This window comes from Talpa occidentalis, unplaced genomic scaffold, assembly GCF_014898055.3.
Source record: "Talpa occidentalis isolate TD23 unplaced genomic scaffold, MPIMG_talOcc4v2.1 talOcc4.17, whole genome shotgun sequence".
NCBI lineage: Eukaryota > Metazoa > Chordata > Mammalia > Eulipotyphla > Talpidae > Talpa > Talpa occidentalis.
In genome coordinates, this window is record NW_023601754.1 from 17262571 (window position 1) to 17538900 (window position 276330).

General features: G+C 42.5%; 1 protein-coding gene and 1 long non-coding RNA gene across 3 annotated transcripts; one reads left to right on the forward strand and one right to left on the reverse strand.

Moving 5' to 3' along the window:
* Positions 1-11977: 11977 nt before the first annotated feature.
* CDYL2 (chromodomain Y like 2) lies at positions 11978-175642 on the reverse strand. The gene is made up of 7 exons (XM_037516205.2): positions 175417-175642; positions 69256-69847; positions 39404-39621; positions 31928-32100; positions 24712-24922; positions 21570-21713; positions 11978-19079 (listed from the first exon to the last, which is right to left on the reverse strand). Exons 1-7 carry the CDS (start codon positions 175438-175440, stop codon positions 18921-18923), a joined length of 1521 nt encoding a protein of 506 aa, XP_037372102.2. The 5' UTR covers positions 175441-175642; the 3' UTR covers positions 11978-18920.
* A 6747-nt stretch (positions 175643-182389) lies between these two features.
* LOC129146064 (uncharacterized) lies at positions 182390-200908 on the forward strand. 2 transcript variants are annotated; one of them, XR_008552435.1, is made up of 4 exons: positions 182390-182423; positions 194481-194643; positions 197543-197610; positions 200807-200908. It is a non-coding gene; the product is annotated as an uncharacterized LOC129146064 (long non-coding RNA). The 2 variants fall into 2 exon arrangements; XR_008552434.1 differs by lacking the exon at positions 200807-200908 and adding an exon at positions 199043-199084.
* The last annotated feature ends 75422 nt before the right edge of the window (positions 200909-276330 follow it).

A 276330-nucleotide genomic window follows, 5' to 3' on the forward strand; every position in this document is an offset into this window, starting at 1 on the left:
GGAAATGCAGATGCCTCCGGGGTGTGGCCCCGCCAGGGTAGCTGTGAAGACAGCCTGGCCCCCTGGAGCAGCTGCCAGGGCAGCCCCGAGATAGAAAGTGGCTGATGAAATGCTCTGGCAGGGAGCAAGCCCGGCCTCTTGGCCTCCAGCCTGTGAGTCAGCAGCCTCTCGACTGCTTGCTACCACGAAATTGCACGTGTTTGGAAATTTGGTGACATCTGGAGTTTCAGTCTTATTCAGGCTGCTTTTGCCATTTCCCTTCCTGGCATGAAACTCTCTCTGGGTATTTTTCGAGACTGTCTATACAGGTTTCGCTCTGCAGCTCAAAGCAGCGCGCCTATAAAAACTCATGAGTGCAAATGGAAGGAAGAGAAAAGCAATGGCCGTCCGCTTACCCAGTTTTCGCGTTCCCAGACCCACCAGACAACCCACCCGACGGCGCCACACACACAAGCCTGAAGCCGCCTCGGCCCCCGAGGGGGGCCGCGACCCGCAGGCCTGCACGAGGAGAAGCGTGTGCTCGGCGCGGCTCCACCTACCAGAATCCGGGGACCGGCTCAGGGGGGCGGTGAGGAGCAGGTGCGGCGCCTCCAGCCTGGGGGCCTGCGCAGGAGTCAGGCGCCGCGGGCGAGGAAGCGGGTCCTCGGGGCACAGCCTGTCGTCCTCGGTCCAGCAGCGCGGGCAGGTCACGGGCGTCCCCACCTGCTTCCCTGGGGGCGCGACCCCACGAGGGGTGAGGGGTGCGGGGCGCGGGCCGGGCCGCGGGAGGCGGACGCAGGCCCGTGCGCAGCAGGCCGAGCCCGGCCTCTTCCCTTCGGACAGTCCTCGGCGCCCCAGGCGCTCCCACCGCCCTCGGCCTCGAGCCTCCGGAGCAGAGTCGCCTTTCTGTGCCCCCAGGGCCCCTCTCGGGCATCGCCCGCCTGCAGGGCCCTCAGGCTCCTGGACACCCGGCCCCCCCCTGAGGCGACTGCGCTGGGCCCGGGGCGCCTTTCCTCCCGCGGGGTCTCTTCACGCTCAGTTCGCGGGCGCGGGGCCCTGACCCTCCGCGGCGCCTTCCTCAGCGGCCACTGCTGCCCAGAGGCTGAGCGGGCCTGGGCGAAGGCTTTGGGGGGGACCCACCAAGCTGGGGAGCCAGGGCGTGTACAACGGATGAGATCAACCCCACGCTGACGTAAAGCCGTGCTGACGTGAACTCGTGCTGACTGACGTAAACCCGTGCTGACGTGAGCTCGTGCTGACTGACGTAAAGCCGTGCTGACGTGAGCTCGTGCTGACTGACGTAAAGCCGTGCTGACGTGAGCTCGTGCTGACTGACTTAAATCTGTGCTGACGTGACCCGGTGCTGATGTGACCCGTGCTGACTGAGTTGAACCCATGCTGACGTGAACTGGTGCTGACATAAATGCGTGCGAAGTCAGCCCATTCTGACCCGCACTGCTGTAAACTGCTCCCTGACGTAAAACACGCACGGCCGGAAGTAAGGTCTATACTGCCACTAATTTTGCTTCTCCACCTTTGTCACAAAAGCGGATATCCTGTCCCCGTCTGTAGGGTAAGGTAAAAGGATCAGGCTTTTCTGCCCTCCTGCCATTAGGATAGATGAGGGAACCCTGCGATCCTGAACGCATGCCTGATGGCGGGCACCTGGAGTAGGGTGTGGGCATAGGTAGATGGGATTCACCTGGGCTGAGACTGGGCTTTTAAGGGCAGCGTCACAGGGATGCCAGCTGAAGCCAAAAGAGAAGCTGAGAGAGAAGCAGAGATCACCAGAGAGCCCAGATAGAGTGAGGATTTGCTGGGGGCTGGGAGGCCTGCCAGCCTTCCGGCCCCCCCAGCGTCCCTGCCTGCCATGTGCCTGGTAAATCTAAATAAAAAACCTGCAAAAACTGTTAGGGGGAAAGGCTGTCCTAAAGCTAATTCCATACAGGCTTTGTGGACTCCACCCCCTCCCCAGGCCAAAGCCAAAGACACTGGGAACTCCAAATCCCATCACCACCCAAGGGAAGGTGGCTGGGACCTGAGGGTGGGGTTAAGCAGCCAGGTTGGTATAAAGGCAGACACGTGGGCTTTGGAGGGTTCCCCCATTTTGGCTCTCCCCCAGCTCGCAGCATCCGGCCAGCTCTGAGAGTGACTTTGGGTTTCCAGGTCGGCGGATCGGGTAGGACGCATTAAAGACTTTATTTCCCTATTTTCTCCCTGAGTTGTACATTTTCCTTATTTCCTTTTCCCTTGTAAATAAACCTTTTATTAACCTTTTGTGTATGTCTGTAGTGGAGTATTCATAAGTCCCTTTTAAGCGCGTGGATGAGGACCCACAGCCAGGCAACCCGTTCAATATCGGGGCTGCCCTATAACAAAACCATGGAGGGCTCCAGAACTCTTTCCTCCTTTACCCCATCTGCATGGGATCATAGAAAACCTGCTCAGTGTCCATTCCTGACCCTACACCATCCCTTCCCCTTAGCAAAAACAGGCACAGCTGTATCGTAGGTCTGTGGGGATAGCCAAGTGTGGTAACAGAAATTTCTGAAAAGCAGGAGAGACTTTTACAGGGAATGTTGTAAGGAAAAATCCCTACACTGAATCATGCTAAAGCCACAGCTTGAAACGCTGAGCTCACAGCTTGTCTCGCGGTCTAATGTGTATTTGCACACGAGAGAAGGACCAGTGATGTAAAGTGCCGGGCTGAGCTGTAGCCAGGCACAACCATTTCCTCCATGTCTTGCCTTCAGACCCAGCTCTGCCATGTTCCATGGGGAAGTGGCACATCACTTCTGTGGGTTCCTCTTGCTGTATATAAGTGAAGCACTAGGAATTGCTCCATAACTTTCAGTCATGGCTGTTCTTTTGAGACACCTGCTACCTTGTCTTTTATCATCAGCACTCCTGCCACCGGATTCTCTTCCTCAGATCCATGAACTGCCTTCCTTTGAGTCAATTGGCTGATCCTTACTCCACTCCCGTTACGGCTGTGCATCCCCAGGACATGAGTTCAACTCCACACTCTTGCTCTTCTTTGCTGCCCTAGGGTGGAGAGCAGTAGTTTTCAAAGTGTGGTCCAGGAACGCCTGGGAGTCCCTGAGACTTTCAGGGGTGCTGTGAAGTCAAGCTCTTTTCAAAAGGATGATACTGTGTGTTATGCCCTCTCCCTGACCCCCGAAGCTCATGTTGAAATCTTCATCCCAATATGCAGGTATTTAGAGGTGGAACCTTAGGAAAATAATTTGGGTCATGAAGTTAGCGCCACTCTGATGAGTTTCTGTCCTTATGAGACTCTGTAGAGCTAAGTAGCCCTCTCTCTGCCAAGTGAGGATGCAGCAGAAAACCAGCAGTCTGCAGTCTGCAGTCTGCAAAGGGTCCTCACTGAATCACACTCATCCCCAGTTTCCAGCTTCCAGAACTGAGAGATAAATTTCTGGTATTTATAAACCACTCAGTTTATGGCACTTTGTTATAGCAACTGAACTAAGATGATGTTATTTCTCTTTTTCACTCCCATTCTCTGGAGCAGATGCTCCAGACTATCCAAGAAGTCACAAGACATGATGTCACAACACAGCGGATGCAGAAACATACACAATCCACTTCTATTAAATAAGACACTGCAGAGACTTGAACAACTACAAAAGAATGACATTAATATTTTGGAAACTGGAGACATTTTCATAAAATAGACTTGTTAATGTGTAATGAGCTTCTTATTGTTATACTTAAGTGAATTAATAAATATTTTTGATTTAAAAAGTGTGTTCTCAATTGAATTGCTATGATGTGAATGTCATAGACACCACGCACATAAAATAATCTTTGGTGTCCTCAGTCATTTTTTGCTAAGTACTTAATGACATATTTCTAAAATAAAAGGATTTTTTAAAGAGGTATAATTCCAGGGTCATTATCCCATATAAAATTTACCAACAATTTCTTAATAAAGATTATGAAACTCAATCCACACTTTTTTGCTCCGCTGAGGAAGTGAAGTCTACACATGGCAACTGAGAAATCCCTAGATGCCTTCCTCCCATTGATATTTTTTCTTTGAAATTCATTTGGTGAAGGAAGCAAATACTGAAAGATGTTTGTTGTGTCTTTTTCCATATGCTGGGTTTGAAAAACTGCATTGATGGAGTTTTGTTTAACATATTTCTGTCCCTGTGTCTCCTTGACATTGTTGTAGCTCTTGGTAGTGGTCACATGGATATTACTGAGAATTTAGGGCAGCCTCATCTTGCCTAGTTCTTCAGTCAACTTGGAGGTGTGATCATATCCACATTGAATTACATTTGCAAGGCTACCTTCTAGGTGATCTGGTGTCCTGCCGTGAAGAGATAGGTCTGTCTACTTTCTCCCTTTGGTGAACTTAACAGGAACAGTTATTATCACCTACACCTGAAAAGTCATTAGGGGCTAAAGCTCATTCACATTTAAGAGCATAAGAGGGGTCTGACACCAAAAGGTTTGCCATCCACCAGTACAGACTAAAAATTTTAAAAAGAGCCAGCCCATATGCTAAACCCGAGTCTGCCACTTAGTAGCTGGTACTAGTTATGGGCTTGGAAAAGTTACTTAACCACATTGGGTCTTCGTTTCCTCACCTATAAAAAGAAGATCATAGCATTATCCAGAAAATGGGTTTGCTGTACAATTAAAATGACAGATATAAAAGGCAGTGTAGGGTGCCCAGTACAATAAAGGTAATCGGGCCTCCCCTGGTGGCGGCGCAGAGGTTGAGCGCTGGGCTGTGAAGCTGCCCGCAGCCTCTGCAGCACTGGTTCAATCCCCGACCACTGGCGAGGGTCCCACATGGCGCACAGACCTCTTCTGCCGTACCCGCTGCTCCCCTCAGCAGTGTATTTCATCAGTCTGCCTGTTCTGTTCCCCGCTCTGGTTCTGGTGAATTCGCTCACCCTCCTGCGCTTCTGACTGTACCCAGTGCTTGTATAAATAAATAAATCTTTAAAAAAAAAAAGTAATCAGTTAATGATCTCCCACCCTTGGAAACCACTTAGAAGATTATAGGGAAAAGATTCTGAGTGAAGCCCAAGGAGAGGCTGTATGGAGGATGAAAGAGGGAGGCAGAGAAATTCCCCTTCCTCTGACCAGATACAGAAACACCCTTCCCAAACCTCCTTCCACACCCCTTCCCCCCCACACACACACTGAGCTGTGCCCTCCAGAAGAACCAGTGTGGGCTTGTGACCTAGCCAGGACAGGGTTCAAAGTATGATTCTACCGTTTCCTGGCTGTGTGACCTCCTGGAGCCTCAGCTGGCTTGGAGGTAATAATATCCAACTCTTGGGTTCATCGTGAGGATTAATGACACAGCACAGTTGGAACACAGACTATGGGATGCTATGTGTTCCAGACAGGCCATGGTTGTTTGCATCCTGGGAACTAAAACTGTATGAGAAATAGCTGTTATTGCTCATGGTGGTGGTGCTGTGGATATTATTGAAGACTTGAGGCAGCCTGACCTCTTAGTTCCTTAACTGAGAAGCACCAAGGGGGAAAAATTGGGATATCAAGACTGAGTAATGGAAGCACAACCACCTAAATTGAGCTCCCTGATAATAAAATGGCTAGAAGCCACCTCCTGCCTCCCTGCCACCATAAGTAAACCTGCCTTCTTCCTCTGCCCATCTGAGGCTAGGAAGCCAAAGAATGACTCTGAGGGGGCACCCCAGGGAGAGCTGCATGTTTTGTCTCTGGGACCTAGTTTCTCATTGAAAGAAAAGACCTGGTGGTCGTTGGCCTCTCCCTGGTCAGGGAGGCCTCCTTTTCTCACATGGAAGAAATTTTAACAAGGGGAAGAAAAAAACGGGGACTGTCCCACCCAACAATTCTGAGACATTGAGTTCCTGTATTATGAGCAGAAGTGGGATTATGGGAAAGGGAGAAAGGGCTTCCCCTGCAGTAATAAAAATGGAAAAGTGTGGGGCCTTCCTGATGGCACAAGGGGTAAAGTCTCAGCACTATCAAGTTATAGGCAACAACTGCAGCATGAGTTTCACACCCGGCCAAGGAGGTGACCCACATGGTGCAGCAGACCTCTCCTGACTCACCCGCTGCTCCCCTCAGCAGTGTATTTCAGTAGATCTGCCTGTTCTGCTCCCCACTCTGTCTCTGGTGAATCCTTTCACCCCCCACACCTCTGGCCTGTACCCCAGTTCTTGTATGCATAAATAAATAAATCTTTAAAAAAATGGAAAAGTGCCTTCTGTGTCTATAGTCCCCCCATAAGGTAATACCAAATGCTGGTGAGTCTGTGGAGCAACAGTGGCATCATTTATTGCTGCAAGGGTGCAAAATGGTGCCACTTTAGAAGGCAGCTTGACAGCTCCTCACACAGCTAATTGTAGTCTTATTATACTATTCAGCAATTGTACTCCTGATTTGAGTGACATGAATTTAAAACTTAGGTCCACTCAAAATCTTGCACAGGAATGTTAGAGCAGCTTATTTTAATAAAGCTAATTTTATTTTAATTGCCAAACTTGGGAGCAACCAAGATGTCCTCCAATAAGTAAAAGGGTAAGGATGGTATATACCGACCATGGAATATTATTCAGCAATAACAAGAAATTACCTATCAAGACACAGAGAAGGCATGGAGGAAACTTACATGCATCTTGCTGGGTGAAATAAGGCAATCTATATAGTTTCTGTGAATCTGGCATAGCTGAGCTGTTGGTTAAAGGTGTTTCAGGCTGAAATCAAGGAATCCAATGAGAGTTGGGTTCTTCCAGGCTCATTCAGAATGCTGGGGGGTATTCACTTCCTTGTGTTAACACCAAGGTCCCTGTTTTCTTGCTGTGAGCCATTGATAACTGATCTCAGTTCCTAAAGTCCTCCTGCCACTGCCTGCCATGTGGCTCTCTCCATCTTGTCCTTCAAGGCCAACAGGGGAAAATCTGCTTCAGCTTTGAATCACTCTGACTTTTCCCACCTTTGGTCTCTAGGCCCATAAAGCTGCACCTGGCTAGGGCAGGCCCACCATACTCAAGAGCAGGTGGTTACACAGGGTGTGAACACCAGGGACTGTGGGGCTTGAAGCCATCTCAGAATTTAATCACAGCCCCAAATCATTTAGCAGCTTTCTTAATCTAAATGGCCTTGGTCTCTGTAGAAACACAAAGAACAACCAAAGATGAGAAAACTATTATTTCTTTTTACGTACCTAGGATCAAGCAGGAACACATTTCTTTTTTTTATTTTATTCTTACATCTTTATTCTCAATGATGCATACCCAAAACTTATATAATGTTATAATTCAGTATTATTTTCAATTAAGAAAGCATAAAGATAAAACACATTTCTTTAGAAAAGAGAAATCACTGCAAGAAAAACCTTGGAAAGACAAAGTTGCCATTTCTGTCTTCCTCCTACAAAAAAGTTTCACTCCAATTTCATTGAGCACCTACTGTTTGCAGGCATTATGGAAAGTAAAGGGGTAAAGGAGGTACATTTTTCTGCCCTCAAATAACATAGTGAACTGAGAAACTGATTCATTCTTTTATCTAGTTATTCATTCAACAAACATCTTGGCTTTTTCTCTGTGCAAGGCACAAAAAATGTCAGAGATTCTGGGCTTCCTGGTGGCGCAGGCGGTTAACCGCAGTGCTGTGAAGCTGTCCACAGCCTCTACAGTGCTGGTTCAACCCCCGCTGGCTGCAGAACAACCCACATGGCAAGGCAGACCTCTCCTGTCTCTCCCACTGCTCCCCACAGCAGTGTGTTTCAGTCAGTCTGCCTGTTCTGGTCCCCACTCTGTCTCTGGTGGATCCTCTCACCCTCCCGCACATCTGGCTTGCACCCCCGTTCTTGTACAAATAAATAAATCTTTAAAAAAAGTGTCAGAGATTCAAAATCATTTTTGCCCTCAAGCAAACTCACATTGTAAAAGCAACATTTTGAGTTGCAGTATCACTTAATATTATTTTCAACTGCTTTAATGACAGTATCAAATCTGACAGTTTGAGTACAGTATGCAGAAATGAGAATGTGGTTAGCTTGGTGCAATTCAAAGAACAGAACCCTTGGAATATAAATCCAAATGATCAGGGTAATTTAACCACTAAGGGAACAATGAACATTGTGTGCCTCTAGTCATGATGCACTGAAAAAGACGCAACATCTCCTCTGCGATTTTCTTGCCAAAAGTGCGTAGACTGAAATGAGTAACGAAAAAAGATGACAAATTGAGGGGTATTCTACAAAATATAACTAGCTTGTTATATTCTTTTCAAATTGTCATGGTCAAGAAAATCTCAGAATGGTGAAGGAATGTTCCAGATTAGACACTAAGAACATCTAAATGTGATGTGTGATCCTAGACCAAAAAACAAAAGGACATTTGCCAAAATCTGAATAACTAAATCATAATATTGTTATTAATATAGATTTTCTGATTTTTATACTTGTGCTGTGTATATGTAAGTTGTTATCCATTGGGGGGTTCAGAACAAGGGCATATGGGATGTAAGGGGTAAATTTTTGCCTGTTCACAGCTTCCTGCTGTATGTCCTTGGGCAAATCATTTCACCTCTCTGAGCCCCAATGGTCTCACCTATTAAAGAGAGGCACTAAAAGAGATTGGGACCCTTAAAATACAAATGCAAATAATAATAATAATAATAATAATAATTATTATTATTATTATTATTATCCCAGAGGGATTGCAACCTTTATAATAAAGGAAGTATCCTGAAATTAGGGCAAATTATTCAATAATCTGTCTGCAAGTTATTTCTTAATCCTTAAGGACACACAAGCTAGAAGAGATTTCTGAAGCCAAGCAGGGCCATGTCATCACAACCTGTCACACAGTGGTGGAGTGAGGATTTGAACCCAGCACAGTGTGATTCCAAATACTGTCTTGAGCCTGCTGCCCCAGGGACAGTGCAATGATGATAACAGAAGGGACAATTAAAGACACACAGAGGGTGAAAGGGGAGAGAAAGAAAGACTCTACAATCAGACAGGAAATGTGGTCACAGCAGTTACAATCTTAAAAACATAACCACATGCTTCTAAAGAAAAAAAAAAAGAAAACTGTCAATCAAGATCTATCCCACCAGGAATTAGCCCACAAGTCTAAATTTTCTCTTTGTCAGTAACAGTTTATTGCCATCCAAATGATTGAGGAAGCAGTCCCCACATCTCCTCTGGAAGTAAAATAGTAAACAAGGGTGGTCACACAGGTGGTATACCAGGGGACCCCAAGTGTGCACAGAACTACAGCTGTCAGTCCCCTATCACCTCGATACAGCTTATTTGCCATCTGTCCTGGCAAAGCCCAGGGCTCTGGAATGGACAATAGCTGGAATTCGCAAGGACCAGCTTCCCTACCCTAGAACTCTGAGTCCTGCAAGCTCTAGGGTGTGGGCATGAGAGTGGGTTTTGCAACACCCAGTGAGTGGATACACCTGAGGACCCCAACCATCCCATAGCCACAAGTCATTTTTAAGGTCCTTAATCCAGGAGGTTAAGTTACAGCCCACAAGTCACCATCTGGCTGGGGGATCTCCCCCGTGGGTAGTGTCTCTGGGCACTTCTTGAATTACACCAGCTTGGATGTCAGACCCTGTTGAAAGAGTCCCAGAAACCCTCTTCTCTCAGCTTTTTCCCTCCCCATGCCCATTCTTCAGACATATTTCTGCTGGGAGCTGGTGGATGCCAGGAAGTCTACACTGATATGGGGCACCTGTCATGTGTCAGTCCTTCTCCTAAGCATCTTCCTGCATGTAACTTACATAAGCCTCGTCATCACCTGTCATAGGAGTCACTATGTCCATTGTACAGACTAGGAAATGAAGATTGTGTCATTCATCCAAACCAGTAAGAGATTTAACATTCTTTCCACGAAGACCTAGAATTTCTAACATACTGGCCCTTGCTCACTCCTATCATTTCCTTCAGCCAAATTTCCCCCCGTTTCTTATAGATTGAGTCCTGGGGGAAGAACTATTGTTGAACCACACACACTGGTGCTTCCACCTGCCTCATGCCCTGGGTAGTCTCCACACCATCTTGGAGACAGGGTCCCCCTCCTACCCTCCATCCTGGACTCTCCACAGTGGCTCCTCTCTAGTCTGTCACTGGCTCCTGAGGTCTGGCTTGTGGCCAGCCACTACAGATCGATGCCCTGAGCAGACAGCTCTGGATGCTGATTACAGCTAGGCTTAGAACTCCCCTGGTCCACTCATCATGTCCACGTTTCCAGAAAGGAGGCTGAAGGATGGAGAACTACAGCGCTCACTAGAAACCTAAACCCAAGAGCTTCTGGTGGGGGCTGCTTTATGGATCCCCAAGAAGTCTCAGGCTTCCCACCCACTCATGCAATCCTCATGATCCCTTGGTAAGCTGGTGCAGACCAGGTCTTGCAGGTGTCACAGACAGAGAGGTTGTGCCAGGTGTCACAGCCAGGGAACCTCCCTGGATCCATGCCTGGTTAGCAGCAGAGACAGGATCTCATCTGGGAGACCACACACCTTTCCATCAGGCTGACTCTTGGGCCCGGATGTGGTGCCAATGCCAGCATGTGCTGAGTTCCCTGCCTTACATGCACAGCTCTGCACCGCGATGGCCTGCAGAGGTAGTAACAGCCACTTTCGATTCAGCAACTCCAAGCCAACAGCTGTCCTAAAGGGTGTGTGTGTGTAAGTGTGTATGTGTGTGTGTGTGTGTGTATCCAGCTATTCAGATATTCATGTATCTATCTAATGTCATTTAAAATTAGATCTAGTACACATCCCGTCTAATTTCACCAGTAAAGAATGACTATGTGCCAACAACTATTCTAAACATTTTATATGTAGGTAAAATCTCATCTCTCTATGCACATAATGTCCTTTATATACATCTTTCATGCATGTGTATAAATCTTATCTATGTAAAGCCTCATATGTATACTTACATATAAATATTATTTAATCATTCCATAGTGATTATATGCCAACAACTATCCTAAAAATGGTCATTTTATTACAAATTTAATTTATATAAAATATATAAAACCTTGCACATATATGAAAAATCCAAAAATCATGATACAGTGATGCTAACATCTATTCTAACTGCTAGGTAGATACGATTTCACATGTACGTATAAATCTCATTATGCAAATCTTAATCATCAAAAGGCTATATTCCAACAACTGTCTTATTGTATATAATCTAGCTTTATACATGTCATATACATGAAATCTCATGTATACATACATTACATATATAAATGCAAAGTCCTCATTATAAATAATATAAATGTGTAAATCCCACTTTATTATTTAAAAATCCCTAGGAAGCAGGCACAGTTGTTATCCCTGATGCCTGAGAAAGGTCAAAGACCCTGGGCACATGATACCAGGTTTCCTCTGGGCTCCTAGCACCCCCCCACTCAGACCTGTTCCCCCAAAGTCCAGAGAGCTGTCCCTGCCTCAGGTACATTTCTATCTTTCCAGCTGCTCCAGCCCCAAATCCCAGCCTCGGCCTTGCAGCCTCTCTCCAACTCCACGACCAATCCAAGAAGCAAATCCTGGTCTGTCTTCAAAATACACTCTGAATCGCACTTCTAACCCCCTCAACTGCCCCATCCCAGATCCACACTTTCGTCAGGGCAGGTGGACAATGGCGAGAGTCTCTTATTGGTCTCCTTGTGCTGTGCTCAGCCAGCTGGTGCCTATATTGTCACAGAGTGAGTCTGTTACAAGTCCTGATCTTGAAGAAAGGGCAAAGAGGCATGCAAAGCAAAGCTGACGACAATGACGACACGAGCAACAGAAAGAAAAAGGAAAAGGCCAGCAGAGGGAAGATCCTGGACTCCCTCATGGCTGGCCCCACCACTGAAAGGGGCCAGATGGAAAACAAGCAATGCATGCTGTGCGTCTTCTAGATCCCAGGGTGTCGGCGATTATGTAAGAACGGGTTCTCCTAGGATGCACTGTGGACAGTTCAAGACTCACGGCACAATGACCCACCATTCTCACATTCCTAGACCCCCAATTCTTTGACATCAGTCTGAGAAACCTGTGCCTCTGAGTGGTGGGGGAAGAGGAGGAAGGGGGAGGGAGAGTGCCCAGCTAAGAGCAGGGTGGATGCTCTGACAGGTAGAAGATCACATCATGCAAACCCCTTCCCCAGAATTCTTGTGGCCGTGAACCCCTGAAAGTCTTCTCTCTCTTTCCTGCAGGCCCCGCCCCACAACTTCTCTTGGGGCCAGGCTCTAGGGGCCAGGGCCTTCATTAACGTGCATTTCATCTTGTGTTGAATGAAGCAACGAGGTCACACATGTGGAGGACTTTGCATAATCCCATAGTGACGAATAGCATCGATTGCCACGGCAGCAGCCAGGACTGAACAAGACTAAGTTCCGCAGAGGTTTCTCACTATTGAGTATGGAGTCCTGTGCAAGGAACATTCCATGTATACTGGGGAAGGAAGTACATAAGCCCCCTGAAAATGAACCCATGATGCCCTTCCCATTCTAGGGTCCTCTGGACTTAAACTACCAGAGTCCCCCACCACGACTCTCTGATAACTTAAGCTTCAAGCCTCACATCCGTGAGTGGTGGTACCTATGTTTCCCAGGAACCCGTCCACTATCCAGAAGCAGCAGAAGCATCAAATCCCTAGAGGCCCCAGAAACTTCTCTGTTCAGAAACCACAGAACCTATTTGTGAGATTTACATACAGGCTGTGAAAGGGGGAACACAAGCGAATGCAGACAAAGTTTCAACCTTTTTATTCAAAGCAGCCTCTCACAATGTATAAATACTGCATATTAGCACACATGAAAAATACAACTTCTAAGGCACCCAGAAATGTGTTCACACACGTTACAGGACCATTCACAAAGAGAGTGTACGATTTGCTCTAGACAGTCAGCATTTGATAAGTCAGAAGATTATAATCCCTCAGTACTGCACCCAGTCTCAGAAATATTTACAGCGTGGTGAGAAAGGGTCAGCTGTACCTGCTTTATAATTCTATGAAGTACTCATACTTACAAAGACTCAGAACTAGTTAAAGACTCTCCCATGATAACCTGCCAAAAGAAAACAAGTAGCCTAATTTGCAAAGGTCTCCTTGGATTTTGGTGTGTGTGCTACGTCCACGATCAAATCCCAACACTCCTAGGTGGGCTGGGTAAGTTTTTGGTAGCCTGCTTCATTATCAGAAGTTTGGTAATAAGCCTTACCAGTAGAATACCACTTGTTTAGCATCAATGACCTCGCAAGCAGTCCATGGATGAATGATGTCATCATGAATGGGAATGGAGCATCACCTGGTGTGGGGATGGAAGGAAATTCTTCTCATGCCAAACAGTGATTGGAATGGGTCGATGTAGAACAAAAAGCACATGGAAATTTGGCAACTGCAGGATCTCGCTGCTCAGTGTAGATACATCTGAAGAACTTGCACTGAGGGTTCCTCTTCAGATGGAGCGGTCTACACTGCTCAGAAAACCTGGAAGAATGCCAGATCTCCACTTTTTATGATATGGTTACAGGCTGAGACTACACAGCAGAAACACCCACCTCGCCTGAGAAAGCAAGTTTCAGAGAAACTCATCTTTCGGAGCCTTCAAGGGGACAACAAATCCATCTGTATGGCCAGCCAGGGAGGAGGGCGAGGCTGTGGAATCGAGCAACTTCTCGGTGCCAGGGAGCATGCATACACACCTCTCTCCAGATGTGCCACCATCTATGAAACTCGTGCTTTGTTGAAAATGGAATTCTTTGGTCCTTGGTTTTATGAAAGGCAATATATTTTCACAATCCTATCAACACGGACATCAGTGAATGACTTCAAGCTGAGACAGATGGCACAGGGACAAATCAAACACTAAATGGAAAACTCTACATCCTCTGAACATCCTAGAGTCCCCTTTGTGAGGTCCACCTTCATGACCACCCAGCCAACGAGGGATTGGTCAGCCTACAGGGATGCCAGAGCTGAAGCTGAAACCAGACTTTCCATTTTCTGTAAACAAATTTGAGGCAAATCTCCAGGCTAATGGTAGGTACGTTGACTTTATGAACACCTCTTGCTAGAGATGAGCCAAGCAACTTATTTGACGTTAGCCATCCTACTGCCCTGTTCTCAAGGTCATCTTTCAAGCCTTGGGAAGGAGAGTCAGTTGGTAACTATGGAAGTGTGCCAAGTTTGAAAGGAATCGTAACTGTCAAAAAATAAGTAGCTCCAAATTCTAGTTGATTTGATTGGGCAGACTTGGTGGACATCCTGTCCACAAGCTGATGTGTCTCTGTTCAGTGTCTCATGTGGCCCTGCCTGCTAAGCTCAGGTTGAGCAGGGCATAACACCCAAAGTTCATGGATCAGACACTCCAGACAAAGGGGAATGCTGATGCTGCCACTGAAATCGCCTTCGGATTGTCTGTACAGTAAGACTCATGTGTAAACTTTGTGAACCTCTCTCAAGGAGTGCTGACCTCAGCCAGACTGTGTTCCAGGTTATCCACCAGGAACTCAGGAAGGTCAACTGCCAAGGTCAGAGTAGGAAGTGCCATGTGTTCAGAATAAAAGATGAACCAGCATCCTTCCCCATGACCATGCTAAACTATGTCTATGCCACAAGGGTGGCTAGGAAAACCTGTCCTTGACCCACTCGTATGGCCAAGGACATTCACCAAGGTGCCTGTCTGGCCCCTGCTGCCATCAGCTCAACCAAACCCTTTCAGCCCATTGACGTGGCTCCTGTTGTTTGGAAGAAACAACCCGTATTACCCTTATTTTTTTGTTTGTATTTTTTTTTGCAACAAGCTTAAGGCTCTGCTCACAAACTCCATCAACTGCCACACAGTGAGAATGTATGGGGAGATCTTAACTACATATGTAGTTGTGAGGGCTGGGAAATTTACTGATCCTAATGGTAAGGCTTATTCACAAATTCAATACATTTTCAAATTATACGTCAACCTCAATTACTTTGAGAAAAAATAAATTAACCTGCTCTTTCACAATATAAGAGCATTAGATTCGAACAGGGAGGTGGGTAGGGGGACAACATTGGCACCAAACCAGTATGCTATTTTCTGAAAGAACAAGTGATATTGATGGAAAAGATTGCCTAAAACGCATATCCTAACTTATCACAGAAATATAAAAGTTTATATTCTGAAAATATATACTGTATTAAAGTCTGTAAGCATTTCAACCAAAATTTGCAGAAATAACTAAGCAACACTTATCTACAACAAAAATATACATGCAAGACAACCCCCAAATGGTTTCCCTTAAATATCTACAAAGGCAAAGTGTAGATTTTTAAAGATTATACAAAACCATTTACAGAGAAGAAAATAAAATACTTAAGAAATCTCATTTAGAGTCTTAAATACTGTGTATATTAGTGAGTGTGTCTAAACTAATATATACAACAGATCTAAGTATCTGAATACAGAAACACAGAAGAGAAGCAATTCTGCATTTTAAATGTTCACTTAGGAAGATTTGAATATGATTCTATTTGTTTCTCTTTGTTACAAAAATTTCCACAGAAACTAGATTGGAAAATTTCATGAATGTGACTAAATTCCAAATTAAAAAAAAGTTTGCAAAATTTTTTAAACCAACAGTTAATAATGGGAAATGCAATTCAGTCTTCAGTCAAGGCTGTTTTTAAATGTGGATATTCAAAGATACAGCTGCATTGATCAAAGTCTATTGTGATGGTTATTTTTCCCGTTCTTACCCTCAACTTCATGTGGGAAAAACCTATTTTCATGCTTCAGAGAGAATCTCTCCTAGTTTCCTCTATACCAAACAAGAATGATATTTCAAATCAATTCTCTACTATCTTCTCACAGTTATCCAATTTCATTCTTAGAGGCTAATATTTGATAGTTTTTACCCACAAACATTATTCCAAAGCCAGAGGGGATGTGTGAGTAACTCAGCATCAGTTTGTGGCTTCCAAATGCAGAGGGGGGGTGGTCTGGCCATCTTAGTGATGCTCGGCGAACAGTCCTCGAGTGGTTCCAGGACAAGATGCCAGGGGCCAGAGCAGAGAGGAAAAGAGACTTCCACGCATGGCTCACAGTCGACACAGAGTGGACTGCCTGGAAGTTTCCATGGCAAAAGAGGATACACAGCTGTCCTTTTGACCCCAAAGGCCATTCTGGGATGGGGTTGGCAAGACCAGGAACAATCCCCCACAGTCTTGCCCCAGCGCTGGACGTGACAGACAGGGGTGGGAAGGGGGCAATGCAGGGTGCAGGGCGGGGTGCGGGAAGAGAGGGAGTTACCTGGATCTCATCTACATGTTATCAAAACAACCATCCAGAAAGCAAAGAATTCAGTAGTTTGGTCTACCCTGTTAGCAAACACATTTCACCAACTTTTGAGCAATTTGTGGAACATACTTCTTGAGGTGACTGTACGCAGACAACACAACACAGAAACAAACAAACAAAAATGTGTCCTTTAAACCACCTTCTGTCATACTCAGGACCTGTATCCCCAAGCACCTCACCTCATGGAGGGTTTCACCTTCCTGACTTCGCCGTCACGCAGTCGTTTACAAGATTGGATCGGATGTTACTTCCAAGGTTAAATAAAACCTTTCAGGCTCCTTCAGCCGGGAACAGATATAGACACCGACCAAAAGGGATTCTGAAGTATCTCTTCCATCTCCAGCAAGAAAAAACTGACCCTCCTTCCGTCAATTTAGCTGCTTCAGAAGGAAGACAAAGCAGGGGGCTCTTTCTGTGGAGGGATTAGCAATGGCAAAGAGATCACCTGCCGGGACATACAAGACGAGGCTTCTCCAGGGGCCCTGGGAGCACACATGCTTTCTCAAAGGAAGAGACAAAACCCCGCCGGGGATGTGACCACAGGCTTTTGGATGTTCCCCTGCAAGTAATGCCTGGTGGTCCACAGGACCCCACATGGATGAGGGAGGGGCACACAGGACATCCATTCCATCTTCCTCTGGCTGGGTTCAGGACATGTGCTGTCCCCTGCTGGCTCCCCATGGCCAAAACGGCACAGGATAAAGGAGAAGGAAGGAGAAGGGGAGAGGTTTCCTCTCCTCCTTGACCTTTGTAAAGTCATGGGGAAACTCAAAAAAGAAAGAGGCTTTCCTGAGAGGGAACTAGGCTGTCTTGGGATCAATAGTCCAGAGAAACTTCAGATCTTCTGTGTAAAGGACATGTAGCTCTAAAGTAGGCACACAACCTGTTCAAAGCTCACACCATGAATCTTCTCACCTGCCTGGCCTAGAGAAGACAGACCAGAGGAGAGACAACTGTGGCAATGACCTTCTCCTTCTCAGCCCCCCTCATCTCCCCAGCTGTGTCTAACTCTTAACTGCTCTACTCAACTCTCTCCAAGGAAGGGTCAAGGGAGGCAGGTGGCAACATGGAGGAATAGAAGAGGGGCCTCTGAGAATGCACATGAGAACCTTACTTTCTTGGGTATATGACTACAACCCCGAGCATGCTCATTTCTCTGCTCTAATCTCTCATTTTTCTCCTCACCAAGCAAAATCAAACCCAACCCCTCCCTGAGCCAAGGACTATGATCTGATGTTGTCTATTCAGCCCTGGGGTCCCCGGGTAGCCCAGTGGCCTTAAAGCAGGAGACATGAACCCCGGTTACTGCTCCCTTATGTGAAACTACCAGGAGAATAGATCACCTGGGCTTCTGGAGGTAAAAAAATTCAGACCTACTGACAGCTCAGGGCAGCCCTATCCAGACCTCACTGCACATGGAAGAGAATGGACTCTGAAATCCAAGGTCAGCAGTTGTCCCAAAGAAAAATGTGGCACCCTAGGGCCCATGTAGTCAATTCGCAGGCAAGGCGTATTCCCCACCTCCTCCCGACACCACACAGCGAGGGCCCGGGTTTGTGCCAGCACCACTCAGCCTGGAGGGCACTTTGTCTCCTGAAAGGCAGCAGAGTGAAGAGAAAACTCTCCCAAGATTTCCCTTAAGCACGAGCCCAAAGAACTGATGTTGTGCCAGCTGAAAACTGTTTTCCATGCAGAGGACCTGGTACAGAGCCGTTCCTTTTATCTACTGAAATCCTCCCATTTCCGTCTCTCTGCATCTTATTTCTACCTGTTCATTGCTAGAATGCACCAAACGACAGGAACCTGGTTTGGGATTTGGTCCGGGGCAGTATGAAAATAACATCTGTGTCAGTGACAGATTATCGTAATATATAAACAAAAATAAATAAATTAAATAAGTCTGATTAAAGAAAAAACATTGTCCTAGTAGTTCATGTTTTTGCAAAACTAGCTTTACATATAACGCACATAAATTATCAGAATTTCCACTTACATTGTTTTAAAAATATATATTTAACAAAACATTCCTAAAGGTACAATATCTGGGTTTGTAAATCACTCAATTAGGTTTTGAGACCAAACCCTAAGAGTCACACAGGTCTGCATCAGAGAGGAGACTGAGGCTGCTCTGCATGATCATTTTGTTCATTGGTCTGGAAATTCCCTAAGATGCATCCTCCCCTATCACCAGATCTGCATGTAACCGGAGAGAGCCAAGTCAGAGGCACTGTGTAGACACAGCCTGAGTCAGGAAGGCGGGGAACGGCTTGTCCCCGCCCGGGACCAGGATGGTGCATTTCAGCAAGTAGGGACAGGACAACAGTCCCTGGCAGAGGCCTGGGAAGAAAGACATAGCCCTCGGTAGCTCTGGAGCCAGTTGGGGTGGGGGCACAGGGGAGGCCAAGTATGCTGCGTTTCCCATCTGCGACACAAAACCAAACCAATGAGGAACAAGCAAAGGACACGAGAAAATGGACACAACCCTAGGTTTTAAGAGACGCCTTGACAAACTCCTTGGCCGGGCACACACTCTGCTCCAATTTCCAAAGCACGGGGCAAAGCTGGAGTCAGATGCCCTTGAGAGCTGCGGCAAGTGGGCCAGAGCCCTCAGACTTCATAAATTTTGTCCTGCAGGTAGCTGAACAGGGAGTCCAGGCCTTTGGAGGAGCTCCACAGCTGCTTCAGCATCAGGCATTCCTTCTCATTCACATCTTCCAGCACCGACTTCAGGAAGCTCCGTACCAGGCATTTCGACTCCTCCAACACCTGGAGGGAAAAGCAGACCCTTGTGAGCAGATGCCAGGGATGCCACTCGCTTGGGAAGAGCTCACCTGGCCTCCGAGACACCAAAAGAAAGAGGAGGCCGCCTCCTGCAGTCAAGGCCAGCACCATGGGGTGCAGGAACAGACTCCAGGTGTGCCAACAGGTTGCCACCTCTGTCCTGAGATGGCTGGGTGGGGCCCGTGACCCCCACCACAAAGCCTTGTTTTTTACCCCCAGGGTGACAGTATTGATTACTCTGGGTGTCCTAAAAAAGTTTGGGAAATCCTGCTTTTTAGTATCAACCTGTGTTTCAGTTTCATTATCTGTGGCCCAGGAATAATGACACCTAACTCAAGGGTGGCTGAGGTGGAAAGATGATGAGATAAACTAATGGTTGTCAAAGGATCCATAGAACTCCTCCCCACCCATCCAGCCCCCCGTTCATGAAGAGCAGTAGAAATAATAGTAGCACTTACTGAACCAATGATCAATGACAATTGCAATAATCACAGGAATGAGTTGTAAGGGTAAGGGCATAGTCATGCTATCATATCACAGAAGTAGGACTAGTAGCAATAGTAATGTAGTAGTAATAATGGTAATAGCAACAATAACCATAGCAATAAGTAATAATAATCGTGCTAATCACAGTAATAACACCGACAATGCCACATTAACTCTACAGCCTCTGTGTTCGTTTCCTGCATTCTTCCATTTGCCCATCATGAAAATTCTGCAGAGAGGCGCTGTTTTTAATCTCTATAGATGATGGACCACAAGCTCAATGAAGTCGTGTTGCAGTGCCTGGTGGATGTGGCCTGCAAACCTTCTGCTGATTCTGACAGGTGTGTGGCTGCCTCCCTTGGCAGAGGCCCTGCAGGAAAGTGAGGCCTCTGGACATCTTTCCACTAGCCTTCGTTGGCCTCTGCTGTCTCCAAGCACTTGGAATCAGAAAAGGCTAGATAAAAGCTTGTCGGCCTAAGCAGGCCAGAGGGGACTATGACCTATTCCTCAGCTTGGGCAAGGTGGTGAGCACTGGCTGGCAGAGTGTCAACTTCCTCTCGGAATGTCCTAAGAACACCATCTGCCAGAAGCTGGGAGGGGGCCGCGGGGGAGGGAGATGACTTTCTCCAGCAAATCACCCCAAAGACCCTGGATTCATATCTCTATAGCAGAGATTTCCCTGCAATACTCTTCAGCAGCTACTGTCACCTGAGATTCTCTATCACCAAGTAACCAAAGTAGAGCCTAAAGGCCTGCCTCCTACACTCACTTCAGTCCCTCAAATGCAACAATGAGCCTAAACCCCCCCACTGGGTTTCAGCCCTGTGCCCTCACTCACGCTGTTTCCTCTGCTTAATATTCTCACCAGCCTCTCTTGAGCTAAGCCAATGGTCACCAAATATTCCCAATGGCCAAGGTTTCCTTAGTCAGGTAATTTTCAGAGCCAAAACCAAGAGATCTGGTGATCAGGATGTGGTCAGAATGATCAGGATGTGGATGAGCAAAGTACTTGGCCGCTGATGAGTGTTCATCAACAATGCTGAGACCACACCCCATGGCACCCCATGACCATCATCACCACCACCCCACCATCAACATTATCAATGTCATCTCCATCATCCCCAGCATCATCATCCCCAGCATCATCATCATCTTCACCCCCATCATTATCCCCCTCCACCATCATCCCCAAATCATCATCATCACCACCATCATCATCACAATTGTTATGCTTCCAGGGAGCACAACTTACACACAGCAGCTAATGAGGCAAATCGGCATGACAGCTGGGTGGGGGGTGCAGGGTAAGGGGAGAAATAATGGTGTATCTTGGGTCCTAAATCCAGCCCAGCACCTTGCTAATAACTCTGAAGCACAGCAAGTCCCGGGTCTGAATCTCTTAAAGTGCCTTTCTCATCTCATCAACAGCCCTGGGGCTCTTGGGCCTTTTCTCCACCTTTCAACAGGATATTTCCATACTGTGCTCAGAGTGATTTTATCAGACAAAATCGACATTTAATTAAAAACTGGCGCCTCTGAGGAGGTGTTTTTTATTTATCTATTTTCCAATGTGTCTCCAGAGTCAACCAGTAATGTTTAAATGCTCTGAGCACTTGGTGGGCAGGATAAGGTGAAACACAAGATGGTGGGGTTGGGGTGCTACTTCTCTTGAACTAGGCTGGTGTAGCACCAGCCTTGGCTTCCAGTTTCTTTGAAATGTCTGGGTGTTTTGTGTGTGTGTTGTGTGTCTGTGCACGTTTAGGACTTTCTTTTAAGGCAACACCCTCTATCTAAATCTCTCCTATGAGACGATGGGGAATTTCTAATCATGCAGACTGTCTCCTCTGAACTGCAGCTCTCAATACCCAGATGAGGCACTTGTTAAAATCCAGGACCTGTGGCAAGTCAATGAGCCCCTGTAGGCCCTGTGGCCCTTGTCTGTGAAGTGGGTCTACTGTGAGGACAAGCACGCTATGGCTAGGAACTCACCACGGCACTGCATGACGCCATCTCCTTGACCCGCAGCATGACCTCCTGGCTGAACGTGGTTGGCCAAAAGACCTGGGACACGAGGCCTCGGCTGCATGCCTCCTGTGCTGTAAGCTTCCGCCCGCAGAACAGCATCTCATTGGCCTGAAAAAGCAAAGGCAGGCTGAGAGCGGGTGCCTTCTGTATCTGCTGGGAAGGCCTGGGCAGGTGCCTGCAACTGTCCCAGCTCTCAGAGGCAGAATTCTTAACCAGAGGCAATTGTTTATGTCCACATGTATCTTTCTGAGACAAGGGTCCAAAGTTCTCATCACAGGCTCCAAAGGAGTAGAGTCCCTATTGTAAGGAGTGACCCTACTGGGACTAGGGATGCCCAATATCCTGCCTCCACTCCTCACCCCCCAACACCTGGCTAAGGACCCACAGGAGCGGGTACATACCTCAGGCTGGGTGCACTTCAGTGCCAAGAGCTAGGACAGAATGATGGGGCAGGGTGGATGAGGATCTGACTAGGATATCACAGCTCTCTGAGGTTCCCATCTAGATTGGGGTGAAGAGGATGGTATCTTCCTCCCTGTCCAGTTGCAGGCTACAACCACTGTGGGGCCCCTGCTCTGTGGTCAGGCAGGTGCATGGAGGAAGGAGGGACAACAGCCCAGACCTGCTAGGACTCCCTCCCCACAGAGCTCCACTCCTAGACCTGCCAGTTACCGGAACCACTAAGTTCCTTATCTGCCTTCAGCCAGTTACAGTGGCAACTAAAGAGACCCTGAGTAAGCAGCACCATGATTCCAATATGGAGAGGCCTGTATCTCCCAGAAGCTCTGTCAAGAGGGTGGAAAGCTCCTCTGCCTGTCTCAGTTTCCTCAGCACCCCACTCCCCAAAGAGTTTCCTTTGACTCTGAAGTTGGCAGCTATCACGCATGATCTGGGACGGGTGACGTAGATAAAGTCCTAAGCAGAGTTGGGGTGCAGAAACCCACCAGAACTTACTAGCAAGGGAACCTCACGCTGGTGACTAGGGTTGATTGGTCACACCATGAGACAGGGTCCTCATGTTCGTCAGGAGGGACCCCCATCTCCTTCACTGACAGACACATTCCCCCCCCACTGACTTGCCACCCATCCGGCTCCCCTGTGCTTCCTTTCCTGTCCCTCTACTGAGTCACGCTTGGATCTCTGCATGCATTTCCCCCTTTGTTCTGCTTGTCATGAGTGGGTCATGATGACCGAAAGGACAGGCTTTCATGCTGGTGTGGAAAGATTGATTAGGTCATGAATAACGCATTTGGTGAGAGGTCTGAAGACAAATATATGTCATTATACTTATTTAGAAACACCTCTGTCTCAGGAAGAGGAACCGGAAGAAAGGAGCTTGGTAGGAGCCACACAGAACGCCTGGCAAGCATCTGCCTCAATCAGCAGCATTCTTGGAGTTTCAGACATGATTGAAATTAAAGGGAAGAAGAGATAGGACCAAACAACTTAGCATTTGTAACCACAAAGATAGGTAGCAACCGGAGTGACCCATAGCTGAGGTCCAAAGGAAACGTGTTTGCCTCCTGGTTCTGCAATGCTCTGCCACCAGAGAAACCAGGGCCTAATATGCCCAGACTGCCTGAATCCAAACGCACTTGTCTGTCCTGCCTGCCGGTCCTGCTGTGTAGACCAGGCGATGTGGTGGGTTTAGGGCTGATGGTGGTCTCAATATCTGGCTGCTCTTTCAGGTTATCATCAAGGAGCTGCAAGCCCAGACAGCAGGATAGCATGGGAGTGCCCACCCTTCCAGACTCGCTCACCCTGCCAAGAGGCTTCTCAAATGCCCAGCCTCCTGAGCTCTATCAAGTGTACAGCAGTGTGGCTGTATGTGCAGTTTCTTACCACTCCCTGCCCCAGGGAGGAAAGCAAAGGGTCACAGGACCAGTAAGCTCAGACTCTTGAGAAAAACCCAGACTATAGGGTCAGACAACTTGTGCCGCCTTCTGCTTTGCCCTGTTAACCCACAAATCTCTTTGCCTCTCTAAGCCTCAAGTTATTCAGGCAAGTGTGAGGATTCAAAGAGATTACAAAGGAGTGGGGAGGCATTCCAAGAAACAGACTGTCAAGGACAGAGCCTGTGTGCTATTCATCTCCATTTCTGTGCCAGGAGATGACGCCGGGGCTTGCTGAGAGCGCTCCCTGATGGGCATGGGCTGAGGAGAGCAGTAGCTGCTCTAGAACAACTCAACACTCTCAACCTTAGTTTCTCCACCTATAAAATGGTGAGAAAACAACTATAATTGCAGATGTTGGGATGAGGGAAGGAGATCATCATGCAGAAAGCATCTGTCTGACACAATGTCTGCACATAGTAGGTGCTCATTGACAGCTCAGGAACCTCCTGGGATAGCTCACTCAGTCTTTGCAGTCTGAAGTCCAAGTGGCTGTGGGGTGTGATGCAAATCGGTGGCCACACTGTAAGAACGGGAATGGGAAAGGGGCAGCAGGGGATGTCTAAAGGACCAGGTGGCCTGTGCAGAATCTCAGGACCTCAGAGGGACCCTGTGCATAGGCACTCTAAGCACCCAAGGGTTTTACCCTAGGACCTCAGTCTGGGCAGGGAGACAGAGAATCTCCAGAGCAGAAAAGGCAGTGAACTCAGTATACTGGATTAGCAAAACAGGATGTGCCTGAACTGAGCTCACAAGGTATGAGGATTACCTGGGAGTCACCTGGAGGTTACCTAGAGGTTACCTGAGAGTCTCCTGGGGACTACCTAAGGGTTACCTAGGAGTTACCTGGTAAGTTTTGGAATTTCTGGGATGTGTACGTGAAGGCCACAGATGAAAGAGGAAAAGGAACAAGAATGGATGGGTTATGAGAACTTCTTAGCGGAGAAGCTCAAACTCAATCCAGAAGACCCATCAAAAACTGGATGGTCAAGGACACACCGGACAGTGAGGTGCTGGAGACATCAGATGGAGAGGGTGTGGAAGGGGTTCCAGGGGCATCTGTCAGAGCAGAGCAAGCACACAACGGAAGGGCTGATCACAGACCTTCAACGAGCTGGAGGTCAGGTGTCCCTTGCAACAGAATGATGGTGTGTTTTCTTTCACACTAGATGAATACCTCTATCCACACACACAGGAGAAATGAGGTGGCTTACCAGCGCGACACCCAGAATCTGGGGGAAGGTATATGAGGAGCAGCCGGCGGGAGTGAGGCGGATGGTGGCATAGGGGGTCTGAAACCAGGCCTTCTCACTGGCCCACACGATGTCGCAGAGGGGCAGGATGGAGGCGCCCAGGCCCAGGGCGGGCCCATTGATGGCCACCACAATGGGCTTCTTAAACTGGATAAAGGCCTTCACAAAGTCCCTGGGAGGAGAGAGAAGACCCTCTTTAATAGGTGACCACAGTTCGCCAAGACCCATTTGACATTCTGGAAACTACTGAAACAACTTCCCTCCAGGTCTGTGGAGCAACTGCAGGTCGTCGGGGATGGGGGGATTGGGTGCCAGGTAAGGATCTCCTCTTCCAAGACACCAGGCCACTGAGCTGTAGACACAGTCTTGGCATGCTCGGTGGTTGAAGACTGATCTTCAGAGGGATGTCCCAGGCCATGCCCACTGTCCAGTACTGCACCCGGTTACCATCTCCTTTCACTCGCAAAAGCCATGGTTCAGACAATGACTTATATTACAGATATCCTAATGAAGATAACCTGAATCAGAACTAGATAAAGAACCAAAAGGAGGGTTGCCAGAAAGGCACATTTGAACTCAAGGAGAGGATTGTTCTGACAACACTGGTTGAAGGTGGGGTGTGGGGCTTCTGGAACTAAAGATTGTGCACTATTGGAGGTATTATAATTTGGCTTGATAATCACGTTGGGTGATGGTGTAGAAGAATTCAAGGTTCAGATAGTTGGAAAAGGCTGGGGTTGAAGACATTTAGGATTTCTTTTTCAATCCTTGGATTGTCTGTTTTGAATTACCTGAAGGGATACCAGACCTAGTTTGGGTGGGTAACACTGATGAGGACCAATGTGTTAAAGTGGTTTTGACCAAAATTGTGGAAGGATGCTGGCTCTTTCCTGGAGGCAGGAGGCATCTGGATAATGGCTATGAGATCAGACAATGTTTTGTCTCCTGCTTTTCTGCATTGAGCAGGGTTATAGCTTATATCTTGACCTATTAAGCAGAGTCATCCACAATAACCTCTATCCCCTTTGCCATAAAAGCATTTCTGCCTCTTCCCTAGTTGCTATACAAGATCTATAAAATCTTAACATCCATCTGGACATGGAGGAAAGATCCAAGACATACACTAAAGCCTGAGTTCTTCATTATTCTCAGATGGAAGATCCAAAGCTACCAAGAAGTCACAAGAATAAAATCAAAATTTCTGACCATGACCTTGCTATGCTTACCTCTCCAGGCTTATCTCATATTTCTCTTACCACCACCCCCGCCCCCCACTGTGCACAGGCCCCATGGGCCTCCTGAGAGGTCTTGGAAAACATAATTATCACAATTTGCAATTACTGGCTTGCAATTTTCTTGCTTACTTGTTTTATAGTCTCCTCCCCCTTCAGCTCCTTAAGGAAACCCAAAGGTCTGCCTTGTGTCCTGCTTGGTCTCCCTGTGTATTGGAATTGGCACACAATAAATAGCTATGGATGTATAATGGAGTCTCCCAGAACAAAGGCAAAGACAGCAGGCCTGTGGCAAGGATCAGTAGGCATATTCCAGACCTGTTTTCCCTCCCCTCTTCTTTCTGGGTCTATTGCTAGAACGCATTTCCCAGCCTCCCTGTATCAGCTCTGGCCAAGCGACCAAGTGCTGGCTGATGGAATGGGAGTGGAAACTTTATGTCCCATTTCTGGGCCTGGTGCCTGGAAACCTGTCAACTGAAATCCACCTTGCCTCTTCATGCTGTTGAGTCAGACAATCTTGGAAGACATTTGTTGAGCCACAAGATGGGAGAAGTATGGGTTCCTGAATCACCACTTGGAAGACAGGCATAGGCTGATCAATAGCATCTGTTTTAGGTTCACATATGTGAGAAGCAGATTTCTATGATAATCAAGCCATTATCTATCTTTGGGGTATATTTGTTACAGCAGCTAATAAACTAATACTAATGTTGAGCTGATTTCTCCTTTCTCAATTGATAACCTTCCCCTTGAACTCTTACCACAATAAGCGAGTACCATAGATGATATGTTGGGATTAAAATCAACTGTGAAAAGACTACTTGATGATCTACATGGGAAAGGGTTATCTTTTTTTTTTTTATTTTTATTTTTATTTATTTTTATTTTTATTTATTTTTATTTTTTTCTTTTACTTTTTTTTATTTTTATTTATTTTTTTAATAATAAATTTTATTGTTATATTCCCCATACAATTGCAGCCCCCCCATTCTGACCCCAATCCCTCCCCTCCCGCCCCCGCCCCCGCCCCCTAAAAGTGTCTCTGGTTCATAGTTTTTTGTTGATTTTGATTTTCACTTTCTTATAGTTATTCATTTTCCTGGTCCCTTATTTAAGTTTTCTAGATTCCTGTTATGAGTGAGACCATCCGGTATTTTTCTTTTTCTTTTTGGCTTATTTCACTGAGCATGATCCCTTCCAGCGCCATCCATGTTGCTGCAAATTGCATGTGTTTATCTTTTTTGAATGCTGAGTAATATTCCATGGTATATATGTACCACATCTTCTTGATCCAGTCATCTATTTTTGGGCATTTGGGTTGTTTCCAAAGCTTAGCTATTGTAAACAGTGCTGCTATAAACATAGGGGTGCAGGTGCTCTTTGGAATTGATGTTTCTGTGTCTTTTGGGTAAATACCTAGGAGTGGAATTGCTGGATCATATGGAAGTTCTATGTTTAGTAGGTCCAGAAATCTCCACACAGCTTTCCATAGTGGTTGGACCAGTTTGCACTCCCACCAACAGTGCAGAAGAGTTCCTTTTTCTCCATACCCTCGCCAGCATTTGTTGTTGCTAGTTTTTTTAATATGTGCCATTCTCACTGGTGTGAGATGGTATCTCATGGTAGTTTTGATTTGCATTTCCCTGATGGCAAGTGATGTTGAACATTTTTTCATATGCCTGTTGGCCATTTGCATTTCCTCTTCAGAGAAGTTTCTTTTTAGCTCTTCTGCCCATTTTTTGACTGGATTATTTTCTTTGTTGTTGTTGAGTCTCATCAGCTCTTTGCAGATTTTTGTGATCAGTCCTTTATCATTAGTGTTGGGTGCAAAAATGTTCTCCCAGTTGGTGGGGTTTCTCTTTGTTTTTGTTATTGTCTCTTTTGCTGTGCAGAAGCTCTTTAATTTGATGTAGTCCCAGCTGTTTATCTTTGCCTTCACTATCACTGCTTTGGGTGATGTGTCTGTAAAGATGTCTTTGATGTGCAAATCACGTAGTGTTTCGCCTATATTTCCTTCTATATATTTTATGGTTTCAGGTCTTATGTCTAGTTCTTTAATCCATTTTGAGTTGATTTTTGTGTATGGTGTGAGGTAGTGGTCAAGCTTCATTCTTTTGCATGTAGCGACCCAGTATGGGAAAGGGTTATCTTATGACTTAAGTTCATCATGAAAGTACTCCTTTGACTCTAGGTTTAAGGTATCACCTTTCCTGATGCCTTAAAGTAGATGATGGGATTATCTCTGTCACTGCTTACCCTGCTGTGGCTGACCCCCTTTGGGGACTTCTGGCACCACGATACTCTGATTCCTGGTTTTCCAGTGGCCCATTTTCTGTCTTCCAAACCTCATGGCATTAGTTACTGGGTTTTGTGAAAGCTTCTCAGCAAATGCAATTTAGAGTCTGCAGGGGAAGTGGGGATTTTTTGCAACATCCTTGGAACCACAGAGTTTGGATGATTTTTAACAGACATTTCATTCCCAAACATCCTCATACAATTTCAGGATCTTAGATCTCAGAGTTGGGAAGGATTATCAAAGCCACTGAACTAAATCTTCCACAGAGTACAGAATTCCCTCCATAACATCTGCAAATGCATCATCTGGCCTGTCAAGCATTTTTAATAAAAATGGTCCATCTCTATCAGGACACCTCCTGGAGTGGACCTCGCTCATGCTCCTGTTCACTCTGCTCTACCAACTGTGTACACAGTCCTACAGGCATTGACTTCAGCCCTGACATCCTTCTAGAGCCTTGCACTCTGAAGTTTCCAACCTGAGTTCTGTGCTGGGGCCTCAGGGACGCCCAGGAGGGCTAAAGGAACAAGTGTGCACAAGTCCGACCCTCCACTCCCAGCCCCTTCTGCTTCAGTCAGCCTGGCCACTTCATTTCCTGGATGTAAAATGTGATGCGGAGACATCCCTCCCCATCATTTTCTCTCACCTCAAGCAGCAGATCTCTATCACAGGGGCCCAGTGGATGCAGACTCCAGACAACAAACAGGATATTGCATTTCAAACTCTGCTGCTCGGATATCTGATCTTGAGTCCTAGGGTGGAGGGCTGTGCTGGGGAGATTGTGTGTGGATCTTCCCAGAGTCAAAGGCCGCCATACTGACCTGGCCCTCGCTGCTCCCCCCACTCAACTCCAGCCCTGCAGCTCCTGCCCACCACGCTGCTGGGCTGTGCAGGAGTGGCACAAGGAGCAGGCATTTCAGGGTATGAGAGACTTGGGGTCAAGACTCAACTCTGCCTCTACCTAGTGCTGAGATCTTAGACAAAGTACCTAGGCTCTGGAGTGCCCTTTTCCTCCTTTTAAAATGGGGACATCAAGTCTGCCTCCCCTGAGGGCCGTGTAAGAATTAAATGGAACTGGGCACACAGGGCCCCAGCACACACGGAAAGACTCTGATGAACTGTGCTCATGACCATTCGCATTGCTTCTGTGGAAGGCAGACATGACTTCCAGTCAATTCTCATGACTCTGGAAGTCACTCTTCTGGCTGACAGGAGGTTCATAAGCAAAATTCTGTACCAGGGGCTATTTAGATTTCACCTGGACCAACTGCATTTCTTTTATGACCCAGTTATCCATTCTCTTTAACCAGAGTCATGGAGGGCAGTCGTCCCACTGCCAAAGCTCAGAGCCACGTCATCTGTTTTGCGGCCTGTGAGTGCAGATACATGTAGTGACAGTCATCCTGGGACTCCAGAGGTGTTCCAGGGGCCCACTCCTCATCAGACCCAGGTTTTATTAAGAGTAATAGTAGGTAAGTAACAGCACAAATGATGCTTTACATCTACTCTCAGTGTCTAGTAGGTGCCGGGAATGGTCCAAGGAATTCACGTGGGTTATTTGATTAATCTTTGTCCTGACAACCCACTGAAGAGGCCAGGCCATCACTTTATGGTTCCCATTTTCCAGATGAGCTAACAGGCTTCAACGGATTACAACATGCCTAAGGTTGCATGGCTGGCAGTTTTCTGGCATCTGCTAGCTCACTGCACCACAGAAACTTGATGCAAGGGCCCATGTGTGCACACTCTAGCAAACAAGAAGAGGGTGCTGTGGTCAAGAGGTATGCCTGGGCCCTGGAAGCCAGCACAGCCCAGAGCATGCCCCAAAGGAACTTAGTATGTCAGGAGGTTATATGGTTCTGCAGCCAAAACATGCTTCAGTTATGCTAGATTCTGAACATAGTTCTTTCATGAATGCTTCTCAGACCGGGGATATGTTATCATGCTGGAAATAATCTGTAGAAGTGGGGACAGAACTTCAATGTGGCCCAGACTCGCATATCCATAGTGCCTTTCACTCACGGTGCTTCAATGGAAATGCATAGAATACTCTCTGGGAGAGTTTTCTCTACTACATCAGGTCTCCTAACCCTGGAGCTTGTGCTCCAAAGAGAGCCCTTGAGGCAGATAGAGTCGAGACTCCCAATAGGAGTTGGTGGTAAGGAGCAAGTGCAGTCATTTCTGACCCCGTGGAATGTGGTCTGCCCTTCCATGCTGCCTCCCCTGAAATCCTTACCCTCCTAGTCCCTGTATCACCTTCCCCTTCACCTTCTTCTCTAATCATCACCTTTTCTCTCTTGCACAAAAATAATTTGGATCTTTCTGCTGTCCAAACATTTTCCGCACAATCAATGGTACAGAAACCACTTAGGAGTTTTCAACCGTGGCTGCATATTAGAACCACCAAGAGAACATTCAAAGGAGAGCAGCCCCACCTCAAGCTAACTAATTTGGTGCTTCCAGGGGTGCTGCCAAGCTGATGGGTTTTAGAAAAGCTTCCTGGGACACTTTGTACTGAGGTGGCTGAGAACTTGTGATACAGAGGAAATTCCATTCCCTTTCCCTGTGTTCCTGCCCAGCTCATGAAGTAGGAACTTCCAATCCCTTCAAAGAATCAGAAAGAGTTCTCTCTGCCAGCTTGCCCTCTGCTCTGCCTAAGAGAAGTTCACCTTCCCGATGAGATGTAACTGTCTTAAGTTCCACTGGACTCACTTCTCCAGAGGTGGGCTAATGCATTCAGCATATCCTCCAGGTTAGGGTTCCTTGTGCTATGCAGAAGCCAATTCTGCCCCCCAGTCCCAGCCTTAGTCCTTAATGCAGCTTTCCTATAGCTCATGGTATTTTTAGTCCCAGTCTGTCCCATGCATCTCCTTCTCTACCAGGCAGGTTCTCAGAGTGAGTGCTTCTCAGGAGGCAGGACACTGAATTGTGACCCTAGCCTGACACATGCAGTGAGCGCGTGCCTTCCCAGGTGCAGAACAAGGGAGATGTGAAGGCAGCTAAAAGGCCCTTAATGGAAATCAGATTCACTTACTTTTGGTGAATCTATGAAGAATGGGGAAATAACTACCCTTCAGTGTCCCAAAAGAGACAGTGGTATCTTGGCTCAGATGTTACCCCCAGAATCCCAACTTTTGCCCCAAAGGCACCAAGAGATGGAAAAATATTCCCTACCACCCAAGGTCTACAAATACACAACTATACAAGGAATCTGCCCTCTTCCTCCCCAGGTTTAACCAGGCTGCAGGAACACCCAGCTCCAGGTTGCAGGAACACCCAGAAAAGCAAAGATTTCACCAGCAGGCAAAAGATGGGAGTATATGGATAAAACACAGGAAATACCAGATGCTGATATTAATATAAAAAAATAAAATCTCCTTTTGATCAAAGGAATAAAGTAGGACCTAACCTAGGAAGCAAAGGCATTCCTAATCTTTAGCAAAAAAATACAGGATGCCCAATTAAAATTAAAATTTTACATAAACAACAAATATTTTTAGCATAAGTATAGCTCAAATATTGCATGTGATATATTTATGCAAAAAATTTCTTGGCTGTTTGAAATTCATATCTAACTGAGCAGACTATATAGCTATGTCAATGTGATGACACTAGGCAAGTCCCACAGTGACTGGACAGCAGACCTCACCTGATGGCTTCAGCGATCCGGGTGCTCTCCTTTCGCCGGTCACTAGACAGGCGGCCAATTAGGTAGGAGTAATCCAGGCCACTGCAGAACACGCTGCCCACTGCGCTGAGAAGCAGCAGCTTGCTGTCATCTGTGGCTGCATTGCAGAGTGCTCGCCGGACCTCCTTCATGATCTGCAGGGAGAGAAAGAGGGACAGGGGTGTTAAGTTTCTATCCAATAAGCCCAGGGCTCTCAGACTTCCTCACTCCCGCTGAATGCCTTTCCTGTGAGTGTAGAGGTGGGTAAATATGTTCTATGCAGGGACCCTCCCCCGAATATAAGCCAAATCCAGACCAAGCAATGAAATACCAACTCCAACCACTACCCTGCACCATTCCTGAAGCAGCCAAAGACAGCTAGTCAGGTGGTATTAGGGTCATTGGCTGCAGACTTGGAAGTCTGGGATGGAGTTGTTTGATCCCTAGAAAATCTTTCCAAATCTTCCAGCATTTGCTAGATTAGCTTTTTTTAAAAAGTATGGGGGTAAACTCCTCCTATGCACAACCCAGGTTCATAGCTTTATAAGCTATCTCCAGAAGGTCTGGTTTAATTATGCCCTTGCTCATCCTAAATTCAACTAAGAACCTTGAATGCTGGTTGGTGGCACTTGAAAGTGGGCTTTGGCATCAGACCCATAAAATGATGAAGGTACCAAAGAAAATAACCATCAAACACAAGTTTTGTAACCAGCTAAACTATCATTCAAAAGCAAAGGTAAAAATTAAACATTTTTTGGTAAGTGAATGTGTACCACTCTTGACCCTCACTGGAAAAACTAGAAAAGGATGCATTTCAAAAAGAAGAAAAATATATTCAGAAAGAAAAAGCACATGCACAGAACAACAAAGCCAGCAAAGAAACCAACATAAGAATTGAATATAAATATCATAACACTGATTGACGGTGGTATTGGCACAACTTAGAACTATAGTCCCAAGTAATAATATTATATATGACAAGAGGTGGGAATGACTAGTTAGAGCATGTCAAGGAAGGAAATGATTACATGTAAATGTTGCTATGTGTACACAGCTGAAGGATAACTTCTTAGAAACACAGGAATTACAATGCATGGTGAGCATATTATAAAGGAAGCACAATCACTCAAACCAACAGAAGTCAGGGAAAGAGAAAAATAACTGCAGGAAGTTCATAGTAATAGGAAACAGGGATGCATTTGCTTGGGGGAGTAGGGCAACAGGGAGGCAACACATGAATGGGTTTCTAAAAGATCATACTTAATTTTGCACTGAGTATAATTAAAGGGTACAGTGAGGAAACATTATGAGAGTATTGCTTTTTAATTTATACTTTTAAAAGAATCTCCCATCTATAAAGCACTTAGAGGTACCATGGATTGCATCAGCAGTTTGCACATAACATTTATTCCAAACAAAAACCTGGTAAAGGGAAGAAATGGTATCCTAGCCTTGGAAGACTCAGAAAAGTGAAGCAAGTTGCCTAAAAGGACAGTAAGAGGGAGGACCACAATGCAAATTTAACCCCAAGATCCTTTCTCTCCCCACTACTCCACACTGTAGGAGGATCTTAACAAATGAATGCATTTTCATGGAAAAAGTAGGACTAGATGTCACTCTGAATCAAGAATCTCCCAGCCTGTGCTCGGCGAGAAGGACAAGAGAAGCACTTTGCACTTGAGTAGGGTATAAGCCACAGATACTCATTTCTAACATCAGAAAAGCCAACAGGCCACTGCCTTGTGGGTCCTTTAATCCATCTGCCTCCAGAAATAGACACACTCTCACCTATATATGAACTCTATTTTTCCAAGAGGCAAATAAAAGAAAATCCTGCTGTCGAGACATGAGCTGCAGTTCTACACATGGCCCAAAGACTGGCCTCTGAGGTCACACTTACTTGTCAATTAGTGAAAACAAAAGCCAAACAAAGTAGCCACCTCCTTTTACGAATTCCATGAAAAGTAAATGTGTGCTTTATTCCTACAACCAAGATACAAACTACATTTTTACTTTTAAAGAAAATCATGTTATCTAGTTACTATACCATTCCCTTGCCTTTTTCATTTTGATAGCCCAGTTTGGATTGATGGCTGGGGTTCCACCTTCTTGAAGGACCCCAGATATTTTAATTTCACTATTTTGTTAAAAGGAAAATGTTCCAAAATTATTACACACTCCTTTACCTTCTTAAACAGAATGAAATGCACACCCACCTCTCAGGGTCTCTTGTTAGCCTGTAACAGAGCAGTCTCCTCAGAGGCTCCTGGGGACACCTCTATTACAAATGGTCTCAGACTACTATGTGCTTTGAAGTCCTAAATCTGTTCTTGAGATTTATTTCCTTGCCACTTGCTCCTGCTCTTGGTGTCTGCTAGAGAAAGTTCACTCCTCACTGCTTGCTACTCCAACTTCTGACCTTCCATGAGTTTGAAACCAAATCCACTAAAACTGGGGGAGTAGATCAGGGTCCCTGTCAACTTTTCATCTTTACTTGCTGAACTAAATAATCTGCAACCACCTTCATGAAAGCTTTCCTAAATATCCCTGACTAAATGTAAACTCTTCCTTCTTCCACACCCCAAGTAGGCTCAATCCCTGTATAATACTTCAGTCAAACTCCCTTGTAGAATGTGGCATCCTTTCCTAATCCTGCCAATGACCTGATTTAAAATCCTGTGAGAGAAAACATCTAACTAAGATGGTCCTCTGTGGTCTCCTCCCCTGGACTGCAAGCCCCATGTAATCCCCTCCCTGTGCCATAGACTGAGCTCCCGATGCACTCCTAACCAAGAAAATATGAAAACACCCTCTGAAGACAAGGTTAGGTTACAGAAAGACTACAGCATGTCTTGGCCCTCCTCTTTTGCTTCCTCTCATTCCTTGGACTTCCAGTCTGGGGGACGCAAGCTATCATCTCATGAGTTGCCCCATGGAGCAGCTACTCCAAAGCCCATGTGGAGTTACCGCATGGGCAAGAAACAGATCTCTGGCCAGTGAGAAATTAAATCCTTCCAACAGTCACTTGGGTGACCTTGGAAATGGATCCTGCCCTACTGAGCCTTCAGATGACGCTGCAGACCCTGCTAATACTTTAATCCAGGTGTGTGAGAGACCCAGAACCACCTAGCTACTCCAAGCCCAGATCCCTGACATACAGACAATGTGAGATAATAAATGTTTGCGATGTGAGGGTGATATATTGACTGCAGTTTGTTAGATAGCAATAGGTAACAAATACAATCTCTTAAGAGCTAAAATAGTATAACATCGCTTGTAGCTAAAATGGCTAAAATCCCTCCTAACACCTAGTCCAGAACTTTGCACCTGGTATAGGTTAAGACAGGTTTCTTGATTTGAGCAAATGCCCCAGTATTTACTTCCCCAAGTTATCTGTAGTCTAATGCGTGACATCAGACACTTAACAAATACCACATAAAGATACGTTCAGATACATGTCTTCAAATAACATAGTTTTGTTCAATGTTGTTTCATTTTAATGCTGATGAGAAAAAGAAGATCCTGTCCCATGATGAACAAAACAATGTTATTTGAGAACCTGATTTCCTTTATTTTTATTTCACTTAAAATTTCAATTTCCAAGAATTTACTGATAACATTATGTGAGCACTTACTGAACACTAACAATGGTGGTCAGCACCAGCAAGGAAGAAAGCTTATGTGACAGCTCTGACCTGGTGGGGGAGAGGAAGTGGAAGGGATGGCTGAGCTGAGATCTTTAGGAAAAAGGGTCAGCTAAGCAAAGAGGAGGGGGAGGCTGTTTTAGCCAAAAGACAGGCATGTATAAAGGGGCAGGTGTGAGATGATGGAGAGCCAGGGTGACTGGCATGTGGGAAGAGAGGAGAAGCGGGATGCATAATAGGAAATGAGGCTGCAGAGGTGGCCAGGGCTAGAATGCACTGGACTGGCAGACACATTAAAGGTTCTGATTCCTAACCAGGTCGATCAGGAGTCAATAAGATATTTGAGATGTTTGAAGTGTATGTGAGTGTGAGAGTGTGAATGGGTGTGTGTGTGTGTGTGTGTGTGTGTGTGTGTGTAAGGGATGACTTGATATGATTTGCATTTCCAGCAGCCTCTCTGTCTGCTTTGTGGAGAAGGTATTGCAGGGTAGGAAATGTGAAAGTGGGCAGACTGGTTAGAAGGTTATTAAGATAGTACAGAAAAAATACATCAGCAGCTTGACTATAATGGTTACAATGAAAATAGGGAGAAGGAAACATATGAGAGAGCCATTTAAAAATTCAAGTGAATAGGGCTTGGGGAATCGTGTGATTAAGGGGACCAGTCAGCAGGAGAGTTAGGTGTGACTCCCACATGTCCAGTATGCTCCTGGGGGTGGTGGTGGGGTTGTCTGCTAAGGCAGGAAGAAATGCAGAAAACCAGGATTTGAGTGAGAGCTTGGGATCTTTTCCTAATGAGGGGGTAGATGAGTTTTTCATCACCAAGACCTTCAGCAATCTATTTTTCTGGCTCTTTCCTGAAGGGGCATTCTCATTATTGTCCTGATTCTTCATTATACTCTGAATAGGAGAAATATGGCAGTGATGGCTGAGCTGAGATCTTTAGGAAAAAGATCTGCTAGCATCAGAATCTAGTTAACATACCCTGTAAAGTATGAATTTCTGTCCATAAGGTCAATCCAACCAATGTCAGGTAAACCATTGGAAAACAAAATCCATTGGTGACCGTGAAGATGGTACCTTGCAGTTCCTCCACCAATAAGCATTCCATCGTCTGTTTCATCTCAACAATCACAGGAACAACTATGAAATACTTCCTATGTGCCAGGAAATCTGCAAGCCTCTTTGCAGTTATCATCTCTAACCACAAAGATGTAGAATTTCTATAAATGACAAGGTAACAGAGTGGTAAATTGGTGGAGGATACAGACTCAGGTCTACTAGATTCCAAAATCTATATTCCTCCTCTAACTCTGACTTTTTATTTCACAGAATTTTGTAGGAGTTTGTCTACCCAGTTAGCAGGTTTATCCATAAAGTCAATCCACTTTGGTTGATGAGACAGCTGAAAACACCAGATTAATAGTATTCCCCATTTTCCTCCTGATCTGTTACTGACAAACACCAATTAGGAAAGGAAGCCCTCATCAACCAAGCCCTGTCTCGATCAGTTGAACCTGACACAGTTTCTGTGATAAGGAGGCTGCAGCAAACATAGGAAACTGCTCCAGAGGCAGAATGAACTGGGGGACTTCACATTCATTCAATTTATCAGAGGAAAAGGCTGTGCCTTCTTAAAGCATGCTTTTAAAAAGTAGTGAAGTGGAAAAAAAAAATCCAACAAGAATTGGTTCTTCTGCAGATATTTCATAAGGAGCTTAAAATAACAAGATTTCCAGGTATCTGAACACGTGATGAGTAGTCTTTGGGGTAAAGCACAGGCTATGAATTCTCTGAATCCAACAGAAGTCTACACAACAGAGAACCCCGAGGAGGTTCTGCTAGAAGTCTGACTCTCACACCCACAATCCCCTAAAAGGTAAATCATATGGTAAATCATTTGGTTAAGCTATGTGACCCTATTAATTCTCTAAGCCTAAGTTTTCTCATCTGTAAGATGAGGATCATAATAATCCTATAGCAGAAGGTTACTGGTGGGATGAAACGGGATAAATACGAAATACAAACCATGAGAGCTTCTGTGAGCAGGCTCTGTCATCTTTTTTGTCATTGACCACTCTGCTGCCCTGTCCCAGGTGGATAGAGTTGGAGAAGCCTGCTTGGATGAGAGTTTTCCCACATTTACACCCATCAAGAACCTCTTCATTGCCCTACACTACATACCCTATATTTTGAGTGATGTTGTCTACTCAATGCATGAAGCATTCACTGTTTTCCCTATTCTATTTATCAAAGACATAAGTATGATTAGCACTAAAAACTTAAGTGAAAAGAAAAAAGATAAATCAGACTCCATTAAAATTTTTAAGACTGTATACCAAAAGGACACCATTGAGAATCTAAAGAGACAACCCACAGAACGGCAGAAAGTATTTTCAAATCATGTATCTGATAAAGATCGAAGACGCAGAAGAAAAATGATTTAAAGAATTGGCAAAGACTTTGACTAGATATTTTTTCCAAAGAAGATAGACAAATGACCAATAAGCACACAAAAAGCTGCTATACTTATTAAGAAAATCACTGCTTATTCAGAAAACTCAAATCAAAGCCAGAATGGGATGCAATCTCATACCCACTAAGATGACTAAAATAAAAAAGACAGACAATAACAAGTGTTGGCGAGGATGCAAAGAAATTGGAACCCTCCTACACTGCTGAAGTGAATGTAAAACGGTGCAGCTGCTGTGGAAAGGAATTTGGCAGGGCCTCAAAAAGTCAAATACAGAGTTACCATATGATGCACCAGCAGGAATATATCCAAGAAGACTGGAAACATATGTTCACAAGAAAATATGTACACAAATGTCCGTAGCAATATCATTCCTAACAGCCCAAAGTGGAATCAGCCCAAATGTCCCTCAACTGAAAAATGAGGAGACAAAATGTGGCATATCCACATAAAGCAGGGAAGACAGTGCAGACACATGGTACAACATGGATAAAACATGAAAACATGCAACAAAACTGAAAACACGCCTAGTCAAGAAGAGTGCACATATTGCGCAATCCCATTCCTAGGAAATGTCCCAAACAGGCAAATCTACAGGGATGGGAAGAGGATGAGCAGTTGCCTGGGACATGGGGCAGGAGGAACAGGAATGGCTACTGATGGATACAGGGTTTCCTTTGGGGGAGATGGAAATGTTCTGGAATTAGAGAGTGGTGATATTTGTGTACCTTGTGAATATACTAACAACCACTGAAATGTGTTCTCTTTTTAAGTGCGGCATTTATGGTATCTGAATTATATCTCAATAAGCAAAACTGTCAGTGAGTTTAGTGAATATCAAGTCATCCAAAGCAAAGAAATGGGATAGGTTGATTACAATAGTGGTTTGTTTTTGTTTTTGTTTTTTTTTTACATTTCATAAAGGACAGGATTTAGGAAAAGAAGAAAGAAAAAGAGAGGCACCTGCATAATCACAGGTGGGCAGGAGATCTGCTTCTTTACAAAGGGAAAAAGTTTGTAAAAGAAACACTTGAAAAAACACCTGCATAGTCACAGGTAGGCAGGAAAGCTACTACAATGTGTTTAGCTGGAAAAGTCCAAGGCACGATGTTTGGAATTCAATTGACTGAATGACCCCCATTTACTGGGGTCTCATCTGTAAAATGGGACAACATTGTTACCTGGTCATAAAGAATAAATGGGTAACCCATGTAATCCTGTGGTCACTGTTGGCAATTTTCATCAGATCCCTGCTGGAGCAGACACAAAGCCAGTGCACCCTAGTTCTGAAGGGGAGGCCATCCCCAGCCCAACCTGGCCCTCTGGTCCTGTTCCTCTCACCTCGGGGGTCAGCGCGTTATTATCCGAGGTCTGACTGGAGAGCAGGATGTGTGTGAACCCCTCTTCCTTCCGCACGACAATGTCCCGGAACCGACAGTTGCTCTCGTTCTGGCGGACGCTGTACCTGAGCCTCTTGTCAAAGACGTAGTCCTTGTCGGCCTCCAGCTTCCTCTTCACAGGACTGTGCAGGTTTAATCCTCCATTGGTCAGAGCAGAGCCTTCCAAAAACAGACAGTAAGAAACAGACACCGGAAAAATCGAACACAAGTGGGATCACAGAAGTTCCCACCTTCATGGCCTGTGGCTGGGACCCCCGAGAACCCTCTAATCCAGGGTGCTGAAGAGCCCAGAGGTTAACTGCTACATCTCCATAAGGAGGACAGGGGGCCTCTCTGTGGGGCCCTGGGCAATCCATGACTCCCCTCTCCCACACATTGCCTGGGAGCCAGCTTCTGCTCAGACTCCCCCAACAAAGGGAACTCCGGCTTTGGAAACTAATGGCCACAAAACAAACAGCAGCTCTAGTCATCATCAGCATAAACTGGGAGCAATCATATATCCTTTAATGAATGAATAAACTGTGGTGCATTCACTCAATGGAATATTATTCAGCAATAAAATGAAATTAGTCATCAAATCACAAAAAGACATGACCCTTAAATGCACACTGACAGGTGAAAGAAGGCAGGCTGAACTGGCTCCACATGGCCTATTCCTATTATATAACATTCTAGAAAAGGCAAAAATATAGAAATCATAAAAAGATCAGTGGTTGCCAGGGGTTCAGAGAGAACAGGATGGGGTTTGAACAGGTGAAGTATGGGGGATTTCTCAGAGCAGTGAAGCTATTCTGTATACTGCACCACAGGTGAGGACAACACAGCTACCATTTGTCAAAACCCAAAGAACTGTACAGCACAGTGAACCTTAAAGCATACAAATTAGTTAGATGGGAAAAAGATGGGGTGGAATACAGAATGTGAGAAGAGAATTTACCTTTACCACACGTGTATAAAACCACCTAACTGAAGCGGATGCGGAAAGTTACTGACCTCAGTCACCCTAGGAATGAGCAGACTCTCTAAAATGAAAGGCAAAGTCACTGGTAGGGAAGCTCTGTGTTCCAGCTGCTGAAGCTATTGCCCTGGAGTTAGCAATTCTGATGCTGCCGGACATGCAGGCTGTCACCGAACACTTAAGTCACAGAATGGCAGAGGGGAGGGTCTAGGTTCTCACTGCTGGAGTGGGAACTTCTAAGCAAGGACAGCAGGTGACAACACTCCATGTGATAAGAGGTAAGACATCAGCATGAACTCAGGTGTGGCTCAGTATAGACACAGAGGGACACATACAGAAGTATTTACAGGTAAATGTGTGCACATGGGCTGCGTTCACACGTGTATTTCCTGGCTCAGTCAGTTGAGAGGGCCCAGAACCAATGACATCCCAGTAGCAACGAGCCTACCTATAGCCCAGAGCTTGGTTTCTGAGACCCTTCTCGACCTAAGGAAGCAGGTTCCCTGGATAAATGGCTGATTCAAGGACTGGGCAGGAAGTATACAAGATAAGCTAGTAGTGGTTGAAAGGAAGGAAGTACTTAACCTTCACAATGGCAGGGCATGTCAGAGGGCACAGGAGCCGAGTGTGGCCAGGGATGGACCAATTTAAGCAACAAAAATAAAGTAGAATTGCATTGCAACAACAAGTATAAAATAAATAGCCCTCAGTCCATACTGACATATAAATGATTGAATAAATAAATAGATGGGAGAGAAGAAAAAAATTTCATAATAATTCCAAATACCATATAGAAATTCTGCCCTCAAGGAGGTGGCACTAATACCCAGGAATATCCCTCATCCACGCAATCAAGACACTCGAACATCAGTGATGAGCGACAGTGACACCTTGCACCCTTGATCTGAGGGGAGGTGGATGGCACCTTATCTCTGGAGTCTTCTTGAAAACCCAATCCTAGTGTAGTCAGGAGAGAAGCATCAAACAAATCCCAATAGAGGAACATTTTTTAAGACTTATTTATTCATGCATACAAGAACTGGGGTACAGGCCAGAAATGTGGGGGGTGGGCAATATTCCATACAATACCTAACCTGTGCACCTCAAAACTGTCAAGATCGTCAAAACCAGGAAAGTCTGAGAAACTCACTGTCAGGAGGACCCTAAGGAGACATGATGACTAAATGCAACCTGCCATCAAAGAAGAGATATTAGGCAAAAACTAAAGAAACCCAAATAAAGTATGGACAACATATCAGTACAGGCCCAGGCCCAGATACTGTACTAACACTGGCGTGGGACCAGGAGCTCAGTCGGGGGGCATACTGGAAACCTCTGTATCATCTTCCTGATTTTCCTGTACATCTTTCTTTTTTTTTAAGATTTATTTATTTATGCATACAAGAACTGGGGTATAGGCCAGAGGTGTGGGGGGTGAGAGGATTCACCAGAGACAGAGTGGGGAACAGAATAGGCAGATTGACCGAAGTACACTGCTGAGGGAAGCAGCAGGTAAGTCAGGAGAGGTCTGCTGTGCCATGTGGGTCACCTCCCAGGCTGGCTGGAGATCGAACTCGTGCTGCAGAGACTGCGGATAGCTTCATAGTGCTGTGTCTTAACCCCTTGCGGCACCAGGGAGGCCCAATTCTCCTGTACATCTTAAACACACATCAAATATGTGTTTAAAACATATTTTAAAGGAATATATTTTAGAAGGAAATTGTTAAAAACAAAAACAAAAACAAAAACAAAAACAAAAACCTTCCCAACCTTCCCAGGTGACTGTGAAGCACCAGCAGGCCTGAGATTTTGGGTGGGTCTTACACCAGAACGTGCACATTATAACCTGGAGCATAGCCTGTGGAGCCCATGTCTTGCTGCCGTCAGAATTTCAGCCACCCCAGGGTCCACACCCACCTGGGGATTTGTCCATCACAGGGCCCAATGCCCACATACTGATGAAGTTATGAAAATCTTGCTTGAGTGTCACCATATCTGCTGGGGCACAGGCTGTGACAGCCCACCTGCCCCTCTTTCCCTGAGTGAGCACACTCCACGTGCTGATCCTCGGGGAGCAGCTGACAAGGATCAAAGGAGGTGAGACGTGCGCAGGAGCCTGGGATCAGGAAGGAATAATAAACGGTGGCTCCTTCTTGTTTTACAATCCTTACAGCCCAGCTTTGCACAAAAGTGGCCCAGTATCACTGCCTGGCGACTCCGGCAACAGGCTCTGCGGGGCGGGGCCCCTTCCTCGTCACAACCCAGGGCACCTGGACCTATGCACCTAGAAGTCCATGGGAACTGTTCCTCCACCCCTGGAGCTCTGCGTCCACCTCAGGGAGGACTGGGGTTCTTAAACATTAGAGGTCTTGGATCGCAAGAACCCGCCCAAAGGCAGGGACCAAAAAATGACTTATGGGTTCCCACCTCTGTGTTGCCAGGTCCTCGCCAGCAGCCCAGCGGTGCAAAGGGGTACATAAGCAGCAGTGCCCAGGTTGGTCAAGAGCTTCTTCAAGGCCTCCTCATCTTGTACTTTTCCATTAGCCAGAGCACTGGCCTTTGCCAAACACCAAGATGCAGGTAAAATGATTCAGTGAGCTCCGGGAAGTAAACGTGAGCATTTAATTAAAAGGCTCATGTAAAGGGAGTTGTTTCTTCAGGGTTAACCTCAAAACCTTTAGCTTCTCAGAAAGGCTTCCTAATTGGAGCTGGCCACGTTTTCTGGCCCAGCAGATCCGTGCTGCAGCCTGGCGGGCAGAGGTTGGTGCTCGTGGGCTTGGGGACATGGGCTCACGCCGGGTGGGGAGTCAGAAGCTCAGACTTGGGCACATCAATGCTTTCAGGACTGCAGGTTTCAAGAAAATCCTCCTGGCCCCCAACCGAGTCAGGACGCTAATTAACTATTATATTAAGGAGGAGGACATATGAGGGTTACCTGTTCTGAGCAGCTCTGTGTGTTGTCTCTAAATTTCTCAACAGCCCCAGGAAACTGCCACGGTGAGTCCATTTTACAGATAAGAAAAAAGCGAAATGTTTGCTGGCACCATGATGCCTGCTGTTTCTCGCTTTATTCATTCATTCCAAAGCTATTGATGATTTCCTACAGTCAGTATCATAGCAGAGGATGGAGATCCGACCTGCCCTCGCTGACTTGCTGCAGGGGTGAGCTGGACAGTAAACTCACACCTAAAATAATCATAGATGGAAAAACCACATGAGAAAGAACAGTGGCCTCAAAGCCTGTGGTCTTTCCTGCTGGAGCACAGAGTGAGGCGGCCCCCGAAGGGACTATCTGATCTGATAACCATTAAGCCATCTGAGGAAAAAGACCTGTTGCTTCTCTATCAGGACTTGGAGTCTCAGAAAACCACCCCCAGAGACCCTCGGGGCTACCTTCAGGCCCACTTGCCCTGAGGCTTCTCCCATCTGGGACACACAGTGCCTCCAGAGACTACGCAGCAGGCTGGCGGGAAGGCACCTTAGAAATGGAATGTGCCGCGAAGGTAGAAGTTTCGGGCTTCTGAAGCCAGTCCATGTGGAAATCCCAGCCCTGCATTTGCCAACAGGGAGAAGCTAGAAAGTCACATGTGCTCCTAAGAGTCTCCTTGTTTCCAGGAGGGGGTCATAGTATCTGCTTTGCAGGGCTGTTTTGAGCTCATTCAATAAAAGAACTGACATGGGATTAGCAAAGTGTCCAGCTCATCCTAGGCACTACCTACATGATAGCTGAGGAATGCCATGTTAGCCCAAAGAAGAGGAATGAACTAGAGAATCCTCACAGCCAAGCCTCTCCTACCCTGGTTCACACACACCTCCACCCAGACAAGGGTGTCACAGGCCCAGAAAGGTCGATGGCTCTGCTGAGCCCAAGTTCCGAGTGAAACCCAGTGATAGGCTGGCGCTCAGAACCCACAGGCCTGCCTCTGCTGACTGTAAGACTGGGTGGCTCACACCCCAGTCTGTGCCCCACTCCCACATGCTGGATGGGAGGCACCATTTCTGCCTAGCACGATCACTGCATCTAAGAGGAAATAATGCATGCTGCATTCCTGGGGCATAGGAAACCCCCAACATGCTAGTTTCCTTCCTTCTATTTGCCCTAAGCCTTCTCCCAAGCTTTCCTTCAGAATACAAAGGAGTATTTCCTGCTAAGGAGGCCCCATCATGCTCTGACACAGCCCCTCTGCTCCAAACACGCAGAAGTGACAGATAAAATACTGGCTCACAAACAAGATAACCATCTGAGTGAGAGGCAGAACATTGGCAATAAGCAGCAAGTGCGCAGGAAGCAGAGTGGGGAGCAGCAGAGACCAAGGCTCCGGGGTAAGATGGCAGAGAGGACCCAGGCCTAGGGCTTGACACCTGAAGATGGTCTGAGGTCCCTCCCATGAAGGCAGAACAACAACAACAAAAACAAATGCTGCTCCATCTGAGTTCCCTGGGGCCCCTGGGCCAGGGGGAGGCAATTGCACAACTATTAGAGAAAGCAGAGAAACACAGAACAAAAATTTCCCACATGAAATGAGCTATGCACCAACATTCCAAAAGACAATGCTTAGCAATCCAGCCACCGAAATCCAGACTTGTGACATGCATTACTTCAAATAAAAGAAAAGGAACACTGGAGAAAATCTGACAAGGAGATTTTAATACAGAAATGTTTAAATGTTCAGGGGATAGAAGTTAAAAAATAAATTCATTCAAAATAAGCAAGAAATCCTCAAACAAAAGCAGAGAGAGAAAATACAAAAATGGGGGGTGGAGGTAAAGAATTGATTAAAAAGCAAATGACAAATAGGGAGAGATTATTTGCATGTAACAGATAAAACACTAAGACTGCCAAATTGTAAAGAATCTTTTTTTAAAGATTTATTTATTTATACATACAAGAACTGGCATATAGGCCAGAGGTGTGAGGGGTTAGAGGATCCACCAGAGAAAGCGTGGGAAGCAGAACAGGCAGAAACACTGAAACAAACTACTGAGGGAAGCAGCGGGAGAATCAGGAGAGGTCTGCTGCACCATGTGGGTAGCTCCCTGGCCCGGGATCAAACTCATGCTGCAGTGGCTGCCGATAGCCTTGAAGGTTGCATCTTAACCCCTTGCGCCACCAGGGAGGCCCCATAAAGAATCTTAAACATGGAAAAAAAAAGACCAAAATTCATCTAGGAAAAAATAGACGGAAGATGTAGACAGACATCCACAAATAATACATAAAAATGGCCCTAACATGTAAGAAAAGATTTCATTTTCAATAATTCAAATTAAAACTCATAATAACAGAAATGAAAATTAAAGCTATATTGAGATAGCATTTATTACCCACCAGAGCTTGGCAAAAGTTCAAAATCTTGACACTATCCTCTGCTAGATTAGATATGATGGGTTGGTCCTTCTTTTAATTGTAGGCAGAATGCAAAATGGTATAACTTCTATGGAAGGAGATTTAGCAATATCTGACAAAACTGTATATGCACTGATTCTCAAACCCAGTGATTCCACTTTTAGAAATGTAACATGAAAATATACTCTAATAGTATGAAAATATACAAGCATAAGATTATGCTTTACACCATTATTTGCTAATGCGAAGAATTGGAAACTACCTAAAGTTCATGCGTCCACTGGGGAAATAAACTATGGTGGATCCACAAGTGATGGAATACTATACAGCTGTATAAAAATAATGAGAATTATCAATGAGCTAACAACTAATATTGAGTAAATTCCAAATTATATCTTCAAAAGAAGAGAGGCAAGCTGCAAAAGTATTCAACTTTTAGTGTAAGAAAGAAGGGAGAATTGAGTATATCCTTTTATTTTAATCTTTTGAAGCACATTACATGTTAAGAAATAAAGTAAAAATCAAAAAGGATGGGGGAATTAACTGGATTCAAATAGAAAGAAAAGAATCTAGTCATATTTCAAGTGATAACCTCCCTGAAGGGAGACAGTGCCAATCACATTTGGGTGCAATAATTACAACTATATACCCTCTAGTAAATCTTGAACTTTTTTCATTGGCTTTGTCTTTCATAATGGTAAGGGTGGAACAATTCCAAAATTACTTTATGAACAGTGTAGAGTAGAAAAAATGAGTACATAAACATGTGATCTTGTACAGAGCCAGGGCTCTCTCTAAGGAAGAAGGCATATTCAATTATGGGATGGGAAAAGCAGGGAAGACACCCTTGGGGATAGAATGGGAGTTGGAGGTGTCTACACAAACTCATGATTTTGAAAATTGCCAGTATTTCCTAGCTCTGTCACCTGAAAGGATTTTTAAAAAGGAAACTCTTATAGCAAGGATGACATTAATACCGCAGGTCCCAGCTTCTAAACCCTAAAGAAACCAAATGCCTTAGAGAAATGGCTGCTTCCAGGACTGGGACAGGCAGGGTCCAAATTGGGCTGGAAAATCTTATTGTACCTTGAATTAAGGAAGTGATCAAAAAAATAACCAAGTATGTGAAAAGGACATAGGAGGCCACTTGAGGGGGTTCCCCCTGGAACAATACAAATATAAAGAAGGAGAGCAATCGATTATAAACCACTGCATCAAATAAGAACATTCAAGTCCATGCTTATAACAGATGGTGGATGAGTGCATGGAAAGAGGGAAGGTGAGTGGATGAGGGAGAAGAATCAGCATTGCAGGAAATATTTCAGTGGAGACACAGAGCCTGTTTCTAGTCTTGAGAGAGCATCAGACAAGCCTAAATTGCTGAACACTTAATAACTAGCTTGTATTCTTCAAAAATGTCAGCATCATTAAAGACAACAGAAGACTGAGGAGCTGTTCAAGATTAAAGGAGATTAAAGAGGGATGACAGAGGTATAACAAGATTCTAGACTGAGCCTGTGTTAAAATATAATGTAATATAATATAATATAATACATTATATAAAATAAAATTATCAGTTCAATATAAAAGCACAAAAAAGTAAGGACACTGACAGAAGAGGGAACACAGAAACAGAATAATCAACAGAAAATACAAGATAAAAAGGAGAGGGCCTCCCTGTTGGTGCAGCGGCTCAGCAGTGGGCTGCAAAGCTGCCCGCAGCCTCTGCAGCACCGGTTCAATCCCCAGCCGCTGGTGAGGGTCCCACATGGCGCGACAGACCTCTCCTGCCGCCCACTGCTCCCCTCAGCAGTGTATTTCATCAGTCTATCTGTTCTGCTCCCCACTCTGGCTCTGGTGAATTCTCTCACCCTCCCGCGCTTTTGACTACACCCAATGCTTGCATAAATAAATAAAAATCTTTTTAAAAAGAAGATAAATAGGAGAAGCTATCATAATTGATTAATAATCACAATGACCTGTGAGCAGATTAAACTTATATATTAAAAGATGGAGACGATCAGACTGGACAACAGGATGAAAGAACCCAGGTATGTGGCAGGTTCTCTAAGGAGAGACGCTTGGACAGAACAAGGCACCCCTCAGCCAGCAGAGGAAGAATACCTGCCTGATCAACAAAGAAATGGCAGAAAAATTCCAAGAGTTCCAAGAATTAGGGAGTTATGTGAGGAAATGAAGCCATGTGAGGAAAGTGAGCAAAGAACTTTGAGAGGGTGGAGAGTAGAGAATTGGGGAGGCCATGAAGACTGGAAAGATGAGGAATGGAGCCCAGGCCACGTCTACCATGCAGCACCTCTTTTCAGCTATACAGCCACTGCCACTCCAGTAGGGCTCAGAGGCAGTACCCAAGTTCTCCACTATGATCACATCAAACCTCAGAAGGGCACGAGCTTCCTCCGGATGGAGAGGAAGGAAGGAAAAGTTGAGACAGATCACCAAAGCATGCTATCCATCCCAAGTGAGGGAGGCAGGATCCACGCTGACTCCACACTGACACTGGGCCATTCTTAGAACCAGGGCAGCTCAATGATGTTAGGGGGCAGCTGGTCTGCGCCTGCCCCAGAACAACCCAGAACAGAGACTTCCAGGGTAGGGACAGCCTCGTCCTCGAAGTCCTTTTACTCAACTGCTCACCACAGTACAGTGGCCATCTTTTATTGAGCACTTACTATGTGGCTCAGGTAGCTTTCCTCACTTGGTCTACTTAACAACCCTGCAAGACAGTCTTCCAGGTTAGGACCTCAAACTTGAAGCCAAGCATCAAGACTCCTAAACCTAACAGTGGACTTGGCCTTCCCAATGGTGTCAGCTTGGAGGGTTGTCCTGCTTTTCTTCCTCAGAGCGCAGTTTCTGCTGAACAAAGCAGGAGAGAAAATTCAACAGTACTAGTGGTTCCGTTGGCACGTGGTGCTGAGCTCATCGGGCTGCGATAGCATCCTCTGTACACCTGCACCTCCTCTGATGCCCCCCCCCAAGACTGTGGACCCTTTGGGATTTAATAACTGAGTCATTCACCTTTGTGTCCATGGGACAGAGCTCGGGGTCTGGAAGACAGCGACTGCCCAGCAAAGCATTCATCAAGTGAATGAATAAACAAACAAGTGGGGAGGCCGCCTTACAAGGAACACTCCAGAGGCTGGGATGCATACTCATTCATTTCTCAGTGTGTCAGCCACACTTCCAAACCTTTGTGTTAGTCGTGTGTGCGGAAAGGGCTGTTTTCTGCAATCAGGTGGATCTTGCACCTGATGACTAACTGGTACCTATTTCACACCTGGCCCTCCTGCCTCCCGACAGCTGTAGGATCTCACCTCTCAAACACGCCAAGAAGCCGGGGAGGAGAATACACTGTGGGCGCAATGACTTTCCCTCCCCTGGTGGAGAAAGCAGTAACACCTTCTGTGACTTGAGCCATCAGGCTATAAAAGGGAGATGTGGGTGAGATCAGAATCATTCTCTCCCTCCCTTTGCCACCTGGCAGAGGTGTCCTCATCCTCTTCAAGCAGCCCTGCTGTTGCCTGCTCTAGGAATTCTTCCAGAGCAGTCCGCACCTCTTCTTGTGGCTGTTAATATGTCCTTTTGTTGGCAGCCTTTACCGCCTCCAATCGCTCATCACGTAATCGAGCACGTCTGCAATACGCCTGGCACCTGGGATCCACTGATGGGCGGAGACAGATGTGGATCCTGCCCACCAGGCTTATCAGCAGATTCAGCATCGTCCAAAAGGTCCCGGATGGCGGACATGCTCTTCATCTGCACTGCCCAGCCCAGCAGCCAGTCACCATGTGTGGCTATTGAAACTTTGTTGAATTTTAACTGACATCTAGTTCCAACCACAAGTGGCTGGAGGGGCCACACTGGGCGGTGTAGGTGATCACGCTGCAGGGTAATTTGCTTGCAGATCTGGGGGATCCACACAACTGTTCAGGCCAGTCTCCCTTCTCACCCTCAGACTGATTCTGAAAGTCAGGAACCGTGGTAAGTCATTCCGGGAACTTCAGACCCAGGGCAGCCCAGCACAGAGAAGGGGTTCAAGCCATTGCTGGGGAAGTGAGTGAGTGGAAAGATGAATGAGTGCTACACTTATAATGGAGAACCTACCTCCTGAGCAGAAGCAGTGGAGGGAGAGGGCAGAAAGCAGGGCGAGGAGAGGGTGGTGACGCATCTGCCTCTGGCCCTGGAGAGAGAAGCAAGTGCTGGCTTCTCCCTCCTGTCCTTCTTCCTCTGCCCCCACTCCCCCAAACCCCGCCATTGTAGCCAACACTGTCTTGGGAAACAGACAGGATCTAGAGAGAAGGGAAGGCTGGGACCAACCCAAGGGTAATTCACAATGGAGCATCTTCAGCTGCAAACCGTGGCGGAGGGCTGGGTGGGGAAGGCTTAAAGAGCAGACTTGTCAGTCCCACGGAGGGGCAGTGCCGCCACTTTGCAGACAGTGAGGCAGGGTTTTCCAGCTGCAGTTCTCAGAAGAGAAAGTGATAGTCCTTGTGCTTGGGGAGTGTATGAGGCCTGTGGTTGACTCACCAAAGATCCCTGAAGAGTCCCAGAGGGTTCTGAGTAGCCACTGAGCGGGGAAGCCCCAGGGTGCAGAGTTGACGTGTCAGGGCTGTTTCCTGCCCCAGCCCAGGAGGACCCACGTGCTGCCTTCTGCCAGCAGCTTCTCTCTAGGACAGCGGGGTTGGGTGCTCAGAGTCTTCACAGGTGAAGCGGGTAAGCAGGAGCCAGGGTTGAAGTCAGAAGCCCTCCAGTGCAACATGCACCTGAACTTGACACTTGTTCTGTTATTTCAGGCTAATCACTGCCCAGCCCCTAAGTGTCTCAGGGCTGAATTCAAGTTCACAAGTAGGTTACCAAATTTAACACACACACACACACACACACACACACACACACACACACACACACACACACACACACACACCCCCCTTACTTAGCGACTTGAGCTAAGATAATTATGCTTCCTGATGAAACCCACATGCTATCTGTTTCGAGGAACAGGTTTAGGCTTCAAGACCTAAGAAGAAGAAGTTTAGGCTTCAAGACCTCAAGATTACTTAGAATTGCTGGGTGTGGTGATCCCACACCTCAGGGTGTTCCTTGTCAGGTGTCTCCCGCATTGTAAACAGCAGAGCAAAGCACAAGTTCAAGACACAACCTAGCCCGACGAGGAGGCACTTCCTCAAGAGGTCAGATCACATCCCCTGCATTAAAACCTCTCAAGGCCAAGCAGACCTCAAACCCAGGAACGTACCACAAGATGCCCCAGAGGCTTCTGACTTAAATTCTCATCTTTTCTTACCGCTCCTCAGCTCACACTCTTCCTTCTGGCTTCATCCTATTTTCCAACCCGAACCCTACAACCTCCTGTTGCTGAAACACCCTCATTTTCAGGCTGGATGAGGCTCTCTGGAATGCCTGTGCTGTTCTGCTTCTGGGTCATCGTTTCCGCCGTGCCCTCGGCAGGGGCGCCCTTCGGTCCACCTCCACATAGAGTCCCCAGGGCCACTCAGGAGGCTTCTCTTCCAGGAGCTGTAACTTTCTCCCTGAGCGCTTGGGAATGCCACCCCCAGGGTCCCTCCCAACTCCACTTTGCATTTGGTCATTTGGCCATCTGACTCCTTATTTAGTTTGTCTTAATTGGCTTTGCATTCTCTGGAAGGCAAGACTGGTCAGCTCTGCATGGCCAAACCCAGCACACAGTGGGCATGAAGTCAACAGCTCTTTAACTGAATTGCTGGGAAAAAATAGGACCTCGAAGGGCTAAAGGGGGTGTAGGGTAAATGATTGTCAGGCTTTTCTGCCCTCCCGCCATTAGGACTGATGATGGATCCCTGCGGTCCTGAATGCATGCCTGATGGCGGGCACCTGGAGTAGGGTGTGGGCATACGTAGGTGGGATACACCTGGGCTGAGACGGGGCTTATAAGGGCGGTGGCATGGAGCGGACCAGACCAGAAGAAATAAGAAAGCAGGACGAGAACAACCAGAAGAGAGAAAGAACAGCACCAGCAGAGAAGCAGAGACAGTGGGGATCCCACAAGAGAACGCCAGAGAGCCCAAAAAAGAGTGAAGACTCCCAGCCCCCTGGGACCCCTGCCTGCTGTGTACCTGGTAAACTCAATGAGAGCCACCGAGGGCTCCAGGACTCTCCTACTTCACCCATCTGCTCAGATCATGGAGATCCTGTACTGTGACCTTCCTGCCACTACAGCGGGGGAAAGAGGTTTTCAACTATGAGGTAGCTCTCCTTGCTCTCTGTGGTGACCCCACACTTTAGTAGCCTCACAGCAGCGTGAAGGATTTGGGTCTGGAGCCAGACCAAACAGATCTGAAATCTGAGTCAGCCAGAACCTCCCAATAGACCCATGACAAGTTCTTTCACTTCCCAGTGCCTCAGTTTCCTTATTTGTAAAATGCGGAGTGCAATATAACTGCCCTCGTGGATTTGCCAAGTCACTACCTGGTGCTGAGACCAGGTGTGGTTCACAGCAAGGGCCGAGAGGTCAAAGGTGGCTGCTTGGGTGTGGTACAGAAACCGGCAATTCATTTTCTTCCCTAAACTGTGCAGCTTGTCTTATTTATCATTATAGTCCCAGAATTAGGGACCTTGTGACTCAGTTCTAGCTACATGATACCAGGCTCATGGAGAATACTGTTTGCTGAAGAAATCACACCTGCAGTTTATGGACAATGTTTGAGGGAGCATCACATGTTTTCTACAAATCTTAATAAAAGAGAGTTGCAGCAACAGTCCAGAACACTCTCCTTCTCTGTCTGACCATGCTGTCTCCAAAGTTTGCAGCAAGTTAAAAACATGCATCTTATTAGCCTTCCTGTCACTGCGACTTCCATTCAAAAAGCCACTGCATTTCCTCTTCTGTAGCCACGGATGAAAAATGCCACCCAAATTAATGTGCCCTGAAGAAAGGACAGACTCTGCTCTCGATGGTGATGGGGCGGGTGGTGGAGGGTGATGGGGCCTGAGCGCTTAATTAAGAGCTGGTGAGACCGAGTGAATATTAAGGAAGAAGCACAGCAAGGCAGGCTGTCGCAGCAGATGGTGAAAACAATCATCAGACGAGACAAACGGAAGGGAATCCTTTAGTTGCTGTTAAGAGCCCCAACAGAACATCAGCTCTATGACATGTAACTGGGAGCAGGGAGCAAAGTGAGAATACAAGACAACACGAGGTGGAGGCTGATACCCAAATAATGGGAAGATTTGACAGACACAAGGACTGATGGGCAGGAGAGGATCCATCCATCATCTATCCATCATCCTTCTATTCATCATCCATGCATCCATCCAACCAACCACTTCCTCACTCCCTTATTCAGCAGCTATTTCTTTCTTTTGTTTTTTTTTTTTTAAACAAGAGCTGGGGTAGAGGCCAGAAGTGTGGAGGGTGAGAGGATTCACCAGAGACAGAGTGGGGAACAGAACAGGCAGACTGACTGAAATACACTGCTGAGGGGAGCAGCGGGCGAGTCAGAAGAAGTCTTACTGTGCCATGTGGGTTGCTCCCTGGCCGGCCGGGGATCGAACTCGTGCTGCAGAGGCTACGGACAGCTTCACAGGTTGTGTCTTAAACCCTTGCGCCACCAGGGAAGCCCAGAAGCTATTTCTTAAGCACATACTACTTGCCCAGCATTGTTTGGGATCAAAGACAGAACTGCAAGCAAAGTAGAAACCGTCCTTCCCTCATAAAGCTTTCAATCTAATGAGGGAGGCAGAGATTATCTAACTACAGACACACCTCACTTTACAGTGCTCGCAGATACTGCGTTTTTCACAAGATCCTCCCCCTACAAAAAGATCACAACTCACTGACAGCTCAGATGATGGTCAGCAATTTTTTTTTAAGCAGAAGTGTTTTTAAATTAAGGTATGTGGCAAAAGAATGAAGCTTGACCATTACCTCACACCATACACAAAAATCAACTCAAAATGGATTAAAGAACTAGACATAAGACCTGAAACCATAAAATACATAGAAGGAAATATAGGCGAAACACTACGGGATTTGCACATCAAAGACATCTTTACAGACACATCACCCAAAGCAGTGATAGTGAAGACAAAGATAAACAGCTGGGACTACATCAAATTAAAGAACTTCTGCACAGCAAAAGAGACAATAACCAAAACAAAGAGAAACCCCACTGACTTGGAGAAAATTTTTGCACCCAACACTAATGATAAAGGACTGATCACAAAAATCTGCAAAGAGCTGATGAGACTCAGCAACAACAAAGAAAATAATCCAGTCAAAAAATGGGCAGAAGAGCTAAAAAGAAACTTCTCTGAAGAGGAAATGCAAATGGCCAACAGACATATGAAAAAATGTTCAACATCACTTGCAATCAGGGAAATGCAAATCAAAACTACCATGAGATACCATCTCACACCAGTGAGAATGGCACATATTAAAAAAACTAGCAACAACAAATGTTGGCGAGGATGTGGAGAAAAAGGAACTCTTCTGCACTGTTGGTGGGAGTGCAAACTGGTCCAACCACTATGGAGAGCTGTGTGGAGATTTCTGGACCTACTAAACATAGAGCTTCCATATGATCCAGCAATTCCACTCCTAGGTATTTACCCAAAGGACACAGAAACATCAATTCCAAAGAGCACCTGCACCCCTATGTTTATAGCAGCACTGTTTACAATAGCTAAGCTTTGGAAACAACCCAAATGCCCAAAAGTAGATGACTGGATCAAGAAGATGTGGTACATATATACCATGGAATATTACTCAGCATTCAAAAAAGATAAACACATGCAATTTGCAGCAACATGGATGGCGCTGGAAGGGATCATGCTCAGCGAAATAAGCCAAAAAGAAAAAGAAAAATACCGGATGGTCTCACTCATAGCAGGAATCTAGAAAACTTAAATAAGGGACCAGGAAAATGAATATAAGAAAGTGAAAATCAAAATCAACAAAAAACTATGAACCAGAGACACTTTTTGGGGGTGGGGGGCGGGAGGGGAAGGATTGGGGTCAGAATGGGGCATTTGCAATTGTATGGGGGAATATAAAAATAAAATTTAAGATTAAAAAAATAAATAAATAAAACTAACTCAATCCAAAAGTACTCAATCCTCAGAGATTTATGGAAAAAGTCCTGAAAAATACTCTGGAGTACAGGTTTCTGGTAACTTTAATCATGCCACTAAACCAGTTAAAATTTCTAGAACTCTACTACAGAAGCTGATGGATTTATAAAACTGCTAACTCAAGAACAAGCAGGCCTCCCTGGAGGCGCAGGGGTTAAAGAGAGAGCTATCAAGCTATCGGCAGCCACTGCGACATGAGTTCGATTCCTGGCCAGAGAGGTGACCCACATGGCACAGCAACTTAAGTTCCATCCCCAGCCAGGGAGCTACCCACATGGCCCAGTGGACCTCTCCTTTCTCCCAGCTGCTCCCCTCAGCAGTGTGTTTCAGTAGATCCGCCTGTTCTGCTCCCAACTCTGTCTCCGGTGAATCCTCACACCCTGCTGTACCTGTGGCCTACGCCCCAGTTCTTGTATGCATAAATAAATCTTAAAAAAAATAAATAAATAAATAAAAATAAAAAAAAAATAAATTAAGGTATGTGTATTGTTTTTTTAGACATCATGCCATTGCGCCTCTTCAAACCTCTGGTCATTTTTCTAATGGATCTGCTTGTTTTTGTTTTTTTTTTTTAAGATTTTATTTATTTATTTATTTATATAAGAACCGAGGTACAGGCCAAATGTGCTGGAGGGTAAGAGGACTCACCAGACACAGAGCAGGGAACAGAACAGGCAGACTGACAAAATATACTGCTGAGGGGAGCAGCGGGTGAGCCAGGAGAGGTCTGCCGTGCCTTGTGGGTTTCTCCCTGGCTGGCCAGGATTGAACTGGTGCTGCAGAGGCTGAAGACAGCTTCACAGTGAGGTGCTCAACCGCCTGCACCACCAGGGGAGGCCCTGGATCTGCTTGTTTTTAAGAACATTTTGCACAGTGTACATCTTCATCCCTTGTTATATAGATGTTAACCAGTACTCACTCATCAAGTAACTCAACAGACTATAGGGGACGGTAAACCTAACTTTTATATGCATGGAGAAACCAAATCCCTGTGACTCACTTTATGGTGATGCTGATTTCCCTGCTGTGGGAAGGAAGCAAACCCCCACTCTCTCTCTCAGTCTGTGGCCATAACAGACCAAGGGTGGTGCTATAGGGAAAAGCAGGATTCCGTGTGCAAACTCAAACAGAAGCTGACCCACACAGGGAGTCAGGGATGATTTCTGTGGAAAACTGCTGTGTGAACAAGGCAGGAAGGACCAGCAGAGATTAAGGACTCAGAGGAGGGCCAGCAGAGGAGGAGAAGGGTGTAGGGAGAGGAAAGTGACACAAAGAATTCAGGGAGATGAGTATGGGGCAGGGGTACAAGGCAGCTTGAAGGGGCTGACTCTGCAGGCCTGGAGAGTAGGGGCCAAGGCCCTCGCAGGGCTGCCAGCACTGGCTTTATGCCAGGTAGATGGTGCCTACAGTAGGAAGGGTTTGGGGATTCTTTCTGAAAGAGCTGAGGAAGGCCTTTGTACAGCCCCTACTCTCCATCTACCTGGCATGAAGCCAGTGTTGGCTGCCCTGTCTTCAGCATCCCCTGCAGGGGGATCTGGTTGGCTGGGCTGCACGGTCTCTGTGGTGTGGGATCATGTGTCCAGATGCTGAGCCTTGGCATTCTGCCTCTGTACGTGGTGCCATCACCTCCCATCATTTCCACCTTTTTCTTCACTCATTTCAGCTCTATCAGAGTCAGCTGGTGTGTCACCTCCTCCAAGAAGCCCTCTCCTGACTCCCCAAGTTGCCTTGGGTGCCCTGCCTCGAGCTCCCTCCATGTCTCTCCATTGTGGAATGAGGTCTTGCAATAATTTGCCTGAATAGTTCCTGTAACAGTAGTCATATGGTGAGTGCTGGGTGAGAACTCATCATGATCAGTATCGTAACATGTATTAAATGAGGGATTAATATGCACACTAAGGAGAGATCTAGAAAACAAACAGACCCAGTTAGAAAAATGGCTACAGGTCTGAACTAACAATGCTAATATTTGTCAAATGTCTACCAGATGCCAAGCAACAGTCTAAGGACTTCATGAATGAATTCACTTACTCTTCACCCTGTCCCCATGAGGCATGATTATATCTGCATTTTATGAATGAAGAATTTGGTTCTGAGAAGCTAACTGGCCTGATGCAATGTGGCCAAATGCCTTGTCCTCCCTCCCTCCTGGGGGCCAGCAGAGGAGTGTGCTTGGGCCACTCTCAGGAAAAGCAACACAGCCATGGACATGAGAAAATGCTCACCCTCCTTTGAAAACTGTAAACCAAATTAAAACAACAGAGCTTGGAAATGCATGACAAAAACTGGCACCAGCCAAGGTTGGCATAAGTGTATGTCTCTGGAAGCTGTTAAACGTCCATCAGAGAGAGGACAGTTAAGTCCCCACACACTATAAAACCCTGGGCAGCTGAAAGGGGGAAGCAGACCCACAGGCCTGACAGTTGGATTTCTTATGTTCAAAGCAAGGTGTTCTCACCAGCTCAGTCTTTACTCAGATGCTACCTTCTCAGTGACGCATTGGCTTCGTGTATGTGTACACACACACACACACACACACACACACAGGATTACTGCTGTTCATCATTCCTTCAACAAATATTTGAGCAAATATATTACATATGAAATACAGTATAAAATATGTAAAATATGTGTAAATTATATACTTACAATTATGTATTATAATTATGTATGTCCTACACATATAATTTGCATAAGCGTAGAGAACAGTCTGGAAAGATACACATAATAATATTAACATCAGACCCCTCTGAATAGGATTTGGGCAAGAAGATGTGAGAAGCTTGACTTTTTAAAAAGTTTAAACTATATGTATTGTTTGCATTTTTAAAACTTATATATGCTACTTTTGTTACTTTAAAAAGTCAGGAAGGACGGGAGAGCAAAAGGGAAATTTTAGGGACTTGAAGTTACGAATACCTTATCAACACATTTCTCTCTATTGAAACTGCTCCAAACGATGCAGGAATACATTGTTACAGTATAAATACAAAGAGAAAGACAGACATTAGTGGACAACACATTTAGGGACATCTACAGATGAGAAGTGGGTGGAGTTCCAGGGGTGGCAGCAGAAGTTTCCAGCTAAGTGCTACAAGGTGGCCGACCTCCGTGCCTCTACCATCTGAGACTTGGCCCTGTGCTAGCTGTGGGATTCAGGACCCAGAACCCAGTCAGAATTGCAGGAGGCCACGTGGGGACAGGGAGCTGGGCCTAGGGGACCAAGGAGGTGCTAGGCTGGGCAGCTAGCAGTGGACTCATGAGGACAGTGGGGGCATCAAAGCTGAGCACACAGGGTCAGCTGGAGCCTGGCACAGGTGAGGGAGACAGGCAGGGGGCTGAGCTGAAGGGTCAGGTACACCAACCTCCCCTAGGCATAAACGTCATGGCCTGGAACAGATCTGCAGCTGCAGGGTCTACTTTCCACTGCCAGCTGCTGCCACCACATCTGCAAAGCTCAAACAGCCAGCCTGACAGAAATGGGCAAGGCGCAGGCAGAAACGAGCCCAATATCCCCCTTCTAAGAGGGAAAGTGATGCATTTCCCACCGAGACAAGGGCCTTTGTACCTGAGAAGCTTGACCAGGAAATGGCTGGGCTCCATCCAGCTCCGGTGGGAGCACTGATGAGATGATCCAGCCCCAGGGGCTGTTGGGGTTCCAGCCCTCCCTGCAGGAATCCCTCTGCAGAAGTCCCATCCCTGCCCGCACTTCCAGTGACCTGCAACCAGACACCCAGTCCCTCACTGAGCTGCTCCAACCACTGGGGGCCAGATTTATTAAGAAGGGGTACTCACAAACACCGTGCTAGCCTCACTTTCTGCCTTCCTCTTCCAGAACAAAATCACAGGTTGAACCCTTAGAGATAAAACAAAGCTAGCCAGACTGTTCTGGTTGAAAGGGAGCAAGGGGTAGTAGAGCCCCAGGCCTGGGTGCTAGTGAGGGGTCTCCCTGTGGCTGCCAAATCCTTGTCAGTAGCTCTGCAGGGAGCAGACCAGGAGTGCAGGTAAAAGAGGGGTCTGGGGCAGGCTGCCAGGTGGACGTCCAGATGCTTAGCTGCCTAGAGCAGTGGGTGTGAGGAGGGTGGGAGCAGAGTCAAGAAGGACCACTGGGAGGAAGTTCCCTCTATGGCCCTTTGAGCCCACCCTTCTCCACAGCAGATAGAGAGGGTATTTCTCCTCTGCCAGCTCATCTGGAATTTAGCCCCAGTCCTTCCACTGAACCTCAGGGCTTCCAGATGCCCCTGGGCCAGCCTGCCTTCAGCATCTCGACTGAATTCAGGAATGAGACCTTCCCTGAACACATCGCCTCTTGTTTCAAACCCATGTCCTCACCAACCAACCAACACGCCTTGCATTGCCCTCTGTCCTCCTCTGTCACACCAAACCTCCTCCCGATGGTGATAAATTCTCCCCAACTTCAAAGAGAGGAGCAGACAGGCCAGGGAGTAACTGAGCATTTGGAGAAGCTTAATGTCAGTGGTTGGAAAAGAAATACAAATGGAAGCAATATTGAGATTCCTCTTGTTCCCGGTACACAAACATGGCCCATAAGAAAATGGTGAATCTAAGAAAGAATACCTCACTGGCTATCGTTAAATATTTGTAGTCTTTCCCTTTTTTGCTGGGTCCGGGGGGATGTGGCAAAATTAATAATACAGCAGGTCTTCAAATAACTTCATTTCATCCATGTAGTTGAATTATAATGTTGATGAGAAAAAAAGAATCCTGGCTGACCCTGAAGGAACACATTACTCAAGGACTAGGTTTCAATATATGTTGTTTCACCTCAAGTCAGTATCTGAGAACGTAGTGACGACAGTCAGTGAGGACGTACAATATAGTCCTGCCTTGGGAAATTTACTTTTTTTTTATAGATTTATTTATTTATTTATACAAGCACTGGGTATAGTCAGAAGTGCGGGAGGGTGAGAGAATCCACCAGAGACAGAGCGGGGAGCAGAAAAGGCAGACTGACGAAGCACACTGCTGAGGGGAGCAGCAGGCGCAGCAGGAGAGGTCTGTGCGCCATGTGGGACCCTTGCTGGCAGCCGGGGATCAAACTGGTGCTGCAGAGGCTGCGGGCAGCCTTGCAGCCCAGCGCTCAACCGCTGCGCCACCAGGGGAGGCCCATTGGGAAATTTACTTTAAGGAAATAATTCATTAAAAAGATGGCCAAACCAATGAAGTATAGAACCAACTTAAATGTGCAATGATGAAATAAGTAAAATATTACATGTTCTCTTGAAAAAATATTGCAATGCCTCTAAGTGACAAATAGGATTTACCCAATAAGGAATCAGTTACATACTACACAGTAGAAAAATCAAAACGCAAATGTCCTCATATGAAATGTTTCACACAAGCACACAGTTGAAAAATCAGACATCTCTCGGGGAGGTTAAGATCTGATAAGATCATTTAGATATCATATGATAAGGCAATTTAGGAAATAGTTTTAATGGCCCTAAATTTCAATCAAACCAAAAAGGCTAGGTTAGAATTCTGACTGTCCTTATTACCCTCCAAGGGCCTTCACTTCTTAAGAGCCTCCGCTTCCTCACTTGTAAACTGGGGATGAAAAGACAACTTGCTTCACAGAATTAGCAGCATTTAATGAGACACTACACGTAAATCCTTAGCCAGGCACCAGACCCCCAGCAGAGGCTTAATAACCATTCTTTATCATCATGTTAGCCAGGCTCAAGCACTAGGTGGCTTTACGTCAGTTTGTCTAAAAGAAACACTGTCACGAAATGTGTCACGTAGAAATGCATCATAGCTGGCAAGTGCTTCTTGTCTTGGAGGGGCTACTGCTTGTCTCCCACCCCTAAAAGGACACTTGAGTTGACTTCAGTGCCCACAACCTGTTCTCAAGTCTGCACCAAGTAGACTGTTTCATTTGAACTTGCTTCTAATCCAGATGACAAAACCAACATTTCTTGTTTCCATTTTGCCCATTCAAGCATAGAAGTCCATTTACCTGAATGCACTCCCTGACCCTCAATCCTCCTACATGTTGGGGGTGATGAGCTCCAAAGAGGTTAGCACCTTAATCCCCAGAACCTGCGAATATGTGACCTGCTGTGATGAATGGGATTCCACAGGTGTGATTAAGGTAGGGACCTCAAGATAGGGAGGGGATCCTGGATGACATCAGGTGGCCAATCGCAGGGCTGTATAAGAAGGAGGGTGGAGGGGCAGAGAGAAGGAGAGCTGACAATGGAAGGAGAGGTCTGAAGCCACATGTCAAGGAATGAGGTCAACCTCGAGAAGCAGGAAAGGACAGAGAGTGGATTCTCCCCTAGACTTTCTAGAAGGAACATAATTCTGCCAACCCATTTCAGACCTGTGATAGCCAGAACTATGAGCATGGACTTATGCTGTATTCAGCCACTGCCTCTGTGCTCTGGCCCCAAGCTCCTGCCCAAAAGCATCACCTGGATTCTATAGATGGGATCAGTTCAGGAGCTGGCACCGAGGCTGCCTCCAGCTCCACCTTCTGCTGCACCTGGATAAACCTGAGCAATGCACTTGAGCATCACTTTCCTGGTATAGGAGACGGGGGTGAGGGAAGGTGCCCAAGGAAGGAATATCCGTCTCTACAGACAGTGCCCAGAAGACTCCCTGACACGTGGCAAGCAGTAGCTATTCTTTTATTCGACTTGTTATGTTCCTGTTTGATCTTTTTGTTTTAAACAGGTTTACTGAGATATAACTTATATACTATAAAATCCACCCATTTAAGTGTTCAAATCAGTGATTTTAGTATATTTGCAGTGGTGCAACCATCACCATAATCAAATTCTCGCGCATTTCCATACCCCCAAAAAGAAGCCCTGTACAGGTGTTTGACCTGCTGGCTACTGTTTAACTCCTTAGTGGTTCTCTGGCACAAAAACTTTTCACAGCAAGGCACGTGACAAGGTTAACTCTGACTCACCTTGCTTCTCGATGGGGAAAGCGGGGGCTTAGGAGTTTGAGGCACAGAGCACAAAGGGGAGGTGGGGCCAGACGTCTCTCCCCTTCACTCCTCTAGACTTGGGCAGACAAGAATTGGTACTCTCCAGATTTGCCTACTCTGGACATTTCTTACAAATAGTCATGTAGTATGTGGTCTTCTGCAACCAGCTGCTTCCGCTGGCTTGTGTTCCAGGGTCCTCCATGCCTCGTCCCCTTTAGGACCAAGTAACATCCCACCGTGTGCATCTATCACAGATTGTCCTTTTGGCTGAAGGTGTCCAGCTGATGGACACCTTCAACTTTCATATTCTGCCTTTTCTTCCAGCACTGAAATAAGCTTTGATAATAAGGAAGCTTCCTTTAAAATGAGAGAGAGAGGGCCTCCCCTGGTGGCGCAGTGGTTGAGCGCTGGGCTGCAAGGCTGCCCGCAGCCTCTGCAGCGCCGGTTTGATCCCCGGCCACCAGCGAGGGTCCCACATGGCGCGCAGACCTCTCCTGCTGCCTGCTGTTCCCCTCAGCAGTGTACTTTGTCAGTCTACCTGTTCTGTTCCCCGCTCTGGCTCTGGTGAATTTTCTCACCCTCCTGCACTTCTGACTGTACCCAGTGCTTGTATAAATAAATAAATTAATTAAAAAAAATAAGGTGAACTTAAAAAAAAAATTAAAAAATAATAAAATAAAATGAGAGAGAGAGAGAGAGAGAGAGAGAGAGAGAGAGAGAGAGAGAGATTTCTAACTGAAAGTTCGGAGGAGAATCACTCAGGATCAGAGATCCACAATCCCCTGGGCACTGCCTAGAGTATGGGGTGAGCATCTCTGGAACCACAATCAAGTCTCAAAGGGGTGCTGGCCTGCACACAATCCTAGGACTCAGGAAAGGTTTCTTGCCCTGACCCTAAATCCCTGAAAGTGCCTTTTTGTTCCTTTATGAAATGGGCCACAGCCCTGAGAGCCTTTTTTTGCCAGCCAGTTCCCCAGCCAGCCTGGGTCCTCCCCTTTGTGCTCTGTGCCTCAAACTCCTAAGCCCCACTCTCCCTATCGAGAAGCAAGGTGAGTCACAGTTAAGCTTGTCATGTGCCTTGCTGTGCAAAGTTTCTGTGCCAGAGAACCAGCAAGGGGTTAAACAGTAGCCAGCAGGTCAAACACAAACACAAAGAGTGAGGCTGTGCCTGCAGCTGGAGCTCAGTCCACAGGGGCCGCTGCTCCCACCACAACCAAGCACCATCGTCAGCATCACTGATGGAGGCTACCTGTGTGTGTGGACAGTGGGGGCAGGAGGAAAAGCTCCACCCAATGGGGAGGGGAACCCTTTCACTAGCAAAAACCCTGACCTTTACTACCATTTTGAGACTCTCTGCAGACCACAGGCCTTAGTGCTGACACCTGGGATGTGGGGGCTCTTCCACACTCTCCACCCTACTTCTTGGTTCACCTTCAGTGAGTGGGCCACTTGGAAACAGCTCCTAAGGCCTTTTTTTTTAGGTAGATAAGAGAGGAGAACAATATCTGAGATGGCAAAGAAAATAATCAGCCTCTTCTGGATGCTAAAATCAAATCCAGGATTGGGATGCCAGGGGGGAGACCCGATCTCCCCCCTTGGACTTGCCATGGTTGAGAGGACTGTCAGATTTTCCACCCCAGCTTGGCAATTTTCACTCCTAGGCGGTGGCCAAGTTGGATGGGTCTTCAGGTCACCACATAAAAGGGTTGTAACTTGGTTCACTGGGGCACTCGCTCACTTGCCAAGCTTTGAAAGACAAAACAGAAGAGCCCCTTAGGCTTCTGTTGTTGTTAATGGCTTGGAAAATAACCTGGTTTGAAAAAATAAAAAATAAAAAGGTTGGTCAGAGTTCATTGGCCTGGGAGTGGGTGTTTGAAGTGTGTTAAAAGAACAGCCATGGGGCCTCCTTGGTGGCGTAAGGGGTTAAGTCTCAAAACTATGAAGCTACCCACAGCCACTGCAGCATGAGTTTGATCTCCAGCCAGGGAGCTACCCACATGGCGCAGCAGACCTCTCCTGACTCCCCTACTGCTCCCCTCAGCAGTGTATTTCAATCAGTCTGCCTGTTCTGTTCCCCACTCTGTCTCTGGTGAATCCTCTCACCCCCCACACTCTGGCCTGTACCCCAGTTCTTGTATACATAAGTAAGTAAATCTTAAAAAAAAAAACACAAAACCATGTCCAGGGAGAGGGATAGCTTCCTTGACAAGAGGCCCATGAGACACCTTCCACACAGCCTGTGGCCCCTGACACTCGGCTGTCCCAGCCAACTCCCCCTGCTACCTTGAGAAACAGTGATGAGTATAAAGGTCATGAGCTGGGGTCAAGTTCAGGGCATGGAGTGAGAAGTTTCAGGATCAGTCACAAACTTGAGGAAGTATGAAGGAAACCATAATGGGGGCCCAGGAGGGTTACTCTGGACCACTAAATTTATAAGTGAAACTGATCTGTAATTCTCCTTGCTGCTCATCTCCTTGTCTGGGTTGGAAATCCAGGTTATATAGACCTCGCCAAGGACTTAAGAGTGTCACCTCCTTTCCTGCTCTGGGCCACCCCTGGGAGAAGAGAGGGATCAGCTGTTCTAGAATGTTTGGTCACCTTGTCTGGGCTTTGTGTGACTTCTTTCTGCTTATTCGGAGAGCTTAGTGATGACTGGTTTAATCCTTTTGTTAACAGTTGTTGCTCTATTCAGATTTTCTAGTCCTTGAATCTGTTAAACTGTATTTTTCTAGTGATCTACTATTTCATCCAGATTTGCACATTGAAAGGCAAAGAGTTAATAGGAGTTAAATCCTTAGATTAGATCCCTCCATTAAGAAGCAACGAGGTTGAGGCCAAGGAGAGGGCTCCTTGCCCCATCAGACCCCCGTCTCCAACCAGTGCCTGTTTGGTCAGGAGCCAGGACATAGGCACCCCTAGTCCTCCCTGCAAGTCAACCAGGATGTCCTTTAGGGATCAGCTGGAGTTGAATGACCTGGAATTCTCTCCTAGTCCCAACCTGAGCACTGTAGCCCTACTCTCCTCCTTTGATTGACAGGAAGGATGACAGCTACATCTCAGGACTACCAAGGTTGCCAGAGGGCACTTTGTAATAAACCCCAGGTCTCATCCCCAGGGGTTCCCCCACTCAAACAATCCCAGGATACAACTCTCATCTCCCAAAGTTCAACTTGCAAACTCTAGTGAGCAAACTCAAGGTCCAGAGCAAAAGCACCTGCACCCTCCCAACACTGCCCACTGGCACAGCATGATCAACTCAACCATCCTGGTGTTCATTAGTCTCGAGTTGCAGTGGTTCTGAATGCAGTCTCTGGGCCAGCGGCAGCAGCTGGGAGCTTGTGAGAGAAAAGGATTCGCAAGCTCTCCACCACACCTCCTGAATCAGAACCTCTAGGGTCTGGGGTGCCAACTGTGTTTTAAGAAGGGGCAGATCTGATGCAGCGCTGTGTTTGCAAGCCCAAGGCTCCTCCGAGTCACAGTGGCTCCCCAGAGTGTGCTTGGTTTCTCAAGTGCTTTCAAACACGCTTACTCCGTTATGATCAATAAAGGGGCAAAGAAGAATCAGGAAGGAGTGACTAGGAAGAGACATATGAATGCTACAGACATGGAGACCTAGGAAATACTAAAGGATCGATGCAGCACATGTGGCACTGTCCTGCAGGACGACACCTTCCATGGCAGCTGCAATCCTGAAAACACCGATCAAGCAGAGCCCGAGATGCAGGGCTGGGCGACAGACACCAGCCATCAGATGGAAGGGAAATGACTCCCAAGATTTAAAGAGATGGGGACACATCAGCATCAGCACGGGACCAGCATCAGCAATGCAAGCCACTGGCTTTGTGGGAATTTGGAGAACGCTGGGCGGGTGTTTGTGTGATGTGCAACCGCCCGAAGGAGTGTTCACACAGGTAAAGGGCACATCTGAATCTGTCAAGTAGCAAAGCTTTGGCCCATCTAGACAAGACAGGGCTAACCAGTTCTCCAGGACCAGGCCACAGGAGAGGTGAGCTAGTCCAGCAGCTTCTCCACACAGATGGAACCAGTCTGTTCTAGAAAGAAAAAAGATGCCCAGTAGAAAGTTCATCGTCAAGGAGGAGAAATTGTCAGGTTAGAGTTATTATGCCTTTGAAGGAGCCAACCACATTCCCACTTAGAAGCTTAAAGCCCAAGGAGGAACTTTGGACCTTAACAAATGGACCTATGAACCATCGCTGACCATCAACCACAGCCACGGGAAGAACTGGAAACACCCATGGATGTTAAAATTCAGCATTTAAAATGCATAACCCGCACCCTGCCCCCTGAGATCCCAATTCATTCAATGGGGGCGGAGTCCATTTTTAACAAGCTCCCCAAGGGATGCTGAGGCAGATGGTCCCCGGACCACAGGGCCATTTGTCATTACGGGAGAAGAATCAGAAGCAGGAGCAGTACTGAGCTGCTGCACATGCCTCACAAACAGTGCTGGGGGAATGCAGTCTGAAACCAAAACACCACCCGCTGGAGCCCCGATTTAGCATTTGTTCCCACAGCACAGATCAGGGAAGGCAGCAGCAAATGAGTAACGTGTTACATAAGTTGCTTCTCTGTATGTAGAACCTGAATTCATCAAAGAGAAGTTAAAATCATACAAAAAGCAACAGCCCACCCGCAAAACAAATGCCAGGAATGCATCGCCAGGATTTTCCCCTCCCCTTCCGCTAGACAAAGATGAGTGCTCCTTTGTGCCGAAAAGCCTGCTGGCTCACCCACATGCCAATGTGTACTGGATCCTTGGGTGGAAATGGTCACGGCAAGGGCATAAGGTCTGGCTTTAATGAGGCTTCTCTCTGGTTGAAAGATTAAGTGGAGCTGGCAATTTCTGGACCCATAAAACCCCTTCTGTGTCAGGAACAACAAAGCTCTCTCTCAAGGGTCCCAGGCTTTTCTGCCCCCCAGTTACCAACCAACTAGATAATATGCTAGTTCTAACTAGAGTGTTAAAGATTGACAGTGATTAAGGCATTTATCACTCAGAGATCACAGATGATATACAGTCAAGGCCTACTATGTACACAACCATATTACTCCTTCAATGAGCCAGCCTCGGGATTCTGTCAACACTGGCCTAGCAAGAGCCACTCCTGACTCACTAGAGAATAGACTAGTTTCAGGGGCAACAATCCTCACCTATCTTCTCATGACTCTACTCCACGCACCCAGCATGGTGGCTGACCCTGAGGAAGTGCTCCAAAATGAAGTGCTGAATTAATGTTAAATTGACATAACTGCTACCCCCATTTTGCCACAAAGCCTCTCTCAAATGTGTCAGAGACCCCAAGGTTCTTATTCAAAAACTCATCTTCAGGTTCCATCCCAGTCTTAATAAACCAGATTTATGGCATCTGCATTTTTACGGGGTGCCAGAATATCTTACACAGTCAAACTTGAAGATGTTGTTTTCACCTTATAGGGAATGTCAAAGACAGCAATAAATACTATGGGATGTGAAAGTAAAAGGGCCCTCTAGAAACACCCAAAACAGAACAAAATAGAGGTGGGCAGCTTTTTCCTCTCCATCCAGGAAGGGACCCAAGTGGTGTAGAGGACAGTCAACAAGGGGGTAGAAATGAGAAGCCAGAGAGCAGAGACAAGAAAGGACTAGAGAAGCTTCTGGAGTTAACTCTGGGCATTACCACTGCTCCCAGAACTCTTGGCCCAGCCTATTTCTCCTAGTCCTAGGGTACCACACCCCATGGCCAAATTACACAGCAGGAGGCATGGATGAGGCCCAACGATGGAGCTCTACCTCATTCAGGAAAGCTGCACGGAACAAGAGGGGAACCTTTGTCTCCACTGCTCTTGCAAGTCTGGCTCCTCCCCTTCACGCTGCCGTGCAGCCAAGCATCCTCCCTCGTGGTTGTCCCTCCCTCTTGGGGCTGCTCCAGCAGGATGCAGGGAATTGTGCCCAGCTTCCTGAGCCTGCACCCAAGGAGCCCCCAAAGCTCTCCTCGCCGGCACCCTTCCCAAGACGGGAATTCCTCCACCGCCCGCAGCTGTCACGGGAATATCAGACACGGATGTGTGTGCCAGGCCTCGTTTACACAAGCCCACTCCTCCCCGAGAGACGAATTTTTAAAACAAACAGTTTTTATAGATGTTAGCAGGCAGAGTCATGTCAGCATCAGGGATCCCCAGACGGAAACGTGAGTCAATCTAGGGCAGACTGCTAAATAAATCCTGTTTGGGTGAAATTTCTCTCTCTGGAGAAAGAGGAACCTCAAAAGTGATTGCTCAGATTCCCCAGCAAGAATCCCTAAAGACATCACTCCCTGCCCTGCCAGGAACGCTCCACACACTCTGGACCCTGAAATCACTGGTTCCCCATGCATGCCCCCCCATCAGCCCATCCTTCTGTGAATTCCTCCAGGCTGCCCCACCTGCACGCCAGCACCCCTCTTCCCACACACAGTCTGGTTCCATCCAGGGCATCTCTGGCCTATTCTTAAAGCATGAGGCTGAGGCTCTGGCAGCTAAAGGTAAAACGCCACCACAAAGACACATAGGTATCTGAGATATGGGGGCACATATGTAAGGGGTGCAGATGGCTAGCCTGGAAGGCTCAAGCCACCAGGAACTCAGTCAATGACTGAGCAATGTGACTGCTGAGGAAACATCAGGTTTGCATGTGTGAATTCCCTGGATCATGGCTTCCTCTTTCCTTAACTTTACCTGCAGGGACTTGGTGAGAGGAGGGAATTCTATCATCTCTGCTGTGTTGCCTCCAAGAGGGAGTAAGAAGGTACAAATCAAAAGAAAACACAGAGGAGGGGGTTCAGAGTCACATTAGGACCTACTATAGAAATTAAGTGAAAGGCAAGAGTCTAGCCTAATGTTTGGAGAATGCTGTCTGAAGGAGGACTTGAGAATAAGCAGCAGACCCCCAACCCAGACCCCACCTCTCTAGCTTATATTCCAGGGGGCATGATGAAGTAGAAAGCAGGGGCTCTATGAGGTCACTCTGTCCCAGACAGACATCTACCATCTGGGACACGAGTCAGGGATCCTGGCAGGTAACAACTAGGGGTTCCCTCGAGAAGGGGCCCTAGAGTGGTCACCATGGCCAGGCGTGTCATCAAGTTCAGTCCGGAATGTTCCACCATTACAGGCCTGGGCTCTGGAACATCAGTGCCTCCTCCCCACATACGGAGTGCCTGTAACCACTATGGATGCCTCACCAAATCCACATGGCCCTACTTGAGAGAGACAAAGGTGAGTTGCTGCCTGGCTAAGAGCCATTAATGGGGTGGGTGGGGTCTGGTGACTCCCCAAAGCTACATGCAAAGCTCTGGTGCTGGTCTGCCAGCACCAGAGGCAAACGCAAGAGAAATATAAGCCACATACCAAGCCCGTTCTCTGCCAGCGCCGTGTGATTGACGTCGCATTCACCGAGGTCTTGCTCACCAACGTGGTCATTCAAATCCAAACCCGGCTGATGGGACCCGTTTCCAAAATGCCTCTCGTCCTTCTCAGAACCAGCATCCCCATTTTCCAGCCCATTCTGAGCCTTTTTCAGGGGCATTATTTGTAAGCCACTGGGGGTAGTCCTGTAAGACACTGTCTTGGTGGCCCGATCGCCTCCAGGAGGGGGCTTGGCTGAGTACCCTTTCTTGGGTCTGGACAGGGAGGGAGTGATCCGCTTCCGTTTATGGGAAGTCCCTTTGCTCTTGCCAGATTCTGAAGGCCTGTGCGAGAGTTTCTCCACTGGTGCGCCTCGGCTGTCACGCAGGAGCTTGGAAGCACTGGCTGGCTTCCCAGACTTGACCCTCTTGTCCTTGGACACGTGCAGCCCATTGAACTCATCGATAAACTCCTCACAGTGCAACAGATGGTGTTCCGGCTCCCAAGTGTCCTCTGTGCTCCCGTAGCCTTTCCATCGGATAAGATACTCCCACTTTCCTTTCTTGTTCTTCCTCTTGTCTACAATCCTTTCAACCTGGAAGGGAAGAAGAGAAAGTCAGAAGAGAGAGCAGGAGGAAAAAAGCATACCAGTCCCAGGCAACAGAACAGCACCAGCCCTCTGGGTAGAGGCATCCGGCCTGGCCATGGGCAAGCCCTTCAGAAGCACACACTTCCAGCATTCTAGAAGCTGGTTCATTCTAGTACATCCAGAGGGAACCAAGGGTCCAGGTTATCTCCACGGCGATGTGTGATGCCCAGCCCAGCTGGTGACATGCACCTGTCTGTCCAAAGTTGACACTTGCTCGATATAGCCTTCTGAGCTTTCATGAAAGACCTTTATTGTTTTTATTGCACCAAAGTAGAATCAGACATTCAAAGAACAATTCAGTGAGGGTTTTTCAGCATTTATTATAATAGTAACATTTATTGAGCATGGATATGGTAGGCACTGTGCTACCATATATCCTGACTTAGAATCATAGTGAAAAGAGGAACACTCTGGGCAGCTGGGAGCAGACACTACTATGCTGGGCATACACTCTCCCATTTAATTTTCTCCTCACCACCACCACATGTGGTCTTCCCATTTTACAGTGAGAAAATGGGCCCAGATACATTGAGTCACTCACTCCTGGTCCATGCTGATAAGTGCAGAATTGGGGTTTAAACCACTCTCACTCCAGACCTATATTCTAGATGATACCAACTATCTCATCGGCAAAAATCTTCCCTATTTAAAAAATGACTTGAATCTGCAAAGCCCAACACCCCCACCCCCTGCTCCATTCAGCTCCTCCAGTTGCTATTTGGAAGTAAGGAGATATGTCACTCATCAGCTGAGAGCCTATAATGTGTCTTGCATAAGCCCATGGGGTGTATATTACTAGTATTCCTATTTGATAGATGAAGATACTGAGTATGATGCAATATGCCTACAATGCACGGCTAAGATAGGGCAGAGGGAGAACTGACTCTCTGTGTGTCTGGTTCTCAAACCATGTGCTAGTGTCCATGTACCTTCACAGGTCAGAAAACCTCACACTTAGGAAAATGCCAGTACTGATCCTAATAACAGATTTATGGAGAAGTAAATGTGATGGCTCATTTATTATTCTTTCAACTTTATTGCAGATTTAGAATTTTTTAAATTAAAAATAACAGAAAATTTCCAATATCCTCCTTCCCCCAAAAAGAGCTATATTTCAGTAAAGAGTCAGCCATATAGAGTCAAAGTAAGCTACTTATATTCAAAATTGTATTATATTTCCATGTCAACATAACGTACTTTTCAAGAATGGAATTTTGACCCAATGAAATTAAGTGGTGAAAAAAATATCCTTGAAACTTATGTAAAGTAATGAGAGAAATGAGTACAATTATAACTAATAATTGTTGAAGATGGGTAATGGGTGCATGAGAGTTCACTATATAACTGTTTATGGTTTATGTTTACATGTCTGAATTTTTCCATAATAAAAATGTAAATAAAACTGAAAAGCAAGATTTTTTCCAATTGGATTATAAACAATGGAGACTATGCAAAATAATTAAATGACTTTCATTGTTTTACACTTAGGAGTAGGTAAGCCATACTGTCTCTTAATGATACTGCTTCTTCACAGACAATTCTAATTAACTTATCTCAAATCAAATTGTTCTATTTCTATTAAATTTCACTTCTTTATAAAATGCTCTGGGAACATCTGTTTTAGATTTATTACATAATTTTTAGATATATCACATAGACTGCATAACAGTTTAAAAAGGTAAAATAATGCTAAACTAATCCAAATTCAAATCTTACTTCAAGGAATGGGGCTAATTGAGTTTTAATTTGTGAAAATGCTTCAGAAAGCCACTGTTTCTGGAAGAGTCTGCAGCTTTGCATATTTGTAGAACTTTGTAGGGAGAAACCCTCTGAAGGCTTACAGGGAGAAAATAAACAAGTAACCTGGCACAACCTAAAATAGCACTATTCCTGAGAACACCAACCTAGGAATGTTAGAAATAAGTCCAGATATTTCTTGGGAGTTAAGGGATTTGTGTTGATATCGAGGTCTCCAAGCTTCAGAAAGCACAAGCTTGGCTGCCAGAATGGAGAAACTTCTTCCCCAGGATGATGCAAAAACCATGTGAGAAAAATAGCCAATATAATGAATAAAGGGGTGGGTGGGTGAATGAATGGATGGATGGATGGATGGATGGATGGATGGATGATAAATGAATGACAGATGGATGGATGAACAGATGGGTGGATAGTAGGATGAGTGGATAGATAAATGGGTGGATGATCAGAGGGGTGGGTCATAGGATGAGTGGGTGGATGGATGATGGATACATGGAAAGTTAACTGAATGGATGAGTAATAGGTGAAAAGGTGGGTAGAGAGGTGAGTTCAGGAATGGAGAGGTGAATGGATGGATGGCACTTAGTCATCAAATGAGCTTAGTATACTATTTAATGGCACAAGCTATAGAGCAAGACTATCTGGTTTAAATCTGCTATGTTTTTTATCATGTGCTCTTGAGCAAATTACTAAACCTCTTTGGACCTCAGATGACTCATACAGCAAGAGGAAATAGCAGCCCTACTTCATAGGGTGGTTGTGGAGCATACACAAATAAGCAGTTTTGCATTCCACAGTAAAGGTCACTTCATCTTGCACAAACCTTAGTGCTATCTAAACAGAATAGGACCCTGCCTTGGGATAATCAACTCCATTCTGAAAGAAAAATGAGTCCAACTACTTAGACAAGTCCTTCCAGGTGTGGAAGATAACACAGAACAGGACCGCTCGAGAAGCTGGAGAGTCAGCAAGGGTGCAGTATCCACACACTATGTGAAGACCCACTAGAGGGAGAGATAGTTTCTTCCCACCAAATTACTAGCAAACTGAGTCACAGAGACATAAGTGGCTTTATAGGGGACAGAAATGCCAGCTTCCACCTCTGGTCCCAACCACAAAGCCACAGGGTGGCTTAACAAGGGTGTCTACTTAAATTAAACCAAAAACAATGACCAACAGCATTAATGTCATCATCCCTAAGAGCCTGGGAGGCTGGGGCAATGTTGTCTCAGTAACTCTTATGCATATGACCCTGGGGAAGTCAGTCAGTCTCTCTGGACCTCAGTGTCCCCATCTGTAAAGTAGAGCTAATAGTAGCAGCAGCTACATGCAGAGTTATTGGGAGCAGGAACAAGATATGGGGAAAGTATCTTGAGCACCACAAGGCACAACAAGGAGATAAGTGGGGTTGCTCTGATGTGCATGAAACTTCAGCTAACAAAAGTGCTTTTATATACATTAGCTCCTCCATGGTCTAAACATTTTGAAAATACAATGAACATTGCCTTCAAGTTCAGAAAGTCGACTGCTTTTTCTGAAAGACCAAAATGCCTCCACTTGCTCAGAAAACAGCTGGCTCCCACATAGTCCCTCATACTTTGAATCTACCATCTCCTGGGCCCTAATCTCCTTCCTCACATCTCTGTGTAGGTTTTCTGACAGTCTTTTCTCTTCTTGGGAAAATCTCAACAGAACCAGAATTCTTATGTGTTCTGCTAATACAAAGGCTGGCGATATTTAGGACTGCATAAAAATGGAACACTCTTTCTGGGAAATCCTTTTCTCCCCTGTAAGCTCCCCCAACTTCATCAAACCTATTAAAAACAGAGATGTGGGTCCTCTGGTACTGGCACCTGCCCCCTTGCATCCCCACCCTACCTGCACGGCCCCGTGCATTACCTGAGCAAGCATTCATCAAGTCTCTTCCTTGTTCCTGTACTAACAAACTTGGGCTGGTGTTAAAATTTGTGGGCTCACACACATGCCAGCTTCTTTTTTCAAAGATAAGCAATCTGAGACCCTGAGCTATTCCTTAGAGTTTGACCAAATCATTAGCTAATATTTACTCCCCGTGATCCTGGTTAATATGAGATGCTAACCTACGGCAGGTGGACATAGGGAAATTCTGATGCACGGATGCAGGGACCAGTGGCTGGCCACCTCACTAGGAATAGCGATGATGACAGTAGCCATTCCTGATACATGCTAAATCCCAGGAACTGTGAGGTTAGGAGGTGTCAGATTTTGCCTTTGGACCCAGGCTTTCAGCTGGTCATTATGCTCACCCTTGATCTTGCAGGTGGGCTCAGGTAAGTTTCTCTCACACAGTCAGTAGGTGATATGCCAGGAATAGAAACCCTAGTTTGTCTGACTCCTGAGGCCAAGTTCTTAGCACCTGGCTTCACAGCAGCAGGAAGCACGCAGAACAAGGCAGGGCCCAGCAAAGTGCCAACGCTGTAGACCAGCAACATGCAGAGACAAGCAATGAAGAAAGATGTGGCTACATGGAAGTAGACAGTCTACAAGTCAGTGAATGTCAGCATAAAAGGCACGAGACATGACACTGACCACATAGGCAGCCAGCAGGGCTGATGGGGAGCAAACAGTAACATGCTCAGGTGGGGAAGAGAAACAGTAGCAGAGGTGCTGGGGCTACTTCAAACAGGACAGGTAGGATGCTTTCAATGAGAAAGAAAAATTGAAGCTGAGACAGGAGTAGGCCTTCAGAGATGGAGAGCATTTTGATCACTGAAAGGTATTTCCAAGCAAAGTGACAGCCTCCTTGACATGCACTGCAGGCTAACCAAGTAACACCACCACCTCCTAACATTCATCCAGCACTCTACTCAGCACCAGCAACGGATGGATCTCTACTCAGCACTAGCAATGGATGGATGAGTTCCCAATAAATTAACTGTTCAGCTGACCCTTGGACAGCATGGGTGGGGACTAGGCAGGTCCACTGACGTGCCCACTCTTTATTCAATAACTACAGTACAATGCTGTCACTGTATTTGCTCTTATTTATGATTTTCTTAATAATGTTTTCTCTTCTCTACCTTATGTTATTTTAAGACTATAGTACATAATACATAAAACACACAAAAAATGTGTAGAGAGACGCATAAGGTAAGGCTTCTGGTCAACATCAGACTATTAGTAGGTAAGTTTTAAGGAGTCAAAGTTATACATAGTTTTTCATGCTAAGTATGTGGGGGGGGGCAATTTCCATAATTCCTTGTTCAAGAATCAAAAGTATATATTGTGTGTGTGTGTGTTCACTGAATGTTCAGATTAGCCCAACAAGACTTTTTTTTTTTCCATAAAGGATAAAACTGAGGCACCCAGAGTGAGGCCCCTGGCCAAGGAGACAAGGTCTCCCTGACAAGCAGCAGAGACCTAAGACCTAGTCCGATGCTCTTGGCTCCAGACCTCACACTTCTAATGACCACACTGCATCCTCACCCACTCTCTGCAGGGGGCCAGTCTAGCTGAGGCAGACAGTATCCCTGTAGCACCTTAACATACACTAGGAGCAGCCTCCTGAATGACTCTCCTGGGCCCCATTATAAGCTACGTGGGTGTCCCTCCCCTTCAGCTGCTTCAACATCCTGGGACAACTCCCTGAAGAGCCTGCATCATTACAACGTGGGAAATACAGTCCCCCACAAGGATAAAGACAGGTGCTGAGAGCAACTAGGTAGAGCAGTTTCAGGTCTAGAAGACTGTAACTGCTGCCGGTTATCTGGTCAGATGAGGCAGCCAGAACAGGTGTTACCTGCTCAGTTCAGGCAAGCACAGTAGGAAAATCATTGTCACCCCGAGAAACGCAGCTTAGAGCTTTGCCATTCAAGCTTGCCTCCATGTGAGGGTCTGAATGGGGAACTTAGCATGCGGGTGATGAGGAGACTTGGGGGACTTGAAGTCCCATATCCACTCTCTTGGGAAACACTAAACCAGAGAGAGCTCTCTTGGATTAAGAACACGCAGACAAAATACGGTAAGCACAATATTGTTGCCTGACATTTTATAAAATTTTCTAAAATGTATCAAGACAGGATCATAGCTAAATTTTCAGTAAAATCATACTATGAGAAGGACTACTGTACAATTTTGGATGGCATTTCTGGTTTCAATGACTCCAAACATTTGACCTCCTCTTTTTAAAGACAAATGATGAAATGAAACCAATAGATTAAAAAGGAAACTGAAAGGAAAGCTCATTTGCATAAGAAAGGTTATTAAAAAAAACAAAGAAAAACCCAAGGAAAGAAATGAAATTCCCACTGGAACCAGCAAAAGACAGAATCGACACAGAAAATCAAATCAGTGATGCAGACAACATACATGAAAAGCTCTCCAAGAATTCGAAAGAGAAAGACACAGAGATGTTTAAAAAAAAATTCAGGAAAATGAGAACAGATACCCAGGAGATTTACCAGAGACCCAACCAATGTAAGTCCAGCAAAATGAAAAAGCCAAGATGCGATAAGAACTCCAATAAGTTGTAAGAGAAAAAAAATCTGTGTATCTTGAGTCTGCAGGTAAAAAAAAATCTCCATGGTGAAGCAGAGGATGAAAATAAATCAAACTTATTTCTATTCTTGTAAGACTTGTTAATTTCAAAAGAAAAATTAAACTCCCCACTGTGATGCCCCAATGTCCCAGAAGGGTGGTGGGGAAGGGGGTAGAATCAGGTCGACTTTAGAGAACATTAAATGCAGAACACCGATTGAAAAAAAAATTATTAAACTAAGAATTCTAAAACCAGTCCAGCGGACCTTCAAATGAAGGAAGATGGAAGACACCTGTGTTAAGGGACAAATCTAGAAAGTACCCATTTGAAAAATGAGCCCGAAGGATCTTGCAGCACCAGAAAAAAGGAAGTGTTCCAAAAATAAGTAAGTCAGCCCCAAATGATGGAGATATGTCAAAGGAGCCAACTGAAAGAGCTCACGAGTGTCAGAGTTGGAACAATTTGAGTAAAAAATTGAAATGCCCCATGTGACCCAAAGAATAAAGTGAATATCCATGAGTTCATTTGATATAACTATGTGAGTAATTATCAGAAGTTGGCCTACAAGCAAAAACTGATCTGATGCCCACTTTAAAAATAAAGATTGGGCCTCCCTGGTGGCGCAAGGGGTTGAGCATCGCACTATGAAGCAGTCCTTAGCCTCTGCAGCATGAGTTCAATCCTTGGCCGACCAGGGAGAAACGCACATGGTGAGGCAGACCTCTCCTGTCTCATCTGCTCCTCCCCTCAGCAGTATATTTCCGTCAGTCTGCCTGTTCTGTTTCCCACTCTGTTTCTGGTGAAACCTCTCACTTCCCATATCTCTGGCCTGTACCCCAGCTCATGTATGCATAAATAAATAAAAATCTTTAAAAATATATAATAAAAATAAAGATTTAGGGCCTCCCTGCTGGCACAGGGGTTAGTCTCAGTGGTATTAAGCTATCTGGTATTAAGCTATCTCAGTGGTATTAAGCCACTGCGGCATGAGTTTCATCCCTGGCCAGGGAGCTAACTAACCCACATGGCACAGCAGACCTCTCCTGTCTTGCCCGCTGCTCCCCTCAGCAGTGTATTTCACTAGATCTGCTTGTGTTGCTCCCTACTCTGTCTCTGGTGAGTCCTCTCACCCCTGGCACCTCTGGCCTATACCCCAGTTCTTGTATGCATAAATAAATAAAAATAAATCTTAAAAAAATAATTATTGGAATATGCCAATACCCATTCATTTGTGTATTATGTATGGCTGTTGCACACTACAAGAGTAGAGTTAGTTGTGTGATAAGAGACCACATGACCCTCAGAGTCTAAAATATTTGGTCCACTACAAAAAGAGTTTGCTGACTCTGTGGTAAATAACAAATGGGGGAGAAAAGACAAATATTCCTCACCAAAAAAATTCCAAATAATAAATGTAAAAAGAATAAGGGACATGGAGAAATCACCATTTGAATACCAGTCTTAATTATTCTGGGAAAGATGCACAGATAGATGCTAAAATTAGTGGATGAAACTTTAAAGTGAAAATAGGATATTGGCATAGCCTCAAAGTACCCGGTAGCATATTTACTAACTACTGTGGTAGTTTTTAAAGCCCATCAATTGATACCCTCCATTCAGGAAGTGGAGCTTAATTCCTCCTCCCTGCATGTTTGGACTTAATGATTCCTTTCTTATGAACAGAATATGCAAAATGAGAAAAAATAGCTGTGCAGAGGAGAAACCTGGCAGGCATCTGTGATCACCTCCCATGAATAATAGTGTTGATGTCATGTATGCACCAACATGATTCACTGAGACGGATACTTCCTCTGTATGATATCATTCCCCCAAGCCATATTCTCAAGAGGAAATATCAGACAAACTCAAATTAAAGGACGATCAATAAAATACTTCACCAGTACTCATGACAAATGTCAAGGTCAGAAAATGCTAGGAAGGACTGTACGTTGATATGGTCTGGGATAAGGGGAGACTGAGGCAAGGAATGACTGAATACAATGTGGCACTCTGGATCGGATTCTGATTCAGAAAAGGATACTCATGGAAAGCACTGCAAGAGCCCAGTAAAGTCTGTAGTTTAGTTCCCAGTATAGCACCAATGTTAGTTCCTAGTTTTGATCAATGTATGTGGTGTAAGATGCAGATAACCATGAAAACTAGTTAAGGGATATATGGCAAACCCATATACTACATACCTTCTGAAAATACATAATTATTTCAAAAGTTTTTTTTAAGTGCAATAGTGACTTATACTGAAACTAAAAAGAAAAACATGTAATTGTAACAATAATCATAAAACTTAACAAATTAAAGTACTGATTATATACTTATTCAGTGAGTGATAAAAATTGAAAGAGTAGAAAAGATCTATCAGGGAGGTTCAAATTTTGTAAAGACTATCCAAGTAAAATTAAGGTGCAAAATGCATTAAATAGGAAAGGGAGATTTCACTAAATTGACAATATTCACTAAATGCATAATAGTTGTGAACTTTTCCTTATTGAATAACAGATCAAAAAAAAAAAAGCTTTAAAAATTCAACAGAAAATTGATAGGAACAATTCAAAATGAACACTGACACTCAATTGTCTCAGATTTAGATCATGCAGAAGGAAAACATGGACATATAGAATCGGAATATATACATGTGACGGTCAGTATAGTAAATACCGCATTTGTATAAACACAAACTTTTAATTACATAATCTTTAAAGAAAATAGATTCTACAAAACTTAAAGAAAACCACTCATTGAACAGGTGTAAATATTGATTAAACACTAAAGTTTCCGAGGAAAAGTCCTACTGAATGCCAAAAAGAAGATACTGTATAGTCCTCTAAATACATGCCACTTACAAATTAAAAAAAAAAAAAAAATGACCTTAAGTATCCATCAGCTAAAAGGGGGGGAAATACACAATATTTTTTTTCTTTTTTTTAAAATAAATTTTATTTTTATATTCCCCATACAATTGCAACACCCTTATTTTGACCCCAATTCCTCCTCTCCCCGCCCCCCACCCTTTATAGAGTGTCTCTGGGTCATAGTTGTTTGTTGGTTTTGATTTTCACTTTCTTATAGTTATTCATTTTCCTGGTCCCTTATTTAAGTTTTCTAGATTCCTGCTATGAGTGAGACCATCCGGTATTTTTCTTTTTCTTTCTGGCTTATTTCGCTGAGCATGATCCCTTCCAGCGCCATCCATGTTGCTGCAAATTGCATGTGTTTATCTTTTTTGAATGCTGAGTAATATTCCATGGTGTATATGTACCACATCTTCTTGATCCAGTCATCTATTTTTGGGCATTTGTGTTGTTTCCAAAGCTTAGCTTTTGTAAGTAGTGCTGCCAAAAACATAGGGGTGCAGGTGTTCTTTGGAATTGATGTTTCTGTGTCCTTTGGGTAAATACCTAGGAGTGGAATTGCTGGATCCTATGGAAGCTCTATGTTTAGTAGGTCAAGAAGTCTCCACACAGCTCTCCATAGTGGTTGGACCAGATTGCACTCCCACCAACAGTGCAGGAGGGTTCCTTTTTCTCCACATCCTCGCCAACATTTGTTGTTGCTAGTTTTTTTAATATGTGCCATTCTCACTGGAATACACAATATTTTTTTAATCAAAAAATGAGTACATGCACATGTCAAAGTAATTACGATACAGGAAGAAGAGAGGGAGAGAAGTGGGAGGAAGAAAAGGATCAAACATTAACCCTGAGTAACCAGTAACAAAAAAGACACTCTTGGGGGAAAAGAAGAAGAAAAAAATAGCAAAATTATTCATGAACATGAAAATAAAAACAATTGTTAGAAAAGAAATAGAAACAAATTAAAATTAGTCATAGACTAGAAAATAGGAAAAAAATACTGAACTCAATGACATCCAAAATTCAATTCTTAAGATGAAGAGTAAAAATGGCAGGGCAGGGAGCTCCAAGGGCCTGTACCTACACAGAAACAAATCAAAACCAAGTAAAAATGTCCAAGTCAACTCTTCAGAATTCTGGAAAACAAAGTTGATAGCAACCAAACAATCACTGAATCAAGAAAAACAACTTAAAAATAGTCAGGAAGCTTTTTGTCCCTTTTATTTATCCCTTCCCCAGTCCCTCCCAGCACAGCAGCAGTCTTGATTATGCCAGCCCACATTCCCTATGTGGTGCGCTGGTCCTTGATTCTGGAGGGAGCAAGCAGACCTTATCATCAAAGAGCTGTATTTGTTCTCATTTGTCTACGGGCTACCTGCAGGACTGACATAAGCACTTGCTTTTGTTTTATTAAACTTGAGACTGACTTGCACTGGAAAAATGGTTACACAGACTCATTCTTTCAAAACAATGTAAGGCAAATGAGCAATCTGCTGCCAACTGGAGCAAAAGAGTACACTTGGGAAAAACAATAGATGCACCACAGCCTAGGAAGGAAAGTTGGAGAGTTTCATCCAGAAATGAAGACATTCAAAATGACTTTATCTGCTGATAGGAATGTAAGGGGATGCAACCATTATGGAAAGCAGTATGGAGGTTCCTCAGAACATTAAGAGAAATTCCATGTGATGTAGTCATCCCACTTCTGGATATCTATCCAAAGAATACAAAAACACTACTTTGAAGAGTTACAAGCACCCCATGTTCAGGGCAGCATCATTCATAACAGCCAAGAGTTGGAAACAACTTAAATGCCCATCAACAAATGATTAAAGAAAGTATGGTATATCTACACAGGGGAACACCACTCAACTATTTAAAAAAAATAATAAATCATGCCCATTGCAACAATATGGATGGAACTAGAGGCCACTGTGCTTAAAGAAGTAAGTCAGACTGAGAAACACAAACTCTGTATGATTTCACTCACATGTGGTAAAGAAACAAAACAAATGAATGAGCTAAAACCAACCTTTAAGTCATAGGAACAAAACTGTGGTCATCAGAGGGGAAGGGGGAAAGAGGTGGGGAAGTAGGTAAAGAGGGGAAAGAGGTAAAGGGGCTGTTGTATGGTGATGGATGGAAACTAGAATTCCAATGGTAAACATAATATAGCATATATTGTTGGATGAAAAGGCTGTACACCCAAAACCTAAATAATGTTATGTCAATGTTGCTTCAATAAAAAAAAAAAAATGCCTGTGCTGGGAAATTTAGACAGCTATGCACACACCCAGAGAAAGATGCTTGCTCAGAAAAGATCTGAAGTGACCCTAAGCTTTCACCAATGGCTGGTGTTCAGGCTTAGACTGAGCAGAGAAATGAAGACTAAGGAAGAGCTGTAAATGTCCTGGCAAAGCACTGATGGAATGTCCAGCGCATAATCTAATGAAAATTGTGTGAAGGATAGCCTTTTTCCTCCCTGCTACCCTCCTTTACTTTTTTGCTTTCTTTTCTTTAGTTGTCTGTCCTTTCCAGTCTTTATTTTTCCTGGCATACAAGAAAATCTATCACAATGAGCTTAAGATAGGCTAAAGAAGCCTAAGTTACAGAGACCAATGTGACAAAGAATACTGACATTACAAAAGTCTCTAAGCAAACAGCAATTGCCCACAAAAAAGCCACAGTAACATATCTGGATGAGGGGGAAAGAATATGGTTTTTAGAATTATTACAATATAATACCCAAACTTTCCATATTTTAACAAAAAAAAAAAAAAGAAAGAAAGAAGATGTAAGAGAAAAATCATAGAAACTGTCCCTAAGGAAGGACAGACACTGGACTTAGATAAAGGTTTTCAATCAGTTGGCTTAAATAAATTCAGAGCAACGAAACCATAGACAAAGAATTAAAGTCAGTTGGCATAACAATTTCTCAGCAAATAGAAACTATCAATGCAGAGAAAAAATTATTAAAAGAAAACACAGTTCAGAGCTGAAAAGTACAGGATATTTAATGACAAATTCACTACAGAGTTTCAACTGAAGATGTAAGCAAATAGAAGAAAGAATCAGCAAATCTGAAGACTATTCAAATTAAATTATTCAGTCCAAGAAGCATGAAGAAAAATAAACAGAGCATAAGAGATAAATGGGACACCACCAAAAGTAACAGTACACATAATGAGAGTTCCAGAAGTAGAGAACAGGATATAGAGAATATTTAAAGAAATCATGGCCAAACTTTGAAGTCTGATGAAATAGTATGTCCACAAGGTCGAGAATCTCAACAAATTCCATTGAAGATAAGCTCAAAGTGGAGGTAAAGGAGAAGGAGGAGTAAGAACAAAGAAAGAAGCACAGTGGACTATTATGGTGGATTATGGGTGACTTGGTGGTGGATACACTATGATGGTGATATCTAAATAGGGTTATCCTAATATTAGCTCAATTAAAAATAAATTAATTTTCAAAAAAAGATACACTGAGACAAATTACAATAAAACAGTCAAAAGACAGAGAGAATCTTAAAAGTAGTTAAAAGAGAAACTTGTCACACACAAGGAAAACTCAAATAAGATTAACAGTTGACTTCTCATGAAACTATGAAGAACATAGGGCAGTGAAATCATATAGTGAAAGCACTGGAAGGAAAAAAAATGTCAACCAAGAATTTTGTATCTGGCAAAACTATCGTCCTTCAAAAATAAAGAAATTATGACAACCCCTGAGGTACTATATCACCAACTGACCTCCCCTACAATAAATGATAACAGGAGTTGCTTCTGGAGAAATTAAAGAACACTAGAGAGTAAGTTGAAGCCATATGAAGAAATGAAGTACTCCAGAAAAGATAATACTATAGGTAAGTATAAAAACCACTATTACTGTCTTTTTTTGCTTATAAGTACTTGCTTGTTTCTTACATGATTTAAGACAAATGTCTAAAGCAATAATAATAAATGCATGCTAAGGGTATAGAATATATAATATAGAATCCAGGATAATAACAACAGAAATGGAAGTATGGGGGGAGGAACATAATATATGCTGTTGAAGATAAACTGGTCTCAATTCAATAGATTGCTATAAACTTAAGATGCTAATGGTAGCCCCATATTACCACTAAGATAATACCTAACCAACATATAGGAAAGGTAATGAGAAGCAAACAAAAACAATACATTATGGGAACTTACTTTGAGGCAAGGCAAAAAAAAATAATAAATTCCTGGTAAATGCTATTGAAGGAGAAATAGAGAAAGTATAAATAAAATAAATTGCAAATAAAATGAGAACATAGACATAAATTAAACACATGAAATATCATGCATCCCAGCATGTTGAGAAGTTTGAAATACTGAATGAAATGCACACTACAAAATAATATAAACATCAGCAAAAGTAACTCAGAAGAAGCTTAAAATATAAAGAGTAGTAAAAGGAAAAAAAACAGATGTATTTATTAGAATTGCATCAGAATCCTTTCAAAAATCACGATCGATGGCACAGGGTGAAATAACTTCTTGAAAGAGAGCAGAGAAAAAATTGTCAATCAAGAACTTGATATCTTAAAGCAAAAATATAGCGGAAAAAAAAATCTTTCAAAATAATTAAGGATTTCTCAGGCAAAAACTAAGGGAATTCATCACCAGCACACCTGATCAACACAAAATGTCAAAGCAAGTTATTCAACAGAAGGAATATAATACCAGACAGAACCTTGGATCTACAGAAAAATAATAAAGAACACTGAATGTGGGATAAATCAAAATGAAATTAAAACTTTTTTTAGCATAAAGTGCTCTAAAGCACTGTATTATTTCACAGTATATTTTCCCACTATTTTTTTTAAAGATTTATTTATTTATTTTATTTATTTATACAAGCACTGGGTACAGTCAGAAGCGCGGGAGGGTGAGAGAATTCACCAGAGACAGAGCGGGAAGCAGAGCAGGCAGAAGGACCGAAGTACACTGCTGAGGGGAGCAGCGGGCGGCAGGAGAGGTCTGCGCGCCATGTGGGACCCTCCTCCGGTGGCGGGGGAGCAGCCAGGGATCGAAATGGCGCTGCAGAGGCTGTGGGCAGCTTCGCAACCCAGCGCTCAACCGCTGCGCCACCGGGGAGGCCCTATTTTCCCACTATTTTAATCCTAACCCATGGTTTCATATTGAAAGTAAATTACTTAGAAATAGCATAGTGTGTTATCTAGAGTAAGAGGAGCAGCTATGCATTGTGTGTTGATGGCTTGTGTAAAAGTACAAAGTAGGACAAAGGGGGAGAAATAGGAATATATTATTGTAATATTATACTATATGTAGGCAGTCTAAGTCAGAAGAAGCTAGGTGACAGTAAAGGCTAAAAATATTTAATGGGGCCTTTCCTGGTGGCGCAGTGGTTGAGCACTGGGCTGCGAAGCTGCCAGCAGCCTCTGCAGACCGGTTCGATCCCTGGCCACTGGCGAGGGTCCCACATGGCATGCAGACCTCTCCTGCCGTGCCTGCTGCTCCCCTCAAGCAGTGTATTTCGTCAGTCTGCCTGTTCTGTTCCCTGCTCTGGCTCTGGTGAATCCTCTCACCCTCCTGCACTTCTGACTGTACCCAGTGCTTGCATAAAGAAATAAATAAATCTTTAAAAAATAATAAAAATAAAAAAATAAAAATAAAAATATTTAATGCAAGCCTTATGGCAATTCTGTAAAAAATAAACAAGAAATATAAATAAATGCAGAGATTAAAGAGGATCATGGAAATGCTGACCTTTAAAATTTTTCCACATAGAAGAACAGAGAAAAACTAGAAAAATGAAACAACAGATGTACCAGATAGAAAGAAGCAGACAAGATGAAATATTTTATCACAACTATATATAATTACATTAATATAATGGCATAAAAATCAATTTAGAAGACTAATATTGTCAAATTGTATAAAAAGCGGGATCCCTACCACTGTATGCTGTAGGTAATCAACTTTTCAATATAAAAACATGGAGTAAAATTAAAATGGGAAAATGTACTGTGAAACAATAAGAAGAAAGCTTGAGTAGTTATGTTAATATCAGAAAAAAATGGAGATCAAAACAACATTAGTAAAGACAAGCAGGAACATTCCCTAACAATAAAAGGCAATTCTCCAAGAATAAATAACGATGTTTATGCACTTAACAACAGAGTGACAAATATTTGAAACAAAAATTGAGTAAACTGGAAGGAGAATTAGATACACAATTAGAGTTGGAGACTTCAACAATATTCTTAGTAATTAATAAAATGAGAAAATAAAAAATCAGTAAGGATACAAAATACCATAAAAATGTTATAATCAACTTGACTTAATTCACATTTATAAAGGGCCTCACACAAAAACGGCAGAATACATATTCCTTTTAAGGTCACCTGGAGCATTTACCAGACTCTGAGCCATAAAACAAAACTTTAAAAAATTTTAAAAAATAGAAGTCATATCTGACCATAACAAATTTATACTACAAATTAGCTGTATCTAGAAACCTCACTCCTTGGAAATTAAGTCACATACTTCCAAATAAACCCATGGGTCAAAAAGAAAAGGAAAATTGTATTTTTAATGTTTCTTTTTTTTTCTTTGTTTTTGGTTATGAAATAAAGACCAAGGTCTGGTAGTAAAGTTGTAGTGTATGCCTGTGTGTGTTTATTGGCCATTTTCTAGCCTATTTCTTTCCTCTTTTTTATTAATTTTTTTTCCTACATCATTGTAGTCTCATAGTTCTCCTGCCACTGTTCACAGGTAATAATCTGTGAACCATTACCATATACCCTTTTAATCATCCCTCCCATTTTGCCCCCCCCCACCACCTCTCTTTTGCTATATGCCTCAGTTCTATGGCCAGGTTGCTAGTTTTGACATTTTCTTAATCTTTTGTTTGGTTTCTCTATATTCCACATATAAGTAAGGCCATCTGGTATGTGCCTTTTTCTTTCTGACTAATTTCAGCTAGCATAATCCCTTCTAGTTCCACCCATGTTACTGCAAATGGCATGACTTTGTCTTTTTTGATCGCTGAGTAATACTCTATTGCATAAATATACCACAACTCTTTGATCCATTGTTCTACTTGGGGGCATTTGGGTTGTTTCCATATCTTGGCTATTGTAAATAGTGCTGCAATAAAATTGGAGTGTAGGTTTCCTTTTGAATTAAGTGTTTTTGTGTCCTTTGGGTAGATTCCTAGGAATAGAATCGAATCGTTGGGTCATATGGCAGCTCTGATTTTAATGTTCTGAGGAAACTCCACATAGCTTAAAATAGTGGCTGAACCAGTTTACATTCCTCCCATCAGTATAAGAGGATTTCTTTAACTCCACAGTCTCTCCAGCATTTGTTGGTACAGTATTTTTTTTTTTTTTAATGTGGGTCATTCTTACTGGAGTGAGGTGGTATCTCATTGTGGTTTTGATTTGCACTACCCTGATAACTAGTGATGGTGAACAATTTTTCATACACCTGTTAGACACTTACCTTTCTTCCTTGGAAAAGTGTCTTTTTAGTTCTTTTGCTTATTATTTTTTTTAAGTATTTATTCATTTATACAAGGACTGGGTACAGTCAGAAGTGCGGGAGGGTAAGAGGATTCACAAGAGCCTCGGCAGGGAACAGAACAGGCAGCCCAACGAAATACACTGCTGAGGGGAGCAGCTGGTGCGGCAGGAACTCTACACGCCATGTGGGACCCTCGCCGGTCGCCGGGGATCGAACTGGCGCTGCAGAGGCTGCAGGCAGTTTCGCAGCCCAGCGCTCAACCGCGGCACCACCAGGGGAGGCCCTCTTTTGCTTATTTTTTGACTGGGCTGTTTGTTTTGTTTTTGCTGTGTTGTGTAAGCTCTTTGTATTTTGATATCAGTCCCTTATCTGTCATATAGTGCGCAAAGGAAACTTTTAAATACTTAATATTGAATGAAAATGAAGTGAATACAACCTATCAAAATTTGTAGGAGGCAGGTAAAATAGAGAGAAATTTGGAGCACTATATGCTTATATAAGAAAGCAAGAAATTTATAAAATTAGCTTCCACTTTAAGAAACTAGAAAGAAAAGTAAATTAAACTCAGAGCTGACAGAAAAAAATTACAATAAAGACCGTAACATAAATAAATGAAATTAGAAACAGAAAGTAGCAAAGAAATTAAAAGTGGGGGTTTTTTGGAAGAACTATAAAATTGATAAACCTCTAATCAGTCTTAGCAAAAAAAAAAAAGTGCAAATATAAAATATAGTTAAGAGACCCACAGATAATGAAAGATAATAACAGATAACATTAACTCATAAGAAATGTTAAAAGTTCTTCAGGAGGGAATGATATAGGTCAGACTCTCAGAGCTACATAAAGAAAATGCAATCAAAGAACAAATGAAGGCAAAATAAAACAGTTCACTTTTCTTATTTTTATGTAATCTAACAGATAAAAATAACATTGTTATTTTGATGTTGATGTTATTTTTTTAACATGTTGATGTTCAAAATGATATGAACAATATGTCATTTGGTAGCAGTGAAGCAGGGACGAGAGGGAGAAATTAGGATTTTTTTTTTTATTATAAGGAATCCACACTAACTATGAAGTGGTATAGTGGTATTTGAAAGTGGACTTGTATCATTTGCATTTGTACATAGCAAACTCTAGGGCAACCACTAAAAAAATAAAAATAGAAAAAGGAGGAGTATAAACTGATATGCTAAGAAAAAATGGAAACATATAAAATGCTGTTAAAATCACAAAAGGCAGAAAAAAAGTAGAATACAAAAAAAGACTGAGGGGAACAAGTAGGAAACAGTGACAAAAATGGTAGGTATTAATTCAACTATCTCAACAATCACTTTGAATATCAATAGTCTCAATGCACCCAAAAGGAAGAGAATGTCAGAGTGGATCAAAAGAAACATGACCCAACTATGTATGTTGTCTACAAGAATCTACTTTACATAAGGCATGGGGGAAACACTACACACACCCTCCGCCCAGCAATTTGGCCTCTGGATAATCATTCTGATAATAGGGCTGTTTCTAACAGGGGAAAGATGCAATGGCAATCATCTATCAAAGGAGAACTATTAAAGAAATCAAAATAGAGCTATATGTTTTGATATAATGGTATGATCCCACTTATGTTAAAATATGCATATACAAATGAATAAAAGACTAGAATCATTCAATGTTCACTGTTTATAACTACTGCCTAATTATTAACATCGGCTGACTGTCAGGCAAAGAGTAGGATGGAGAAGAGGCACGAATGGAGTCATTCCACTGTTATTTTATTTTATTCACTAATTTCTGAATTGTTAACTTATTCGATGCAAGCTATTTACATAGTATCCATACCATTTTATAATCGATAAAAATATATCAAATTAATGCATTTCCTATGCAACTTAAACAACCAGTTAGAAGATAAAATGAGAAAAATGAGCACATTCCAAAGGCAACCAAAAAAGATTAAGTAGCAGAGGTTAACTTTTACAAGAAATACTGAGATATTATGAAAAGAAAAACCACAAAATTCTGCTGAGACATTTTAAAGGGTTTAACTGAATGGAACTATATGTACAATGTTTCTGGATGGAGAGTCTTGATATTAAAGATGTCAGATTACAGCAAACTAATCAATAAATGTAATGCAGTTACACTCAAAATCCCAATGGGTCCATTTTTAGAACTTTACAAAATGATTCCCAAGTACCTTTGGGAAAATTAAACAAAAACAGCAGAGAGATTTTGGAGAGAAAAAAAAAAAAGAAAAAGAATAATGAGGCACTTCCACAATTACATAATAAAAAAAATCTAAAGCCACAATCATTGTGAGTATAGTACTGGAACAGGGAAAAAATCCTACTGAACTAGAAGAAATCCCAGAAACATCCCTTAGTATATTAAGAAATACAACCTACTTTTTTTTAAAATAAATTGCATCAAAAATTATTGCCAAATGGAAGAATTGTTGGGTAGGTGTACCTGAGGCAATTAAATAGGAATGGATGGAAAGCAGGTCCTCCCTTCACAATGGAAGGATAGGGGTTTTGAGTTTAAAAAATTAATTCCTGGTGGTTCCAGGGTCAGAGAGTTTAAAGCCTCTCTTCTCATCAACACACATGACAAGGAAATAGACGAACAGCAAAAAATGAAATGTGCACAATCCAAAAATTGTATCTACCAACAGGCTTCAATGATGTGGGAAAAGTGATGAACTAGCTGGGGGATTTTCATTTCAAGGAATCCTAGATTGCTCCAGCAATGTCCCTCAATGAATCACATTTTTCTGTGTCTGTGCCCCTTTGCAATGTGACTTTGCCTCTCTTCCCATCAAGGGGTGGAACGTATTTTCTAACCCATAGGTCTGGACTTGTGACTTGCTTTAATCAACAGAATGTGATAGAAGTGACTTCGTTCAGCTCCAAAGGCTAGTAAGCTTCACTGCCTGAGATCCTCGTGCCAAGAGGCTGCTCTAACCCACTGGAGGCTGAGAGGACATGAGAGGCCCAGTCATCTCATGTGCCTGAATGAGTCCAAATAAAACCAAAGGGGCCACCAGGCCTCTCACAGAACCACGAGACATAATAGACTGTTGTTGCCTTAAGTCACTAGAGCTGTAGCTGATATATCATGATATAAAATTTTAGTATGGGATTAACTGACCCATGCAGTATGTGACACACATAACCCTCCATAAAAAGATGGGAAAGAAATGCTAACTGGAATATGAAGCCTTATTTATAAAATTATGTCAAACATGTAGAGTACATACCGCAACATGAAGAGAGAAAGGGATGTTAATAGAAATGTTATTTCCAGGGAATAGGATTAGGTGTCTTCTGCACATAAACTTTACCAAGTTTCCTTTTATTCACAGAAAAATGGTATGGGGTGGTATTATAACAATACACTTTAAAAAACAATTTATCTCCCCATCACACTATGTACTGATTGAGTGTAAAGGCTGTATCTTGCAACTGTGAACCCCAAGCCTGGTCACATGGTAGGGGTACAATAAACATTTGATAAATCAAAGAACATGGAGATCCTGGCTTGTTACCTTCCCATGACATGGAGTAGGATGCAGCTGCCAAACTTCTTCATGCTCCCTGGATTGTCCCCAGTGTCCACTGGACCAGACTGTGTGCCCATCACTCCAATGATCACCCACTATAGTACCCTATTGCAGCACTCCTGTCACCCTGTACGAGCTCAGGCCACAGGGCCTTCCTGTGGGGTGTTCTAAGGACCACTCTCTGACTCTAGAAGAGGGAGAAGAGCTGATCCCACAACAGGGACCTAGCAACCAGGGTCTCCTCCATGCCTGGCTTCTGGGTACAGGCCTCCCCAGTTTCCTACAGAGATTCCCCCATCTCCTCCCAGACCTGTATCCAGACCAAACCTGGCCTTGCCCACCTTGAATGACAAGCATCACCTGTGGAACCAACATGTTGGGACCAAACCTTACATCCAGGTCAGCAAAAGGATCCCCACCCCTCATTTCCTAGCTGCACGTGCTGTGTGCAAACTACTGCCCCTCAAACTCAATTCCAAAGCTCACACAGGATGAGGCTCTGCACAAGATATGCATGTGGTCAGGGGCGCGTTGGTAGTGAAGGTGAAACAGAACTACCTGAGTTAAGCAAAATGTTTTTCCTACTGATCAGTGAAATGCAAGGTGGACAGGAAGCTCTGAATAGTCACCAACTAACTCCCTCCTTTGCATTCTTACCCTCCCCTCCTCCAAACCAGACATTGCTAATCAACTATCGCAGCACCCACCCCAATCAGCCCAGATTAATCCAATGTGTTCAGCACAGGCGCTAGAACACAGCAGCTCTCAGTAATTAATATTTCCAATACAGCTCTCAGTAATTAATATTTCCAATTTAACACTCTAGGCAGCCATGGCTACTGTCTCAGAGCTGACAGGAAAGCAGAACTCATTTGTTCGTTCAACAAATACCTACTGAGTGCTTTTAACAGCCTAAGCACTTTGGGAGACGCCAAGGTACCTAAGTCTGGGACTTACTCTCATGGAGCAGAGGGTCTTGTGGAGGAGGTAGAAACTAAACAAATATGTCATCAATCCACACATGACAACTAAGATGCACATATATAATAAGCAAAAGGCCAGGGGTTCCCTGGCAGCATGTGAAAAGTTGCTGACTGAGTCTTGGTGGTCAGAGGTGCCAATAATTGGACCAGGGCATGCAAGAGAGGCAGAAGTCAAGAGAGCACCAGTCAGAGGGAACAGAATGTGCAAAGGCTCCAGTTAATCTGAGGAATAGAGGCAATGTGGTTGAAATGAGGAGAGGGAGTGGGGTAGGCTGGAGATGAGGCTGAGACCCAAGTTTAGAATTCTGATCTCATCAGTTTCCTAAGATCAAGAGAAGCCACTAAGGGGTGAGCAGAGAGAGCACTGGAGCAGGATGCTGGCAGTTCTCCTGGTATAGGTTTTCAAGCTGATCCTTGAGTTTGGAGCTTTCTTGTCAGCTTCCCCTTCTAGGGGAGTTCCTCCAGGACAGAGGCTCTGTCTTACTCATACCCACAGACTGACAGCTCTCCAGGGCCTGGACTGTGCTGAGACTTCAGTAAATGCCGGACTGGCTCAGCAGGTTGTCTGCAAAGGCGGGTCAAGATGGATGGCTGAGGGACTCAGATGACTCACACCTGCAGACTGTCTCCTTGCAAAGGAAGTGGGAGGCTTTCTGCCTGTGTTCTGGGAAGTCCTACAAATGCATGGAGGGTTCATGGCAAGTCAGGTAGGAGCAGTGGGTGTCATTGAATTCCCCACCTCCTAATCTATTTATTCAGAGCCAGTCACTCTTCTTAGTATAGATATCAGGGTGTTGGTGTTGCATTTAATGCAAAAAAAATATTTTTTGGAAAATAAAAATAAATGAGAAAAACCTTGACTAAGATGATTCTAATTTGAGAAACCTCCTGGAAGTTTCCTTCCAGTCCTATGATTTCAAATGCTCTAGTTGTGAAGCAGCCACGAAGGGACTAGATCTCAAAGTTTCCTCAGATGGGCTTCCCCAAACACCAGGCACTTCAGTGATGTCAAGACCCAACATCAAAGTCATAATCCTTCCCACATTTGTACCAAAAAAATTCCTGGTTGTAACAGAATGGCCAAGTCGCCGCACTCCAGAAAGGCAGCCTGATAAAGTTAGAGGAAGGCACCTTATCTGATCCCTACCACAGGTGAAGGGCTAGTGCTTTGAGGGGCTGAAATACACAACTATTTCATTATCTTTCACTAGGAGAATTCCAATGAGTGACCCTTGATGTCTCTTGGACCACAAGTGTTTTCTCTCTAGCTGAGTGATGGAATAATGAGGATGGCTAGATCACCTTACATTTATTCAGAGAGCAAGGCAGAAGGGCCTGGAGGACCAAATTCCCCATTGTTGGGGCAAAGATGGTGCCTTCCCTCCTCAGGTCCCACAGGAAGGTTGAAGGTTGTAAGGGTATTAGGTCAAAGGAAAGTCATAATGGGTTGAGAGGGTAGGAGGAAACTGATTCACCCAAGGGGAACTGGAGAAGTCACAGCCATCCTCTTGGTACAGCCTCCCCACTCTCTTATGAGGTCACCAAAAGCATCCCATTTTGAGGATTGAGACTAAGTGAGGATTTCCAGCAAGTCAAAAACTCAACTTGTGTCTTGAGACTACAAAGGACATCATCATATGCGAGAGGCAATCGAAATACATTCACTGGTAGTCAGAACTCCTTTAAAAATGAGTAATAAATAAGAGGCATGGGTATTTTTTCTACTTTACTTATAAACAGAAAGTACTAAAAGTTCATTTTGTAGTTCAAATTGTTCTCAGTTCCAAAGTATATAGACAGAGCAGACAGGACTCTGATAATGATGGACTCTTTATTATAAAGTAAAATGATGCAAACCTTATTTATTACAAAGCAAAATGAGGCAATTACCTATCTACATTCTATTTTTAAATACAAAGACAAAAATGCTCTTCTGGCAACACAGCTTCTGTTTGCAAATTGAACAGAAGCCTAAGACACCAGTCAAACAAGAGGAAATACAAATAGAAAAGGCACAGTGAGTTCTGCTATAACATGTTTTGAAAACATGAATTTGTTCCAACACAATTAATATATAAGGGAACAATCTGAGCATATGTGAATTTTGCGTTTGCTTGTGCATGATTTTCGTCCATGAGAAATTCCAGGAGAATGCAGAAAGACATATTGTGCTAAAGAGCACGTGGGACACACACACACACTCAATACCTTGCATACCTCTGGCTGCCTGGCTCACCGTGTATGTTGGGGGCCACACCTTTCCACTTTCCCTTCAGTTCAGATCACCTCCTTCCACTACCACACACTCACCAGCCACTGCCTGGCTCACCCACTTCCATGGGCTGACTTCTGGTCACATTGTTTGTGTGTGTATGCTACTTTCTGTTTTGTTTATGCTACTTTCTGTTTTGTTTTGTTTTTCACTATAGCATTGACAACGCTGTTGGGTTTTGTGCCCTCTCAAAGCCCTGTGGCTCTTCAGTTGCCTAAGTCTGGATAATACGGTCAGTTTTAGGGACACGGTAAGTCACATGTTATTAGAACTTACTGTCCATGGAAAAACGTTCTTGGGGTTGAATTAATTTTTAAAGAAAAGCACAGTGTTTTAAAAACACAGTGTTGTTAATTAGTCCAATTCTCCTGACAGTCATCTGACAATATTCATCAAGTTATGTCCCTATCTTTTGACCGAGTAAACCCATTCTAGAAAAGGTAAGAAGTAACTCAACAGGCATCAGAGACATAATTCAACAAGACAAAGGAAACTCCAGATACACTTTAAAGCGTTCATTGTGTGTCTAGTGTGTATAAAATGACCAAGTATAATAATTACAAAGACTATGTAACCAAATAGTAAATGACTATAATATACTGTTTGTTAAGTGAAAAGGAAATAAAAGTGTATGTAAACCCATTAACACAATATCATGGGAACAAAGATTGAGAAGACAATGTTATCTGCTAACACACACACCACACACACACAGTTGTGTCTTAAATTTTGTAAAAAGCTAAGTCACCAGGAAGGATTTTTGAATATGCTAATTTTCAGTTTTGCTAAAAATCAGAAATAGTTCTTCACTGCATATCCAACACCCAGCACACTATTTCAAGATGTGAAGGAAGTAATTTGAAATTTTAGTTTTGTGAATACATATTTTTATAACAGTACAAATCTGAATCCTAAACTACAGCTGGTTATCTTAAGTCTGTCACTAAAACTAATTTGCAGCCCCACTGCCTGCTGTAAATATGGAAACAATAGCCCCTCTGCAACATGCAAACACACAGGGCAAAACACACCAAAGGAAAGTAAAGGTTTTGTTGAAATACGGGCGAATTGCACAAGGCTAACGTGCTGACTGTTGATGGCAGCAAACGAGGCAGGCAGGTTTGCTGCAAGTGGGGCTATTTCCAGGAAGACAAGTTTCTGGACAAACCAGATGGCCAACAGGAAGTGGGGCATTTCCATGTTTAGCACAGATGAAACCCAGTGGATTTTGTGAAAAATAAAGTCCGTATCTTGAACCATTTCTGCCAGAATCCTTCAAGCTGCCCAAGCTCCCATATGGGGAGCCAGACCTGGACAGCATTCATGGGGCTATGCGTGAGCGGGCTCGCCTGCAGACACCCCTGCAAGGGGCCAAAGATGGGATTGCCTTGCATGTTTAACAGAAAGTCCTGTTTTATGAACATTTCATGAGTTAGCTTTTCAATATGAAAAAGCTCTCTCCTCCTCTGAACAGGGGGATGCGGAGTAGGAGGGAGTGCTCTTGCCTTGGATCCTAGCAACTCTGGGGTTTTATTCAAGCTGCAGCCTGTATGACATTCAGCAAGTTATTTCACCTTTCTGAGGCTGCCTTTCCTCTTCAGAAATGCAAGGAGAGCATGTGGTTGTCTGAGCAGTAAGTGTTTTTTTTTTTTAAGATTTATTTATTTATGCATACAAGAGCTGGGGTACAAGCCAGAGATGTGGGGGGTTAGAGGATTCACCAGAGACAGAGTGGGGAACAGAGCAGGCAAACTGACAGAAACATGCTGCTGAGGGGAGCAGAGGGTGAGACAGGAGAGGTCTGCTGCGCCATGTGGGTTGCTCCCTGGCTGGCCGGGAGAGGCTGCAGAGGCTGTGGATTGCTTTATAGTGCGGTGCTTGACCCCCCGCGCCACCAGGGAGGCTCTGAGCATTAAGAGTTTTAAAAGGCAATGCAACTGGCCCTTTTAAAGGGAGCTTAATAAATAAATCCTCATTACACCTGAAACTTAGTATTTCAAGAGGCATTCCTACTGCCACTACTCTCAAACTGGACCCCACGCCTGATGTCCCCAGAAAGAACATGATGCCCTGGCTGAGAACATTCACTGTGGCACTGAGGGACAGACACAACAGGATCCTGAATTATCTATTATCCAATCAACACTGGATTAGGCCAACTGGCCACCCATCCTAAGCGCCCAGACCATGGGTATAGGGGATGAGATTGGGAGGTAAGGCTAAATATTATGCCTTCATGCTAAAAAATTTTTAAAAATCCAAAACACTCCTCAGTGAGATTCAATGGAATGCAATTAAATTTGTGTCTACTTTAAAATAGTGTCCAAAAAGTCCCCTCAAAAAAAAAAAAAAAACCTTCAATCCCCTGGAGTCCATGCATGAACCACTGGTGTCAATTCCCACTAGCTGGTGTCCTATGCTGCCCTTGTAAGGCTTTCAACCTCATTCATTTGTATCCCCTGCTGGTTGCTGCCTCTTCCACATGTCCATGAGCCCCCACATCCCCCTGCTGCCTCATCACAGCAACAAGAAATTGCAGATATGAAAGTGGCAGAAATGATCCATCCAGAGCACATGCAGGGGCAGCCACCATGTGAGAGGTGGGCTTGAGCAGGATGCTAGGAAAGGAATATAGGGGACACCCCTGAAAGGAATATAGGAGAACACAGCCTCAAGCAGCAAGATACAGCTTTGCGAGGAATAGGGAACAGGACACTAAAGGAAACGCAACTACCACCAGACACATCTGTTTCCCTTTGTCTGATTTATGTAGGATGGACAGTTGGCTCTGTTGCTTTGACATCCTTTGGGGGTCACCAGTTCAGTAATGCCCAGCCCCTGGGGCACTGCCACCTTGGCAGTAAGCGAGAACTTTCTGCAAATCCCTAGGAGGGACAAGAGGAGGAAGCCATGTGGATGATCAGAAGCCAAGGGCACCCAGATCCAATGGATGCAGCTTCATTAATGAAGCTTTTAACCTCAGAAAAAGAGCCTCTCCATGGCCCCCAGTCCTTCTTGTACCATAGCATCTGCCAACATAATGTATTTCTTGAGGGTATGACCATGGTCCACTGAGCTCTCCTCCTCCAGCTGCTCCCAGTACCCATGCAGTGCATGGTACATGTGGACACTGAATAAGCATGCTAGGTGGGTGGGAGTGGGGATGGCTGCACGGATGGATGCGTAGCTGGATGAAGTCCTGAGATAAGACAGGAGGGGCTGTGAGTGCAATGCATTGAGGGGAAATTCTGAAATCATTCAGGTATTCCATCACATTGTCATCTGCTATTTGTAGATGAACATTCAGGTGACTGGCAGCATTTTTAATTACATCAACTGGCCATTCAGCTGCACTGTAACAGCTGCCATGGTTCCTGTTTAAGATGTTCCATTTGGATAGTGACTCTTAATCCAGAGCTCAGAAGATGACTCTGAATGTGTGATGTGCTTCAGAGTTAAGTCATCTAGAGATGACCAAGACCTTGACATCTGCCCCATTATCCTGCCTCTATTAATGGAATTTTTGGAAGTGAGGATGTGCAACTCCATTCATTTCCACCCTGCTTTCTTGGGACACTTATTCTTGGAAGCCTCCAGCCATACTGTGAGGAAGTCCAAACAGACCCATACCATATGATCGTACCAGCTGAAAGCAACTATCAGGTCCTAGCCAACAGCCAGCATCAACCACCAGACAGGCAGGTACAGGTGCTTCCACATGATTCCAGCTTCCAGCTATCAAGTTGCCCCAGGCTTGAGGTCTTCTCAGTGGAGGCCCCCAGCTACCATTCCATGTTTCCTGTCCAAACTCCTGACCCACAGAATCCATGATTATTTTTTGAAAGTTCTATACTATTAATTTATGGGTGGTTTGTTTTGCAGCAATGACAATTAGAAAACTGGAACTGAAACACTGGCCCAATACCCAGACCATTTAGCTTGAGCCTTAATACTGAGTCACCAACCTACTAATCCCTAAATTCAAGGATGGCCCCTTCTTACAATCCTAGATATTTTTTACAAGCCAGCACCAATAAAATAAATCAATACAGGCTGCTGCCCAACTGGTCTGCCACCCAAAATGCATACATCTTTTCTGTCTGTCTTGTGTATAGACCAGGCTTCTATGGATTTGCCTTAAGTTTTGGTCATTTCAGTAAACCCAGTTAAATTAACCCTGACCCTAGCCCTGCTTCCTCAACTGTGTTCATCCACAAATTTCCAGCATACCCCACACAGACACCAACCTGGGAACCCTGAAAAGAAACACCATCTCTATATCTCACATTCAATCCTACAAACCCTAAGGGTCACCTGTGGTTGCCCAGGGTAAGCTACACTGCCCCAAAGATAGGCTCTTATTTCATTTGATTAAGTTTCACTTTTAGAGATCAAAGGATAGGTGATATTGATTTATCCCTTTTGTGGAGAGGCAGACCCACAATCTACCCCACCACCATGTGGGAGGGAGCCAGAGCCTCAGAGCATGGCCAGAGCCCCTGCAGGCACTATGACATGATCCCGAAATCAGACACATGATCCCCACAGAAACATCAATAGACACTGAGGGGCTGGAAGCACCAGGGGAAGCAACTGGGGTGAGTAAGTATAACTGAAGCATGATGAATAGACAGCTGGGACCTGAGTCCACACATGAACCCAACCTTGGCAACAAAGACCAGAACAAGAGCAAGAAATATTGTCTGGCTTGGACCCCACGGAAGGAATGTCCTTCCAAGACTTTAATAGTTCTCCATTGGTACCACACTCCTGCAGGCCACCAGACCCTCACAGCTGCCTCCACACAGAAATCCTACCCCACCCTGATTTCCTTCCCTCTATTTTACATCCTGCCTTCAAAGGGCTTTCTTTTATAATGAAAATCTAATCATGTCACCCACACTCCCATTCCTGCTTAAAATTCTACAATCACTTCCCACTGCTCAGAGGAGAAGGTGCAACATCCTTGATATGGTCAATAACCCCCACCCTCCAATCCCTTCACCTCCCACCCCTGGCATCTACCTAGTCTTCCTTCTCCTTCACTCTAATTAACTCAACACAAGAAGAAGTAGATTATGAGGCAGACTTCCTGAGCTCAAATTCCATCCCTGCCACTACAGATATACCCTTGAGGAGAGGTCTCAATCTCCATGTCTTAGTTTCTCATGGGAATGCAAATTCATTCCTATTTCATAGGGTCATTATGAGGATTAAAGAGTTAACATAGTGTATTTACTTATATAATATGCTGGTACTTAGTATAGCTTCTACATACAGTAGAGAATCAAATTAAAATCTTACACATGCATTGGCGGATAGAGGATGGATGGCCCTATGGGCAGATGAAAGAGTGGTTGGATGAATAATTAGATGGACAGACCTATGGATGGATGGATGGATGGATGGATGGATGGATGGACGGACGGACGGACGGACGGACGGACGGACGGATGGATGGATATACATATGAGCAGGTAAGCATGGAAGGGTGGATAAATGAATTATGGGATGGGTGAAAGAATGAAGACAGTCCAGATGACATCAAGAGCGTGAAGACTACCTATCCAACCTTAGGTCCAGTAGGTACACCTTCAGGAGCTACCCAGAGTCCTTCCTGAACCATCTTGTCTTCTTTGATGATTTGGAGGTTCACCAGTTTTCTTTCTTACCTCACTGTTCTTGGCTCTATCTTACAAAAGGCAGTCATGGGGTCAAAGTGGGGCTGGATTTCCAACTGGCACTGGAGTAAGACACACCACTGACAATACGTCAAATACAGCCACTGTCGCAAAGGAGGTAACCTGAAGAGTCCCAACCCTTTCTCCAAGATACCACCAGGGAAGCATCTAAGGAGATTGCTTTATATCCCTGGGAGTCATGAAGAGAAAAGCCCATGACAAACTAGAGATTGAGCCAGATCCCTTCTCAAATCTCCTCCACTTTCAGGAAGGCTACACATGTTCATGAGACCCTCTGGGGACATGGAGCAGCAAAGTGGACAGATGAGGCCCCTGTCCTTAGGGGTTAAATGGGTTGTGTAGAAGACAAACAGGAAATAACTAATTAAAATGAGCAATTAGTTAATTGCAAATGTGCAAAGAACAAGATATACAAGATGAGGGTAGCATGCATTTACTAGAAATTCCCTGGCATGCAAAATGTGACATGGCTCATAAAATAGTTTTCTCATGTGATTTGTGCAGGCAAAAAAGGGGCATATTCAGTGGATCTGTTTCTACTGAGTTTCTCGCTTGAGAGGCCAAGCGGTGTTGCGAGACATTTGTAGAGGTACAGAAGGTATCCAGCTCTCCCTGCATGTGCCCCATACCTTACTGTCCAGCTCATGTTGGATGGTTTCCCAAGCGCTGCCACTAAATCACCCTGACAAACCCAGGAAAGACAAGTACCCCACTTTAAAGATGCAGAACTGGATTAGTTGAGCTGGTTACACAACTGAGTTACACACCTGAGTCAGGAGAGAAAATGACTTCCAACCTCATACTCTTGCCGCTATATCAGCCTGAGTGGGAGTGAGAAGTGGATTTTGTTTTGTCTTTGCACAAAATTGAGGGACCGAATTTAAAATAAAATTTGCCGCATAATACTCACTATCAAGATAATGTGCAAATAAAACTCACGCCTAGTTTAAAGATGGATGGCCAGCCCTCAGATGCATGATTCCATTTGATCCTCACTTCGCCTACATAGGGAAAAGTTAGGACCATCACACCTGAGCTACAGATGTGGAAAATGCAGCTGGGAGAGTTCAGGGGCTTGATTAAAGGCCAGGAGTTAAACCCCAGCCCACCCACCCCCTCCAGGGCTTAGGATCTGTACCATGTAATCATCTAGAAAGAGCTGATTCACTGCTCCAAGGCAAGGCATGCTAGGATGGTGTCCAGGCTCAGGAGAACTGGCTGCTACAGAGAAAGGATGCAGCTGAAGGAGCTGGAAGTCTAGCAGGAGTAAACTGACAACGAACAGCTGTAGATGGCAGGTGCTATCCCAACAGACAAGTGGGCCTCAGGACGGAGAACCCAGAACAGCAGGCTGGGCAGCAGCATCACGCCAACCTGGGCAAGGGTCCAGCAGCCTGGCCTCAAGAAAGGTACTGCAAAGAACAAAGGAGGGTCTAGGCTCTAGAGAAACAGGGAAGGCATGAAGGAGGATAAGAGAGGACCAGGACACAATGCAGGGAATCCAGGAGCAGAACCTAAAAGCCAGGCAGAATTGTTCTTGGCAACGTGACCAAACTTGTTAGAACTAGGGCAGCAATCCTGGGTTTGAAGACTTAATGCTCCCAGGGAAGTAGGCAAGAGCCCATGAGAATCCCAAGGGACTCGTAGGAAGAAGAACACTTGTCCACACCTTCATCAAGTACTGATGGAGCACCTGATACGTACCTGGCCCATGTGAGGCCCTGTATACAGTCTTGAACCTCAGGTCCAGGCACTGTTTTCTCTAGCCACCATCTGAGGCCTCTCCAGGGTGCATGCAAAATGCAGATTCCTGGGTCCTCCCCCAGACCTGTGTAGTTTTAAACAAACCATGTACAACTCTTCTCAAAGCCTCAGTATCCCCATCTGTAAGTGGGTGCGGACCAGAACAGGCTCATAGGTTGCTATACAGAAAGATTATACTCAGCGTAAGTAGGGATTCCACGTGAGCCAGGATCATTGTGGTCATGCCTTTATTTTTTGGCATCATCACCTTAGAGTGGGGGGGTGGGGGGGCCTTCATTTTAACAAGACCACCAGTCACCTCATGCACTCATGGTATTTTATCACTGCAGTCACTTCCTGCTTTTCCAATACAGGGACCAGCCAACAACTCAAAATTGAGACCAACAAATATCTGTACCCCGAGTTGCCTGGAGGAAAACAAGGTCACCTGGGACCCCAGTTCTGACCCCAGCATGCTGCCGTCTCTCCTGTGAGCCTAGATGAACAGCAGGAAACAGGCAGCCATCCCTGACGAGCTTCACGCTGTGCAGCCACGGGGGACAGGAAGCACCTTGCTCAGAGCTCACATCTGCCTGTGCAGAGATTATGACAATAGAATCAGTTGAACGGGAAACTGAGATGTCGCTGTCGGCTCCCCCCCCACACCCCAGCCCTGACATCTCTGCATCTGAGCTCGGTTACTCCAGGGAAGAGTTTCAAGACATTCCCTGGGCTGAATCACTTCCGAACAAGGTTCCTGCCTGCCAGGTCATGACATTGTTAAGGTACCAGCCTTTAACTCCTGGGCAGAAGCAGGCCAGTCATGATGAGGGTGTGAGGAGAGGAAATGTGAAACCCCACAGTCCCCACAGACTCAGCTGAACCACTCACACTGTCCCTCAACACTCCCCTCCTGTGGACACAGTAAAACTCCCAGTCTCTGAATCACCCCCCGCCCCCAAGAGTCTCCTGCCCTCTACAGATTTGATGCTAATTCCTGTGCAGTTTGGAAACAACGTACACAGAAATGCCTCCCGCCAACCTCAATGCCACTTTCACTTGATCTCAAGAGCATACTCTCTGACAAGGTGTGCTCTTCAGCGAGAGCGAGGCATGTGGTCTCAGCTGCGCTGTCGGGGGCTTTGCTGGGGACCACCTCTCCACCCTTTGAATGTGGCTCTTGCAGCCAACACGGGCCACTGGTGTTTCTACCTGGGACTCAGGATGCGCCTTCCATCTGCTTGGCCCTAAAGACAAAGGCGGGCAGGCTGCAGTGAATCGCTGCTCTGATTAGGACTGTGCATTGGCAGCACCGGGAGAGGAAAGACTCCAGCGCCAGCCTGGGAAGCCAGCGCACTATTGTTCCTGATTTAAAACCGAACGCTGAGCACCCAACCACGTCAGCAGCTGAGCGTGTGTGGTAGCTAAGAGGCTTTCTTTAGAGTCACCCTTGGGGTAACGTGTCTTAAATAAGAGAATAGACTAAAATAACCCAAGAGAACCCACATCACGTCACTGTAAGGAAGTGGCTACAAAGAGAACATGCTCTGCTCCTCCTGAAGAGACCCGACACAGTAACACACTCCCACTGAGACCCCAGGGGAATGTCACCTCCACCCAGGCAGGTAGGGGGTATCTACTCAGTGGCCCCAAGACCCAGTCAACAAAGGGGTAGAACAAGTCACAAGAGCAGCTCTGTAGGGCAAGTGATCTGAGGCCAGCTACTGGCTGGCTGTCGCCTGTGCCCAGCTCATGCTAAACACTTCACTGGTCCAACTTATTCATTTCTCACCAAGATGCTTTGCACAGCTCCTGCTACCACCTCCATCTGACAGGCGAGCAAACTGAGGTGCAGAAACATGTAAGGAGTCTGCCTAACATCTCATAGCAACCACGTTTGAGTGGGGAGTTCACCCCATCGATTGGAGCGACACACAGCCCTCCTTTGCCGAGCTGAGCCACTGGTGACACCTCCTTCCAAGGTTTGGCAGTCAACCCTCACACTTCCACTTATTTCACGGTGGAATGCGTCCTCTTGCTGGGGATTTTTGTTTTGTTTTAGAGTCCTTCAGAACACCTGAGGAGTTCCCTAGTCACCCCTCCCCTCTCCCTTGCCTTTCCTAAGAAGGGTCTCTATGGGAATGATGAGGCAGCTGGCAGATGACTGGGTGGGGTCAGGACAATGTGGGGGCATTGGTGGGGAGGTGGCACAGCTATATACGGGGGTGGGTATAGGTTTGTCAATGAGCACACAGTCTGGCGTATTTCCCTGCTTCTAAAAGGAACCCGACTTTCCATTCAATTATCTCTGCCATCAAGACCAAACCCAAGGGAGCCTTCCTTGGCTGCCCTTCTGCTTCTCAGGACTATGCTGAAAATCACCCATGGGGAAGGCTTGGCTGTGCCACACCCACCCCCCTATACAGCTGTGCCACCTCCCCACCAACGCCCCCCCATTGTCCTGACCCCACCCAGTCATCTGCCAGCTGCCTCATCATTCCCATAGAGACCCTTCTTAGGAAAGGCAGGGGAGAGGGGAGGGGTGACTAGGGAACTCCTAAGGTGTTCTGAAGGACTCTGAAAACAAAACAAAAATCCCCAGCAAGAGGACGCATCCCACCATGAAATAAGTGGAAGTGGGAGGGTTGATTGCAATGGTTCTCAATCTTAGTTACAAATGGCATCACCTGGGGAGCTTTTCAAAGTATTAAAAATATGAATATGAAAAATAAATGAAGGAAATGAATTAATGAATGAAACCATTGCGCAAATCCCAAATTCTTGATGTAATGGTCTGGGGGATAGCTTAACTGCCAGAATTTACCCAGGGAACTGAGTTGGACTCCCCAAACACCGTCGCTCCCTTAAATAAAATATCTTCTTTTTGAGGGAAGCAAAAGAAATGCAGGAGATTAAAGAATTAATGGAAGAACTAAAGAATTCTGGGAAAAGCAATGAAAGCAGAATAGATGAAATGGAAAAATGAATAAGTACTCTCGAAGACACAGAAATAAAAAGAACCAAAACAGAAAAGGAAAGAGAAGTACGAAGGAAAAAGACCGAAGAAAGACTTCGGGAACTATCTGACTCCATGAGGAAAGGAAATATAAAAGTTATAGGAATCCCAGAAGGAGAGGAGAGAGATGTAGGAACAGAGGAAATATTCCAGGAGATAATTGAAGAGAACTTCGCAAACGCGAAGAAGGAGCTGAAAATTGATATACAAGAAGCAAGAAGAACACCAAACTTCCATGACGAAAGGAAAAATACAGCAAGACACATCATAGTAAAGCTCCCAAGAATCCAAGACAAGGAAAAAATAATGAAGCTGACAAGAGGGAAGAAAAAGATAACATTCAAAGGAAAACCAATCAGACTGACATCAGACTTCTCCGAAGAAACCCTACGGGCAAGGAGAGAGTGGAGGGACATAGTCAACAGATTCCAAGAAAACAGATGCCAACCAAGAATACTCTATCCCACAAAGCTCTCCTTCCTCTATGAAGAAAGAATAAGGACCTTCCCAGACAAACAGAAACTATGGAATTTCATTACAACTAAACCCCCACTCCAAAAAATACTACAAGGAGTCCAAAAGCCAGAACCTCAGAGAGATGAATAACAACGAAAGAAGGCCAAAAAAAAAAAAAGTTATTAAAAGAATAAATAAATACAATCAAAGGAAAGACAAACACAATCGCAAATACAGATGCTAACATATCAATATTAACTCTAAATGTAAATGGACTAAACTCTTCAATAAAAAGACACACAGTCACAGGCTGGATTAAGAAACAAAACCCAACCTTTTGCTGTCTCCAGGAAACACATTTAGCTACAAAAGATAAAAATAGACTCAAAGTTAAAGGATGGGAAACAATCCTACAAGCAAATGGACCAAAAAAGAAAGCAGGAACAGCTATACTTTTATCAAATAAAACAGATTTCAAATTCAAAAGGGTATAAAGAGACCCCAAAGGTCCCTACATTATGATCAAGGGTACAATACTTCAAGAAAAAATAACGCTCATTAATATATATTCACCAAACGAAGGAGCACCAAAATATATCAGACAACTATTATCATCTTTGAAAACAGACATCAGAGAAAACACATACATAGTGGGAGACTTCAACACACCACTATCAACAATGGATAGATCAACGAGACAAAAAATAAGTAAAGACACTAAAGCTCTAAATAAGGATCTAGAGCGCTTGGGCTTAACAGACATCTATACAACACTAAACCACAAAAAATCTGAGTACACATTTTTTTCAAGCGCACATGGATCATTCTCCAGGATTGATCACATACTGGGACCCAAGACAAACATCAACAGATACACCAAGATTGCAATCATACCAAGCATCTTTTCTAACCATGAAGGCATCAAACTAGAAATAAACCATAAAAAGAAGGCAAGGAACTCTCCTACCTCACGGAGATTGAAACCCACAGTACTGGAAGACCACTGGACTAATGAGATCAAAGAAGAAATTAAAAAATTCTTTGAATTGAATGACAAGAAGGACACCAATTTCCTAAATGTATGGGATGCAGCAAAAGCAGTAATAAGAGGAAAATATATAACAACAGAGGCTCACATCAAGAAACAAGAAAGAACTCAAAGAAACAACCTAATCTCGAAGCTTAAAACACAAGAAATAACAAAAACCAAAGCAGAAATAAATAAAATCAAAACTAAAAAAAAAATCCAAAAGATCAATGAAACCAAGAGCTGGTTCTTCGAAAAAATAAATAAAATAGACAAACCCCTAGCCAGGCTCACAAAGGAAAAAAGGAAGAAAGCACAAATAAACAGGATCACAAATGAAAGAGGAGAAATCACAACGGACACAGCAGAAATCAAAAGAATAATCAGAAACTACTATGAACAGTTATATGGAAATAAGTTCAACAATCTAGAAATTCCTACAACTCTACAATCACCCAAAGCTAGATAAAGAAGAAATAGAACACCTAAACAGACCAATTACAAGCAGCGAAATTGAAATGGTAATCAAAAACCTTCCCAAAAACAAAAGCCCAGGACCTGATGGATTTACAAATGAATTCTACCAAACATTCAGAAACAAATTAGTGCCTATCCTTCACAAAACTCTTCCAAAAAATTGAGAAGGAAGGGATAATACCACGTTCCATGAAGCCAATATTACACTAATACCAAAACCACACAAAGACAACATAAAAAAAGAAAACTACAGGTCAATCTCCCTAATGAACACTGATGCAAAAATCCTCAATAAAATTTTAGCTATCAGAATCCAACAATGTATCCATAAGATAATTCACCACGACCAAGTAGGTATCATTCCAGGGACACAAGGATGGTTCAACATCTGAATATCAATCAACATTATCCAACACATTAACAAAAAGAAATATAAAAACCATATGATAATATCAATGGATGCCAAGAAAGCTTTTGACAAAGTACAACACCCATTCATGATAAAAGCCCTTGAAATTCTTGGGATACAAGGAACATACCTCAACATCATAAAGGCCATATATAACAAGCCAACAGCCAGTATCATTCTCAATGATGAAAAGCTGAAAGCATTTCCATTAAGATCTGGAACAAGACAAGGATGTCCACTCTCACCACTGCTTTTCAATATAATACTGGAAGTCCTAGCCAGAGCAATAAGACAAGAGAAAGACATCCAAGGAATCCAAATAGGAAAATAAGAAGTCAAACTATCACTATTTGCAGATGATATGATAATATACACAGAGAACCCCAAAAACTCCACAGAAAAACTAATTCAACTCATCAATCAGTTCAGTAAAGTGGCAGGATACAAAATCAACACGCAAAAGTCAGTAGCCTTCCTATACACAAACAATAAATCTGAAGAAGAAGAAATAAAAAAAATCCCTTTTATTATCGAAACAAAAAAAAATCAAATACTTGGGAATAAATCTAACAAAAGAGGTAAAGGACCTATACAAAGAGAACTATAAAACACTGTTAAAAGAAATAGAAGAAGACACAAAGAAATGGAAAGACACCCCCTGCTCATGGACTGGAAGAATAAACATTATTAAAATGGCCATCCTACCAAAAGCAATATACAGATTCAATGCTATTCCAATAAAAATTTCAATGTCATTCTTCAAAGAAATAGAAAAATTATTGATGAAATTCATGGAATCACCAAAAACCCCGAATAACCAAAGCTCTCCTGAAAAAAAAAGAAGGGAATGGAGGCATCATACTCCCAGACTTCAAACTATACTACAAAGCCATAATCATCAAAACTGCATGGTAATGGAACAAGAACAGACACACAGACCAATGGAATCGAATAGAAAATCCAGAAATAAACCCACAGATTTATGGTCAACTAATCTTTGACAAAGGAGCAAAGAATATGCATTGGAGCAAAGAAAGTTTGTTCAATAAATGGTGCTGGGAAAACTGGGTCGCTACATGCAAAAGAATGAAGCTTGACTACTACCTAACACCATGCACAAAAACCAACTCAAAATGGATAAAGAACTAGACATAAGACCTGAAACCATAAAATATATAGAAGGAAATATAGGTGAAACACTATATGATATGTGCATCAAAGATATCTTTACAGACATATCACCCAAAGCAGTGATAGTGAAGGCAAAGATAAACAGCTGGGACTACATCAAATTAAAGAGCTTCTGCACAGCAAAAGAGACAATAACCAAAACAAAGAGAAACCCCACTGTCTGGGAGAACATTTTTGCACACAACACTAATGATAAAGGACTGATCACAAAAATCTACAAAGAGCTGATGAGACTCAACAACAACAAAGAAAATAATCCAGTCAAAAAATGGGCAGAAGAGCTGAAAAGAAACTTCTCTGAAGAGAAATGTAAATGGCCAACGGGCATATGAAAAAATGTTCAACATCACTTGTAATCAGGGAAATGCAAATCAAAACTACAATGAGATACCATCTTACGCTAGTGATAGCTAGTGATAATGACACATTAAAAAAACTATCAACAACAAATGTTGGCGAGGTTGTGGAGAAAAAGGAACTCTCCTGCACTGCTGGAGGGAGTGCAAATTGGTCCAACCACTATGGAGAGCTGTGTGGAGATTTCTTGACCTACTAAACATAGAGCTTCCATATGATCCAGCAATTCCACTCCTAGGTATTTACCCAAAGGACACAGAAACAGCAATTCCAAAGAGCACCTGCACCCCTATGTTTACAGCAGCACTACTTACAAAAGCTAAGCTTTGGAAACAACACAAATGCCCAAAAATAGATGACTGGACCAAGAAGATGTGGTACATATACACCATGGAATATTACTCAGCATTCAAAAAAGATAAACACATGCAATTTGCAGCAACATGGATGGAGCTGGAAGGGATCCTGCTCAATGAAATAAGCCAGAAAGAAAAAGAAAAATACCGGATGGTCTCACTCATAGCAGGAATCTAGAAAACTTAAATAAGGGACCAGGAAAAAGAGTAACTATAAGAAAGAAAATATCAAGATCAACAAACAACTATGAACCAGAGACACTGTATGGGGGTGGAGGGTGGGGAAAGGAGAGATTGGGGTCAAAATAAGGGGGTTGTAATTGTATGGAGAATATAAAAAAATAAAATTTAAATAAAATGTGGAAAAAAAATCCTTTTTTTTAAAAGATTTATTTATTTATTTATACAAGCACTGGGTACTGTCAGAAGCGCAGGAGGGTGAAAGAATTCACCAGAGCCAGAGTGGGGAACAGAACAGGCAGACCAGCTAAATACACTGCTGAGGGGAACAGTGAGTGAGGCAGGAGAGGTCTGTTGTGCCATGTGGGACCCTCACCAGTGGCCGGGGATCTAACAAGTGCTGCAGAGGCTGCGGGCAGCTTCGCAGCCCAGTGCTCAACTGCTGCGCCACCAGGGAGGCCCCCACTCTTCCATTTTTTTAAAGACTTATTTATACAAGAACCAGGGTACAGGCCAGATGCATGGGAGGGTGAGAAGATTCACCAGAGACAGAGTGGGGAACAGAACAGGCAGACTGACAAAATACACTGCTGAGGGGAGGAGCAGGCGCAGCAGGACAGGTCTGCATGCCATGTGGAACCCTCGCTGGCCAGCCTGGGATCGAACCGGTGCTGCAGAGGCTGTGGGCAGCTTTGCAGCCCAGCGCTCAACTGCTGCACCACCAGGGGAGGCCCAAAACAAAATATCTCAAGTCAATGGCAAAATGGGCATGCAATCCCCATGTATTTGTAATCCTGAGTCTGGTTCTGACTAGACACACTTTACAGATGAGGAAACAGAGGCTTAAGAAATCCAATAAGTTGCCCAGGCTGTAGAGGCAGTGCTGGCAGTCCTCCAAATCCCATGCCCTTTCCAAATGCCATGCTGGTCTTCCAACATGCTGGGTTCCTCCCAAGGCCAGGGCTAGGAGTCCAGAAAGAACACACACAGACCATGTGTTCTTAGAGTTCAGGATCCACTGGGGAGGCAGGCCAGTGCTCTAGTCATTGTCCTACAAGCCAGCCTGAGCTCTCCAAGGTACAAAGGGCTGAGGGAATCCACAAAGGGAAAGCAGTCTTCATGGGAGAGTTAGTCTCCAATGAGGGCAGCACTCTGGACTTGGCCCAGGAGGGTCAGGAGGATTTCCATAACCAAAGGAGAGAGAGAGGGCAAAGGGCAAAGAAGCGTAGGTGCCAGGACACCATCCTGCTGGCCGGGCGAGGGCTCTTACCTGCCAAGCCCAGCAGAAGCACTTCTTAGCATCCTCCATGGTCCCTGGCTCCCAGGCACCTTCGGAGGCTAGCCATTTGCCTCCAAGAGCATTTAGGGGTATGGTATAGGTCCAGGCCCTCCTATAGAGAGTAGAGGCAGCCCCAAGGAGCCTTCTCCTCCTAGCAGCTTCTTTTCCCCACACAAAGGATGCATGCACTGTGATGCATGGTTCCTACAGCAGTGAGATTTTGCCCAGAGGCTTGTGTTAATTAATCCTGTTCTGGTATCAAGTCCAGCCTCCCCTCGCAGCCCTGAGGAAAGAGCTGAAGATCCAATTTACATTTTTGCATTCTGTCTGTGGTTGAATCTGAGGCTGGAAGATGAGAGGTCTCTAAACAAGGACCTTAGCTCCAACTGCTTCTAGATCCCAGACAGCTGGAATATAAGCCTGTCAGTGTCAGAATGTATATACCATGGCCCAGTGGGCCTTAATTTGGCCTGACACTCCAGTGCTGTGATCCCACTGGATAAAGAGGTGGGACCAACACTATCGTCCCAGCACAGCAGCTCTTTCTCAACACGTCCTCTTCATCTTACTCATCCACCGGTTACTGCCTCCACCCCTGGGGATGGTGGTCAACAAGCCACTGCCTCCAAGTCTGGTCCACCATCTGTTTTTGAAAATCAAGATTTAAAATGATAACACAGCCACACCCGTTTGTTTACAAGCTGTCTATCTGTGGCTACATTCATGTCACAACAGCAAAACTCAGTATTGAAACCAGAAATATTTACTCTCTGGTCTTTTACACAAAGAGCTCCAACCCCAGCCAAAAATGAAGAAGGAAAAACAAGACCTAGAGAAAGGACTCTGGCCTGGTGTTACTGCCACACTGCTCCTTTTCCCATGATCTGGGTTTATTTCTCTCAAAGAATAAATCCATGAGGTGGAGCCCCACTTCATGTAGCACAAAGATCCAGATTCCTTACTATGGTTCATAAAACTCCGGAGCACCCTCTGCCTACCTCAAGCACATGACACACAAGAAATGAAATATATCAGTGTGCCTGGCTTATAGCAAAGGCACTGCGTTATAAGGCTTGTGTTTCTCTCTCTGTGTCTCTCTGCCTCTCTGTCTCTCTCTTACACACACACACACACACACACACACACGTGCTAAGGGTTCATGAGTTCACAGTCAAAAAAGTCCAAAAGCCACTACACTAAAACTCTACACATTGAACCTCAAATCTACCCAATGCTGCATCACCAAATCACAGATCCTCTGCTCTGGACCTGGACTGCATCCTCCTTCCAAGTGCTATGCCCCTCTTGACCCTACCAACACATTCTGCAGACAGCAGCCAACTCGACAGAGCCTAGCCTAGCAGCATTATTTACAATAGCAAGGACACAGAAACAGCTTCAGTTTCCTTCAGTGGATGAATGGATCAAAAAGATGTGGTACACACACACCATGGGATATTAAATAGCCACAGGAAAGGGTGAAATGCACCCATTTTCAAAGAAAGGGAAGGAATATGAGAAAACTACATGCAGCAGAACAAGTCCGAATGATCAAAACAAACAGTGGACATTCATATAATGAGATAATTCAACATCATAAAAAACACTTCCAAAAAATAAAGGACATCAACAGACATCCCAAGGGCTCTGGGGTTAAGAGGTGGGGAGGAAAAGGAACAAGGGGACACAACGGATGGTGGTGGAGGAAGAAGTAAAAATAGATAAATGAAAGGTGCTGTCCTGAAACCCTCCACTGGTTTCTCCACCACCCTCAGAACAGAATTCAAGGTTGTGATTGGAACCCATGGGTTAACCGCAGTGTGGAGACTGCCTGCCTGCCACTCCTCTCCCCTACTCTAGTGCTTCCAGGTGCTACCAGTTCTCTCGACAGACCTGTTCAGCATTTCCATCATACAGCCTCTGTGGGTACTACCTCCTTGGATACTGGGGTTGATGAGTTTAAGTTAGTAAATATGTGACTTAAGAGTGGAATTGCTGGATCATATGGAAGCTCTATGTTTAGTAGGTCCAGAAATCTCCATACAGCTCTCCATAGTGGTTGGACCAGTTTGCACTCCCACCAGCAGTGCAGGAGAGTTCCTTTTTCTCCACATCCTCGCCAACATTTGCTGTTGCTAGTTTTTTTAATATGTGCCATTCTCACTAGCGTAAGATGGTATCTCATTGTAGTTTTGATTTGTATTTCCCTGATTACAAGTGATGTTGAACATTTTTTAATATATTTTATTTTATATAATTCTTACATCATTTTTCCTTTTTGTGCAAAAATGAAAAATGATGTAAGAATTCTATAAAATAAAATACATTAAATAATTTTTTTAAAAAATGTGACTTAATGTATTGAGGCTACACTAGGCTTGAAAAATTCCTAATTCCTATACACCCATGCAGCCCCACACACACTCACATACACGTCCATTCACACATGGCTTGTCTTGCCAATCCCTATTCACCCTTTGAGTCCTAACTTAATGTCACTTGCTCATAATACCTTCCCTGACAGCCAACACAAAACCAGGGACCCTGCATTTTCAGGCCCCTTTTCTATCTCCTACAGCACTTAACTCAGTTGCAATCAGTGATTTGTGTGACACATGGTAGAGTCTGTTTTTACCCCCCAGACTGCAAGCTCCTTGGAGAGAGTCTGTGTCCCCAGCGGAATCCCTCACCCACAATAGGAGCTGAAGCAACATTCGCTGAAGGACTGAGTCTACTAATCTCATCTGACAGTCTTCAAATCTCAGTCCACACATTTCAAATATTCATTTCCACATCTAGGAACAACACTCAGTCACTGCTGGCTAAACGAGATGCAGAAGTTCCAAAAGTCCACAAGAAATTCTGGCAATGGGTGTGTTTGACTGACCTAAGAAACCTGAGCCCAGACTGAATCGGAAAATAGTTGGCATAGTTAGCTGCTGACAATCTGCCAGGCCCAGTGTGAGCAACGTGCTTTTGTGACAAGCATGTGCCCTGCTGTTCCAGAAGCATGGGGTCTGAGTTCTATGGGCCAGATGAGGGAACCCCCATTTTTTCAAATTCTGACTTGTCACAAATATTCCCAGTGTCACTGCACCCACAAGCTGCTAATACGCTGGGGTATGAATCTTTCATCTTCTGAAGTGGGATGACAATTAGTCACCCGTGGGCTCTTAAAAAGGCCAACTGTGACATGTTTCTTAGCATTTATTTAAGCTGCCTCCATTATGTGTGTCTGAGTCACAAAAAAAGGAGTGACATCTATTTCAAGTTCAACACGATTTGCTAATCCAGGAAAAACTGTCAGGTTCAGATGAATTAAGATTAACCAGGAGTGCAAACCTTTGAAGCTAGCTGATGGGCTTTTGGAAATTCAGCAGAATATTCTATTTTTGTGTGTGTTAGAAATTTTTCCACAGGGGAACACTGAAAAATGATTTGATGAGCAGTTAGTGGCTCAAATCAATATTCATCCATATGTTTGCTCACCATTTGCATTTAACATCAAAATGAAATAAAGGAGTTTGTGAAATAAAGAGACTGGTTTTTTTTTTTTTTTTTCACAACAAACAACAATGGCATGACACTATTGCCAATTTAATTATAACCCTTTACTAAAATAACTTTAAATTATGAGTGAATTTCTAACTAATATGTGTGAAAAACTGAAATTCTATTTAGAGCAAGTTTTAAATAACTAGAAACATAACCCCAAATACAGAGTTTGGCATTCAATACATATTTACTGAATGAAAGGCCAGCTGAGGCATCTCTACCAATTAAACTGAAACTATTTTTAACTTAAGCAAAAGGGAAAGAAAGGATTAATAATAATCTAGGGTTCAGATCTTAGCTCTGAATCTCATTCTCCATTAAAAGGAACAAGGGCTCCTTGGAGAAATAGTTGATTTTAGAGTTAGACAAGGAATATATGAAATGAACTTGGAACATCCTGAAGAGCCAGAAAGTAAGGAAATCACCCCCCCAAAAAAAAACAGACAAAAAGACGGATGCATGCCAAAGAGGCATAGAAGCCAACCTAGAACAGCTTCCAATGGCCAAAGCTGGAACAATTCCAACAAAAGGAAATAAATAACGTAGTTTATAACCCAAATTATATAATAAATACCCATGAGTCCAGCCATATAAACCAGTGATTAGAAAATTAAAAAAGGGAGGAGAGACATCTCCTTTACAGAAGAATCCCAAATAACTCATGGAGCTATTGTTCCTCCAGTAGGGATGACTTAACTCCCCACCCTTGAGTGTGGGCTGAGTGACTTGCTCACAAAGAACAGGGTATGAAAAAAGGAGAGGGTGTAACTTTACACTGCAAAAGTTGGAAAGAAACAGCCCTCAGCATAATGATCAAGGTCAACATCAACAGTGGTAAGTCACATAGATAGTATGTGCCCTTGATACGTCGTGAAGAGAATGGCATCTCCAGAGTCTTCTTCAAAAACAAGCAAACAAAAAAACATAACCCAACCTCATTATGTGGAAAACAATAGGACAAACCCCCAACTAAGGGACATGCTCTAGAATACCTGCTTAGTATTCCTCAAAATTGTCCAAGGCATCTGAAAACAGAGTCTGAGAAACTGTCCTAGATCAGAGGAGGCCAAGAAGTCATGACAACTAAATGGCATTTGTCATCCTGGATGGGATCCTGTAGTTTAGAAATGAGCCATAGGTGACTTCTGTGTACTGGCCCCAAGGTAGTTTACTTCTTCATGCCAGTTGTGAAGTCTGTGGACACCAAACTGAGTATGTCACACATCCAATTGTTTCAAAGGTTGACCAAGTGGCAGGTTGTTAGCCATTGAGAGGCTACTTGCTTTGCACAATCCATAAAATGGAACCCAAAATCTGGAACTCACAAATAAGATAAAGTCTGTTAACTATAAAGACCCCAAGCAGCTTCTCACACACAGACTGCTGAGTGGCATCACCTAACAAATGAACCCCTACAAGTCCCCACTCCCCTGAGAGTTCCTTTGCCCTCCCCCTTCTCAGCAATAACCCTGTACCACTGCCTCTGGAGGTTCTCACTGCTGTGAAGGGCCTTGACCATGTGTAAACTAGTTAAAGCATCACCCTAATACAGTCTATGCATGTCACTACCACCTCATGCCCCTGTCTTTTTCCTTGGCCAGCCCCAAATCTCTTGAACCCCTTACAGGGGAAATCCAATGAAGTCCAAATAAAGTACAGAGTTTAACGAATGGTTATTTACCAACAGCAGACCATTAGTTGTGATAAATGTACCATAATAACTTAAGATGTTAGCAATAGAGTAAATGGGTTTAGTAGTATACAGAAACTCTCTGTGGTATTTTTGCTGATTTTCTAAGAATCTCAAAACTATTTTAAAATGAAAAACCTATTTAAATTTGAACAATGAAAAAAAAATAAAATAAAAATAAATTTGAACAATGATAGATAGAGAGAGGCTGGACCATAGTTTTATGGTGAAAATTATAAAATAATAGCATTTTTACCCCTCTGCAAGCTGCCCTAGGTGATACAGCAAATGGAGAAACACTGATGACACTACATGTACTAGATCTCAACAGCAGCAAGACTTAGTGACACCCAATCCATTACCTTTCCCCACCCACATTCCCAGTCCTAAGTTATAGAAGTTGAGTCAACTCCACGTGGTAGGGTACAGTAAAAAAAAAAAAAAAAAAAAAAGGATTCTAGTCTCCCCAGATCCCAGTCTAGGGCTACAATTCTACTTTCGGAGGGAAAGGCTCCCAAAGTCTCTCAACCTCCTTTCCAGTTCCACCTCTCCACCATCTCTATATTGAAGAAGTTTAGATACAGGTGAGGGGCTAGGATTCATTTTCCCAACACACATTCCACTTGGGCTGAGTGACTTGCACCAGTACCAATATAGGAGTCTACACTAGGTTTGACAGGTACCAACAACACAGAGAATTCAACCTCCATCAACCCAAATAACTTGAAGGGGAGAGGTTGCATGAATGGAGGGCAAATCTGAGATCTAGGACCATCATCCCTACCCCACCACATATAGCAGAGAGATACTGCTGGGAGTTGAGAGTTGGTACAGGGGTACATAGGTTCTGCCCAAGGGAGAGAGACAAGCCAAAGCTATGACTAAAGAAACAGATGGTATTTGGAACACAGCATAGAGAGGATAATGCCTAAGAACATTTCGGAAAACAATGGAGAGCATGGAGATAAACAATTAAGGGAGAACTAGTAGTTCTATGAAACTTGTTCCAACACACAAAATGGCAAACTGGTCATAAGTTTAACAGAGAAGGAGGGAGAAAATCAAGAAGGGCGCTCCTGAGATCACACTCATAGATGGGAACCCAGAGCCTCAAACATGCATGAGACTACTACCATTCGGGAACACTCTGGATGTGGCATGGATGTGATGGATCCATCAGCAAAGGATACTTACTAGTTCAAGAGATTTACCAAACACTGAATAAACAATTATCTATAATGACTCTAGGAAGCTAGACTTAAAATCACATTCATCCCTCGTGACCTGGAAGACTATGTATATGCCCAAGACTATGTATATACCCACTCGGGAAGAGTGACCAGAGAGGGAGCATTCCAGGCACCATTCTCTAGCACAGGAAAAAACTGTAAACCCTCTAAAATGTGAAACTAATCTCCAAGCCACACATAAATCCAAAAGAAAAGAATGAAAATCTAACTGGCCGAACGAGGAATAAGTACCACTTTTGACCAATCAAAGGTTTATGCTGACCCAGGGGAAACCCTAGAAAGCCAGAGAAAAAATTAAAACAAGTGGACAAAGCTGAGCAGGGAGCAGAAGCTACACACTGCAGGAAAAATAAACTTTGCAGAATTAGTTCAGCCTAGTCATTATACATGCAAGTAACATAAACAACAACAGGCCCTGGTTGGGGGTAGAGTGGGAAGATCAGTCTCCAGATGTGCTACAATATATTAGGTTATCAGAAAAGTAATGACACATTTTTGCTTGAAAAACATAGAAAAAATACATCATGACATTTCCAACAACTCAATATTATCAAAAATACCCAATTTTCAGTCAACACGTATAAGTCATGCAAAAAGCATGAAAAGATGATAAAACAACTTACTCTCTTTGATGGCATCAAGATTCTAGACATAACAGAAAAAGACTTTTTCAAAATACCTGTTACAAGTAAGTTCAAAGAACTAAAGGAAACTGTGTTTAAAGAAAGTATGATGACTATGAAACATCAAATAGAAATTTATCAATAAAGAGAGAGACATTGTATTTTAAAATAACCCAAATGGAAATCATGGAGTTGAAAAGTAAAATAACCAAAATGAAAAAAAAAAATCACTAGTAAGGTTTAACAATAGATATGAGTTGACTAAAGAGTCAGTGAACTTGGAGATAAACCTACTAAGATTATTTGATTTGAAGAACATGAAGAAAAAAGAATGAATAAAAATGAATACAGTATTAAGAAATATGGGACACCATCAAGCACCAACATATACATACTGGAAGTTCTAAAGAAGGGGAAGGGAAAAAGAACATTAAAAGAAATAATGGTTGAGGGGCCTCTCTGGTTGCGCAAGGGGTTAAGCACAGCACTATGAAGCTACCCTCAGCCTCTACAACACGAATTCAATCACCAGCCAGCCAGAGAGCTACCCACGTGGCTCAGCAGACCTCTCCTGTCTTGCCCGCTGCTCCTCTCAGCAGCGTATTTTAAGTCTGTCTACCTGTTCTGTTCCCCACTCTGTCTCTGGTGAATCTTCTCACCCTCCAAGCCTCTGGCTTATACCCTAGTTCTTGTATGCACAAATAAATAAATCTTAAAAAAAATTTAAAAAAAGAAATAATGGTTGATTACACCCCAAATTTAATGAGAAACACCAATATGTACATTAAGAAGCTCAATAGTAAAATAAATTCAATGATAATCAAACAGAAACACTTCATAGTCAAATGCTGAAAGTCAAAGTTAAGGTGAAATTCTTTGAAGCACTAAGAGAAAAATTCCTCATCACAAGAAGGAACATACAAGAAGATCAATGGCTGACTTCTCATCTGAAACTACAGAGACCAGATGGCAGTGTGGCAACATATTCAAAAATCTGAAAGAAAAAACTGTCAGCCAAAAATCCAGTATCTAGCAAAAATAACTTACAAAAATGAAAGCAGAATAATACATGCCAAGATATAAAACAACCACTAACATTTTAAAAACTAAACATGTAGAGTTAATAAAGTAACAAATGAGATTTTAAAAAGTATTCATTTAATTCATAAAGTAGAAGGGGGCAATATACAAATAGGACAAAAAGAAAACAAATATTAAGATGACTGAAATATGTCTAGCCATATCAATAAAAACATTGAATATAAATGGGAAAGAGAAAATATTAAAATAAATAATGGTTGAATATACCTGAACTTTAATGAGAAACACTAATCTATACATACAGTTATAAGGGCTGTCAGACTGGATTTTAAAGAATGCCTCCCTGGTGGTGCAAGGAGTTAAGTCTCAGCACTATGAAGCTATCGGCAGCCACTAGAGCATGAGTTCGATCCCCGGCCAGGGAGCTGACCCACATGACACAGCAGACATCTCCTGTCTCACCTGCTGTTCCCCTCAGCAGTGTATTTCCGTAGATCCACCCATTCTGCTTCCCATTCTCTCTGGTGAATCCTCTCAAACACCCTCTTGCACCTCTAGCACACCCCAATTCTTGTATGCATAAATAAATAAAATAAATCTTAAAAAAATATTTAAAAAGCAGGAACCAACTAAAGTCTTATAAATGGAATGCACTGTGACTACACATATACAAATAGGGTATATTATGAGACTGGGATAAGATATGTCATGCTAACACTCAAAAGAAAGCAGGAGGAACCATTTTAATATCAAAGCAGATTTCACAGTAAGGAATACCACCTGGGAAAAGTAAAGTCAATTCATAATGTGAAAAGGGTCAATTTATAAAGAGGACATAAACTTAACATCTAAGCACCTAATAATAGAGCCTCAAAATGTAAAAAGCAAAATGATAGAAGTGGAAGGAGAAAAATTCATGATTATCATCAAAGACTTAAAAATATCTTTCTCAAAAGTTAATGGAAAAAAGTACACAGAAAACCAGATTATACAGAAAAAGCAGAATACAGAAAAACCTCAACACTACTAATAACTAACTTGAGCACGATGGGCCACTACTAGTTACCACTAGTAACTAACTGTTTACTAGGGTGCTCTACCCAGTAACAACAGAATAACCATTCTTTCCAAATGCATACAGAATATTTGCAAATATAGTCCACAGACTGGGCCATGAAAAAAGTCTCAATAAAGAAGACTGAAGTCGGGCCTCCCCTGGTGGTGCAGCGGTTGAGCACTGGGCTGCGAAGCTACTTGCAGCCCTGCAGCATCAGTTCGATCCCCGGCAGCCCATGAAGGTCCCACATGGCGCAACAGACTTCTCCTGCCGCGCCTGCTGCTCCCCTCAGCAGTGTATTTTGTCGGTCTGCCTGTTCTGTTCCCTGCTCTGGCTCTGGTGAATTCTTTCACTCTCCCGCGCTTCTGACTGTTCCCAGTGCTTATATATATAAATAAATAAATAAATAAATAAATAAATAAATAAATAAATAAATAAATAAATAAATCTTAAAAAAAAAAAAAAGAGGAAGATTGGAGTCATAGATAGTATGTTCTCTGAACAGAATGAAATTAAATTAGAAGTCTGGACTCTGGAAAATGAAATTAAGCAATATATTTTGAAATATCCTATAGGTCAAAGAGGAAACATATTGAATTTTGGGTATATTGCTAAACTCTATAGTAGGTAGGAAGGATGGTCTCTAATGAATTAGAAAGTTAAAAAAAAAAAACAAAAACAAAATAGGTCCTCCCTGGTAGCACAAGAGATTAAGATGAAGACTGTGAAGCTGTCCATAGCCTCTGCAGCAAGAGTTCAATTCCCGGCCAGCCAGGGGGCAACCCACATGGTGCAGCAGACCTCTCCTGACTTGCCTGCTGCTCCCCTCAGCAGTGTACTTCCGTTGATCTGCTTGTTCTGTTCCCCACTCTGACTGGTGAATCCTCTCACACCTCTGGCCAGTACTACAACTCTTGTATGCATAAATAAATCAATGTTTAAAAAAATTAATTTATTAAAGCAAAAAAAAGGAAATAATGAAGATCAAGGGAGAAAATAATAAAAAGGAAAATGGAAAATGATAGAGAACAGTCAATAAAGCCAGAAGCTGCTCAACGATGAATAAAATTGATGAATCTCTATTCAGACTGATCAGAAAAAAAAGGGCTGAAGATACAAATTAACAATATCAGAAACAAGAGAAGTATGATCCTAAAGATTCTATAAATATTGAAAGATTAATCAGAGAATATTATCCTTTTGACTCTTTCTGATAAACTTGACAACTTACATGAAATGAACAAAGTACTGGAGAGAAATATAAGGCTCTTGAATTCAAGAAGAAAGATAATCTGAAGAGCCAGATGTTTAGTAAACAAATAGTATTTTTATTTTAAAATATTTTCATGAGAAACTCCACTTCTAACAATTTCTAGCACTACTAGTATTACTAATACTACTGATACCAATAGTAGTAGTAGTAGTAATAACATTATCAGTTCACTACAAACTTTTCCAGATAATACATTCCAATTTATTATATTGGGTAACAATATCCCGGCACCAAAACCACACAAAGATATTATAAGACAAGAAAATTACAAACCAGTATTTATCAAGCACCTAATTGCAAAACGTCAACTCAAAGATTTCTTAGATATGACATCAACTGACTAGACAATTTTTGAAAATATAATCCAAGAATATACAAAAAGAATTATACATCATAACCAAGTGGAATTTGATCCCCAGAATGCAAAATTACTTTAACATTCACAAAGTCAATGTAATTCACCATACCAACGAGCAATAAAAGGACATGCAAGACACACAGACCCCAGTGTTTTGAGAGTAAACTCAAGCTAAGCAGTCATCACCTGAAAGAAACTTAGGTACCCTGAGGACACAGCAACGCACAGTGGGGCTGACAGTGATGTAAGTGGTTCTCATTCGAGCTCATGTACACCATGCTTCCTTTGACCAGAACCTCTACATGGCAGGTCTCCTGCCTCTGTCCTCTTCCTTCACCTCGCTCCATGGAGGAGCCTGATGGAACTTTCTAAAAGACAAATCTTACTGCGTGATCCCCTTGCAATGCCTCTTCAGTAGGATTAAGTTCCCTCCTGATGGCAAGACACTGAAGGTCTCCCAGAATTGTTCTAAATGGGAGACAGGCTTTGCTAACTAACCACTGCCAAGAATACAGGTAATAGCTAAATGAGCATATACAAGAAAGTTACATTTAGTGATGGCGACAATACCAAAGCGCCAAGCTTCATTTAGATACGTGGGTCACAAGCATGAGCTACATTAGGAGACACCCTTGTTCATAGCTCAGGCTTTCAAGAGTGTTATTTTGAGTCTTGACTTGGCCAGTGTGTAAGTCTTTTTTTTTTAAGATTTATTTATTTATGCATACAAGATCTCCGGGGGACAGGCCGGAGGTGTGAGGGGTGAGAGGATTCACCAGAGACAGAGTGGGGAGCAGAACAGGCAGATTGACCGAAATACACTGCTGAGGGGAATAGTGGGTGCGACAGGAGAGGTCTGCTGTGCCATGTGGGTAGCTCCCTGGCGGGGATCAAACTCACGCTGCAGTGGCTGCAGACAGCTTCATAGGTTGTGTCTTAACCCCTTGTGCCACCAGGGACGCCCATTCTTGCTGAATCAATTTAGGGCAGGGGTGTGCGGCGGTGGGCAGGGGGATTTTTGACTTAGAACCAAGGCACACAGGGTAGAAATGAGGGGTCATGACCCCTACATGTCTGGACCATGGAACTTCCAAGGAGTGATTTTTTCTGGGTGTGAGTTCAAGAAGGTTGAGAGTGGGTCACGTAGGGAAGGGAAAGCTGGATGAGCACTGGGGGGTGAAGGCAATCTGGAAATGAGACACAGTGTATGCCTAAGCAGACAGGACATGCAGCATGCAGGCAGAGAGAAGCAAACAGAAACAGGGAGGCAGGTTTGGGAAGGGGGATGAGAGGAAGCCCTTGTCCTAGGAAGTCAGTCCACTTGGTAAATAAAGGCTAGGCGTTCGGATTCATTCATTCATTGAGGTTTATTGCGTGGGCACCCACTTTGTGAAAGACACTGTGGGGCCTTCACAGTATAGACACACCCATAAGTTTAGGGGTGTTCCCCAGGAAATGGAGGTATTTAATAACTCATTGCCACATGAACATTCCCTCGAGAGGTAGTTTCCAATTTTGTGACCTGTTTCCTCAATTTAACACACAGAAATCATTCTGGATGCCCCAGGAAATGTTCAACTGCTAAAAATCATGGGGCCTCCCAGGTTACAATGACACAAAGATGCCCGACCAGCACAGGGTTTCCAGTCACACTGGGTCTTCAACCTTACCTGCCCTATTTGCTCTATCTGTCCTGCAAAGTTGCCCCTACCTCAAGTCACCCCCTAAATGGTATTTATCACCCAACTCAACCCTCTTTCTTCATTCTTAGTTGGTTTTCTTTCCACTCTGTCCACCATCAAAGATGAGAAATCTTCAAAAGAGCACAAAGTAATAACAGAAAGAGAGGCCCCAATGAAGTCAACAGACAGATGAGATGGACCCCCAAAACCAGGCAAGTGTCAGAGGTCAGCTGCCAAGATGGTAGATGGTGTCCAAGCATGTCGATTAGCCCCCAGAACAGTGATGTTAACTGTACTCTTCTGCATTTTAATGGATCTGTGCGCAGATCAGTTCAGCTGAAACATGCGGAGTGTCCCAAGTAGACAGCAGACAGAGCACATCCTCGCAGCTGTCAGACCATGGGACCCCATTCACAGGAAGCACAAGCTCTGTGCCTGGCAGGGCGACCACCGGGCAGCATGACCACCGTGGCACAGGCTGATTCATGTGAGGCTCTGGTGAGTTGGCTGCAGGGTGGGAAGGGAATTCTTGGAGGCAGCTCAGACCCCAGAGAACTGGCCAGATTCCAACTAGACCTCTGGGGGCCTGTTCTAAAAGAGCAACTGAAATTTTTGCTCACAGACTTTTAGTTTTTCTTGGACAGCCCTGTCTCCCCTGCCCCCTCAAGCTTTCTGCAGGCTGGCACACTGATTCAGACAGCACCTTCATTCACATGGACTAAGGGTCACCTGCCTCGCTTGCCCCTCAGCAGCCAGCCTTTCCTGGCACAGGCCAGTGACCTTGAGAGCGCGGGACGCAGCTGTCACAGCTGGCCACAGGCCCAGGGTAGGTAACGTGTGCAAACCTCCGTCTTGTGGGCTATTCGTCAGCTCCTAAATCTCATTGCAAGCAGTGACATATCCCCACCATCAACACGTTTATAATTCACATTGTTTTGGTGTCCCTTAATGAACATTTTCTCATTTGTCTATTCTCATTTCTAGTGGCAAAGCATGACACACAACAGTCATGCACAGAATACTAACACGAATTAAATGAACGTGGCTTGAGTTTAGTCTGCAAAACTGTCCAGCACACAGCATTCAACAAGCTAAGCGCTAACTCTAATTTACTAATTTTTAATTTACAAGCACCTATGCTGGGTCACATAACAGTGGGCGACAGAAGCACAAAGCCGGATCCGCATCTTGGTGTGTGAGGAGGAGCTGGAAAGAGACAGCTTGTGAGCCTGAACTGGGCTCTGGAAAAGGTAGCCAGACAGTGACATGGCTGAAATGGAGACTCTGGGTTCAGACGTAATGGGTTCAACAAAGCAGCCCTGGGCCCCAGAAAGGTGTGGAGCGCTGATCCATTCTGTAATCTGGATAAACCTGAAATCCTTACACCCAGAGAAAGAACCAGACACAAAGGTCACATCCTGCATGAGTCCATCTATACAAATGTCCAGAACAGGTGAGTCTCCAGGGACAGCAGCTGCAAGGAGATGAGGGGGGAGATGTACAGCAGGAGTGACCACTATGGATAAGGGTCATTTTTAAGGTGATAAAGTTGTTCTCAAATTGACTATGGTGGTAGCTGCATATATCTGTGAAGGCACTAACGTCTGATGTGCAGACTTTAAAGAACTAAGTTGGGAGGTGGGTGGGTTATACATCGATAGAGTTTTTACTTTATTTTAATATCCAAAAGGGCCAGTTTATTATATAAGAAAAGGGAAAGGATGCCTGCACAGACATAAGCAGGCAGCAAGAACTGGCCCTGAAAGGGACAGGTATCTTGAAAGAGACGCCTGCACAGTCGCAGGTCGGCAGGAGAGCTGCCAATAGTGTTTCTAAAATAAAGTACCTTTGGGCAAATTATTCACTTCCCCAAGTCTCCATTTCTTCATCTATAAAATGGAAATGATAATAGCAGCAAATTTAAACATTTTGTGAAGATTCTCGACGGAGTTCATTGCTGTGGCCACAATTACTGTCAGGGAGAGACACACAGGGGCTCATTCACGACAGGCAAAGGGCAGTGGACGCAACCTGAGTCCATCGGGGGACGAGCAGTGGACAGATGAGAACTCGATTCCCTTCTTACAAGGCAGGAAATTCACGCATGTGATGAACCTTGAGCACCTTAATGGTGACTGAAATAAGCCAGTCACAGGGAGGACAAACACAACCTGAATCCACTTATACGGGGCACCTAGTATTGTCAAATTCACAAAGACAGAAAGCAGGATGGAGGGTGCCAGTGCCCTGGGGAAGGGGAGCGAAGAATCAGAGTTTAATGAGAATACACTCCAGTTGTGCAAGAGGAAGAGCAGTACAGACGGAGGGCAGCGGATTGCACAAGGGCGTGAGTGTGCTGGACGCCATGGAGCTGCGTGCTTCAGAACAGCGAAGACGGTAAATTCTGTTATGTGTATTTTACCACTATAAAAGAACAAATAAAAGATTGGAGAAAGAAAAGCTGTGCAAAGAGGGGAGAACTTTGCAGAAGGCTTCATGGGACAAAAGCCTCACAAGGCAGGCTGATGAAATGTCTCGGTGCCAGCAGTTCCAGGAAAACACCCAACACACCAGACAGACGCAGTACTGCCTTCAGGCAGTGCTCGGGCCTCCTCCCTCTGCCTGCCACGCTGCCACTCAGCACCAGTCCACAGAGCAGGAAGTGCCAGCTCAGGACCTGGGGCTCAGGAGTGAGTCACAGGAGCTCTGCTCACAGACAGACTCCCCATCCCTGCAGTCAAGGAAACTCAGGAAGAGAAGCCCCACACCTGGGTCCCCCCCACCCCCACACACACACACACACACACACACACACACACACACACACACACACCCTCCAAAAATTACCCAGAAATGCTGACCTAGATTCTCCTACCAGAACAACCCAGATCAGTTGAGGGTGAAGCTGAGTCCCACCAATAGAAAGAAACAAGACTCTGGAGTGACTTTCCTTTGTTGGGTTTTCCTCCCTCTGTGGCTCTTCAGGGGGAAGAGGGGTACAGGGGGTGCTGAGGGGGCATGGAGGGGAAGTTACAGAGGACACAGGGCCACTTATAGGTTTCTTTTTTTAAAAAAGATTTATTTATTTATACAAGAACCGAAGAACTGGGGTGCAGGCCAGATGCGCAGGAGGGTGAGAGGATTCGCCAGAGACAAAGTGGGGAACAGAACAGGCAGACTGACTGAAATACACTGTTGAGGGGAGCAGTGGGCAAGACAAGAGAGGTCTGCCGCGCCATGTGGGACCCTCGCCAGCCAGCTGGGATCGAACTGGCGCTGCAGAGGCTGTGGACAGCTTCACAGCGCCGCGCTCAACGGCCTGCACCACCAGGGAAGACCCGCTAGTTACAGTTTTCATAATTCAGAAAAAAAAGCGTGACTAAAGCAAGATGGGATGACATCCATGGGGTAAGTTTGTCCCTTTCATATCCCTCATCAGCCCCAGTGCAGCCTTGGAAAATAGAGCAAAAAATGGGTGCCTGAAATTTGCCACTCATGTCCACCACTACAACCCCCATCAGTCAAAGGCCCACCATCCTACAGATAGAAAGTCTCGTTCTTAATCTGTCACTTCCAACATGGTACAGGGGAGGAGGTGTACAGAAACAGCCAGAGGTAAGTGGGAGCTCTTATTCAGAGGCAAAACTATGACGTACACCTGTTCAAGTTCTGCTGTGCATAAAACTTCACTATTGAAAAATGCAACCCTGACAACCAAAACCATAATCTTAGATATTATTTCAGAACTTCTAGCCAAAGCAATAAGGCAGGAAACAAAAATATAGAGGTCATCTAAAGGAGTCTGAGAAATATTACTTGCACGCAGCATCATACATCTTAACAGAGCAAGAGAATGAATTGAAAAAATTTAGAAGGAATAAGCAAATTCAGAAAGATGTCTGGTTATAAAATAAAGATCTAATCAACACCCAGCAATAACTGGTTAGAAAATATAGTTGGAAAAATATCCTATTTATGGAGACAACAAAAATATTAAATGTCTAGATAGGAATTAAAAAAAAATGAGCAGCGTTAAATAAAGAAACCCAGAAAATGTAACTGTGACACATAAAAAATGATTTTATCAAATGGAGACACCATTTATACATGTCGATGGTTTCATTACTACAAAGAAGCTAAATTTCTCAGAATTGACTTAAAACTTAAAGCAATTTCAATCACGCTCGGAGTACCAGGCTGCAGAGAGAATCAACGATACTTCAGGTTCACCAGAACAAGTGGCAGGTTGCCACCTCCTGATTAAATGCCTCCCTGGTGGCTTAGGGATTAAGTCTCAGCGCCATCAACTCCATGGCCTGAGTTCGCTCCCCTCGGCCAGGGAGGTGACCCACATGACACAGCAGACCTCTTCTGTCTCTCCCTCTGCTCCCTTCAGGCATTATATTTCAGGAGATCTGCCTGTTCTCCACACACCTCTGGCCTATACCCCAGTTCATGTATGCATAAATAAATAAAAATAAATCTTTAAAAATAAATAAATCTACTTGTTAGGACACCCTTTGCCCTCTAGCTCACCTGCCACCAGGCCACCAAGTCAGCAACATTAGCACCTCCTTAGAATCTGGAGTGGAGTGAAAGGGGAATGAAGCTCACAGGACTAGACAAGTCCCCAAGAGCTTACTCCTGCCCTCCACTCTAGGGACGAGGCACCTCACACCAAGAACTGCACTGCAGCGACGCTCACCTATGTGGAAATAAGGATGATCATGCCCGTCCCCATGAAGCTCTGGCAAGTGACAACAGCTACAATTCCACTGTCTGCATGGAACCATGGGCTGAGTGTGTAATAAATTGACACAAAATCATCCTATCCCGCTGGCCTGGGGAGAGCTGACTTTAAATCCCGGGTGCAGTGCATTCAGTAGTAAATTGCACTCCGGGAAGAAAAAGGCCTCTTTAGACATGCTCAAAATGTTCCATTTGGCACTGACTCCAGCAGTGACCTCTTGTTTTCTTCTTACAGCCAGAATTTTTAAGTGCGAATTCTAAGCATTTTCCCTGTATCCTCTCAAGTGTTCTGGAATCTTCTGCCTGTTCTGAATCGGTGTCGAAGACAAGAAAAGTAACCCTAAGAATGCACAGCACAGGAAGCCAAGTGTCTGAGACAGACTGAGAACAATTACTGGCTCAGACAGCCCAGGCAGGATCTTCAACTGTCCCACATCTACCAGGAAAGGCTCCTCCCACAGGGTGGGGGAGACCAGGAGGGTCTCAGGCAGGAAGGCATGAGGTAGAGGACACTCACTAGAAAACAATGCTTTGCTCAACACCACTGCTGTTGTCTCAGGCTCACTGTAAGAACAGGAGATGCCTTGTAAAAACTGGTAGACTTTACCAAAAACTCAGATTCTCAAAATAAATAAGAGAAACCAAGCCAGCAGTGAGGGGCTGGAGTTGAACTCCATTACCCCTCCCCAGGCTGCTACAAACCTCAAAGCTGAGGATCACGTGCCATTCACCATCATACATGTACTGTCAATTTTCTTAGGGCATAGAGATCTCTCTACATACTTAAAAGCATCAAAAAATCAGATGAAAGACAAACAAAAAGGCCACATTTTATGATAATTGATAAAAGATTCCCCAGGCATCCCTTTCCCAGCCTATAACTCAAGGTGCTGAGCACAGGTTCCAGTGTCAGAGATGCCACACTTCAGACTTGGCAGCTTCTTTGCTGTGGGGCCTCAGGTGTTTGCTTAACCTCACCAAGGCTCAGATCTCTTGTTATTAAAGTATCTAGGCCCACAGGGATTTAGAAGGATTAATACTGCATGCACAGCACTAGGCACAGGGTCTGGGACCCAGTGAGTGTCAATAAATGCTGGTAGAAGTGGCACTGTGGTCATGTGCCAATGATGGCCAGAGGGAACAAGGTGGTGGTTTGCTCCCTGGAGCCCCTTCTTTCATCAGGAATGAGCTTTCTTACCTCCCACCCAACTTCTGAGGCCAGAGAAGCATGCATCACTCTAAAGGAGGTTGGCCATCCCCAAAAGTGGTACATGCAGCCTTCTCTAAACCACTGAAAATGTGTCCCAGTTTCATTGCCTTGTAGCCTCATATGTCCTGCAAACTCTCACCTCTGTTTGCTGCATGCAAACGCAGTTGTCTGGCTTTGGTGGTTCCCTCTCAGTGGAAACCCTTCCCACCTCTACCCACCCAGCAAACTGATAAGACAGAAGCGCCAAGAAGACTTTCTGAATCTTCAGGCAAAATTTCCAAATCCAAACATTCTGTATTTGTTCATCTTCCCCCATTTAAGACTGAGTCCTTCCAAAGCAGGGCACAGTCAGCTGTGGGACAGCAGCCCCCAGCTCAGGGCCTAGGATGTAGCATAAACAGCACACAAGTCTAACCCAAAAAGACAAACCAATTGGTGGGGTCAGTTCACACCAGTGGGTGACTCTGGGAAGACAGTGGGATACAAAGGAAAGAATACATGTCTGGGAGACAGAGACACAGGTTTGTATCTTGGCCCTTGCATCTACATCTTAGCTGGGCAATCATGAGCTGGTCTACCTAAGCCCAGAGCTGTGGTTTGCACAAATGGAGACTGGGATAATAAGATGTACCAAGAAGGATCCATGTGAAGAAAAGATACCAAGAGGAAAATATTATTGTGACACCCCCAACCATCAGAACCAACACCACTGCAACCCCTACCAACAGCTCTTACCCTATCTCTATAGTAACTTAATTTTTGCTTTTTGACCTCATTGTTTGATCTCTGCCTCTTACTCTACTAACTGCCAACTCTGTCCTGGGGCACTAAGGGACCCACTGGTTCCAAATTTTGCTCACCCTGACATAAAGTAATCCATGAAAGAGGAGAAGGTTATAGCAAGTGGCGAATAGTATATTCTCTCTATACATGTTCGTACATAAAGAATAAAAGCTTAGGTCAGAGGGAAAAAATTAACCTGAAAAAATTAGCCTTTGGGAAGTATGCCTGCATTCTGTACCTGCTTGGCCTTCAAAGTATTTGATGATTCTCAATCAAAGACAGATGAGACTCTAAAATCTTGTGATAAAAGAGATAAGAGAACTAAATTTAACTTTCAAGAGACTCAAGGTGATGGGAAAATGATTCTGAGTTCAGGATTTACCAAAGCAAAGGTAAATATCAAGGCTCTGCAAAGATTGTGAGCCAGTTTCCATTTTGGACCAAACTGAGGTGATCTGCCTTGTCACTGATTGATGGAATATAAGATAGATCCTCTCAGGAGAAAGGCTACATGATCTGCCTGACAAAATGGAATCCATCACCTGAAAAATGTCCAGTATTCAGTCAAAAATTATCAGGCACACCAAAAGGTAGGCCCCACACCATACCCAGGGAATACTAGAGTTGTCAAACACATACCTTAAAATCTCTGTGAGCTAGAGAACCACCATGGAGAACTTAACCAGACCATGAAAGTATCACATTACCTGACTTTAAACTATACTATAATGCAAAGGTACTAAAACAATGTGGTATGAACATGAAAATGTACACATGGATTAATGGGCTAGAATCTAAAGACCAGAAATAAATGCCCATATATAACAACATTTCATTTGTGATGAAGCAGCCACAACCATACAATAGGGAAAGGAGAGTCTCTTTAATAAATGGTGCTAGAAAAGCTGAAAGGACACATGTAAAAAAATGAAATTGGATCATTTGCTAACTCCATGCACAAAAATAAATTCCAAATGGATTAAAGATTTAGACACAAGACTGACAACAATAAAATACATAGAAGAAAACATTGGTAATATGTCCCAAGACATCAATGATAAAGATGCTTTTGGAAACTCAACTTCTATGGCAAGGAAAGTAAAAGAAAAAATAAACAATGAGATTACTTCAAATTAAAATGCTTTAAACACCAAAAGAAAATAAAAGTAGATTTAAAAACATCCTACCGAATGGGAGAAAATATTTATACATTACACAACTGATAAGAGGATAACAGTTAAAATACGTTTACAAACTTCAATTGAACAACAACAACAAACCCAATTAATAAATGGGCATCAAATATGAACAAATAATTCACCAAAGTGGATATATCCAGGAGGCCAATACATACATGAAAAACTATTCATTATCATTTCTTTTTTTAAAGATTTGTTTATTTATTTATACAAGCACTGGGTACAGTCAGAAGGGCGGGAGGGTGAGAGAATTCACCAGAGCCAGAGTGGGGAACAGAAGAGGCAGACTGACGAAGAAATACACTGCTGAGGGGAGCAGTGGGCGCGGCAGCAGGAGAGGTCGGTCGCGCCATGTGGGACCCTCGCTGGTGGCCAGGGATCGAACAGGCACTGCAGAGGCTGCGGCAGCTTTGCAACCCCGCGCTCAACTGCTGTGCCACCAGGGGAGACCCTCATTATCACTTCTAATAAAAGATGTAGGTTAAAACCACAATGACATCAGCTCACACTTGTGAGAATGGCACATACTTTATAAGGCAACATATATTGGATACATATGGAGAAAGACAAAACCTACTACACTGTTAGTAGAAATATAAACTGGTACAACCATTTTGGAAATCAATCTGGATTTACCTTAAAAAACTGAAGATAGAAATTACTATATGACCCAGTAATCCTAACCTAGGCATCTATCCAAAGAACACAAAACCAGTAACTCAAAATACTATATGCTCCAGAAAGTTTATTGCAGCATTATTTACAGCAGCAACCTACGTGCCCTTCAAGAGAAAATTAAATCAAGATCAGTCTATCCATACCATGGAATACTATTCATCCAAAATAAGATGATAAGAATTCAAGGGAATTTCATGTAGTAAAGCAAGGTAGAATGACAGAGACAAATGGTAGACATGTACACAGTAGATAATTTAATAAACTAAAACACTTATTAAGAACTAGCAGATATTAATAAAAGTGAGGTTTCTGTAATTAATAGGGGGAGGGAGAAAAGGCCAAAGGGGATATAAAGGAGAGTGGTGGGGGAAAAATATCAAATATCACTTCTATTTCTGGACAGAAATTTCTGAAAATGATGGGAATTAAAGATGTTAACTTAAAAAAAAACAAAAAATTAATCTGTCAGAAGAAATTTTTGGAAGAATTCAATAAATGAGTTTAACAGCCTATAAACACAGAGTCAGTAAAGGAAAAGATAAGCTAGCAGAAATACCCAGACAGAAACAAAAAGCAAAAACAGGTAGAACTAAAAACTGTTTTAAAAACCATAGAGTAGGCGTAGGGAGTGCAGTGGTAAAAGCTAAACATGTGTGCCAGTAGAATCATTGCGTGAAGAGATAATCACCACAAAACTTCCAAAAATAAAGAAAACATCAAGTCACAAAGATCCCAAGCAGATAAATAAAAAGAAAATGATACCTAGAAACACCATGGCAAAACTTCAGAAATCCAAAGACAAAAAGAAATTTTCTAAAGGAGCTAGAGTAGGAAAAAAAGTCACATTATCTTTAAAGAAGAAGGACAACAATAAAACTAATAGCTGGATTCTTAATAGAAACAATGGGATAGTCTAGAGAAAATAAGTGCCGCTTAGAATGTCTATGAATGTCTATCTATGGAGATATTCTTCTAAAATGAAGTGGAAGTCACTTGGATACGCACAGCTAAGAGAATCTGCCAATCAACAGTGATGTGCTAGTAAATATTTAATAATTTTGTTAAAAAGCACTAATTTGTTATTTCCCATTTCTTTTTTATTATATTTATTTTAATATATGATTTATTTATATATATTTTACATCACTCTTCATTTTTGCACAATGTTTGCTTTCTCCTCTCAGGTGTAGTCCCCATAGAATTCCCACCACCAATTCACCTGTGCACCATTCCATAGTCCCCTGTGCTCCTCCCTCTCCTGTTCTGATCCCTCTACCTCCCCCTCCCCCGCAGAATGTCTCTAATTTATGGCTGCCTGTTAATTTGGGGATTTTTTATTGTTATTATTTGTTCCCCTAACCCCTCATTTGGTTGCCTTATATTCCTCCTATAACTTATTTTTGCATTGAAGAACTGGGGTGCAGGTCAGAGGTGTGGGGGATGTCTCCCCAGAAACAGAGTAGGGAGCAGAACAGGCAGATCTACTGAAATACACTGCTGAGGGGAGAAGCAGGTGAGACAGGGGAGGTCTGCTGGGCCATATGTATGTTAGGTCCCTGGCCAGGGATTGAACCCAGGCCACTGCAGTAAGCCTTCATGGTGGTAGCACTGAGACTTAACTCTTAGGATGCCAGGGAGACCCATCCAATTTCTGTAAGAGACATGCTCTCACATGGCTGATTTTAAGCTACCAAAATGACATCACTGAATACAGAGCTGGAAAGATGCACACACCAGCCCTCAGGAGCAGACCACTGCTACCAAGAAAATCAAAAAGAATTCTCTACAGATAAGAAAACTTCTCCCAGGCTGAAATTTAGAAATGCAAGAAAGAATGGAAATCAACAGAAAGAATATGTGAGGAAATATAAATGAATATTCATTGTATAAAACTATGAATAATAATGGCATGTGATCTTTAAAACAGATGTGGACTTAAAATGCATGCCAACGTTAACAGAAAAGGAAGAGTTGCATAAATGATGACAATGTTTTTCTGAAGTTCAGAAACTGGTGAAATTCTCATTTACATTAGTTCTTAATAAGTCAAAGAAACAGAATCACACATATATGATCGTTGAACTCATTGTAAAGTGTATTTTGCTGTAGGGAAAGAATGACCCTTTCAGTAAATAGTGGACTCTCGACTTTAAAAGCCAATCTTGACCCCAACCACAGACCAGATACAAAAAATCCACTCCAGATCAATCACCAGTCTAAATGCAAAAAGAAAAACAATTTATCTTCTAGATGGTAACATAAAGAACATCTTCATGACTTTAGGTAGAAAGTTTTCTTGAAGTAGGACTCAAAAAAAGCATAAAAGAACAGCATTAAGGAAAAGACTGATGGGGGAGAGAAGGGAGTAGGATCAAAACAAGGGGGGTGGGAATTGTATGGGGACTATAAACAAGATGAAAATGCATACACAGTGCAAAAATGAAAAATGATGTAAAAATTACATTAAAAAAAAGACTGATGGACTAGAATTCACTGAAATTAACTTCTGCTTATCAAAAGACACAAATAAGAGACTAAAAAGGTACCATGGATCATAAGAAGATACGCAGAATACGTATCTCTTACCCCAAAAAAGTCGTTTCCAAAAAACATAACCAACTTTGTCAGAAACCAGGGTAAATAGCCATGCGTGCAGGCAGGACAAAGGTAGGAGACCCCAGGAGAGCAGGTTATGGTGGGAAAGTGACACTGGAAGCCAGGCCTCATACATCATCTTACTAATCTCACACTAGTCCTCTGAGGCAAGTGCAGGGTTTATCTCTGTTTGACTGCCTCACACAATACTAGTCCCCAACATCACCCAAGAGCCATCACTGTACATGGGAAGGAGAAGAGATGCTTGGCTGGTCCTGCATCCGTGCCCATCTGCCACACACCAGCAGGGCAGTGAGTACATCACAGGTCCACCTGGGAAGAGGGCCCACAACTCATCCAGGGGCATCCACCTATCCAAGGAGAAATAGCTGGACTAACTGGCTTTCTGGGGGCTGCATGGCCATCTCTGGGATTTGGTTCAAATGGAGATTAAACCAGGCATGAAATGTACCCCAATAGCAAAAGTTAGCAGCTGCTAACTTCCAAGAGAGTATTTTGCAGAAGAACTTTATGTAGTTTGGAAAACACAGTAGAATCTGAGTGCTGACCCAGATCACGATCCCAGGAGTGAGCCACAGGTGATCCTGGTGAATGTGTAGCACAGGGCCATCCAGTGTCAGCCCACACAGCCTGTCTGTGGAAGGCGTGGGACATGCTAACTTGCTCTATCTGGACAATGGAGGTGATGAACATTCCATCACGGAGAACTGAGCAGGGGAACCTGGTGCCGGCTGGATGAGCAGCTCACGTGCACTCCCAGGAGATATAGCTGAGCACCCTTCCTGATGACGGCAATGGTCCACCAACACAACCTGTGCTTTTGTCATGGACAAGAAGCAGGGGTGATGGCTTCCAACCCTTCCCACCTGCAGATGTCAGGCTTCAGCCCTCACTTCCCCTCCCAGAGCCTGTGTCCTGACCTGCCTACTTTTTAGCAGGCAGAGGTATTGCAAGATGTCAAAATATGTAAACTGACAAATCCTGAGAGCTCATGAGTGTCAGCGCACATCTCTGTGTCAGCAGGGATGCAGGGAAACTGCCGGCAGATAGATTGGCTGGAGGGCATTACGCTAAGTAAAGACAAATCAGAAGGAGAAAGACAAACACTGGGTGGTGTCACTTATATATGGGATAGAGAGAAAACAAAGGGTCAGATAAAACCAATCTAATAATAAGCCCTAGAAATCTGGTCATACAATGGAGTCTACCCAGGAGAGGGGAGAGCAAAATGGGCGGAGGCACAACGGACTATGATAGGACTATAGTGGTAGATGTGGGTGGCATGTGCACCTGAAGGGTGTGACCCCACACCTGAGTCATACACAGTGTTGTAACCAATGCTCCTCAATAAAATAAGAAAATAGAGAATAGCGATAAATTAATTTCTTTCCCTTCATCTCCCAAGGAGTCTGAACACTTCAGATCTGCGTTGGGATGAACAGGGAGGGTTCCCTGAGCCTTTATTCCAAAGACCCCACTTGGGAGGAAGATAAAGTTCCCATACTCATCACTTTGCAGTTTGTTTGCAGAGACCTGGCATCTCGGACCCACAACCAAGATGCAATATAGATTCCTTCACAGGTCAGAAAGGCTAGTAAAGATTCTGGCCGTACCCATCAAAACCCTGGAAAATAGCCTCACCCTTTGACCTGTTGATAATGCTTCTAGAAACCTAACCCAAGAGAGTAATTTTAGATATAGAAAAATATGAAATGGTCATCACACACATTTATGAAACAATTATAAACCCACATAGCAAAGACTCTCAAATAACAGTGGTCACTGGGTAAGGAAATTACAAATGAGTTAGAAAATAGTAATATCCTCCTAATAATACATATACAAACACCTAGACTGGAGACGACCAAAACTATACTAGTGAGAAATTAAGTGATTTTATTATGAAATAAGAAAGCATAAAACTAAATGGACCCACTATCCAATACAAGAAGCCAGAAAAAGAACAACAAAATAAAACCTAAGAAAAAGAGATCAAGGCATTAAGGTTAAAATCAGAAATGAATTCAGTAAAAACCAAACAGCAGTACAGTTCAAGAGCTGGTTCTCTGAAAAACACTACTAAACACAAAAATTACCACCAACAGACAAACCTCTATCTGGTCTAATTAAAGAACATAATGAGAAAACACAAATAGACACAATATAGAGTGAACACGGATATTTAACCCAAAAATATGGTAGCAATTCAAAAATGAGGAGATATTAATTAAAGCTTAACAAATTTGAAAATTCTCAACAAAATAAAGGATTTTCTGAATAAACAGAAAGGAACACCACTGACTTAAGAATTAAGAAAAGCAAATTAAGCAAATGCTACAGAAATATGTAAGAAAGTTGCTAAAGAATAATCTTTGAGGGCCTCCCCGGTGGCGCAGTGGTTGAGCGCTGGGTTGCGAAGCTGCCCTCAGACTCTGCAGTGCTGGTTCGATCCCCAGCTGCCCACCCCCCCCACCCCCCACCCCCGCCGCTGCTCCCCAGCTGCTCCCCAGGCCCCGCATGGCGCACAGACCTCTCCAGCCGCCCGCAGCTCCCCTCAGCAGTGTACTTTGGTCCTTCTGCCTGCTCTGCTCCCCGCTCTGGCTCTGGTGAATTCTCTCACCCTCCCGCACTTCTGACTGGACTCAGTACTTGTATAAATAAATAAATAAAAATAATAAATCTTAAAAAAAAAAAGATTAATCTTTGAGCCTTTCTCAAATGTTCTAGACACAGTAAAAAGGGGATATTTCTTCACTCCATGACATTTAGTGACCTTGACAGAAAAATCTCTCACATACACACACACACACAGACGCAAACGCACGAACTCCAACCGAGTATTACTTAGGCATATACATGGAAAAATTCTAAATATAATTTTTTTGAAATCTACTAGTACAATGAAAGAAAAAACACCTTGATCAACAAGGATTTGTCCCAGAAAAAAATATTAATTAACATAATCATTTTAGTGAAATAAATCGCATGATCTCAATCATTTTTAAAAAGCATCAGATAACTCATTTCTTATTTTTTTTTAAATAGCAGACTAGGACCAGAAAAACATTCCTAAACTTAGGAATGTTAAACTATGAGTAAACATGAAACTTCAGGTGACAAGGCTCCTGTCATAACTACCATTTAGCACTGACAAGGAAATTTCAAAGTATTTAATAATGATAAACCAGCCAAGTAATAGATATAAGAACTTCCATTAACAGGAATGTCAAAGAAATGACCATGGTTTGCTTAAGATAAAATTGAACTTAAAAACACAGACTCAAACAGAAGACTACAATAACTAAAAATAAGGACAACAACAGGGCTGGTGATAAAATAAGTATTCAGAAACCAGTAATTTGCCCCGTAAACTTCATCACCAAAAAAAAAAATAATAATAATAGTGAAAGATAGATTCTCAATAACACAAGCAAAACTGAACAAAACAATATACAGAGGTGAAAATATCAAACAAGAAATATGTGCAAGCCATATGAAGAAAACAAGAAGAACAAAAATTAGTGAGAGATACAAAGGAGACGCGGGCAAGTTAAGGAGATAAGCCAATTGGTCTATTATGATTAAGTCATCCTCTCTAAGTTTAATAATAAGCTACAAAGCAGTCCAATTCTAGCCACTAAGATTTCATTTAAAATCTTGAAAATTGGTATAATAAAGAAAAAATCAAAATCAACAAGCAACCATAAACCAGAGACACACTAACGGGGGTGGGGGGCGGAGGGGGAGGGATTAGGGCCAAAATAAGGGGGGGGTATTGTACGGGGAATATAACCAAAATGAAAATGCATACATTGTGCAAAAATGAAAAATGATGTAAGAATTATATAAAATAAAATAAAAGGGCTAAATAAAAAATAATAAAATCTTGAAAATTGGTTTATAAATTCATATCGAAGATAAATGGGCAAATGAAGTCAATAAAATGTTGAACTGTAAAGATAAAAAGGGTGTGCAAAGAAATCGTTAAACATGCAAAGGAAGTTTCATCCTAAGCTGTGTTTCTGTCGTTGTTGTTTAGGGGAGGGAGGCAAGCTAGGGTGAGAAGGGGGACAGATGTTCAATATGAACTGACCTGAAATGTGTACTCAGGTAACCATATAATTTTAAATACTGATGATAGTCATGACTGATATGCCAACTGAATACTGCCTCCCGCCAGCATGTCAAAACAGCAAGCGAGAAGAATAGTCATCGGAAAAATAATAAATCACAATCACTTAAAGACTGGAGTACTTCAGGGACATCTGTTATGAATATACCACCAAATGATTCCTCTGAGTTCGGGATGGTGTTTGCTGCTTATATGGATAAGACGGGGAATTACAACCTACCCTCCCCTGGAAGGCAGCAAAACAGACCCCACTCAGGAGTGTAAGAAGGTACCTGGGAGCAAAGGCATAAACACACAGCTGTGTAGGAAGAACCTCACTGAGAAAAAATAAGCTTACAAGAATGACAAATTCAGTGATTGCACAAGCCACTTCAAGCCTAACCACACTTGCCAAAGTGACCCTGAGATGAAGAACTGTTAGAGGGAATGGTAAGATCCCCTGAAATGTGGAAAAACCTTGAACTCCATTTTATTTTTCTGGAGGTCCTGTTCTAAATTCTCTAAGAATTGACTCAGACAATTTTGAAATAACTAGAGTTGCTAGAATTACTAGAGATTACTCTGTTTTCAGGTAAATTAACTGTGCAGGCACAAGGATTCTGTTCAGAGATAAGTGCTCCAACCCGAAGGCATATGTCATTTAAAGGAGAGATGACAATCTAGATTTCTAAATCTGGTGTCACTGTTAAGCGTATGAGGATAGTTTGCTAGGGAACTCCTTTCAAAATAGCAGGCTGCCCTTGTGCAATTACATTATCCAAGTTGGGAATGCACTGATGTAATGAACAAGGCAAGGCACAAGCTAGGCAGGTATGGAATGTCACCAGCACCTGCAACATTCCATACCTGCTAAGAAAGCATCCTGCTATATCCCTAAGAAAGTGCATTGCCTCTAGTATGTTAAAAAAAAAAAAAGTGTCAGAATAACTGTATTCCTTGCAAGCATCTCCTCACTTAGGGTTCTATTATTGGTAAGAGGACAAAAATCTTTAATATATGCCAACTAGATCACTAATGACAGCACTGGGAAGTTCATCTGGAATGTGCAAGAACAATAAAGTGAAAGCAAGAAGAGTCAGAAGTCAACAGGTACACAGTTATCCCTATTGTTGAAATCACAGCAATAGAGAGTTGGATTTTGCTGGTGGCAAATTCTGACCCACACAGTTAAATATCACGGTGCACAAGACATGCTGTGGATTTACCACACAGGAATAACAAAGCCAACGAACTAGACAGCTGAAAGTGAAAGGCACCAATAGGACCACTTCTCATAGACTTGAAAATTGAGATAGTTATTAATGCAGGAAAAGCTACAGGGGTTCTATCCAACACAGACATCAACATCTTCAGCATAACCCATCAGCTCAGGCCTGGGGCCAATAATTAGTTTTAACAAGCCCCTCAGGGGGGTCCTGCTGCAGATTGAGGTTGAATTCCCTTGGGTATCATCTGGGTTCTAACTCTAACCCTAACCCCCATCCTAACCCAAGGAGCTGTGTGACTTTGGAAAAGTGACTAAATTACAGTGAGTTTCTGTTTTGTCATCCATAAATTCGGGTTCATCACAGCATGTTTCTGATCAAAGACACTTAAGATTATAGGTACAGAGGTTTGTAAGGAGGCAGACCCCTAAGAAAGGGTGGTAGCTTTGAGGTTGTCATTTTGAATGAGTGTCATTGTTACCCTATCTCAGTACAATTGGCTCTCAGCACCTCCCCCTTTCAGAATGTCTGTAAATATCTCTACTCATAGACTATGCCCCTTGTGGCTCAGGTGCACTGAGGCAAGGGCAGGGAGACTACAGCTTATGAAAACTCCACAGGTGACCCAGATGTGCACGTCCACTGGAAATCCAAACTTAAGAGACCTGAAACTCTTGGGGATTCCAAGGCTATGTCCAAGAGCTAGCAAGAAAGACAATCCAGTGAACTTCTGAAAAGTCCCAGAGAGGACTCCTGACTAGACAAGGGCAGACGATCCCAAGAAAGAGGAAAGAGAAAGAACCCAAGAAAGAAAGCACTGTGGAAGGAGGGGGGCCTGGGCCCCGAGAGGACACACGCCAGAGGTGGAAGAAGCAAAATAAAGGCACAGTGAAAATGGTGGACGATGCTAAGATGGAAAAGGGACTCACAAATATTGAGTTGTCAGACAGCATCAGTCATTTCAGACCAAAAGATAGTAGAGGAAAAACACTACCGCCTGGGAAAAAGTGCTACGTTCATCCCAGATGCAACCATAGCAGGTCCTGGAATGATGCCATCTTTTCGCTCAATGTCATGTTGTTAGAACACTTACAAGAAGAAATGAAATCCCAGCCAAGGAGATGACAGTATTCACGGACCTAGCTTGGTAGCATGCGCCTTCACTTAAAGTCGCACTTTCAGAGAACCAATGGGTGCTGTTAAGTGAGGATTTACTGTACATTTGATCCCTGTTATTGACAGATCCTGTATTTTTGAATATTCCTAATCACTAAAACTTATCTCTAATCCCCAAAATCAAGACCCAGGGGAGTTCATGGTCATCTGAGGACATGTCCAGAGCAGGAGACCATTTGAGTCTTTCGTCTTGCACATGTTGCCAGCTGAGGCTGAACAAGGCAACATCTGTCTTCCTGTCTACCCTGCATGCCCTAAACAAGTGTCCTTTTCATGGTCTAGTTAGTGTCATGTTTTAAATTTTTTTTTTGCGTGCATTTTATTGGTGATTTCACTGTTTCAGAGGCAGCACTGAAATGCTATCTAGTTGGAGGGAGAAGATTGTGATGTGCCTTGTAGGAAAACGCATGTGTTAGGTGAGCTTCCTTCAGGTACGAGTTCATTGGTAATGAATGAACAGTACACATCATATAAGGTGTCTCTGAACAGAAACATATATGAATTGAGGTTATGCATTGATCAGTTGACAAAATACAACCAGAAGCTGGCAAGAACAAAACCTTTTATTTCCCCTAGGAGATGGTTCAATATTGGCTAATTCCAAGTTTGCAGCAATTTCATAAAGAACATACCTACTCTGACTAACAGGTCCTGCAAATAATGAGAATCAACTGTAGCTACTCAAAATTTAATTTGCTTCCATCATTGCCAACAAAGACTAAGATCTCACCGGAAGGAGAAGATAGTAAGGAAATGCCAAGCCACTTGAAAGGTTTCATATCTAAGAGTTCAAATTAGTGATAATCTGGAATTCCAAAATAATGCATAGTAATTCATTCAACAAATATTTATGGAGCCATGGTGCTGGGTGCCATGCTAGGAATACAGTGTTAGCATTCAACAGTAATCCTTACCCTCAAAGAGTTTACACTTCACTCAAAGACTAAGACCATAAATGAGTTATGATATTAAAATAATGAAATACATAGCTTGCCAGAGTGTTAAGGACCAAGGAAAAAGACAAAATAGGGGAGGGAGTATACAGTGAGAGAGGTGTGGTAAAAATGAAACAGGGCACTCAGAAAAAACAGTGGATACAGGAGAAAGGTAGAAGAAATAAAGGTTACAAAAATTGAAAAGGACAAGACCAAAAATTGGTCTTTAAATATAGTATTACTTAATATTCTAAAAAAGAACTGTGTGGAATATACTTATTTGCTAAAAACACGTATTTCACAAAGTGGCTAGATAGAAGATGAAGCTTTTCTGCATTCCAGTAATAGCCACTATAAAACACAATTTTAAAACATTCTTTACACAGTTGTCTCAAAAGTTGCATAACACCCAAGAACAGCCTTAACAAGAAATATATATGACCTATATAAAGACAACTGCAAAATGGAAAGATATAAAAAGAGAGCTGGAATAATGGAGTTAGGTGTATTATTCGAGGGAAGAAGAACAAAGAGATTAAGGTATCAAAAATTCCCCAAATTGGTGGGATATCTTGGAAGACAAAAGGAGTCAATTGCATGGAGTGTGACAGAAATGAACTTATAGAGAACTTAATACAGTATATACAGATGCTGATTTATAATGATGCACACCTGACCTTTATATAATGTTTAAAAGCAATACTACTTCAATGAAAAAAAAATTCAGTCTCCCCAATTTAAAGATTAAGACATGCCATTTCAATCCTTACCCTTAAAAAGAAAAAAATGACTAGTATACCTTAAAAGAGTGAGTTGTACAATGTGTGAATCATATGTTAATACAACTGTTATTGACAAAAGACAAGGAAAGGAAATTCACAAAGGAGGACATTTAAATGGCCAATGAATCACAGAGTGGAAAGTTTATCCTCCATCTCCAAAAAAAAAAAAAATTTAATTTAAAGTGAAAATCCATTTTCATCTATAAACTTACTGAAGGTTTTTTAATCGCAATCTTCACTGTTGGAGAATGCCATTTTCATTAAACATTGCTCAACACTGAATATTGCTATTAAAAAGATTTCAGTAACAAAAGTTTTTCTTTAAAAACCCAATCTCAACACAACCCAGTGATGTAGGTACTAATATTATTTAACCCTTTTCACAAATGGAAAACCAAGGTTCCAAGAAGTGCAGTAGGTGCCCAAGACAACACAACTAGTGACTTGTATAACTGGGTCCAGATAGATCATGAATCTGGCTGCAGATTCTGAACTCTAGAACATGAGACAAAACTGCCTCTTCAAAACAATGTATAAAAACAATTGCCACAAAACAGAGTAAATGTTTAAAATGAAAATTGAAAGAATGGACACACCCTTTCTGACCGTAAATCATTAGAAAACATTTGGTTCGTGCTTACTATGCCTTAGTCTTGGCAAGGTTACGAAAGGAGTTCCTCTGGGGCTGGCTCCTAGTGAGGGCAGCCACACTGGGTAGAACAGAGTTCCTTCCCCAGCTGATATCAGGCTGTCACCATGACATGGGAAGGAATCCTTCAGCAGATACTGAAGCACCATTCATGTCAATGTTCTGGCTGATGTTGCTTCTACTAATACTGCAAAGCAAATCTTCAGGAAGTAAAACTTCTTAGCTCCCTTCTCAGCCTGAAAGACCTAAACATGGACCAGTACTCTCAATGGTGGTATCTTTTGTTTGTTTTTTTAAATATTTATTTATTTATACATACAAGAACTGGGGTACAGGCAGAGATGCGAGAGGTGAGAAGATTCACCAGAGACAGAGTGGGGAGCAGAACAGGCAGATAAACTGAAATATACCGCTAAAGGGAACAGTGGGTGAGTCAGGAGAGGTCTGCTGCACCATGTTGGTAGCTCCCTGGCCAGGATCAAACTCGTGCTGCAGTAGCTGCAGATTGCTTCATAGGGCTGCATCTTAACCCCTTGCATCATCAGGGAGGCCCCTCAATGGTCATATCTTAACTCCATTCCTAACATGGAAAATAAGCATGCTTCTATATAGACAAAGAAACTGGAATAAAAAAAAAAAAACCCAGACATCTGCCTAGATGAAATTAAGGAAACCAAGCTGAGGAATAAGATCACTCATTTCCCAGTACAACAGCTCTGAAAGAATTTCAGAAGACTTTATAAATTATAGATGTATTCTCAACTATATCAAAAGTATCACACTCAAGAAAAGAAAAAAGATTTTAAGAATGAAAGAGCTGTAAAGTATAAAGAGGAATTTTTTCTTTATTTTTCATGCTATAAAGTTCTAGATTTTATTAAAAAATGAAACTATTTTGCAAATGAAATGGAGTCAGCAATGCTCATTGTAGAGAACCAAGTCAGTGACTTAGAAGACTAGCTTAAAAAATTCTCTGAGAATTAAGGAACAACAAAAATGATGAGCAAAATGACAGAAATATTGAGAGTAAATCCAGAAGAAATGATAACACATTAACCAATGTTAATGAGTTAAGGAAGAAAGTAATAACCAATGGTATAATTTCAAAGAACGCTGATGCAGAATAAAAGATTCAGTACCAACCCACATCAATGAAAACTATATATCTAGACATACACTTCTGAAATTTTGAATTTAAAAGATAATCTTACAAGAAACAGAAAAGTTATTTTTTTTAAAGATTTATTTTTATTTATTTAGGCATACAAGAACTGGGGTGCAGGCCAGAGATGTGGTGGGTGAGAGGATTCACCAGAGACATAGTGGGAAGCAACACAGGCAGATCTACTGAAATACACTGCTGAAGGGAGCAGCGGGGGAGACAGGAGAGGTCTGCTGCGCCATATGTGGATTACTTCCCTGGCAGGGATCGATCTCATGTCACAATGGCTGGTGATAGCTAGATAGTGCTGAGACTTTAACCCCTGTGCCAGCAGGGAGGCCCAAGGCTATTATTTTTTTTAATTTTGTTAGTATCAGACTTCTCAACACCATGGTTTTCAAAAAAATAAATGTGCAACAAAATCTTTACAACCAACCATGCTAAATATTGTTCATATTGAAGGGCAAACAAACAAACAAAACAAAAACCCAACCTTTTCCATTTTCAGATTTGCAAGAGCCCAGAAAATGTCCTGCCTAAGAAAAAAATACCAATGACAAAAACATAGACCATCAAATAATTCATAAGATGAAAGTAAATTTTCATTTGATGTCTAATTCTTATCAACATAACTATTTAAAAATATAACTTCTATTTAAATGAGACATATAATATGTAAAGACTTATAAAAATAGTCTAAAAACTATTGATTTTTCCAGTAAAAACAGGGAGGCAAGGGTTATATACAAGAAAATTACTAAAAATTCTGTTTCTTCTAACAAAAAAAAAAAAACCCACAACAGGACAATTAAAAAGGTATTTAGAATAACTAAATAAGAGACCAGGAAAAAAACTAATTATAATAAAGTAAAAATCAAAAACAACAAGCAATTATAAACCAGAGACATTCTACGGGGGGAGGGACGGGTGAAGGGATTAGTGTCAAAATAAAGGGGGGTGGTAATTGTATGGGGAATATAACCAAGATGAAAATGCATACATTGTGCAAAAATGAAAAATGATGTAAAAATTATATAAAATAAAATTTGAAAAAAGGTATTGAACAATTAACCAGCCAAGAACTGGGAGAAAATGGAAGTCCAGTGAGTAAATTCAGAATTGGGGCCATAGGAGGACATTTCTGAATCACAAGAATTAGCTAAGAGAGTGTCAGCTAAAAGGAACTATTGGGAATTTGTATTGGAACCCTGAAGGGCTGTGCTCCAAGAGTAAGGATAAACCATAAACAAACAAGCCCCATGATGAACACTGCCCAGATTCATGTGCAAGGCTCAGAAAAAGTCCATCCCTACAAATGATTTGAGATGATCTTTCTTTGGAGTCTAGATTGGACGAAAATCCAAATCTAGAAACAGTAAAGCTATTCTAGATCTGTTTAATTCTATAAACATGTTTTCCAAATATGATTCCAAGAACACAAAGATAAACAAATACAGGAAGAGAGAAGGCAACTAACAGAAATACCAGACAGTACAAATAGACCTACAGGGATTCCAGAGGTTGAAATATCAGACAAAGATTTTAAAGTATGCTTGTGCAGGGGTAGGAGGTGTATGGGAAATGTCTGTACCTTCCTCTCAATTTTGCTGCAAACCCAAAAACAGTTCTAAGAAAATAAAGTTTATTTTAAAACTGGCAAACAGAAAAATAATAACAATAAAATTGAATAATAAAATAACTATACTTATTGCATTCCAGGAGTTAAGACAACATTGAAAATTTTAACAAAGAAATAGAAACTAAAAAAAATTACACAACAGATTTCCAGAACTGAGAAATACAGTTCTCAAAATTAAGGCCTCAGAGGAAGACTTTTAAGAAAAATTAGACACTGATGGTTAATAATTATTGAATTGGAAGATTAACTGGAATATATAAGAAAGAACAGAGAAAATACAATTCAAAGTCAAAGAGGATATAATGAGGGAGTTTAACATGCATTGGAACAGAATACCACAGAAGGAAGAAGAGCTGGGAGGGAGCATTCAGTCCTCTAAATTGATGAAAATTATCAACTTTATAGACGAGGAAACAACATGGTAGCCATAAGACAATGTAACAGCATCTAAATCACTGAAGTAAATCATCACAACCTGAGAATTCCCTTCTAAATGAAAAAAAAAAAATCCTCCAAGAATAAGCATAAAATAAAGATTTTGCAGAAAACAAAAACAAAGATAATTTACTATCAGCCTTTTACTGAGGAAATAATAAAGGATATTCTTCAGGAAATATTTTCAGATGGTAGGCTGTAATCAAAAGAAGAAGTAAAGTATCGCAAAAATGGGAAACTGGGGAAAGTTAAAAGAATAATAATGTCTTGTGGAGGTTTAAATGTATAGATATAAAACACTGAAAAACAGCAGCATGTAAGACCAAAGAGCAAAAATTAAAGATTTCCATATATTTCTGCATTATCTGTGAGAAATATAAAACGCCAATTAACATTAGAACTTAAGATTAGTGTGTATGTTGTAATCTTTAGAGTAATCTCTAAAAGAAAATGAAATACATCAGAGGAAAATGGGGTAATTTTCTTAATAAAATGGCAAGAAAGGAGATAAAGAAGAATGTAGAATCACTAGAACAAAGAGAAAAGTACACAGTAAATGATTGTTTTAAATCCTAATAGATGCATAATTATATTAAATATAAATGGTCTAACTATTCCAGTTAAAGCATAAAGTATCTTTAAAAATCTAACTATATGCCATATGCAAACACACATCTAAAACTTATGAAGACAAAAAAGTTGAAAATAAAACAATGGAAACAAAATGTCATGCAAACACTATCAAAAGAGCATGATATATTTCTCTATTAATATCAGACAAGGTGTTCTTAAAATCTAAAAAACTTTAGTAGAGTTGAGAAGGGAGACTCTTTTACAGTGGTAAATGATTAACTTCTCTAAAATATATATATATATATATATAAATAAATCTGTATATGCCTAATGTGATAACTCAAATTGTAAAATGTAAAAGTTGCCATCACAATTATACTGATATATAAAAATACAAAAATGACAAAATTACAAGGAGAAATATATATATTCACAATGGGAACTGAGACTTTCACACATTCCATTCAATGGACAGAACAAGTGGATAAAAGCATTAACAACACTAAAAATATGAACATACAATTAATAATCTTGACATAAATCATATAGATAGAATGTTGTACCCAACAACTGCAGGATACAACTGTTTTTAATATGCACAAAAAACTTACCAAGAGTAGACACATACTAGGTGATAAGCAAATCTCAACACATTTTAACGTACCAATATGAGAATATGTTCTCTAAAAATACATTTAGTCTAAAACAATAACAGATAAAACGAAAATCTTCAGGTTTGGAAATTAAGAAATATATTTCTAAAACAAATGGAAATTAGAAAATGTTTTGAACTCAATAATAATTAAAAGGTATATACTAAAACCTGTTGCATATGGCTAAAGAAGTGCTTAAATAAATACATACAATTTTAATTGATATACTGAGGGAAGGAAGACTGAAATTTAATAAACTAAACACACATGTCCACTTTTTAGCAAAAGGAAAAAAACAGGAAAAGGAGATGTAAGAAAATTCTAAAGATAAGAGCAGACAAGACACAAATTAAATAGAAAAATCCACAAAGTCAAGAGCTAGCAAATACTTCTAAAAAATAAAATAAAACCAAACCATTGGTAAGAATAATCAGGAAAAAAGAGAGGGGGGTGGTAAATATAAGAAGTCAAAGATAAAGGGGAAAATCACTACTCAGCTAAAAAAGTAAAAGAATACGAGAACCAACCACAAAGGTGAATGTGGGTGCTGGCAGTGTTTTGTAAGAAGAAAACTTTATGATAGTAAAATGGGTATTCACTTTGTAACTCACTAAGATATATATAATTTCGGCAATAAATGAATAATAGGTTGAATGGATAAAATACAGAAGGAAAACAAGAACAGAAAAAAATTAAAAGTGGCCAAGACAAAGCAGAATCAATTTCATAGTTTTTATACATATGACTCACGATACTAGGGGCCAGTTATACAATAGTGAGAAAAACAAACACAGCTCTTTCCATCATGAACTTTATAGGAACCAAACATTAAATAGTCAAACAAATATATTCCAAACCAGAAGTCCTACGAAAAAAATATGGAGAAAATACCAGAAATAAAACAGGGAAAATTAATCTGGTCTTAGATGTCAAGGAAGACTTCCTCTAAGATGGGACATTTGAAGTAAGAGTCAAAAACTGAGAATGAACTAATAAGTGTAATAGCAAGAAAGCATTCCAGGCAAAGGCTAAAGAGTATTATGAGCAGTTTTTTAATATGATACATGGTACATCAAGACCTGTAGAAGGCCAGAATGAGGAAAGCACAAAAAACAAAGGAAGAGTACTAAAATATTGGCAAAGGTCACCAAAAAAAGCATAGCATAGCAGTTAGATGCATTTAGCAGAATATTAAAAAAATAAAATCATCACACAGTAGGACTTGGTGGACATCCCCAGTATGGAAGATAAGCATTAAGAAAATTGTTGTGAGGGGCCTCCCTGGTGGCGCAAGGGGTTAAGATGCAATCTATGATGCTCACTGCAGCCACTACAGAACAAGATCGATCCCCAGCCAGGGAGTTAGCCACATGGCGCAGCAGACCTCTCCTGCCTCGCCCGCTGCTCCCCTCAGCAGTGTATTTCAGACGATCTGCCTGTTCTGTTCCCAACTCTGTCTCTGGTGAATCCCCTCACCCCCCAAAACTCTGGCCTGTACCCCGGTTCTTATGTGTATAAATAAATAAATCTTAAAAAAAAGAAAGTTGTTGTGAAATTATAACAAGGAATTAAAAGAGGAAGATTTTTTTCAGTATAAATCTTTTTCAATATTAGAGAATTATGCCTGTTCGAGGAATTGTGAAGACTTAGTATGTACAGTCCCTTCCTGAAGAACTCTCCAGCATCATTAAGCATCAGTCCAAGAAAACAAAATTATGGAATACAAAAGAGAGTAATAAGTGAAGATATAAGTAAACTGTTGACAATTTATTATACTTAAGAAAATATTAAAGATAGAATGCCCAAGAAAGCAGATACAGTATTAAGTACACAATAGTATCAGAAATCTATATAAAGAATTCAAATAATTAAGAGACCAGTAAAGAAGAAAAAAAAAAGTGACTAAATGCTCTGACCTTGTTTAAAGGGGAGGCTATAACGATTGTTTAGCTCTAGGCATTAGTCAAAACAAATTATCAGATGTTTGTTAAAAATGTAAGGACAACTATTACAAAAATAAGAAGCATATATATAATTATCAAAATGCTAAAAAAGAAATGGCACTCAACAACAAAAAAAAAAGATCCCAAGGAAAACAAGAAAGCATAATAAACAGAAAATATATTTATGATATCACAAATAATTTCACATTACGCACTGATACAGAAACCCATCTATGGATGACCTTCAGACATCAAACTACCTCTCATGCTATGACAAAACCAAAGACGATCTAAGAAACTTATGTGCTATAATTTAAAAGCTGTATTAATAGGAATACATCTTAATTAAAAATACAATTTATTCATATAATATGGATAGCAAATTTTGTGTTCTCCAGAGACTACGCATCTTCAAAATATCAAAAAAATATTGATCAGATATTTAGTCATAAAAAAATTTCAACAGTACTGCAAAACAGAGTTAGTTATTTAAATCTTGATCTCTGACCATATCACATAAAAAACTAAAAGTCAAAAACAACACAATGGACGCCTAGGTGTTGGGTGTGGTACAGTGACATACATCTGAAGAGGTGTGTGCCTATACCTCTGAATCATAAACAGTGTTGTAAACCAGTGTCACTTTAATAAAAATAAATAAATTTTAAAAATAAAAGTTTAAAACAACAAAAAGAGGAACAAAATATTAATTTGCATATGGAAATTTAAAAGCACTCTTCTAAATAATTATTGGGTAAATGAGCAAAGAGCAACTGAAAATATGTTTTATTTGGAAAATAATATTTTAATTAGAAGACTACAAAATAAAACTGCAGTTAAAACTGTATGCTGGAAAAATTCATAGCTTTTCCTGTTTTATTATCAAACATCAAATGTGAAAATAAATAAGCTAAGCTAGAAAATTAAGAAGATAGAAAATTAAGCCCAAAGAAAACATAAATACTTCAGAAATAAATCTGATGAATTTGGTAAGCTGTCAGAGTTTGAATATTAGCATACTAGGACTGAGATATACCACATCTAAGTCCTTATCATGGACAGTCTTTGGCATGAATTTACCAGGAGACAGATACAAAAAAAATTGTAAAAGCAAAGCATGAGAACAAAACACACTAAAATAATTCCAACTTCCATTCATAATGAAATGGATAAATTCCTTATGCATGCATATCTTATATCTGCATATTATATACTATATATTAAATACTGTACAATGCATTTCCAAGTAACCTTTACACATATATTTGAATATACATATAGTCTTATAAAGAAATATTACACTCCTATAAAAATGAATTTCATTAACATAGATCGTCTTAAGAGTATAATGTAGAAGAAAAGCTAATTCAACTCATCATTCAGTTCAGTAAAGTGGCAGGATACAAAATCAGCACGCAAAAGTCAGTAGCCTTCCTATACACAAACAATAAATCTGAAGAAGAAGAAATCAAAAAGACCATCCCTTTTGTTATTGAAACAAAAAAAATCAAATATTTGGGAATAAATCTAACAAAAGAGGTAAAGGACCTATACAAAGAAAACTATAAAACACTGTTAAAAGAAATAGAAGAAGACACAAAGAAATGGAGAGACATCCCCTGCTCATGGATTGGAAGAATAAACATTATTAAAATGGCCATCCTACCAAAAGCAATATACAGATTCAATGCTATTCCAATCAAAATTTCAATGTCATTCTTCAAAGAAATAGAACAATTATTGATGAAATTCATATGGAATCACCAAAAACCCCGAATAGCCAAAGCTCTCCTGAAAAAAAAAGAAGGGAATGGAGGCATCAGACTCCCAGACTTCAAACTATACTACAAAGCCATAATCATCAAAACTGCATGGTATTGGAACAAGAACAGACATACAGACCAATGGAATCGAATAGAAAATCCAGAAATAAACCCACAGATTTATGGTCAACTAATCTTTGACAAAGGAGCAAAGAATATGCATTGGAGCAAAGAAAGTTTGTTCAATAAATGGTGCTGGGAAAACTGGGTCGCTACATGCAAAAGAATGAAGCTTGACCACCACCTCACACCATACACAAAAATCAACTCAAAATGGATTAAAGAACTAGACATAAGACCTGAAACCATAAAATATATAGAAGGAAATATAGGCGAAACACTACGTGATTTGCACATCAAAGACATCTTTACAGACACATCACCCAAAGCAGTGATAGTGAAGGCAAAGATAAACAGCTGGGACTACATCAAATTAAAGAGCTTTTGCACAGCAAAAGAGACAATAACAAAAACAAAGAGAAACCCCACCAACTGGGAGAACATTTTTGCACCCAACACTAATGATAAAGGACTGATCACAAAAATCTGCAAAGAGCTGATGAGACTCAACAACAACAAAGAAAATAATCCAGTCAAAAAATGGGCAGAAGAGCTTAAAAGAAACTTCTCTGAAGAGGAAATGCAAATGGCCAACAGGCATATGAAAAAATGTTCAACATCACTTGTCATCAGGGAAATGCAAATCAAAACTACCATGAGATACCATCTTACACCAGTGAGAATGGCACATATTAAAAAAACTAGCAACAACAAATGTTGGCGAGGGTGTGGAGAAAAAGGAACTCTTCTGCACTGTTGGTGGGAGTGCAAACTGGTCCAACCACTGTGGAAAGCTGTATGGAGATTTCTGGACCTACTAAACATAGAACTTCCATATGATCCAGCAATTCCACTCCTAGGTATTTACCCAAAGGACACAGAAACATCAATTCCAAAGAACACCTGCACCCCTATGTTTATAGCAGCACTGTTTACAATAGCTAAGCTTTGGAAACAACCCAAATGCCCAAAAATAGATGACTGGATCAAGAAGATGTGGTACATATATACCATGGAATATTACTCAGCATTCAAAAAAGATAAACACATGCAATTTGCAGCAACATGGATGGCGCTGGAAGGGATCATGCTCAGCGAAATAAGCCAAAAAGAAAAAGAAAAATACCGGATGGTCTCACTCATAGCAGGAATCTAGAAAACTTAAATAAGGGACCAGGAAAATGAATAACTATAAGAAAGTGAAAATCAAAATCAACAAAAAACTATGAACCAGAGACAATTTTAGGAGGGCGGGGGTGGGAGGGGAGGGATTGGGGTCAGAATGGGGGGGCTGCAATTGTATGGGGAATATAACAATAAAATTTATTAAAAAAAAAAAAAAAAGAGTATAATGTAGAGCAGAAAGCAAGATAACAAGAACACAATTTGACTTCAATTCTATAAAGTTCAAAACCAAGGAAAATCAAGCAACATAAATTTTAGGGATGCATATATAAGTTACAAAGCTGTAAAATTAAAGAAGTAATTAACCAGAAATTCAGAAGAGTTACCTCATGGAGAGAAGGATGGGTATACACTGAAAGAATTACAGAGGACTGAAAAGACATTCTATATTTAAAGCATGTAATTAGTATACTCATAATATTATTAAGTTATCCATAAACATTATGTATATTTTTGTCTGCATATTGTACTTCATAACTAAAAGGAGGAAAAAATAAATGAAAGAATAGTAATAAACAAGAAACTGATTAATATAGAGCATATCACAGTGAAAAGGAAAAATAGAGCTAAGAATTTATTTTATTTAAAAATTTCAATACAAGAAACCAAGTGCTAGCAGCCTAAAATTAGGAAAAAAAAAAAAAGACAATGCAAAAAGCCACAGCCTTAGGTAGAGAAGATCATGACTAAATATATGAAAGAGATATTTTGAAAATGCAGGAGAAAACTATTTGCACCTCCCCAAACAAACGTTAAAACAGGGATAATAATATGAGTTTCTTACTAAATATACATTACAAAAAATTACTCCTAAAAGGGGATATAAAAAAAATCATTAAAAATGCTATCAAAAATTGTCTAAGAAAAACCCAAACACATAAAATATTGCAACAACTCATTTCTTTTAGAAAAGATACAAAGGAAAGCTTAATTAAAATGTTGTATAATCAATGCCTAAAAATGGGGGGAAATAAAAGGTTAATCAATTACTTTCATGAAACCAGCATCATCCTGACATTAAAAATTGAACTAAAATAGTACACACACAAGGAAAAAGCCAAAGATACCAACCACATTTATGAATATCCATGATAAAATTGTGAACACCCATCAAAACTGAGTGAACTTAACAAAATAATAAAATTAAAAATACACTGTTATCAAATATGTTTATTTCAAAATATGGGAAGTTAACTTTAGAAAACTGGGAGCTAAATTACACCAAAGATAAGGAGAAAGATCACCTCATGAGGTACAAAAAAGGCATCTAATGAATTATAGCACCCTTTCCTTCCTTATTAAAAAAAATAGTAAAGGAGGCATAAGAACTTTCATTAACAGGAAAGATACTATCTACCTTTACCAGCAGTCACTGTCTAAATTAATGATGAAATAGAGCAGTTTTATTAAATCAGAAACAAGAAACAAGACACAAAGACTAGGTATCATACTGCTATTTGGAGCTTTCCTAAAATCCTCACTAATAAAGTAAGTGGAAAAGTATATATGTACAACTAATAGAAAGAAAAGGCAGTGTAATTTAATGATGATGTGACTACCTAAAATTCCAAAAAAGAAATAAAGTTTATGAGAATGATAGGAATTCAGAAGATGGAAGGTAAAAAAACAGCAAAACAATAAATTATAAATAAATCCTTGAATACAATTTTGTGAATACAAAATTTATTAAAATGTAAACTATCTAGTAATAGACTTAGGATTTTAAAAAAACAAGTAAAAACAACCTTTATTAACACACTTAAGGAATTTCTAGTAAATGGAAAGAAGTATGTTCTTGAATGAGAAGACTCAAAGTCACAAATATGTCAACTTCCCCAGTCTAGTGCAATTTTTTAAAGAAAACCTCATCAGGACTTTATTTTGGAACTTTATCAACAGAAATAGTCACAAACATTGGGAGAAAATAATTGTGAAAATGGATCACATTACCAAATAATAAAATGCTTTCTCAAAGCATAATAATTAAAACTGTGGAAGAAAGTGGAATGTCCATAAACATTCATATTACTATATGCTATAATTTCATCAATGATAAATCTAACATTTCAAATCAGAGGGAAAATAATTTATTATTCAGTGAGTAGTGTTCAGACAGAAGATTAACAATGGCAGAGACCATAACTCTACTTCACACCATTCAGCAAAACAACCGACAGACAGCTGTATTAAAAGTGCACTTAAATGTGCAAAAATTATGCCCTAAAAGAAACAAAAGGGAGGGCCTCCTTGGTGGCGCAGTGGGTTGAGAGCAGCACTGTGAAGCTGTCCACAGCCTCTGCAGTGCGGGTTCAATCCTGGGCAGCCGGCGAGAATCCCACCTGGCGCGGTAGACCTCTCCTGTCTCGCCCGCTGCTCCCCTCAGCAGTGCCTTTGGTCTGTCTGCCTGTTCTGCTCCCCACTCTGTCTCTGGTGAATCCTCTCACCCTCCCGCACCTCTGGCCTGTACCCCAGGTCTTGTATAAATATAAATATAAATATAAATATAAATATAAATATAAATATAAATATAAATATAAATGAATAAATGAAAAGAAACAAAGGGGAGCAAAAATCAATGGCTATATACTTCAGCACAAGAAAGGTTTTATCCCACTCCAAGAAGGGAAAGTAGTGGGCAGGGGAGGGAAGGAGGAAAGAGGAGGAAGGGTAAAAAGACAAGAAGGAGGCATAAATACGTATATATTTACTCTAATATGAAAGTTCTAGTTATTCTGTTTATTTAAAAATTAACACCTAGCAAAAAGAAAATTTTTGATATGTCTCAGAGACAAGAATAATTCATTCATAGTTTTTACAATCTTTATCAATAAGAAATGAAAACACCTCTCAAATTGCATTTTTTGACAATAATACCAGTGGTGCCAAGAGTCTAGTGAAATAAACATGCCAGTCACTATAAGTAACAATTTTTTCTGCATGGCAAATAATCCTTTTTGGATAGCAAGCACATCCTTTCTGGAGAGCAACTTTGCAGGATCAGCAAAAGTCCTTTATAAAGGGAATAGTCATTGATCTTCCAACCCTAGAAATTTATCACAAGAAAACAGCAGAAATATATACAAAGATTTATAAATAAAGGCTAAATATAAATACCGAACAATTCAAAATAAGCTAAGTACAGAATCTAATATACTACAATAAGATGGTAACTTACACGGTGCAACATATTAAAATTAGTATATAAAGTAAGGAAATACGTACAAAACACTAATATATTGTATAGTATGGCTATAAAAACAAGAAATCATTTGACAAATTCTTCCATACACTCTGGAATAAGTCTGTGCGTGTCAATAATACAAGGGTAGCATCAGTGAAAATTTTTTTCCCTCCATTAAAAGCGGTAAAAAAACTAGCAAAAAATACCAAAACCAACTTTTTCAGAACTTTGGAAATGAACCCAAGGCTTACAGTAGTTCAGGAAGCATGTATTCAAGAAAAATATCTGAATGTCAGTAAGAACAGAAGTTTTGTGAGGTTTTAACTTGCCCTATTTTACACTTGGTCTTCATTTATCCAACATACTACTCTGTAACCTATGAATAGAAAAAGAAGAGAAAAAGAAAAAGCACACAGAAACTGAAGAGAACATATAATCAGATATTCTGAAAATGTCAGTAGACTAAAGGTGGCAAGGTACAATTTAACAGAAATCATTAATAACACGTATCAATACTCATACACATTTAGATTAGAAAAACAGATGCTATAACAAGCACCAGCTCCACTACTGGAAATGGCGTGTGAAAAGAAATTTTGGCAGCTTTAATTGACTTCAAGATTCCTATGATCCAACCAAATAATAAGATGGCTTTTAAAAAATGCTACCACTGTGCCTCCCTGGTGGCGCAAGAGGTTAAGATGAAGCTGTCCTATGAAGCTGTCCTATGAAGCTATCCACAGCCACTGCGGGTGAGTTCAATCCCCAGCCAGGGAGCTACCCACATGGCACAGCAGACCTCTCCTGCCTCGTCCAATGCTCCCCTCAGCAGACTTCAGTCGGTCTGCTTGATCTGTTCCCCACTCTGTCTCTGGTGAATCCTCTCACCCCCCACACCTCTGGCCTGTACCCCAGTTCTTGTATGCACAAATAATCTTTCAAAAAAAGGTAATACTGTTCAGTCATCAAGAAGATATAATGACTACAAACATGTATGCCTAACAACGCAGCTTCAAAATATATAAAGCAAGAAACGACACAATGTAAGTGAGAAATGTACAGTTCTACAAGAGTTGGAAAATGTAATAACCTATGTTCAATAATGAATGAAACAGCCAGAAAGATCAATGAGGGAAGAGATTATCTGAAGAACAATATAAACTAACTATACCCAAGATACATAAACAGAATGCTGCACACAATAGAAAATTATACATTCTTCTTAAAATGCATGTGGTACATTCTCCAGGACAGACTACATGGTAGGCCACAAAACAAATATTAACAAATTTTAAAAAGATTAAAATCAAAGTGTCTTTCCAACCATAATGAAATAAAATTATAATAGTAGAAAGAAAACTCACAAATATGTGACTATTAAGCAGTACTATCTTATGCAACCAATGGGTCAAGGAAAAAAAATTACAAGGGAAATTAGAAAATATTTTTCAACAAATGAAAAAACATATCAAAATTTATGGAATGTAGTGAAAGCAGTGCCCAAAGGGAAATTTATCGCTGTAAATAGCTACATGAAAAAAAGAACAGGGATGGTGGCACAGTGGGTTGAGAGCAGCACTGTGAAGCTGCCCACAGGCTCTGCAGTGCAGGTTCGATTCCCGGCCGGCCAGGGAGATTCCCAAATGGCATGGCAGACCTCTCCTGTCCCATCCGCTGCTCTCCTCAGCAGTGCTTTCGGTCTGTCTGCCTGTTCTGCTCCCCACTCTGTCTCTGGTGAATCCTCTCACCCTCCCGCGCGTCTGGTCTGTACCACAGCTATTGTATAAATTAAAAAAAAAAAGAACAAAGATACAAAGATGACCAATAACTTAATAGTATACCTTAAGCAACTAAGAAAAAGGCAAACTAAACTCAGAGTTAGCTGAAGGAATAAATAATAAAGATTAGAGTTGGATAAACAAAATAAAGACTAGAAAAACGAGAAAAATCAATGAAACCATAAGATAGTTCTTTGAAAAAAGCAACAAAATTGACATACCTTTAACTAGACAAAGAAAAAAAACCAGAAAATTCAAATTTCTAAAGTCAGAAATTAAAAGAAGGACATTACTATAGATCTTACAGGAAAAAAAAAGTATAAAAGAATGCAATAGGTTATTCAATTTGTCATGCAGATATGCAACATTGGATAACTGACATCATCCAATGGAAATATAATGGGAAAATTCCTAGAAATACACAAACTGCCAAAAACTGATTCAAGAATAAGTAGGAAATCTGAATAATAAGTAAGTATTAATAAGCATAAGAATGAATCAGTAATCAAAAATTTCCAAGCAAAGAAAACTCCAGGACCTGAGGCTTTACTGGTGAATTCCACCAAACATTTAACAAAGGATTAACACAAATCCTTCTCAGAAGATTCCCAAAAATTGAAGAGAAGGGACTACTTCCTAATTCACCCACTACCCAGATACCAAAGCCAGAAAAAGTCACCACAAAAAAAGAACACTGCTGACCAATATCTCTTAAATATATAGATGCCAAAAAAAGCCTCAACAAAATACCAGGCAGCCAAATCCCAGTAGAATATTAAAAAGGCAGAAACAACTCAAATGTCCATAAACAGATGAACAGAAAAATAAAATGTGGCATACATATCATACTTCGAATTATTATTCAGCTATAAAAAGGAATGAAATTTTGATTACATAGGTGAGTGAATCTTGAAAAATGATAAGTAAAAAGAAACTATATAGAATAGACCAAATACGGCATAATCCCATTTATATGAAATAACCAAAAGTAGGCAACTCCATATGACAGAAAGCACATTAGTGTTTGCTATGTGCTGGGGAAACAGGCCATAACAATTTAATAGGTACGCGATTTCCTCTTGGAGTGATAAAAATTGTTCAGGAATAAGACAGAGGTAATAGCAGCCTAACATTGTAAAAATACTAAGTGTCACTATACTATAAACTTAAAAAAGATTAAAATAGAAAATTTGGTTATACATACTTACCACAATAAAAAAAAACAGTAAAAATATATATACAAGTAAAACTTTGATATAAAAAAATACAACCTCTAATAAACTTATTATGCCATTTTTCTCTCTGATGCTTTACTATATTTGCTTTTATTTACATTCATTCCTTCTTTAGGGTTTCTTTTCATACATTTTGCAGTTCTTTTTCCAATTTTCAAGACGTATACTGCGTGTATTCTTCATTGTGTTTAAGGCTGTATTCTCCAAAGCATCACTGTACTCACTGGTCAAAAGTTCGAAGGTTACTGTTTTCACCCATGTTATTTTTCAAATATTTGTTCTGCAATTGAGGTTCTAAATGAATAAAAAGTCCAGTGTCCAAATTATGAGACAAGACCTTTGCTGGTGAAGCTGAGAATTACTATAGGTGATACACGTAAAGTAGCATATTAAATAGACCAGAGCTATCCATGAGAGAACAACCAGTGGGTAAAGGACGGAGAAATGGAGAGATTTCTTCTCCAGAGTATCTCTCTTCTTGATTCTAGGGATACATCTTGAGGCAGATATAATCCTGCCTTTAAGAAGACACTCCTTAAATAAGTATGAAAACAACTGACTGATTACAAGGACCAAGCTGTGGGGGAGAAGCACAGGATGCTCAGAAAATATAAGAACAGAGAAGTCTCCCCAGTCCTGGTGGTCAGGGGAGCCACCTTTGGTGAATCTACTACAGAGCTGCAAAGTGACCAGGTAGGGTCAGGGGCCTTCCAGGCATAAGAAACAGCATGAGTAAAAGTCTCAAGGGAAAGGATGTTTAGAGGAACCGAAAGGAGGCAGAGGGTTTGGGACACAGAGAAGGTGAGAGTGGGAGGTGTTAGCTGAGCCTGGAAAGGAAGGCAAGCAAGGAAGGCAGGCAGGAGTCCGTTCACATTAAGTATTTGGGAACTTTATCTCAGAATGACAAGAGGCCATTGAGACTTGGGAAGAATGACATATTTATAACTACCTTTCAAACAATCACTTTGGATCCAGGATGAGAATAGAAGATGGCAAAGAGGAAATGTTCACAGTCCATTTAAGAGTCCAGAGGGAGAACAGAATGCCTTGGACTAGGACAGCTGCGGGGCAAATGGAGTGACCTAGTAAATGAAACTGATAGTTGCTGGTGCCTGAATTCACTGCTCTTACCAATATGTGGAGTTGCACAAGAAGGTGGACTTTGGCTCACCATAACAACACATGTTCCAACAGCCAGGACGCTACACCTAAGGGGAAGAGGCTGCCCTTCAAAACAGAGCACTCTATCTCCTTGAAAGTTTCCCCAGAGGAACTGGGTGATCCTAACTGAAGGATGTATACACAAGGGAGGAATCAGATTCAGATGGTCCAACCTCTTAAGACTGCTGCAATCAACAGAAATGCAAGGTCATCTGGACAACCCAAAGTAAAATACTTAGGAAAGAAAAAATTATACATGTGCACACATGTATGTTATGTGTTATTTCGTATCTCAGTTTTCCTCTCTATTCAAATTGTTTCTTAGAGAAAAGAACACCGATAAATTGTCCTCTATCCCATAGCTTGTTATACAGATGGAGAAAAAGAATATTATATATCTTTCTAGTTCTTTTAGTATTGACATCAATGGTTCTACTTATTTGAATATATTGTCTTAATTTTAGTAAAGATTAGTAATGTATATGCTCTGTTAGTTGTGTGTGTGTGTGTTTGTGTGTGTGTGCTTTTAAGTATGCAGACCTGAATGCCAGAATCTGGAGTTATTTGTCTCACTCCTGGAAAGCCTTACTGTTTTGAATACAAATCCATATAACCAGTGAACCACTGCTCACCAGGCACCAAACAGTAAGTTTGTGGTAGTGAATAGTGAGTTTCAAAAGCACTCATCTGCCAGTTCCAACAATGAAGAGATTCAAACACCATATTAATGATGGATGGATGGGTGGATGGATGGATGGATTCACAGATAGAAAATGGAAACAAATACACTGTGACTCATAAATATGCCAAAAGGATGAGACTGACCAAGAACTATTACCAGTTGCCCTCAAACCTAGTCTTCACCTCAGTGCTTTAGTCTGAGAATAACCAACACCAATGCCAATGAAAGGTTCTCCATCTTATTTACTAAGGCAGAGTCATGTAGACAAACATCTATTGGGACAGACACAAATGGAAGATTTCCCATCCCAATCAATTCATTTCATAGGAGCTCCTTTCCTTCACATGCCAACACACAGGCTGACCTATGTAATCATTCTCTTGATACACAACTGTGTCTTCCTGCTAGAAGCATGAAATAGCAAGAAGATTTTGTTTTAGTGCAACACTCATAACCTATTCCTGAGTTTCTGTGTAAAAGCACAGGCACTACAGAAATACCAGCCAGTTACAAAAGGAAAGAAGCTAGGAAGGAAATCTTGGCATTTTATAATTTATCAAGAGGTAAGCAGCAATACCTCAGATGACTTAGCTTCATTCTTGGTTCTATGACCTGGTGTCTCTGAGCTTCAGTATCTGAATCATAAAATGGGGTAACACTAGCATCCACCCCACAGGAAGGACTAAGTGAGAATGCACATGAATAACTTAGTGTCTGGCACACTGTAAATACTTATTAAAGGCTATAAAAATTGTTTTATACAAGAATCATATGAAGTTTCACTTCAATAACCTCTTTAATGCATCAACTAGGATCAGAGATTAGATTTCTTCAAACTATACAGGGCAATTTATTAAGTCAAAACCAAATGGGGTTTCACCAGTTTCCCAAAAATGCAATACCATGACCCTGGCCACAAGAAAGTGGGAAGTGGAGGGTAATAAAACACAGCTATGTCTCAAAATCTCAAAAACGTTGCTACCTCTATCATGTTTGCTAAGAGAGGTAAGAAAATATGACTTTCTACTTACCCAAATATATTGGGTTATGAAAAAGTCATGATTCATTTTTTACTTGAAAACCACAGAAGAAAATACATCATGACTTTTCCAAGAACCCAACTTCAAAGAGGACACTGGATCTACAGTTTGAAGAAGGTTCATGCTTTTGCATCCTAAAGGACAATGTGTGGTTCCCTTCCTCTTTCTATTAACCACAGGTTCTGTTTCACAGATCTCCATGTGGATGATATTTGTCAAAGTGAATGTGGTTTTATGTGGCAACACAGACAAGCAAATAGCAACGTAAATACCAAGACACTAGAAGTTTACCTCTCTACCTTTTACCACATGAAGTACTTAGATCTAGATTCCAACAGTTCTATTATTAGATTCCATATTAGAGCTGGCATCTAACAGTTTATGAATCAGTACGGATTCCCAGAAAAGTTTAGATAGCAAATGCTCCCTATAATGTCAAGGCCTGTGATATCAGTTGGTGAGGGGGAAGGTCCTGACCCCATTCTTCATCAACAAGAGAAATAAACAAGATTGAAGGCTATGTTAAGTCTCACTGGCCTTCTTTGCTACATTTTTTTTTAATATTTATTTATTTATTTACACAAGCACTGGGTACAGTCAGAAGCGTGGGAGGGTGAGAGAATTCACCAGAGCCAGAGCGGGGAGCAGAACAGGCAGAAGGACCGAAGGACACCGCTGAGGGGAGCAGTGGGTGCCAGGAGAGGTCTGCACGCCATGTGGGACCCTCCTCCAGTGGCCGGGAAGCAGACGGGAATCGAACCAGCGCTGCAGAGGCTGCGGGCAGCTTCGCAACCCAGCGCTCAACCACTGCACCACCAGGGAGGCCCTTCTTTGCTACATTTTGCAGAAAAAAGTAATAATGGCATCGAGAGTCTTAAGGTTACTCTACAGAATAGTCCAGGAAGATATCACCTTGATCTCGTGTATGACAGACTCAGGTTTTAGTGAAGGCAAAGAGCCAATTTTAGCATCTCAAGTACTTGTTTCCTTCAATACAGTAAAAGAGGCCCTTAGTTTTGATCACTTGTTGGAGATCTTGGTGGTAGACTCAGTAGATGACTTCAAAACTCTATCCAACATTCAGCAATCCTTTGAATACAAGACTGTTACCTTTACTGATAATACAAAACTGAATATTGTAAGTTTTGCTTATAGAAACCAATGTCCAGGGCCTCCCCGGTGGCGCAGCGGTTGAGCACTGGGTTGCAAAGCTGCCCGCAGCCTCTGCAGCGCCGGTTCGATCCCCGGCTGCTCCCCGGCCACTGGAGGAGGGTCCCACATGGCGCGCAGACCTCTCCTGCCACCCGCTGCTCCCCTCAGCAGTGTACTTCGGTCCTTCTGCCTGCTCTGCTCCCCGCTCTGGCTCTGGTGAATTCTCTCACCCTCCCGCGCTTCTGACTGTACCCAGTGCATGTATAAACAAAACAAACAAACAAATAAATAAATAAAGCATGCCTCTATAAAAAAAAAAAAAAAAGAAACCAATGTCCACTCCAGAGTTATATGTCCTTAGAAAAAGTAAAAGATTGAAAATGCCTTCACATTTATACGAAACAGGTTGTATAGATATCTGAGACAACTTCATCTTTCATGTAAATAAAAGACCTGAATACACTGATTCTTTTATTAAATGGACTATGTTTTGAGTCCTGCACTGTGCTAGGTATTAATGATGTAACAAGACAGACAAAATCATTGCCCCCACAAAACTTACAGCCCAGAGGGAGTTTTAGAAAATAAGATAATAAATTATAACATGTAAAAGTTGAGTGTTATAGGGCAAGGAAAAAAAAGGGTTCTGCAAGAACCTAAAGAAAACCCTCCATGAGCCAGGAAAATATTGCCAAGAGGAGCATCTCTCTGACCTAATAAATTACTAAAAATTAAGCAAAATGTAGCAGGACAAGAAATGGGGAATGCCCAGGAAGGGCATGATTGAAGGCGAGCACATGGAATTCTCAAGGAACTAGGAGCAAATCTTTGGGTTAGACTATACGCTTAGACGACACGCAGAGTAGGAGATGAGAAGGGTCACATCGAAAAGATCTTATACATTACTTTAACATATTTCATCGGGTGACAGACATGATAAAACAGGGATTTAAAAGGCTCTCATGAGTACAATATGAAGAAAAATTGAGCTAGATGCAGCATTATCAACTGAGAAGTGAAGGAATGACCCAAATGCTGGGACTTGTCTCCTGAATTAGAGACCAGAGTGACTATGAAGAGGAAAAAGACAGATTTGAGAAATATGCAGGATGCTGATACAACAGAATGTACATGGTATCTGAGCAAAAGCAAAAAGGCCGCACTTCTAGTGAATGAAAGGGTGGATGGTGGTCAAACTGAGGCTAGGAGCCCAGAAGGAAAAGCAAGTTCTACAAAGGAAGACTGTCAGTTCAGCTTGGGGTATTATGAGCCTAGAAGACCATAAGTGGAGTCAAAGGGATAGCTCTGGATCTCAGGGGGCGAGTCTAGGCAAGTGTCAGAGCCAAGGAAATGACTGTAGCACAAAAACAGAAGAACCCTGGTCAAAGTTTCAAAAGAAGCTCTAAAGTTTAAGGAACAGGTAGCAGAAATCATGAAACAGGACAACTGAGGAGTGGGAGAATGGGTGGGGGAATGGTTTCTCAAGACTAAGAGGGGGCGACCCAAGGCAGTGACAGCCTCTGCAACATCTCCCTGCGTGCGCACTTGTGCTGCAGGCTGTACCGGGGCACAAGGGAATTACCAGCCCGAGGTAATTTAAGACTCGACTGCCCCAAGGAGCTGGCAATTGCATATGAGACTTGAAGGGAGGCACAAGAAGCCTAAATACAACCAGGGAGAGAGATGTGTGTTCTGGGGCATCCAGAGAGATAGACTTGGCAGTCAGTGAACAGCCAGAACTGAAGGCGAAATGCACGGGTGATCCTCCACCCACTTCCCCTTTTGTAGGGTCAATGTGCCACCCCCTCAGCTTCTGGAAATAGTCTACTCTTAAAAGACTCACAGGCATGCCTTGCAAAGGGACATGCCCTCCAGAAAATGGAATTGTCCTTCCCAAGGATACAACCACCCCCAGCACCAAGGAGTAGCCCCACAGCAATGACTGATTATGAGTTCTGAGGCCCAGTTCCCTGGCCACATTTCTGCAGGGCCATCTCGGTTTTGGAGAATCAGCAGAGACCTTAGTTGTACCCTCACTGCAGGTAGCTTCTCCATCTGTCCAGTACTGCCTTCCCCACTTCCTTACAAGTCTATCTCCCAAAAGCACTCCAGCAAACTCCCCGGAAACAACTCTTCATTTCCAAGTTCTGTTCTAGGCAGCCTAACCCACAAAGGGAGACATACAGCCACTGGCCCAAGCCACTGGGACTGGTGTGGAGATGAGACAGAGCTGCAATGGCAGGGGCAGCTGCAAGCCATAGAGCGGTCATTGTGTGTGGGGGTGTGAAAGGACCTCTGTCACATGCAGGATTAACAGAGAATGGCTACTCTCAATCCAGTGGTCACCCATAACGAAGGACAATGGCTTGAATGTTTCGATTCGCCTTAAGGGACTTTTGTTACCTAATAAATCTATACAAGATCTGGTGGGAGGCGAATAGAAACTTGAATTTCAAGGATGACCTGAGGGAATCTTCTTAGCACATGGGAAGCCATAAAGGAAGTTCACTCAAAAGAAGGCCTGAAAGCACCTAAAAGGTGGCCTGAAAGCACAGGTTTTCATCATTTTCCATCATTTCTTCAGCAAGTACTTACTGAAAGATTGTTATGTAGCCAGAAAAGTGGCACAGATTTGGAGCACAATCATGACTAACACACATGTGGTCCTGCCCTCATGGAGAGTGAAATTGAGCAGAAAATGCTTTTCCTAATCAAAATGGCCCCAGAAAACCTAACACATAAAATCAGACACATGTGATAATTTCTCAGTGTAGCTGTCTTTCATACATTTAATTCAGGAGCGTGATTACTGAATTAACTCATGAGAGCGGTAAAACCTATTTTGATTAATAGCAACATTCTTAAATGAGGTTTGAGGATGTTAGCTGTCTTCCCCTAACAACCAGCTGCAGCAACGTACTTCTGCCTTTTGTTTTGTGTGTATATTCGGAAGGAATCTTTGATTTGCTATGAAGAGTAGTTTGGGTAGTATCAGGTTTGGTGTGGTTTGGTTTTATTATCTTGTCTTGCAATCTCAAGATATTCTTCATTCTAACTAATCCTGAAGTCTCAAAGAAGAGACACAGGAAATGTTTATCCTTTGGTTGAACCTCTAACATACAGCAACTGCTCACAGTCCTCTCAAACTTTAAAGTCAGAACACAAGGACCTAGACCTCCCAATAAACCCCAACACAACCTTTCATGCAACAACATAAGGGGACAAAGTGTAAACTATTATCACACACTGGTTATGACACCATGTCTAGAACATTCAGCAACCACCACCCTCTGAGCCTTGAGTGGCACTTGAGTGGGGTGCACTGCATTGTACGGCATATTTGACAATACAATCTTATGGGAGGAGATAAGAAGTGGCCTGAATTTTATAAGAATATTGCACTTTATTGCTAAAACAAGTGCATTTACCAGAAGTTCAAATACAAGTCCAGAGATGGCAGGAGAGGCTGCATTCTGAGATTTTCTCACAAAAAAAGAGTTGATCTAGCTGCCCTCTTTTAACATACTGAACATGTGGATGTGTTGAAATGGTGGTACATGTCCCAATGTGGGTGTCAGGAATCTCAGTTATCACATTCTGAACACGGTTTAAAGGACAGTTGTGGCTTCATCCCCAGACTTCCAGACACCTAGTTACCACACAGTGAATATTTGATTTTGGGATTTTTAAATAAATGACTGCCTTTAAACAAGTATCATTTGTATAAGCTCCATGGTTTGTTAATAAGGTCCCTTAAGAACATACTTGTTTTTTTAAACACCGGAACAGAAGACAAGGATATGAACATCAAAGAGGAAAATTCCCCGATCAAGAATCTGAGACTATCTGAGAATAGGGCGGTGGCCCGCTGGTGGGGGAATTCCTGGTATGTGGCCCAGAGCTTCAGTCCTGCAGATGTTTCCCTAAGGTCTCCATGCTGACACTTCTCTGAGTCACTTATATAGCAACGTGGTAATGGGTCAATACTGGGGTTCCACGAGGGATAGGGTGACTGGAGTCAAGGCGGAATCAGTTGGGAGCAGTGAGTGCCCTTTACAACAAGAGAAAGTGGGACATAAAATAACAAAGCGGGTCCTTCCTCTGCTTGACTAGTTCTAAAGAGAACAGACACCACACAGGACAGGAATTCTGCGCTCAGAAGTTCAGAGACTCCCTGGCAGACTACAGACTGTGGAAAAAAGGCATGGACTCTCTCATTTGTACAGAATGGATTCATCACAAATTTACTAGGTCAAGAATTCCAGATAAAGTGTTTCAGCATTCACCTGCAGATCATGAAAAATACAGTGGGGATCCACAGCACCCTCATAAACTGCATGCTGTTACCAGAATAAAAAGCACAAAAAGATGTCCATAGTGGGAGAAAGATGTGATAAAGATGCTTAAATTAGAAAAAAGTAAAATAACAAAGCAATGGCGCTCCAAGGTTCTCAGGAACCGAGGGTTTTATAAAGGCCTAACCAACTGATGGTTCCTTAACATGCCCTTTGGAGGAGGGAACTTCCATTCGCAGCCTAAGGCTAACTGGCAAAATCAGAGGGAGACAATTTACTGAAAGGGGGAACAGGGAAGGTGGATGGGAATGGGAGGCGGTAACCCACCAGCCCCATCACTCACTCCACCACCAGAGCAGGAGGCTGACTCCAGGCAGGGGTTAATTTCAGTCCTAGAAGAAGCTGGCGTAGAGGTCCAGCACCACCGATGCCTGCCACCCAAGCACAGCTTCACAGAACATCAAGGCCTAGCCAGGTCCCTGGAACTCCAGGCTTGGCCCCCTTCACACATGCACACAAACGCAGTACATACACACATAACTACTAACAAAGAAGGCATGTACTGGAAGAAGTGATAGACTCAAACAGAAGAGACTTCAAATAAGGAAGAGATCTCGTTTTATAGGAGAGGCCACTAGGGTTCAAAAAAGTCTAAAGGATGAGTCAAGCCACACATTATTATCAAATGAATGATGCCATGTGGACAAGAATCCTAACTTAATAATCAGGGTTCAGCCAGACAAGCAAAACCACTAGGATATATAGATTAAGAGATTTATTGCAAGGAATTGGTTTATATGGTATGGGGCTGGCTAAACAAGTCCAAAGTCCATAGGGCAGGTAATTAGGAAGGGCAAGCTGGAAATCTTCCACGATGAAACTGCTACACACAGATAGAACTTCTTCTTGAGGTAGGTCTCTGTTCTATTCTTAAAGCTTTTCAACTGACTGGATCAGGCCCAGCAAAATGATCTAGAATAATCACATTTCCTGAAAGACACCCAGTGGACCATAATGATACTATGTCAATCATATGTACAAAATCCTCTCACAGTAATACCTAGATTAGTGTTTGATTGAATAGCTGAGGACTGGATCCAGTTAAGTGGACACATCTAATTCCATCCTTCATCTATCAACAACAACACAGTGACCTGTCCTCTCAGAGTAATGCTGGTATAACAGAGCCTTAAAGAAAATTTGATCTTCTTGTCCTCATCTGAACAAGATAATTTCCTTGAACACATTTTATTTAGAAAGGTTCTGTAGGACTGTATTAGGCATGTTCTACTTTTTCCTCCAGTTAAAATTCCTAAAGAGGTTGAACCCAACTGTCATAGGTCAGGAGGCGAGGGGTTTATAGGATTTATGGAAACTCACTTCTTGTAAGAATATTAGTCTAATAATTTAAAGTCTACACTACAATCTTCTCTTATTCATGTCATCTGAAGTAGTAGCATGTGTAGAGCTACGGAGTAGAAATGTAAGACCCATTCTCTCACTGATACCCCTGGTTATCACACTCTCTCTCTCCATACCAGCATGTCCATATTAGCAAAATCTTCTTATTTTTCCTTCTTTCTTGTTATTCTTTGTAAATCTGATCTTTCTCTTCTTTATCTAGCCTTTGAAAGTCTATTATTTTTCCCCCATACTCAACATTGGTCCTGGCTCACATTAACATACTGTCCTTTGGCTTTAATTATAATCTATGCATTAACGATTCCCAATCTCTATCTCTATATCAGACACTGCTTTTGAGCTTTGGGCTCACATGACTATCGCTCCAGACAGCTATATCTGGATGTCCCACAAATACAATAAATTCATTGTCTTGTCCTTTCCACTGGCCCCAATTCCTTCAATCAAAGTTTCTTTGTGGGTTCTCTAAATCTATTACTGGTTCCACCATTCACCCAATGGAACAAACAGAATCCAAGAAGTTATCCCCCAACTCCTGCTGTCCCCTCAATCCCTACAATTTCTGCCCCCTACAGGTCAGAAGAGAACAGTTGAAAATCACATTTTCCAGACTCCTTTGCAGCTAGGTTTGACCACATCATTAAGTTCAGGTCAAGGAGATGAAAGCAGAATTGTATGGACCTTTCAAAACAGCTGTTTGCAGAGGACTCCATTCTCCTACCAAAAAAAGACAGATGGCTAGCACTCCATGGCTACCTTGGACCAAACAGTGACCTTGAGGACAGAAGATACAGAAAATATGAAAAATATAGAAAGAGTCTGGTACCCAGAGAGCTACAGGAGCATCATACCAACCCTGGGCTGCCAAAATCCAACTTTATTCCATGCAAAGGAAAAAAAGGCTGTGCAAACCACTATTATTATCTATTTTTCCATCAGATGCAGCCAAACATAGCCCTATCTCATACACCAAACTGTCCATTCTTTTTTAATCTTTCTATTCCATCCATTACTGTCTCTACTACCATCCCCTTCATTCAAAACACCAACATCAGTTACTGAAACAGCACATTAACTAGTCATCTTCATTCTTATCCACTGCCCACTTCTAAAGGGCAATCTGAGATTATGTATCATTAGTGTAAAAATGTTTACATTCTTCAAGCTGGCAATTTCACTTCTCAGAATTTATACTAAGAAAAACAGTAAGATACACATATAAATAATTATGTTCATGGAGATTAATAATTGCAATATTTATAATGCTTTACAAATGGAAACAAGTTAGATGTCCAACAATGGAGGATTAGATATAGACCAAATCGTGTATCTATTCGTGAAAATTAACCTACCATTAAAAATCATGACACAGAATCCTATTTTAAGATAGTAAGAAATGTTCATATTTATATTATGTACTTATAAAAATAAATTGGGTCATAAAACAGTATATACCCCATGCTCCAATATGGTTTTTGTAATTACCTAAATATGTATAGAAAACAATTTCACTTTCATTTGTACCTATCCCAAAAAAGCTAACATTTTAATTAATTTAGAACTCAAATTATTATTTATTGAACATTAAGTGTGTATCAAATAATTATTTTAGGTATTACCATTTTTTTCTTTATACTTTTTTTTTAAAGATTTATTTACTTATGCTTGCAAGAACTGGGGTATAAGCCAGAGGTTCAGGGGGTGAGAGGACTCACCAGAGAGAATGGGGAGCAGAACAGGCAGATCTACTGAAATACACTGCTGAGGGGAGCAGTGGGCAAGTCAGGAGAGGTCTGCTGTGCCATGTGGGTTGCTTCCTGGCCAGGCCAGGGACTGAATTCATGCTGCAGTGGCTGGCGATAGCTTGACAGCGCTGTTTTTAACCCTTGCGCCACCCGGGAAGCCTTATACTTATTTTTAAAAATGCAACAAGTAAACATAAATTGCTTTTAAAAACAGAAACAAAAAATATTCTTTTTTTTTTAAATAATAAATTTTATTTTTATATTCCCCATACAATTGCAACCTTCCCATTCTGACCCCAATCCCTCCCCTCCCCCCCCCCCAAAAAAAGTGTCTCTGGTTCATAGTTTACAAAAAATATTCTTGGTAAGTCCTGCAAAGTTGATATTGCTCATTTCCTAATTTAAATTCAAGAGCCATGCCTTCCTCTGGGGAGCTTTTTCTCACTCTTCCTAGACTGGATCTCCCAGATCTTATAGAACCCATACTCTCCTGTACTGATACTTTCTCCACTGGGCCATAAACTGCTCATTTTCTTAACTATATCTCTCACTCAGCTGTAGGCTTAAGGAGAGCACAATTTCCTTGTTTTCCTGATGTCTGGCACATATTTGGTATTCGATGAATGTGAAATGACAAATGAACCATGGTTCAATGAATTCAGTTACATCTATGCCTGTCTTCACCATCCATCCACGAGATACAGATGGACCCATATCTTTGACATCTAAATGTGTGTTTCTGATACTTAAGTCTTTGAGAATTACCATACCTGAACCACTGCATAGCAACTGGTCAGATGAAAGGAATTCCATACACTCATTTTAGGGACAGTTGAAGTCCCAAAAAAAATGATCATTAGCAATGTGGAATGACTTAAAAGTCTTGACATAAATGTCTATTCGAAAATAAGCCAGTATCTCCCCACCCAAAGTAGTTTAAAACAACTTTCAAAGAGTGGGAGTATCATATACCCATTCAGTATTCATTAGGTGCCTACTATGCGCCAAGGAATCAATTGCACTCAACCAATATAATTTCCTTGAAGATATAAACGCTGGTGCAGAGATTCAAGAAGTTCTGCCACTGTCTGTTCTATTCTGCCAGTACATGCAAGTCCTTGACAGGAATTACTTCAGGCATTATTGGTAAGTGAGGGAATGATGTTGCATAACAAGCAAGTTGTGCTGATTCTACGTGATTTTTCCCAGTTTGTTTATATTTTGAAGCAATCATAGGAAAACAGTCTCACAAGGAAAGAGAAAGACTGAACGATGTAGGAAGAACATAGAATGAAGCTGGAAACACACTCGAGTGCCTTTCTTTGATATGATCGTGGCCGATCGTAGCTCCCAGAACCACTAGCTTAACCTGCCTGGAGAAGCCGCGAGTGATCGATGAAGAGACTAAGAAAACATTTCTCCCTACACAGATGGCTGAAGAGGGCTGTGCCCTGGGCCAGGTTTAAATTTGATGAATATGTTCTCTGTGAGAGGTGAATATCCTCTGTGATCTACAGAAAGAAGCATGTGTCCAATTGGAAGGCTGTAAAGGATGGCTGACAGGTTAAGGGCAAAACTATCAACCACAAGGAGAATTCATCAATCTGTATATTATACACACACACACACACACACACACACACACGTATTTTGTTTCTGGTTACAAAATCCTGTAAGGTTTCAGCAGTGAGCCTCAATCCTGTTCTTTTTAGTGCATGATTCTGCAGAAATTTAGGTGCCTCAAATGTAGGTGCCTCAAATTTAGGTGCCTCAATCACCGTGGCAGAGCCAATTTTTAACTAAATTTCTTTGAACAAAACTAACAGTATCCTATTATCATTATTTATTTTACTTGAACGAAACGAAAGCAGTACTTTTGTGCACACTCACATAGACCTATCAATCCCCAAGAAAGTCATGGGGAACATGGCATCCTTTTGAGATAAAACTTGGGGAAGGATAAATTGAACATTGACAAGCACACAGGAACTATCACTGTCAAGTCCATCTTGATAAAAAGTCAACTTGACCACTACTGACTTTATAGACATTCAACATTCTCTGATGACATCTGCCAAAGAAGTGGTGATCCTCTCTGCAATGTCAGCTAATCACAAGAGAAGAGGAGTAAGACACCACCCAACAGCCACATGGAAAGTCAACCACGTAGCTGAAACTTAGATGGATTCAATCTTTCTAATGAGTAATGGTCTTCCTTCTCTGAAGAGGGACTCAGTCACATTTCCTTCTAGAGAGAATGGAGAGCCATCCCCACACATGGTGTTACCACCACTAGGCCCACATTCAAGAGAAGAGCAAACAAAGAGAAACATTTAATACAAGGGTAACCAAAGTGGATGGGTTCTTTATGTGCGTGCAATTCAGTCTTCTGTTCATGGATTCAGTCAACAAGCATTTGACTGTACAAAGACCTAGGGACACAGAGGTGGACAAGGGAAGCCAACTGGGCTCCATATTCCACTGATTATGTCTTCCTGACACCAAAACATCTTGGTGAATGAATAACTAGCATAGCGGGGTTGGATACTCTTATGCCTGCTGGAGTCAGATAAGTAAGAGTGAAGCCAAATGGATACCTGATAAAAGGGAATGACAGGACAATGATAAACTAGAGATTATATGTGCCATCTAAAGGTATTCAAATCCATTTTTCTTATCTACTAACAAGCAAGGCAAAATACATAGTTATCCTAGACCTGGCTCACAGACTGCCATTTTATGTCCCTGTGCTTAGCAGAGTGTAATCCATCCAGAGATAAGGATGTTCATTTTGTACCCATATACCTGACTCTAAGGAGATCAACCCACATTTAAAATTACCTTACAGTTACCTTGCAGATGGTTATAAGACAATAGACGATGGTGTGAACTCTGCTATAGGAGAAAGCAGAACAATCTATCAAGATCCAATATTTTGGAAACAGAATTTGAGTCTGTATTTCATTTTGATTGAAGAGTAGTGCATGGTCAAAGTTTTTGTTTTATGGCATCTCTAAAATCAGCACCCATTCCTTAAATAATGCTACATGAAGAACGTTTACTTCTTTACAATTGTCCAAAGCACCAAAGGGAAGAAGAAGAATAGCTACAATCCAAATGACATTTTCACCATAAAGGGTCAAGGATAATGTCAGTAGACACACAGGTGAAATACATTAATTACAAATGTAACAGTTCTTACTGAGTCCAATTCAAAATATGGTTTCTTGGTTAGAGGTTATAAAAGGCCATTTTCTATATGGCCTGGTATTTAATTAATGTAATACCATAATTGAGAGTATCAGTCTCTTTTTTTCCTTTCAAGGTCAATCAATGCACTGGATATTCCAACATCTGCCCTTAACTCAACATCCCATTTCTTATACACACAATCATTTTATAGTTAGAAATATATATACATATATGCCAATGTAAAATTAGCACTTCCTAATGGTTTTTAAAGGCAAATTTAAACAACAAATTAAATTCCTCACTATATGTTATGTAATGCAGACATGGGCTATAAAAATGTTGACACTGTTATATTCTGGTAATATAATTTAGCCCTTTTAGTAATGACTATGCAAATAATCTACTACAGGAAAACTATTTTACATCTAGGACAATTACCTACTATCACAGAAGTAATTATTATTATTCTCCTGTTTATTGAAGTTCAATAAGAACTCCTGAAGTGCTAAGGTAGTTCCAAGGCCGGTGTGAAAACTCGCCTTTTAACAGAATCACCTGGCAACTGTAACTACCAATGTGAAGAAGGGCAGTTTCAGATGAACATTAAACAAGAAATTATCCCCAGAAGGTTCATAAGTTCCAGACTTGAAATGGGGAAATACTGACAACTCCCAATATGTCTTCATAATGCCTTCAAGAGGCAACTCTTCACCCAGCCAAGAGCAGCACCTCTACGATGACTCAGTACCAATGGTTAGAAAAACTGATGAGTTTTGCCCCTGAACAATATCTACCTTGGCCAAGTCCTAATAGTGTTGGCTATACTTCCTGAAACTCAAACATCCTATTTAACTGTGTTTCAACTTCTGGCTTCTGAAATTGCTCCGCCATCTTGAAACAGACAGAAGTACTTGGGTGATGCATGGGTCACAATCTGCCAACGTTCTTCACCAGGTCTCTATCCAACTTCTCTACTAGCCCAGGGATGGGGAAGGCAGTAGTGGGGAGGAGAGGTCAACTTGCATCATTCCTTTTTTTTTTTTAATTTATTTATTTATACAAGAACGGGGTACAGGCCAGAGATGCGGGAGGGTGAGAGAATTCACCAGAGACAGAGCAGGGAGCAGAACAGGCAGACAGACCGAAAACACTGCTGAGGGGAGCAGCGGGCAAGACAGGAGAGGTCTGCCGCGCCATGTAGGTATCTCCCTGGCCGGAGGGGAATCAAACTCGCACTGCAGAGGCTGTGGACAGCTTCACAGCAATGCACCGACCCACTCCGCCACTGGGGAGGCCCAACTTGCACCATTCTTTCCAGAAGTGCTAAAATCACCCATCCATCCACCTGAGCCAGAAGGTGAGTGGTCCATGACTGGGCCTCACCAAGTGCATAATCATCCAAAAGAACCTGGTCTCACATAAAGCTGAGATGTTCTCCATTCTCTCGCATCAGTCAGCATGTCCACCATCTGAAAAAGCTTCCATCGACCAGAAGGCTCAGAGGGAAAATCTCAATGTGGGTGAATCACCCCTGTAGTCTCTTACTCATAAGTCTAACTCATTCCCCGGGGACATGCGTCTCAATTTTGGCCAAAGTCTTGAGAACCAAGGTCAGTGTGAAGAGATTGGTGTTCAGGTGAGTCCAAGACCAGGCTGACTTCTGACACTGGTTTCTCAGAGAGGCAGCAGGCCTCCTGGTCCGAGATGGTTGGTATTTTGGTTTCTTCATCCGGAACCTCCTCTTGGGGCCAACACCTCATCGCGGCATTCTCCACTGCGCACAGGGGTGCTTTGTCCACTTGTTGGAAATTCCAAAGCAGGAACGAGCGACCATCTTCAAACCTAGTAAAACCTCGATGGCAGAGGCCATGACTATTCTCGCAGGTTTCCAAGACGCCAGACTCATGTCCTCCTAGACCACTTTGGAAACGCTTGCAAAGTTGCTGCTGCTGGCCACTCCCCATGTGGGCCGGACACAGGTAGCCACTGGGGGTGAGGCACAGCGTTGGGCGCAGGCTCCATCCCGGCTCTTCAGGCAACGTGTTACCACCCACCTCCGACTTCCACCTTCCCCTCTTCCCCCCGAGGGTCCTCGGCAGCGCCCCCTTTCGCCCCCGGCGAGTGCGACAACCGCAAAGACCGCCCCACGCCCCAGCCAGGAGGGCTCCCGAGCCCGTGGCGGGGACAGCAGGTGGGGAGGGTTGGTGGGGGGTGGGGGGATCTGGGGGGCCGGGTAGCACGGGGGGCGCGTTTTGGCGGGTGTCTCCCCTCACCCCGACCCGGCCACCCCCTTCGCCTTCTCCCCTCCCCCCACCCCCTCAGGACCCCGCCTCGCCCGGGCCCCCAGGGCCGGGGAGCCGATCTCCCGGCCCGCCCCCTCCTCTCCCGCGCCCCCGGCCCAGCCCGGGCCGCGCACCCCCAGCCCCGCGCCCCCGCCGGCCGCCGCGCGGCCCCCCGCATTCCCGGCACGTCCGGCGCCGACTTTTACCTGTACTTTCTGCACTCGAGGCGGCTCGTCGGGCGAGAAACACCTCCCCGGGACCGCTACCTCCCCGCCCCGGCTCCGCCCGGCTTCCTCCTTCCCCTCCAAGGCCGCAAAGTAGATGGAGTAAGAGAGAGTGTGTGCGAGAGAAAGAGAAAGAGGAGCGGGCGCGGGCGCCGCGGGAGGGCGGGCGGCGGGCGGGAGGCGCGCCCGGCCCCCGCCGCCCTCCGGCCGCCGCGGCCGCCGCGGGCTCGGCAACTCCGGCTCGCGCCCGGCCCCGGCCCCGGCCCCGGCCCGGTCCCCCGGCCGCCCGCCGCCGCCGCCCGCGGGCTGGGGCCGGCCCGCGCCCCCGCGTCCCCGTACCTCGTAAAGGTCCCCAGAAGCCATGCCAGGCTGCGGAACTTGGCTCGCCGGGTGTGCGCGTCTGCTCGCTCGCGCCCTCCGTGCGTGTGCGCGAGGGGGCCAGGGTGCGCGTGTGTGTGCGCGCGTGTGTGTGCGAGTGTGTGTGGTGTGTTGAGTAAACTGTGTTTTTGCAGAATGACAGGCTTGGGGGCTGCCTATGCGCAGAATCAGAGCGGGCGGCGGCGGGGCTGGCGTAACCGGCAGCGGCGCGGCGGCACGAGCGCGGGCAGCAGCGACGGCCGCGCAGCGCGCCCGGGAGGCACCGACGCGGCCCGAGCGCCGCGGCCCCCGCGACCCGGCGACCCGGCGGCGGCGGCTGCAGCGGGCAACGGCTCGCCCCGGCGCCGCCTGCAGGAAGCCGCCCCGCGCCCCGCCGCCGGCCCGGACGCGGCTGCCACTGGGCGAGTCCCCGCCCCCCGGGAGCCCGGCCCGGCCCCCGGGGCGGGCGGGGGGGGGCGGGGGCGGCGGCCCGGCCGCGCCCCGGGGACCCGTCCCGGAGCCCGAGGGCGCGCCCGCCCGCCCCGCCGCCCCGGGCCGGCTCCTGAGGAGGGAGGGAGGGCCGGGGGGGCAGCCAGGTGCCCGCCACGCGCGCCCGGCCCGGGCTGCGAAGGGGCGGCCGCGGGCGCTGGTGGAGGTCTGAGGTGGCCGGGCGCTCAGAGGGCACCCCGGCTGGGCGCCGCGGGCCTGGGGGGGCTCGCCGCTTGCACCCCCTCAGGCACCCCTCAAGAGGGGAGTGGGTGCCGCCCCGGGAGACCTGGCCCCGCGGGGCTGCGCGGCCCCTCCCTGGCGGCCTAGCCCCTCCCTCCAGGCGGGCTCGTCAGAGGTGGAGGCCACAGGGAGGAAGGACGAAATGGCCCATCCTGAGGCGTTTGAGAGCCCGGGACAGCACCTGGCTGAACCCCGGAAACTCTTTGCGGCCAGGCGTGCTCTTCGCCCTACAACCCCCGGCCCCTCTCAGCCGTGCACTCACCCCACTATTCAACAAGCATTTCCCAAAGTCTGTCCAAAAGCATCGCGTCCCTGGCCAGGCTCAACTGGGAGCTTGCCCACAAAGGGCTTTGCGTCCAAAAGGAGAAGCTGGCTGCACTCGCTTGAGGAGGAGTCAGTCTTCAGTCTTCGACAAAAAGGAATTCCTACCTGGGGCCAGGTTCCAGAGCTGGAGGGAGCAGGGAAGCTCTCCAAAACTCAAATTCCTTCTGAAGTGCTCTCTTCTTACTAATATGGTGGCTAAATGGTCGCCCTTCTGTTGAAAGACTTCCCTCTATAATACTAACTCGGTGCCTGGGAAGGCAGGATGTTCTGGAATTGGAAGAAAGGTCTTCCTCATCCCAACCCAAAAATGCCCGGTTACTCAGTTTCTCCAGATTGATGTGGTCTTAACTCATCCGCCCTCCATCCTTTCCTATTTGTGACAACATGACTTTACCCATCTCAACCTTGCCTTCCTCATCTGGCGATCAACACCTGAGGTGGTGTGAGAATTGAATAAAGGAGCTCTGCATAGATGCAATGGCCTATCCCAGACAAACTTCGTAAAGGGTATTTGTGTCTGAATCTAGCCCGTGAACTACCATCGTGAAGAACTAAATAGCAGAGGAGAGTCAATGACAAGGAGGAAGAGTTAGTCCATCGGTTGTCAAACTTTTAAAAGTCATCACATTTTTCAATTAAAAAAAAAAACACATAACTTGGGCCACAAAATCTTCGTGCCTGGCTCATGTGAGGTGACATTAGTGTAGGTAAGCTGTTTCCTCTACCTAGAATGTCCTTCCACATTGAATTCATCTGGAATGCTCTTCCTCCTCCTGCAGGAGTTTATTTATCTTTGTATCGCAAGCATCTATCACTATTCCTGGCAGAGAGTAGGTATACAACGAATGTTTGTCAGACTACGCCAATACAACAGATTTTATACCAATCTCTAGTTCAAATCACATAATAAAATGGTCAGAGGGAAAAAAGGTTGAGGGTGTGGGAATGATAAATGAGAAAGTGTATTTGGTTTAGAAACTGGAAATTGTTCTAGCGGTTCTCTTCCCTTTTCATACAGATATTTTCCCACTGGCCATGGTTTGAAATAATAACATTAATAATAAGGAGTTCTCTATCTGTAGGTCACAAAACAAATTTTAATGATCCTTAATTTGTACTTGGGAATGAATGCACCACCATAGCATGAGGATGTAATTTGGAAGTAGAACACAAGAAGGGAACTGGGTTTGGAAATAAGACGCTCAGCCAAATTTGAATATATAATCAGTAGTTTTACAAAAACACCAAAAACTTGACTTGTGCTGGCCAAATACTCCCTGGGAATGTGAGCGGTTTGAAAAACCCTAGTCTAGACAACAATTGTTTACAGAATTCCCAGAAGGGGATATTCACTGTAGAGTGGCATGCTCTGGAAATAGTTTATGGAGGAGGTAGCATTGAAATGGATCTTAAAGACTCATTGAAAAGAAAGGACAGTGATTTAACTTGAGGAAAGAGATAAGGGTAGAAGTAGGCAGTGCTGTAATGAGAGGAGTGTGAGCAGACTGGAAAATTGACAGGGTGGAGGGAGGTGGTCCACAGGACATTGGAAAGTATGAATGTGGCCAGTTCTTGGGGAGTCTTGAACACCTAGCTAAGAAATTTACAATTTTGCAAGTCAGCAGTGGAATACCGAAGACTTTTAAATCCATTAAAAGCACGTGACAATCAAAAGTATGTGTTGGAAAACAAATTCTAAAAGAAGAGAAATGGACTGCAGAGGTTGAGTTGAGCAGAGAGACCAACTGCAGTGGTCCATGGTGATGGCAGTAGAAAGGGAGAAGAAAAATGAGGTTTGCAAGATGTTCAAAAGGAAGAAACCACTGACTGCAGATTTTCATTATGGCTACCCCACCTACTTCCATAAAGCATTTGATCCAACTCAACAGGATTGATGACTAACAGGATATGTATGTGTTTGGAACTGGAGAAGGGGGTGAGCAACTCGGGAAAGAAAGGAGGAAGGTTTTAAACTGAATGAGCTACCCATCGTCATACCATTATTTTATTCTGAGATTCCCTCCAGGTCACTGCTCGCTTCTGGAAAACCCAGATGCTTCCTAAGGAATGAAGGGACTGTTCTTCACCCTCTGTGAGAAGGTCAACCCAACCAATGGGCAGTGTTACTCTTGGTTCTTCAGATGAACCATTGCTCATAAGAATCCGATTGCTCATGGAGAATGGACGATACCTATTGCCTTCCACAAATTGGGACAGACTCTTCATACTAGTCATAACTCAAAAGCAGGTGATAGAAACTATGTTGAAACAGAGATAATTCATTGACTCACCTAGATTTTAAAAGAATGGAATTGTTCACATTGTTGGCTGGACTCAAGGTGTGGATGGATATAAAATTGCCTTGCTCTCTCTCTGCCTCTTTCCCTATGCTGGTGTCTTTCCTGTTGAAGGGTTTCCTTGAAGGGTTTCCTCCATGCAACTGAGCTCCGGCAAGCTCCCACCATCCCTTACTGTATGAAGTATTTAGACAGTATTTTTGAATCCCAGAGAAAGTCTGTGTGGCTGATGTAGATCATATGCCCTTGTTGGCCCGATTACTACAGTTGATCACTACTGGTGCTCTATGATTGGCCAGCTTAAGCCACATGCCTACCCATGGGGCAAGAAGTGTACAGTGACTGACAGCTTTACCAGAATCATCAGATTGAATTGGGGATGAGCAGAAGCCCAAAGAATAGGAAAGGGATACTGGGAAAATGCCTGGGTAAGAAGGGAACTTGGAAGGAAGGGTGGTGGCTGACTAGAACGTGACCTTAGATAGAGCAAGAACAGCCAGTTTAATTATCCAAGGTAAGAACAACTGCCCTGATGGTGGCATTAGAAAATACCAATATTCTCCTTCTGGAATTACTTGATACATGATCTTGATCTCCTGGGTAGTGTGGTGGTTGAACATGTGGACTCTAGAGTCGGATTGCCTGGGTTCCAGTTCTTCAATCATCACTACTGGTTATACATTATGAGGTTCTTTACTTAACCTCTCTGTCCTTCCATTTCCAGATGTCTGTTATTTACTACTGTACAACTAACTACCCCAAAATTCATGGCTTAAAGCAAAAAGCACTGCTTAAGCTGGCTTAAGCACAGTTTCTATGGGTTAGGGATTTAGCAGCAGCTTAGATGGGTGGTTCTGGCTAATAGTCCCTTATGGCGTTATAGTCAAAAAGTTAGCTAGGACTGCAGTTACCTGAAGACATGACTTTGGTTGGGGGATCCACCTCCAAGGTGGCACCCACTATGGCCGTTGGCCAGAGACCTTGGCTCCCAGCCATGTCAGCCTCCCAATAGAGTTGCTTGAGTGGCCGCACACCATTCCCAACTAGTTGCCCATCTAACAAACTGAGCTAAGCTATCAAAGCTTCAGCTTTTTCAGCATAGAGCAGCTAACTGAGCTGATGTCTTCATCCATGTTATGAAGGCTGTTTGATGCACAGATGGTTTGCAGCATGTCAGAGTGAATGACCAGCAATGTCACCTTACCCACACCTCTCACTTTAAAGACAAGAAAACTAAAACCCAGATTGGGTGATCCAACAAAGAAAGGAGGGCGTCATAATGCCTTTAATCATCAAGTCTTAGAAGCCAAACATTGCCACTTCCACCATATCCTGCTATTTATAACTGAGCCACTAAGCCTCGCCCACACTCAAAGAAAAGTGACTTAACCTCCACCTTCTGAAGGGAAGACTATGTTGGAATTTTTGAACATATTTTTAAAACACAACACCATTATCTGTATATTGAGGAGACAGAGAGTTGTTCTGAGAACTAGATGAGTTATTACCACTTTCAAACTTGTATGTGCCACTAATATCTTTGCTTGTTTAAGTTCCTTATAGAAAGACATTAAATCAAATAGTCTTTCAAACTTTTTCCAAGCCATGTAGAAACCCTTGCTACTGATTAAACTTTAATTTTAGCATCAATTTTAAAATAGTTTACTTCACAGAGGGTGCAAAGGGGGAAGGGAACCCTCTAGACTATGAATTATGGGCGCCTTGGTGGTGGGTGTTTGTCATGTGCTAACATACATCTGAAGAGGTGTGAACTATATCTTTAAATCATAACCAACATTACCGCAATAAAAAATAATACAATTAAAACTTTACTTCAATAATAATGGTAATTAAAAGTATACTTACTCAGTGTCTGCAATGTCCTAGGTATTATTCTTACTGAACCAAACAAATAATGCTCTGCCCTCAAGAAGTTTACAGTACAGTGGAGGAGACAGAGAATAAAACAAGAAAACAAATACACATATAATATTATTCCATGTACTGAGTAGTACTATGAAGAAAAATGAAGTCAAGTAATGAGAGAGAGAGGACCTGAGAAGGCACTGGTTTAAGTAAGGGGGTTAAACAAGACCTCATGAAGATTTGAGCAGAAACCTGAACAGAAATCAAATCAGGGTGTGGAGAATGTCGGAGAGAGAAAACAGCAAGGGCAAAGCTGGGCATGTTCAAGGTTCAGTGGTTAAGCTAAAGTGGCTGAAGCTGAATGAGCAAAAGGGAGAACAGACAGGGGTAAGTGTGAGAGGTGACCAAGGACTGGATCTATGTAGGGCTTCATAGGCCAGGGCAAGAACCGGGATGCCACTGCGCCAGTCTTTGGAGGGGTTGGTGGGGTGAAGGGAGGGGGGCTTTGAATAAAGGAATGATATGAGTGAGTACCACGTCTCCTGTGTAGACAATAAAATGAAGGGGATTGCCAAACACCATTATAAAAGTCCAAGTGTAAAATCCTCATGATACAGACTAAAAAAAGAAAGTGTCAACATAATGGAAGTGACTGAGTTGGGGAATACCAGGACTACTGAGGAGGAAAGTAGAAGCCTATGATTTTGGTCTCAGCCTCTAGAAGAATGGAGATGCTATTTGCAGAGATGGAGGAGACTGTGGGAAAGAATATTTAATAGGCAGTATTAGGGATGGGTGAAGGGGAAATAAATATTTCAGTTTTAGGACATGCTTATTTTCAAATGAGTATTGCACGTCTGAGTAGAGATGAAAAGGTACTGAATGCGAGTCAGGAACTAAGGCTGAACACTGAGTGGGAATGATCAGCCTGTTGGTTATAAAGAAAGGAACCATCACTGGTGGACTGCGCTCACATCTGGAATGAAACAGGCCTTAGGAAGGAACCCTAGAGCAGTTTAATATCTAGAGGTTAGGAAGTAGGTGAGGAGACAAGAAGAAGTCTGAGAAGGAGAGACTGAACCAGGAGGGGGTTATGTCCCAAATCCAAGTGAGAGCTAGAGGACTGGTCATTAAAAGTCAGTGGAAGACTGGGTAAGAAAAGGACTGAACATGGGATTTGGCAATATGGAGATCTTTGGTGGTGCTGGCAGGACCAGTTTTAGTGGTCTAGTGAAAGCTAGACCAAAGTGACTTAAAGAGAGCTTGGGCAGAGAAGTACAAATGGTGAGCACAGGTGAATCACTCAAGTTCTTTTGCTATAAAGAGCAGAGAAGCAGGTCAGGAGGTGGAGGGGGTGTGGGACACAGGAAGAGTTTTTAATGAAGAGGATATGACAGCATGTCTGTGCAGTGATAGGATGATGCAATAAAAAGGAGGAGATGCCTATGCAGTAGAGAAAAGAAAGAATTGCTGGAACAGAATCTTTGGAAAGGCCACTCGGGAGGGCCTGGATAAGAGCACAGAGTCTGTTTGCATTGCGTCGAATAGTGTTGTCCTAAATTTCCACACAGAACCCCAATATATGACTTTATTTGCAGATGTAACTAAGTAAGATGAAGTCATAAAGGATTAGGTCGGTTCTAATGCAGTAACTAGGATCCTTATAAGAAGAGACACAGTAGCCTAGGGAGAACAACTGGATGATGGAAACAGGGATTGGAGCAGTGTGTCCACAAGCCAAGGAATGCCAGGAAGTGCCAGCAATCCAGAGAGGTAGGAAGGAAGAATTCTACCCTAGAGCCATTAGAGGGATTGCAGCCTGGCCAACACCTTGGCTCCAGACTTTTAGCCCCCAGAATAGTAAGAGAATACAATCTTGTTTAAAGCTACCCAGTTTGGGGCCTCCCTGGTGGCACAGGTGGTTAAGTGCAGCACTGTGAAGCTGTCCGCCGCCTCTGCAGCACCGGTTAGATCCCAGCCGGCCGGCAAGAATCCCACATGGTGTGGCAGACCTCTCCTGTCTCACCCGCTGCTCCCTTCAGCAGTGTATTTCGTCAGTCTGCCTGTTCTGTTCCCTGCTCTGTCTCTGGTGAATCCTCTCACCCTTCCACGCATCTGGTCTGTACCCCAGATCTTGCATAAATAAATTAAAAAATCTTTTAAAAAAAAAAAACTACCCACTTTGTGATAAGATATTATGTCAGCCACAGGAAGCAAGCACAGTGTTTACTGGCAGAACAAAGAAGGCCAAGTACATGGCCATAAATGAAATCATTCACAGGTTTGGAACTCATATCTATTATTTCTATATTCTCCATGAAATAACAGGATGATCGTGAGGGAAAAAGAAAGGTACCAGAGAGGGAAATGTGATTTGCTTGAACAATACTGGTTTAGTCTGTTGTCAAAAAAAAAACCTTTAATAGCATCTCCTTTCTTTCCCAAGCATATCCAGATTTAGGCCCCACAAAAGTGTTGTTAAATGTTTGGGAAATATTTTAAAATAAACAGGTTGACTCAGAAAGAAGAGAGAATTATTGACAAGGAAAATACAATGGTTGGGGCCTCTTTGGTGGTGCAAGGGGTTAAGCAAAACACTATGAAGCAATGCACTATGAAGCGATCCGCAGCCTCTGTAGCACGAGTTCGATCCCCGGTCGGCCAGGGGAGCAACCCACATGGCGCGGCAGATTTCTCCTGACTCGCCCGCTGCTCCCCTCAGCAGTGTATTTCAGTCAGTCTGCCTGTTCTGTTCCCGGCTCTGTCTCTGGTGAATCCTCTCACCACCCCCCCCATCTCTGGCCTGTACCCCAGCTCTTGTATGCATAAATAAATAAATCTTAAAAAAAAATACAGTAGTGTTGCTGAAAAGTACAGGTGGCCAGATGGCTAATTGTAGTCATGAGTTTATCAGACCAGTCAGGCTAGTGAGAGTGGCTGTGATTTGTCCAAACGCATTCAGTTGTTCAGGGGCTGGGCATTGGGTTTAACCAGGGTGGGATTTACCATGCGAATTCAATGGAAGGAGAAAGGGGTCAGGGAATTGAGTGTATGTGAAGGAAGTGATTATAATGATAGGTTGATGGTTATCAAACCTAAAATGATAACATGGGGTCGGGTAGAGGTGGTACTAACAAGGTATTGGTCAGTGAAATGGACCTAAGGCTCTCCAGTGAGAAGGTCTACAGCAAATGATAAGGACTCTTGAAATGTCAGTAATGGCAGCTACCCTTCATTGGAATTCATGCTTTCAATATATGTATGCATCTTGTTTTCTTTCCCTCTTTCCTGCTTCCCCAATTCACACTGCAAGGACCTGCTGTTGTCCCAGCAGGACAGAGGTAGGATCAACGTTTAGAACTTTAAAGACTTTAAGAAGAGAGGACAAATCTGGCGTGAGGGCTGAGGGGTGGGAAAGACCACAGATAGTGAGCTGGGAGAAGGGCTGAGAAACAGGAGAGCTAAAAGAAAGGGCCTCTCAGAAACCCAAGAGGTATAATCTTTGAAAGGCCTTAATTGAAAGGAAAAGTAAAGAAATGTGGTAAGAGGTGAACTTGGCATTCCCTATAGGGATTGTAGGCAGAGCGCAATTGTTACATACATGTTGTATCATTCTGGTAAAAACCAGTGGCCCCATTTTATGAGACCCATTTTATGGATAAGGAGGAAAATCCATGCCCCAGGTACACTCCGGAAGAAGCAGGTAAATTCTGTTGCCTTAAGTTGCTCCAGACTCCCTTTGGGCTACGTGCTGGGGGAAAAGTTATTTTTTGCAGAGACCATCAAAGAGAGAAAAACCTAAGCCTTGACTTTGAGGCTTGACTAAAGTCCTGTGACACTGACATCTTGAGAGGAGGTGGGTTTGTTATAGAGCAACCCCGATATTAAACGGGTTCCTGGCTGTGGGTCCTCACCCGCGCGCTTTAAAGGGACTTATGAATACTCTACTACAGACACATGCAAAAGTGTTAATAAAAGGTTTATTTACAAGAGAAAAGGAAATAAGGAAAATGTACAACTCAGGGAGAAAATAGGGAAATAAAGTCTTTAATGCGTCCTACCCGATCCGACGACCTGGAAACCCCAAAGTCACTCTCAGAGCTAGACGGACGCCGCGAGCTGGCCGAGGGCCCCAAAATGGAGAGAGCCCCCAAAGCCCACGTGTCTGCCTTTTGTATCCACCTGGCTGCTTAACCCCACCCTCAGGTCCCAGCCACCTTCCCTTTGGTGGTGATGGGATTTGGAGTTCCCAGTGTCTTTGGCTTTGACCTGGGGTGGGGGTGGAGTCCACAAAGCCTGTATGGAATTTGCTTTGGGACTGCCTTTTCCCCCTAACAGTTTGATTGTGGAAAGCAGACATTATCAGTTTTTAGGGGTGTGTGTTGTAAAAAGAAGGAAGTTGGGCTTAAGTTCATGAACCTAATGTTACTTTGTATAGGAAGAGCAAAATATTACAATTTTTTTAAAGATTTATTTATTTATTTATACAAAAATTGGAGTACAGGCCAGATGCGCAGGAGGGTGAGAGGATTCACCAGAGACCGTGCTGAACAGAACAGGCAGACTGACAAAATACACTGCTGAGGGGAGCAGAGGGCGAGACAGGAGAGGTCTGCCATGCCATGTGGGATTCTCACCGGCTGGCCGGGATCGAACCAGCGCTGCAGAGGCTGCAGACAGCTTCACAGTGCGGTGCTCAACTGCCTGTGCCACCAGGGGAGGCCCAATTACAATTTTTTTTTTATTGGCAAATAGTAAATCATCGACATTAAGATTACTGCGAGACACAGGTGCCTAGGAGTGTGGCTTTAAGTGACTAAACTGCTCCCTATCAGGAGTTCTCAACTTTGTAATCTCAGGTCCCATGACACTCAACATGATTGGGAATTCCAAAGAGCTTTGTTTTATGTTAGGATATATTTAGTTGTATTCAGTGTACTCAAAATTAAGTTAAAAAGTAACACACAAGCTCACACTTTATACACCGTCAGAAGGATAAAGTTACCTAGAGCCATGTATATTCTAGAAAAGTCCTCTGTACACTGGTGAGAGAATGAGACTGAAAAAGGCAAAAATATCTTAGGGTTTCATTATTAAGATCATCATTTTGGCCCTATGGATACATGAAGTGGCCTCAGGAGCCCTAAGGTTTCCCAGGCCGCTCTTTAAGACAGGCAGTTCTACAAAATCATGTAAAAAAGACTGTCTTTGTTGTGAGCAAAGTTGCATCTCTGAAGGTTATACGAAGATGTTTATTTTCTAAATAGATTTATGCTGCATTGTTTCTACAATCTGGGAGATGAGTATGCATGTTCTCATTCAAGAAGTTCCTTCAAAGAATCCCAGGCACAGAGACTCAGACACTAAGAGTGTCCTTTATCACAAGCTTCCAGGAGAACCCTAAGGGAACAAAACTAGGGTGCACTGGAGAAGCCCTGCAGAAAATTCTCTGGCTTCTTTTCCTCTTCCTTCATCTCCTCCTTCTTCTTTTCTCCTTTTATTAACCTTTTTTAAAATGAAAAACCCCAAACTTATGCAACAGTAGAAAGAATAAAGCAGTGAGCCTGCATGTACCCATTACCCAGCTATAAAAACCACCAGTTCAAGGCCATTCTTATTTCATCTCTGCCGCCCATTCCTTCACCCCACACACTCGGTTCTCATGAAGCAACTCCCAGCCATCGCATCATTTCATCTGCAAACATGCCAATATAGATCTTGAAAAGACTGAGACTAGTCTCACAACACTGTCATACCCAAATTAACATAATTCCTTAATATCATCAAATATCCAGTTGATATCAATTTTTTCCATTGTCTCAGTGCAATTTCAGGAAGTACCTGTCACTTCCCACAGCTTTTTAAGAATAAATAAAATGCATGTGAAATATTTAATGCTAGCTACTACTAAAGTTTAAAATAAGAAATATAACTCTTCAGAGTTGTTCTGTTCCGTGCAATATTATGATAAAATGTATAAAGAAAAAACTTAGAAATAACAAAAAAAAAAGTTGAAATACAAACACCATGTGAAAAAAGACCCACAACCATTGTGACATTGTTTACAATAGCTAAGCTAAGTGTCATCTATGAATGAATGAATAAAATTCTGCATCTCATCAAAGAAGATATACAGATCATAAATAGACACATGAAAAGATGCTCTATTCACTTATCGCTAGGGAAATGCAAATCAAAACCTCAGTGAGATTTCACCTCATTCCAGTTAGAAAGGGTATTATGAAAAAGTAAAGAAATAAGAAAGTTGGCAAAGATGCGGAGAAAAAGAAGCCTCCTCCACTATTGGTAGATTGTAAAGTGGTGCAGCCATTATGGAAAACACTACAGAGATATCTTAAAAAATAAAAAATAGAATTAACTTATGATCCAGTAATTCTCTTTTGGGATTCACCCAAAGAATATGAAAGTACTATCTCAAAAAGATATATGTACCCCTGTGTTCATTGCAGCACTCTTCACAAAAGCCAAGATATGGAAACAACCCATATGCCCAATGATGGAGAATATGTAGTCACAATGAAAGAAGATGTAGTACATAGTCACAATGGAATACTACTCAGTTATAAAAAAGATGAAATCTTGCCATTTTCAACAACATGGATGGACCTTGAGGAGTTTATGCTAAGTGAAGTAAGTCAGAAGGAGAAATAAATACTGTATGATTTCAATCATTTGTGGAATATAAAGGAAACAAAAACAAACCTTTAGACTCCGACAACAGAATGGTGGTTTCCAGAAGGGAAGAAGTGAGCAGGGAATGAGTAGAAGAGGCCAAATGGTTAGTGGTAGAAGGTCACTGGATATTTGGTGCCATGAGAAAAATGTAATCTTGGAACCTACACTGCATTGTAAACTGATGTCAATTTAAAAAAAGAAAGAAAAATTCACCATTTGAGATAACATGAGTGGACCTTGAGGGCATTGTGCTAATGTCAAACAGAGAAAGACAAATATTTTAAGATCTCACTTTTGTGTGGAATCTAAAATTAAAACCAGAAAGACAAGCTCATAAACACAGAAAACATATTGGTGGTTACCAGAGGTAGGGGTTGAGGGGTAGGAGATATGGGTAAAAGGATCAAAGGCTAGCAAATAAGTAAGTCCTGGAAATGTAATATACAGCATGATGAGTATAGGTAATAATGCTGTGCTGTATATTGGAAAGTTGCTAAGTGAGTAAATCTTAAATGTTCTCATTATTAAAAAAAAAATTGTATCTACACATGGTGATAGATGTTAGAGTTATCCCAGTGATCATTTTGCAGTTAAATGCAAAATCTGTTTGGTTTTACAGCTAACATGTAACAATGTAAAGTGACCGCTATCGCCATCTGTTGGTGGCAGAGATTTGACGCCTTTGATGTGACCACATCTGAAAGATCTTGTAAACTGAAATTTCAAAATTGTTTTAAACTTACAGTTTCTGAAGTATTTTTAAAGTTACAGGAAATCTTAGATTCTTTTTCCATTAATTTTAAAATCTTAGTTAAGTGGAAAACTTTGTTGGAAATTATAAGTAGATAAAATTGACTTGAGAAGGAGTAGGAAAGTAAAAGGGATATGTAAGAAGTAAGAAAAAATTTTCCACAGAACAGTATTATAGATGAGTAGAATTAAGAAAAGTATCCATTCCTGTACTCTTGAAATTATTCCAAAATGAAAGGGGAGAAATCTCTCATCAAATTTATAAAATCAATATATCTCTGCTACCACGAGAAAACTGGCAAAAGTATCCCCCAAACGGAAATTTGAAGATAAATTGCAATTTTAAATATGGATACTAAAGTCATTTTAAAATGATAGCAAATTAAATACAGCCATATATTCAAACAACATCACTGAGCCGAGCCAGCATTATTTCCAGATGTGCAAGGATAGTTCAATATTATGAATTCATAATTCTGGTTCACCACAGCAACAGATCCAAGAATAACAACCTTGTGAAGGTTCTGAAGTATGAAAAGAAAATCCTTTGATAAAATTAAAATACACATCTGATTAAACAGTTCTACTACACTAGAAATAGAAGTCTAGTTCATAAACATCAATAAGATTTACTTTCCTAAAATTAGGAATAAGAAAATGACACCTGAAATAACCACTATCATTCAACATTGTCTTCAAATGTTTGGTCAGTGCACTGTTAGAAAAAGAAATATATAAATTATAACAGAATATTTAACAATTTGGCTTCAAAGGCAAAAGAGAATCAACTAAAAACTATTAAATAAACAAATCAGTTCAGAGTTCTTATCTCATTAAAAAAAAAAATGAAACAAGTCAATATCATAGGGGGGAGTTATTTCACCAAAGTATCAAAACTATAAAATGTCTTCAAATAAATTTTAAATTTGAGACATGCATTTTAAAATGTTCAAAACCATAGGAAAAAGATTTGGATGAACAAATCAGTATACTATGTTCATGGATGAAAAGAAAGAAAATTAGAATAAATCAGTTCTCTAAACTAATTCACACATACAATGCTAAATTCCAACCAACATCTAAGTAGTAATTCTTTTAAAACATGAATACGGACTTTCAAAATGTCAACTAGAATAATAAGCATAGCGAATACTCAAGACTTTTTCTCTTGAGGATAACTGACATATAAGATTATATTCATTTCAGGGATACAACATAATCATTTGATATACATATACATGTATATGTAACATATCGTGAAATTTTATCTACATTAAATCTAGTTAACATCCATCACCACATAGTTGTAAACACAAAAGAGAATCAACTAAAAACTATTAAATAAGCAAATCAGTTCAGAGTGCTTATCTCATTAAAAAAAATATGAAACAAGTCAATATCATAGGGGGGAGTTATTTCACCAAAGTATCAATGAACATCCAGATGAAAACCCCTTGACTTGATATAGAAGTAGCGTACACCTGATTTAGCTTTAATGTGAATGTCATAATCGTGGGTCCAGTTAGTTCAAGTATCTATTATGAGCAAGACCTGTGGTTAATATAATTTACTATTTTATTAAGTTGACAAGGTATATTTTGAGAACTAATACCTCTAAGGTCTGTAATAAGAAATATATCATTTAATGTCCATCATAAGCACCATCACAGCAGTGAATATATAGAGGGTGGCTTATCTGACTGTCCTTTCAAAGGAATGTGTGAATTCCCTAAACCAGAACCACCAAGAGAAATGGAGACATACATTCTGCTCTGATCTGGTCAGATCATGGTCTTTGAGGCTCCATGTATCCCAAGCTGGAGTCTGTTTTATTATCCAGGCTGAGTGATTCTGTTTTCTTATCACCTTATTCTCTTTAATGGTGGAGAAAAAGGGGGCCTATGTTTCTGCCTTTACCCAAAGGGCATCAATGGTTAAGATCCAGATGAACAGCCATCACCTCCAACCATGCCAAGACTGGAATGGCACTAGCCATGAGGAATCTTATCTAGCCAGTTCACACTTTGTAGCTCAGGGATCTGAAAATATACTTATTTCCGGGTTGACAAAGCATTCCAAAGGCTTCCGAGATTACCCACCCAAGAGAACAACATCTGTCACTTGAATTCTTCTAAGTATGACATAAACACTTGAAAGTAAACACTGAAAGACTAAATGAATGAGCTTATAATACCCAACAGCTTCTACAAGGAAAGGTAAGTCAAATCAATAGACCATTATTGACAATCTATCACAGTTTAACCTGTAGGAAGTATCAGCAGAGATACAGTTCAAGAGGAATTTGAGATGATAATCTCTAAACAGGCAAAATGTCTAGGCAACAAGATAACATGTTTATCCAAATATTTAAAGTGAAATGTTCCAGAAATGGGAAGCTTACCATTTTCAAGTGAAAGCTTAAAAAAAAAAAAAAATGGAAATCTTTCCAAAGAAGCTAAAACATTTCCCTCCCTTAGGCAGAATATATAGAATGTAGATTAACCTTTTCTATATGTCTCCGGATGATTATGAATGTCAACTATCACACTGTGCTGTGATATAGGGCCCCCCTTGGGGTTTTTCAAGTATACAGGGGCCTGTAGCTACTCTAAAAGACACTGCGTTTTTACAATACTCAATTCATATTTTGGCTTCTTACATACAGTTTGTACTGTTTTTTTGTTTTGGGTTTTGTTTTGGTTTTTTGTTTTCTTTTTTTTTTTTTTTTTGTCTTCCCTTATGTTGCCATTGCTATCTTGCGTGGCGCTGTACCCAAAGTAAAAGTTATAAGCTATGAGCATGATCTGAGTTTCTCTGCTTAGATTCTATCTGCTTATAGAGTATATTTTTTGCATCTAATTTTCTGCACAATTGCCACTAATTGTTTTCTTTTTTTTTTTCTGGATTCTCAGCTATGTGGAAGAAAGGTAGGTTTGGCTGATCAGTGACATTTGGTCAAATAAGATGTTACTGAATAAAATTAAATGCATAATGAAGGCATGCAAGAAAGAAAGGAGACTTTGGGAAATGACACAGGAAATGTCAAATTTAAACCAAGCCAGAAGAAAGGAGTGGGGGAGAGGTAGTGATATTTACTGTACCTCACTATTGCTGTGTACAAGGATGTGTGTATATTGCTTTACATTTAGGACTCACAATTAGGATTGCATTTGTTTGCAGCAGAAAAGAGGAATTTGTTCAATGTATATAACAAAAGCGCTAGGAGTATGTTGTTCTATGTAATTACCACCTATGAGGTAGGTGCAGCCATTAGGCATTTTGTAGATAAGGTAAAATGAGCATTAGAGAAGGTAAAGATCATAGCTAGCAAAGTTCAATGCTGGGATTCAAGCCCAGATCCAGCCAAGTCCAGAGCCTAAGCTCTTGATGGTCAAAAATAAGCTTAGCATGTTCAAATAACAGGAAAGACAGTGGGGTTGGAGCAATGCAAGGAGCAGTAGGAATAAAAAGGTGACTAGACCAACCTCTGCTTAGGTAAGACCTATGCACATGGAAAGAGACAAGTAATTCTGAGTGTTGGGAAACCAACAGAGATGCTGAGGAGCATGAGGTCTGAGGAAAAAAACCATAAAATTGTTCGTCATCAAGAGTAGTCTCACTTATTCATTCATTGTCCATGTATTAAATGACTATTGAGAAAACTCTTATGTTCAGGGCACAGTTGTAGAGAAAGGATACAAAGGTGGAAGTGTTAGATTAGATCCTGGTCTTCACTGAGTTTATGTTCTAGCAGAACGACAATGACAATAACCAAGTAGCAATTAAAGAAGACGATTAGATAGCATTAAGCACTATTTAAAACAAACGACCACAGAATGGCAGTAACCTGAGAAGCAGCACTGGGAAGCCAGAAAAGTTCTCTCCAAGGAGGTAATATAGAGGATGTGGTGAGCAAAAACTCAAGAGAAGTTTGTGACAGCTAGAGAACTGTCATAATTCACAAACATTATGATTTCTACAGCTGCATTTAAACAGCCTAGGTAGGACTGTTGACACTTACACCTCCTATGACTGCTCATTTAGCACTCTTGATTAATGGAAGATGATGAAGATTGGGCGAGAAAATGACTGCAGCAAACAAATGCCTTAGCATCTCCAGTGCCTCTTCACCTTTGGCAAGCAGCCTCTTCACCAGCTTCTTGTGCTGTGTGTGGCAGCTGTGCATGCCCAGAACAGCAGGGAGACACAGCAGACCAGATCTTTGCAATGCAGCAAAACCAAGAGATCTTTGGGGGACACACTGTGGAAGACGATGGAGAAGTCACCCATCTTGCACAGCAAGTGATGTCATCAGAAAACCTGGGCTCTGGTCCCCGCAACCCCAGGCTCTCCCAGCCCAGAGCAGTCTAATCCCATCTCTCCGCCTCTCTTTCCTACTGTAATCAGGTTGGGCAGAAAAGATAGACTCCAGCTCCTTAGAAATTTTCATTTGTCACCAAAAGACCCTAAGAAAACCTTAAAGTGTCTAGATAGTGCCCAGGGACACTCAGGAGAAGGCAGGACCCACAGCACAACAGAGATGTCACCATTGTTTGCCAATTTTCTTTTTTTTTTTTTTTAAGATTTATTTATTTATTTATTTATTTATTTATTTTAATTTATACAAGCACTGGGTACAGTCAGCAGCGCGGGAAGGTGAGAGAATTCACCAGAGCCAGAGTGAGGAGCAGAACAGGCAGAAGGACCGAAGTACACTGCTGAGGGGAGCAGCGGGCACCATGTGGGACCCTCCTCCGGTGGCCAGGGAGCAGCCGGGGATCGAACCGGCACTGCAGGGGCTGCGGGCAGCTTCGCAACCCAGCGCTCAACCACTGTGCCACCGGGGAGGCCTATGTTTGGCAATTTTCTTACTGAGTAGCTTCTATAAAACCTGTGTCCCCCTCTAATGTCTAGCTGGCTGAGGGCATACTTTCTTTTATTATTCAAATAACATGGCTGAGACCCTCAGCTCAGCACTCCAAGAGGTCCTAGTATCTGAGCCGTGGGAATGGAGAGGAGAAGCAAATGGGTAAGCCTTGCTTAGCTATTGGTCACCTTTTTTTCTTGCCTCTTTGGAATACCACTCACCTCCTTCTTCTCCCCCGAAACCAGTAACACCATCCAAGGCTGCTACGCGTGGTTAACTCTGAATGTTTTAGGGATAACAAAAATGGTTTCTTCAAAACCACACAAACACAGCACTAAATTTAAAAATGCATCATTTTTGCAGGGTTCCCCATAATTCCTCCTCCACAGGGAATTCTCCTCTGTACAATCTTCCTTCAGGTGCTGCCTACTGCCATATTACTGGGGGCTTCTTCCAAAACACTGGATTCCTTCTTCCCTCTCCCTTGGGCTGTCCACCAACACTCAAAATTCTTCCTTTCTTCATTGAAACAGTTGCGCTCCCTCACTCACCTTCATAAATTTAGGTTCTGCCTGCAAGTTGGCACAAAAGCAAGACAGAGGCTCATCTTTGTCAATCACACATTCTCATCAAAGCATTTTATTCCACCAAAGAGCCATTTACCTCTGATGTCCAGATTGTTCTTCCCCTAAAAGGCAGAACTTGGCTTTTTCTTTTTTAACTAGTCAATTTTTTTCCTTTCTGCCATACTGCCTCTTGATCCTATCAAGATCTATCAAGACAAGCACTGTTAATGAATTCACTTTCCTCCACAGAACACTGACATGATGCTTTAAAGGAAAAAAGGGGTGGGGGGAAACACCCAGAAATCACAGAATTAGTGAAACTGTGTGATGTGGCATATGGTGATGTTCTAGGCTCAGTTCTGTGGTTCATTAATGGCTGCCACGCATCTTCATAGCCTCATACAAATTTTTTGAGACCTCTGGGCTCGTCACCACCCATCACTGCCTCCCTGGAGCACTGCTCATCTGCCATCATTGATGTGTGTGCTCCAGGCCTTTACCTAGAATTCAGGCAAATCCACTTCCATGCCACACAAGTTAAAGGAACCGGAGTCACTGCAGCCTTGCTCTTGGCTTCTCTCACATTGCTCTTGCTTTTGATAATCATTTCCAATTTTTTAAAATCTACCTGTGTTCTGGCATTTTGGTTTTGCATGTAACTCTACCCTCCATGTTCATTCCTCTTCACCATGGACAGATGTTTGCTTCCTGGTTTTTATTCTGCTCAGTTGCTTGACCTCTGCACTATTGACATTGGTTCTGGGTAATGTTTTGTTACGAGAAGCTGTCCTGTGCACTCTAGGATATTTAGCAGCATCCCTGGCCTCTACCCCCTAGATGTCAGTAGCACCTGTCTCCACCCAAGCACTCACTCAACATTGCCAAGTGTCCCCTACTTGACAACTGCTGATTCACTGAACCTTATTTTCACTTGTCATTTGGTTCTACTAGATTCTGAGTACTCTGTAAAACCACCTCACCATAGATAACATCAGGTGTTCACCCTACCATCAGATGCGGTGGTGGCAGCATCTTAAGATCCCTGTGATGGACTTGGGTAAAGACTGCTTGACCATGAAGCATTCCATCAAGATTCCCTGGAGAGGATTCTTAAGTAAGTCAAAATACAAGTTTGCTTTCTCAGTCTGGTCAAAGCCAAATCATTAATTGAACACTAATTTATCCAAATTTTAGCTTGCTATAAAGCCCCAATAATTGAATGAATTTTATCACCTTGCACTCTTATTTGGGAGCTTGCACCAAGTCCAATCACTGGAGACCAGTAGTAACAAGAGGACACAAATGAAGAGAGGCAGAATTAAGAGAATCGACGCTGTCCACCCTCTATCCTGAACAGCTTTACAGGTTATAAAACCCCACAAACTTCCCTAAAGACTTGGTTCTAAGAGAACGATCCAAGTCCAGGTTTATTGGGGTGGGATAACCCATTACAGTGCCATTGCTCCTGAATCTTGACCACATCAATAAATTCATCCCATTCTGTATTTTAAAAAAAAAAAACTAAGGCTAGAAAGGAAAATGGGGAGAGTAAGGTTGTCCAATGGAATATTAGGAGACATCCATGGGGGAGGGGGAAAGGAAAACAATGTCCTCCTGAGCATGACCTGTTTCTCCAGTGACCTGGAGCACTCCTTGCAATTCATTCATTAAATCCTGGTCAAGGACTATTTTGGCTAAGACCTATCACAGTGACTACAGACCCAAGGGTGAATTAATCTTGATAAATCAGAACACCGTGATAAATGTCAGGTTCCAGAATCGGTCATATCTGTATTCTAATCCTGGCTCTGCCAGTTATCTTTTTGTGCAAGTCTCTTACCTATCCCAAGACTCCGTTTATACTTACGTAAAATGTTGTGAAACTTAAATGAGAATGATATAATGTACTTCACATAGGCCGTGGCACATAGTGAGTGATCTATTAATGTTGGAGATGATGATAGTAATACTATCATCACTGGTCTCACACTTCTCAGGAAACTCAAAACAAAGTATATGGGGGAAGATCAGGAAAATAGAGTCAAAGAGCTGGGAACTGGGATAGAAATCTCATGGGGTACAGTCGTGGCCCACAAAAGAGAATGGTTCTTCATACCATAGAAAGGAAGGAAGGACAGGGTGCTAGGGCAGGCACCTGGGAGATGGCATCCTCTTCTCAGAATTGTTGCCCCTTGAGCAAGTTCTCCACTTGCCATTGGAAGAGGGTCCACAAACCTTTGTGGGTTCTTCTCTGACAGGAAAGTTAATGAAGTCTCAAGTCAGCTGTGTTAATGGAAACATGTCAAAGCCACAATGAGAAGATCAAGAGAAACCATCAGAAGAGAAGAGGTCGGCCCTACCAAGCCTTAAAAAAAGGCTTCACTGCTACACTACGATCCTTGTTCCCAGTCAGCATCAGTTTTAAGGCAACCACATTTACAAACACAACCCAGCAGTGAGAACACAAGGCAAAGAAGACAAGATACAGCTGTGTTTCCAACAACTAATATGTTGCATTTACATAGCTGCGACTCTTTCAGATGCTACAAGATTCTCGAAAGGAGGAAGTCTTTAGGAATTAAAAGGGATTGCTTGGGGAAACCTATATATAATTGGTGTTATAAGGCTTTCTTCCTTTCACATATTAGAAATATGCAAAGTTGTAGTGGCTGTTTCTTCTGGAAATTTTGAAGCATATTTCATTCTCGAGATGGAGAATTTGTAAGAGAACAGCGTTTTATTTAGAAACTGAAACTCAGGTCATCACATTTACTCAAAACCAGGATGAGAAAATGACACCCAAATCACCACTAAAGCTTTCAGAACAAGGGGAAAGGTCAACAGGGAGATTGCTCAGCTATTTCTAGAGCATGGATGCTGCCTTGGGAAGAACTATTTTGTTCTTTCTTTAAAAACTGTATCTGCTTTGAAGATTTTCCTGTTTTGAAATCCTATCCGTTCTAAAACTCAAGATATTTCCTTCATATTATTTTTCTAAGAAGGTTCTTTATTGATATTTCTTTCAAAAAGCATTCAGAGTCCTGGGATAAAAAGTTACCCTAAACTGTTGTTTTGGTACGTGCTTTGCTATTTGCATTTTTATTCCAAGTCCTTGAATATGAACTCTCACACCTCATTCTGATTGCTGGGGTACACACTTCAGCTATCAATGGAAATGCAAAAGGCTGCATATATTTTGGAAGGTCTTAATTATTTCTTGTGTGATTATTGGCTATTATTTGAGAATAAGTATAATTTGAGGCTTGTTTTTGCTTTTCCCTGCTTCTTTACCTATGCATTGAACTCAAAATGAGCACAATCTTAATTTCAACTAGTTTTAAGAGTTCCATAGTCATGCATAGCCTCCGTAATGGGCTGCACAATTCTACAAAATCAATATTTTCTGTACAATCATGTTGAACAATTGTTCCCAATGAAATTTCCTGATGTGGCCATTCTTTTGAATGTATGTATCCTTCATAGTCACTCTGCCATCAGGACTTCTTTCCCCCATTTATTCTATTTTAAATGCTATTTTCTTTAAACTTAACTTAAAGGTATATGTTATTATTCTCACTTTACAAACAACAAAACGGAAATACAAGAGGTAAATAACTTGTCTGAGGTTGTACAGTGAAGAATTACCTAAGACTTAAAAGCTAGCATCTTTTCCTCTAACACAGAGTTAAGCAAATGTTTTCTCTGAAGGGCCAGAGAGTAAAAACAGTCATGCCTAGGTAACTTAAAGGAATAGGTCTAAGAACTGTGCCTGGGTCAGGGGTATGATGTGATAACATACATCTGAAGAGATGAATCATATATGGTGTATACCTGTATAACCTCAATTAAAAAATAATTCAATTATAAATAAATAAAGTTTGAAACAAAGAAATGAGTCCTTAGGCAACTTCATGCATGGTTGAACAAATGTCACAGAGTGTAACTACACAAACTTGGTTCTAAGGATCAGCATTGTCCGTCCATGTTGACTGAAATATCCTTATTCCTTTCAGTGTCTGTGGGTCATTCATTCTGTCAAGACTACTCGGCGCTGAATGTGATGTGACAGAAGTCCTAGATGGTATGTAAAATGATGGGCAAGGTTGTATTCTAATAAAACTTTATTTACAAAATCAGGCAGCAGAGTGGATTCCACCCCTGAGCCCTAGTTTGCTGACCCTTGATCCACTGCCTATTGCTATGTTACTTAAGTCTAACATTTCTCAGGAACTTTCAGGAAAGAATGAGTGTGGATTTGCCTTATGCAGAAATTCTCAGAATAAAAATGAAAGAGAAATAAAGAATCCTACCAAAACCCATTTTAAAAAATATCCTTTTACCTCATTCTTGAGGGATGAGGAGTCTTCTTACACCCAGACCCCAGCAGAAGGTGCTATGTTCTTCTGATCTCACTATATGGTCTGCATATTGAGGGCTCTGTGCCCATTTTCTTACCCCATCCAAAAGGAACACATCCACAATTTGAGCATTCTGGTCCTTCAATTATCCAGGGTGAGGGTCTATATAAAAAAGACTATATCTAAGGGTCTATATCTAAGATTCCCTTACAGAACCAGAAAGTGAGGAATAGAAAGTGGTTTTCTGAGAGTTAAATTGTAAATCAACACATGGGATGGAGGAAAGAGCTATAAATTCATCTAAATACCCAAGATGGCTTGTAGACCCTAACACTAGAATATAATCTGACTTTTGTTTTGCACATATATATATTCACACACATATTTGTAATATGTGTATATATGGACTACATATACACATGCAGTGATATCTCCCTGCTCCTTTTGCCTCTCTTATATACATACATACATACATAAGCACACACATACATGTCTATCTCTATATATACACATCTACATATAAATATAGAGACAGAGACAGAGAAAGGGTATACCTACCTCTCAAAAGAAAGATTGCTCAGCAATAGCAAGAGAGAAGAGAGTGACAGGGCAATATTGGAACTTCTCATCTAAATGTCATCTAAGGCACAGGCTGCCCTTTCAATCATCACAAAAACTTCATTCATCTGGCAGGTACATCCCTGCTGTGGGGCTGCACACAGCAGGCCCTGGCAATAAACCTCCAATCATACAACCAACTGCACTTTATTCTCATTCCAAGCTACCTTATGATTATGATTTGCTTTCCCATGAAGGTTTTCTGCACACAAAGAATGCATAAATCCAGCTTTGGCAGCAGTCCCATCTCCCAAACGTTGCTTCTTCTTATAAACCAATAAACTGGGATCTACTGTACACGTGGGTCTCTGAGATCCCTGTCCATGATCCTGGTCAAGGGAGACCTAGCTTCTTCATCTGCAAAGATGAAGAAGGGACCCATGGGGTAGAAAATTTACCAAGGTCAATCAAGGACCTTTGGTGTCCTCTTGGTATTTCTAGGGGACATCTCTCTGGGTTTAGCACACTTTCTTTGGCCAGAGAGCAACTTTACAGTAAAAGAAAGGCAAAACAAAAAACAAATCACTTTCTTTTCAGGTCATTTTTCTCTTCTCTGTTCCCCGAAGATGCCAGCATTATTGTTAGAGCACTGCAATAAAAACTGGTCCATCTGCCCCTGGTGGAAGATATCACTTGCTTACAATCTTTCCTCCTTTCTTGAAGAAGTTCTAGTTCCCATCCTTGGCATTAAGGAGCTCATTTATTCTTATGGTATGAGTGTCCGCTCCTTGAAGGACTTTCTTACTCAGGCAAGTCCTGGCTTATCTGAGATATGCAGTGAGGACAAATGTGGACATCATGAAAAATCAGGAAAGTGAGAGGCTAGATTGCATGGGAAAGACAAAAGGGATTTTGTGCCCACCTTCTGTGAGCTAGGGTTTCACAATCAGCTTTTAACAGCCATTGGCCTCACAGGTTTTTTTTTATTTTCAAAAACACAAATCCCCACTTACAAAGGCCTTTAACTTTGCCAAGACTGTTTGGATGTCAATATATAGGAATAATAGCTAAAGATGCTGCGCACAAACCCACCCACAAACTCAGATATGGGAGAGAATATCAACCTTTAGAAAAGGTTGGAGACAAAACTCATTTTTCCCCAACACTGGAAATAGGTTGATATATGCATTTAAGAAGTCGACAGAAAATAAAAATTGATGTAGATTTTGATGGCATACAGATCAAGACTGAAAATCAGAAGTTAAAATTAGAAGACACTGTGTCAAGTTAAATATTGGACACAGAATGGATTTTGTATGTGTGAGGTTCTGTACACAGTAATGAATGCATGAGGTTATTTAGGATGCAATGTTGCAATGATTAAAGGGAATTACTGAATCAGAATTAAACATCTCAGTTTACAAAAAAATCATGCCCTGGTGAGAAAAACAGTTGAGCCTGTGTACCTAATAAAGAAAATAAATGCAAATGATTGGCGGGGAGAAATGTGGTGCATATTTGAAAAGAAATTTTACAACTGACATAGTAAAAACTTTCGGTTGGGTAAAAAGGATATATTAAGCCTATAGACTTGAGAACACCATTGTATTGTGCCATTTAGTCTATTTCCAACTTTATGCTCACAACTCTACAAGTTTGAAGTCATCTACATTGACCTCTCTTGCTTAGTTGTGCTGTGTTAAGATGTGCTGTGTGAAAATGATGCAGTTACTTGTCTGACAATTCAGAAGGTTGGCAGCCATCACTATTTTCCTGCTCCTTACCACACCGAAATGGTGGAGTCCACCTGGAAATGCTACTGTAAGAAATCGAGAGGGATCATAAAGTGTTGTGAAGTTCAGGGCAAAGGAGTAAAGTTCTAAATAAGGTTCAAAGATTTCCCTGCAAAATAGTTTTACAGTAAAAGATCATCCAGCCACAGTGGCCGTGATTTGATTTTTAATGGAATAATGTGGTATTTTCTGATTTAGATAGCTTAGCTTTAAAATAAGCACAATGATTTTTTAAAGACATCTCAGAATATTATGTGACCTATGGCATAGTAAAAAAAATAAATTAGTTTTAAAGGCATATGTATTCCAGGAGAGTTTTATCTAGCATAAATGCATCATGCAAACTAATTGAAGAATGTGTTAAACATAAGTCATCATTCTGCACCCATGAAAACAGCTGGATTGACTTGAAAATGGAAAAAATAATATATGTCTAAATATTTAATAGTATGTTTTACTTATCAATTCTCATACAGACAGAGAATTTGCTTTGCACTCACTTCCTTTAAAAATTACACACACATAAAAATGATAAATTCCTTTTTTAAAAGGAGTTTTTATTTCCCAGGAAATCCTTGTTGATCTTAAGAGAGGGCTATGGCAGGGTTCCTTATCAACTGGATTTCATGTAACAGCAGCAGAGAAACTGAAGAATGGAGCCGTGTCGCAGCATTGATGAAAAGATTCGTCATCAGCTTCTCCTTGCTCTACTTTTCTTTTTCAGGTTTCTCTTTCAGCCTCTCCATCTGAGCCATTTCCTGCTCGGTAATAAATGACATTTGTCCCATGAAATTTATGAGTTTTTCACGGTATAAAATAGTGTCAGATAGAGGCATTCTTCACCCATCCATTACCGCTCTCACCATCACAGATCTAGCTGAATAGAGCTCCCATCACCACAGACCATTCACTTCTGGAAATTATTCTTCAATTATTATAACAAATGATTTTTTTTAATTAGACCATGGTTTTTATTTTTAAAAATAAAGATATAACAACTATATTATAATCCCATATGCTCATGTTTAGATTCCTGGATCTAGAATCTTGTACTTAACTTCAAGAAATAATAGTTGACAAAATTTCCACCTTTTAGGCTCAGTAGGATATAAGAGATAATTTTTCTATAAAATAAGAACAATTTTACATAAACCAATAACCAATATAAAAACTAATAAAAAAGTTTTATGCAAAACAGTAAAGACTTAATGCTACCAAATGTGATTAAATGATAGAGTAAATTTGAGAAACAGTAAAAATTTTTAATTAATTACTAAAGCATATTGAATGAAAATTAAGATACTGGAGGAGTTGCAGATAAACTGCATAATGAAGATTCAACTAATGAGTGAAAGTTTCTGCAGAAAAAAGGCAAGTCAATCAAAGAAATAAAAGCATGGTAAGAGGAAATTTATACAAACTAAGCACTTCTAACTTTTAAGAATAGACAGCCAACTGCCTTTCAGACAAAACTGACAAGTACACTTCTTACCAAGATACATGATGGTCAAATTTTCAAAAAAATAATAAAGGACTGGAAAGTGGCTTTTGGATCAAGCAAGCAGGAAGAGTAGAACTTCCTGAAAGAGCAGTCTTTTCTCATGACCTTCATTTCATTACCACTAACTTAGTCCTCAACCCACTCATTGTGACTTTCTATTCCACTGATTCCACTGAAACTTCTCCTACCAGGAAAAACTGGTGTTTCTTCTTACTAAATCCAAAAGATACATGATGGTCAAATTTTCAAAAAATAATAAAGGACTGGAAAGTGGGTTTTGGATCAAGCAAGCAGGAAGAGTAGAACTTCATGAATGAACAGTCTTTTCTCATGACCTTCATTTCATACCACTAACTCAGTACTTAACCCACTCATTGTGACTTTCTATTCTACTGATTCCACTGAAAATTCTCCTACCAGGAAAAATTGGTGTTTCTTCTTACTAAATCCAAAAGATACATGATGATCAAATTTTCAAAAAATAACAAAGAACTGGAAAGTGGCCTTTGGATCAAGCAAGCAGGAAGAGCAGAAATTCCTGAAAGAGCAGTCTTTTCTCATGACCTTCATTTTGTTACCACTAACTTAGTCCTCAACCCACTCATTGTGACTTTCTATTCCACTGATTCCACTGAAACTTCTCCTACCAGGAAAAATTGGTGTTTGTGATTACTAAATCCAAAAGATACATTTCAGTTGTCATTGACTTGCTTGACCTTCCAGGAACACTTGACATGACAGACTACATTTTTTGAGAAATATTACTTTCTTCATTTTGACTACCAAACAATTTTCCAGGCTCTGCCATTCTTCTTCACTCCATCTAATCAACTTCTGTATGGACCCCTTCCTGAGCTTACATTACCAAGGATATGCCAAATACTCCCAAATCTGAATCTCCAATTAAGTCCTTTCCCCATATTGCCAATTAAATTCTTCCCCATAAGCTCCAGATCCATAGATTTAATTTACTGGATATGGCTACCTCTCCCAAGCTTCTTATTCCAGTGCCATTGCTCCCTATGAATGGCTCAAGCCAGAAATCCCATAGTTGTTATCATCTCCTTCTTTCTCTCTCCCCCTTCCCTCCTCCATCTTTCCTTCCTAGTCCTGTTGACTTAACATGTTAAGCAATTTTCCCACCTACATAGCTCTCTCTAGTCCATGTTATCTTTCAACTAAGGCTCCTATAATAATTTCAAATCTGATTCCTAGCAACCAATCTTGGGCCACGCATATAAATCTTTTCACCAATCTGCAACCAAAGAGATCTTTCTGAAACAGAAAGATGATTGTGTGACCTAACCAAATCCATCACCTAAAGTCATATAAAAGTTTTTATTTTGACTCTTCTTTTTACAATAACATCTCAAAAAGTCTTTTTACAATAACATCTCAAAAAGTCTTATGAAGTTCTTATTTCTGAATACTTTAGGCATGATTCTCCCATTTGCTTGACTACCATGAAACCTAGAGCAAACACTGAACAAAGATTTAGGTTTATTTGAACAAAGAGTTTAGAGTACTGAGCTAGCAAAGGATACAAAATGGAATCACAACGAAAGAGAGAGGAGATCCAATGGACTAAGATGAAGATTATGGGTACTCTGGTGGTGGGTAAGGTGTATTCATACATATCTGAAGAGCTTTGAATCTATACTCTTAAATTACATACAGTGTTGTAAACCAATGTCATCTCAATTAAAAAATAACAAAATTTTCAAAAATATTCAACTAATCCAAAAAAAAAACAACAGAAGAAAAGAAAATAGGGAAAAAGAGCACACGAGACAAAAAGAAAACATACAGCAAGATTATAGATGCAAACTTAACAATAACAATTAACACATTAAATGTAAACTGCCTAGATATTCTAATTAAAAGGCAAAGATTACCTAAGTGGATCAAAAAAGTCAAAACTCAACTGTTGGCTGTATAAGAAAAGCACTTCAAATATTAAGACACACATAGGTAAGACAAAAAAGAATACTCACCACAAGAAATCTGGGGTAGATGTGGTAAAAAAGGAACTCTCCTACATTGCTGATGGGAGGGCAAACTGGTCCAACCACTAGGAAAGCTGTCTGGAGGTTCCTCAACCTACTAAAAATGGAGCTACCATACGACATGGCAATTCCACTACTAGGCATCTACCCAAAGGACACAAAAACATTGATTCAAAAGAACACCTGTATGCCTATGTTTACTGCAGCACTATTTACAATAGTTAAAACCTGGAAACAACCCAAATGCCCAAAAATAAATGACTGGATCAAGAAGATGTGGTATATATACACAATGGAATAGTATTCAGCAATCAAAAAAGATAAACTCATGCAATTCACCACAACATGGATGGAACTAGAGGGAATTATGCTCAGTGAAATAAGCCAGAAGGAAAAAGAAAAGTATCAGATGGTTTCACTTATAGCAGGAATATAGGGGAACCCAATAGGACGTCAGTGTAAAAACTAATAACAGTACAAACACAATAAAGCAAAAATGGACAATTATAAATCAGAGATATACTGCAGGGGAGGAGGAGGGAGAAAGATCAGAGGGAGGGAGGGAGGGAGGGAGGAGCACAGGGGGCTGAGGTGATGGTGCACGGGTGCATTGGTGAAGGAAACTCTATGGGGACTACACCTGAGGGGATGGGGGAAGCAAATATTGTTTAAAAATGAACAATGATGTCAAAAAAAAATTTAAAAAGATGACAAAAAATAAAGTCAACCCAGAAGGGAAAAAAAGAAAAAGAAAAAGAAAAAAAATAATTAAAGGTTATGTTTTGATTGCCAACATTGCAATACTGAAATAAACCAGTGCCTTCATAGAGACTGAATGTTGTTGTTTCTGCTGTTTTCTGATATTTATGGCAAAGCTTCCCAGAAATCTAAATTCAAGTAAAAATTTGGTAGTCTGTCATTTGGTTGATAGAAGGAAATTTTGTGGAACCTCAGTAGAGCTCCTGAGACACTCCCCAAGATTTCTTCCTTTCCTATTGGGAAGGGCATTAGATGAATTTGTCCTATATGGCTTACCTAGTAAAGTAAAACTAGAAGGGAAGCATTGTCACTTGGGAAAAGGGTAACACTTTGACATGTATAGAAATGTTCACATTGATTTTCTAAAACATGTATACAAACTCTCAATACCTGGTATGTATGTAAATTGTCAATGGTGATTGTTGCCTTGCAATATTGTATAGGACAGAAATTGTTTCTGGAGAAAATAGGGAGAAAAGGCCTCAACAGATTCCTAAAGATGGAACTGTTGAGAGTAACAATTTCCTACAAAGAACTGAATAGACCTGGAAATACACGTGATTTTTACTAAGTTTTCTTTGATACAATACTGGTATTTTTTTTTTTGCATTCTGTTCTGAGTTCATAAAATTTTCTTGTTTTGAGTGACCAGGATCTGCAGCAATGTTATATTTTTTTCCCAGCAAAACTAACTTGTGTTCACATTTTATCTCCCCTGGATACCAACACACATAAAAATAGTGGTAGTATTTTTTTTTTTACTACTTATCTCAGAGTCTATTTTTGCATAACTTCCATACAGATTTTGTCTGCTTAAACTAAAACAATTAGACATGAGTGTCATTGTGTGTCTTTGAATGGAATCTTACAGGAAGTTGAAACAGAGCTGAACCAAGAAGAGGAGAACCTGTTGCTTTGTCCATAAGTTCAGAGACCTCCAAGGGAAGTGAGAAGCTGCCTCCATGGGCAAGACTGGACAACCAAGAAAAAGAAAAATCCCTGGTAGCCTTGAGAAGAGGAAGCCCAAGTGGAGTCTGATGAGACCAACTTTGTTCTTGAAGCCTACATGGACCGGATGTCAAGAGTTTGCTGTGATCCTTTATGAAGTGTTCCAACAAAACCAGCTAAAATTACTGTTTAGTTATTCTGCCCTGTGATTTTATGCAAAAATAGGTAATATGGTGTAAAAGTAGATTTGGTTTGCAAACTTTTGCTACGCTGTTGAAACAATTTGGGATCAAGGTTGAGAGAAACTGTTTTTGAGTAAGTTGAACCAATTTTAATATTTTTCCTGTGATTTGATGTCTTTGCTGTTTTGTTTTGTTAATGCCTCCAGATGTTTTGTGGGTTTTTTCCTTTTTCCCATGAATGGAGGACTTTTGCTTTCCACAATGGACAATACCTGGAGAGACTGGTTTGCTTTCCAATGAGAACCCTGAAAAAAATTTTCATCTGAGACTGTACCACAGCATCCATACATTTGATCTTCAACACCATGGAAATGGTGGCAAAAAGTGAAAGGGGGGAATTTTAAGGGGGAAAGGATGTCCTGAGCTAATTCCATACAGGCTTTGCGGATGCCATCCCCACTCCATCAAGACACAGGGAACTACAAATCCCAGGATCCTCAAAGGGAAGTTGAGAGGACCTAAGGGCAGAGTTAAGCAGCCATTTTCTCTATAAATAAAAACCAGCCATGTGAGTGGGATCGGGCACACTTGGCTTGTGCTCTTGGCCAAGCAGGTTTGGTCTCAGCGGGTCATTTGGGATTCCAGGTTGGCGCAACGGGTAGGATGCATTTAAGAATTTATCTCCCTCTTTTCTCCCTGAGTTGTACATTTCCTCATTCCCCTTCCCTTGTAAATAAACCTTTTGTTAACCTTTAAAAAAATAAAATACATAACTGGGGGAAAAATCTGGGGTAGATATATTAAAATCTACAAAGCAGACTTCAAAGCATCATTTCATAATGATAAAGATTCAATTCATGCAGAGTGCATGACAATCCTAAATGTTATGTACCTAATAACTGATCTTAAAAATTCATGAACAGAACAAACTTTTAAAAATTATTATTTTATTTACACAGTTGTTTATTTTTGTACAATAGTTGATTTCTCCACTTGTATGTAATTCCCATAAATCTCCCATCACCACATCACCTGTGAATCATCATCGTAGTGCCTTGTGCTCTTCCCTACCCTATTTTGACCATCTCCCTCCCGCTCCCCTTCTGCATGCCTTAGGTCTATAGTTTACTCACAAGTTTTGTCTCTCTTTATCTCTTTTTTTTGGACTCCATTCAGGATCCCTATACTCCTCCTATAAGTGAAACCATCCGATGTTTTTCTTTTTCCTTCTGACTTATTTCACTGAGTATAACCCCTTCCATATATGTTGCTGCAAATGGCATGAGTTTATCTTTTTTGATTGCTGAATACTATGCCATTGTGTATATATACCACATCTTCTTGAGCAATTCATCTGTTTTGGGCATTTAGGTTGTTTTTATGTCTTAGCTATTGTAAGTAATGCTGCAATAAACATAGGCATGCAAGTTTTCTTTTGAATTAATGTTTTTGTGTACTTTGGGTAGATTCCTAGGAGTAGAATTGCTGGGTCATATGGTAGCTCCATTTTTAGTAGTTTGAGGGCCCTCCATACTACTTTCCATAGTGGTTGGACCAGCGTGCATTCCCACCAGCAATGTAAGAGGGCTCCTTTCCTCCATATCCTTGCCAGCATTTGTTGATGCCATTTTTTTAATATGGGCCATTCTCAACATTGTGAGGTGGTATCTCATAGTGGTTTTGATTTGCATTTCTCTAACTTTAAGTGATGTTGAGCATTTTTTCATATACCTATTGGCCATTTGCCTTTCCTCTTTGGAGAAGTGTCATTTTAGTTCTCTTGCTCATTTTTTTGACTGGCTTATTAGCTTTGTTTTTGTTAAGTTGTGTAAGCTTATTTCTTTTTTTTTTTTATAAATTTTCTTTTTTCTTTTCCTAAGATTTATTTATTTATTTATTTATTTATTTATTTATTTATTTATACAAGCACTGGGTACAGTCAGAAGCGCGGGAGGATGAGAGAATTCACCAGAGCCAGAGAGGGGAACAGAGCAGGCAGAAGGACTGAAGTACACTGCTGAGGGGAGCAGCGGGCGGCAGGAGAGGTCTGTGCGCCATGTGGGACCCTCCTCCGGTGGAAGCAGCCGGGGATTGAACCGGCGCCACAGAGGCTGCGGGCAGCTTCACAACCCAGCGCCCAACCGCTACGCCACAGGGGAGGCCCAAGTGTAAGCCTATTTCTATTTGTTGTACAGAAGCTTTTTAGTTTGATGTCGTCCCAACTATTTATCTTTTTTTTTTTCAAATGTTCCAAGAGACTATTTTTCCTTTTTTTTTTATTTTTATATTCCCCATACAATTGCAACCCCGAATTTGACCCCAATCCCTCCTTTCCCCCGCCCCCCAAAGAGTGTCTCTGGTTTCATAGCTGTTTGTTGATTTTGATTTTTTCCTTTCTTAAAGTTATTTTTTTTCTTGGTCCATATTTACGTTTTCTAGATTCCTGCTATGAGTGAGACCATCCGGTATTTTTCTTTTTCTTTCTGGCTTATTTCGCTGAGCATGATCCCTTCCAGTGCCATCCATGTTGCTGCAAATTGCATGTGTTTATCTTTTTTGAATGCTGAGTAATATTCCATGGTGTATATGTACCACATCTTCTTGATCCAGTCATCTATTTTTGGGCATTTGGGTTGTTTCCAAAGCTTAGCTATTGTAAATAGTGCTGCTATAAACATAGGGGTGCAGGTGCTCTTTGGAATTGATGTTTCTGTGTCCTTTGGGTAAACACCTAGGAGTGGAATTGTTGGATCACATGGAAGCTCTATCTTTAGTAGGTTGAGGAATCTCCACACAGCTTTCCATAGTGGTTGGACCAGTTTGCACTCCCACCAGCAGTGCAGGAGAGTTCCTTTCTCTCCATATCCTCACCAACATTTGTTGTTGCTAGTTTTTTTAATATGTGCCATTCTCACTGGTGTGAGATGGTATCTCATGGTAGTTTGGATTTGCATTTCCCTGATTGCAAGTGACGTTTAATATTTTTTCATATGCCTGGTGGACATTTGTATTTCCTCTTCGGAGAAGTTTCTTTTTAGCTCTTCTGCTCATTTTTTGACTGGATTATTTTCTTTGTTTTTGTTGAGTCTCATCAGCTCTTTGTAGATTTTTGTGATCAGTCCTTTATCATTAGTGGTGTGCAAAAATGTTCCCCCAGTTGGTGGGGTTTCTCTTTGTTTTGGTTATTGTCTCTTTTGCTGTGCAGAAGCTCTTTAATTTGATGTAGTCCCAGCTGTTGATCTTTGCCTTCAAAATCACTGCTTTGGGTGATGCATCTGTAAAGATGTCTTTGAAGTGCATGTCATGTAGTGTTTCGCCTATATTTCCTTCTATATATTTTATGGTTTCAGGTCTTATGTCTAGTTCTTTAATCCATTTTGAGTTGGTTTTTGTGCATGGTGTGAGGTAGTAGTCAAGCTTCATTCTTTTGCATGCAGCGACCCAGTTTTCTCAGCACCATTTATTGAACAAATTTCTTTGCTCCAGTGCATATTCTTTGCTCCTTTGTCAAAGATTAGTTGACCATAGATCTGTGGGTTTATTTCTGGGTTTTCTATTCAGTTCCATTGGTCCATGTGTCTCCAGCTATTTATCATTTCCTTCATTTTCTTTGCTTCGAACAGAACAAACTTTAAGGAAAAATGGACAAATCCAAAATTGAGTTTATTTTCAAACCTATCACATTAATATATAGAACAAAGAGAAAATCAGTAATTCATAGAAGACTTGAACAATATAAGTCAACATGGCTTAATTGACATTTACAGAGCACTCTGACAAAAACAGTGAAATTTCACATTCATTAGAAGTACACATGAAACATTTACTAAAATAGATAGTATTCAGAATCATGAAATATGGCTCACTCAATTAAAAATAAAATGCTACAGCCACTCTGGAAAACAGTTTGACAATGTCTTAGAAAGTTACATATACAATTACCATATAATTCAGAAATTCCAATCCTAGATATTTACCCAAGAAAAATGAAACATCTGTCCCTTGAAACAAAGGTCCATGAATGTTTACAGCAGCCTACTCATAATTGCCCAAAGCAGGAAACAACCCAAGTGGCCATCAACTGATGAACAAATTGTGGAATATTCTCATAATGAAACACTACATGGGTATAGCAAGAAATGGACTACTTAGTACATGCAACATTATCAATGAACCTCAAGCACATTATGCTGAATGGAATAAAACCCAGACACAAAAGTTATATATGGCATGATTCTATTTATGTGACAATCTGAAAAAGGCAAAACTGTAGACATAAATCAGGTGAACAGGTGTCAAGGGCTAGAGTGGAAATAGGGGATCAACTACAAAGGAGATGAAGGAACTTCCTGAGGTGATGGAAATATTCCATATTATGATTATAGTGATGGTTACATGACTATATATGTCAAATTCACTGAACAGTATGTCAAAATGAGGTGAATTTTACTATAGTACATTGATTCTCAATAATCCTGCCTTTAGAAAAGGAATAAATGAAAGAGGAAAACAGTGACGATACATTGGCTAGGAATTTTCCATGCCTTAAAGAAAGTCATAAATCTTGTTTTGTAAATCCGTTCTGAGATGAGGATAGGGTAAATAAAAATAAATTCACATTTTAAAATGTAGTAAGACTGTGAAGGAACAAGGTAAAAAAAATCTTAAAAGGCATGAAGGGGGCAGGGGGTCAGGTATGTAGCAAGGAGGGTCAACCAGATTACCTGTAAATAAATAATAATTACACTGATGGAGGACTTCTCAACAACAACAGAAGTCAGAAGATAAGGATAGGATATCTTTAAAGTCTTATTAAAAAAACAAACAAGGCATCTAGAAAGATCTAGCAACCTGAACAGCCACTTAGAGTAAGAGGGAAAGGATATAATTTTTGATAAACTGAGACAGAAAGAATTTAGTGCTGACAAGTCCTACTGAAGGGATTACTTAAGGTTGTATCACTTTAGGAAGCAGGAAACAGAACTCAAAAGGAAGTGGAATGATACAAGAAACTATACTAAGCAGAGAAACAGGTAAACATATGGATAGGTTTAGAGTAATAAAAAATAATAACACCAAATGTTGAGGTCATGAAAACAAAATGGTAGCATAACACAGTAAGAAGGAATTATTTATACACTTAAAGAGTGGGAGAGACTTCAAGAACATGAAGCTGTTTGAAAAGTCAATCTCAAAAGGTCACTACTGTGTGATTCCATTTACATCACATTCTTGAAAAGATAGTCATTGAGATGGAGAACACACTAGTGTTTGCCAGGAGTTTGGAGCCTGGGGGAGAACAAGGGTCTTGGTAAGACTGAAGGAATAACACAGGGAGATCTTTATGGGGTAGATCAGTTCTGTATCTTCACTTTCTTTGTGGTCACACAAATCTACACATGTGTTAAAATGACATAAGAACTATAAACAGACATTGCACCAATTTGTGATATTCACTATAGTTACACAAGATGCAACATGTAATAAAAACTAGGTGGAAGGTATCTCTCTATACTATCTTTGCAGCTTCCTATGAATTATTTTAAAATTAAACATTTCAAAAACTAAGATGGTACCTCCAAATAGTAAAACTATGGAAGAGGCAGAGTAAAAATAAAAAAATAAACAAAAAAAAACAGAGCAGAGTAAGACATTTTAATGTCTCCCTATGTTTGGAAGGAGGACAAAGATGTTCATTAACTTGAAACCTTAACTCAAAAGGTCACTAAAAATTTAAAGAAGGCACTAAAAGAATCTAAAATGAATGTATAGTTTCTAAACCAGAGGAATGAGGTGATGATAAGAAAACTTCTTTAAATCAATAGAAATTATGAAAAGAAAAAGAAGCATAATGTGACTTGTTAAAACAAATCATAATTTTAACATTAGTAATAATGAAATAGAAAACACTTTTAAGTAGTCCGATCATAATAACAAGAATTACAACAGCCATAAAACATCTCAGTGAAAACTATGTCTGGCATATAAAGGAAAGTACAAATATTTATTGAATAAATTCTGTTTATAATTATCTAGCCTTGACAGATAAGGAAAGGAGAGCAAGTTTCAAATTTGTTCATGAACAGCATGTGCCTGATAAGAAAGCAGAAGTAACCACACGGTGCTAGTCTGTAAGCACTAACTATGAGAATGCTGTCGTTTCTAACGTGTCACACTGTGACTCATTGAGTAAAATAAAGGATATGAGTCAATAAGTGCGTCTCATCAGTGGAAGCCAGGAGAAAACAATCTACATAGTTAATCCCTGTTTCTGATGTAATTAACATTGGCAGGTCTGGTGAGGTGAGGGTTCCTACTTCTCATATAGCTGGGGGTGCAGCTCAAACACCACAGTCTGAGGCCTGATCGAAGTAGGAAGGGGAGATGTTCAACCTTTATCTTTCTCTGCAGCCAGTCTGTGGGTGCTACCCAGAGGTCAGACTCATCCATGTCAGGAAGGCTGGCAGCTACATCTCACCCCAGGAAGAATATACTATCAGAAATGGTCTTGCCTTAGGATCCAGAGAAGTGGTTGATGCTACTTTCGCCTCTTTTTCCACCACACACATCAAAAGGGCTCATCCTTTCAAGACTGAGGAGGTCCTATCTGGATGGACTGGGGATGACCTGAATCCTTCTTCTCAACCCAGAGCTGAACTGCTTTGCTTATTTAAGAATCTAACCAAAACACTACATGTAGACAAGTACAAATGCTCACTAAAAAGATGTGCAATAAAATTAATAAAAAAACAAAGCAAGTCACATTCCTGAGTAAAGAGCTACCAATTTTTCCAGACCAATGCATAGGCTTGGTTTAATACGATTCCAATCAACACCCCAATGGATGAGTTTTGAACTTGACAAGATGTGGTGACAGCTGGTATTATTTAGAACTAACTCTGTACCATGTATAATCTGTGTGCTGTATGAGTTTTTAATTCCATTAATCCCCACCAGAGTCCCATGAAGAAGATACTGGTACTTTTCTCATAGAACATCTATTATTCTCATAGAAGTTACCGCTATTATCCTCAAATGAGGAAGCTGAGACATATGGAGAGAATAAGCAAACTGAACAGGATTTTAGGTGTCAACTCAGGATTTGAACTCAAGAAGTCCAGTTCTGGAGATCATGCTCTAAACACTTCTGCAACTTGTCTTTTCAAATGAAACTGTAAGAATAAAGAGATAAGGCTATCAAAGAATAACACCAGTGCAGGCAGAATAGCCCTAACAGCTATCTGAAGGTGCAATAAACAGTGCAATACTACATGAGAACAGATAAAGGGACTGGGTAGAACAAAGCAATAATTGAGAAACAGAATCTACTGTGCATATTAATTTTAATTAAAAGTGTATCCAAAATCAGAGTTTTTAATAATTTAGCATAACAAGCTAACAACTGCAAGGAAGTTATAATAAAGATTCACTTCAAATTAAGAATTTCCCCTTTCACCATATACAAATAGATATCCCACAAGAATAAAGAGTTATTAACAAAATCGTTTCTCAGCCTTTTGGCTAAGATCAGGTGAAGAGTTAACAAAAACAAAATTATATAAAAAAATAGAACAAGTAACGGGGGGAGAGAAGGGGAGAGGAAGGACTAGGGTCAAAATAAGGGAGGGTGCAATTGTATGGGGAATATAATCAAAATGATAATGCATACATTGTGCAAAAATGAAAAATGATGTAAGAATTATATAAAATTAAAAAATGGAACAAATATTATTAAATATTGATCAACCTCTTGGGGGGGGGAAATGTCCTATGTAATAAATTATAAAGGGAAAATGTCCTATGTAATAAATTATAAAGGGAAAGAGCAGCTGACTTGATAACATAAAATGTAAGTTTTCTACTAATCAAATAAAAAGAGAAAGTTCAGGGCAAAGGCAAATAAAAAAATACAGCAAAGATAATTCAACACTGTATACAATGCAACTGCACTATTTTGTCAATGCGCTTTAAATTTGAAGTAGTTAATATCTTTAAGACAGAATTTTCGGAAATCAAAAAGCAAAACACTAAAACCCCAGGAGAAAAATTGATATAAGCAGAAAATCTATAGAAGAGGCACCAAAAGGCACCAAATTCATTTCTAATTCAATATAACAGACAAAACAATAGGTCATTTTACATTTCCTTCGGTTGACAAAGATTTCTTTTAAATAACGGTAATAAAAGTGTAATATAAATATAAAAAATTAAATCAAATTTTCTTTTCCTTGCACTGTTGGTGGGAGTGCAAACTGGTCCAACCACTATGGAGAGCTGTGTGGAGATTTCTGGACCTACTAAACATAGAGCTTCCATAGGATCCAGCAATTCCACTCCTAGGTATTTACCCAAAGGACACAGAAACATCAATTCCAAAGGGCACCTGCACCCCTATGTTTATAGCAGCATTGTTTACAATAGCTAAGATATGGAAACAACCCAAAAGCCCAAAAATAGATGACTGGATCAAGAAGATGTGGTACATATACACCATGGAATATTACTCAGCATTCAAAAAAGATAAATACATGCAGTTTGCAGCAACATGGATGGCGCTGGAAAGGATCCTGCTCAGCGAAATCAGCCAGAAAGAAAAAGAAAAATACCAGATGGTCTCACTCATAGCAGGAATCTAGAAAACTTAAATAAGGGACCAGGAAAATGAAAAACTATAAAAAAGTGAAAATCAAAATCAACAAAAAACTATGAACCAGAGACACTCTATGGGGGGTGGGGCGCAGGGAGGGGAGGGATTGGGGTCAAAATAAGCGGGGTGCAATTGTATGGGGAATATAAAAATAAAGTTTATTTTTAAAAAAAAGGAAAAAAAATTCTTTTTTTTTAAAGTTTACTGATTTGCCACTGGTTTATATAGGTGTATAATTTGGGAAATAAAATGTCACCCCTCCATATATGAACATGCCACACGCACCCTCTACAACCCATCCTACCGCCTATCCCCTTCTCCCCTCACTCCCAGGGGTAACCAGGATATTTTTCACACAGTCTAAGAACTATTTTTGTTTTGCTAGTTTGTTCTCTTAGGTTATTTATATTCCACAAATGACCATCCAGTAATTGTTTTGCATTTTCTGACTTATTTTACTTAGCACGATGGTGTCTTTAGGGACAAAATGGGTAAGTCTTGAGGTGACTTTACTGAATGAAATAAAAGTTAAGTCAATTTAGTATAGTGAAATGCAGTATAGTTACACTCTTATTTAGAGTAAATAATTTACATAGTGGGTTATAAATATAGTAAGAAAATTTTACTTTATCTGCAAATGTTTTAATAATGCAAAACCTAGCATTTTTTTTTAAAAAAGGACAAAATTACAGAACTTCAACCAAGTGCATTGTAAACTGTGGAAAGATGGCATAACCTAATAGTTAGGAATTTGGACTCTAGAGTCGTCTGCGTTTAAATGCCAGCTCAGCCATTTACAAGCTGTATAACCTTATACAAGTTGCTTCGCCTCTCTGTGCCTTAATCTCTTTATCTGTGAAGGAGGAATAATAATAATAACTACTTTAAATGATGTTATGAATATTAAATGAGTTCGTATATTTGAAGTGCATAGAATACAGTCTGTCATAAGAAAGAATGATTACATAGTGTTTGTTATAACGATAATGATGGTGATGGTGTCCAGGAGGAGTATGATAGTGATTGATGTTGCCACATGATGGCACCACATCAGCAGGAAACAAATATACCCACCATCCTTTGTCATATTGCTATATAAAACTATACGCAAAATGCTACTAAACACCATGACTTCTACAGATGATTTGGAAGGTATTTATTATTTTACTATAGCTTATAGTTAAAAAATGGTAGTTTATAGTAAAAATTAATTTGAATTTAAATTTTAAACTATTTGTATATTTATAAGTTTGCTAAATACTAATACAGTTGTTATTGCTAAAATGGTGCCCCAACATCAATAACTTTAAAACAGACGTTCAATGTGATGCAGCTGAATAAAATGGTTTTAAAAAGCATCATGATATACTATGCTCTTTGAAAGAAATATTAGAATAACGCTTAAAAACAATGATTAAGGCAAAAGCACAGTATAGTCAGTTGAAGATTTATCCACACCAAAAATACCCTCACACATTCATTTCAATGGTAAAATCAGTCTTGAAACCACAGTCTTCAGAAGTATTTCCCTCATAAAAATCCAATCATCAGGTAAACTAAATGATCACCCTTTACGAACATTTATGTACTGACATCAAAATACATAAAACAGCTGCTATCAAATTTTCAGAGAACTGATAAAAAAGTAGATAAACACACTTGATATTTTTATAAAACAGGCAAACAAATTACACATAGATGCACACCAAAAGATACACCAATTTTATGTCTATAAAAAATCAAAAAAAATTCAAAAATAGAATTTGTACAGGGCATGTGCTCTTATTATTCTATCACCAGCAATTTTTAATTGTTTACAAATAAGCTCCTGAGTAAGGTTGAAAATAAAATCTGTATATTGAGACAAATTAGAAAATTGCCCCAACAACAAAAGAAATAGTGCATTTCACAGAATGTAGCCAAAGCTGTAGTCAGAGGAATATTCATAGTCTTCAATGTTTTTATTATGAAAATAAAAATAATAAAAATAAAAACATCCAACGCAGATGATATAAACTTACAGAAAAGGAAGTTAATACACTATAAATACACTATAAAATAGAATAGAATAGAATATATAGTTAATACACTATAAAATATAATAGAAGTAATGTATCCGGGAACTTGTTCTTTGAAATGACCAATGAAGCAGAGAATAAACTTTAGCAAGTTTAATAAGAAAAAGAGAAATGCGTGAGAGAAAAGAAAAATATAAACCTTTTATGAATGAGAAGTGAAAATTCTCAGAAATCACACTAATAAAGTCACAAAAACTGAAAGACCAATTTTTTAAATCTGACAAAGCAGCATATTGAGAGCCACAGCTAAAACAAAATAAGTTTAAGAAAAATACCGGATGGTCTCACTCATAGCAGGAATTTAGAAAACCCAAATAAGGGATCAGGAATAAGACTAATTATAATAAGGTAAAAATCAAAATCAACAGGCAACTATAAACCAGAGACATACTACAGGGGGGAGAAGGGAGTAGGATCAAAACAAGGGTGGTGGGAATTTTACAGGGACTATACCCAAGATGAAAATGCATACATTCTACAAAAATGAAAAATGATGTGAAAAATTAAAAAAATAAAAATAAAAACAAAGGATATAAACATGGTTCCATATTAACAGAATTAAATAGGAAAAACTGTGTCCATTTCAATGAAGGTAGAAAAAAACATTTTATAAAATAGAGCCTCCATGCCTGATTATTTAAAAAGAAAAACTTTAACAAAATAGGAATTGAAATACACTTCTATAATTTAGAAAAGAACATGAATGTCAAAAAGTAAGCCAGTGAGTAACAGTAACAGCATGCTTATCATTAAAAATATCTCTAAGGCTTTCTCATTAAAATAGGCAACAAGGCAAGGATGCCCATAATCACTTCTGATATTTAAGATTATGATAGAAGCTCTGTGTACTACTGCAATAATACAAGAAAATTAACTGAACCATCTACTAAAATGCAATAAATTTATCTTTATTGGCATGCAAGTGTGCATCTAAGAAACAAGCAAACAAGAGTCAGTTGTAAAACTATCAAAATTAATATATGAGTTTTCCAAAGTGTCTGATTAAACTGGTTACTTAAAAGTAAATGGCTTGGCGCAGCTTCAGTTTGGGATGATGCAAGTGTTCTGAAAATGGTTAGTAGTGGTAGGGCAACAATATGAATGTACTTAATTCCACTAAACTGTACACTTAAAAATGCTTACGATGATAAATTTTGTGGCATGTTCATTTTAATCACTTGATACACTTGGATTGCGTGAAATAAAACTGGCACTGTACTAGTGCTCAATAATTTTTTTTAAGATTTATTTATTTATTTATACAAGCACTGGGTACAGTCAGAAGCGCGGAAGGGTGAGAGAATTCACCGAGCCAGAGCGGGGAGCAGAACAGGCAGAAGGACCAAAGTACACTGCTGAGGGGAGCAGCGGGCGACAGGAGAGGTCTGCGCGCCATGTGGGACCCTCCCCTGGTGGCCGGGGAGCAGCCAGGGATCCAACAGGCGCTGCAGAGGCTGCAGGCAGCTTCACAACCCAGAGCTCAACCACTGCACCACCAGGGAGGCCCTCAATAATTTTTTTTTAAATGAATAACTAGTAATGAAACATTAATGGGGGGGGAGGATCATCCATTCACAATAGAGACAAAAAAAGGCAGCGAGATAACAAGGAAAAAGACAGGCAAGGATGGGCAGGGAAGGTAAGGAGAAATGAAAAGAGAAAGCAAGGGAGGGAGAAAAGGAAGGAGGGAGATAGATACAGGATTTATATAAAGCTAAAAATGAGTATTAAGGGCATTAAAGATAGCTGAGTGGGGGGAAAAAAAAAGAAAAAGCCTATCATGTTCCTGGATGAAAACATTCAATAATGCAAAGATCTAAAAATTCTCAAACTAATCTCTAAATGTAATTCAATTCTAGTCAAAATATCAGCAGCATTTCCCTTTCAGAATTTGACACAATAATTGTGAGGTTCATCTGCAATAATAAATGAGTGAGAATAGCCAAGAAGATTTTGAAAATTAGTAATGAAGGAGGAGCCATTCCTGAAATGCATAGTATTACATTACTTCTAGCTCCTTCCAGAAAACTAGAAGTTTGACTGCTTCCAACTCACTCACAATTGTCCAGAGAAAGAAAGGTACATTGCTGCAAGCTGCTAAAAGATGCTTTGACCTAGTAAAGAGGGAACCTTCAGTAGGATGTACTTTCAATTACTTAATATTCTGTATTTTTTAAATAGAACACTACAGCTGAAAGTGTGTTAACAGAATGCAATATTGCCTTATTCTGTAATTTGGGATCAGAGTTTTAAAGATCCTCAAGTATTACATTCTTATACAATCCATGAAAGTAATTTCTTTCTATAAAAATAAGTCAATTCTCTATTGGTCATTGAAAAAAACATAAATCAAGAACAATTTTTAAGAGGGTGATGGTAATGGCATCAAATAAACCAACAGAACGTTAACAGAATAGAAAGTTTACAAACAGTACATAGATATGAATAGATAGATACATTAGCATATAGTAAGTGTAATGTATTAAGGCAATGAGATAAATTATGGACATTTGCCATTGAAGTTACTGATTGATCATTTGTAGGATAAAATGAAGCTAGTCCTCTAAATCACAGCGTACACTTAAGTGAATTCTAATTGATTTAGAGTTTAATTCCTGCATACAATTAACAAATATTTACCAACTACAAATTTATGAACTAGACTAACATAAGGCGCAAAGACAGGGCAGTGAATAAGAGCCTCAGGGACACCACACTCATGGGTTGACAGTCTGGCTGTTGTCTAACAGTATGTGCCCATTACATCAGTGGAAGTGGAAAACAGTCTCCAGTTAAGTATCAGGGGTCTAGACAGCCACTCCGAGATTAGGTAATGTCTTACTTGTCACCTTATATTTCTTTTATCTGCTGAACACAGTCACCGGCTGATAAACCTGTGGCTTTTCACCTTGCCATTAGTGACCATAAGCTTCAGGTTGATCTCTGCTTACTATTTAACAATAGTGAGTAGGGTGGTAATTAAGCACTTGGATATTTAAATCTCAGTTTTTCAGTTTATGGACAGATACAGAAAACAGAGTCACAAGAAGATGGAAAGAAATCTCCCAAAACAAAGGGTACAGGTAGCAACAAGAAGATAATTCATCCTATCAACTTTGATACCATTTTCTCCATCAGGATCAGAATCAATGAGAGACAGAGAAGGAAAATTCAGCTTAAAGATAAATATATACATAAGTTCCTTTCCTGTCCCCCTTCCCATTCCCTCTCTCCCTTCCTGGCACTCTCTCTTCCCCTCTGGGCTTGGACTGGGTTGTTATCTGTCCAGTATGGTGTGAGGTGTGGCATGTGGCCAATAAAACTGCTCTGATTCTGCCTTCCAATTGTTCCTTCCTTAATTGACAGGGCAACCATAAAGCAGACATCAAAGGTTGAATTGCACAACCAGTTATTTAATTACCTTTGTGATGATGCCAGAGAAGTCTAGGGTTCAGGGATTCACTGAACAAGGACCCTGACCTAACCTCGGGGGTCATATGAGGTCTCCCTGAAGACATTCCAGAATTCAGAAGGAGGAACAGGAATTAACCAGACAAAGAGTGGCTCGAGCAGGGGAAGGTGAGCACGTGCAGAGACTGTGTGGCTGGAAGGAGCATGCAGCTCAAGGAAATGGAGGCTGGAGCTCAGAGGACAGGTAGGAGGATGGGATATAATGAGCCTGGTGGGGGGAAGGCAATCACCACAAAAAGCCCTATCAGTTTTATTAAGGATGTTAGTCTTTATCCTCAGAGCAATGAAAAGCCACGTAAATATATTAAGCAAGTGGGCAATGAGACCAGACACACATTTTGAAAGCAACACTCGGGCTGTGGAGTAGATTGGAAGAAGACAAAGACCAGCTGGAAGACAAAGACCAGCAGCAAGAAACTTGGTAAGATGTCTACTGAAGCAGGAGAAAAAAGAATGGATAGAGGACTAAAGAGAGGGAAGAAGAGACAGGGCAGGCACAGAAATGGAAAGGATTTTTAAGAGGTAAACAGGACTTCGGAGTTTATCTTCTCTGGGCATGAGGCAAAGGGTGGGGATCCAGATGACCCTGAGGTTTCCAGATTCACCAATGAGACAGGTGGTGCCCTTCACACAAACAGGCAGGAGCGAGGGGCCAGGTTTGGTAGGAGGGCAAACAGATAAGTATGACTTTGTTTTTGGACTCATGGGTCTATTTGGAGGGGTTTAGAGGTAGTCTTCAGGAGATAAATAGGCAGTAGTTGAGCATTCAGGCTCTAGCGTAAAGGAATCTGGAATGGAGATGAAATCTGAGGATCATCAGCTCCTAAGTGGTCACTGAAGTCACAGAAGTGGGTAAGATGTCATAGAGAGAGATGGAAGGAAATGATACAGACCATATCTGAGTATTGAAGAGCTCCAACATTACAAGATTGGGTTAGAGAAAGTGTACATTCAAAGAAGACTTAGGAGAAGGAATATACCATTCTCCCCTAATTTGGGGGGAATATGTTCCAATACCCCCAGTAGATGCCTGGAGCTACTGATAGTACCCTACCCTATAGAGACTGCTTTTTCCTACACAAACATCCCTATGACAACATTTCATCAGTATAATAATAATGCAATTGTTACAATACACTGAAAAGTTGTGTGAATCTGGTCTCTTCCTCTTATAGGTACTTTTTGGACCATGGCTGCCCAGGCATAAATAAACCCATGAAAAGCAAAACTACAGATAAAGGGGGATTACTGGATCCAAAAAGGAAAAAACAAAAACAAACACCAGCAGAGTGTGGAGTTTCAGAAGCCAAAGCAGAAGCAAGGAAGTCACTGGTACTCTGCTCCAGACAGGCTAAGAAGATGAAGACTGGACAATGAAAACAGTACATTAATGCAAGTACTGTTTTCAAACAAAACAGAATATTTTCCATCCTTTGAATAGTGCATTTGCCTGTTAGGGTAACCATAACAACTAGAATTAAAACAACAGAAATTTATTTTCTCACAGTAGTAGAGGCTGAAAGTCCAAGATCAAGATCAAGATGAGGACAGATCTGGTGTCTGGTGGGACACTGTTTCTTCCTGGCAGATAGCCGTCTTCACCTTGAATCATCAATGGTAGAGAGCAGAGAGAGAAATCGTCTCTCCCACCTCTCTACTTAAAAGTGCACTCTTATGAGCTTCCAAATGTCCCACCTCCATCATCTCGGATATTTAGGCTTTTGCATATGAATGGGCGCATTCAATCTATATGACATGCCTAGTTAATTTCAATACATCTACTTCCATTTTACTTCTGCAAACATCATGCTGTTTCAATCACAGTTAAATTTTTATCTGTCAAATTTCAAATAGTGTTTTCAAACACTTGAAAAAATAATATTTTGTCAAATTAAGAATAGTAAGTATGTCCAGAGGAAATTACAGGCTTAGCTACCCAGGAAATTCTTAAGAAATCTGCTTTTCGGACCTCCCTGGTGGCGTAGGCGGTTGAGTGCAGCACTATGAAGCTGTCCGCAGCCTCTGCATCGCGGGTTCGATCCTGGCCAGCCAGGGGAGATACCCACATGGCTCAGCAGACCTCTCCTGTCTTGCCCACTGCTCCCCTCAGCAGTGTATTTCAGTCAATCCATCTGTTCTGTTCCCTGCTCTGTCTGGTGAATCCTCTCACCCTCCCGCACATCTGGCCTGAACCCGGTCTTGTATGCATGAATAAATAAATCTTTAAAAAAAGAAAAAAGAAATCTGCTTTTCTTGACCATTCCTCATTACAATTCAAACTCTGGTATGGAGGAAGGGGGAGGACTGATCTGTTAATCTCTTTTCAAAATTCAACTTGAATTATGCTCAAAATGTCCTATTCTCATCAATTCTGAAGGAAAAAATGCAAATGACTAATAAATATGAAAAAATGTTCAACACTCAACTAATCAAAGAAATGCAAATTAAAACAAAAAGGTAATGTTTTCACCTATCAAGTTTGCTAATGCTTTTTAAATGCAATACTGGATGTTGACAAAGGTGAGAAACAACTCATACAATAATGCATGTGGTAGCACAAACTGAAAATTATTTTGACAAAATTGAGCAAAAGACTTCAAAATACTCATACCCTTTGATCTCATAAATTCTACAGGAATCAGCTGTAGAAAATAATGTGATCAAAGATTTAAGTACCCAATTCAAAGCACTGGCATAATTAAAAACAAAAATAAAGCAACTCTCAAAAATCCTATAACTGATAATTGGGTCATGATTTTCAAGCCCCGATCAGTATCTTAGAGTCAAATATAAAAGGAGCTAGTGGAACCAGAAAGTAGTCAAGAGTCAAGTTGGTAAGACTATGAAATCTGTATTTCTAAATCAAACAGTTCTGACGTTTTTTTTTAAAGATTTATTTATTTATGCTTACAAGAACTGGGGTATAGACCTAAGGTGCGGGAGGGTGAAATAATTCACCAGAGAGAGTGGGGAGCAGAACAGGCAGATCTACTGAAATACATTGCTGAGGGGAGTAGAAGGTGAGACAGGAGAGGTCTGCTGTGCCATAATGTGTGTCAGCTCCCTGGCCGGGAAGGATATCATACTGCAGTGGCTGGCGATAGCTTCGCAGCACTGTGTCTTTAACCTCTGCGCCACCAGGGAGGCCCCAAACAGTTCTGTTTTTATCTATTTTACATATTGAGTTTCAATCACGATTCATTATTAATTTTGGTAATTGTTGGTCTTTTCCGACTAGAATATAAAATCCATGGAAAACCTATCTGTAAATGATATGCAACCAGATTCTCAAAACTAAGCACAGTTTTTGTCTCATAATACATATACAATACACAGATAATGTTCGTTGGGAATTTAAATATTTATTTCCTGATTAGAAACAAGTTTGAAAAGTATTACAATGCGAAATTGAGTAACTACCGGGGTTGGCAAATTATAGCCAAGTATCAAGTGGGCCCACCCCATGTTTTTACAAATAATGTTTTTGGGACATGGTCACTCATTCTTTCACACAGTGTCTCTGGATGCCTTTGTGCTGCAATGGCAGAGGTGAGCCGTTGCAACAGAGATTGTGTAGCCTGCAAAATTGTAAATATTTACTCTCTGGTCCTCTACAGAAAGACTGTGCTGACTGCTGCTCTATAGAAGAAAACTGTATACAGTCATTAACAATGATCAAACAAATGACAGGAATAACACATGAAAATGTTAACAATGGGATATTAAGTGTCCCAGAAAAAAAGTTGAAAATCCAAAGTTTAGTACCAAGTCTTGATGAGAATGAAGCTCAAAGTATCTTCTGACACCACTGATGAGAGTGCAAATGGTTACAAGTATAATGGTTATGTTACAGGGCAACCCCAATATAAAACAGGTTGCCTGACTGTGGGTCCTCACCTGTGCGATTAAAGGGGACTTAAACTGCAGGCTCACACAAAAGGTTAACAAAAGGTTTATTTACAAGGGAAGGGGAAATAAGGAAATGTACAACTCAGGGAGAAAAGAGGGAGATAAATTCTTAAATGCGTCCTACCCATTCTGCCAACCTGGAATAGTGGAATCCCAAATGACCCGCCAAGACCAAACCAGCCTGGCTGAGAGTAGGGGGTAGGGGGGAGAAGGGGGAGAGAGAGAGAGAGAAAGAGAGAGAGAGAGAGAGAGAGAGAGAGAGAGAGAGAGAGAGAGAGAGAGAGAGACCCTACTTACATGGATGGTTATATTCACAAGCACCAGAAAATGGCTGCTTAACTCCACCCTTAGGTCTTCACAACCTCCCTTTGGGGATCATGGGATTTGTAGTTCCCAGTGTCTTGATAGAGTGGAGGTAACATCCACAAAGCCTGTATGGAGTTTGCTCAGGACATCCTTTCCCCCTAACAGTTACAGCGTGGCCACCTTTCGTGAAGTTGTAGGTATACATGACGTCTGAAAAGAAGCTCCACTCCTACAGTTGACCCAGTGTTAGCCGGAAGACCTATGCACTAAAAGCTATATGAAAGAATGTTCACAGCATTATTTGAAATAGACCCAAATTGGAAACAGCCCAAACATCCATCAAAAGTAGAATGGATACAATGGGAGAGTCCTACAATGGGGGAAAATCCTCAATGCAAATGCACAAAAGGAACAATTCTCACAAACATAATGCTAAGAAAGAGAAACTGGACCCAAAGAATATATTCCATATGCTTCTCATTATAAGTAGAAGCCTAATAATAAGTAAGATCAATTTAGAACAGACAATAGGACAGCCTTGAACTTTGGAAAACAAGTTTGAAAGGGGCTTGAGGAGGGGCTGCAGAGGAGTGAGCAATATTTCATCCCATGACCATTTTCACTTAGGGATAATTCACTGGTTTGTGCACTTTTCACATATATATGTCATGTATATCATACTTTGTTTTAAAATGATTTATAAATGAATGGATATTGTGATCCTAATAAAAGGAACCTTGACCAGGAGGACTTGGGAACGGGAAAGGCTGAGACACGGGACAGTGATTTTAAACAATATAGGAACTGAAGGAACAAAAGAGCTCCCAGGAAAACAGAATTGTTTTGCTGAAATGTGGCTGAGCTAGCCACCAACTAGAGTAATATCCGGTTACAGGATAATTAGGGAACAGAAAAACAAACACCACGAAACTTCCCAACCACCCAGTGCCTAATCAATAGTCCCGCACATTGGATGACAGGAAGTCTGACAGGATGTGGTCATGGATAGGGCTGGAGTAAACCCAGATCCTCCCTGGGATCCCCTCCTGCTGTCCGGGGGTCTTTCTTCTTGCTTCAATAAACCCACACTTGCTTGCTCTCTCACGTTTGGTGTGCAGCTGTTATTGTTCAACAAGCGTACACACCCAGACCCACAAGCATCCACTCTCCTAACACTAACTTGGTTGAAAAAAGTGTAAGATTGCATATGTGAGTGCTTAAAAAAAAAAAAGCAACTGATAGAAGTATATCAAAATATTGAGAAAATGAAGTATGACTGCTTTTAATTTTCTTCCTTTATACAAAGTTCAAAATTCTCTAACCTGTTCAAAATATTATAAATCCCCAAGAATGACAGCTGCAAGGCAGATCATCTAGAACTCTCATCTCTCAGTTTCAAGAAATAAGCACAAAGAAGGAAAATTTGCAAAGAATACATAAGGAGCACTGAAAATCTAACTGACTTTTCCAACTTAGAGGACAGAGACGGGAAGTGAGGAGCCCAGTAGAAGGAGAGAATTCCCCGCCTGGAGGTCCTACCCTACATGAAGTCCCAAGTCAGTGGGATGGACAGATCCTGCCATCTTCCCTCTGACATGGCAGTAGAAAGGGAAATGTTCTCAGAAGGGCCTCCATTAGGATCAGTAGCCCTGGCATGGCTGCATGGAGGGGGAAATAGCATGCAGGCAACAGTTACCCAAAGGTCAAAGGCTACAGGGACTTCACAGCGAGATGGTCTGTGTTCCCCTGAAGAAGACAGACAAAGTCCTGCGCACACTTCATTTATTCATTCACACATTTATTAAGCATTTGTCATGCCAGCACATGCAGGTGATAACACACCCACAAGTAACATATTAGTGCCCAAAGAAAGGCTTTTTGTAAAAGTAGAAAGAGCAGCTTTTGCCTACTGCCATCTGGGATGCCAGAGACCTTCCCTACCAGACTCTTATCTTTTCCCTCTAGGTAGCAAAATGACTGAATAAAGAATGCAAACCACCAATCTTCAGAGTAAAATTTCCTCATCGAAGAAAAAAATTCAAACCTGTCCAGATAAACAAGAGAATTCCAATTTACAATTCTGGGTGAGAAATAAGCAAGACCAGTCAAAGGTATGTAGCAAAATAAAACTTAAAATAAAAAATGGAGATCCTTGTAAAATCTTCCTTTATACAATGTTCAAAATTCTCTGACATGGGGCCTCCCTGGTGGCGCAAGGGGTTAAGTCGCAACCTATGAAGCTATCTGTAGCCCCAGGTGGCCAGGGAGCTACCCGCATGGTGCAACAGACCTCTCCTGTCTCGCCCGCTGCTCCCCTCAGCAGTGTATTTCAGTCGATCTGCCTGTTCTGTTCCCAACTCTGTCTCTGGTGAATCCTCTCACCCCCCACACCTTTGGCCTGTACCCCAGTTCTTGTATGCATAAATAAATCTTTTTTAAAAATTCTCTGACATGTTCAAAATATAGCAAATCCCCAAGAATGACAGCAAGGGAGATAGCCAAAACTCCTATCACAAAGTTTGAAAGAAATAAGCTATCCCTTCCCCAATTTTTTACTAAAAAAACACTTTCTAAAACATAAAATAAAACTCAGAAAGTAATTTCATTTTATGATTGTGGATTTGAATTCCTGAGGGGGGATTCACAAATAGAATTTAGCAGCAGTACAATTTATTTCAAAGATAAAAGGAGAACTAAATAGTAGCATATGTAGCAATATAATGGATAACAACAGTAAGTCAAAGAAAACTCAAGATCATTATCAATGTCAAGAAATACTTTTAAAGATTTAAAGACATTTTTGTTTACCTTTTGTGTTTTTGTTTTGTTTTTTATCCTTTTATTAATTTTTAATTTTTTACATTGTTCATATTTTTACAGTATTTGATTTCTCCCCTCAGGTGTAGTCCCCATAAATATCCTACCATCACATCACCTGTGAACCACCATCATGGTCCCTTGTGCTCTTCACAACCCTGTTTTGTTTTTTGTTTTTTTAAAGATTTATTTTTTATTCATACAAGCACTGGGTACAATCAGACAGGAGGGTGAGAGAATTCACCAGAGCCAGAGAACAGAACAGGCAGACTGACGAAATACACTGCTGAGGGGAGCAGCAGGCGAGACAGGAGAGGTCTGCCACGCCATGTGGGACCCTCACCAGTGGCTGGGGATCAAACCGGTGCTGCAGAGGCTGCGGGCAGCCTCGCAGCCCAGTGCTCAACCACTGCGCCACCAGGGGAGGCCCTTCACAACCCTGTTTTGATCCCTTTTCTTCCTCCTCCCCTGCTTTAAGCCTCAGATCTATAGTTGTCTACAAGTTTTGTAAAAGATTTAAAGATTTAACATGTTTTTTTAATTAACAAAGGAGTAACATCATCTTTAATGGGATTTAATTATGTATGTTACAAGTCTTTGCTATGCTTAATGATGTAATTAGAAGTATCCCCATAAAAAATGGGGAAAATATAATCAACAAGTTAATATAAATTTATCCTGGAAATTTTAACCAATGCAATTTGACAAAACAAAATAAGAGGAGTAGATATTTCAAAAATAAGAAATTGTTATCTGCATACCCCATAACTGTCTACCAAGGAAACAAAAGATTCAACTAAAATATCTGTGCACATCTATAGCTATTTTTAATATTTCATATATATATTTATAAAAAGTATTTTTTAAATATAAAAAGTTAAATGACAAGTTATGAGACAAATATATAAAAATCAGTATCAATCTTGCATATCCAGATAACCTGTTGGAAAATAAAATGGGAAGAAACCCCTTTCCCAATAATAACAGAAGACAAATACTAATAAATAAAATTCACATTTAAAAATAAAAATCCTAAGTTAAAGAGTTTAATTATCCATGTATTAATCAATGTAATCTGACTTAAGAGTTCAATGGGTTTCAACTTTTTTAAATGATCATATAGTTAATCTAGAAGAATGAAGATGTAATAACATCCATAAGAATTTTTAAAAGGAGACTGACTAGAGGAGTCAGTCTAGCAGATGATAAAATGCATTTTAAAATTGTAAATACCCAGAACCCAACAACACAACATCCATTTATGATGAAGGCCCTTAAAATTCACAGGATAGAAGGAATATATTTTAACATGGTAAAAGCCATATATGACAAACCTACAGCCAATATTATTCTCAATGGTGAAAAGCTGAAAGCCTTTCCTTTAAGATCAGGAACAAGACAAGGACATCCACTCTCACCCCTGGAAGTCCTAGCCAGAGCAGTAAGACAAGAGAAAGACATACAAGGAATCCAATTAGGGAAAGAAAAAGTAAAATTATCACTATTTGCAGATGATATGATAATATACATAAAGAACCCTAAAAACTTCACAGAAAAACTAATCAAAATAATCAACCAATTTAGTAAAGTAGCAGCATACAAAATCAACACACAAAAATCAGTAGCCTTCCTATATACAAACAACAAATCTGAAGAAGAAATCAAGAAAACCAACCCTTTTATAATTGAAAGAAAAATAATGAAATACTTGGTAATAAACCTAAAAAAAGAGGTAAAGGACCTATACAAAGAAAATTATAAAACATTGTTAAAAAAATAGGAAAAAAGAAATGGAAAGACATTCCCTGATCATGGATTGGAAGAATTAAAATTATCAAAATGGCCATCCTACCAAAAGCAATTTACAGATTCGATAAAACTCTCAATGACATTCTTTAAAGAAATAAAACAAATATTGATGAAATTCATATGGAGTCACAAAAAAAAAAAAAAAACTCAAATAGTCAAAGCTCTCCTGACTAAAACAAAGGAGAATGGAGGTATCACACGCCCAGGCCTCAAACTATACTACAAAGCCATAATAAATAAAACAGTATGGTGCTGGCACAAAAACATACAGACCAATAGAAGCAAATAGAAAGCTCAGAAATAAAGCCACACCTATGAACAACTAATCTTTAACAAAGGAGCAAAGAATATGCAATGGAACAAGAATAGTTTGTTCAATAAATGGTGCTGGAAAAATTGAACCACCATAAGCAATAGAATGAAACTAGACCACCACCTCATACCATGCACCATCAACTCAAAATGGATAAAAAAAGGGAACATAAAATCTGAAACCATAAAATATATAGAAGAAAATATAGCTAAAACAATACATGACATATATCTCAGTAATATCTTTAAAGACTCATCCACCAAAGCAATGAAAGTGAAGGAAAAGATAAACAGCTGGGATTACATCAAACTAAAAAGATTCTGTACAACAAAAGAGATATTAACTAAAACAAAAAGACACCCCACTGATTGGGAGAAAATTTTGCACTCCATACAACTGATATAAAGGACTGATCACAAATATATACAAAGAACTCACACAACTCAACAAAAACAACTAAACAATCCAGTCAAAAAAAGGACAGAAAAACTTAAAAGACCCTTCTCCAAAGAGAAAGAGCAAAAGGCCAAGAGGCATATGAAAAAATGTTCAACAACCCTCATAATCAGGGAAATGCAAATTAAAACCACAATGAGATATCATCTTATACCAGTAAGAAGGGCACATATTTAAAAAAAAAAAAACTAGCAACAACAAATTTGGCAAGGATGTGGTAAAAATATGAACTCTCCTATACTGCTGGTGGGAACGCAAACTAGGTCCAACCACTATGGAAAGCTGTGTGGAGGTTCCTCAGATTACTAAAAATGGAGCGACCATATGACCCAACTATTTCACTAATAGGAATCTACCCAAAGGACAAAAACACATTAATTCAAAAGGATACCTGCACCCCTATGTTTATTGCTACACTATTTACAATAAGTAAGACTTGGAAATAACACAAATGCCCAAAAATAAATGAATAGATCAAGAAGATGTGGTATATACACACAATAGAATACTAGTCAGCAATCAAAAAAGATAAACTCATGTCATTTGCAGCAACATGGATGGAGCTAGAAGGGATTATGCTCAATGAAATAAGTCAGAAGGAAAAAGAAAAATATCAGATGGTTTCACTTATAGAAGGACTACAGGGGAACCAAATCAGGGGTTAAGGAAACATAATAACAATAAAAAACACAACAAAATAAACAGGCAACTAGAAATCATAGACATTCTGCAGGGGATGGGGAGGGAGAGAGATCAAAACAAGGCTGGAAGAGCACAAGGGTCTATGGTGATGGTACACACATGAATTGGTGATGGAATTGGTGGTAGAAATTCTATGGGGATTGCCCCTGAGAAAAGAAAGCAAACATTGTACAAAAATGAACAACGATGTTAATATATATAAATAAATAGTGTGTTGTAAAAAAAAAAAATAAGGAAATATCGAAAATTTTCTTCCAGTATTCAAAAGCTTTCATTCAGCTCAGCAAAGGAGTTTCTGACACCATTGACAAACATTCCTACATACGCCTTTGGTTATTTTACTTTCGTTTTACTAGGTAACACAAAAGAAAACATCAACCAACATTTTGTCAGACCTGTGCTTGTTGATCAAGTGTAACCATCTGTTGGTCCTGGAGACAAGCACTCAACGCAAATCAGCAAAAATAGTGTGTGAAAATCAATCGTTACATGGAAACTACAATGAAGAGTATTGCATTATTTTATCACTATTTGTAAAGTACATGCTATTTATCCTTTATTTCACTGAGACTGATAATAAACTGAAGTATTTATGAATACATTTTTCCAGGGAGCCAGTTGTTAAACATTAACCAGCACACCGCTGCCTAGAGACATTTTTCCCTCCATAGAAGGTTACTAATAGAAGCAGGATTTGCAAATGTAGCCACAGCCTCAGAAGTTAACAAGGCTATAGGAGTGGGCACTAAAGCAAAACTGGAAAGTGCCAAAATGCCACTTTCTAAGGTTGAGGGGAGTAAACAACTGGTATTTTGATCCCTGGGTGGAAAGAAACTGCATGAGGCTAATTCTTCATCTTTCAGGTTCTCCCATAGGTAGAGAAAGTAAGAAATTTGAGAGCAAGAAGGTTAAAAGGCCTTCTCTATAATTAACTTAACAGGTAAATTAAGGTGCCTAGATTCCCAGGGGCTAAGATGGAAAGAAGTGGGGTCCTCCAGCATCTCCCTAATTCTCTGCACCCTCTGCTATTCAGCCAATAAATGCACTCTTTCTCCTCTAATTAGGTTGTGACTCAATGGGGTAAACCCGATTTCCCGCACATTTAAACAGTACTTTATAATTTTCAAATACAATTATACTCATTATCGCACTTGATTCTCATAACAATTTTATGAAGCAGGAACGGCTATGTTTGAAAGGGGGAGAAAATCCTCAAGAAAACTTGTATTTTTGTGTGTTTAATTTAACCATGGTTTTAAAACCAGGCTCAAGAAAAATGCTTCTTTCAAGTCTTTTATATTCCTTTTGAGAGCACTCATATCCACTTCCTTAAAGATTTCAGCAGTTTTGATTCTAGAAGATCTGCCCTTTGACATTTTTCCTGGGAAAGATGAGAAAACTGCCTGATTACTATTAACTAAAGGGCAACTATTAATTTTTTAAATCTTGGCCCCTGCCTTTATCACCAAGACTTCTGAGAGGTAGACAATCTCATTTTTTGGTATTAATTTTCTTTCTTAATAGAGAAACTTGTACCCAATTTGTGCTCAAGTAAGTTAGGGGTGACGTGTTCCCAGCCTGCCCTGCTCGGGTTCAGTGACAAGCACATACAGGAAGGGGCATCTCTGAGTCACACACTCTGTACGACTCCTAAGCAGTGTCATGAAGAAAGGAGGTTCAGAAGACAGAGAAAGGAAGTTTCTAAAGAGGGAAGGGGTGGGGAGAGAGAAGAGAAGGAAGAAGCAGCAAAGGCAGCCGGGCATGAAAGCAATGGTCAATTATTCAGTCTCTAGGTCCGCGGAACTTTCACAAATTTCATCTACTGGATCTTCAAACAACCTGAGCTAGTTGTGATGAGCCCCGTTTTACAGATGAAAAAACTGAGATCCAGACAAGTAAACTGCTTGGTAAATAGCAAATTAGTTAAAGACATATCTGTGACTCAAAGTTGGTTCTTTACCTTTGAGAACTAGCGTGCAGGGGCAGGATGGGCACAGGGCAGGTTCTTTATGATTCGAGCAGAATGGGGTAAAGAGTCTTGGAGGCCTCGGTGGCTTTCTCAGGCTTTTATTGAGCTGTTACATGTAGTGCAGCAACCAGGCACACAGCAGGCAGGGGTGCCCAGGGGCCAGGAGGCCACCCAGCAAGTCTTTCCTCTGGGCTTCTCTGGCCTTCTTTCCTCTCCTTCTCTCTCCTGCCTCTGTTCTTTGTGAGTCTGGCAATACTGCAGTCATGGCCCACAGAAGTAAACAACACAGCTTACAACAATGCAACAACTACAGGTACCCCATCAGGCAGGGCAATCCTAATGGTAGGAGGGCAGAAAATCCTAAAAACTTACCCTGCATAGGGGTTCTCAGGGTGTTTTCCTGTGTTGGAGATGCAGACTCTCAGGGCCCACCTCAGACCTCCTGAATCAGTTCCTGCTGGAGTGGAGCTCAACAATCTGTGTTTTGATAAGCCCTCCAGGTTTTTCTGATACTCAGTAGAATTTGAGAACCCCTACTCTAGAGCAGAAGTCAACAAGCACCTTCTGTAAAGGGTTAGATAGAAAATATTTTAGGCTACGAGGGCCAGATGGTCTTGGTCCTCAGTTCTGCTGTCTTAGTGCAGCTGCAGCTACAAATATTACATAAAGACATGAGGATGGCTGTGTTCGATGCAATTCAATATGGACAATGAAATCTGAATTTTAGGTCGCTTTCACATGTCATGAAATAGTATTCTTCTTTTGACTTTTTTTTAACTATTTAAAAATATAAAAACCCAGGGCCTCCCCTGGTGGTGAGCACCGCACCGTGAAGCTGTCCGCAGCCTCTGCAGCGCCAGTTCGATCCCAGCCGGTTGCCAAGGGTCCCACATGGCACAGCAGACCTCTCCTGCCGTGCCCGCTGCTCCCCTCAGCAGTGTATTTCATCAGTCTGCCTGTTCTGCTCCCAGCTCTGTCTTTGGTGAATCCTCTCACCCTCCCATGCATCTGGCCTGTACTCCGGTTCTTGTATAAATAAATAAAATAAATCTTTAAAAAAAAAAAAAAACCATTATTAATCCAAGGGCTGTACAAAAACAGGTGGTGGGGTCGATTTGGCCTGTGGGCTGTAGTTTGGCTCTTGAACTGGACTGTGCTGCCTACTAACTAAAAACTCTAGTCAGGGAAATGACACAAAGGTAAAATGTAACAAAAGCAAATGATAAAACTCTCTATGGTCCAATGGAGACAGACAGCCCATCTGGCTGTAGTGATTAGGAAGGCTTCCAGGAAGAGGTGACCATCCCTGTGAACCTTGCATGATTAGTAGGAGTTCAGCAAGCAGAGGTATGAAACTAAACAATGCAGAGGGAATGGCTTGAACAAAGGGATGAAGACTGGCATGTGGAAGCTACCTATTTCAAAATGCCCACTTCCAACCAAAATACTCAGTCTTTTTAACTAAAAATGATGGGGGAGTGGGTATCTGTAATATTTAACAAAAAAGTTCAATGCTCTTATGAGTATCAAGCATCAAGAAAGGGACAAATTTCAATACGTGAATTAATAGCGTTAGATGCAAAAATTATCATCAGTGGTTCAGTCTTCTCTCCCTGCTCTCCATGTTGGGGAGAGAGTTCTTGTTTCTTACAACAAATTATTTCCGGGTACAAATTCAACGATATGAAATATGCTCTCAAGTATCATAGATGCAAGAACTAATTCTCTTGAGATGGTTTCTAGTTAGACAAATTAGTTCCCTTGAGATTTGTTTTGTTTTCGTAATTCTTTACATACCATCCAATAGAACTGTGGGTTATTTTCAAACACAAGAAATCCCTTTATGATCATAAATTACTATAATTTCAGAGTGTTTTTTTTTCCAAGTTACACATTTTCATTAGATTCACTTCAATACCAACCATTAAAAGGGAATGCTATCCGGTCTGGTAATATTTCCTAGAATAAGAAAGAAAGCAAATTGTCAAGCTGGGAAGGAATAATAAATTCCTCTCTTTATAGATATCCAACCTCAGATAGCAGAGCAGTTAAGAGACCAAGTTCTGAAGTCAAAATCTCCAAAGCTCACTCAAAACCCGATCCTCCCATTTCACAAGTTCTCTGACTTTGTGTAGAGGCAGGATGGGCACAGTGCAGTTTCCAGGATAGAAGCAGACAGGCGGGTAAAGGAGGATTCCTGGAGCCCTCAGTGGCTTTCTCGGGCTTTTATTGCACTTCACGTGCATTTCAGCAACCAGGTACATGGCAGGCAGGGGTGCTAGGGGGCCAGGAGGCCAGAAGGCCTCTCCAAGCACCCCCAAGTCTTCACTCTGGGTTTCTCTGACCTTCTTTCTTCCCCTTCTTTCTCCTGCCTCTACTTCTCTTGGTGACTATATCAATACTCCCCCCATGGCCCACAGAAGTAAACAACACAACAAAGTAAAAACTACAGTTGGGTGCCCCATCAGGCAGGGCAATCCTAATGGTGGGAGGTGGGCAGAAAAGCCTGAAAACCATTTACCCTACATTTTGACAAACTGCTCCCCTTCCAGCGTCTGTTTCTCTTGACAATAACACCCGGAAAGTTATCACAACCCCCTCTGACTGTGTATGTGTTTGCAAAGTACAGAATATAGGATCCGTTCATTTTAGCAATTATTACCGTATCCCAGTGATTCCCTTACTCCAAAACCAAAGAAATCTGCCCCCTTTTTTGGAATGAAAATGATACTCCCTTCAGTCCCTCTTAGGATATGGTGTTAAATTCAGGACAGGACCTGACAAGCAAGAATTGACTCTTCTCCCTTCTTCCTCTGCAACTTGCACCCAAGAGGGATCAGAAACTGCTTACCAATCTGGGGAGACAAAAGGCAGAGAAACTGGGCCAAAATAATGCCACAGCCTCTCCCACCATCCATATCCTGGGAACAGGCCAGGAGTTTTGCCCTCACACTGCATGGAACGGTCCAATTACCAAAATGAGAACCCTTCAGACATAAAGTGAACGGGGTGCTTTGTATTATCTGAGAATCCTTGTCCCATCACCCCATCTCTTGAGTACAAATAAAGGATAAGATAAAATCAATTTTGGTCACACTTTAAGAGACCCAATTCCATGTGTATGTACAGTCTGTCTGTCTGCTGTGAGCACAGGGGACATTGGAAACTCAGGCCTTCAAGACATGAAGACCTAAAGCTTCAAAACCTAGTAATGTTATAGGGCAGAGAGAGGGGCACCCCAGACCTCACAAACCTGCCTGCTCTAAATAGGTTCTGCCATTCACTGCTTCCCCTTTTCCTGGGGACCACCCTGTTACAGTAACACTGGTCATGTATGGTTTCTCCAACTAAATACTAGGGATGAGGATGAGTAGGGCCTGAAGGAGACAAGGGATGGGGAGCTCTCTGCATTGTCTACCACCCTGCAAGCCAAAGGAAGGGCAGTAGGTCTTGCCACGAAGAGCTATGTCCCCTCTGCTCACAGCAGACAGACAGACTGCACATACACATGGAATTGGGTCTCTTAAAGTGTGACCAAAATTGACTTTATCTTATCCTTTATTTGTACTCAAGTGATGGGGTGATGGGACAAGGACTCTCAGATAATACAAAACACCCCGTTCACTTTATGTCTGAAGGGTTCTCATTTCGGTAATAGTACCCACATTCTCACATAATTTAATATTTAATTGCTCACAGTCATGCCAAATTTACGGTCAACTTTCATGTCAGACTGCAATCTAGTAGAGCTTCCTGGAGTGGGTGCCCTGCCCCCAATAACAGGGACATGGACATTCCTGGACTCACTACATTCTCTTCCTAGCTGACTCATCCATCAGGAAGGCAAGTTTCCAGGCTTGTGAATAAAGAAGGGTGGGTGCAGGGAGCAGCAGGGAGAACTGGCTGCCCCCACGCCCCTGGGCTCACCCTCCTCTGGCCGCTCAGCCACTCAGTTCTTTCTCAGCAGGATTCAGTTTGTTGCAATTATGTCTGGAATTAAACACTTTCTCCATTCTCTGTGAACCCCTTCAGAGCATGGACTGGATCTTTCCTCTCTGGATCTTGACTAGCTTGCACCTGGATTTCCTAAGTGGTTCAATGGTCTTATTTACCGAGATCGAAGAAGCGCCTTATTAGAAGGCACACCAGGCCTCCCCGGTGGCGCAGCGGTTGAGCGCTGGGTTGCGAGGCTGCCCGCAGCCTCTGCAGCGCCGGTTCGATCCCCGGCTGCTCCCCGGCCACGGGAGGAGGGTCCCACATGGCGCGCAGACCTCTCCTGCCGCCCGCTGCTCCCCTCAGCAGTGTACTTCAGTCCTTCTGCCTGATCTGCTCCCCGCTCTGGCTCTGGTGAATTCTCTCACCCTCCCGCGCTTCTGACTGTACCCAGTGCTTGTATAAATAAATAAAAATAAATCTTTAAAAAAAAAAAAAAAAAAAAAAAAAAGAAGGCACACCAGCTCGCCGCACTCTGCAGAAATGAACATTTGTACTTATCTGCTTTCCCACACTGGAGCTAGGTGCTTCGCTGATCTCTATCCTTTGCCCGGCAAGAATCACAAAAATCCTCTGTACCCCAAAATGTAATGTGGCCACTAACATTCCATTATGTAAAACAAATATAAGGTGCTCCCTAGGAGGTCGAAATCATGTCTCCCTGGGGCCAAAAGAGGCAGGACCATGCCCAGCTGCTGCCTCCTCCGAGAGACCTCCCTGAAGGGAAGAATTAATTGGTCCCCTTCTTCAGGGAGCAGAAAACTAGGATCCAAGAGCATGTATTTTCCAGATTTGCCTCTAAATGAGTTTCATGTCTTCCTTGAAAGAGACCTCCTTGCACCTTGTTATCCTGAGCAGCCCAAGTGTGTTCAGGACCAAAGAGAAGGCGAGAATCACAAGCCTCCCAGGCATGTCACAGCCTGCCACGCCCCCTGATCCCCAGCTGTGCCAGGGCAAGAATGTCGTTTCCAAAGTAACTGCCACATCACCTTTTCCTAGTGCTGCAGGCAGGAAGCCCCATGTGCACCACACATGCAAACACACGTGGTCACACTCCAGCTCTGGCAGATAAGCAGGCACACCTAAAGACACATATGCACAAAGCCAGACACCGATCCCCTGCATTGAGGGGACAGGTGAATCTTTCAAGAAGAAATAAATGTTATCTTATTTCTTATTCTGGTCAGAGAAGTTGGCTTTCCAAGGGTGTATCTTGTTGGTTTCATATCTTCATCTCTGCTATGGTTTAATATGTCTTAGAGGTAACTTGGGCGGGGGGTGGGGGTGGCAGTGAATGGAAATCCAATGTTCTGTATCTCTCTCCAAATGTCCGCAGATCCCATTAGTTTAACCTACTTCCTATATCACTGGGGTCTAAGGGTCAGGAGGGTAGAGATTACATCTAGCCTGAGAAAACGGACCCCTTTCTACCAAGGGTTGTTAGTGACCTCAAATAGGCACCCCATCACCCCTGCTATCTCTCTCTCTCTTCCTTGCTTTCCTCTCCTCCTTTTCTAATGCTCTGCTTTGGTTTGAATTCCCCTCAGGAAAGTCCGAACCTAAAACCAACTCCTGATTGTAGATTCTGCAGCTGAGTTTGAGCCTGGGCATAGCAGCTTCAGGATGTGGGCGAGAAGAACCATGTTTGCCCCACAGAATCTCCAGTCTACATGGGACAAGTCTGGAAGCAAAAGCCAGCTCTGAAGCGTTGAGTGTGTCATGGAGGTGGGGCAAGACCTGACCCCTGGCAGGTGAGCAGTCCTGCTGGCACTTTTCAGAACTGGGAAAAGGCGCCCCCCTGTGGGCTTGGTAAGAGAAGTTGCGTGGGTTTTCTGCTCCCGCCCAGCTACCCTGAAGAGTCAATCCCAGGACCTTGAAGGGAACTCTGTTCTGTGTAGGAAGAACAAAGAAGAGGCAGGAACTTCTGAGAATCTGCATGCCAGTTGTTCAACCTGGCTGTCCCTCATTCTCATCTACAAGGGAGAGCTAATGGTTCCTACTGCCCAGGGTGGTTATGAGAACAATATGAGGTCATATTTTTCAAGTCCTTGGCACCTGGCACATAGTAAGCACTCAGTAAATGTCATCTTTCTTATTTAACAGAACGAACTCCAAATTTAACTAAATTTTCCAAAGTTCTGACCGGGTTTCATGTAATGTAAGTCCTCATTTAACGTTGCGGATAGGTTCTTGGAGACAGAAACTTTAAGCACAATGATGTACAGCAAAACCCATTTGCCCAAAGTCTGACTGATGGAACCAAGAATTAATGTCCTACAGAATATTTCTGATCAAAAAAAAAAATCACCAAACTGCTAACTAAAGATCCTAAATGCTTCTAATATGAAACAATCGTTTGCGTTCTTTCATTTTCCAACCTATTTCAGTTCAGGATCAAGAGTGGCAGAGCTTATCCCAGCAGCTCAGGACAGGGTGCCCTTCACCACAGTGGGCATCACACCCACACCCACACCCACACTCACTCCCATCCCCAATGGATCACTGAGACTTGTCAATGAGCCGCAAGTACACAGCTTTGGGACGAGGTGGGGAAATGGGCATCCCCAGAGAAACCCAGTGCAGACATGGGGAGACCATGCAAACTCCAGACAGACAGTGGCCCCCACCAGGTATGGGTTGTCTATCCTCATCACTGTTCTAATAAAACAATGCTAAGCTAAATGATGGGATTCTAATTCTAGGACCTGCTGTATATCCAAAAATAGCTGCTATTTCCCCATCTGCCCCCTTCAGTACTCATCTTCTGGGAGGTTTATGGTTAGCATCCAGAATGTGAGGCTTAGGGATGAGCTGACTTTTACCCCCTGAAGAATGGGCTTCTCCATCAGGATGCTGAACAAGCTGGACTCTACAAAGTCCAGACTCTACTAGTGAAAAAAAATGACCAGCAGGCCTCCTGGTGGCGCAGCAGGTTGAGCACAGTGCTGTGAAGCTGTCTGCAGCCTCTGCACCGCCAGTTCGATTCCTGCCAGCCAGGGAGATACCCACATGGTGCGGCAGACCTGTTACGCCCGCTGCTCCCCTCAGCAGTGTCTTTGGTCTGTCTGCCTGTTCTGCTCCCTGCTCTGTCTCTGGTGAATTCTCTCACCCTCCTGTACCTCTGACTATACCCAAGTTCTTGTATGAATAAATAAATCTTTAAAAAAAATGACCAGCCATTCACTACAATTCCATTTGTAAAGGCTACCAATGATGAGACTTTTGAATAGAGAAAAGGAAACACCACTGAGTCAGTGCCTTTCCCTGTTCCCTTATGCCTACGGCTGCGATGACCTTTGCCCGTGTGATAGGTGTACAGTGCAGATGAAGGCCACAGTTAATGCCAACATCAACCAACCCTCCCTGTCAATGTCAACATTTCCTAGGCCCCATAAATGTGGCATTTCTTCCTGAAGCTTTCCCAGAATTTCCAAGCCAGTATTAGGTATTCCCATCTTTTCCAATTACATCAGTGGATGAAATGGCTTAATTATTTGTATGTGTCCTCTGCCGGACTGAAGCCTCCAAGTAGGTAGGGCTATGGCTTTATTGCTCCCCCCCCCCACCCCAGCACTGTGCCCTAAGCACCTAGCACACAGTAGGTTTTAATATTCTTATACTCCAATGAATGATGGTGATAGCCGGTGTCTTCTAAGAGGATTTTGGAGGGGCGTGAGCGCTGGACTTTGTAGAGATTCTTTTCTCTGCTCCAGTCAGATCTGGGGCGACCAGACAAGGAATCACTTCCTTTCAAAGACAAGGAAAGAGTGCTCTGGGATTTCTTAAAGTGGAGGCTGTGTGTTCATGGATCAAACATAACGATGTGCAAAAGAAAAATCTCCAGAGTACCTATCCATAAAACTAAGGATGCGAGCTGTTCCTGTATGACTTGGACGAAGTAACTCTGCACACGGGCCTTGGCCAGAGCAGAAAGAAGTTACAACAGGAAGACCAGACTGGACCCGCTACAGGCAGGAGGGAGGCCAGTGTGGATTTAAGCCCGGTGCCAACATTCATGGCTACGACTGACTGCCGGCCAGGCAGCTGAGGGACTGCCTCTGATAGGGTGAGGGCTCCAGCAGGGCTGTAGCTGGAGGAGGGGTGCAGGAAGGGCTTGTCTGCAAAGGCTGCTGGGAAGCCCCAGTGGCCCAGGGGTGATGGAAGGGGGAGGGGAGGCCAGTAAATAGGAGGAAGTTTAGACAGCATCATTCCCTGGGGCACTGGCAGCTTCTAGGTCACCAGCATGAACTGCTAGCAGAACAGAAACTTAGCTGAAAAAAAAATTGCTTTTGAAGCTGCTGAGGGAACCTTGCCTTTGTACAGGGAGCCAATTCCCTGGCTGTGATCTCCAAGTGGCAATGGGCAATTTTGTACTCTCTTTGGAGTGCCGTGCTCAAGGCCAGGCCACTGGACAGATCTGCAAGGTGGGTCATTCGGGGGCTGGTGGGAGAAACTTTCCGAGGCAGTCGGCCAGCCAATCAAATGTTGAGAGCACCTCCAGTGTGGGCGGAAGGAGGCTTCCTAACTGGGGGCAGATAACCCGCAGCGCAAGTGAAACCCATCTGGGGCCCCTTGGTTTGCGCCTCGTGCCACATCCTGGAAGCTCTCGCTTTGCTGAAAGTATCCACGCCCGGACCCATCCTGGATTTCCTTTTCAAACCAAAGCCAAAGAAACTGCACTAAGAGGTGTGTGTGCTTAGGACACACAACCAAGTAAAGCAAAAACTTAAACGTTGGGGGTCATGTTCTTAACATTCTTTTGTCTATGGGGCAAGTGGGACTCTCCCCTCTTCCACCCACTCCCCCCAATCACCTACCCCCAGGCTGAAACAGAGCTCTGCCTCTTCTTTCTTCCTTCCACTCTCCCCTTTTCATCTTTCTCTCTCACCCCCTCACTTTTGATTACCCTTGGGAAGTTCAAAGTCCTTCCCTTCGGCTTGCAAAATAACGGGCTCTCCCCAGTTTCCACTCCCAGCACAGCTCTGGGGGTGCCCTTTGAAAACCATTCTCAGCGGAACCTGCCATTTACCACCGCCCTTAGAATGCAGAAAAAGCAGGTTAATGACTTGGTTTCTCTCTCTCTTCGGGATCAATTATTATCTCTTCCCTGGTCTCCTGACCTCTGGTCTGTCCCCTGAAATATCAAATCAGTCCTGTGAAGATAACACTTTTATCTTTTATCAACTCATGTCTTAGTTGTTGAAAAGCCAAAGCTCACTTTCTCCCCAAATTCATTCCTACTTCTATGTTCCATCATCCATATCATGGCCAAGTCAGAATAGCAGTGTCACCTCCAATGCTCTCTTTCTACAGTCAACTGGCCACCAAAACCATTAGCTTCTTCCCCTGGAATGTTTCTTGGTCAAGAACAATGGAGCATGGAGGAAGCCATATGTGGGGGTCAGTGTGTGGGAAGGCAGACGCTGGGACTCACAGCCCTACTAGAACCACACAAAATGGAAGGCAGGTTGTTTCCCCAAGGAGGGAGAATGGGCCAGCAAAATTCACTACACCATCTCAAAGGGCATAGAGATCAAAGTAGCCAGGAATCTGGACACCAAAGTTGAACTCTGAGAGCAGGCCACAGAAGATCATGGACACAGAGACCCAAGCCGCAGCCCACGGGTAGATTCAGACATCAGCCTCTGGGAGGGGACTGAAGAGAGTGGACTGGGGTAGGCAGGTGGGGGTGAGTCCTAGAGAAAGACTAAATTAAAAGCCCTTCATGAGAACTGTATTGGTTCTCTAGAGTTGCCGGAGCAAAGTGCTGGATGGTTTCAACAACAGAAATATATTTTCTCACAGTTCTGGAGGCAAGAATTTCAAGGTCAAGGTGTTGACAGGGTTAGTGTCTTCTGAGGTCTCCCTCATTGATTTGCTGATGCCACCTTCTCCCTGGGCCCTCTGGTGGCTGTCCCTCTGTGTGTGTGTGTGTCTGTCCTAATTGCCACTTCTTATAAGGACAATAGTCCCACTGGATCAGGGTCACCCTAATGACCTCATTAAATCTTATTACCTCATTAAAGACCCTCCAAATACAGTCACATTCTGAGAGGCTGAGGGCTTAGGACTTCAACATATGAATGTGTGGGGATGGGAGGAGATACATAACAAGGGGCCACAGTCAGAACCAAACTGTTGGCATCAGGACTACCTGGACTTGAATCTCCGAGTGGAGAAACCAGAACCTCCTATGGCCTGGGGCAACTAAGCTCCTGAGGCCCTTCTCATTTATGGTTCTTTTCTTTTGCATTGGCCAACTTCTGAAATGAAATTGGCTAGGGGTTTTGAAGCATCATTTATTGTTAAAGCAGAATCCATTTGGTCACTCCAAACTGTATCCCTTTCACATCTAAAGAATCAAAGACCTCCCAGGTCTTCAAGAAAGCAGAAGGTCAGCTTCTTGTTGCCACTACAGTGAGTTACCCTGAATTGCAAGCTTCATTTTTATATCACAAAACTCCTGGGCAATATATTACTCCCTAAGATACAGAAAAGTGTGAATGAAAAATTAAGGTAATCTCTTCTGGCTCTTCTTGAGTCTATAATGCTGAATTAAGTCTGGAGGTAGTAAAATACACATTTAAGTCTCATCATTTTCTAAGGCTCTTTGCTTTCATTGGTAGCACAAACAGCTGACGTTCTCAAAAAGTTATCATTTTTCCCCATTTCTTCCTAATGGTCATTTTATGTGATGCTGTCCCCAGCAGGCCAGGTCTCCAGGGCAACCACGACGCCTACATCCTCCCCAGTCCCAGCACTGACACCTGCAGAAATCCTGCCAAACACCCAACTGTCATTAGGTCCTACTTCCCAAATGATCCAGCCATGTTTTCTCATTTTCCTTCCCTATTTCCAGACTGGCTTCTTCCAACAACCTGCCTCGGCTGGAACATCAACCCTCTTGGCCTAGCCCTTTTCCCTGCATCAGAAACCTCCTTGGTTCTCAACACATGGCCCTATTGTCTTGATTTCAACTGTAGGCCTCCAGGGCCAGTCCCATTCACTACAATTTTACCCACTTTTCTACAACCCTCACTGCTGCCCCCTCTTACCTCCAGCATGCTCCATGCCATAAAGTGGAGGCTGGAGGGTTAGAACTTCCTACCAGCAGGCACAAGATTGAGACAAACCCAATGGCTGGAAAGCCCCTCTCCAACAGGCAAGATTTGGTGGCAAAGGGCCATAATGCCCCTAGAAAGCCACCCGTGGCACTGACAACTATCAAGCATGATGCAAGGTGGCACATTCACCCACTGATCACACAGAACAGCCAAACCATTAGGGAGGAGAAAAGGTGTTGACGTCATTCCCAACTTCAGATTAGGGCTCATTTCCTCTCCTCTCTACTCCTGCAGCATTGTCTGCTTGAACAGACAAATGAAATTGTACTAACCCACGCTGGGTCCAGATCCAGGAGCAAAGTTCTGCAGGGACTGGCCCAACCCCACTCCCACTCACCATTTGCTTCCATTGCTTCCTCTGAATAGGGGATACCTTGTTTAAATCGAGATGCTTTCTTAAGTGACAAAACTTAATCTACACCAGTAGCAGAGGTAAGAGGACTTTATTCTCCCCTGGTGGGAGACTCTAGCAGGAAGTAAGCTTTAGGGGCACACCAGGTTGAAGAGTGCCCTGCCCCCAGTTCCTGTACATCCAGAACCTGTGAGTGCGACCTTATTTGGAAATAAGGTTTCTTCAGATATAATTAACATGAGGTCATACTGAATGAGGGTGGGCCCTGATCCAAGGACTGTTGCCCTTATTAAAAGAGGGGAATTTAGACAAAGACACACAGGAAGAAGTTGTGTGGTGACAGACACAGATGGGAGTGACTGTCTATCAGAGAAAGAACCTAGGGTTGCTGGCAATGCCAGAAGCTAAAAGAGGACAACAGATCTGAAGGTGTGTGATAAATAGTGTGAGCTAATAGAACCAAGGCTCAAAGAGGAGAGGTGCAACATGGACCCAGGGAAGTCTGACACCCTATGTTAGCAGCCTGGGGCTGCCATTGTAGAGGACCACCAGCCAGGGGATTTACAACAACAACAAATATATTCTCTCCCAGCTCTGGAGGCCAGAAGCATGAGACAGAGGCATGGGGAGGGACGTGCTCTCGCTAAAGTCTCCAGAAAAAGGCATGTTCCCTGCCTCTGGTCATCTGCAAGTTGACATGTGTACATGAATTGCACCTCACCTGGGACGTAGGTACATCTGATGATGATTGACGTGATGTAAGAGGGGGCTTCACAAAGTAAGTGTGCCTCTGTAGCTGGAGTCCCAGCGTCCAGGGAGAATTCCACCCCAACTCCAGCCCTCTGTTGAGCCTTGTGCATACAGTGGAGTTCACGGTCTGTTAAACTGTGCCTCCATGGGCTGCCAGCAAGCAAGGGCATTCACAGACACGGTAGCCAGGGGGCCCTAATTCACCTTGATCTTGGAAGTTTGCACATTGATTTCCTGCAAAAATGCATCCTGTTCGAGTACCCCCAAGATGGACCTGACTTACTGGCAGGCAGCCAGCAGCCTCATGGGGACAGAGGAAAATGGGCAGTCACCGGGAAATGGCTCTGTGGGAAGTAGCCGGTGGCACTTGAAGCCACAGCTCTCACCCAGCCTCCTGTCAGGGGAGGACACAGAGGCTGTGGGGCAGCGCTACCTGTCAGTCACCGGGAAGCAATTCTTTAGGTCATCAGTCAAAAGCCTCCTTGGAAATGAGAAAGGAGTCTGAACACCAGGCCATTTAAAAAGATATTTATGGTGAAATGTGGAGGCAGCAGCACCTTTCCCAGATGAGACAGGAGCTCAGCTGGAATTATACCAGCCACATCCAGAGCAGCAGGCAGCTGGTACCTGGATCCAAATGAGACAAGACCTGGAAACCATGGGTCCACACAGAGGACCCCGGGAGGAGAGAGTGCACATATGAGGGCAAGGGGTGGGGTCCCAGGGTTGTGGAAGGGGTGATGGAGACACCCTGGCCTGGGCAGTTCCTCCTGGCACTACGCAGAGAGTCTTCGGCTCTGAATGAGGAAGAATGAGGCTGAATCCATGATAGTGAAAACTGAAGATGGCAGCTCAAGTGACCTGTTGCCTGGAACCTCCTTTGAAATACTCTAGGGGTGAAATGTGGAGAAGCACAGAGAGAAGAAGACTGGCAAGATGTTGATCATTGCTGAAGCTAGGTTCTACCATTTTTTTTCTTTTTCTTCTTTTGCTTATGTTTGAAAGCTTTTTATATTGAAAAATTGTATTGAAGGGCCTCCCCGGTGGCGCAGCAGTTGAGCCCTGGGCTGCGAAGCTGCCCGCAGCCTCTGTAGCGCCGGTTCGATCCCAGGCCACTGGCGAGGGTCCCACGTGGTGCGGCAGACCTCTCCTGCCATGCCCGCTGCTCCCTTCAGCAGTGTATTTCGTCAGTCTGCCTGTTCTGTTCCCCACTCTGGCTCTGGTGAAGTCTCTCACCCTCCCTTGCTTCTGACTGTACCCAGTGCTTGTATAAATAAATAAATAAAATCTTTAAAAAAAAAAAAAAAGGAAAATTGTATTGCAGCAAACAGGCTTATCTCCTGCATTCATGGACTTTATCTCTGCAGATGTACACTTTAGAGCATGATCTGGAAGGTTTTTAGGCTCTGTGGAATTACATTCCATATCTATAATCATATGTATATAAATAATGTATGTGGGCACCACCACCCCCACCAATATTATAACTGCTGCATTTATACTACATGGCTGCCAGGCACAATGCACACCATTCCATGTGCATCTTCTCATTTCATTTCCATGGCAATCACACGAGGCAAGGGACGGCGAAAATCATCCAAGGTCAAAGAGCCAGTGCAAGCCAACTCCAAGTTTCAAGCCCTCCTCTCTCTTCAGAGTCTGGAACATTACCCATGTCCTATGCTAACCCGGGCTCATTGTTGGGATAAAAGCCTTCACATGCAGTCACCAGGGCAACAGAAATGAGTGCCTTCTGTCTGTGAGGCAAGGTCAAAGGAAGCCCAGCCTGCCTGTCTGCTTCTGTTCTCCTTTGCATATCTCACTTCACCTCCAGCCCAGGCTCACAACCCTGCAGACAAATCTGTGTGTACCTGAGGGACCCAAGGAGGCCCCCGCAGCAGCCGCAGCTTCTGTGTGAACCAGCTGCTTGGTGTTGGTGGCTGCCTGCTCTCACATCTCTGTGCTTGATTTTCCATTTACAAAGCCAACTGGTTCCACTGAAAGCAGACCTAGAGTTAAGAACTTTAGTGCAAGCTAAGAACTTAAGTGCAAGCAGTTGGGGGTGTGGGGGTTGTGATTGTCAGTAGTGGGGCAGGAGAGTAAGAATGAGTCAGGGTATGCAAGGCAGTCATCAAAGTGGGAAAGCCTGGGAGACTACATGGAACATTCATGGGAGTTTCCCCACCTAAAAGGCAAAGGAGCTGTGGTGAATACCCTCCAAATTTCACCCACTTTGGTTGCATGCTGCTCCTGGTGTTAGTAACTCTTCAACTTCTATTGCCTGTCCCCAGTGCGTGGACTACAGAGCCCGCCCTCCTTGGTGAACAGGCACAGAGGTTGCCCGAGGGTACAACTGGTACATGAAAGAATTGGGAGGCCAAGGGCTATGGACAGGACATCCGCATTTGCTTCCCATGCAGTAAAATTTTTAACTTACCCTCACCTACCACTCTCCAGATTAACCATTCTCCATCCCGTTTGTAAATTGTTCTCACGTTTGAACCATTACGTCTAACATGGCACTTCCTGGTGTGTCCACATGCTTCCACCTTCATCCAATGACTCATCCTGACTTGCCAGGAGAGAGAGTCACACTGGTTCTCAACTTAACAGACCTATCAAACTAACTAAATTCTTGGTTCAGTATTGCCAGATGCAAAGTCTTCTTCTATTATGACTATTACTTTACACGCTCCCTCGTGTTTGGCCATGTCAGCACAATGTCATTAATAACATCAATGCCCTTATGACATTAATCATAAAAAAGACTAGAGTCTAAACTCTATGATCTTTGAGATAACCACTGCATACCCACACCTGGAATCAAACCTGTCATTGAAGAAATACTGAATACACATTTAAGGAAAGAAGTAATGCTGCTGTGAATGCCTTGGCATATATATCTTTTCCCACAATTATTTCCTGAAAATAGATTTTCAGAATTTACTGAATTGTCTGTTCAAGAATTTAAATGTCCTGTCGATAACCACATCAAAATATTCTTTATACCCTTCCCAAGTAACAGAAGCTGACATAAAAACTTTCCATAGCCCCTGACATCTTTGCAGCCTATCTATATATATGCTCATGGCTCTTTTCAAGTGTTATTTTAAGAAATGGTCTTGTGGTACAAGCATTGTGGTAAGGATGATACTGAAAAAGCATTCAACACATTGCCCCCAAATAAAGATCCATGAGATAAATTATCTGGTTTCCATTGTCTCGTATAAAAATAACAAAATTAAAAAAAAAACTTTTTGACATAAATGCTATGCAATTGCATTATTTCCCTTTTTGCTATGTATGGTGGGAAGCTCAAAGTCAAATTTGAGGAAGATCCCCCAATCTTATGTATAATTCTTTAGGATGTGATTTTTCTTAATGCCTATATATACATATTTCTTCATGTTATTCTTCTTGGGTTTGTTTGGTTTTTTTGTAAGCTGATTCAAAATCCTTTGTAGAACATAGCAAGACATAAACAAAACGAAACAAAGGGATAACAGTTTCCTACTTTGTAATGAAGCGAATTCCACTGTAGGTTTACAGTCAGTCCTTAGGATCCTGCCAGCTTCTTCTGGCTACAGGCCCTTGGCTCTCAGATCCAGAGAGCGGGTAGACAGAGAAATGTAAAATGCTCCAGAACCAGGAGCTCCACAGTCCTTGTCTTGATTCCACCACCCTTTCTGTCACTCTGTGACATGTCCTCTCTAGACCTCATCACAGGGCCTCCATTCCTCAACTAGAGATAACCACTGCATACCCACACCTGGAATCTATTTGAGGAGGATATGCCCATTTGACTTCAAATAGCCCTTCCAGCTACATGAGCATCCAATCAAATGATGTCACAGAGCAGAGGGCCAATGAGACCCGCACAGGTTAACTAATTCCCAGGCAAGACTGTGAGGACCTGACCAGGTCCCACAATGGGTGGAGTCACCATGGAGGTGCCACATTAGGCTCCACAATGAGCCCTTGGCCCTCAGCTTTGAGTGACAACACTGTTGACTCAGCTCAGCGTTTCCCAAATTGTTTGACAAAAACACAAATTCCCAATCTCCTCTTCCTGAGATTCTGATTCAGCAGGCAAGAGTAGTCTTAGTTAACTAAGACTGATCATTATCAAGTGCTCCATGGATTCCTATGCTGGAGCAAGGCTGAGAAACTGTGAGCCAGCAGAACCAGGATCACAAAAATGGGAGAGGGGAGTCAAAATTACCTAGTAACCCACACAGCTGTTCACTTTCCATCTCGGTCCATCTTTGAGATGGGAGCTGGCTGGGCACTGCAGCATCAGGTTGAGCAGCATTCTTGGCCTCTGCCTGCTAGATGCCAGGAGCACCCCTTCTTGTATTGACCAAATGTGTCTCCAGACATCACCAAATGTCCTTGAGGCAGGAGGCAAATCATTCCCCTGTTGAGAACCAGTGAACTAGGGATGACCAACCACCCAAGCTTGCCCAGAACTCTCTGGTTTTAGCACAGAAAGTCCCATGTCCTGTGACATCAATGGTCTGGCAACTGACCCAGCTGCTCACCCCAAACACCTTCCCCTTGAGGGCAATGGGTAGCTCACGTATTGCTGAAGTCATTAGTAATAACAGGCACCCAATCCAGACCCAGACTATGTAGGTGCCTTGAAATGGGACTACGGATAAGGTCTTTGAGACATCCCACCCAAGGAGGGGGAAGCACATCTTCCCACTCAGGAAGGGGGAAGCACATCTGCACAGACGCGTGCACATGTGTGTGCATGCACACACATACACACACAGACATACACACTAGGCTATGAGCTCAATGAGGGCAGAAAATCAAGTGTCTCATGACCTGGATACCTCAATTTTCAGCAGTGAACACATGAAACATGATCAGTAAGCATTGCCGATCAAGTGGCAAGAGGATGAAGAATGGATGAAGGATGGATGAAGGATGGATGGATGGATGGATGAATGAATGGACAGACAGCTAGATAATAGGTAGGTAGATGGACAGATGGATGCATAACTCTAATTAAGGGACTACAATTAAATTATCCAGTCTTTCTAAGCCTCAGTATACTCCCACTAATAGAACGTGGATAATCAGACCTTCCAGGGCATGGCTGCTGGGAAGATTAAATGAGTAACTGAACTGTGTGTGGCTTCAAGAATCAAGACGCTTAATGGAGTGCCTAGCACATAGTAAATGCTGGCTCCTTTCTTCATCTTCCGGAGTCCAGAAGAATTAATTAAGTGGTTCTGAAAGATGAGGAAAGGTAGAAGACGCCCCACAATGCCCACAGCACAGATGAGCAGGGGCAAGGATTGAGAACACTCTTATCTTTTATTTCTATCTTATTTTTACATAATTTCAAATAGTTTCTAATTCAGATAATGGATCCAATAAATGAGATTCCAGTGTTCTGCCAAGTGCACTCTGTCTTGTGTGCCCTGGCTTCGGGGAACCTTTCATAACCAGCCCTCTGTGCATTAGGCGGGTTCTACCTCTGAGGGATTTGGACCCTCCCACTGCTAGGATCAGAAGGAGTTAACCCTCCCTCCACACTGCAGTCCAGAGGAGGATGGGAATTGCAGAAGGCAAGAGCCCAGACTTTACTCAGCATTTTGTATCTGGGGACTTTTCCCTTGGCTCAGCCAGGGCGCCCCCGATGCCATATCCTTCTCCAGATCAGCAGACCTTGAGCTGGAGATAACTTTGAAATCTGTGAGAGACGGGGAGAGGGAGAGAGGAGAGACTTATGTGTATTCATCAACTATGAATTGGAAAATAAATTCAGTGAACGCTGAAAGACCTGGACTCCAGGTGAGGCAAAGGAATAGCCAAGTGGAGACAATATATCCCACTGTGGGGTCTAGACAATCTGGGGGTCTGAGCTCCTCTTCCCATGCAGATGCCATACCCAACTCCATGGCCCCAACCACCTCCAGAGCCTCCTCTTCTCACTACCATCACTTGGCTGCCACCCACTACCCCCAAGTCATATCTCAATTTCTGGAATAGCCCAAGTTCCATCCCACCTCAGGCTCTCACCGTGCTATCTCTCTGCCTGGAAACTTTCCTGCTCACAGAGCACATGAAACATGTCACCTCCTCAGTGGAGCCCATTCTGCCCCTTACCTGACCAGACAAGGGGCACCAAGGACTTTTCCATTGTAGATTTTATTGTATCGCAATGTAAAATGTTTGTGGAATTATTTGTCTGATGTCTTCTATGGGCTAAACTGTGTCTGCCACCTGCCCAAATTCATATGCTGAAACCCTAGTGCCCAATGTAAAGGGAGGGGTCTTTGGGAAGGTAATTAGGTTTAAGTGAGATCATGAGGGAAGGGTCCCAAGATGTGACCCTCTATAATAAGAAGATAGATAAGAGAGTGCAAGTGTGTGCGCTCTCTCGCTCTCGCTCTCGCTATTCCTGTCTCCTTCCTCCCCCCATGTGAGGACACAGAGAGTAGGAGTTCTTACCAGGAACCAACTAAGCCAGCACCTTCATTGGCAGCTTGATCTTGGACTTTCAGCCTCTAGAACCATGATGAATAAATGTCTGGTTCTTAAGTCATCCAGCCCATGGACCCAGACAGACAATGTCATCTTGTTATTGTTCCTTTATCACTCCCAGGCCTCCCAGGAGACTGATGCACAGCTGAACCCGATAAAGAGGAGGATGTATGTACAGAAGGCGGCAGCACCCTGGGACTTACAGCCCTAGGCGTGGAGAGAGGAAGGAAGGGGCCAGTTAGAGAAGCCACAAAGAGGGAGCTGTGTGCAGCCAGCCTCTTGAAAGCCACAGTGATTTCTGACACTGAGATGTGGGAGGGGGCAGGAAGAAGGCATGGCTGACCCCGCTCTCCCTCCTTCCCGTCTCCACCAGGCACCCTCCTGGCCAACCAGAAGGCACAGGCACCCTGGACCCTGAAGCTGTGCATGAAGTCAGACTTCTGGGGCCACATCAGGATGGAGAAGGGTGGGAGCTGATCCAAAGGGGTAACTAGAGATACCTGGCACCCCTCACCAGCACCTGGCACAGTGCCGAACCCAAGTGTGACATCAATATTTGTGGAATGAATGACCATCCAGCCTCAACCTTCTCTTCTATGTTCAGATACTAGTTATGGGGCAGGTTTTCAGGGGCTAGTGTACCTTCCTCCTTTGCTTTGAAGGGGAAGTGCAGAAATGATTCCCATACTCCTGTTTGGCTACCATGTACCCTTAGATCATCAATACCATTTTGGTGAACAACCATAAAATCTGCAACCTGCTCCAAAGCCATCTGGTTAGTGTTCCAGATTTAGACGAAGACTCACACCTTGTCTTAGGTAACTGTCTCTGAGACAGTTATTCCATCAGTATTCTCCTTGGGAATATGTTCTAAAAGGCCAAATTCTCTCTTTGGAGAGATCTGATTGCTTCTCTACTCCCACTGCCAATACCCATTCTCTCCGCACTTTATTTAATAAGTTTCTTTTTTAAAAGATTTATTTATGTATTTATTTATTTATACAAGAACTGGGGTACAGGCCATATGCGCGGGAGGGTAAGAGGATTCACCAGAGACAAAGTGGGGAACAAAACAGGCAGAATGACGAAATACACTGCTGAGGGGAGCAGCGGGCGAGACAGGAGAGGTCTGCCGCTCCATGCGGGATTCTCGCCGGCTGGCCGGAATCAAACTGGCACTGCAGAGGCTGCAGACAGCTCCACAGCGCTGCGCTCAACTGCCTGCGCCACAGGGGAGGCCCCTCCACACTTTATTTAAATCCATTTCCTATCCAGGGCAGATTGGGTGAGGGCCAGCCTGGGATTCAGGGTATGGTGGCCCTGGAAATGCAGGGCTCAGGTCTCCCACTGGGGAGCACAGTTGATGGACAGCCCCACTGCCACCTGTCTGAATGTACCACACTCACATCGAAGCTTCTCCCAGGTTTCCCCACACAACACGGCACAGTGCCAGCCCTCTTTTATAGGACATGGGGCTCCTCGAAGGGTGACTCTAGCATGAGGACTCCTCATCATCCTGGCCCAAATGTCCTCAGAACTGCACTGTGTCTGCAGCCCTTCCTGCTCAACCCTCCTTCCTTCCCACTCTCCTTCCACAGAGGTCAGACTGGATCTTCTCTGAAGGCCTGACCTGCCTCTTTCTACTCCCTGGCCCTTGTCACACCTTTCACAGGCAAGGCTACCACGAAATCACTTGCTTATCTAATCCCACTATAATGTCTGCTTTTTGGACATCCAATTCATCAAACGGCACCTGGCATTTTTCCGAACTGAATAGGCTACTGATGTCTTCAGGCAGGTGTTGGCTTGGGTTTGCATGCCTGTCAGTGCAAGTACTCTTTTGCTTTTGTTTATTCTATTTTGGCGAACAAGAATAATGGGGTTTAGCTTGGAGCCTGGGTCTAACAGGCTGACAGAAGTTATGGCATGAGCACTGTCTCTTCACTCCGCCTTAGGAGTGATGGCCCAAAGAGAAGGCATTGTGTCCAGGAAAAACTGCTTGAGAAGCACAGGTGATCCTATTTTTGGGTCCATATCATCAAATGTAGTAGGGAGTTAAGGGAAAGAACAGTCACACACTCACACACAAACACACACGGGGTGGGGGCGGGGAGAGAGAGAGTTGGCCACAGACCTCAGGGCATCAGCAGAAATAGCTATGTCCAGTGAGACAGTGTGCTTATGGAAAATTCTATCAGTTATTGCTGCACAACAAATGACCTTAACACCCCCAAACAATTATTTATTATCTTAAAAGAACAACGTATTATTGCTCATGAATCTAAAGTCAGATGGAGTTTGGCTGATCTGAACTGGGCTCTACTGAGACACCTCTGCTCCCCGTGTCTCTCTTCCTCCTCCAATCCCCTGGCTAGTTGGGGTTCGTTCCTCTCATAGCAGCACCAGAGAGTGCAAGAGCAAGTTGAAATGTGAGAGACCCCCATAAGGTCACTTCCACATGAGCCCAGTGGTCAAAGCAAAGACAGCCAAGCACTGGGAAAATAGATTCCACCCACGATGAAGCCACTGCAAAGGCATGACTGCAGGATGAAACTCTTGCCAGCATTCTAGAAATAAAGGTACTCAAGGGTCACATGAGGAGGAGGTAACCAAAGAGAAAGAATAAGAGGGGTTTGTTCTGACACTTGTTTTTTTTTTTTTTTTTTTTTTTTTTTTAATCTTAAATTTTATTTTTATATTCCCCCATACAATTGCAAACGCCCCATTCTGACCCCAATCCTTCCCCTCCCGCCCCCCACCCCCCAAAAAGTGTCTCTGGTTCATAGTTTTTTGTTGATTTTGATTTTCACTTTCTTATATTCATTTTCCTGGTCCCTTATTTAAGTTTTCTAGATTCCTGCTATGAGTGAGACCATCCGGTATTTTTCTTTTTCTTTTTGGCTTATTTCGCTGAGCATGATCCCTTCCAGTGCCATCCATGTTGCTGCAAATTGCATGTGTTTATCTTTTTTGAATGCTGAGTAATATTCCATGGTATATATGTACCACATCTTCTTGATCCAGTCATCTACTTTTGGGCATTTGGGTTGTTTCCAAAGCTTAGCTATTGTAAACCGTGCTGCTATAAACATAGGGGTGCAGGTGCTCTTTGGAATTGATGTTTCTGTGTCCTTTGGGTAAATACCTAGGAGTGGAATTGCTGGATCATATGGAAGCTCTATGTTTAGTAGGTCCAGAAATCTCCACACAGCTTCCATAGTGGTTGGACCAGTTTGCACTCCCACCAACAGTGCAGAAGAGTTCCTTTTTCTCCACATCCTCGCCAACATTTGTTGTTGCTAGTTTTTTTAATATGTGCCATTCTCACTGGTGTGAGATGGTATCTCATGGTAGTTTTGATTTGCATTTCCCTGATTGCAAGTGATGTTGAACATTTTTTCATATGTCTGTTGGCCATTTGAAAGATTTCCCCCTGGAAATAACCTGAGCTACCTGGAGAAGGTCCTGAACTGGAGCATCATCTAAAAGACAACCTCGTTAAGGGGTTACCATCCTCTCTGCCTTGATTTCTCTGCAGGTCTCCAGTCCTTTCTTCAAATGTTGGTTTTGTATTTTTTCCTCTGGTAGGTTACATTCCTGGCAGCAAGATGGCTATAGGCAGATCAGAAGATGCTCTCTCAATCATCCAACAATGGCCCCACCTTATCCAATGAGAAGACAGATCAAATGTGGCCAGGTAAATGACATGTAGAATAGCTTAGGGATGCGTTACTCTCCAAGTACCAATTATTACTGCAAGGGTGAAATTGCCAGCTCATATATGTTACACAATAGGAGTAGAAATGATTCCACAAAGGGAAGCAGGGGTGCTTTTTAGGAAGGAGCGGGGAGTAAGGGAAAGGGAGAAAGCAGACAACCAGGCCTCCCTGGTGGCACAAAAGGTTAAGCACAGCACTGTGAAGCTATCCACAGCCTCTACAGTAGGAGTTCAATCCCCAGGCAGCCAGGGAGCTACCCACATGGTGCAGCAGACCTCTCCTGTCTCTCCCCTGTTCCCCGCAGCAGTGTATTTCAGTCTGCCTGTTCCTTTCTCCACTCTGTCTTTGGTGAATCCTCTCAACCCCCACAGCTCTGGCCTGTACCCCAGTTCTTGTATGCATAAATAAATAAATCATTAAAAAAAAAAGAAAGAAAGCAGACAACCAGTTACCACTAGAAGCAGTCAACATATAAGTCTCTGTCTCCGGGAAGCTTATAGTCTAGACAGGGAGAAAGAGAGATTAAAGACCACACAAACATATAGTTACAAAGCATAGTAAGTGCCACAAAGAAAAGAAATGATGAGGGTGTTGCTTGGGCGGGGGGAGGGGGGGCAGAGAGGGAAGTATTGACAAGAGTGTACTTGGAGCGCAACGGTGGACGAAGAGAGAAGGCTGAAATGGAAGGGTAGGCGGGATATGCTAGGTGAAAGGGGCTGTATGTGGAAGATGGAGGAGATGCATGGTTAGAGCATCCCAGGCAAAAGAACGGGTTACAGGACCAAAGGAAGCTGGGAGAGGTTAGCATGTCTGGGGCTCAGAGATGAGGGGAGCAGAAGTGAGCATGGACCCCAAAGCCTTTGCAAGGTGTTGTATCCCAAGAGAAGGTGGAATCTTTGAAAGGTCTTAAGAAGAGAAAGGACAGAATTCAACTTATGTTTCTTTCACTCCCATGCACTTTGGAAAATGGACTGAAGTTGGCTGGAGAGAAAACAGGAGATCCATGAAGAGGCAATTATGGCCCATGGGGGACTTGGAGATGACATGGAATAGACAGCGCTGTTTAAGAAGCAAAGCCAGCAGGATTTGATGAGAGACAAAGGAGGAAGACCAGGTTGGTGATGCTCTTCACTCTTGGCACTGCTTTCCCCTAAGGACACTGATTTTTCTATGGCTTTATTCAATGGTCCAAGGAAGTCATGGAGATTGTCTTGGCAGCAGAGACTATAAAAATGGATTCTTAGCCAAAGTCCATCTAACGCCGTCCCAGATTTTCTCAGCCAGCATGGCGTGGTATGAACTGCCTAGGACCCATCTCTGACCCTCATTCATTAGAGAACATGAGTGACCTATTTCATCTGGTTGTGCTTCAAATTCCAGACCCATAGAATGAGAATTGTAATACCTACCTCTTGGGGTGGTTTTGATCTGAGTTGATTCAATCCAATGATACACCTAAAACTGCTAGGACTGGAAGATGCTAGTTAATTTGGTGCAATTATAAGGAAAATCGTTCTCTTATGAGAATGCATTTACCTAGCACATTGGTTTCTGGCAATGGCTGGTTCTATATTTACTTATTCCCCAAAAAGGGAAACTGCTTCTCAGATCTTTGTTGCAATGTTACAGACCTACAAATGTAGGGGCCAAGACCTCCCTTTGTGAATTGATGTGAATCCATTTCAAGTGGAACACAAAGTATCCTATTTTGGGGACAGTTTTCTCTACTCAGAAAACCTGTCGTCAATGACCTGTCACCTGGTCCACAGGCCTCTTTGATAAATTACACAGGTGTTGAAGCCACAGGGGAGCAAATGTTCAATACACAATGGATTCAAAAGAGGCCAAGGGAGAGGCAGGGTTGGTCCGGAGCATAGCCCAAGTGGTGAGGTGGGGAGCAGCATTCCAATTAGAAACAACTCAAAACAGTTAAGCAAAACAGGAAATCCGCACATGAAACAGAAAAGACTGTGGCTATGGAAGAATAAGACATGGCTGGATTGTAGCACTTGAACAAAATCATCAGCTTCTCCCCACCTTCTATTTTTGCAGGGATGGCTACAAGTGAAACAGACTTTGCCCTCATATCCTTCCCTTCAAAGCCACTGGGGGAAAAAAAAAAAAGAGAGAAATCATCTTCCTGGTAACTCCTGAGCAAATGCTGGTCTTCAAGCTGATTGGACCACCTTAGGTCACATGCTCTTCCTTCAACCAATCAGGTCAGAGCTATGCTGTTTGGTGTAGGTCTAGCTCTGATGCCTGTCACTGGAGGGGAGAGAAGGGACTCCACCCAAACACCTAGACTGAGGTGAAGCCCAAAGAACAATCAGGGACAGCTGTGGAGGAATGAGGCTAACAGGTCCCTATAGACAAGTGCAGAAGTCCTCTCGCCAGTTCTGGCCTTGGCCTGTCATTCCAGCTTTACCCCAGCTTTGGTGCCACCTCATCTATGCTCAAAATCAAGTACATTTGCGTAGTAATAATTTGCACTGGCATCTCCCTTTACACATTCAGGTATCTTCCCCACCCACTGGTCCTGCTGCTCTTTATATGCCCATGAGCAGAGGGAATGTGGCTTCCCAGAGAAACCTGATTTCTAGTTGTAGATAACTGTTCTTGCTCTCTGGTCACTCCTCTGCTGTCTTCTCCCTCTCTGCCCTGATGTGTGACCCTGTCTCCAGGAAGCTGACTTCCGTGGACTACACCACCAGGGCTGCCTTCTGATTAGTTTCCTGTTGCTGCTCTACCAAATCACCACGAACTTACTAGCTTAAAACACCGCTGATTTATTCTCTTACAGCTCTGGAGCTCAAAAATCCAAAATGAGTCATATGGGGCTACAATGAGAGGATCTGCATACCTGGGTTGTAGGTCTTGAACAATATCACCAGTTTCTCTACACTTTCTATTTCTGCAGAGATGGCTACGGGTGAAACAGACTTTACCCTCATATTCTTCCCAGGGGCAGAAGTGGGGGTAAAGCAGGTGAGGGAAGAACACAAAAGAATATGGTGATAGTTCATGGATGATAAGGCGGTAGGAGACATATGGGGACTGCAATGATGTAAGAAAAATTTTATTAAAAAATTTAAAAAAAAAAAAACAGAAAAGAGGAGAAATTATCTTCCTGGTAAGTCCTGAGCAAGTCTTGGGTTTCATTCTGATTGGACCACCTTGGGTCCTGAAAAGAATCAATTCCTTGCCTCTTTCCATTCTAGATGTTACTGGCACTCCCTGGCTCTAGGCCACTTCCATCCTCATGGGTGTGACTCTTCTCTCCTACCTTCCTCTCTCCTGTAAGAACTCTGTGACTATACTAGGCCCACCTAGAAAATCTAGCCTAATCTTCCCATCTCAGCGATGTTAACCACATCTGCAAAGATTCCTTTAGAACCTAAGGTAACACAGTCACAGGTGATAGGCAACAGGCCACTGTTCTGTCTTACAGATTACCCACTGGTTGTTCACCCAACTGGGAGGCACAAGCAGGTGATTAGAGGGTAAGAGGAGAAAGATGTTCTTCATTCTTCTGTGGTTCTGAGGTCCTCTCAGTTGGCACCACTGCCCTAGGTTCATGGGGTTCCAGCACCCAATTATCTCCTCTTGCCCATTCAAACCCATGGTTACTGACCGCCTCCAGGTGTCACTGGTTTCTGAGTGTCTTGACACCCCCAGGTCACATCTGTGAGGAGAGTCCCTTTCATATGAAGTCTCTTAAACCATTTGAATTGGATTGTTTCTTGCTCAATTCTAACTTAAACCACCTTTAAAACACTGGTCCTCAATGATTTTTTTCTTGTTCACATCAATATCTTCCTCTCCTTCCCCTCCTTCTACAAACTAGTTCAGCTTTCTCCAAACCTAAAACAACCTCTTTCAATCCCCTCAAATACTGTAGTATTTCTTCCTTCCTTACCCGACTCATTCCCATACATAAGTGATTTGCACACATGTGTATACTGTCTCTCTTCGGATCCAGTTTCTTCCAAAGTTTACCCTTTTGGATGTCACTTGGGACATCCTGTTTCTCAAAGCCCAGGTCTCTGTCCCCCCTGGCCAATTCCTCTCTACCTACTTGGTCAGCTGTGACACTTTACCTGTCTTGCCTCTGCTTCTGTCTGCTCCTTATACATTGGGGCCCCTGATGAGCTGATCTCATCATGCCCATCATTTCATAACAAGTCATCATTTATGAGCACTACATCCAGGCTCCTGTCTGCACCTGCCCATTGGGCATTTCCATCTGGATGATCCACAGGCCCTCCCAACACCTCCCAGACGGAATTCTGTCATCCCATCCCATGTTGACAGCTTCCAGTGGGGGCATTTGTGGCATGTTTACGGATGTAGTTCCATGGAGAATGACACCTTGTTTCTCTCCTGATTTCACTTCCCCCAGTGTTGGTGTGACTACCCTCAGGGAGAGTCTGGATGATGGCTGGCATGCAAACTTGTGGGATCCGAGCCTAGAGCAGCACAGACAATTCACCTGAGGGAGTTTTTTAAAGCACAGATCCCAGGTTCCACTGATAATCTGCTAAATTAGAATCCCTAGGGGTGAATCCCAGGCATCTGTAATTTACCAAGTTACCTAGGCAATTTCAATGTGGCACTTGGGAAATCCTGGTTTCCAAAACCTACAGAGATAGTTTCAGCACACTTTGACACCAAATTTCCCGCTCCATTAAATAAAGAAAAATAAAGCAGCAAAGCAAAACAACGTCTAAGCTTGATTATATTCACTACCCTTGTGGAAGGTGGTATTTGCTTGATGAGACAAAGCTTCATGGACATTCAGTGAACATCCATGTACTTAAATAAAGTTCTCAGTCCTTCTTGACTCACCCATTTGGCAACAATAGCAAGTTCACAGACCACAACCAATAAAGAGAGGGACGTACTAGGGTGAAAGGAGAAGAAAGGAAGAAATAGAAATATTTCCAAGGGAGAATATCAACCTTTCATTTATTATCAAAGCAAATTTAAGAAACATAATCCAAAAGCAGATCTCAAGCTATGCAAAGACATGTGCCATATCAGTTGGTCACCTTTCCAACTAGCCTTTCATTGCTCTCAACCTTGCAGCCTACTTTTGTGTTCCCAGGATTTACCAGATGTAATTTCCTTTCATGAACCATCCAGAAGCCTGAGAATGTTCTCAGGCTCACATACAACATGTTCATCTTGAAGAATAGTCAGCCGGCCCCTGATTTTAGAGCTTTATACAAACTTTTCTCTCTGTATATTACCCAAGTGGACTTCTCTATTCTCAGCCTCCTAGAAATATTCCATATTTCCTTGTAATTTCCATGGTATTTTTCTTTCAGGGCTCAAACAAAAAGCGGGGTGGGAAGACACACACTCGCACACATGCACGCGGGCGTGCGCGCGCGCATACACACACACACACACACACACACACACAATATTAGGCCTCTAACTTTGGGGCTCTAACCAACCCTAAACTTCAGGAAACAACAGCTGAGATTTCTCTGGGCTGGTTAGTATATAAGTCAGCCCTTCTCTCCCTGCCAGAGAAAACTCTCAGGGGCATTGTTTTCATCTGTTCAGGCTGTTATGAGAAATACACCATAGACTGGGTGACTTATCACAGTTTACCACTCACAGTTGGGAGCTGGGAAATTCATAGTCAAGATGCCAGCTGATCTGCTGTCTGCTGAGAACCTACTCCCTGATTCATAGATGGCTGCCTTCCTATATCTCACAGGGTAGAAAGACAACCAGCTAGCTTTCTGACCTCTTTGAAGGGTACAAATCTCATTCATGAGGGTTTCCTTCTCAGAAGTGAATCACAACTCAAAGGCCCATCCTTCAAACACCACCACATTGGGATTAGGGTTTCAACATAATTTGGGGAACAGGGCATGGCCATTCAGTCCATCGCAAGCAGTATCTGTCCACCTGCGTTCTGAGGATCCCTTGGCCTAGAATACACCACTCAGCTCTATCTCCACATCTAATCAGTAACATGAGCTGAAGGCTCTCAGGCAAATGCCTGGGCAGATGACGCTGAGGATACAAATCTGCTTGGAGCAGGGAGTCAGCCACTACCCCCGCCCCAGTACAGACCAGACCAGAGATGAACTGGGGAAGCTGGAATGTCTGCCTCCTTTGCAAGGCCTCAGGCTGCTCCGGGCTTCCAGCCAACACCCATGTCATTTTGTTTGTCTTTTGCATGAAGTAGATAAATGGCACTTCTCTGACAGATTCTGACCAATCACTTTCTTTTGGTATAGGTAAGAATTGCCTGCAACACAAGAGAATCTGCTGCAAGAATGAAAAGCCAGCGAGAAGCTCCTCATGCTGACTCCTCCCCTCTGGGATGATTTCTCTTCAACACCAGCCAAGTAAGGTCAAAGAATTCTAGAATGTCCATGCTGGACAGTCTTTAAAATGGTTTCCAACAAGGGACTGAGGCAGGATCGGGCTTCTGGCTCTCAGTTCAGTACTATTTCCAAGGACATATGAGGGAGAAACAGAGGACACATGAAATTAACCATCACCACAGGGCACTCAGCTTCCTTCCACTTTGGACTGAGAATCTCACTCAAAGCAGTTCCAACAATGCATGAGAGTCTTGTTCAGCATGAACAGATGCTTTTAGAGCTGGCCTGGACTCTCAGAAGGCACATGAAGCAGATATGTGCTCTTCTTGCCTGCCCACTCAGGAATTCTTTGGAAAACTGTTCTGCCCCCATCCCACCACGGAGCTCTGCTCCACTGAAGAAGGCACGACATGACCCAGGTTGGGCCAACAATACTTTCTACCTGCAATGAACAAAATAATGGCCCCCAAAGAGGTGTCTACATGCTAATCCTCAGAATCTGTGAATATGTGACCTTGCATAGTAAGGAAGAATTAAGGCTGCAGATGGCAGTAAGGCAGCTAATGAATTGACTTTAAGATATGGAGAGGGCCTTCCTGGTGGGCTAGGGGATAAGTCTCAGCACTATCACCACTAGGGTCTGAGTTCGATCCAGCCAGGGAGCTAACTGGCACGGTACAGCAGATCTCTCCTGTCTCACTCGCTGCTCCCCTCAGCAGTATATTTCAGTAGATCCACTTACTCTGCTCCCCACTCTGTCTCTGGTGAATCCTCTCACCTCCCGCACCTCTGGCCTACGCCCCAGTTCTTCCATGCATAAAAATAAATAAATATTTAAAAAAAAAACAAAACAGGGAAATCATGCCAGATTATGCAAGGGAGCTTGAGATAATCACAGGTGTTCTTAAATATGGAGAAGGGAGGCAGTCAGAGAAAGAAATACGAGGACGGAAGAGATGCTTCACTGCTGGCTTGGAAGATGAAAGAGAGTCACGAGCTAAGAGAGGTGGGAAGCCTCTAAAAGCTGGAAAAAGCAAAGAAACAGGTTCTCCACTAGCACCTCCAGATGGAATGCAAGCCTGCCGACAGCTTGATTTCAGCCCAGTGGGCCCTCTGTCAGACTCTTAAACTATGGCTCCATAACAGAGCAATTGTGTGTTGATGCCCTTGCCTGCTGAGAAGTCTGGAGGAATGGGAGCCCTAAGCTCTCAATGGGCTTCCTGACTGCCTAACTGGACGACAGTCCCAGAGAAGCCGAGTGGACAGAAAGAGGGACAGCGATCTGCAATATCTCATGGGGCCTCTGGATCCAACCTTCCTTGAAACACCCAGATATCTTGGATAGAACTAATTCTCCATTGGGCTCAAGTTGACTTGGATTAGGTAGGTGTTCGCTGTTTCTGAAAGGGTCTTGACAAGCACAGGATGTTAGCAGTAGCTGGCCCAGCGATTCTTAGCATTTTGGGGGGCCACAGATATCTCTAAAAATGTAAGGGAAAAAATAAGAATGAGCACGATATTTAAGAACCAAACTGCTTAGGTCCAAATCTACTATTTACTAACTACATAGTTTTGAGCAAGTTTTTTTTTGTTTGTTTTTTAAAATATCACATAAATATTTTTTTTTCAGTTTAAACACTGATTTGTTATTTTCTCCCACCATCCCTTATGTCCCCTTCGACCCCTTCTACCTTCACCCTCCCTCTTAGCCTCAGAAATCCTTATGTCCCCTTCGACCCCTTCTACCTTCACCCTCCCTCTTAGCCTCAGAAATCTCACTTGGTTTATTAGTGTCCACCATTTTGTATAAGTCTTTAACTTTGTCAAGTGGTTGATTATGTAAATGCCCAGTTTTTGTTGTCATTCTGACTTGCTTAATTTGACATCATTCCCTCAAACTCCTTCTACTTTGCTACAAATGGCAGCATTTCATCTTTCCTTGTGGCTGAATGGTATTCCATAGAGTGGAAGACCACATCTTCTTGAGCCAACTGTCTGCCAATGGACATTGAGGCTGTTTCCATGTCCCAGCTGCTACACACTGCTGGAATAAACACTGGAGAGCATATAGGTTTTGAGTTGCTGGTTTCATTCTTTGGATGGATGCCGACACCTTGATTTTAGACTTCTGGTCTACAGAACTGTGAAAGAACAATCCTATCATTTGAAGCCATGTGGATAGTCCAGAGGGGATATGAATTTGGAAGCCACCAGCAGCACATGGATGGGATTAGCACAAGGAGGGTGGACTAGGGCTTCTGGGGAGAGAAGAGAAGAGGCCCAAGGCCTAAGCTCTGGGATCCTTCAACTCTCAGAGAACTAAGCAATGATTGACACTCACAAAGAAGACTCGCCAACCAGAAATGGGAGAAGGATCAGATAAGGTGGTCCCAGAGGGGGAAAAGTTCATCAAGAAGGCAACTGAATCAGATGCCAGACAAAAAAGACAGATGAGGTCTGGGGAAGGACTGTGGATTTAGCCTCAAGGAGGCCTCTGGGAACCTGTGAGCACAATGTCAGTGGAGCAGAGGTTGCAAACACCTGATGAGGTGGGCTCACGGCTGAGTGGGATGAGAGAAGGTAGAGGCAGCAAGAATGGACAAGTCTTTGAGGCACTCCTTGAGACAGGCAAGTTTTATCAAAGCTTCTCTGAATTGCTTTCTGTTGCTCATAACCACATACAAGTGCAGACTAGTGGAAGAGGGTGGCAAAGGAAGGTATCAAATACTTACTACATGCTCAGGGCTTTGCACACATTATCTCATTTAATTTTAACTTCATATGATAACCCTATTAAGCAGGTATTCTTTATCCCCATTTTCCAGATAAGGAAACTGAGGCTCAGAGAAATTGTCATTGCATTCAAACCAGAATTGAAGCTAGATCCTACAATACAGCCATAGGGGACAAATATTGAAGGAATCAGGGGTCACCGAGGCCCTACTTTTGCACTAATAAATATAATGATGGTTTTTCAAACCTTAGAACCACCTGGAGGGCTGGTTGCTGGGCCCCAATTCAGCACTGAATAGGGGCAAGGAGAGAATTTGCATTTCTAATAAGTTTCAGGTGATGCTTCTGGTCCAGGGACCACAGTTTGAGAACCATGGTTGTTACCACCACTGTCCATTGCACAGACCAAGAACCCCATTCAAGCTCAGATCTCAGTCCAGTTTATTTTCAGACTACTGGAAATAACCTCACAGATTGGACTGGAATCCTTTGGCCTCGTCTTTTGAATCTCTCCTGAGACCCAGCACTGGGCAATTATACAGCTGTCACGTCCTTTAATATGCCTTGCATTTAAAAAAAGACTCCCCATGTTTTTCATCACATAGCCCATGTTCATTTATAATCATGATTACAAATATAAGCCGTGGTTGTCAGAAATAGTTTCTTTGGGACATTCTTCCCAGTTCTTGCAGGTTGGATTGCTGCAAACAGGACTGTTCTCCAATTCATGTCCACTTCTCCTGGTCTGCAGCCTCTGTGGGATGACATGAAGAACACCCACTGGTGCCTCACCCAAAACTTGCTCAGGCACCTTGGGATGAACAGCCACAGCCCTGACATTTTCTGCTCAGACTGTGTTTCCCAATCCTGGAACTGTATGTCCTCTCTTCTTTGACCCTGGCTGCCCTTGCTCAGGCCACAGATTGGGTTGGGTCTCTTTGGGGTGTCTACATCAATGGGAGAGCACACAGTGATTGATCTTGAAATCAGATGTGCTTGAATTCTATTCCAAATTCAGCCAGGTAGTGCTGCGTTCCACCAGGCAAACAACTTGACCTCTCTGTTTCGAGTTTCCTCTTCTGTAAAACAGAGATGGAAAAAAAATAGCTCACAGGCTGCTGGTGTTGATCATAAAACCACTGAATGTCCATAATAAAGGCTGCTTTTTATTAGTAGGGTTGTTCATTTAACCAGTATTTCCTGAATGCCATGTGTTTGGGCACTGCCCTCGGAGCTGGAGAATAGCAGGAAAGAAAGCAGACAAAATATCTGCCCTCCTGGAGCTTCAAGTCTCGTGGGAGCAGCCAGACAACTAGTGAAAAAGAATAATTACTATCATCATTACATGACATTGTAATAAGCTAAGTTTCTTGAAGGGGGCATGGTACCCACCCCCCACCTTTGGCTAAGAGGTTGCCAGTTTAAACAGAATGGTCAGAGAAGCCTTCATGGAGATGTCCCTTGAGCAAAGACTTGAAGGAGATGAGGAGGTGACCTGTGACAATCCCTGGGGCAAGAGTACATGGGGCAGAGAGAACAGGCAGCCCGAAGGCCTGAGACAGGGCATCCTGCATGGGAGTAAACACCCACAAGGAAGCCACTAGGCCAAGGCCGAGTGTGTAAGGGAAGTGGATTAGCAACAGGGTCAGGGCATAATTACATACTTTATATTAACGGAAGTTTTAAGTCAAAGATGAGTCATAGCTGCTCTGTCAATTTGTCTAGGAACACCTAGCTAAAAGTCACATTTTTTAAAGATTTATTTATTTATACAAGCACTGGAGTACAAGCCAGAGGTGCAGGAGGGTGAGAGAATTCACCAGAGACAGAGTGGGGAGCAGAACAGGCAGACTGACCAAAATACACTGCTGAGGGGAGCAGTGGGCAAGACAGGAGAGGTCTGCCGCACCATGTGGGTATCTTCCTGGCTGGCCGGGAATCGAACTGGCGCTGCAGAGGCTGTGGACAGCTTCACAGTGCTGCGTTCAACCCGCTACACCACCTGGGAGCCCTAAAAGTCACATTTTAAATAATTACAGCATTTTATATGTGACACAGTAGCCCTTTGTAAACACACTTGTGCGATGGGGTGTTTCTTTATCTTGCCGATTGTAATCAAAAGGGACCTTTGCTAATGCCACTTAACCAGGATTCATCAAGGGTGGACCCAGGAGACCAATTTCAACAAATCAACATTTTGGAAGGGGCAGCTACACAGCTCATCTCTTGTTCCCAGGGCTAGGCTTCCTTTGGGGAGTGATCACGGCCACTAGCACATCTGACCACTAGGGGGGCATGGTTCCCCACTCAGCATCCTCCTATCCCTGATGAGGAGCCAGGACTCAGCATAGAAGGGCCAAGGTTGAAGCATCTGATCAAGGTTTGCAAATTCTAGGAGGGAGGACAGGAGAACCGAGCACCCGGATCTAGTGGAGGTGCGATCATTTAGGGCTCTAGGATGGCCCCACAAACCAGTTCTCAGCAGCCTCTCAGGTCGGCACCTGACCACACTTATTTGTTCACCTACAGCATCTCTATGAGGGGAATATCATCTGCTAGGTGCTGTACTAGGCACTGGGGATACATTTTGAAATAAAATGATCATAGATCTTATACTTACAGAAATCAATACATAATCCCACAAAGGAATAAGCCAATAAAGGAAAGGAAGACGCTGTGGTGACAGAGGATAGCTGAGCCAATTTAGGGTAGCAGAGAAAACCTCTTTGAGGGGGTAACATTGAATCTGAGACTTGAAGAGGAACAGCCAGCCTTGCAGATATGGAACAAAAATGGTGCTGGTAGGGGGAGAGCCTGTGTGAAAGGAGAAGCAAAATAGGCTGGAGGGGCTTTCATGGGGGGCCAAAAGGCAGGCTAGATGACACGGTTTTGAATTCACCTTAGGCTTATAATGGGGTGCTATTTTGAGGAGGGGAGCTCCTAAAAGACCACCACAAGATCTCCCATCCCATCTGCTCATCCAGTGTGACCTGGGCATGTTCCACTGAAAGTGGGACCTGTTTTCCCACCCTGGGACTGCTTTTATCTGGGGGTGCTGATAATCCATGACCCTTGAAGGTGCATCATTCAAAGGATGCTACCTCTGCCAGGCTCGACTTTGGGGATGCTTGCTCTGGGGAAGCAAGCCATCAAGCCACAAGAAAAATGAGCCCAGTGGAGAGAATCACGTGGAGAAGAACCGACACCCCAGCGTGTGGCCGACATCAACCAGATGATCAAAGAAGCCTTCAGCAACTCCAGCCACCAGCCTTGGACGCTGCCCAGCTGAGGCCCCCAACACTGGGGGACAGAGACCAGCTGTCTCCATTGTGTCCTGTTTGAATTCCTCCCCCACTGGATCCATAAATTCAAACAATGCTTGTCTGACACCATGAAGTTTTGGAGAATATATTACACAGCATGAGGTAACCAGAGCAGCTGTGTGGAAAGGAACTGGCTGGAAGCGGATGCAGAGGAAGAATTTTGCTGGACATTTCAATGTCTTCAAGTCCAGATCTGAAGAACAAGACCCAGAGACCAAACAGGGTGCTCTTTCTCCCCTAACCAAAGACAAAAATTCCAGCCCCTCTTATCCTGTCTGAGGACACAGCCCACATGCAGGTGACTGACTGGGGAATAACATTTTCCTTCAGGGAGGAGCTGCCCAGCCATGGGTGGGTCGGTGGCCCCTCATGTCTCAGGAACCTTGAGAACAAACGGAAGGTGACATAATCACCCATGTGGCCTCACATAGCCCCCTTGTCACACACGGAGTCATCAGCCTCTGCTCTTGAATGCTTCCAGCTTCCCCGTCCAAGGACATGTCCACCTTAATTTCCTACTTAGAATAAGCATCTGTCAAAATCAATTCATTTTTCCATGATATCTAGCATTTCACCCCTACACAGTGTTTTTGCTTCCCTTTAAATGTCATTTGCTATTTTGCGTACTTTTAGCATTTTAAAGACTTTATTTTTAGCCATCTCATCCTTTTCAGCCACTAATTGGCTGAAAATCCTTAAAATGCCGAAATGTAGCTAAACACGAAAATTACATCCAGAACAGAGGGCTGCCGCTAGCCTCCAAGGACTAGCACCTGAGGTTCGACATCACATCTTGTGATGCAACATTCACTCTTGTGGCCATAAAATGTATCTTTTTTCTTAGGTTATTACAAAATAAAGATATGTTGAAGTGGAAATTTTAGAAAATACTTAAGCCAAAGGGAACTACCGTTTCTTCCTTTCTGCAGTAGACCCGAGGTGGTACAGTCAAAACAGGCAAGTTTATGAAACCAGGGGAGGTGGTGCTGGTCCCACAGGATGCTACTCCAGACGCAGCACGATCATGGTGAACAGCTCCAAGGGGGGCACTCAGCCTGCCCCTACAGACACAGTATCCCCCCAAAGTGAAAGCTGCCATGGGCAAGAAGAAAACTGTCCCCCAAGTGGTAAAAGATCAAGTCTTGTGAAAGTTTATAGCCACAGTCACCTCATACTCCCAAAGTACTCTGTGGATATCCGCTGGAACAAAACTGTCATCAACAAGTATGTTTTCAGAGACCCTGCTCTTAAACAGAGGCCCAACTGGGGCAAGGTCAAGATCGAGGACAGGTACAAAAGAAGACTAGCAACAACCAATCCAATGGTTCTTTCAGAAGTTGGGATTTTATATCTGTTTTGTCTCAGTCATTAAAAACAGGAAAAAAAAATACACAAGCCAAAAAATAAAGGAGGAGGGAAGGGAGGAAGAGAAGAGGAGAAGAAGGGAAAGAGGAGCTAGGAGTTGTGTGGAAAGGAAATTATAAATAACCACTATCATTACCCAAAAAGTCATCATTTCTCATTCTTGCTTCCTGGTAACTGATCTTAATATGCTCACTTGGTGTCAAGTCAATCTCTCTCTTGCCTATGTTCATTCATTTGTGGTGTGAGCATTCATTCAGGACCTACTATGTGCCATGCACTAGCCTAGGTGATGAAGCTGTTAGGGGGAAAGGATGTCCTGAGCAAACTCCATACAGGCTTTGTGGATGCCACCCCCACTCCATCAAGACACTGGGAACTACAAATCCCATGATCCCCTCCACAAAGGGAAGTTACAAGGACCTAAGGGTGAGGTTAAGCAGCCATTTTCTCTGTTTGTTAATAAAACCAGCCATGTTAGTGAGGTCTCGGGCACTTGGCTCATGCTCTTGGCCAGGCAGGTTTGGTTTCGGCGGGTCATTTGGGATTCCAGGTCGGCGGAACAGGTAGGACGCATTTAAGAATTTATCTCCCTCTTTTCTCCCCGAGTTGTACATTTCCTCATTTCCCTTTCCCTTGTAAATAAACCTTTGTTAACTTTTAGTGTGTGCCTGCTGTGTAAGTCCCCTTTAAGCGCGTGGGTGAGGACCCACAGTCAGGCAACCCATTTTATATTGGTGTTGCCCTGTAACAAAGCCACAACAATGAACAGGTGATTATGATAAGCTGGTACCTAATGTGATGAGGAAAACAGCCAGCACTACAGGGATGCGCAGGAAGGCCACTGGCCAGGGCCAAAGGGAGATGTCTATCTGAATTTAATGGACAGGCAATCAAGTCTGGTAAGGGAGCTGGGCTGGAGGGAACCTGCAAAGAGTGGGCCACACACTGGAAAAATTGAAAAAGGTTCATATGGCTGGAGCCTAGATCACAAAGAAGGGAAAACCAGGACAGAAAGCCAGTACAACTCATAAAGGGGAGATCATAGAGGACGTTTATCCTAGGAGAATGCAGAACATCAGAGGTGTGTGGCATGATTGGACTAGAGGAGGGGCGATACTGAAGGCAGGGGGGCTAGTTAGGAGGATTCTTCCCTCGCTAGCCCTGAGTAGAGATGTTAAGGGATGGTGGAGAGGCAAAGAGAGAAGGGCCAGATTGGCGAGGCATTTAGGAGGCAGAATTATCAGAGGTTGGTGAGTAACTGGATATGGGGGTGAAGGCAAGTGGGAAGTTGTAGGTGACTCACGGCTTTCCAAAGAAAACAAATGGAAATATGACTGGCATTAGTCATTGAGAGAGGGACACCAGGGAAAGCAATGAGTTCAGTTTTTGACACATGGAAGTGCAGATTTCTATGGGCTGTGCAGTGGGAACTGAGCAGGGAGGAGGTAAATATTGGTTTCTGCCATCTGGGGCTGGTTCTCAGGTTCCCTATAGAGCATTGGCACCTGCCAAACCTCTCCATGTTGGTAATTAGCTGTTTCTCTGCTTGGATACCATATTGTGAACACTGGTCCTTCCCAACTTTAGTAGCATTAGGTTACAAAGAGGAAAAAGTTAAACAACTTGTTGCTTTGTCTACAAAAACAAAGAAAAACTAAGGAGTGGGGCCATATGGGCTCAGGGGTCACATGGGTCTTTGGGCTTGTATACTCCTCACCACAGCATCTGCCCAGGCAAGGTCATGCCCTCTCCCCTAACTGAGGACTCAGGGTTAGTGCTGAGTGTCACTCAGGTTAGGCAGAGAACAGCAGCAATCCATGAGAACAACCCATAAACTCCACAGCAGGCTCGTCAGCTCCTGGGGTGACCAAAAGGCGTCCTTATATGGAGGAAGGGAAGAGTAGGGGTTGTGAAAAGAACTTGTCAGGGATGAGAAATCGGTTCAGAATGTTGAGAGGGTTTTACTGAAATAAGGGCACCTTCTTGAGCCAAGGAACTGCCTAATGTCTGCTCCCTTACCCCCACCTCTGGGCAGGATGCCCTCTCAGACTGAGCTCCACCTTTCCAACCTTGACTGTCAAAGTGAACCACAGGCAGACCCCCCAAAACTTGCTGGGTTAACACCTTATTGGAGACTCTTGACATTTCTGAACACCCAAAGCATGGGCTTGGGTTCACTTTTTACAGAAATCTAGGACGCTGCAACCCAAAGACTTTAGGGGGCTCCTTCACTCCCATCTGCTTTCCTAACACATTTCCATCTGCACCAGGAGGGGGACACAGTCCACTTCCACATGGATTTACATGATGCCATTATAGTGTCAGGAAATTGGCCAAAAGCTTTCATTTCATAAGTTTGTTCATTCATCCATCCATTTGGCAAACTATTCCTCAAGCACTATGTTCTGCAGACACCAGAGTAACAAAAAATGACAGGACTTTAGTGCTCATGGAGGTTACAGTGTAATGTTAACAGGCATTCATTTTTAAAACCATGCAAATGAATGTATAATTATGAATTATGACCATCAACAAGGGTGTTTGGAAAACATTTGTTGTATGAGAGACAACTACAAAGATCATGACATAGAGCACGTAAGGCTTTGCTAGAGAAATGCCTCATTGAAAGCTGGGGCCTCCCTTGGAGTTCAATGTCCCCTGTGGAACCACCTTTTGCAGAAGGAATCAAAGGTGCTGAACCTCAACTCAGAAGTTCTACAGATGAATGGAAACTAGACAAGAGAGTCTCCAATGGAGTGACAAGTCTCATTTTTGATAGGATGACCTCATCGCTGCCCAGTTAAGGCAGGTCAGCTCCACCTTCTCTGGTGATTAATTCCTCTGCAGGAGGAGGCAAAATCCTGGAGGAAACCTTCTTGTCTATGATGCCAGATGCTTTCCCAAACATTAACGATGTCTGGGGGTCTGATACTCCATGACTCTAACATTAACCCTAAAGCAGACTGACACCCTAGAGTGCTGGAATGAACTCAAGTGGAGAACACTTGAATTCTGCATTCTTCTTCATCCTCTACTAACTCTCTCTCCTAAACTCAAGGAAGAGAACTGTGAAGGAATCTTCATAAACACCTATCAGGTGCTGACAGTCAATTGCTTCAGGATTCCTTTGCTAATCATTGAGCCCCCATCCTTGAAACAAAAATCCAGTCATACTGATTTGGAAACTTCAGGTACCTTGGATCAACATTCTGAACTCGATGCCTAGACTTTTTGGGTAAGATTGCAATTGTGTTCAGTTATATATTCATTTAATAAATATTTACGAGTGCCAAGTATGTGTCAGGCACTGCTCCAAGTACTAGGAGTACAATCAATGAAAAGGTAAATAAATGCCAGGGGATGCTGAGTGCTCTGGCGAAAAACCAAAGCGGGAAAGGACTAGCAGGAGTAGCAAAGATCAGGTAAGATAGCTGGCACTTTGCTGACCTCCTACTTTACCAGCTTTAAATGTTACCTCCTCCAAGAAGTCTTCCCTGCCTAGAACGCTCCATTACATCAACATTGTTGAAATTCTCTGCATAGCACTTACCATTATCTGATATCACATGTTTGTGGTTGGAGTTCATTGTGTGTCCACCAATAGATTATAGACCCTGGCTACCCTCCCTGCTGAGTCCTCAGCACATGTAATGGTACCGCTCACATGGTTTATATTAAAGAAGTTTTATTTGAATGGAGAATCAATCTATCAAAAACTGAGACAAGGCCCCCATGGGTCCTGGGAACTGAATCCTTATGCCTTTTTTAAGTCATGGTGATGGTGGTGGCAGTGGAGGAAGGGTCTGGGGGAAAGCTGGGGTGCCTATGGTAATATGGGGACTTACGAAATCTTGTGTGGGCTCAGGAGTATGTAGAGGTCAACTCATGCTTACTAGATAATGAGAGCAGACTTAATATCTAGAGAGAGACTCCATCTCTCTCCAACTCTGCATTCAATTATATTATATTGGTAGTTTGAAATTGGTGATGTGAGATTTTTCACATTAAAGGCTGTTTTCCCAGCATATCAGATGCATGTCACAAGGTCAGTCAAGTCACCTAAGACTCTTCAGTACAAACTGAGTCTATTTGCCCATGTTACCCTGACACAGGTTCTCAAATTGGTTATGCATTTCCCAGTTCTGAATGACTCCCTAATTCTACCACACAAGTCTACCTGTGCTTCTTTCTTTCTTCCTCCAGCAGTTCTTGGGGCGCTGAGAACTAGGGAGAGCTACATAACCCATGGCCACACTTTCAGAGGGCAGTTCAACAGGACTGCAGGCTGCACAGCTTATTTGTGAACTTGGCTTCAAAAACGCAATATTCCCCATTTGGAAAATAGCACACAGACGACCCAACCAGGCTACAGGCTCTCTGCACCTCCTTCTGATTGTCCTCAGGCAGGTCTCTCACGCCTGGGGCTCAAGGAAGCGCAACAAGACATCCCACCAAGGGGCACCGGACAGAGCATCTCATGCATCTCCAGCCAAGAGAGGGCTGGAAACACGGGCACAAACACAGGGACTTGGAAAAACCCTGGTTCTTTGTCACATGTTCCCCTTCCAGTTGGGAACAAGAGTTCTCATACAAGTGAGGTCCCAGAAGCAGGTCAACTTCTCCCACAGATCTCCAAGGAAGCCATGCAAACTCACCCTAAAACTGGCCTGGACAAGGAATTGTCACCTACTTGCTGTTTTAAGAAGTTGCCAAAGAGAGCGTTTGATCACTTAAATACCAGACTAACATAAAAACAAATCATTTCCTTGAAATGAAAGTAATATCTATTCTCAGTGTGCCAAGGAAATCCAACCAGATGCCCCTGACATCCCGTCATCAGTGATTCTGCTCCGTGCAGGACCAGGCATCACCTACTAGGGAGCATGCTTATTTTCAGCATTTTCATTTCTGCTGCAAATGATTAAAATTCCACCAAAATTGACAGCTCCCAGCAAAAGTTCTCAGGATTTGCAACTTCATACTAGATGCTCAGAACTTGTCCGACAGTGGTGGACAATGAGGTGTTGATAAATGTCAGCCTGTCTATGAAATGACCATGGTCAAATGTGCATTATGCTTAGAATTCACCTTTTTGCAAAAGGAATTGCTAAGTAAAATCTCAACAGAAGTGACAGCAAAGGAAAAGATTGGCTGATGGACTTAAATATTTAAAAGCCAAAATTTTTTGAGAAGGAGATGTCACAAAACCAAGAATAGGCTAAAGCTGAAAGTGGGGGGTGGTAGGGCCATGCATTGTTTGTACCAGAGCCATAAATGGCATCTGACTCAGCAAGGAGAAATAAAACAACATAATCAACCACGGATTATGTCAGGGAAAATAGCCATACTGGAAAGTTAAACATAAATGTTTCCATTTATATGACATTCTGGAAAAGGCAAATATATGGAAGAGGAAAACCAGCTCAGAGGTTACCAGGATCTCAGGTAGGAGGAAGGGGTTCACTACCAAGCAACCCGAGGGGACGTGGGGGTATGGGACTATTCTTAACTGCAGTGATAGTGACACAACAATATGTATTTGTCAAAGTCCCTAAAAAGACTGGGTTTTCGTTCCATGTAAATTGTGCCTCCATTTAAAAAAAAATGTCAGTGTGAAAAAAACAGACATGGGAAATTATTTAGATTAAATATATCAAACCCAGAAGTAACTCACACTGATATGGCCACTTCAAGAAAGAAAGATAGACAGACAGACAGACAGACAGACAGAAGGTTGATGATATAAACAGACGATTTATATGGGCCAATATAGGTGGCTAAAAAGCATAGGAGAAAAATATCCATGCTGCTAAATTTTAATGCAAGCTAAAATAATCTTGACACATCATTTTAAAACCTGCCCAATTTGGCAGTGTTTCACAAAATAAACAATATGTAATATGGGCCAGGATGGAGTGAGAGTAGAGTTCCATTCATTACAGCTCCATTATAAATTAAGATGACCTCTTTGGAAAGCAATACTATAAAACATTCCCAATAATTTCATTCCTGGAAACTTATCCTAAAGAAATAATTCAATAAAAGCAAAAAGCTATATGTTACAAATATCCTCATTACTTTCTTAGCTATTACAGGAAAATAACAACTTCTAGAAACTATTGAAATATCCAACACTAGGGGAATCACATTGTAAATTACAACATCTCTACTAAAAATGACGTCTGGGACAATGAAGAGAATTTTTAAATGCTAATGAAGTAGTCTTGCTAAAAAAGACACAACATTGTGTGTACACTAGATTTTCACTATAAGCAAGAACTAAATTTTATTCCCCATAAATAAAAACACTCCATATATTTCAAGATAGCAGAGACCCATAATGTGTGGAAAACAAGTATAGGATTATCAATACAAAGTAAAAATCAAAATCAACAAGCAACTATAAACCAGAGACACAGTATGGGGTGGGGGGCGGGGAGAGGAAGGATTACGGTCAAAATAAGGGGGGGGTGCAATTATACGGGGAATATAACCAAAATGAAAATGCACACATTGTGCAAAAATGAAAAATGATGTAAGAATTATCTAAAATAAAATATTAAAAAAAATTCACATTTTGTGAATTGAGGCAAATAATGAGTGTCAAGTTAAAAAAAAAAAAAAGGAAAGGAAAACACTTTCTAAACTATAAGTGACCATATAAACAAAAGGTTGCCATTATCAGGAACTAGGAATATTCAACAGGAATATTTCAACAGGAAGTTGGGAAACTAATAAATAAGCAGGGCTGATGACATAAGGTTTTAAACAACTTCAGAGAATGTGTGTGTGTTTATGAGCTAGTTGTAAAGTGCACTTGGCTGGAAGATTTTTTAAAAAAGAAAGAATAGCCCTACAACTTAATTTATTCCCCAATTTATCATTTAACGACTTGAAAATTTTTTCTTCAATTTTTCCATTTTGGGGGGTAGTTTTATATGATGTGATAATATTCTCAATTCAGTTACACTATTTGGGTCAATATGATATGGGAATGTATAGTATGTGTAATTTGGAAGCAACAGTGAAGAAACAGTGAAGAAATCATTACAACCATGTCTTTAACATAAATGTTGATGAATGTGTGGAGCAAATGAACAATGAAATGAGTGAATAGGGACAAGAGCTAGAGGGTTTTTTTTTTCTTTTCTTTTTTTGATTTTATTTACACAAGCACTGGGTACAGTCAGAAGCGTGGGAGGGTGAGAGAATCCACCAGAGCCAGAGCGGGTAACAGAACAGGCAGACTGACTGAAATACACTGCTGAGGGGAGCAGCAGGCGAGGCAGGAAAGGTCTGTGCACCATGTGGGACCCTCGCCGGGGATGGAACCAGCGCTGCAGAGGTTGCAGGCAGCTTCATAGCCCAGCACTCAACCTCTGCGCCACCAGGGGAGGCCCCCTTTTCTTTTTTAATCAAAGTGCCAGACCTGTGGACAATTGAGAGTTATGGACAGAGCACAAGTCGAGAAATTAAGAGAGAAAGATGACTGAAATTGCATTTCAAAATTCCCCAACCCCAACACCTAGCATAATAAGCAAAATAATTAAGCCAACAAAAAAACCAAAAAGTCATCAATTGCCATCAAAGACCAAAAAAGTAATGAAGGCTCAGTTAATAAGAAAAGAAACAAAACATTTTAAAGCAAAGCAACAAATACAACATGGCATGGCTCTCAAGCTACCCTCAACTTGTTAGAGAATGTAGCATGAAGGCAGGCTGGCCAGCAGGCTGGTGCAACAGCACATCCTAGTCATCCCATCTCAGGCACCTAAATTCCCAGCATGCTGTGAACAGGATTTCCTGAACCAGGGCTGCTGGGAAGAAAGGCAGAGCTGAGCAGACAGGTTGGACTTAAACACTGAACCTCTCTCTTTTCAGGCTTTAGCGCTTCGTCAGGCAGCACCATACCACTCTTGAGACACTATGCCAAGCACCATCTTGGCCACATGCTGGATTCCACTTGTACGGCACACTTTTCAATTTTGGTTCTCTCTTCTCCCAACCCTTTT

Excerpts from the sequence above, each read along its gene's own strand:
- CDYL2 (XM_037516205.2), bottom strand. The coding sequence starts at position 175,440 with ATGGCTTCTGGGGACCTTTACGAG. Across the intron at positions 39,622-69,255 it reads GCTGGCAGAGAACGGGCTTG|GCTCTGCTCTGACCAATGGA; the intron begins GTATGTGGCTTA and ends TGTTTTTGGAAG. Across the intron at positions 21,714-24,711 it reads AGATTCTGGGTGTCGCGCTG|GCCAATGAGATGCTGTTCTG; the intron begins GTAAGCCACCTC and ends TTGCTTTTTCAG.